At 32.8% G+C, this 288,358-nt stretch overlaps 10 protein-coding genes and 1 pseudogene across 16 annotated transcripts in view; 5 read left to right on the top strand and 6 right to left on the bottom strand.

Moving 5' to 3' along the window:
• LOC144844366 (1-phosphatidylinositol 3-phosphate 5-kinase-like) overlaps positions 1–26,029 on the top strand; it is a 56,534-nt gene extending 30,505 nt beyond the window's left edge. Inside the window, exons 26-38 of one of the 3 annotated variants that reach the window (XM_078701266.1) lie at positions 1,945–2,061; positions 2,436–2,604; positions 3,019–3,114; positions 3,843–4,006; positions 4,424–4,558; positions 5,207–5,284; positions 6,367–6,543; positions 7,673–7,776; positions 8,122–8,250; positions 22,495–22,591; positions 23,070–23,231; positions 23,684–23,749; positions 24,335–26,029. In XM_078701266.1, coding sequence (XP_078557392.1) covers positions 1,945–2,061; positions 2,436–2,604; positions 3,019–3,114; positions 3,843–4,006; positions 4,424–4,558; positions 5,207–5,284; positions 6,367–6,543; positions 7,673–7,776; positions 8,122–8,250; positions 22,495–22,591; positions 23,070–23,231; positions 23,684–23,749; positions 24,335–24,462 — 1,622 coding nt within the window. In that variant the 3' untranslated portion in view covers positions 24,463–26,029. Of the gene's footprint in view, positions 1–1,944; positions 2,062–2,435; positions 2,605–3,018; positions 3,115–3,842; positions 4,007–4,423; positions 4,595–5,206; positions 5,285–6,366; positions 6,544–7,672; positions 7,777–8,121; positions 8,251–22,494; positions 22,592–23,069; positions 23,232–23,683; positions 23,750–24,334 lie in introns of all 3 variants that reach the window. The other 2 variants (XM_078701257.1, XM_078701249.1) reach the window with 2 other exon arrangements.
• On the bottom strand, positions 3,265–3,779 carry LOC144852665 (uncharacterized; the record flags this gene model as incomplete). Its single annotated transcript, XM_078710600.1, has 2 exons — positions 3,762–3,779; positions 3,265–3,696 (listed from the first exon to the last, which is right to left on the bottom strand). Coding segments are annotated over exons 1-2 (450 nt in total), but the record flags the coding sequence as incomplete, so codon positions are not given.
• A 6,239-nt stretch (positions 26,030–32,268) lies between the features above and the next one.
• On the bottom strand, positions 32,269–107,101 carry LOC144844481 (presequence protease, mitochondrial-like). 3 transcript variants are annotated; one of them, XM_078701418.1, is made up of 23 exons: positions 106,977–107,101; positions 98,997–99,120; positions 97,501–97,607; positions 96,772–96,923; positions 95,676–95,790; positions 93,759–93,855; positions 92,870–93,030; positions 83,294–83,420; positions 82,420–82,508; positions 81,839–81,967; positions 78,671–78,784; positions 77,291–77,387; positions 60,635–60,908; positions 59,016–59,262; positions 58,028–58,148; positions 54,457–54,533; positions 54,117–54,282; positions 39,217–39,317; positions 37,320–37,431; positions 36,252–36,415; positions 35,983–36,054; positions 35,093–35,207; positions 32,269–33,316 (listed from the first exon to the last, which is right to left on the bottom strand). In XM_078701418.1, exons 1-23 carry the CDS (start codon positions 107,075–107,077, stop codon positions 33,080–33,082), a joined length of 3,099 nt encoding a protein of 1,032 aa, XP_078557544.1. In that variant the 5' UTR covers positions 107,078–107,101; the 3' UTR covers positions 32,269–33,079. The 3 variants fall into 3 exon arrangements, with proteins under 3 accessions (XP_078557544.1, XP_078557552.1, XP_078557561.1); XM_078701426.1 differs by lacking the exon at positions 98,997–99,120 and having other exon boundaries at positions 106,977–107,099; XM_078701435.1 differs by lacking the exons at positions 96,772–96,923; positions 98,997–99,120; positions 106,977–107,101 and having other exon boundaries at positions 97,501–97,541.
• Positions 47,590–49,212, top strand: LOC144852657 (uncharacterized; annotated as a pseudogene).
• Positions 107,102–110,080: 2,979 nt separating the features above from the next.
• On the top strand, positions 110,081–112,096 carry LOC144843074 (uncharacterized). The gene is made up of 2 exons (XM_078699796.1): positions 110,081–110,315; positions 110,511–112,096. Exons 1-2 carry the CDS (start codon positions 110,142–110,144, stop codon positions 110,775–110,777), a joined length of 441 nt encoding a protein of 146 aa, XP_078555922.1. The 5' UTR covers positions 110,081–110,141; the 3' UTR covers positions 110,778–112,096.
• Positions 112,097–113,554: 1,458 nt separating this feature from the next.
• Positions 113,555–218,413, top strand: LOC144844440 (serine/threonine-protein kinase ULK4-like). The gene is made up of 27 exons (XM_078701357.1): positions 113,555–113,600; positions 114,834–115,095; positions 118,814–118,953; positions 129,241–129,406; positions 142,430–142,531; positions 158,855–158,938; positions 161,794–161,872; positions 176,381–176,522; positions 178,785–178,945; positions 183,582–183,804; positions 186,241–186,486; positions 187,223–187,269; positions 192,126–192,204; positions 192,987–193,178; positions 201,610–201,771; positions 202,415–202,597; positions 206,408–206,535; positions 207,480–207,610; positions 207,956–208,077; positions 209,052–209,160; positions 209,548–209,694; positions 210,849–211,083; positions 212,616–212,767; positions 213,633–213,799; positions 214,616–214,708; positions 215,271–215,453; positions 216,197–218,413. Exons 2-27 carry the CDS (start codon positions 114,858–114,860, stop codon positions 216,350–216,352), a joined length of 3,867 nt encoding a protein of 1,288 aa, XP_078557483.1. The 5' UTR covers positions 113,555–113,600; positions 114,834–114,857; the 3' UTR covers positions 216,353–218,413.
• Positions 218,414–223,246: 4,833 nt separating this feature from the next.
• LOC144844747 (uncharacterized) lies at positions 223,247–256,813 on the top strand. Of its 2 annotated transcripts, XM_078701799.1 has the most exons (5): positions 223,247–223,329; positions 235,444–235,503; positions 252,494–252,759; positions 253,042–253,295; positions 254,976–256,813. In XM_078701799.1, exons 3-5 carry the CDS (start codon positions 252,504–252,506, stop codon positions 255,966–255,968), a joined length of 1,503 nt encoding a protein of 500 aa, XP_078557925.1. In that variant the 5' UTR covers positions 223,247–223,329; positions 235,444–235,503; positions 252,494–252,503; the 3' UTR covers positions 255,969–256,813. The 2 variants fall into 2 exon arrangements, with proteins under 2 accessions (XP_078557925.1, XP_078557933.1); XM_078701807.1 differs by lacking the exons at positions 223,247–223,329; positions 235,444–235,503 and adding an exon at positions 239,386–239,602.
• Positions 256,814–272,347: 15,534 nt separating this feature from the next.
• LOC144835205 (uncharacterized) lies at positions 272,348–273,295 on the bottom strand. Its single transcript, XM_078690256.1, has one exon. The coding sequence runs from the start codon at positions 273,293–273,295 to the stop codon at positions 272,348–272,350; it is 948 nt and encodes a 315-aa protein (XP_078546382.1).
• Positions 273,296–273,304: 9 nt separating this feature from the next.
• Positions 273,305–274,168, bottom strand: LOC144835193 (uncharacterized). The gene has a single exon (XM_078690249.1). The coding sequence runs from the start codon at positions 274,166–274,168 to the stop codon at positions 273,305–273,307; it is 864 nt and encodes a 287-aa protein (XP_078546375.1).
• On the bottom strand, positions 274,169–276,886 carry LOC144835184 (uncharacterized). Its single transcript, XM_078690246.1, has one exon. The coding sequence runs from the start codon at positions 276,884–276,886 to the stop codon at positions 274,169–274,171; it is 2,718 nt and encodes a 905-aa protein (XP_078546372.1).
• Positions 276,887–280,993: 4,107 nt separating this feature from the next.
• LOC144844260 (NXPE family member 3-like) overlaps positions 280,994–288,358 on the bottom strand; it is a 9,693-nt gene continuing 2,328 nt past the window's right edge. The window contains exons 2-6 of one of the 2 annotated variants that reach the window (XM_078701092.1): positions 287,068–287,333; positions 286,027–286,602; positions 285,385–285,554; positions 284,985–285,040; positions 280,994–284,498 (exon numbers count right to left, since the gene is read on the bottom strand). In XM_078701092.1, the coding sequence (XP_078557218.1) occupies positions 283,711–284,498; positions 284,985–285,040; positions 285,385–285,554; positions 286,027–286,602; positions 287,068–287,274 (1,797 nt within the window). In that variant the 5' untranslated portion in view covers positions 287,275–287,333 and the 3' untranslated portion in view covers positions 280,994–283,710. The remainder of the gene's footprint in view (positions 284,499–284,984; positions 285,041–285,384; positions 285,555–286,026; positions 286,603–287,067; positions 287,334–288,358) is intronic. The other variant, XM_078701102.1, reaches the window with a different exon arrangement.

The raw sequence follows: 288,358 nt of genomic DNA, 5'->3' as shown, positions 1-288,358 counted from the left end.
TTAAAACAGCCATACCATATGTACATTTTAAGACATTTAAACAACATTTTAAAACTAGAAAGCCACTCCGAGAGTGCATACCTCCGCCTACTGTAAAATTCTCCTACATAAGATTTCTCCGGTAAAAAAAATATATATATATATTTGTGTGTGTCTTAATGCTGTTTGGGATTTAGGCTAATTTCACTACAAGTGTGTATGCGAGTTTGGTATAATGGTTATGTAACGAGCCTTTCAATTAACAATAGCTTCAGTTGACTAACAATAGAACAGCAATGCGAAAATCAAACGAGTGAATTTGAAAAGAAATAGGTTTTTTAATCTACTCACATAAAAAAACATGAACATTAAATCAAATTATATTTTAAAATTACAAATTACAAATTATAACTCTTGCCTCTTGTACAAGAATGAAGTTTTTTGGACAAGTAGTTCTCGAGAAAATGCAATTTCAGTTTACTTGTTACTTTAAGACTGCTCGCCGGCTTCTGAAAAATTCTGTCCTATCTTTTAACACTAGCAGGTCTGAAAAGTATACTAAAAAGTGGTCCAGAATTGGGACCATGGTCCCAAATGGTCCCAAATTTTAATGGAATGGTCCTTGACCACATATCTATCTGTATATTCATTTTGGTAAAGATCTTGTAATTACTTTTTGAGTAATCCTGCTAACAAACAAACAAATGAAAGCACTCAGAAACTGAGTGAAGTACTTGGCAAAATATATCCACTGACTCGGAGCATGTTGAAAGATACATTTTTTTGCTTTAGGTATTAGCTTTACATTGTTAAAATCCTGCTGGGGTTAATAATTTGTTTAAATAATTTTTTGATACAAACAATTCCAGCATTGCAACAATGACCTTTCTAAAATCAAGATTGACCAGAATAATGGTCGAGGAGTGTCTTGAAGCTGTGCCGATTTGCGACGCCTCTGCCTTAACCCATGTAGTAAGCTTAACCGCTTGACCAGTCGACTAATGTTTTGGTCCATATCAAAGAATATGTCCATGTTAAAAGAAGACAGAATGCGTGCTATTTAATATATCGTATGGAAGATAAACTTTTGTGACAAACAATATATCAATTTACCTGAAAATCAATAGGCATGTTCTGTAAGTATATACCTATGTACAAAAATAATGAAGGACACACACTGGTACTAACAAAACTAATTATCAACTAACAATAGTTTAATTTGAATAACAATAGAACAGCAACGCGAAAAACAAACGGGTGAATTTGAAAAGAAATAGGTTTTTTAAAACTACTTGTATCAAAAAACCTGTACATTAAATCAAATTATGTTTTCAAAATTACAAATCACAATTTATAACTCTTGCCTCTTGTACAAAAATGATGTTTTTTGGACAAGTAGTTTTCGAGAAAATGCAATTTCAGTACACTTGTTACTTTAAGACTGCTCGCCGGCTTTTGAAAATTGTCTCCTATCTTTTAACACTAGCCGGTCTGAAAATAATATCATTTTTGTTATTTGTGAAGTTATTAATAAACCAATTTTGTTGATTTTCAATAGGCATGGTCTGAAAGTATATACCTATCTACACCCAAAAATTCAGAAAGATAACTTAAAAACTGTAGGCGCTATCGTGCTAACAAACAAACAAACATACAAACAAACAAAGTAAATACTATACTTGGCAAAATTCTTTTTTGCCAAGTAACAAACACACACTACCGATTACATATACCTCCTTGGCGGAGGTAAATCAATGAAGGCAATGTAATTTTCCTTTAAAAATGAAAAATTAAGGAACGTTTTAGTACTGTGTTGTATATAAAAATAATAATTTGCAGTTTGTATAAAGAACCAAATATATTGCGACCATTTTTTTGATAAGGTACATTTTTTTAAAGATTAACTCTATTTTGGCTTAAATTTTCCAATACAAGGATTTAAAGAATAGCCGTGTTTCTTTTAAGATGAAATTAAAAAATCAGAAGAGAAGACCATTGGTAATGGCAGTGAAACCAAACTCAATGACTCTGAAAGTCAAGATGATACCAATGATGAGGTTGGAGTAGATATAACAAATGGAAGTAAGTTTATAAAAAAAAGTTTAATATTCGATATTTCCACCAACCCTACAAAGGGGTATTAAGGGTACGGTAATACTTTTTATTGTGCCAAATGATTGATTCAATCCCATATTTGTTGTTTGTTCTTTTTCCGGAAAACCCCCTATTAAGCGGACAATTTTAATGGGTCACGAGGTGGGGTTCTACTGTATGTTATATGTTTATATGGCCTAGACTTTTCCATTTTTTTTCGCGATGTGTTTACATTAGGAATAATGGCATACAGTGAGTCTATACTGGTAGGTATATTAAACTACCAATCTTTTTAATTTTATTTTAAAGACACAAACATAGAAATATTCTGATTGATTTGGTTTTTTTTTTGACATTTTCAGTTTCTCCAGGTAATGCAGTTACTTCCCCTATGAATACATCAAAGTCTGCTTCACCCTCTACAGATACACTAAGATTTCATGACAAGAAAACAAGTGTGGCTGGAACTGCTATGAAAAATGTTTTCAACTTTCTGTCATCCTCTAACTTTACACCTCTCACCACTCAATTGTAAGTTTAATATTTGTTATAATATCAGTAAGTTCTAGTCACAAATTTGACAAATTTGAATTTTTCTACTGGTGTCAATCCTCTAGAATAAGGGCTGCTTTACTGTCGGCCTACTGTATGCATTTAAATAAACTTGGATAGTAAAGTTGTCATGTGAATAAGCCTCAAAAGTTTGAGTCATACATAGTAACCATTTGTATATGGAGGAATTGAAGTATTCTAACAATTGTGTTACTCCCACGCCCAAAATGTAATGATTTGTTAAATTCAACCGCCATTGGATATTAAATCTATATTGACTTAACAGTTAATGGGACTGCTTGGAATTTCTTTAACAACTTAAAATTTAGGAAATCGTTTTAAGGATACATTATAATGTTGCTTTTTTTCATTGTAAATTACTACATTTTTTAGTCCTGCTGATGAACACCATCCAACTCCTCCTTGTACAGTGGTACCAGTAATTGTTAGGGATCAAGAACCAAGTACTATCATTGCTTATGCTCTCAGGTAAGATGTCTTTCTCATCATTGTCTTCCTCATCATTGTCTTCCTCATCATTGCCTTCCTCATCATTGTCTTCCTCATCATTGCCTTTCTCATCATTGTCTTCCTCATCATTGCCTTCTTTGTCATTGTCTTTCTCATCATTGTCTTCCTCAGCATTGCCTTCCTTGTCATTGTCTTCCTCACATTGCCTTCCTCATCATTGTCTTTCTCATCATTGTCTTCCTCATCATTGTCTTTCTCATCATTGTCTTCCTCATCATTGCCTTCCTTGTCATTGTCTTCCTCATCATTGCCTTCCTCATCATTGTCTTTCTCATCATTGCCTTCCTCATCATTGCCTTCCTCATCATTGTCTTTCTCATCATTGCCTTCCTCATCATTGTCTTTCGCATCATTGCCTTCCTCATCATTGCCTTCCTCATCATTGTCTTCCTCATCACTGTCTTTCTCATCATTGTCTTTCTCATCATTGTCTTTCTTATCATTGCCTTCCTCATCATTGTCTTTCTTATCATTGTCTTCCACATCATTGCCTTCCTTGTCATTGTCTTCCTCATCATTTTCTTGCTCATTATTTTCTTGCTAATCATTTTTTTTCTCATCATTGACTTCTTGGTTATTTTCTTCCTCATCATTGTCTTCATCACCATCATTGTCTTTATCATCATTGACAAAATAAAATTAACTTTACAATAAATTAATAAAGAAATTAATATTTGAATCTTAAGTTCTGAACCATATAAAATCCAGTTAAGTGAGATGCAGCAAAAAACGTCACAGAGTACATCACCAATCCACAGCAACATTGGTTCAGCAGAGGCTAGCCCAACAACGAAGCGTAAGCTTGCACGAGAAAGTGATGATTCCAGTAGTTCAATGGCTAGATTGACGCGTAAGTTAATAACTTTTCTTCACAAATTAAATATTACAGGTGGCAGGCCATACACAGAATAGTTTGAAATCTTTTGATTATTCATAAAATGATCCCATGTATATAAGGCCTGGCATTAAATTTATCAAAATGAACATTTCCTGATCTAGAAGGTGACTTGTATGTTTTCATTAATATGTCTTCATATAATAAACCAATTTTGATAAACAATGGCTCATTTTAAAGCTTATTAAATATAGATTAAATATATAAAAATCTATAAAAAAATTATTTATTTCCGACACTACACCAATTTTGTTATGCCATGCCTCATATAATCTAAACTGTTCAATCTTTGCAATCTGTAGATCTCAAAGGCAAAGGTAACACTAATTATTACATTGTTATTAACTATTTCATTTCAATCTGTACGCACAGGTCGTACAAGCCGTGTACTTCAATTTCTTCGTACCAAATCTTCTTCTAGTTTACTTGTTCCGCCAACAAAGCCGCCAGATGATAGCCAACTGGCTAACGTAGACACTGTTGTATATCATGTGACGGATTCGGAAGGTGGTAATAAGTCTCTTAGTGATTCTACACCTAATAGTAAGCTTGGCATTCTAATTCTGCTCTTTTCTTTTGCATTTTTATCCTACAAAACATACCGTAGCATAATATTTGTGGTAATTTTACTAATCTTTTTCTCCATTGTAATTTTTTGGCTGATGCTTAATATGTGTTTTCAAGGCATGATGCTTTTTAATTTTAATAGTTTTGAAATGTCTGCTCCTTTCATTTCCATTCTAAACTATCGCAAATAAGTTGGGCAATGAAAAAAACTTTCAGTTTGCATGACTAGAGTTGTTTGTATAAATGCATGACCTTGGTAGGCATCACATGACCATATCTTGAGTTTCCAGCTTGTATTGTTTACAAATGTGTTTCCATAAAAACATCACAGATCACAGCTACTTTCACATGCTTAACCAAATATAACTGGCTGCATGTACTATAGCATTATTTCTGAAATAATTTTTAAATTAAAATCTTCTAGGTAATAGGCCTGGGTTTTAGTATCAAGGAGGGAATAATAATATGTTTCATCATATTGAAATTTATAAATGATCGAAAGTATTGAAGTGATTTAGTATCATCATACTAATAATATTATTCATATTATGTTTTCTACATTTTTTAATTCATTTTTCATATTTACAGATGATTATGATGGTGTTTTTTCAAAGTCGTATGATGTATTTTCAAGTAAGACTGAACCTTCACCTCATATTGAAGTCCGTAAGTTTTTTTCTGTAATTGGTTAATCTATTAAATCTGTATTACTATCTACTTGTGTGAATATAACAAATCTAAATAGATTATTATCATTTGATTGGATGATTTTGAGTCACATGGAGTTTAATAGACTGTTATCAAACTCTGATGTCAGAGTGCATTATTCTTAATATTGTGTTACACAGTGAGCAACCGTAACATGTGACGCGAGGCGATCTATTTTCATCTTTCACCTCATAAAATGTTTGCTTCATTGTATGAATATAAAACATTCATTATTAGTATACTAGCCCACAGTAGATACATTCATTATCAGTATACTAGCCCACAGTAGATACATTCATTATTAGTATACTAGCCCACAGTAGATACATTCATTATCAGTATACTAGCCCACAGTAGATACATTCATTATCAGTATACTAGCCCACAGTAGATACATTCATTATCAGTATACTAGCCCACAGTAGATACATTCATTATCAGTATACTAGCCCACAGTAGATACATTCATTATTAGTATACTAGCCCACAGTAGATACATTCATTATCAGTATACTAGCCCACAGTAGATACATTCATTATTAGTATACTAGCCCACAGTAGATACATTCATTATTAGTATACTAGCCCACAGTAGATACATTCATTATTAGTATACTAGCCCACAGTAGATACATTATTAGTATACTAGCCCACAGTAGATACATTATTAGTATACTAGCCCACAGTAGATTCATTATTAGTATACTAGCCCACAGTAGATACATTATTAGTATACTAGCCCACAGTAGATACATTATTAGTATACTAGCGCACAGTAGATACATTATTAGTATACTAGCCCACAGTAGATACATTATTAGTATACTAGCCCACAGTAGATACATTATTAGTATACTAGCCCACAGTAGATACATTATTAGTATACTAGCCCACAGTAGATACATTATCAGTATACTAGCCCACAGTAGATACATTATTAGTATACTAGCCCACAGTAGATACATTCATTATTAGTATACTAGCCCACAGAAGATACATTTTCCACATATTACCTATTGTGTAATCTTTTTCACTTATAGAGTTTGCAGATAATAATGCTAAATTCTACTGTCGTATATACTATGCTGAAGAATTTCGCAATTTGCGTGCGACCGTGTTTCCAGCCGGTGAAGAGGCATTTATCCGTTCACTGTCTGCATGTATGAGTTGGATTGCTAGAGGTGGAAAGTCTGGCTCAAGATTCCTAAAAACTAAAGGTATTTTTGTTAAATATGGGTATGTTCAGACTCACGGAGTTACGGTGGAGTTATCTACGCAAGGCGTACGGTAATCCGTGGCGTTAAAAGCCAAGGTGTTCAGACACAACGATCAACATTCCAATGCCTTGCGTTTAAAACACTCTGATCAGGTCAAAGCAGATAGAACTATACTATGTATACATTCATGACAATGCATGAAAGTTTACATTGTTTTTTGTTATTTTTATTTATATAATGTTTACCTTCAAATATACTGATTTGTTCTTACTACTTGTAGAATTGCATTTTAATTCCAAATAATTTAAAACGTAATTGTTAGGCCTACTCGGACAATTATCTGATTAATTGATTTAATTTATGAAAATATCATATCACTGACGCCAACTTTTCTGTTCTTTAAAATCTGAACCTGAAAATACATTTTACATAGCTATTTCGCTGTCGTATCATTGGGTACGGGTATCGTGGTCGTGTATTTTCATTGGTTAAGGTTAAAATCAGTGATGCATCACTGGATTAGCGTTATGATATCTACCCTCTCCCGCTAGAGTTATTAACGCCACTGGCGCGGAGTAACAGCTCCCTAACGCTAATCCGCCTGGTTCAGACACAAAAATATGTACGCCGCTTACATAACTCCACCGTAACTCTGTGAGTCTGAACATACCCTATGTCTCTAATCATTCAAATGAGCCTAGTAAGGAACAAATTTTCCTCACAAGGTGAGATGACCAAATGACTGCCCAATGATGTCAGTGTCCATGAAAGACCTGAATCCTTGTTTAATGTTTAATTTTTGAATTGTTTATGTATTGTTTTTCTGGTGTGCAACGCTTTGTTAAAAGTGCCATAGAAATGAAATGAAAAATTAAATATATTAAAAACCACAACAACGCATATAGATTACGTTTTTATTTGCTGTTTCATGCTGTTGGATAACTTTCATCCAACATGATATTCCGTTTTGTTGTTTGCTTTATAGGCTTGAATGACCAATGGCTAAGAAAAATATTAATTGTACATGCTTGAAACGATTGTGTGTAATCAGTAGAGTATGTGTAGATAATCTCTTTGGTATAGATTTGAATCTGTATGATGTAGTGATATATTTTTTTTATTTTGGTAGATGATCGATTCATTTTAAAACAGATGTCTCGCCTGGAATTCCAATCTTTTCAAGAATTTGGTCCACAATACTTTAAGTACCTGACACAAGCATATGAGAAAAATGTAAGTAAAATGGGTTTTTGGAAAAGTAAATAAAGTAGGATTTAGAAAAGGATATTAAACTAAAGTTTATATATAATATTGAAAAAATTGTTATTATTGTAATTATTTCTTTGCGTAACCAACTTATAAAATCATATATTTTATTTTAAATATTATAGTAGAAAGTGACAGACCATCTTGCATCTAAGTAAAGTTGGAGTTTTAGCTGTAATTAGTATAAAGGCTTATTACTGTAAATACAGTGTTTGGCTACTAGAGGAAAATGTTGTCTTGCTATTAAATCATGCTATCCCACGCTATACACACATGTCCATCAATCATTTATTATTGCTTGTTTTTTTTCAGGAACCAACAGCATTGGCTGTGATCCTTGGAGTGTATCGTGTTGGTTTCCGCAACTCACTTACCAATGATACTCTTAAGCAAGACCTCCTCATTATGGAAAATCTTTTCTTTGACAGAAAAATGTCTCAGGTAACATAGTGTGTTTTATATACTTCTTTACATTTATTTTTAATAAATTTCTTGAAAAACTGTATATACCACCAACACTAATTAGCTGTAGCTTGGTGGTTTTCAAATGCTCAGCTACCGATCACAGGGTCCTGGGTTCAAAGCCTGTCAGTGTTTTTTCTCATGACAGAACAACTCTACTCCCAAAGACTTTGGTTGTGTATTTAATGGAAAGGCTGCTTATTAAGCCACTAGCCTTACCGGCTATGTAAGTATCTGGTGTCTCCCCTTTGCAAAAAAGCCGTATACGATCGTATACGATTTTACTGTTTACATTATTTCCACTCTGTTGCTTCACAAAGGGTTGGCATCGTATACGTTTAGCATACGTTCGTATACGTTGTTTATTCATGATAAGAATATCGTATACAGGACGTATACGGATCGTATACGAACAAACTAGGCTAGGATACTCCGAGAGTACAAACCTCCGTCTACTGTAAAATTCCCCTACATGAAATGTCCCCGGAAAATATATATATATTTTTTTAATTTTTTTTTATTAGTTCTAAGTGTAAATAGGCTAACTGTACACTACAAAATTGTGAATGAGAGTTTGGTGTAATGGTTATGTATCCAGCCTCTCACAGTTGAGATCGCTGGTTCAAGTCCCGTTAAGTTTTTTTTTGTGGACCTTGATCTTTGACCCTGACCCTTCAAAATTTAAACACAATTATATGATGAGTCATTGATCATTGTGGCTAGTTTGGTGAGAATCGGATAAAAACTGTGGTCTCTAGGCAGTAAAATAGTTTTTTGTTAGTTGTGACCTTGACCTATGACCTTTTCCCCTCCCAATTGAACTCGTCCAAGCTTTTGGGGCATAGATCATTGTGGCCAAATTTGGTGAGAATCGGATGAAAACTGTGGCCTCCAGCTGTTCACAAACACACACACAAACACACACACAAACATACAGGGGTGAAAACATAACCTCCTTGGCAGAGGTAATAATAGTAGTAATGAGTAGAATAATAGAGCTAAATAAAACATTTAAATTGTCATTACAACAAATACGTAGGCTGGCTCTCTGGCCTAGCACCAGCCATTAGGCCTAGTCTAGTATTAGTAAGTAGTAGAAGTAGGAGCTAGGACATAAGACCATATTTAATAGATAGCCTAGGCTACCGATAAAATTCAAACAAAGTTTTTCGCAAGTCAATAAAATACGCTAAACAGGTATACTACTAGGTAGGTATACTACAAGGCCGACGACGACCGAGCGTCGCTCGGTTGCCTACAGTTGTCGTGGTCGGCTCGGCTCTCTGTTGGCCAGTCATGCATATCATAGCGGGTACGTCGTTTAATCCTCTCAATTCGTCACATCACATGCAAGCTTTGGGTGGTCAAATTACATCATTTATGTTAAGCGATATTATTCCCGCGAAGTGTGTTGTAGCATGGAGATGGAGTAACACTAATTTGGCAAGTTGTTTATTTGTAACAGTTTATTTTAAATCCTTGTCCTTTGTTAATTAGATTGTACATGCTGATGCTGTATATTATGTAAAAAGATGAGTCATGGTTATCAGATTCTTGAAAAAGATCAAAACTTTGAATTCTCAAAATGTGTTAAATTCATTAAATTGATAAACAAATATCCGGCAGGCGTGTGTACAGAGAATGGCACAAAAATACTATTAGCTACTAATGTGTACACAATTTTATTACATCCTTTTTTAAGTAACACATATTCAATATTATAATAAAACGTCGTCAATACGTAGTTACGAGGCGGTATCCTCGCAACTAGGCTCATAGTTGTTATACCACTCCAACGCCTATGATATGAATAAAGCCTTATCTTATTAACAAAAAGTTACAAAGGTTCACATATTTTTTTAGATTTTTTTAAAATTTACGAATTAAATAAATAAAAATAATTAAATAAATGATGGAGGCATAAAAATGGGGGCGTGGGGTACCTTTTTACCAGGGAGATGTAAAATAATTATTTGACATTTACCTGGTTTTACTACGTTCTCGTACAATTTATCATTTGGATTTTTAAAGTTATATGTAGATTATGTTAAATTGTATTCATTAGTGACAACTAAATTGACAGCAATTAGTTCTGTATGCCTAAAATGCTCTAAAACGTCGGAGCTTCTCTTTTGTATTTTTGGCTGTTGAATGTTTGTTGGCACCACCTCTAACTCTGCAACGATGATATGCATAATGCATCGTATTTCCATTTCACCGTTGTTGATATACTAGCTAGAGTAGGTTATTAAAATAATACAATATAACCAAATCTAATATATGGGGAATTTTACAATGAGTGTACCACAGACTCTTTTCCTTGGCATATTTTTCCCAGGCCTGGCCTAGGTACTCTTAGTTTACTAGAGCTGCAGTAGCATATTTACTGCATGTTCGATCTATACAATTGCAATATGCCTATAGCTAGCTAGCTAGAAGTCATCAAATTTACTATCTACTTGGGCCATGGAGGGCCTACTGTAACTACATCCCATTTTTAATTTTTTATGGTGAGTTAAAAACCGTAGCCAAAAAAATCCTTTTGGACAACAACAATGATGGTTGAAAATGAATGTCATGCATGCATGCAGCACACACAACACAAGCATGTAGTACACGTACACGTTTTGTGCGAATTTATTTGGATCATTCCATATATATAATAGGGAGCCACATGTATTCTACATTTTTATTAAATCGTAATTTATAGACTTTACTTACTCGTTTTAAATTTAATATACTGCGGGCACAATATAATATTTATTTATTTATTTCCAAGTACATTAATATTAATTAAAGCACTTTCAAATTAATAACAGCACATTTTGTATGATTCACTTATTAATGGAACATACCAAAGGTAAAGAAATAGCAGAGGGGATAAACAAGGCGGAACAGCCTGGGTTTTTATGCTTGATACAAAAATAACGTCTCGTAAAATACAGCACCAATTTTTTTCATTCACGAAAACTATTAACTAAATCATCATAGGGAATTTAATGTACATATACTGACTGAAAAAAACAAACAAATTGTACACTAATAATATTGAAGTCAAGATGCTCCTGCCATCGTAAACGTATGCTATCGTCGTCTTGTAAAAAGAGGGACAGTCCCCTTTCGCTTGGTAATATGATGCAGTTTGTATATGCGCGTTGTATCGTATACGGATCGTATAATTGTTTATAAATGATCGTATAAGGTTCGTATATGTTTATTATGCGGGCAGGAACTTCCGAAATGACGCATATGTTTCGTATACGAAGTGGACTTCCTATACGAAACATAAACAAAACGTATGTAAATCGTATATGTTCGTATACGGCTTTTTTGCAAAGGGTCTGCAAGACTTGTCTCCAAACTGTCATAAAATAAAATTTATAAAAAATGATGCTAATAGTATCGGGCATATAAAGACAAAATGTTAGTGACCTACGTAAACTATAGAGCTTATTGAAACAACTTGTTTCTTATAAATGGAAATGTCTAAAAATCAATAATCTAGCTTTTCTAGGACTACTGCTCATTGGACAACACCCAGGGTACCACCCTCCAATGAAAGTAAGAGTAAAATGCTCTCTAAGATACGTAACACTCATGATATATTTGTCCCAGCGAATTTTTATTGGGTAGTGGGATGTCTGCTAAGTGATAGCTGGTTCTATATCAACGAGGCAAAGCCAAATTGATATTTAACCTTTCATCATTCACCAAATTCAACACTCATCTAGGATAATTATTACTATCACTAATTGGAACTCATCTAGGCTAATTATGGTTTTTCCAATGATTCCACGTCTTGTAGAGATGTTCCCATTAATTAATCAAAATCCTACAAACGATCTAAAGCTAATTTAAATGCCTTTTTGTTCTAAATTAGTACATATATCTCTCCAGAAATGTACTTCCATCGCGAAAAGCCAGTCATAACATTCAAATCACGGTGAAAGTACAAAATATGTGGCGCTGTTGTATTTCAAAAGCAATAGTATAAACAAAATATTTTCCAAACGGGCAAAGATTTTTTTTTCGTACACGAAAAAAAGTACTATTAAACGATCGTTTAATAGTGTGTACTATTGCACGCCATGTGACCCACATTCGTCCAATCAAATAACAAGAATTTAGGTTTTATATAATAGGTGATAGTTGTCCTCAGGGGTAGTTGTCCTCATGGGTAGTTGTCCTCAGGGGTAGTTGTCCTAGGGGTAGTTGTCCTAGGGGTGAATGTCGACTAGTAGCGCTTGTAAAAGAATACTAACTCCATTTAAAAAAAAAATAATTAGAGACTTAAAGGAAGTCTATTCATAAGTTTACTATATTCAAACACAAAAACATAAATTTTACTTGTTTCTTTAATCAAATTATTCAATTTACATACCAATTAAATTATTTGTATTGCTTAAGGACACTATTGTTATTATGAGTACATAAATCATATAAAATCTAAATTTGTTGGCATTGTGGTACAGTATTACTTTAATACATTGCATAGGTAAATATTAAATAATAATATATATTGGTACAGTTGACTCTCCCAAAACCAGAAACACTCCCAAAACCAGAGTCTAAAAGGACCCAAGTTCTTATTTTACTATTCAAAACGCATTCGGAATACCATGAGGATTTCTGGAAAAGCAGACATATTAGCTCAGCCCAAAGGTTTCTGGTATTGAGGGAGTTTACTGTACTATCTAATCAGTATAAAAGTGTATCATAACATTATCCAAATTATTGACAGTTTTAGCAGTAATTAGTACCAGTTTTCATTAACAAAATGAACAACATTAACATTAACTCGTCACTTTGGACGAGTTAGTTTATCCGCGCAATTGCACCATGCACGCATATTAAAATTTGAACACAGAAAATTGATAATGCCATCTTATGACATAATAGTACATCGATCTTATATAGCGCTTAATGCACAAAACCTACTAAGCACAACATGACATACAGTATACATTACAGAATACACTATATAATTACATGCAGTGTAGCATAGATGAAATTACGAGACTCACTTATTCTAATATTTTAACATGATGATTTCATTAAAATGAAACATGAAGATAGCAATTCTGGAAGATAATTTTAAAGGAATTTGGGCATGTAGAAGCCAGATGCAAATCTTATTTACAAAATTCAGGTGGCCATATGATGACATCCGATAGTCAACATATGAATGGAATTGATCACTTGAGAAACAAAAATCAATTGCAAAAACAGCCTTTCTATGCTATGTACGAGCTGAAATGCTCAATGACCTGAAACGTGAGCGAAATTGATTAGAAAGCGCATTTTCAACTTTTTAATGCGTGTGTGAAGATAACTCTTTTACTAGAACACTCTGTAATCATATTATTCATCACCTTACCTGATAAATTGCAATTATGCATATTAAGTGTAAGTAAATCAAGTCTCCCTGAATTATCTATCATACACATTAAAGAGGCCAGTAAAGCACCATCAATTTGACTGAGATTATTATCACTTATATCCAGTTCAGATAACCTCAAGATAACTCTTTTACTAGAATACTCTGTGATCATATTATTCATTATCTCACCTGATAAATTGCAATTATGCATATTAAGTTGAGAAAAAACATATATACCTGAACTATTTATCATACACATTAAAGATACCAGTAAAGCACCATCAATTTGACTGAGATTATTATCACTTATATCCAGGCTATATAACCTCAAGATAACTCTTTTACTAGAATACTCTGTGATCATATTATTCATCACCTCACCTGATAAATTGCAATTATGCATATTAAGTGTAGGTAAATTCAACCCTGAACTATCTATCATACACATTAAAGATGCAAGTAAAGCACCATCAATTTGACTGAGATTATTATCACTTATATCCAGTTTAGATAACCTCAAGATAACTCTTTTACTAGAACACTCTGTGATCATATTATTCATCACCTCACCTGATAAATTGCAATTATGCATATTAAGGCCAAGCATATCTGATCTTATTATTACTTATTATAAGGGTGGATAATTTTAACATTTTTTGCTGCCTATTTTTAGCATGCATTTCATTTGCACATTGTAGGCCTAGTACTATATCATTCAAAATATTACCTGTAATAGTATTAGAAGATGCAATGAATTCTTTCAGTGCTGGTGAATTTGTTAAAATATGAACAAAGTATGCAGCAGTTGTTTTACAATGAATGTTTCTTTGTGTCATATTTCATATTGTGTTTTTCACATTCTTCTACTACATAATTCACACAATCTCCAGTTATCCTGTTCAAAATCTTTGCTTGATCTGATACAGCAATCAAACTATGGGCAAGTGCTTTTCCTTTTTCTTCAGATGGCATATCACTAACAAACTCGTAATTAATGTAATCTGCATGTATGTCATGAGCTTTTCTAATAAGGTATATTACATTGTTTGTATGTACATTTGTATTTTGTCTGTGATGAGCGAGAAACAATCTTAATGAGTTACATAAATCATTAATTTGTATGTCTAACTTTGTTTTTGTTAAATGTTTCATAAGGTTAGTTTCTACTTCCTGCAAATGCTTATCATTAACCACTTGTTTCAGAAGCAAAACCAAAGATCGATATGTTTAAAAACTATTTGTGATCAAATGTTTCAACAAATTTGCAGCACTGGAACCAAGAAATCCAATTGAAAATTCATGTGCCTTAATGAAATGTTCACTTTCCCTTATCATCTCCCATTCCTCATCACCTAATGTTGAAATTAATAACTTTATATTGTCACTTTCACTCTCCAAATCATCTTTTTCACATAACTTGTATAGGTAAAAACCAACCAATGACTCCACTATTAACTTGTGAGGAGTTGTTTGCCAGATTAGACTTGTCTAAGTTAGACATATCTTCATATACAAAACCAAGTTTTAGAGTCAAGGGTAGGATATCATCTACTTTATCTTTATCTAAACCTGCTGTATATAACTCATCTTTGGTAAATGAAAGTTGGTTTTTCTTTAATTGTTTATACATGCACTTTCCTAACAGAAGCATAGAAGTTAGATATTTCTCCGGTATTTTGTCAAATTTACAAATTTTAGGAGGATTGTCTTGTCTGTTAAATTGATTCAAAATGCATAGAAAAAAGGCTTTGAATAAATCTGCTTTGTCAGTAGGAAGATCTTTGTTAATTTCCCACATGAAACAAATTGAGAGAAGCAACATTGGATTTCTGCACATTGAATATATCTCTGGATGTGTTTGGTGGAAATCATAACGATTAAAGCTTTCAATAAATGAATCTCCCAGTTTAGATTTGTCAAAATGTTTAAAATATCTATTAATATATTTTGTTACATTTTTCTTATCAAATCCTTTGACTTGCACATGTAAATTGCTCTTCTTAATGTATTCATCTATATTTATTGAACGAGAAGTAACTACCACTGAACTCCTTTCTAATCTTTCATGATTGAAAAGACGTAGTGGACTTTTGTTTTGAAATCTTAATTCATCTAAACCATCTAATAGTAATACAATTTCATCATCATGATCCCTTATAAATGTCTTGATCATTTTTTGATCATCTCCTGATAGACCTGTTGACGAGCTGAAATCTGCAAGCTCAATTGACTTTAGAATAACATTTAAAATACTTTCACCTTTTTCTAACTCTCTAATATGAACTCTGCATTTAGGTGTAGATGTAATTCTTTGTAGCATATCTTTCAATTCTATAGATTGATTGCCTTCCTGTGTGTTGGCTTTTAGTAGTTCCAACTCAGTGAACATATCAGTCAAATCTACTTCAAATGCAGAATTCATGATTTGTGGTGTAAATCGATGGAATTTGCGATATACTTTGTGTTGATTGGTTAGCAGATAGTGTCTTATTTTTTCATCTAAACAATTAAAATAATATTAAATGTAAGGCTGTTATAAATATTTATTAATTTTTTCTTCTCCTAATATTTTCTGTAAGTTGTGCATGTGTATGATCTATCTATTTTTATAGTATTATATTTGTGAAGTCAAGAACAATGGGAAAAAAGAAAATGTTAAAGTGTATAGGAATTTAAAATAGCATAAATAATAGAATTGTGAATTATATATATTTACAATATTTGCTACAAATATTTCCTTATTTATATTATAACCATCACAGGCACAGAATTAATTCTAAACCACCCGGTGATATACTGAAATTTAATCAATTAATTTGAAACAATAAAGATGAGGAAATCTGTGAGAATAAGAAAAAGTCGCCACAACTGAGATTCGAAACCGGAACCTTCTGCTTGATATGCAGATGTCCTAACCATTAGACCACTGGGGCTTTCATGGTATTGTTCAAACCTAATTGGGTAGCGACTCTTTAACACTCTTGGCGTGGTACGGCGGAACAGCACTAGTCCCTTAATTGTACGCACGCGCACCAGAGATCAAAGTGATACGCCCTCATCTTGCAGTATTTTATTCACGAAGTGGGATCTCCAAAGACATACTTTTATATATATAAACATCACAGGTACAGAATAAATTCTAAACCACCCGGTGATATACTGAAATTTAATTAATTAATTTGAAGTGATAAAGATGAAGAAATCTGTTTATTATAATCTTATTTATTGTTGTTACTGCCGTTCACAGAAGATATAAAATAACACTGCTTAAACAATTACATTACTCTAATAAGTAAAATATACATGAACTTTTTGATTCTGTCTCTTGTTTTGATGTTCCAGGTTGATCTATACACACAAAAATTGTATTTAGAACTGTACTGTCAAAAAATAGATCATTTGCTTTTCAATCTTCTGACAATTTACTGGGTGTACATAAAATTGTATACCCTATCACCCTAATAAAACGTACCCTCTGGACTTGACCCCTTCCTCTGTTTTGATGTCCCAAGTTCATCTGTACAAACAAAATTGTTAATAATATAAGTAAATGTATTTATTTGATAAAAAATAATTTCATTGACAATAACAACACACAAGAAAAAGTACAAGAACAAAATTACAAGCAATATACTAAAAATTGGAGTTACACTTTTAAAAAGGCACTGTAAAACATTTAGAATACAGTACATAATATTAACCAAGATTAAGATATTCTAAACTATTATTTAGTTCTGTGGACCTACAACTACAAATGACATACAATCACCATAAATTAATTAAATGTATACCTTCTGGACTTCTTGGTCTCTTGAATTGTTGCGATGTTCTAGAATTATCTGGGAAAAAAGAATTATAGTGCGGGAATATCTTTATAATAACAAAACCTATTTCATTTATTTCATCTTTTATAAATAATAATAAAAAAACCAACAGGTCACAAGGTACAGAGCACTTGTCAAAAATTGAAACAAAATACTATCGAGTGACTCTCCGACCCCCTAAATTGTAATAATGAAATAAACTTAAATACAGAAAAAGTAGCACAAATATATACAACAGTTTAAAATAACATTTCATTGAGTTTAGACAGGTATTTGAAGCAGGTATGATAATAATTGCTGCCTCCTCACAATAAATATTTATCAAATACATACTTTCTGGATGTTTTGATTCTGTGAACTGCTTTGATGTTCCAGGTTCATCTGAAAATAAAAATGTTTAGAGTACAGTACATACTTATAAGACATTACCTATTGTTTAGTTCCGTGGGCCTACAACTACAATACAACCCATCACCATAAATGTATACCTTCTGGACTTCTCTTCTCTGTTCCAGATTTATCTAAAAAAATTGAATTATACTAGAGGGTGAGCTCGCTTCGCTCGCTCGCTCTAGGAAGTGTAGACGATGGTTCTCGGAATGATAATGTTCTTCTTTTACGTTTTCTGTCGGTTACCATTATTGAAAATGCTTGACATTCGTAAAACTAAACTATTCTGTTTCACAGTGTCTTAGATGATTAATAACATTTTAAAGTATAGTCTTTATTATTATTTGGTAGGGCGGAGGTGGGGAGGCGGAGTTCATTTGACTCGAGGGAGGGGCTTATTCGAGGGATATATGTTAAATTTTTTCAGTTTTAATAATATGGTAACATTTATAATCAAATGAAATCCTCTATCTAATAGATATGAAAAGTGGTAAAAAAGAATAACAAATGCTTGGTAAATTGTAGATAACAGTGCGATGAATTCTACTACAAATAGTATAATTGTGTTATTATAAATGTGGATGGGATGGACGTTTATTAGATAGTTGGGTTGGCCGGGGGGGGGGGGGGGGGGGGGGTGAATAAATATCATCCTAATAAGTATTAATACATTATTTAATTTAAACATCTTTTGAAACTAACTGCCGTGACAGAGAAGAAGACACTACGGCTTGCAACATGGGCAGACATCTCGGTCCTAACAGGACACAGATAGCCTACAGTTATTCCTGCCAGCTTACTTAATAAAACTCAGCTATCGGTATTTCACTCGATTAATGTCTTATCATCAAATCTCCCTATGTAATTTTATAATACTATTCCCCACAATATATTCCGATTCTTTATGGCGTATATTTAATTTGATCTTTATTAATTTGCAGTATAATTTTTATTTTTTAACTACTGTACCTTTCACACGCGCGGTCCGTTCCTAAAATAAACAAAAAACTAAAATGGCTATGACTAATGGCCAACTTAAGCTCCAGTCCTACTATAGTATCTATTTTTTTCTTCCGTCTTCCAAAGGGACACTGTATTGATTGATGGAAAGTGCCTGTTTCCAGTCACCTTTAGGGTCAAATCTATTATTTTAACTGCTCCCTTGTGTATAAAAGAGAGAAAATAGTTGAAACCATGTTGCTGCAAGGTGAACTTATCATAAACCCGGAAATAACTTGACCGCCAAGAATTGAAATTGAGTAGAAAATCTACTGTTGAAATCATAAATGTTGTTAACAAACTCTTTATAATATCTTTCTAAGATAGAAATATGGAAAAATAGCGTCGAACTGCACATTAATGTTATCAAATCTACGTTTCGCGGTACATCTGAGATAGATAAGGTAGGTATCCAAGGCGGAGATTTGTACCGAAGTTTTTGCATTGTGCTCGCCTATGTCAGAATTAACCATAATTTATATATAGATACATTTATTGAATACAAAATTGTAACTTCTAATATCTTACTAACACACAACCTACAATATAATTAATTGCTGCCTCCCCACAGTAATTTTCCATTTGTTTGGTCTTTTAAACTTGGTAAAACTTGATAATAAATAGAATACCTACTTTCAGGATGTTTTGATGCTGTGAAGTTATTTGATATGTTCCAGGTTCATCTAAACAAAAAAATGTGGTATAAAGTGTGATCAATGTGGTCTGTTTAGGTTGTTTTAGTGCCAATTTAATTTGTAAAAATATATTACATTTTAAAGAAACAATATTAGTTTAGTTTAGTAGTTTAATAGACCCTTTAAAGTCTATCCAACTACTAAACTAATACTAATATGTTATTAGTACATAGATATTTTAACAAATATCTATGTACTAACAACATAATTCATGAAAACATTAATTATAATACAGATGTTTTTCAAGGGAATAACATACAGCGATAATTGCCTTAAATACAATTATCACTATAAACAATAATTTTGGACTTTGGACTACCATTGATAAAACACAGATAAATTACAGAATGTACCAATTAAAAATACATTTAAATTGTTTGAACTTAACTTATACTTTTGGCAGAAGCCAAAGAGTATTATTTTCTGAAAGCTTGGAACTTCTTTCTGGCTGTTTTACTTTATCGTTTTGATTTAGTTTTTTATTATTTTATTTATATCTCCACTGATTTTTCAGTAATTTGCCTTTGATAAAGATGTAAAATATATTGTATTTTACAAGATAACGTGAAAAGAAATAAATACATACCAATACATAACAATTCATCCTGTGCACACTGTACAAGGAGACGTTTAAACTTAATTTTGCTTGATTCATCTTTTAATAGTCCGTCTCTCTCTAATTTAAACACAACGTCTCAAATGTTCTTAAAATCAAAATCCTCTAGTCCATAGTAACCAATAACTTCATTCAAATCCTCTGGTCCACATTGTTTTAAGGCCTTAAATAGTTGCTTCCGAAATGTAGACAAATATTCTGGACCAGTAATGTCGTCATTATTAGTGTTGATACACCTGTACTGACTTACAAGATGTTTAGCATCCTTCAAATCTGATATTTCAGTAACTTCTAATAATAGATTGACATTACCAGGTCCAATATAGCCAGATGTTTGGAGTTTATTAAATAAGTTATTCCCTGTGAAATCTGGGCGGGTAATATATTCTCCTGGTATAAAATCATATATGAGGAACTTCAACCACAGGTAGTTGAGACCCTTATAGTGTTTACTGAGATCACGCTTTAAGTCCCTGAAGTTACTTTCAATGTCAGGCATTTCACTAGAAGTTTGCTGTCTGAAAAGAAAATTGATGAAGAATAAATTGCAAACTTCATCATTATGAAAAGAAACTGAACCCTTGTTGAAATGTAAGTAGCTCATATAGTGGAAAAATTAGGTAATAAAACATTAAACTTGCATGCTTAACTAAATGCAAATTCTCTAACAAAAAAAGTACAACCATTCAAAAAGTGAGTAAGCCATGTTCTGGCCACAAAAGCAGTGCACAGCATTTTAACAAATCATTAGTTGATTATTGTTATATTCTTGTAAGATGAGCTGCACCACACACACATCTTGCACACCCCATGACCAATTACTATACTTACCACATTCAAATAATGTTAGTTTACCACAATTAGGGTTTGTAGATTCACCCTTTAATGAAATATTTGTAATCAAGATTTTACAGACATAAACAGATATCTGTATTACATTCAACCATAAGATTTTTTTGTTTGGATTTGGAATATAAGTTGATTTTACAGTAGAGTAATGCAAGCAAGAAATACCTTTTTTATTAGCCATTTTAGATGCTGTTCTGGTTATAGATGATATTTCTTAAATCTGCATTTTGGTTTCTGAAAAATAATTTGCTTTGCATCATTCACTTTACACACGCATTACAGCTTAATATTAGATAGCTTTGTTTAGACAGACAGCAGCCTATCATACATTTGTTGGACAAGTCAGACGTATGATAGACGTACAAAGTTTGTAAGCTAGGTGTAGCTCCAATAACTTACCTTTCTTTTCTAAAGTTATGTGTTGATTTCTCTTATTGTAGACAATTTGTTTAGCCAATTAATGACTACTCAACCACTTAGTCCCCGTAAATCGTTTGTCCTTTTTGACCAGTGAGATATCACCACTCCCTGCTTGGACCTTGTACAACTTGTTTGTTGTGCAAACTATCTTTGGTGCCTCGTGATGTTGGAGAGATAGCACAAAAGGGGATAAAGGTCACACATTCTCATGAATATTCAAAAGTCACTAACACAATATACCTTCTTACCCCACTTTATTCTTTTCGAAGAATTTTAATACAAATACCTAGTCAGCATACCGTAATAGACCAATTGACTTATAAATATATTACTCATTACAACTGTATGATTTTTGTTTTAATATTTTGCTCAAAACATTTTATACTGTAATGATAAGTTGTCATGTTTACATAAATAAATTTCTTTTCGACTACCAAACTACCATGTTTAAATCAGAACTTGATAATGTATTGACTCGTCTCGAAAGATATACTATGTTTTTTAAAGTGCACATGAGCTATGTGTACACTGGACCTACGGTTTATAGTCCTTATCCGAGAAGACTCGTTCTACCACCAGAACCATGGAGTGAGTGAGCCTCAAACCCTTGCGATGTTATGGCTACGTAATTACGGTTCCACTGTCTTAACCGCTTGGCCACTCACTCACTGTCCTAGGGAGTAGTTGTGGGGTAAGTGTCCTAGGGAGTAATTGTCGAGTGGTGGTTGTCCTAGGGAGTAGTTGTCCTAGGAAGTAGTTATGGAGTAGTTGTCCTAGAGGGTAGTTTTCCTGATACACATGGTTACTCATACAGTATACTGCACATGTGACTTGATTTAAGGTTTTCAGTTGTGGTCAGTTTCTTTCATTTCATGTTCAACTCACTTAACTGCTCATATGTTGACATATTTTGTGTTATCCGTACGTGTAATTGCTCGGAGCGCTTATGTCAATTGAGTTGAGTTCTATGTCGACATAAGCCCACCTTTAAGCTATTATGGCTTTTGTGAGAAAATAAAAATTATTTTTTTCTTATTTTTTTTTAAACAGATTTTTGACCTGAAAGGATCATTACGCAATCGTCATGTGAAGATATCTGGTGTGGAAACGGGAGAAATAGTTCTGATGGATGAGAATTTACTTAAAGGTTATATGATATTTTAATTCTTTAAGTTATAGTAAATTTCTACATTTGTTGTGATGTAAAAGTTTACCACCAGCAATGAGAGCTTAAAATAAAAAGTCTAGTCTATCACTACAAAAACTTACCAAAACGGAGTTTGTAGAAGTGACCGGTGTCTGCCTAATGCTAGTCACCATCTGAAGGATGACCGCAAAGTCTGCTGTTCCTTTCACTTAGTACACAAAACCTAAGTTAGTTTTCTGTAGTTGTGTCAACTAATCTCCACTATAGCAAACTCGGAGTTTGCTCAAATTTGCTAGGCTTAAGAATATTAAGCTGATCTGTATAGCCTTATTGCAAGAAACTTACTTGTAAGACATTCATTAAGTAAAATATTTTAATGTGTAAATCAATGTTTATACACCTTTATTTTAATCTATTAATCAACTGTATAAGTACAATATCCTTACAAATTGTGTAATGTGATTTTTTTTGCATCTAGTTATGGTAGATTCTCCAATATACATCAGACCACATACCAAGACAGTGCTAACCAGAGCAGTCAACAATGACTCTACATTTCTTGCTAGTCACTTTATCATGGACTACTCGCTATTGGTTGGAATAGATGACTCCACAAATGAGTTAGTCGTCGGAATTATCGGTTAGTTGAGTTAATCAAATGCAAAGCACAGTTGAGTTGGAAAGTCAGGCTTGCAACGAATAAAAATATTCTTCCAATTGAACAAACAAATCATTAATTATTCATTATTTATTTTATATGTGTACTGTTCACTTTCCGATAAGATCAACTTCCAGTACACTCATCTGAAAGAAACTGGCCACTCTACCCCATAATAATGACTTTCCGATTTGCATGTCGACTATGTCGACCGATACCCTATGACGTTATTTTTATGATATACACATGCACTATAGTTAGATTTCAGAACTTGTTCAGTGTCATTTTGATGATCGCTCCCATAATTTAAATTATAATATTCAACCAATAAAAGGACTTTGGTGTGTTATATAATAATAGTATGGTATTTATACACCAAGTACTAAAAGTACTGTTTCGTTATATAATGTGTGTTTTCTTTATTCCTTTTATAGATTATATTAGGACATTCACGTGGGATAAAAAACTGGAAATGTTTGTAAAATCTGTTGGAAATCAAGGTAAAATTTTTAATTTGACTATTTCAAACAACTAAAAATATGTTTATGAAGTCATCACTAATATATTATTATTGTCTATACTTATTTTTTAGATACCGTAAGCAGGTACAATGTAATTTTTATTTTAAAAGCTCTCTCAGATATGTACCCTACCTGTCTAAAACATATTTCCAGCCACAGTCAATGACTGGTTAACTCAGTTCAGGATTCCATCTTTAAGGATCCATTTATATGTTTCTACTGTGGGGAAATAACTGGCTAAATAGTGAGGGTTTTTAAAAAAAAATAAACATGAGTGGAAATGCATTCTGTTGTTTTGTAGAATAAATATAAACAATATAAAACATACATCCATCATTGCCTTGACTGCCTACTTTGCAACTTTAATAATTACAGTACAATAAAACCCCTTTGAACGACGCTTTGGGGATAAATAAAGTTTACCTTTAATATGTGTATGTCTCTAGCAGGACACTCAATCACTTGCAAGGTATCCTATTAATAATTATTTGCTTTTATTTTAAATGGTAATAAAGACCTTATTGTATAAACTAAATATAATACTAAATCATATTTTTGTTTCAGGTAAAATGCCAACAGTCCTATCTCCTGAATTATACCGGACAAGATTCTGTGAAGCTATGGACTGCTACTTCCTGATGGTACCAGAATACTGGACTGGTTTAGGAAAGGAAATACAGTTGAATTCATAATAATTGTTCATTATTCTATGCTTCTGATAATCAATAAAGAAAGGACCAGTCCAAATGCATTCCATGATGAATACAATACCCTGTGGTGGACACTTGTTTCCTTATTACATGGCAGAGACACCCATCCTCCATTCCCTTTTCAAAAGGTGAAAACAATTGGAAGGCTTCTAGAAAATTATTTTCTGGAACACCTAGATCCATAATTCCTAAAGCACCCCTATCGGCCATGGAATATAAATTGATATCAAGATTCCAGGAATATGCAGGTAGTTGTGAATTGTTGCCAACCACCTGATCTCTAGGGCTAGTGTGAATATAACAAAAGAGTAAGGATTCATATGATACTGAACAAATTGTGACATTTGTATCTCAAGTTCATTTAATTCATTGTTCATATTGTTAATCTATTGCAAGTCATTATTTGATATTTTCTCTTATAATTCAATTATAAGTCAATTTTTTTAAATTTTAAATGCTTTTATTCCAGTTATTGTTGACAGAACTTTATTAAAAGTGGGGTTTTTTTTTCAGCATTGATATAGATTTAAAAATGAGAGGTTTAAAGTTATTTTAATTCCACAGTTAGTTAGATATTATTTTCATAATGTTAATTGTATTATTATATATTTTGATCAACTTTCAATCCCAGTACAGTATTTTTATTCTGATATTTCTTCATACAATATGTTTATTTCTTTGTTCTGTTAAATGTACTTTGTATGTGTACTGTAGCAGTGATATTAACTACAGAAATTTCACTTTATTTTATTATTTGTCATGTTAAAATTGTTCTATGTTCATTTTTACAACATTTTTTTCTGCAATAACGTGTTGTTTTAGTTTGTTTTAATGTAAAAGTTAATGAGGCAGTCACGGTAATAAACATTTACATAAAAAAGGTTGCTAAATAATTGTCTAATCACATAACTTCAAACTGCAGTAGAATCATGCTGACATGGTCCCTTTTATACACAGTATTTGTATCCAAAAATATTTGTATGATAATATTTTAATATTGAGTTATTTAGATGATCATATTATTATAAATTCATTGTGCTAACAGAAAATTAAGTGTAAGTTTTACCTTAGTGGCTTATAGTGTTGCATCACATGATATAGCTAGTCCTGACAATTCAGAATAAATGTTGAAATCATGTTTAGCCTATTACGGCATCTAGATAGTTAATGGCCAAAGTTTCTTACTGCAGTTGAAACAGGATAGCAAGATTATTTTCTAAAAAAATTATAATACAGTCAACTCTCCCAATACTGGACACCTTTAGGAAAGTATTAGGAGAGTTTCTGGTTTTCGGAGAGTCAGGTATTGGGAGAGTTGAATGAATTAGTTGCAACTCTAAATAAATTACCAGCAATAGGTCTATAACTTCCAACTCATAAAGCGTATACATGGTTATGCAATTAGTGTAAAAAAATGTATTTGTATAAGTTTGTTAGTTTTATAAATTAATATAAAGTTTAAATTTAACTGATATAATGTGCAATGACTTTGATTATGAGTTATGCTTAGTAATTGTGAACAAGATAGAATATATTTTATATGATCCAATATCAAGTTGTCATTGTTTATTGTGTATTGTGTTCCATAGTTTAATGGTGTCACTTTTGTGTTTTAATATCTCCAAGGTGGTGATTCTCTGTAGAGCTATAGCCTATTGGAATTGTCAAGAATTAATTTTTTAATGCTAATTTTTTGTCCGTCGCCGTTTACTAAAATGCAAGCACGATGCATGTATTACACAACAAACTTTTTATTTATGAAGAGTGTTGTGTTGCATAACTATGCACAGATTTCTGAAATTCTAAGATTGATTAAACTTCAAAACTAATGAAACTTGACACACAGTCTAAACTGTTTACAATGCTAATACTGACCGCCGAAATGGCCTTATCGATCAACTAAAATGTCTATGGCTAGCCCACAGCTGTGCTGTCCGTACAACCATAGACCAAGCTTAAAACTCTATAATAGCATGTGCAAGTTATGATGCGTTGCTCATCACTGTAACAAGTTCATCTAGTTTTTAATTAAGGTATGATGATGGTGCTGATGCTGATACTGTGATGATGACAGTGACGGCGGAGCACCACTGATATAAACAGTATTGGATATAGTCCATGGGCTGGAGGGGGTTACCGTGCACCCCCCCCCCCCCCCCCCCACAGTTAAACTTCTTTGGTATCATTTTCTTCCCACGGACATATAGAGTGAAAAAATCGATGTTAACAAGAAAAATATAGGGATGCATTGTATGTACTTGCGTCATTTGTAATGATCATCAGTGTTTTATCTTAAAATATTTTTTGGGGTAGGGGGTAACATTTATCCTAATAACCCAAGAATCCAACATCTAATTAGTATTATCTTAGTAACATTGTGTAGCATACATCTTTTAAAATCTTTTAAAATTTAAATAAAATTAATCGGAAGATTATTACGGTCAGTAGAGGTCAAAAGGTCATTGACCTTTTGCAAAATGCAAATTTTTCCCAAAATATAGATAAATTTCAGTATCGTATATACAATTTTCAATATTTTTTATCTTAATTGTGTTTTACTTGTGCTTACTGACATATTGAATAAGAAAATATATGTTAACAAGATAAAAATTGCAGTTAATTATATACAAATTGTTATTTTTTATTGTTAAAAATTGCAATAAAAATACATTTTTTGGGGTAGGGGGTAACAATAATAGCAATAACCCAAGAATAAAACATCTAATTAGTATGATCTTGGTGTCGTTGTGTAGCATTCATGTTTTTTAATCATATAAAATTTAAATAAAATTAATCGAACCATTTTTAAGGTCAGTAGAGGTCAAAAGGTCACTGACCTTTTTCAAAATTGCAAATATTTGCCATAATGAGATACATTTCAATATCAAATCTCCAATTTTCAATATTTTTTATTTTAATTGTGTTTTACTTGTGTTTACTGACATATTGAATAACAAAATATGTGTTAACATGAAAAAAATTGCACTGCATTAATACCATTGTCATGTAATTTTGTTATTCTTCAAAATTACAATAAAAAGACATTTTTGGGGTAGGGGGTAACATTTATCCTAATAACCCAAGAATCCAACATCTAATTAGTATTATCTTTGTACCATTGTGTAGCATACATCTTTTAAAATCTTATAAAATTTAAATAAAATTAATCGGACGATAAGTAGGGTCAGTAGAGGTCAAAAGGTCATTGACCTTTTACAAAAATGCACATTTTTGCCAAAATATAGATAAATTTCAACATAGTATCTACAATTTTCAATATGTTTTATCTTAATTGTGTTTTACTTGTGCTTACTGACATATTGAATAAGACATTATATGTTAACAAGATTAAAATTGCAGTTCATTTTTTATTGTTAAAAATTGCAATAAAAATACATTTTTTGGGGTAGGGTGGAACATTAATAGCAATAACCCAAGAATCAAACATCTAATTAGTATGATCTTGGTGTCGTTGTGTAGCATTCATGTTTTTTAGTCATATAGAATTTTAATAAAATTAATTGAACCATGTTTAAGGTCAGTAGAGGTCAAAAAGGTCACTGACCTTTTTCAAAATTGCAAATATTTGCCATAATGAGATACATTTCAATATCAAATCTCCAATTTTTTCAATACTTTTTATTTTAATTGTGTTTTACTTGTGTTTACTGACAAAACAAAATGTGTGTTGACATGAAAAAAATTGCAGTGCATTAATACCATTGTCATGTAATTTTATTATTCTTCAAAATTGCAATAAAAAGACAAGATCATACTAATTAGATGTTTGATTCTTGGGTTATTGCTATTAATGTTCCACCCTACCCCAAAAAATGTATTTTTATTGCAATTTTTAACAATAAAAAATGATAATTTATGTATAATGAACTGCAATTTTAATCTTGTTAACATATAATTTCTTATTCAATATGTCAGTAAGCACAAGTAAAACACAATTAAGATAAAACATATTGAAAATTGTAGATACTATGTTGAAATTTATCTATATTTTGGCAAAAATGTGCATTTTTGTAAAAGGTCAATGACCTTTTGACCTCTACTGACCCTACTAATCTTCCGATTAATTTTATTTAAATTTTATAAGATTTTAAAAGATGTATGCTACACAATGGTACCAAGATAATACTAATTAGGTGTTGGATTCTTGGGTTATTAGGATAAATGTTACCCCCTACCCCAAAAATGTCTTTTTATTGTAATTTTGAAGAATAACAAAATGACATGACAATGGTATTAAGGCAGTGCAATTTTTTTCATGTTAACACATATTTTGTTATTCAATATGTCAGTAAACACAAGTAAAACACAATTAAAATAAAAAATATTGAAAATTGGAGATTTGATTTTGAAATGTATCTCATTATGGAAAATATTTGCAATTTTGCAAAAGGTCAGTGACCTTTTGACCTCTACTGACCTTAAAAATGGTTCGATTAATTTTATTCAAATTTTATATGATTAAAATACATGAATGCTACACAACGACACCAAGATCATACTAATTAGATGTTTGATTCTTGGGTTATTGCTATTATTGTTACCCCCTACCCCAAAAAATGTATTTTTATTGCAATTTTTAACAATAAAAAATAACAATTTGTATATAATGAACTGCAATATTTATCTTGTTAACATATATTTTCTTATTCAATATGTCAGTAAGCACAAGTAAAACACAATTAAGATAAAAAAAATTGAAAATTGTAGATACGATATTGAAATTTATCTATATTTTGGGAAAAATTTGCATTTTGCTAAAGGTCAATGACCTTTTGACCTCTACTGACCTTAATAATCTTCCGATTAATTTTATTTAAATTTTAAAAGATTTTAAAAGATGTATGCTACACAATGTTACTAAGATAATACTAATTGGATGTTGGATTCTTGGGTTATTAGGATAAATGTTACCCCCTACCCCAAAAAATATTTGAAGATAAAACACTGATGATCATTACAAATGACGCAAGTACATACAATGCATCCCTATATTTTTCTTGTTAACGTCGATTTTTTCACTCTATATGTCCGTGGGAAGAAAATGATACCAAAGAAGTTTAACTGTGGGGGGGGGTGGACGGTAACCCCCTCCAGCCCATGGACTAATAAGACAAAGAGCTGTTTTGGTCCCCAACAGTTCTTTTAAAACTGCTTGGCTAGCCTAAGAAATAAAGTAAATTTTCTGGAAAACTCTATCCAAAATTAAATGGTCCAATGACTTACTTTTCCACATAGAAATCCTTTTGATAAATTAAACATATCTGTTATTCTACAATTTTTAAATCTAAAATAATATAGACAAATTCAATAAATCAAATTAATTGAGGCAAATTTATACATGCAAGGAAAATTACTATTTTAGTTACAATTTTATTTTTAAACTGATAAATTAACCACAATGTAAATGAAATAATATTGCCAAGAGGGGAAAATTCTCTTCCTTTTTCAAAGATTACATCAAAAAAAATATTATGTCAAGGGAGCACATTCGTCTGGTAAACAACTTCACAATCTTCCAAAAAATATTTACATATAAACAGTTTGCGAATCAAACATTAAAAGGAAATGAAAACTATTCCACTCCAAAGATAGTAAAGCCGTAGTTGGCATAATCATGATATTATATCCGCTAGTATTTCAGCAGTTTGTCGCGTTTATACTTCCTAAGTACTACCTCCTCCAGTGCTACACATGAAAACCACCAAAATGTTTTACTTTCATTTAAATGTTTTTGAAAAGTTAATTCTTAATAATTATATCATTACCTTCCCCATCACTGCCAGACTGAGTAAAGGTAAATTAATTACATAATGATACATAAAATATGCCAATAAATCTAAGAAAAATTACGAATGTAAAATCAATGTAAAATAAATAGCAGGCTAAAACTGTAAACTATAAAATGATGTAGTCCAAAAATAAATGCCTAAAAAATATGGTAGTAACATTTTTATTTGGACTGTAATTATTGAATTACTACATCGACAACTTGTTAATTGGATATTGCATTTTCTTAAATTTTTTTTGTTGAATATGCCATTTTTGATGTTCCATAATAGTTATTCACTTTCACCAAAAATTAGATCGAAAATTAAATTTTTCACCTGAAACCAATGATTTTTTTTAAAATTTAACAGTTTGTTTTGTCTTTTCATAAGTGAAAACATTTCAGGTTTTTTTTCTGCCGAAGTAATTAACTTGATTAAAACTACAAAATGGCCTATTCAAAATCTGATTTTAATAATCTTCATGTTTTTTGGGGAAAGTTACAACCTTTACTGACACCAAGTAGAGATTGAACCCAGGACATTGGGATTGGAAGGCAAGCATGTGTACCACCAAACAGTCCCACAACATTTGTATCAAGCAAATTTTAAATGTAATGATGATACGCTTGCGTACCATCTAGGTCGTGCTCACAGAGGTTCTCGAATACACAGTAATTTCAGTGTATGTAGATACTGCAGGACTATAATACATTTCGTTTACAGAAACGAATAGACATGATGTCAACTAACAAATTAGTCCAAATTTTTGATTTGGACTCATTTAAACAAACCTAATTTGTGTTTTGTATATAACATTAGGTTTAAGGATGGGGAAGAGAATGGGTACAAAGAGGAACAATTTTAAAATATATTTTTTATCCACTCAGTAACGAAATATGTTTTCATGTTTTATAGGCCTATAAATAATAATTATACCACTAAATACAGTAAAACATTTCAGTACAACGTTTATATTTGTTGTAATTATTAATTAATAGTAAGTTTATTTGTATATTATGTGTTTATATATCTAACAGTAGGGCCTACCCACACTCACAGTAATAAAGTTTATTTGTATATGTGTTTATATATCTATCACTATAACAGTACTCACACTCACAGTAAGAAATTTGCGATTCAAATGACGACCAAAAATGGTTAATACGTATACAGTATTCTATATCTGAAGGTTTTAAGTCAATCCACAAGAACCCATAAATTTACCTACTTGTGTTAAATCAAATAATTATACTGAGTCTGAGAATTGGAATTAAATCTATTTAATTCTATCTGTTCAACCGGTTTTCAGCTATTAAAAATAATTATCGTAGAAGACATAGGTAAATGCGAAACATCCTCGCATTATTGTGTGCAGGTATTTTTCAAGATGGACATCCATTAGACAGTGTATACCACGAAAAACACGCCTATTTGGGGAAAATAAATTCGCTTTAATTGTCAATAACTAATTATCTAACTCAATTTAATTAGCAAACAGGGTTACATCACATGGTTAAAGTCAGTACCAAAAGTATGAACCAACTTTATATACCATTGAGTAAACATTCTAAGAGTTACACACGATTTACCGAATTGTGCCCTTACGTAAATTTATATACAGTAAGTGTATATTTTTTAAGTATGCAGAGTTTAGAAGCTGTTGGAGAAAACTTGATGAAGAGGGTCTCCTAGATGAGAAACTACTTAGACATATGTGGCAAGACTTTCTTGAGCTATTTGAAGCACTGTTACAACGGATGCAGAAATTTGACTTACTACAGTATAGATACACCAAAGTTGGTGTCTATATACAATTATGGAAAGTCATGCAAATGTATTCTGAAGAATACAAGTATGTTTATGATAATATTATATAGTATATGATAATATTATATAGTATATGATAATATTATAAAAGTGTATTATATTTACAAACAGACAAAACAAAACAACAATATTTACTATTTGAGATAAATATACTTTATTTTCAACCACCATTTTATCAATTAAAAATCAACAGTTTATTAGATATATTGCCCCTGAGAAAATAATATGTTAATTTTTTCTGTTGAATATGCCATTTTATTGTCACATAATAGTTATTCACTTTGACCTAAAATTCATTTCCATATTATTACTAAAACTCTGCCTACACTATCAAATTGTATGTGACAAAAAAATGTGATGTCATCGTGTCCATATATGGGCACATCACATTTTTTTGTCACATAAAGTTTGATAGATGTGGATTAATAATAATAATAATAATATCCTGGATTTATATAGCACCTAATGTTGTGAAAGTGCTGAACACTATTACCCCAGTCATTTTTTGGATCAAACACGTTTGGAAACATAAGAGCTTGTCCCTCTGAAAAAAAAATTCTTAACAATTTGTTTGTTGAATATGCCATTTTAATATTATAGTTATCCACCTTGACCAAAAATCAGATCCGAAAAAAAAATATTTACCTGAAAAAACTGCAATTTAAAGCAAAAAATAGTGAAATTGGCTGCCAGCGAATGGATATTTGGTTGAATTTCTTTTGTCATTTTATATTAGGTGAAAACATTATTTTATTTCTTTTTGTTTTTTTTTGTGATTAAATTTATTTAAATTACAAAATGGCCTATTCAAAGTATGATTTAATTAATCTTTATTTTTTATGTTTTTGAAGGACAATACATCTGTAAGTGATAAAATTGAATTTGGTTTGTAAAACCTATGCCACACATAAACGAAAATGAAATTCTAAAATGGGTCTATCATGTTATTACTATTTATTGAAAATCTGTTTTTAACATTAGTTTTACTCTTCTTTGTGTATAATCCATGAGTGTTCATTTTTAGTCATTTCATTATCTGGTCCTAATAGTGCTGTTCCATTCATTTTGTCTCCATTCACTAAGTATGATTTGGCAACACGTACCATGTCATCTCGGGTCACTCCTAAAAGTTGTTGACGGTGATTCTGATAAACGTCGTCACTAACATGATTTTTGAAATGTCTCATTCCTTTACTTGAGGGAGCTGTTGGGCTATCAACCTGTAAAGTATAAGAACAATAGGTTTTAATATTCGGATTCTTTCTTATTCTTTATTGCCAAAAACAAACTAACTACTACAAAGTGGCAGGAAACACAAAAGGGAACTAAATCCCTAAGAGCCAGTGATACCTCTAGCACATTAAGATAAATATAGCATCCAAAAAAAATCTAAAAATCATTCATAAATACACAAAAACTTACAGCAACAATCCATAATAGATTTTGTAATACGATTAAACATTTATATAATGACAAAAAAAGATTGACCTTTTTAGAATGATTCCGAAAATACCTTTTTTTTGGCACCTCATTCAAAGTATAGTAAAGTAAAATTTTTATGTAATTTAGAAATGTTTTTTTTTAAATGTAGGTCTGTCTAAAAAATGAATTCAGGCCCTCTGAGATGCTAGTGGTTCATTGACATTGTACTATCAAGCTCTTTCAATGGAATAGAAGAGAAAGCAGTGGTTTGTGTTTTCTTCAATGTGGATAATAGTGAGCTTTCGCATTGGGATGGTAATTTAAAAGAGCGTGCCGGCTATTTTGAGCCACAATCGACGACGGTAATGACCTATGCTGCAAACCCTGTACATGTGGGCTTGGTGGGAGTGTTTGTACGTTAGCTAGGCATAGGTCTTGATTAGCAAAGTTCAAAACCTAAAAAAGGGCTTACGAGGATGCTTATTTTTCTTTAAAAATCTTGATGAATCAAAGTGAATTCACGGCCTACATATACTATATTATACAGATATTGCCTGCTTAGAGGTGAAATATAAGATTTGACATCCCCGAGGGAATGATATTATGTTCGAGGGAATATATATATCCCGAAGCGGCAGCTGAGGGATATATAATTCCCCGAGAACATAATATCATCCCGAGGGGATGTTAAATCTTATATTTTACCGATATAAAAGGCGATATCTGTTATATTATATAGCCAAGAACAAGTCTGCTGGGTTGGGTGAAGCTAGGCTAGGCCTCCTATTCTATAGGCCTAGGTAGGCCTAGCCTAGTATTTGTATTGTATGTAAACAAGCCTCCTGCCTAGACACCTTACCTTGCGAAGAATAATATACAGATAATTACTAATTAATGATTCCTTGGCAATAAAATATTCACTTAGGCCTAGGTCGTTTAAATTAACGAAGAATTTCCATCAATAAGCCTATTAATAATAATATTATAATCAGGTAGGCCGAATAAACAATTCATCGTCTTCTCTTCGAGGAGCTAGCCGAATCACCGGATGTTCAGCGCGTACTAGTTACTAGGTTACTACCGTGAGTATTGACCAATCACAAACGGTGTTTCATCACATTTAGGGAGGACTAATAACAAATGAGGGCGCTATGTATGCATAGTTTAAATAGTTTAGATGAATAATTTCTTCAAGCAAGCTGCATGGCGCAACGGTGGAAATGTTGTCTTGCGATGGAGTGACAATTCCACCCAAGTTCAAATCCAGTAGATGACTTTTGTTTATTTATCGGCAAACGCGAGTGTTGCCACACGAAAATTACACAGTCAATATCATCGAACTCGAGAATGTATATGTTTAATGACAGGGGACACGATAATTACGCGAAAATTAATCGGTCAATATCATCGTTCTCGAGGATATATACGATTTACGATCCTCGCAGCGGTAGTCATGTGACGCAGTTTCAACCAATCACGTTCACGTATTTACATAGGCTATGTAATATAATAAAATATGTAGTGTCCTAGGGAAAGTAGACAAAAAATAATTTGCTGAAATATTAGACTCTCACCGATGAGAAGACGGATAACTTGGCTTCATCAATGTCTTGATCTAAGTAGCTAGCATCTACTGCCCATTCACAGCACTTTTTAAATGCATCCAATGTTTTCTCAGAATTAGGATCTCTAACAAATGTAAAAGAAAATGAGTTCAATAAATAATAATAATGATTTATTGATAACTTCACTTTTTTGTTTAGTTACAAAATGATAAAGTGTCTGTCTAACACCTTCAATAAAAACCATAAATCACAATCAGTCTTTTCTTTAGATGAACTATGATTTTATTTTATATATAACTATGTATTTTTATAATAATTCATAATAATTTTGTTATTACTTTTTTGTGAGATTTAATTCAAGGAAACTGGAAGACCTATTCTTTCCACATGCTATCCTGTGTAATTAGTTTGTGTGTGTGTGTGTATGTGTAGATTGTGGATTTTAATCTACTAAAATCCCTGTGGAGATTGCTGTAGTATTTTGATACTGATTTTACAAAGATTTCTAAACAACAACAACATTCTATGTACATGTGTAATGTACAAGGAAACCAAACAAAAATGTTGTTATTCCTAATATTAAAGGTCTCGCTTCAAAACCATTTTATTATAATACTATTAAGGATTGGAATAATCTTTCATCAAATATTAAAGGCATAAAAACAATAAATGAATATAAATAATAAAAATTCATCTTTGTAATGTGCATATAGCTAGACTGAAAGTAATGTGAACTTTGTAATTATTTAATTGTAATTTGTCTACGTTTTTGTAACTGTATAAGGACTTCATTGGATAAGCTGTGTCCGCTTTATGGGTTATCCTGGTATCTTGTTTGAGTCCTGCAGTAATAAAACAAACAAACAAACTGATCACCAATTCCTAGTGGATTGTCATACCTGTAGGAATAAAAGGTAAAGTTTCCACTTGTACCCATCAGTGCACCACTTCCATAGGCACCTCCCTTCTCCCTATAGAAACAATAATATTCATTCTTTAAAATGTGCCCTTAATAATTATATGAACAATACTAATGCATATTTTTCATAGTCATTTGTCTGCCTTTTCACAATGGTGGATGCCTCTCATTATTGGAGTAAAGTTTCATACTAAAATATTAAAAAATTATGTTGAAAAACTATTATTTTAAGTTTATGTGCACACCCACCGAATTTCGCGATGAAGAAACTTAGTTGACATAAGCCTGGCTAGAAGACGTAATGAAGCGAAGTCTTCGTGATTGAATGGAATGCCCTCTATAGCATGGCTGATGTAGTTAACTGGAAATGGCAACTCATAGTGTAGCTTTTGTTTAGTTGTAGTAAATGGATTCTGAAAGTGAAAAACAAGTTGTCAACCTGATGTCAAGCATCACACACTATCTGATGTAGCAATCCAAATGTTCATATTAGTTTATTCCACAACAAATTTGATTTCGCTGGTTGATCAACTCAATGTTTTCCACAGCTGACGCAAAAGCGAGGTTTCTCAGAACTGTTACCAAGGTGCATGAATTCACTCATGACTAAGCTGAGTTTTTCATTTTATTCAATTTATTTGTTGGATCATAAAAAAAAATCCTAGAAAATACTAAGAGATCCAGATGAACCTTTTCACTAACCAACATATCATTTAGATTCACCTTATAATGTATGAAATAATCGGAACAATATCTACAGTATGTATGTTCTGTATGTTCTGCAGTACAGTATTTTGTAAGAGCACTATGATCGCCCTGAAAACCAGAAATAGTCCCAAGAACCAAAGTTCATTTAAGTTTCCAACCCCAAATTCTTTAACTACTGTAAAAGTACAGGGGCATAGATTGGGAGGTGCTTAGCTAGCAGCCCCAACCATGGAGACTTTTATATTTCGTTTCATATTTATTTCGTTTCATATTTAGTATAATAAATGCACTTTCCGGAGACCTAACAGCCTTATTTTTCTAAGTTTTCTTAGCTTCACTCCAACCATGGCAGACAGGTCCTGTAGATTTATAACTTTGTTTCATGCTTCAATGTACCAGTGCAATTTCAAGGGACCAAGCAGCTCTATTTTTAAATATTGTCTTAGCTCTGTCCCAAACATGGTAGCTTAGGTCAGCACTAGGGGAAGGGGTTCGATCAGAGGGGGAGGGGGCATTCAGAAGGCAGGGGGAGTTCGCATCCCAAGACAGCAACCAGACTACGTCTGTGAAGTAAAATGCATTCAGTTGTGGGAATGTTGAACTACTTACTTCCTGCATAAAAGAAGTTTGACCAGCACCTTCTCCTGGTAACTGTGATAAGAAACGCTCTAGATGTAGAGATGCTGTGTCCATGAATATTGGACTTGCATTTAGTGCACACCTAGAATAGAAATAGCATGATAAAAAAATATATGCATATATTACATAGCCTATGTAAATACGTGAACGTGATTGGTTGAAACTGCGTCACATGACTACCGCTGCGAGGATCGTAAATCGTATATATCCTCGAGAACGATGATATTGACCGATTAATTTTCGCGTAATTATCGTGTCCCCTGTCATTAAACATATACATTCTCGAGTTCGATGATATTGACTGTGTAATTTTCGTGTGGCAACACTCGCGTTTGCCGATAAATAAACAAAAGTCATCTACTGGATCTTGAACCTGGGAATTGTCACTCCATCGCAAGACAACGCTTCTATCGCTGCGCCACGGAGCTTGCTTGTAGAAATTAATCATCTAAACTATTTAAACTATGCATACATAGCGCCCTCATTTGTTATTAGTCCTCCCTAAATGTGATGAAACACCGTTTGTGATTGGTCAATACTCACGGTAGTCACTTAGTAACTAGTACGCACTGAACATCCGGTGATTCGGCTCCTCGAAGAGAAGAAGACGAATTGTTTATTCGGCCTACCTGATTATAATATTATTATTAATAGGCTTATTGATGGAAATTCTTCTGTTAATTTAAACGACCTAGGCCTAAGTGAATATTTTATTGCCAAGGAATCATTAATTAGTAATTATCTGTATATTATTCTTCGCAAGGTAAGGTGTCTAAGCAGGCTTGTTTACATACAATACAAATACTATAGGAGGCCTCTAGGCCTAGCCTAGCTTCACCCAACCCAGCAGACTTGTTCTTGGCTATATAATATAACAGATATTGCCTTTTATATCGGTTAAATATAAGATTTGACATCCCCGAGGGAATGATATTATGTTCGAGGGAATATATATTTCCCGAAGCGCCAATATCTGTATAATATATTCCATTTAACTTTTTGTTCTTTGTAATACAGCTTTGTTCTGCTGTATCAATTTTCTTCTTGCTATCGTCATAAGTTCGGAAAAACCGCTGCCACAATATAATGGTAGTCATGTTGAGGGCCAAGACAGATGAAAAAAATATAAAATGTATAAAATATAATATTTATTTAACAAAGAGCTAAAGATTATAAAACAATGTGAAATGTAGTGATTCTGACAGACCCTTTTTACACCTGCAAAATGTAACATTAAGTTGTAACAATTTATGCAGATGTGAAAAGGGTATAAATAAGTCTAAACTTGACCACAAAACATATATTTATATTAAGGGGGAAAGGAAGGAAGACTAATTAAAATGGTACCATATCCTGATTGACTTACCTTGGAAGACCAACCTCAGTGATAGTGATTCACCCCTTAAGGCCAAATTACACAGACAATAGGTAACGGTAAGCAGAAACAAAATTAATTAATTAGATGTTAATATTTACACTAAACGCAGTCAGGATAGATAACAATTCTATGTGTGACAATGGCTATGTGGTTTTCCACTTACCATTACCGCTTATCTGTGTAAATTGGCCTTAAGGGGTGAATGACCTGGGTTCGGTTCCACCATGTTACAACATTTAAAAGTTCAATTTAACAAATAATTTAAAAGATAATTATTTGAAGGTAAATGCTTACTTGTATTTGTGTATTGACAAGTAGACAGAAATGTAAAGGCACAACTATAAGTAGGGATTCATTTCAAAATTCATTATATTTATCCAAATGAATTTATAATATGTATGACCAAAATAAAGAAAAAATAAACAAACATGGTGGTTTGGAGTGATGAATTTGTGTGTTGTCTTGTAAAGAAAAACCAGATAAACCTACCTCATATTTTCAGTACATAAGACATGACTGGCAACTTGCTGTAGTTTCTGCAGAACTGGACTTAAGTCTTCCAATTCAGCAATACTTTTCAAAAACATTACCTTTATTAAGAAGAAAAATCTTACAACTTTTGTCAATTTGTCAAAAACATTGAATACTGGAATTGAACTCGCCATAGTGACAAGTTTGTGTTATCGGCGTTAACACACACCATGTAACATACACGTTAAAATATGTATCTAATGAACGGAAGTAAATATATTTATAGTGATGAATTGTGTCCATTTGTGCCATAGTATATCAATATTTACTGGGCTGAGAGGCATGGGTAAAAATATAGTCCAAGGTGATCTGGAGATACTGTATCCAATACATGCAAACACTCTCGTTTTGGCTGAGAGACTACTGTATTTTAGAATTGTCACCCGGCATAATATTGCTCCCGGTTTTCTACATTTTCTCCCGGATTACAAAGATAACTGAATGTGTGGTTTTCTGCATTAAAACATAACAAAAAGGCTTACACACAAACAAATTTACGATATTGAAGCAATTGTACGACCATCTATGGTAGTAATTTTTACATTTTTTTTCAACGGATTCCCTTCCACCACACGATACCGCTTGTGTCGTCATACACTGCAATCCTTACCTCTCGATAATAGAGAGAGGGCTCTGTTGACCTAAAAAAACACTACATTCTGTTTTTTTAACATTGGATGTTGGTATGTATGGTATCCCGAGACAAAGCCAAGGGATATATTAGTCTCTAAATCACAGAATGCTATATTTTTAACCATGCCCTGATAAAAGCCCAGTCAATATTTGTTTTGTATCCCATACCACACAATTCAGTTGCAGACTAGCCAAGTGCATGCGTAAGAAGGACCTTGGTTGGAGAATGGACACTAACACCAACAAAGGTCATGCGATGTCAAAGGTCAAGGTATAATTCTAATATGATAATCAAATATAAAAATTGCATATTTTATTAATATTATCAACTACTTCAAACTACAGTCGTAAGAATGTCATCATAGTCTGATTATGATGAAATTAAAAATATAATATAGCAATATATATTGTTGATTAATCCTTGATGCAGATGTCAATAGAGCAATCATACTGCGTATAAAAAGGGTAAAGGTAGTTCTCAAGCTTAACTGGAAACTAAGGAAATTCGGATTAGGCCCTCTACGGACCCACGGCAGCCAGCAGTGCAGCGCCTACCAGATCAGCACATCGGGAGACCATTCCCTACTATTTTCGAATAGTGTACCAAGTTCTTTAACGTGCACTGTTACGTACACGGGACCAACGGCTTTACATCCCATCCAAAGGACGAGGCAATGAGAGTAAAGCATCTTGCCTAAGGATGCAATTAGTATGGTACAGATAACCTCGAACCCATGCCTATCACATGCTAGTCCGATATTACCATTACACCATCACTCTCCAGTATATACAGCACCCGCCGCGATTTCTAGATGGTCTCCTATCCAGAACGCAACCGGGCCCAACGTTGCTTAACTTCGGTGATCTGACGAGAAGCGGTGTTTCAACGCTGCATGGCCGTATACGATATCTACATGGGTACATTTTTACATTGATTAAATTTAACAATTAAATCGCAACATTCTATAGAGGGCTGCGGTTAGAGACAAAGCAAAGAGCATGTTTGGCAGCAGTGCTTTACCATAGGCTATCACAGTGAAAAATTATTAATTGATGTCAATGACGATAAGGAACCAACTTTTTTTTATCTATGGTTGGATTAGGCGTTTTTCACTGCAAATGCAAAACTTATATGCGACTATTTATGTCTCCTATCCCAATATGTTTTATTATTTATAATAGCTTAAGACATATATGTTTAGGTTTTAACTATTTCAATTGTCAGCATATGAATAAATATAAAGATTAAAACTCAAAAAGAAATAAATAATGACAAATCAAAATTGAACACAATTTTGATAAAAATATGATTATTATTTCATGGCACAGTGACACACAAGGAAGAAGCCCCTACCGTATTGTTCTTAATAAACACCCCGCCCCTAATAAATGCCACCCCACCCCACCCCACCTCTGATACTTTTTCCATATTGTAATGAATGCTCAATAAATATAATTGCATGTGTATCCAGTCCATAGGAGCTATAAAATAGTAAGGAAAAATATTTATTTCACAATGATGTACCCACCTAGCGATGTTTGTAAAGCGCCTCATAGTCTACCTTTTATTAATGAACAAACTAGGGTAATTTTTAGCTAGGCCGCGTGTCGTGGGAAAGATTGCTCCTTCAGAACACTAAAATACACTCGATGAATCCTACTCGACTACTGTTTCAACCACCGTACAGCTAGGCCTATGTTGGTAAACAAGCTTATTAAATTTCTTTGGTACATTTCTATCTAACGTAGTTACATTGTATAATCACCGGCAAAGTTGTTAAATTTACTTTTAAATCTGTTATAATTCTACAATAAATTAAACCAATTACGAATTAAATTGCCCAACATACAGTTACACCTCATGTGTTTTTGTATCGATGATGAACAGAACATCAGCGATCGCGTACGTACATTACTCAAGGTGTAAAAACCAATGTTTTCCGAAAATGGTATGGTCAATTGCGGGGATAAATGTCCACTAATATTACAGCATTTTTTACTGTACAATGCTCGTTCTGCTTTACTGCAGAAGGAAAATAAAAATAAGTAGGTTCAATGGTATTTTAAAGGTTATATTCTACTGTATAATACAATAGAAAGTTTCTGGTTATGGTCAAACTAATATATTTCAATTAATTTTCAGACTCCACCCTGCCTCCTTTTGTTGTATTTCTTTTATTCCTGTCCACCCAGGCAGCACTTGCCAGCTCTTATATTATGAAGTTATCCAAATTCCTTCACTTGCACTGATGAAGGGCTAGTGTTGCTCGAAAGCTCTGCTAACTCTTCTGGCTGTTTTACTTATCGTTTTGAATTTAGCTTTTCGCGCTTTTTTTTGTATCTCCATTGAGATCCAGCCACTTCAGTAATTTGCCTTTGGATTTCAATTAATTCAATGAAATATATGATATAGAGGCATGCAGACGTATTTCATAAAAAGAGAAGTAATCACGATCACTAGTAGTTAAAGTTTGTTACGACCACCTTTTTTCTAGCGAAAACCAACCATTTAAATTTCTTTAATCTCGTTCACCTAATTAGGCCATAAGCAGTAGCTCAAAAGATGCCTAGAACATGGATTTCGTTCCCACCTCTTGGATCTACATTTTGAAAGTTGATATTGTGAAATGAATATGTTACCCATACTATATCAAAAGTTCTCCATGAAATACCTTTACACTTTTGAGCAATGGCCTCTCAAAGGTACCCCACTACTGCAAAAAAGGCACTTTTTGAGGTCTGGAGGTACTTTTATGGGCCAATATCTTTAAAAGTATTTGTCCAAATGCAATTGTCTTTTCTCTGTGAGTAGTCCAGTATACTGTGAACACTTATCCAAAATTTTAAATTTTAAAAATAAGTATTTTGTATGTGAGGAAAACTGAAAAATTACAATTATTTAGTTGTAAATGCACTTTTCAAGATTTTTAAGACACAATATCTTCGTAACTAATTGACATACCCTATTTATATTTTTCCCCCAACTATTTGAGAGGGTTGTTAACCAACATTTAAAGTTTTAACTTGTCAGCTTCAGGAAGTTTTTATTTATGAAGATGCAAAAACTGAGATTTGGCCAATTTTATAGATAATTTTAATATTTTTTAGTCGTTTTTTGAGCAGTTATATCTTGATAATCAACTCTCACTATGTATTTATATTCATGCAATGGGTATCCTAGTGAGTTAGTGACACACAAGTGAAGTTTCAACGCAAAAGAAATTATTATGCAATAATATGATTGTAACTTACATTGCACTTTTTTTGTTTTTAGTGCCAATATTGTGTGAACTCGACTCAAACCGTAAAAGGCGCCTGCATAAATACTATCCCTTTTCTGTTCAACTACATGAGAGGGTTGATAAACAACCTTTTCAAACCAGCTTGATGATTTTTTTTATATAGGAAGATGCGCTGCACCAGCTGAGAATTTGCTAATTTTATAGATAATTTTGATGTTTTATTTGTTTTGAGGAGTACGTAAGCCTACATGATTTCTTAGAAAGTGACTTGCCATAATATTTATATTCATGCAATGGATATGCTAGTAGGTTAGTGACACCCGAGTAAATTTTCAACACAAAAAATAAATGATTGTGCAATAACTTATTTATTGTAACTTAAACATTGCATTTTTTGGGAGTTTTTAGTACCAATTTAGGCCAGGAGCTTCCATAAAAACAACCCCTTTTTTCTGTGAAACACCAGATAAGCAGGCATGCCATCTCATTTTCACTGTTGTTATATTGATAACATGAATGTAACTCTTGTGGAGAGAATTATTGTTGATAATGATATGAACTGGACATATATACACACAATATAAAAACAAATACTTTGTGTACACATGTACCTCATGGTACATGTATTTTTATTTATTTTTTTTTTGTTTCTTTTGGATTTGTGTTTTTTTACAACCCTACATGTTGCCCAATATACAATGTATATAATCCTACTCTTCCCTAGATACGTTGTACCAGCATAACTAGTAGTCAATTAGAAAAGTTGTCAATTTCAGGTGCGGCATGGCCAGGGTACAATGGAAATAGCAAATATACTTTAACTATGTAGTAATAATTACGATGTGGAATATCCTTCATATACAGTATGTACATACTACATGGTAGGTAGGTACAATTAAATATTGTGCTGTTGAAATAAAATGTGATCAACAGAGATTCAGCAACATTTGCAGTAAGTATTTTACATTCAGCCAGTTGATGGTTGTGAAGTTTATGAAAAATTCAAGATGATGACGTTTTGAAGCTGGTATCATTTCTGTAACAAATAACCAAGAATAGATTATCTAATTTATATCGATTACTTAATATTTTAGTTAAACTGAATATTATTAAATTACAATGAATCTTTTTGGTTTTATATTTAAAAATTAGTTCAGATTTGTGGTAAACCATAAACAGAAATGTTGAAACATTCTCAACTTTACTTACTCTACCACACACTTTACATTACTAATATTATATAGTGTTTATTGACAATGCAACCTGGTATATAAAACATTTTTAAAGTAATGGATGTTTTTCAGCTACTTCTTGCATTCATTACTATTTTTAACTTTCATTACTAATTTTACTACTATTGTACATAATTACAAAAAAACATAAATCATTTGGCATTTCTCATCTCTACATTAAAAAAGGATCCAAAACTTACCAGAATCAGTGAACATGTTAAGCATGTTTGTGCCTCCGTTCCACTAGACAACCTAGACATAAATTGAAGATAAATTGAATTGAAAAGATACAGTTGAAATGAAATATATTATTTAAAATTAAAATGAAGCATTTATAAATAAAAATAATACCGGGCTGATGTATGAATACTAGGCCTGGTCCGAGGATGAATGAATGCATAATACTAAATAAGATAGCCTAGGTACAGTATATAGGGAAAGCCTGCTTACTAGGCCAGACCAAATTAATTATTTCAAACAATAACTAATTAAACAACAGTAATTATTAATAATAATAAATAACAATATATTAATTTTAATGTGTATTTATTGTGTTTGCTCAAAATGTACTAAAATTATGCTATCCTCACCTGTGTATTTGTATTCCGTTTGTCGCCGTTTTAACTTAATAATAGTCCATTTAGTTATAGTTTAGTAGCAGGCCTAACTGTACTGTGCTGTTGCTATGCCATCTTGAGAGTAGCCTAGTATACACCTCCAGACCTAGGCTAGTGTGCTACCTTAAGCCTTTAGGCTAGAGCCTAAAGACGTAGCTAGCTAGGCTAGCCTTTCTGTACGAATATTAATATAGCACACTGGTTTAAGTGGTAACATTCTAAAAATTTCCTATATGAGCAGGAGACTATTTCAATACAATAGGATGATCATAAGATGCATCACTTCTTCGTTTACAGTAGCATTTGTTCGGTGGGGAAATCAAATTTTCTTCCACGTCTAGTTACTCCATTCATGATTGAATATTTTTGTCCACGTGTGACGTTGCCGTGTGTGAGTTTTGGGGATTCCCTCATCTGTAACCAGAGTATGATTGGTGAAATACGATCACGTGGTACAGTTTTTAAGACGTTGCGGATAATTTGAACGTGTAACGTTCGGCCCGACCAAATCACTCACGCGGTGTATATTAAAATAAAGTACCAAAATAAAACAGTAATTTTTCAAAATTGTCTAACACGATTATGGAGAACTTTTGATATGTTGTTACTTATAAAATTATTATTCTAAATATGTAAAGAAATTGTAGATCCATGACATCGGAACGAGATGAAACGTTAGAATTTACTGCTTATGGCCTAAATGGAGTTGTTCGTTCTAAAGAAGAGTATTCAGCTATACTTACAAAACAGGGCAATTTGGATTAAAATGAATTAAGGTTAGTTTAAATGTTTATTTAAAATGAAAAATTGATAGTAATCTATTTCACAGCTTAATTCCAACAAGTTTGCTCATCAATTATAACACAGTAAGTTAATAATATTTCATAGGCCTATTAACATGATTAAAGTCAAATGTGTACATGTGAAAATCAAATTGATCAAACCATTTGATATTATTTTAAAATAATATCAACTGGTTTGATAAGTTGTAGCTTAAATAAGTTGCATTTTACAGTATCAGTTACAAATGTTTATGTTATTTCGAAACATCAACATGAGAGGGTGTTGAATCAATAATAAAAAAAAACTATTTGGTTATCCGCAACTTCTTTGTTATTCTTCTTTCTTTCCCGGATTTTTGTGGCCAGCATATCTCTATTGCTTGTGAACATAAATTTGTATAACTTGGTAAAAAGATTGACATTGAAGTGTAGATGTGCAGCCAAGCTTTTGGACGATGTCAGAGCCGCGTTGCGTAAGTTACGCGCGATTTTATGATTTTCTATAACTGATCATAACTGTAGAACCAACAAATATTCTTTCATGAAACTTAGTGAAAACTTAAGTCATATCAAGGGCAAACTTTCTATGGATTAAAAATGGCACGTTTCACATAAAGTTACGCGCGCACGCGCATTTAAAATTTCAAAATGCGCAAAATTAATTTCTAATCAACTTTCTACGCTGATCATGACATTTTGAGCATGTCAAAAATTCCCACGCGCGCGAAAAAAATTACGCGTAAGGTGCGCACGGAGCATGAAAATCATGTGTTTTTCTCTTGAATTATAATTTTACAGTCTTTCCTAGTCATTTTAAAAAAGATTGACATCATTTCAAATTAAAATGACGTCATACGAACAGGTTGATTTAGACCATTTGCGCGCGTTTTAGTTGGAAAAGTGACAAAATATTGTCAAAATTATGCTTATTTTTAATCTATTATAGCTCCTCAGGATTATCCATGACCCCAATTTTTTTAATTTAATATGTAAGCAGATATGTTGTAGATATGAATTCATGCAGAATCTTTACCCCTCGGATGTTATGACGTCATCGTATGGCCACACGAATGTAAAATATAGGATTTTTTACTCTTTCGTTATTGCTCATCACATTAAATAGAGCGCAGCTCACTTTTACGTGCCCAAAATTCTTCAAATTTGTTTTAATGTAATTATTTAGATAATTATCTTCTAAAATTGTTATCTTTATATGCCAATTTGATGACGTCACTGTGTTAAGAATTGGATTTAAAAGATGGGTCTCGTAATTTCGTCTATGCTACTCTGTATATAACATACAGTGTATTCTGTAAACACTGTAATATGCTGTATGCTACAAAATAGGTACAATTCAGCACTGTAAACATTCTTAATTCATGTCATAGGATGGCATAATAATTGTCGAAGCTCATATAGTTTAAAGTATGTGCATGTTGCATTTGCGCGGATAACCCGAACTCGTCAAAGTGACGAGTTCAAATCTAGTACAGTATGTGTCATTTATTTGGGTAGATGTTCACGTTTAAATATAAATGACGACACTTAAATCTATCTTATTTTCTTTTCAGCCACACATGTTCTAACACAGAATGATATTACGAAATGTTACTAAAAAGGTTGTTGGAGCAATTTTATTTTTTACTGTTTTACAATTTTATCTTTTCGTGGTTTACTTGGAAGAAAACAAAGAATCAAGGTCTAGTAGAAATTCTCAGATTGAAATAGGGGAATCATATTGAATAAAATTGAAAAGGATGACATTAATATTAATAAACATGTTGAGCCGAACATATTGCTAAACATAAAAGTTCTTAAAGATGTTATGCTGACACAGAAACTTGATCAGGGTGTTAGCATTTGCGACGGAAGTAAATCAGTTCTTGGTATAACATTTATTAACTCAAGTCCTAAAAATGCTGAATTGAGAAATGTAATTCGCAGATCTTGGGGAAAACATGGAAAACTTAAACGAATAGCTACTTTATTTATTTTAGGAAGGAATGCCAACTTCCAATATGATGAATCTGTTTCAATGGAGAATGAAAAGCATGGTGATTTGCTCCAAGGGTGGTTTGAAGACAATTTCCGGACATCAAGTTTAAAAGTTTTCATGGCATTGAAATGGGCACAAATATATTGTCCCAAAGCCAAATTTATTTTTATGGTAAATGATCACAACTTTGTCAATTATGATGTTCTCTTCAAAGGATTTGTAAATAAAAAAAAAGAGAAAACATCCATGTTTATATCAGGAAAAGTAATAGCACATCGCAAACCTATGCGTGAACCAAATTCGAAATATTTTATATCTCCTAAACAGTTTGGTCGCAATATTTCCCGCCATTTTGTACACTAGATTCAGAAATTATACTTTCAATAAACGGTGCAAATAGTATTTTGAAAGAAGCGTTCAATACAACTTTTATCCCAATTGCCGATGTGTTCATTTCAATATTAGCAGAAAAGACTGGAGTAACAGTTATTAACAATAAAAGGTTCAGGCTTAGAAATTTAAATCATGATACTTGTTTATTTCGTAACATTATTACAGCTCATGGTTTTGATACATCACTTTCAACAGCTAAATTGTGGGCGAATGTTTCCAATCCTGAATTTTTTAAAGAGTGTAAACATTCTGAAATGGATCTACTAATGCAGACAAACAGTTTTTTGAATGGTGATTTGTTTGATAGAAAACTTTACCTTCTTGTTAATAGTCCTGATCTTTGTAAAAATAATCAAGGAAAACTTGATGTGATAAGACAGACATGGGCAAAAAATCATAATGTTATCGGAATGGCTATCCGATTTCTGTTTGTAATGGGGCGCCAACTAGAAAAAAATAAAGATAAAAAGTACAAAGCAATCGTCAAAAAAGAACAAATTAGATATGGAGATATAATACAGGCAGATTTTATTGAAAGTTTTAAAAATTTGACACTAAAAGTTGCTTTAGGATTAAAGTGGGTATCGGAAAACTGCGCAAATGCTGAGTATATGTTTAAAGGGGATGATGATACATTTGTTAATTTTGAAAACATTATCAGTTATATACTCAATCTTAGAGCAAAAGGGAAAGCGTTAGAAAAGTTCTACATGGGTTCCGTCTTACCCCGCAGTAAAATTGTACGAAAAGAAAAATCTAAATATTACATATCTCACAGGGTGTATAGTGGGAAATAATTTCCGCCATATTGTTCTGGTGCTGGTTACATCTTATCCATTGACATCATCCACGGAATGTATTTAAAAGCATTACAGACACCCCTTATACCAATTGATGATGCGTTTCAGGAAATTTTGGCAGAAGAAGAAGGCGTGATCCCAATGAATCATGATGGTTTTAAAAGCTGGGGTGGTGATACGGATAAATGTGATCTTTTAAAGAGCATGGTTGTCCATGGTCCATATTAAACACCAGTCGAATTATTTAAAGTGTGGAGCAACTTTACAGATGTGTCCATTAAATGTTAAAAAGAATGTGGCGCAGTGTGGTGGTGTTCAGTCCTGTTAGATTGCTTTAAAGACATTGACCTTTGAAATTTCAAGAGACACGGATTATAATTATTATTATTAATTATTCAGGCAAAAGGTACAATTTAAAATATATAATACAAATCAACAAATTAAACAAACATGACGTAAGTAGATAAAATATCAGTCACTAGCTGGCAGGAAAGCACAAAGCAGCCTAAGCCACTGTCACCATTTAGGTGTACCTCCAACCAATGACTAATACTAATATATATATATATTTTTTTATATATTTTATATGTTACGATATATATTTTTTATATTCTTGTCTTTTTGATGTTTATTCGTATTTTTATAAGATCTTGTATTTTTGTATTCATGACTTTTTATATATTTTTAATTAATTGTTTGAGAGCTTGTTAACGAAACGAATTTCCTTTTGGACCAATAAATTTCTGTATTCTGTATTATGTATTCTGTAATGCAAAACAAATAAATATAAATAACATTGATGATAAATGATTAAAAGTTAAATTATTAAAGATGTATTGTCCCTTGAAACACAAAAAAATGAAGGTCAAAATATTCTAAATTTAAATTGGCCATATCAAAGTAATATTAAAGGTATTCACTTTAAGTCGAAAATTCGAGCTAAAAGCAACAAGTTTACGTAATTAACAGTTAAATTAGTTTAACTACATTTCGTCTGGAAAATCGTCGCGAGCGAAAGTAAACAAGGATTTAAAACCACGAGTACGCATTATGCATATGCTAATTAGGATTGTTTACAACTCGTCACGGTTGAGAAGGTATTTTCACACAGATCGTGAGGAAGTTTTATGATTATGCATACAGAGTAGCCAAACAAGCGCTTTTCATTATGGGGTATGTTTTGATCGAAAACTTTGACTGGAAGTCAGAGTTATTTTTTCAACAAAAAAACGTCTGTATTTCAGTTAAATGATTTTTTTTTCGACAAATTTTTGGTGATAGTTAATAACTATTATGATACTTCAAAATGACCCACCTTTTTTCGAAATCTGTTATTTTTTATTTTTTTGGAATTAGTCAAAGGGACAATACATCTTTAATAGAATTAATTTATTCAGATTAAGCCTATAATTATTATAATTTTTCTTTATTTTATTTTGCAAATATTATGCACTACCAATTTAGCAGGTGATTATTACTGAATAATTTGTTAAACTGTTTTTAATATTGAATTATTGTCACTGAAATAATTATTGTTATAATCCTTTTCTAGCGGCAACAAGACAATTTGCTGTTTGCAATAGTGTTTGGCAACTTGCTGCCTTTAGGGCTTTTAGAGAAATTATAGAATTTCAAAGGACATATTATATTATTATCATTTGAATAGAATTTTCTATCAATCAAAGTCAAGGTAATAGTAGTTTTGTAACAATGCCTATTATTGCTTCATTCACAGGTACCCACCGATTATCATCTAAAGTTACCTTTCTGATCACATTAATAATTCTGTATGATATCTGTTTTATTAGCACTCCCAGTCCATCCTTAAATACAATATTTATTTGGGCCTTGACCCTATCTGGCTTAAACCAGCATTGCTATTACATACTACTTGTCCAACAATCAGCCGCGTAACAAGGGGGTCTTGTCAGGGGGGGGGGGCAAACAGGGGCTGATCCTTCCAGACACCAAGTACTTGAGCCAATGGTGGGGGCTGTGGCGAAGCGAATTTTGGTAAATGACACCCCTAGATCGTCGGAAATGGTACTCTCGCACATAAAATTCATGATAAATGGCGCCTCCAACTAGGGCCTAGTAGCTAGTAGTTGGCCTGGAAATAACACTCCCATTTATTGCACAGCAATCAGCAAAATGATCGTACATTTTCCACCGTTAAAAACACAGGTGACATAACATTTGAACACGTGAAAACCCAATCTAACATTGGATCCGCGCCTGGCAAAGGTAGTAATTTTTCCGGTTAGAAGACTGAAAGATTGAGTATTGGAGCGACAGCCAGCCATGAAAGTACGTTCGTTTTGCTGATCACTAGCGTGTTACATACGATTAGTAGGAGTGTATTTTTTTAAGGTGACCTCACGTCACACGCACAGCACAGCGTCACAATTGTGTATGAGATGCCGGCCCCCGCGCGTGTTCTATGGACCGGAACCGCGCTTGGTAAACATGTCTCTTCAACGTATATAAAAAAAAACACAAACAAATACGACATATTAACGCAATGTATAATATTAAGATTAGCCATATACTCGTGTGTTTGAACTAACTAATAAACTATACAGTAGTCTACAAACATTATGGTGTTACATGTACTAGTAATTTTATTCTATGCGAAAAGAAAGTGAATGCCTGTCCGGGAGTGAATGAAATGCTGTAATTCCCTTACAGGTAGGCAGGCCCGTAACCAGGGGGATCGGGGGATCGTACGATCCCCCGCTGAACAGCGAGTTCCGCTTGGCCTCCCACTTTTGTTTTTGCTGGGCATACATACAACACTACGATTGTTTACTAGTCAAGCCTTAATAAATTTAATTAATATAAATCGACATAAGAATATAAAGTATATTTTAACTAAAATATAAAAACCTAACACTAAAATTTACAAGATAAATTCTATTTGATAACTGCTGAACATCGTGGTTCTGGAGCTAGCCGTACACAGAGCATAGTTGTTTGCTTGACATAAAAGGGTATTCCCCTACACAGGTCGTGGCGTGCGTGTGACGTGCCCAGCCAGCTTGATAGAGAAAGCATGCAACTCACGCAAGTGCAAGATGCAATGGTTGAGTGAATTCAGGGATCATCTTAATTCCATGGTTTGTTACCTAAACACACCAAATGATGGTGAATATGCCTGTTAAAATCTCAATGATACGATCCCTTAATGTACCATGTTGTTGCTAGTATGCTTTAAAAGGAGGAGGGATCTAGCCTAGCTTCGGTCGGCAAGAGAATGCCGTCCACTGACAATTTAAGGTCGGCAATAAGGTCGGCAATTGAAATTCGTGGGCTGGAAATTACATCAAATTATATAGTTATATAGGAAATGCGATTTGCAGCCATACATAGGCCTATAGAGAAAAAAAATTTGAGGGTATGGTTCCACTAAACAACTTAACGATCCACCCCGCCGTCAAACCTGGTTACGGCCCTGGGTAGGCAATTCGGCAAATGCATGGCGGCTTAGATAAAAGACGCCAAAAACCACAGTCAACTGACCGCATGTTAATGTACTGATAAGCAGTGCGTCTTCCCACGAGTTGTCAGTCAGGATTTTGTGTATTTCATATCATCTTACTTGAATATCATACTGTACTGTGACTCATTTGACTCATTTGAAGCCATATCATTATATCGTATATTTTATTCTTATCTTATATTTTTTTTTCTTTCTTCTATCCCTTCTTTGTATTTTATTTTATTTTATTTTTTTTACTTGTTACCCAGCCCGATCGAACGCTTCTCAACCCGGTAAAATCCGCCAGGGGGGTATTCCGCCCCCCCTGCCCCCCCGCCTGTTACGCCACTGCCAACAATGTGTGTTCAAAAAGTATTAATCTAGGCCAAACAATTCTTAATAAAAATATTTAACAGCTATATATGTTCTGAGGATTTTACACAATAATTAATAGGTTTTCCTAATAATCTGTCCAGACACTGCAGATATTTGCATTGCCATTGACACCATTAATTATAACTGCCTAATGATTGGATCTTAAATGATGTATTGCCTAAAGAATGGGAAAGACATTTGCGATGTAAGCATAAAGTTTGCAATTACAACAGAATGTCCTAAACCATCTAAGATCTTGCTTAGATCTTTAGAAGATGAAGTGCATCTTATAAAATAAATTGCAAAACTTTTAATTTTAGTCACAAATTTACATCATTCAAAAGTCTGATGGAATACGGTAAAAATTAATTAAAATATCTCTTTATTTGACTATTGCATGATCTCAGCAAGTTGGCAATATGACATATACCTAATAATAAAAGTAAATAATTAATGTATTTTAATAACTTTATGATAATGTATAGGAAAGTGTTGTTTTTATTTTGAGGTTTTATATTCTACTGTATAATGTCTTTAGTACGCATTCACGATTATAGTGTTTTACATGGCGAATGCATTAGGTCTCTTATGTTTTACTAACATAGGAACCAAATGGGACAGCAAAAGATTTTCAATAATAACTTTTTCAAATACTTTAGTCTTTCATTACGATAGAGCAATAAACCTAAGATCATACATTGAATATCTGCCAATAAAAAATACCGTATTTTTTTTAACCTGCGACATGAGGTCAACATTGTGTTGTGTTTTGATTTTCTGTCGCTGTCATTACAATGTTTTGGACCGGATATTGGGGTATCGGGCCATAGCTGTGCTCTCACTACATCTGACTAGGGCTAGGCTGTTGAAAGTGAGGCGTAAAACTTCCTTTATTGCATGCGACTTTTAATTATTGCCCAAATAAATGAAATCAAAACTAAGACGTTTCGTTAGGAATGAGGATGAATTTCAACACGACCACCCGAGAAGTATTGTTAGCAGAAACGGGGTACTTAAAAATACAGTATAAAAAATACCGTATTTTATATCATATTTTTATACCGTATTTTGAGCAGTTGCAGCAGAAACAGGCACTTAGATCTTTAGAAGATGAAGAGCATCTAATAAAGATAAGATCCTGGTGTGTGTGTGTGTGCAAGACATTTAATTTCAGTCTTTGAGTGTTTCTGAGTTTGTACAATTTGTCTTGTGTTTCTGTTAAACATGCTGTAAGTGGCGGATTTGTTTTTGCTGTTATTTTGGTTTAAAAAAATATAATTATTGTATGTCACTACAATATGAAAACTTACCTGCTTCATACCACCCAATATTTCATTGAAGTGACTAACAGGTGAAAGATGACTTTGAGCTGCAGACATTGCATAGCTATGACCACTATTGGACAATGACATGGCTAGGTCAGAGGCATTCATGCGTACCAATGTAGTAAATCGGTCTACATCTTCTAGTTTAGGTCTAGAATAAGAAGAATATAATATCTCAATATTTTGGGACTTCCTAAAAGAATAAGTTTAATATTTCTCAGTGATTTTCTTATAATCTTTTATGGTCAAGGTGTTAAGTTACTAAACATATTTATAGGTAAATAAAGCTAGTTTTTTTTAATAATGTAATGATTTACATACTTACCTTAAAAATATATCATGCCATAATTTAAACATTTCTTCTGTGTTATTATCTAAACAATAGGAGGATAGCATTATTCCCTGAAATAAACAAATTGAAGTTTTTTTTCTAAATGTTTTATTATTAAAGAAATATCAACAAAAAACGCCAATTGTTTTACCCGGATTAAATGCCCAATTGTAGGTGAGTTGCACCTGGATTAGATGCTCAATTGTAGCTGAGTTGCACCTGGATTGGATGCTTTATTGTAGGTTAGTTACACCTGGATTGGATGCTTTATTGTAGGCGAATTTCACCTGGATTGGTTGCTTCATCGTAGGTGAGTTGCACTTGGATTAGATGCTTTATCGTAGGTGAGGTGAACCTGGATTTGATGCTCCATCGTAGGTGAGTTACACCTAGATTTGATGCTCCATCGTAGATGAGTTACACCTGGATTGGATGCTCCATCGTACGTGAGGTGCACCTGGATTGGTTGCTCCATCATAGGTGAGGTGCACCTGGATTAGATGCTCCATCGTAGGCAAGTTGCACCTGGATTGGATGCTCCATCGTAGGAGAGGTGAACCTGGATTGGATGATCCATCGTAGGTGAGTTCCACCTGGATTAGATGCTCCATCGTAGGTAAGTTACACCTGGATTGGATGCTCCATCGTAGGTGAGGTGCACCTGGATTGGATGAGCCATCGTAGGCAAGTTGCACCTGGGTTGGATGCTCCATCGTAGGCAAGTTGCACCTGGATTGGATGCTCCATCGTAGGCAAGTTGCACCTGGATTGGATGCTCCATCGTAGGTGAGTTGCACCTGAATTGGATACTCCATCGTAGGTGAGGTGCACCTGGATTGGATGCTCCATCGTAGGCGAGTTGCACCTGGATTGGATGCTCCATCGTAGGTGAGTTGCACCTGAATTGGATGCTCCATCGTAGGTGAGTTGCACCTGGATTGGATGCTCCATCGTAGGTGAGTTGCACCTGGATTGGATGCTTCATCGTAGGTGAGGTGCACCTGGATTGGATGCTTCATCGTAGGTGAGGTGCACCTGGATTGGATGCGCCATCGTAGGCGAGTTGCACCTGGATTGGATGCTCCATCGTAGGCAAGTTGCACCTGGATTGGATGCTCCATCGTAGGCGAGGTGCACCTGGATTGGATGCTCCATCGTAGGTGAGGTGCACCTGGATTGGATGCTCCATCGTAGGCAAGTTGCACCTGGATTGGATGCTCCATCGTAGGCAAGTTGCACCTGGATTGGATGCTCCATCGTAGGCAAGTTGCACCTGGATTGGATGCTCCATCGTAGGCAAGTTGTACCTGGATTGGATGCTCCATCGTAGGCAAGTTGCACCTGGATTGGATGCTCCATCGTAGGCAAGTTGCACCTGGATTGGATGCTCCATCGTAGGCAAGTTGCACCTGGATTGGATGCTCCATCGTAGGCAAGTTGCACCTGGATTGGATGCTCCACGTAGGCAAGTTGCACCTGGATTGGATACTCCATCGTAGGTTAGTTGCACCTGGATTGGATGCTCCATCGTAGGTGAGTTGCATCTGGATTGGATGCTCCATCGTAGGCAAGTTGCACCTGGATTGGATACTCCATCGTAGTTTAGTTGCACCTGGATTGGATGCTCCATCGTAGGTGAGTTGCACCTGGATTGGATACTCCATCGTAGGCAAGTTGCACCTGGATTGGATACTCCATCGTACGTTAGTTGCACCTGGATTGGATGCTCCATCGTAGGTGAGTTGCATCTGGATTGGATGCTCCATCGTAGGTGAGTTGCACCTGGATTGGATACTCCATCGTAGGCAAGTTGCACCTGGATTGGATACTCCATCGTACGTTAGTTGCACCTGGATTGGATGCTCCATCGTAGGTGAGTTGCATCTGGATTGGATGCTCCATCGTAGGTTAGTTGCACCTGGATTGGATGCTCCATCGTAGGTTAGTTGCACCTGGATTGGATGCTCCATCGTAGGTTAGTTGCACCTGGATTAGATGCTCCATCGTAGGCAAGTTGCACCTGGATTGGATGCTCCATCGTAGGCAAGTTGCACCTGGATTGGATGCTCCACGTAGGCAAGTTGCACCTGGATTGGATACTCCATCGTAGGTTAGTTGCACCTGGATTGGATGCTCCATCGTAGGTGAGTTGCATCTGGATTGGATGCTCCATCGTAGGCAAGTTGCACCTGGATTGGATACTCCATCGTAGGTTAGTTGCACCTGGATTGGATGCTCCATCGTAGGTGAGTTGCACCTGGATTGGATACTCCATCGTAGGCAAGTTGCACCTGGATTGGATGCTCCATCGTAGGCAAGTTGCACCTGGATTGGATGCTCCATCGTAGGCAAGTTGCACCTGGATTGGATGCTCCATCGTAGGCAAGTTGCACCTGGATTGGATGCTCCACGTAGGCAAGTTGCACCTGGCTTGGATACTCCATCGTAGGTTAGTTGCACCTGGATTGGATGCTCCATCGTAGGTGAGTTGCATCTGGATTGGATGCTCCATCGTAGGCAAGTTGCACCTGGATTGGATACTCCATCGTAGGTTAGTTGCACCTGGATTGGATGCTCCATCGTAGGTGAGTTGCACCTGGATTGGATACTCCATCGTAGGCAAGTTGCACCTGGATTGGATACTCCATCGTAGGTTAGTTGCACCTGGATTGGATGCTCCATCGTAGGTGAGTTGCATCTGGATTGGATGCTCCATCGTAGGTTAGTTGCACCTGGATTGGATGCTCCATCGTAGGTGAGTTGCACCTGGATTGGATGCTCCATCGTAGGTGAGTTGCATCTGGATTGGATGCTCCATCGTAGGTTAGTTGCACCTGGATTGGATGCTCCATCGTAGGTGAGTTGCACCTGGATTGGATGCTCCATCGTAGGTTAGTTGCACCTGGATCGGATGCTCCATCGTAGGTTAGTTGCACCTGGATTAGATGCTCCATCGTAGGTGAGGTGCACCTGGATTGGAAGCTCCATCATAAGTAAAGAACTTATAAATGACTAAACAAATTGGCTTCTTAAAGCTCAGGTACAGGCATGAATTTTAATAATATTTGGTTAATCATACATAAATTAAATATGTGCAACATACATCATGACTAAAAAATCAAGAATTTCCCTTAAAATGATAAAATACAAAAATTGGCAACATTCTGCAATAAAAACCAGACAGAATTTTTTTCAATAGTTAGGTAGTTTATTTTACTTATATTAAGTCATCTGATAATATTTTTTTTTACCACACTGTTTATTTTTCATAGTATTTTAAAAATGTCTTTTTATTAACAACATGTACTGTATGTACAAAGGAATAAAGATTCTACTGTGTAATTTGAACTATCTCCCCACCACTGATAAAGTGCTTATTTTCAACAAGATCATGTAAGAAAAATAAAATCCCAAAAATTATGAAACATAGGGGAAACTATAGATATCGATAATTATTGGAATGCATGATCAATAGAATTTTTTGCCCGCACCGGGCCTTTAAATTTAATATACATAACATTCAATAGATTTAAGAAGTAATACAAAATAACAAACTTTGACAAACCTTCTCTACTTTGTGTATTGAGTCTGGATGTTGACAAACATGTGTATGGACACCAAGACCACCAGTCTTAAGATCTTCTTGTTGAGATATCTCATGGAAACTCATATTGCCTGCACCCATTCTGAAAAAGTAAATACAAACAAAATGTCGTGTCACTCTATATTCATGGTGGTATAGTGTCAATGTATATTCACAATGTAGTGTCACTATTCACCAGTTAATTAGTCTAACCATATTATTCTACCTATTATCTATTATATATGCCGCCCTACAAAGAACAGAGCGCTAAACAATACTAGCATTGTTAATTAAAAAGAACATTTTCTAGTTAACGTTTAAATAGAGGTGCCGAATTCGCTCCTCTTAAATCGACAGGAAGCGCGTTCAGAAAAAGCTTTGTCATCAGCTTTCCGATTAGATCGTGGAATGAAAAGTGGGGTGGAATCATTAGAGGAGCGAAGTTGACACCTGTAATTAAATGAAAGCAGATCACGGTTAAACTTAATTAAATCAAAAAGGTACAAGGAACAACAGAGTAAATACATTAAAAACAAAAACAAACACATTATTGATTAATATTAATGGTGTAGTGTCAGAACCAGTTGAAGTACTGTATCTAAATGTATTATTGATGTTGTAGTGAATACCATCTACCAATGGTGTAGTGTCAGAACCAGTTGAAGTACTGTATCTAAATGTATTATTGATGTAGTGAATACCATGTACTAATGGTGTAGTGCCAAAACCAGTTGAAGTACTGTAGGCTAACTGTATTCTTGATGTTGTAGTGAATACCATGTACCAATGGTGTAGTGCCAAAACCAGTTGAAGTACTGTAGGCTAACTGTATTCTTGATGTTGTAGTGAATACCATGTACCAATGGTGTAGTGCCAAAACCAGTTGAAGTACTGTAGGCTAACTGTATTCTTGATACTGTATGGTCATAATACATTAATGGTATATTTCCAAAAAGAACAAAGTCCATACTGTGTAATGACAGATGAGAAAAGTGGCACATATATTAAGAGGTCATTTGGTAACGTGTGCAAAGATGTGATAGCATTGAAGTAAACCACGCCATTGGTCGGTTGAATACAATGTTGTACTGATACGCCATTAAGAATCTGGCAATCAATTGTAGTCCTCATGATGTTACGATCCACATCAGAAATGGCTAGTGTTGGTAAACAAGAGGGATCATCTACTTTGCTTTGTTCACTGGCTAGCTGTATTCCTAAAAAGAAAACTTTATTGTATGTCATGAACTGGGTAAACATAACAAATCTATTTATATTTAGTGAAATGATTGCATTTAATATTTGTTTGATTAATATCAAAGATATATATATTCTGGACAGCAATTTTACCCCTCGTCACGCTTCATTGCTTGTCAGATCCGAAAATTCATAGTTTGTCTACAAAACATTGGCCTAGGATGACCTAAGTTCTGATATAGACAATCGGTTTGTGTCTTTAGGAGGGCCCTGCATCATCAAAAATATGTTATGCTAAGCATTATATTCCATAGATCTGCTCGCAGCACTCACTTGCACTTTGCACTTTCTAGTATATACATATCAAAATCAATTCACAGTACATTGTTATAGATGGATAAACTTTCAAAAAAGTCCATACAAAAAATAAAATTATATTTATGTACGGTACCTGTGTATGATGGGATTTTATAGAAAAAAAGGTACAGTCATTTGATAATTTAACAAAAGTCATATTCAATAACTGTTATGTTGATATCATATGCCGCACGTCTGTTAACTTGTCTTGTAGTGTGAAGGCCTTTGCAGCATATTTTTTTTTAAACTGTGCATTATCATATGTTATGAATACACAATTAATTAAAGTGTTGGTGGTAATAATAATAGTAATAATAATAAGTAGAAAACCTATATCAGCTTTATGACCTTTTATAAACTCTACCACATCTAATAATAAAACAAATGATAATTAAAATATATAGTGTAGCAGTAGACTTTACTAATGATGTTTTAATGTGTGCATTAAAGTTTAGCTCCTTGGAGATGTGGCATTCTATTCATAAATTAAATGACTTATAAAGCTTTAACACAACCATGTAAAGAATATATGCACTGCAAAGATATCTTTGATGAAGAAAAAAGTACTGCAAACACAATTGTGTAAGCACCAAAAATGTCCCCTGTTTGCTGGCTGGGTGCTAAGTAATTATACCAGGAATTGCTTGCTTGACACCAGAAACAATACAATCACAGTAATATTGCAAAATTATACAAAACAATCATGTAATTTGTCTTATTGGGGTCCTCGTGAAGCAAACTGTAAATGTAACTGAAAAGGAATTTTAGCAAGATTTCTGTGGGTAATGTCAACACCTGTCAAGAATCCAGGAATAGAAAAAAGTGCTACTACCAGGTCTCATAATGAAAATAGTGTTTTAAATTATGTTATGGTAAAAAAAAAACATTTACTAATACTAATCAGTCAAAGAAATACATACTATACTACTTTTTGGACATCTATGACAAGCATTAATATTTGGTTATAATTATTAATAATTATCACAACTTGCCTTGAATATGAAAATAGATAACAAGTTTAAAATAGTTCCATACCATCTTCAAAAATCTTCTTCTTGTCTTCAACTGATAGATTACTTGAAAAACCATTAGTTTTTTTTATTTCTAGATCATCTAAGTGTTGCTGATATTCTTCTTGTGGTTTCATTACAAGTGTCAAGTGATGTGGATTATTTAAGAAATATTCCTCTACTTTCTCCTGCAACAGTGCTGGATTGTCCGCAAGAGAAAGCTTAAATGCCGTCACAATTTCATTTATTTTGAGTTGATCAGTGGGGTCGGAGCCATGGTTCCAACTGGGTAACAGTGCCTAAATAATAAATTTTGAAATCTTATTTTAGATTAAAATAATATGTTAATATGGGGGGGGGGGGACAGATTTGTTAAGAGATCATTGAGAAAAAAAGTGGATCCCGAGGGTTTAGTGTGTATACAGTACCATCCAGAAAACATGTACTATATGTACCCAAACATGGTTAATTAGGTACGATAGGACAGCCCACATTCACTCAACTGTTATGACATTGAGTAATTCATTTTTCCAGTGAACTGTCTATGAGCTTTTATTTTGAACCTCTTTTCAATACCGTGGTACTAGTGTAATATAATGGTGTTATGAGGTGTGTGGTATCATCACCAAATTATTTTTCAACACAGTATGCATACTTATATAAACTAACTAAAATTTAAAATTCTAGATGATTGTATATAGGTTCAGCTATACAGTATGCCTAGCATATGTAATAAAATATTATTTTTATAAATTAAATTATATTTATTATTTTTTCAATTCTGATAATCATGCACAATCTGAAAATTTCACATAATAATGGCAGAATATAAAAATATAAAAAATATTCATGTTTTGTATTTAAATCGTTGACCACTGATTGTACATAGCATGCACGTTTGGCCTACCATATCAACAATTAAACCATAAATAATATAGTGAAACAACTTGTACGCCTAAATGTCTATGAAATATTTAAATATATTCTAAACAGTATAGACCTGGATTATTTACCAATGGTCTAGAATGCTGTATTTTCACATCTTGCAGTATCGTGCTCGCGCGAAACAAACACCGAGCATCGACTTAGAAATATGTACATAATAGTATTAGCCAACGAGATACCCCATTCACACCAACCTAGCAACACCAGGGTTTATAAAATAAAATTGTAAATGTCACCCTCTATTTTGATTACATAGCGACGATCATTAGAATCATTTTCAAAAGTCTCAGAAGTCATATAATGTTTTATTGATACTATACTTATTATTTTTTAGACCAGCTATATATACTTTGTACAAAAATTAAAGTATTTTGAAACAAAACTAAAGCAATGATTGATCATGTGGGGATGACCTTTTGATCTAAAACTCCAGAGTATGATGTTGGTACTTTTCACACCAAAAAACCTGTGTGTCCTCGCAGTTTGCTCTCCGGAGAACGTTCAGCTGTTTTGAACTACGGAGTTGTTTGAATTTACCTTTCACACCAGGGCGTCAACTGGAGTGTCTCCAGAGTTTTGCTTTTGGTGTGGAAGGGGTAAAATTGTCTTTGTGGAATATGCCATTATGTCACATATTTTTTTTTTTTTTATTTTAATACCTGAAATAAATGTAATTAATCTTCATTTTTGTACATATTGGACAAATTCAGCATAAAAGTTTATCAAAAATGTTTATATTATGGTAGGATAAATAAATCTGCCCTGAAAGTCCCACACAAAAAGTATCAGTCTTTTTTAAAAAATCTATCACTCAATTAAAATCCATATGTAAAACAATAAATGTATGAAGTATTGACTTTATGGATATTGACCCCAATAGTTTGTCGTCAACATGTTTACTCTACTCGTGTCTTCCCCTACTACTTAATTATACCATTACTTCCCCCTTTTTATCCAGTCGGCTTATACAATTATGTCTAGTTATTCAACAATTACCATCTCCCTGTCTCAACTGTATCCATAGATAAAATGTATTCTAAACTGTGTATAATGATATCAACATCTTAATAATTAATAATTGAATAAAAAGGAGATTAATTGATAGTTTCCTTAAATGATATCAGACAGTGCAATACTTTATGTTAAACAAGTTTTTTCAATATTTTTTATAAGTAAACAATAATATCATGTTTACTGCTTTTGAGTGAAATACCTATTTGTTGCCAAAGTTTTTCAAGGTGAATAGTAGTTTTAATATACTCTATTGGGATCAACACTATTAGTTAGCACATCCTTAATTTAAATGTTTACACAGAGAAGGGAAAAATTAATTTTCTGTGACCAACAGAAATTGCTGAAAAAAGGGTTATTTTGTGAGAGAAGCAGTCCTACAGACAAACATAAAAATAGTCTAGAAAAAACAATATTTACAATCTTTTGATTAAAAAAATATATATATATATGCAAAGAAAAAACAGACTTTTTAAAACTTACATATTACCTTAAATATTATACTGTTAGCGTGGTAATTGCAACCTTCTTTTTGTCAAATCACTATTAGAGAAACTTTGTGTTTTTTACTAAAGGGCAATTAACAATATCGTTTTTAAAAAAGGTTTTAAATTCAAATCTGTATTTTTAATGAATAAAAGTAACACAAATGTTTGTGCAAGTGAGAGGAAAAGGTACTTTAAAAGTTAAATATAAATTGGTATAAATAGCAACCATTGAAAGTAAATGACATAATAATAATTACAAAGTCTTTCGCATTCTAAATATGATTCAATAATAAATGGTGTTGAGGGAGTCTGGGAGGGAGGGGATATAGCCATCTTTGCATCCTGCATTTCAATATTATCTATAGATGGAACTGGCTTATTTGTCTAATCTTATTAAGAAGACATGTCAACAGGTCTAGTAATGTAATATTGAGTATTTTTAAACTTTAAAGATATGTGAAAAAACTTGAATATAATCACTTAAGTAGAGGTTTGTGACTAAATTAGTATTTTATGAATTAAGGGTTTATAACTGTTTTCATATTAAACTATTATAGTCTCATTCAAATTCAATCATTTTAATGAACATCCTGAAACAAAAATGAAATTTAAATGTTTTTTTAAGCATGTTATAAAATATCTTGTCCACAAAAATTAATGAAACCAAATCAAATTTAAAAGATATTTTGTATAGTACATGTACAATGAAATAAAGTTAAATATTTGGAGTATTTTTTCATGTTTTATTTTTTTGAAAGATAATTCTAAAGCAACAGCAATTTTCTACCTTCCATTTAAAGATGTATTGTCCCCCAAACACATGAAAAATGAAGATTATTAAAATCAGACTTGGAATAGGCCATTTTGTGGTTTTAACAAAGTAAATCACTTCATAGAAAAAAACTCTGAAAAAAATAATGTTTTCACTTATAAAATGACAAAATAAATGGTTAATTCAACTATTTGATTATTTTTTGCTTTAAATTACAGTTTTTCAGGTAAATAATTTTATTTTTTTTACCGATCCAATTTTTGGTCAAAGTGAATAACTATTATGTGACATTAAAATGGCATATTCAACAGAAGGACAATACATCTTTAAAAGTTCCATATTTTATTTATCCCATATAACAGAAGTTGTCCAAGACTACTAAAGTTATATAATGATGAGTATATTATCTGTTTGACAATTATGGTAGTATATGAACAAGAAACATACATGTATTGGCTTTAAAGAATGTCACATTCTGATACCTGTATCAATTTGGATGTTGTGTATACTAGACCCTATTCACATGTGTATCACATTCCATAGAAATGTCGACACTCGACACTGATTTGCAATGCAAAATCGTGTGTGAAAGCTAACCTAATTGATCACAATTGTTACCCACTGCAATTTGGTCTTAAAATCTTTATTTGATCACCACGGAATTGGATTGCAATCAACTGGGTCTCGATCTTAAATACTACAGTATGCAGTAAAATGACTACCACCAATGCCATGTCAAGACAATTTTACCATTGTTTATCTTTTAATATTTATGTAGGCTTGTACATCATAAGATTGGTTCCCACTAGGACGCAACACAAGGATGTAAGCGCACCACAAGTAATTTGACTAATCATGATGCGATGGACCATCCAAACTGTCGCTTATTATTGGTCAATTGTCATTGCATTGGGTCCGAGTGGGAACCAAGGTTAAAGATACATGTGCGTAAACATATAAACATTCTTTTTAGCCTTCTTCCTGTTATTGTTGTTTGTAATATTGGTTTTTTTTCCTTCAAAATATATTAAAAATTCAAAGAAACTTAGGTATTGATTTTTCATATCAATAATAAATCTTAATAAAATATTAATTTATCTAAATGAAATCAAATTGAGAGGAATTATAATAATGACATCACTACAGTACACCGATTCAATAAGACAAAATCATGTCAGATAAAAAAAAACCGCAGACGTGCAATGCCAGTCACATCACACACACAAATTAAATAAAAGTTTTGTGTTTTAGTGACGTCACCGTCTATATAACAAGGGAAGAGGGAGTGAGTGGCCAAGAGGTTAATACCGTGGAACTGTACATAGCCATAACATTGGCAAGGGTTTAAGGCTAAATGACTTCACGATTGTGGTGGTAGAAGTTCACACACAGCCAATGACACACACAGCCACTCATCATAACTGGGCCTTCTTGGAGAACAGTCTTTGAATAATAATAATTAGAATTATAAAAGTTCCAAAGTGTAATTGTAAATAAATTGCGAGGGAACATTACATGTGTTGGACACTTTTTAAAGCTTTGTTCTATTAAAGTTTGTTACTATGCCTTATGGTTTATTAAAGCCACATAAAAAAACAATCTCATAAGATGCATTTTGCTCCCTGGTGATTTATAGCAAATATTAGAACAGATATTAGTAGTTCAGATTTACAAAAAATGTATATATATTTTTAGAATTATTCATTGGAAAAAAAATGCTGTTTTGACAATGTAATGCAATTATCCATTGTCCTCTGAGGCAGGATTTATTAAAATGTTGTTAACCTGAAAAGCAAAGTAATACAATAAAACATATTTATATGTTAAATAACGTTAAATACATTTTAACTTGGTCAAATTTTGGACATGGAAAAGGTACTACAGGGCTGGGTGTGTTTGAAACATTTAAAACGCCATAGAATTGTGTTTTTGTTATAGTTATTTTATTATTTGAATTAGGCAAATTGACAAGTTGCAATGTTGTTCACAAAATAGGTAACAATCCATTCAAAGACCATACTCAACATAAGTAAAGTTGACAGGTGTATAGGTATAGGTGTGTTATAATAACGTCGTAAGGTCGTACCCAAAGATGGTTCTTGAATACACATAGTAATTTCAGCTTATAAAAACTAGCGACTTCAAATATACGTACCGCAGGACTAAAAAATAGAATAGACACAGTGATTCGTAGGTAGTCAACTAAAATTAGCATCCTGGGAATTACTTCCAAAAGAAAAACTCCAAATTTTTTAGTAAACTTTAAACAAACCCAATTTGTGTTTTATATGTAACATTAGGGTTAAGGGATGGGGAAGTGGATAGGTGCAAAGAGGAACAATTTTTTAATATATTCTTTTATCCACTCAGTAACGAAATATTTGTATAATATATAATAAAAACATTTGCGATTTAATACTTTGTTGAAACTGTCACTGTCATAATCGATTGAAATAGTAAAGTACATTTGTAACGATACACCACTACGACGTTTATATTTTTTTTGTAATTATAAATTAATACAAACGTTGAGAAGCAACTGTCAGTAATAAGTTTATTTGTATATGTGTTAAAATAAAGAAATCTGTGCTTCTAATGGAGACTAAAAATGGTTAATATGTATTTACAGTATTTGTCAAGATAGACATCCATTAGACAGTGTATACCACGATCGAAAAACACCCCTAAATCGTTGGAACCTAAATTTATTTTAGTCGTCAATAACTAATTATCTAACTCAACCTAATTAGTAAGCAGGGTTACGTTAGGTGGTTAAAATCAGAACCGAATCTATGAACCAACTTTATATACCATCGAGTAAAAAAAGTAATTTGCGATTTACCAAATTTTGCCCTTACGTAAATTTATATACATAGATACTGTCTATTGAACTTCATGTGACCAACAATCATCCAATCAAATGACCAGAATAAAGTTAGGTATGTTATAAACAAATAAAGATGTATTGTCCCCCAAAAACATGAAAAATGAAGATTAATAAAATCAGACTTTAAATAGGCCATTTTGCAGTTTTAATAAAGTTATTCACCTCTGTTTAAAAAAAAAAAATTATTATATTAAAATAATAATGATTTTACTTATAAAAAAAACACAAAAGAAATGGTTAATTTTAACTAAAAATCATTGTCTGACAGACAATTTAAGTATTTTTTGCTTAAAATTAAATTTTTTTCAGGTAATAATTTTTTTTTTCCAGTTTTTGGTCAAGTGAATAACTATTACTTGACATTAAAATGACATATTCAACAACAAAATTGGGGAAAAAAATGTTTAGGGGGAAACTATATCTTTAAGAAAATAAATAAGTACAATATACAATCTCAGTATAATACTTATTTCCAAGACCAATTTTTATGTGTATTCAAGCAATTCTAATGATACTTGGGACAAATTGGAAACAAATATACTAAATCAAAACGATTTATTAGACAATTTTAATAAAGACAAGTCACCTGGTGGCCTACTTAATTTGATCATATAACAGATAAAATAAGAATTAAAACAACATCTCATTTACTAATGACTGCCCACTCATATAATTACATTTATTTAATTAACTCTTAAAATTTTCCAAATTTGTTTGATATCCATCAATTGTCATTGTAGGTAAAAATAGATGAAAATTTCTTTTATAAACTGATACAAATAATTCAACTATTAACTAAATCAATTTCATGTTTACAGATTCGCCAACACTAACACCCACACCAAATTATGTCCTAGTTTTAAGGATGTTGTGTTATAATAATTTCAATAAAGAACTTTTAAAACAAAAACCATCATTGTAAAGATTAAAATGAATATATATATATATATATAAATTCTAATTATTTTATATTTATAATCCTTTTAAAATGTGGAAATATAGAAACTGTTTTAATAACTTTTCTCTTCTTTAAATACATTTGTTTGTAAAACACATGACTTTGCGCATGTTTCTATTCAGCAGGAGAAAACAGTTTTAAGACGTTCCTTTTCAAAAATTTGTTTTAATTCCAGTACAAAATGGATTCACAAACAAAAATACACAAAAGAATCAATCTTAAAAACAGAAGAATTCAAAAGAAGAAGATTTCAATTTATACTGGTCGCTAAAAACGGTTTTACGGTTTATGTGGAGCAATTTTTAGCTGTGGAAAACAAAACGTCTCAATTTGACCTAAATTCAACACTGGGTCGAGATGAGGTGAACTCGCACTGAAACACAAGCCAACAAACACTTCATCAACAACAAACTATGGTTCACTTGCATGAAATAATAAAATCACAGCAACTTCTCTAGATGATCAGCATCACTAATCAATAGTAATGTCAATTCAATAGTAATTTCAATTCTATCATAAAAAAAAGAATCATTCTTTAATTCGCAGATTCAAAGGTGTGATATCGCGATAGAAGTTATCTGCCTGAATTCACATTTTAATGTGAATCTTTGTATAGTCGCATGCACCGCTGGTTGTGCCTATCAGCAAAAGAATATATGCATGTGTTTTATGGAAAATTTAATGTAATTTGATTAATTTACGCTCAACGAGTTCCTGTACCAAGTTGTATTCAGTACAAATTATCATTATTTGTTTGCAGCTGTGTGGATACTGTAGGTCTAAATGGAACAGGTGTACACACAATAATGATTGTAGAAATTATTTCAACCTTACCTATCAATATACTAAACATTGCTCAAATTTCATGTTCACAACCATTGATGCTAAACACTAATATTAAAGTGGAACATGTTTATTTACTAATGTCTTCTCAACACACAAAACATATCTCAAGGCTAAAATGTTATACCTGACAGTGTACACTTTAAATACCAAAACATAATTTGATTCAGGATAAGAGGAGATGCTAGTCCTTCAGGTTTTTCCCAAGGAACTATCATTTTTAGTACTTAAAATATATATTAATTGATTTATCATAAAACAAAGCAAAGACCACAATAGCTAGTATTACCTGTAGGCCTAAACAAACATTCTTTTCAGCCTTCTAAGAGTCTTTAAAAACTTTATTTCTAAACTACATACATACATAGTTGTTTTATCATGTTTGTAATATACAAACTTATGATAGATCTATAGGCAAAAATTAACATTGCAGACTGAAATAAATACCAAACATCTATTGATCAATCAATTTTAATGAGATTGTTTTTTTTTTTTAAAGATTTGTTAAGCATTAGGAAACTAATCCGTGAACCTAAAAGCTACCAAAGCCAGAAATATTCTGAATCTTTAAGCTGCTTCCCACTTGGACGCAACTTGAATGTAAAGTACGTCACAAGTAATTTAACCAATCACAATGCGATGGATCATCAAAACTGTCACTTGTGATTTATAAACTCACTTGTGTTGTGTGCTATGACATTGCACTGCATCCAAGTCATCATTCTAAAACCCTAAATTCTCAATCACATATTGCCTAGCAGTGAGATACTAGAGGGCTAATATTCATAATCAATTATTTGTTTCATTTGTTATTGAATTATTATTACAGGCATTGAGTTGTTTTTCCAAATGTATTAGTACTGCATCAAATTTGTAAATATTGATTTAATTCTGCAAGTTAAAAAATTGATACTGATGCCGTTTATTAGTATACAAATAATGAATGTTTATGAGTTGGATGGTGAGAATATTTCACAAGTTGAAAAATTGACTGATCTATTTTTAATGAGGCAGGGCCAAGTTGAAAATAGTGTAGAAATGTCCATTATGTATATGATAAGTGTCCATTAACGGAAGGGGTCTAACAGGAGGTTTAACTTATTGTGGTACCTGTGGCCAGTATATAACAATATCTATTAGGGTCTGTATCAGGGTACCTTTTACAATATATATTAGGGTCTGTATCAGGGTACCTTTTACTATATCTATTAGGGTCTTATCAGGGTACCTTTTACTATATCTATTAGGGTCTGTATCAGGGTACCTTTTACTATATCTATTAGGGTCTGTATCAGGGTACCTTTTACTATATCTATTAGGGTCTGTATCAGGGTACCTTTTACTATATCTATTAGGGTCTGTATCAGGGTACCTTTTACTATATCTATTAGGGTCAGTATCAGGGTACCTTTTACAATATCTATTAGGGTCTGTATCAGGGTACCTTTTACAATATCTATTAGGGTCTGTATCAGGGTACCTTTTACAATATCTATTAGGGTCTGTATCAGGGTACCTTTTACAATATCTATTAGGGTCTGTATCAGGGTACCTTTTACAATATCTATTAGGGTCTGTATCAGGGTACCTTTTACTATATCTATTAGGGTCTGTATCAGGGTACCTTTTACTATATCTATTAGGGTCTGTATCAGGGTACCTTTTACTATATCTATTAGGGTCTGTATCAGGGTACCTTTTACTATATCTATTAGGGTCTGTATCAGGGTACCTTTTACAATATCTATTAGGGTCTGTATCAGGGTACCTTTTACTATATCTATTAGGGTCTGTATCAGGGTACCTTTTACTATATCTATTAGGGTCTGTATCAGGGTACCTTTTACAATATCTATTAGGGTCTGTATCAGGGTTCATTTTACAATATCCGAGTTAATTCTAAAAGAGTCAAGGTCTCCTCTATTTATATACTGCAATCCCTCCCCAGACAATTAAATTATATAATGACTCACTTAATCTAATCATAATCATAATTATAAGTACAAATGTATGCTTCTTCATTTTTCATACCTTACTAGATAAATCAATATGATTGGTTAAATAGGATAGTGAAACTATTTAAAATTTTAAAAGGCGGAAATTTAATATTGCAGAACATAGTAATGACATAAAGTGCTACTAAAATGTTAATAAAGTAGCAGGAAAGTTTTCCAATTCCCTGGGTTTTTTAATTTCCTGAATATCTAACTTTCCCATGATAACATGTGCTCAACTGCACAAGCTGTTATTATTTCTATCCTTGATTCTGTTTGACCACCTTTTATTTATAATTCATTAGTTTTGGTTGCTGTGGCTTTTTCACATTCTCACAGATTTCACCATCTTTATCATTTCTAAATGAATGCCCCCGCTTCATGAATTAATAAACTGAAAGATGAGGGTTTATTAATTTGATCTCTGTTGGCGCATACAATTGAAAACTAGTGCTATTGCCATTTAATTTCTCACCAATCATGCATAGAGTAATAAATATTTTTTTTTATTGAATTTCCCAAAGTTACTACAATTACTGTTCTTTGTCAAATATCTTTCCAATAGAAATTCCATTGATGTGAAAAGAGATTTAGAGATAGTAAACTAGCCTTCTGTTGATACTGTTAACCTTTCAAATAAAAATATCAACACTGTATTTATTTGAATAAACGTCCCGAGCATTTATTGTTCATGAGGGTGTTTAGGAATAACAGTGTTACAAATAAATACTTAGGACACTAGAAATTATAAATAATTTAGAATTCTTGATACAAATACAATTCTTTTATAATTTGTTTATAAACCTAAAAAAGGATAAAAGTTAGTGTCACAAGTGACATATATATATATATTACATAGCCTATGTAAATACGTCAACGTGATTGGTTGAAACTGCATCACATGACTACCGCTGCAAGGATCGTAAATTGTATATATCCTCGAGTACGATGATATTGACTGAGTAATTTTCGCATAATTATTGTGTCCCTGTCATTAAACATATAAAATCCAGCAAATTCTCGAGTATGATGATATTGACTGTGTAATTTTCATGTGGCAACACTCAAGTTTGGCGATAAATAAACAAAAGTCATCTACTGAGACTTGAACTTGCGACGATTTGTCCACACCATTACAACGTTTTACACGCCGCGCTACGCAACTTAATTGAAGAAATTAATCAACTAAACTATTTAAACTATGCATACATAGCACCCTCATTTGTTATTAGTTAATACTCACAGTAGTAACTCGGTATGCGCGACGCGCTGAACATCCGGTGATTCAGCTCCTTGAAGAAGAAAAATTATTATTTATTCGGCCTACCTGATAATAATATTATTATTATTAACGTAGGCTTATTGATGGAAATTCTTCTGTTAATTTAAACGACCTAGGCCTAAGTGAATATTTTATTGCCAAGGAATCATTAATTAGTAATTATCTGTATACTATTCTTCGCAAGGTAAGGTGAATGCAACGCCTAACTAGGCAGGCGTATTACATAAAGGAGGCCTAGCTACACCCGACCCAGCAGACATTCAACTTATATATCGGTAAAATATAAGATTTGACATCCACTCGGGAATGATATTATGTTCTCGGGAAATATTCCCTCAAACATAATATCATTTCCTCAGGGATGTCAAATCTTATATTTAACCTCTAAGCAGTCAATATCTGTATAATATTGTGCTAGTCTAATTTTACTTTTCCTTTGTTTTCAATATTTGAACCTTTCTTTTGTTTTAGAAAGCAATTGTGTGAAGCCAGTGCAGCAGAGTATTGTGTTGCAGAGAAGGTTGGTATGGAGACCTCTGATTGGTGGAGAAGTATAAGAGTTAAATCAGGGTGTGAGTTGCTGATTGGTGGAGAAGGATAAGGTGGTTGTATGTTTACAATTGAGGGATTTTTGAGGGAGATAAAAAATGATACGAGACAGAGAAGGAGGGCTATGTTAAGCAAGGAAAGGATAGGAGGAAATTGTTGATATGGGAAACTAAGGCGTACAGGAGAAGAAAGTAATTGTGTTATGGTGATGTAAAGCTCAAGCCTAAAGGAAATAAATTGATATATAGTTACAAAGTAAAAGAAATAGTGAGTTGGAAGTAATACTATAAGGCTGTACTTGAAATTGAGAACTTTGAATTGTTGAGATTATGGGAGATCAAATTGTTTGTATATGGAAATTGAAGAAAGGAATAACTGTTACAAAAGCAGAGTAGTTGCTTCATACATGAAGTATTAAGACCTTTGTTTAAATTGGAGAGTAATTGTATGCGGGAATGAGAGAAAGAGATGATGGTAGGAGGAGCAGATTGTTGAATTGCAGAACAGTATCAAGAAACATTTTAACTTTTATCTTTGACTTATTTATATGCCAGCAACATTAATTGCAGTAAATTAGTTGCAGGTTGTAAATATTAATTATTGGTGATAACAGCAGAACAGGAGCATAGGCATGGGAGCTGTTCAACAGTTGCAGAAACATTTTAAACAAACAGAGATGGAAGAGGAAAAGAAGTAACGATATTGTGGATTTCTTGTTTAATTATTCATTCTGGGGTATTACTGTAATGTACTTGTTTCTGGGAGTTGTTTGATGATAAAAAAAAAATGTTGACATTTTGTCTGGAAAGATTGGGAAGTAGTTTGGGGAATTATAGTTGTGTTGGGAATAGGGATATTGTTAGGGGTTGATTATTGCTTGAGAATTTGGTTGGGGGTTGTTTTTGTGGGGATTTTTTTTGGTTGGGATTTAGGGAAGAAAAGAATTTTTTTGTCAAACGTTATTATTAAATTTACTTTTACACATTATTGAGTTGTACAGTTGTGGCTATTTCCCGTCGTTCACCGTGGTTCAAATAATTTACATGTCCGGAAAAGCTGTAGTTGCGGCTATGTGACAGTGAGCCCTTATTAATACTTGCTTATCCCCTGCCGTACTTACATACAGTACAACCACATATGGGACAGACAATCTACATCAGTTCATTTTATGACAATCAATGATTATGCAATCTGGGCCACAGGAAACTATAACTTATATACAAACTTCCAAAACCTGTATAATTTGGAAACTGCCCGGCATATATACTTTCAATTTCAATTACAAATATATTTATTGATATTATTACATCCCGGGGGACAAAAAATATGAGTCAGCAGATGATCGTCAATTGGCAGTTAACTCAATTAATTGGGATTAATTCAAATCTTCTAATTTCCATCCCCCTAATCCTCAATTATAGATCTAGATGTCCAGTCACATTTAGTTTAATTATGACGTGAAGAAAAATCAATTGGATATAGTATAAACTGATACAGATCTCATATTTCCCTTTGGCAATTATTTGTTAGTTCAATTTAAGTACAGATTTTAGTGTACCAACGACAGAATTTGATTTAATATGACTCAAGCTCCGTCTGTTTGCCTCACGATCTACAGCTTCCGTTATTGGTATATCTGAAACTTGGCTCGATAAAAAAGTACCGGACTCAGAAGTGAACATTGAAGGCTATGATATTCAACGTAAAGACCGGTCCAGACATGGGGGTGGCGTCTGTATTTTTATAAGAAATGAGCTTGCTTTTAATTGTCATTTTTGTCCAGGTGATTTTGTGCTTGTGATGGTTGACCTCTTTTTTCCAAAATCTAAACCTATCAGTCGGCTGTTTTAACTGACCGCCCAAAGATAATAAATTCCTTGAAAAATTTGAACCTGTCTTGTCCCACTTTCTTGAGGATACCACCATATATTTCAATCGTCAATGCTCAAATCTCCTTAATAGGTATAAAGGTTTACTTAACGTGTATGGTCTAACTCAAATTATACTTCTATTACACGAATTGGTAAAACTTCCTCATCATCTTTAGATCATATTCTGTGTAACTCAACCGATAGAGTGACCCAATCTGGTACACTTAATATAGGCATGAGTGATCATCTTGCTATATATTGTACTAGGAAAGTCTCTAGATTTAAGTCCAATGCCCACAATACAATTAAAATTTGATCTACCCGACATTATAGTAAAGTTTTAACAAACAAACAAAGAATTGACTGGGCTGATATTGTCAATAGCACTAATGTAAATCATGCATGGGAAGAACTTAAACGTTTATTTCTCAAAGTTATTGATGAAATTGCTCCTATTAAAGAAATCAGATTGAAATGTATGCTGATGATACAGCTCTGATCGTTTATGGGAAAGACACCAAGAGAATTTTAGATTGGCTTACCCGAAATCTTGAAAGCTGTAATCAATGTTTATCGATAACAAATTATCTATTCACCCTGCAAAAACTGAAACCATACTCTTTGGATTCCATAAGCGACTCAAAGCCAAAAATTGACAACAAAAAAGTTGTAAATAGATCTTATGTTAAATATCTTGGTTGCATACTTGATAATAATTTTAACGGTACATCCATGGCCTATTCTGTTATTAAAAAAAACAAATGGTCACATTAAATTTCTAAGGACCAGAAAATTATTATCTAATGACCTCATCCAAAACCACCAAGACTATGCCTCCACCTCTTGGTTCTCTGGACTCTTGGTTTCTTATTTAATGTATTTGCTTGTAAATTATTTGTATTCATATTGTCTTGTAATCTTATGTTGACACTGAATAAAATCAAATCAAATCAAAAACTAAACATTTACCTTTACAATCTTATGAATTGGAATAGTTTGCCAAATGAAGTCGTCATTTCCGAAACCACCAACACATTTAAAAACCGACTGGATTCGTTGAAATGGGGTTAAAAAGGCACACACCACCTAAACTTACCCATCAAAACTAAACTAAACAACGTATTATATGAGAGGGATGCTCTCCAGGTGGAATAATATCCTGAGTCAGATGAGAGTGTGTCATATTGTACTCCAAAATGGAAAATTGGATTCCAAAATAAAAGATTGAATTGAAATAACCATCATTAAAAGTTGAGTATGTTAAAAATTAAAATCCAATTCAACTTTTAAAGATATAACAAAGATTTCTTTTTGTAACAACCAAAACAATTATAAGTGAACTTACAGAACATTTCTAAACCTGACAGGTTTCATTCTCAAAACCAGATGAAATTTGTCCAAGTTTTCTCTAATTTCAAAGTAAATATAATGGTAAATTTTAAAGTTTTTAAAAGCTGAAACAAAAGGATGTAAATTCACAAAGAAACGAACACAATTTTTAAAGATATACTGTCCCCCAAATTAATTGGTCAGATGTTTGCCCTATTCTGATTTTACTTTATACAAGTAAATTTGAGAACAAAAATCAAAATTAATTCTGGATCTAGAACCCGTCGTCCTCCATATAACTTACAATGAATTCATAATTAGCTCCTTAATGCAAAGCAACTTTGGAGTAGATATTAAAATATCATTCAATTATCAATTTTCTATTAATGATTTTTAGAAGATATGTTATTTTTTGTATGTTATTTTGATTAATTGATGGATAAATGTTAAAATATATAAAACGTACCATCAAATGCACTATACCGTAAAATGAGGTATCCATTGCCAGATGTACCTTATGTTCACATTTGATATTGATACTTTGTTAGTCTACAAATTTGTTAATAATCCATCTTGTTTAATATAAGACTGAATCACTCATATTTAGCAACTGTACCTGGACAAATCAATGACGATGATATTGTATACAAAAATTACCATGAAAAAATTGACGTCAAACTCCTGAAGTTACATGTGAGTGGGAACAGTTTCTAAATCAACAAATTACACTATTTAGTATTCCTTTTTCCTGTCTGTCTACACTATATTTAGAATATCGATAACAATGTCAAGTGCTAAGTTTCGATTTCCATTACATTATAACATTTATTTTTACTATATTGTGGGAAATTTTGAGCAATAAGGGGGAAACGACAGTAATGTATATATTTCTTGGCAAGCACTGCTGAACATAGTATGTTAACAGTAAATAATCTAAAAACAAACAACATTGCAACTGTGTACTTAAACTGATTTTTCTTGCCATTTTTTTGTGTATATTATTATTTCAAGCACATCCAGCAGTAACAAATTTGACAATTACATGATGGAGAAACTTACTATACTATGAAGTCTTATTTGAAGCTTGGGAGAGGAGTAGAAACATTTGTGATTGCAAGGCAAGCATGTTAAGGTTTATTCAGATCCATGGAGCGTATCGCAAGCAAGGTGATCGGCAAAGGGTTAGGGAGACTCGCTTAACTAACGCTTTTGTTAGAAACTGAAGTATCACAGATTAATGACGAACATGCAAGAGTGAAATTGGAGGTCAAAATTGTTAATGCATGGCTTTCGTATCATAAGCTCACTTGCTCACTAATCTTGTACCTTAAGCTGTCATAGGTGGCTTCCACTAATCTTTTCCTGGTTCAGACCTATGGAGTTGTACGCAGTGTACAATATGAAAGCATAACTCTGTTGGTCTGAAGAGGCCCTTAACCACTAATACTACTACTCCACTATAAAACTATTATTTTTACATTTGCGCTAAACACAAGAAGGTTGATGTATGTATTGCAGGCATATAAAATAGGATGAACCCGTATGTGGTGGTTAAAAAAGTTGAAATACTGTATGTATTTAAACATCTGTCAAAAAACCTAAAATATTTCATGAACATAGTAGTATTCGTTTTGGCTAAAAATATTTAAGATTAATTTTTCATTTCAACTGAATTGTTGGGAAACTTTTGTAGCCTAGCTTGTATGTAGTTGAAAAATTACTTTCTGTAAATTTGTTCTTACTATTACTTACCATCATCAGTCCTAGTCCAAAGGTGGTTGTTTGATGTTTCTGAGATAATTCAATCTTGTGTAGTATAGCTTCAATTCTCTGATCCTCAAAACCTTCTCTAAAAGTACAAAGAGTATTTAAACATAGATGTATATGCAACAAATGAACTCACATAAATAATGTTATCCATTTAGTGTCATTAATCAGAATAAAATGTAAATACTTCTCGTTTCCTTCTTTATGAAAAAACTTAATGAAAGGGTATGTAATGAAAGTACAATAACCAATATACATGGTAACATTAATGTTCTTTATAATGTTGTACCAACCTGAAAACTACATACAAGTACTGAAGAATATGTAATGAAAGTAAAATAACAATTGTACTCTATGTACAACATTAATGCAAGATTCAACAAAGCTGTGTGAATTAGATATGTTAATATATAAGCGCTCTAAGCACTAAACGCAACTGACCGGCACACAAAAAATGTCAACATAAAAGTTCCTCTCAGTTGCTTTCAGTTGCCCATGTTCTATATTTTTCGGAAATGATGTTTCCATATAAGTGCTCGCGCATACTGGTTCCTATACAGCTAAAAATGAGTAACCACGACTAGTTACCATCATTTCCAATGTCGACAAAATGCTCACACATCTAGTCCCTTTCAGAAAGTATTTCCTTTGTACAGAGATTTGAACCCTGGATGTTGGGACTGGTAAGGAAACAACAAGCTACAGTGCCACTATTTTAGACATGGAGGTACCTTTTCCAGTATTAAACCAGTTTAAAACAAATACATACATATTCTTATCCAATTTTAATATGACACTGTTTTCTAACTATTTTATGATTTTTTTACTACTTGCCAATTGTTTAAGCCTTTTATGAAATGTTTGCATTTTTTGCATTTTACCCTTTTAGTGTTGTACTGTATGTATTTTACAAGTTTTGTGACAAGCAAGTCAAAGTTTGAGCCAGAGTGCTTGACGGAAAAAAAAGGAAGTAAACAACCATCATTTGAATGACATGTGCATACACAAAAAAAACTTTATTTAGAAAATTAGCAGATACCACTTATGCATGTTAAACTATTTCTTTAACATGATAAGTGGGATGGTTTTGTTTGCGTAGATGCATACAGACCTGATGTATTTTTGTATGTAAACTGACTATAAGTTAGTTGTTTAATACACATAATCCTGTTATTGTACTGTATTAGAATAGTTAATCTATAATATTTAGATTACTTATGTTGGCTTTTGTTTCATGTACAACAAAATCTTTGGTAAGCAGACTAAACAATATTTGTCAATGTGTTTTAATTCCTAAGAAAATGTAAGAAATGGCAAATGACAAAAGCAGTAAAAGTACATGAATTTGAATTAAACTATACATACTTTACGACTTGTTGGAAGGTTTTCTTAATAATTTTTTTCACCTTTGCGATGTCTTCATTTGCAATCCCCTGTAATCCAATAGAAAAAGATGCTTCCTTCGTTGAAGTATCATATCTTAATAAAAAAGTAAATACATGACCATTAATATTTTATGTAACATAAACAAACAGCAAAATAAAGTATTTATACCACACCTGACTGTATTCTTGCAATTTGATTGGCTAATTACGCATCATTGGGATTAGTCCTGGATATAACGGTAAATTAAAATTATATTCTATTCAAATCAAAATTTGGGCTGTCGCTTACAGTGCATTTAAACACTACTAGAGAGCTGAAAAGGAGTACCAGCTGGTAGAATTCAATCACTGGGGGTCATAAACATAATTTAAAAAGAAATATGCTAGAAATATTTGTTTAAATTGCAGAATTGCAAAAATAAACATAAATTGTAAAATGCCTGGAATGATCTATTTAAAAATGTGAATTTTGATTAAACAAACAACTTGAAAAATAGTTGAGAAAAGTACGTGACCACACTTTGTCTAACAGTATACCTTGTGCTATTTTGTTATATAGTGAATGTACTAAACAAACAAATGGTCTACTGTAATGTTGAAAGCTGAGAAAGCAATGCATTCCAATACTGCTTCCAAATGACGTTTGATCATAATAACAATTAAACTGCCTGCTGATATACTGAATATTAATTAATTAATTTGAAGATGAGGAAATCTGTGAGAATGAGAAAAGCCACAACCGATGAAAGCCACATTGCCCAATATTATTTAATTACATAATAATAAAATATTCAACATGACCATTCAGTTTAGTCTAAATTTAGATTTAAAAAAAGATATACTGTACAATATATATAAATACTAACAACAATAACAATGTAACTATGAAATGTTGCAGAATTCAATTATTTAATCATAGGATTTTGCAAGATGTATGTATAATGGTTAAATAAGTAAAGGATTGAAAAAAGCAAAATCTTGCAATTACAGACTGATTTCAGTCAAGATTACCAGCTTATTTTGGAGTAATTAACTTTGTGATATTCAAACATTTTCCCACATTGATAGTATGACATTAAACTTTACTATACTTAATGTAATACCATGTGATACTTATTTCTTCATGGAAATAATAATACATACTTCTAATAATTGTTTCTTTGTACTGCAGATTATTGTAAACGTACCATTAAAAAAAAACCTACTTATTAAAATTGCACAATATTTTATTCAACCACTATTGAATACTGTGCATTTTTTGTAATTACTTTTCTTTGTGTTTAAATTGTTCCTGTTAAATATTTTGAATATTATTTTTATCTAAGTCATCACAGTTTGCATGATGCAATACAGTGAAGAAAAGTAAAAAATGATTTAAATCAGACAGTAATTGTTTTTGTACATATGTAACAATAAAACACAGAATCTTGTTATAGATAACACGGATATTTATTACCAGCATAATGTAAAACTTCAAAATGAAGCCCATCTTGAAGGAGCCTTAATCTTTGGCTTGTATTTTATTGGAAGAGAATAAACCAAACACCTTGGAATGTCTCTTTCTACATAAGAATGAAATGAAATATCTGGCACATGATCTATCTAAATTTATAATCGAAAGTGAAAATAAAAATTAAATTAAGCTCTACAGAGTGTTTTACCATTGAAATTAGGATGTTAAACAACACAACTAATAGTTGTTCCCTTGATAATGACAACGCAGAAGAATCAATTGATATTATCTATTTAGACATTGTAAAGATGAGTTTATGTCACCACCAGATGTCAACATTTGCTCAGCCAACTAAACAAACTTGGATGCTTTACCTGACAATGCAATTACGACTGAGCAAAAACGAAACAATCTAAGGTTTATTCAGCATTTCATTGTTATTTTTAACATTTCTTATAGACATTGCGTCTATGAATTTTGTATGATTCATATACTACTAGTCTGGGTGCCAAATGCGAAGGTGTGTAAATAATAAGGCAATTATTTTTACTTTAACAGTAAGTGGTTCAGATCAATATTTCATCACAAGGAAACATAGTTAATTCAGTAAATGTTGTTAAATTTGAAATTCAGAAGAACAAAATAATACTATTTTGAGTAAAAGCGTCACAACAGGGCGCTTCGTGCAAGTCAGCGTTTGCATATGGCGGAAAAGAGTGCTTGTCCAGGACAGTCGACAGGACCTGTGGCGAGGCGAAATTTGTTAAATGACGCCCTAGATGACCGGAAATGGTACTCTCGTACATAAAATTCATAAATGGTACCTCTAATTTTCGAGAAAATTGCGACCAATGAGTAAAATGATCATACCTTTTCCCCTCCGGTAAACACACACGTAATTAAAGGACGATAACAAGTTGTTGCCGATGATATCATTCACTTAGTATTTTGTTTTTATTGCGTTGCGTTCAAGTACGTACGTACGTACGTTTATGGAAAGGCCCTAAAAAAGCGCACTTTCGGTGAAAAGGCAAATACAATGCTTATTATAGCTCAATATTTATTTGTTGAGGAAATTAAATATATCAATATAAATAGGTATTTATAAAGTTGAGTATGTATCGGCGGGTAGCCTAGAAAAAAAAAATCATTTGCTATAATGTAAACTACAGTACATGTTACCACAGTTATTATGTGTACTATATTAATACTAACATATGCTCTATGATGATGATACAATATACTTCATAGACATACGATTGGAAGACTATATTTAGGTTTTTTTAAATCAATAATTGCAATAGTATCGCAAAAAAAAACAAATGTTGGAAAACTTTGATAGTTTGACCACATACATACACACACACACTAAAGTGATTAGGAGAAGAGTTCCTTTCCATTGCATACATAGGAACTAAAAAGAAATTGTTTTTTCATCTGATATTAAACTTGAACTTTCTCATTTGGGAATAGGTTTATCTTAATAAAAAAATGTCATATATTGTACAATTAAAAGCATTTTAAAAAATCAGTTTTTTATTTATTTTTTTAATAATTGATCAATACAGTATACAATGTTATAACCACTTTTTTATTATTTGTAAATGAACTTGCAATTTAGTACAGTACAGTATTATATATAAAAATTTGGGATTGTAATTGAGTGTTTTTACTGTAATAGAATTAAGTACTTACCCAACATTAGGTGCATAATCTGAACCTATATTTGCTTCAATTAGTGCTTTATAGAAAGGCGATGTAGGCCCAGACACAAGCAGTGAACAAAGTACACTTGCAGTAAATGACTCAAATGGATCTGTAATACTATCAATAATAAAGCATTTGGTAAATTAATAAATTAAAGTTAAAACAATTTATCTGTAATCATATAATATAGCACCCTATAAATAATTTGAAAATTGTATAAATCAAAATTAAAACAATATGTATAAGCATGTAGCACCCCATAAATAACTTGTAAATAAAATGTAAAGGACCCTAAAAAAAAATTTGTAAATTTATATTTAAATAAAAGTTAAACGTAAACGTATACAGTAGCAAATGATTTGTAAATTTGAAATAATTTACTCAATGATTTACTCAATGGAAGAGTCTATGGACCTCAGTTGGCAGGTCCTTATGCCCTGATGCGGAAAAAGCAACAACAAAAATGGTAACTCTTTTCTGACTTTGTTCGATTCACATTTCACCGTCCTACAAATTAAAAAGACTAATTTAGACCTTTGCTTAATTATGTTTTAAAAGAATATTCTCACCTTGCCAACAGGTAGCTAACACTAATAGTTGTTTGTTTGTTTGGATCAGCAGCCATTGGGTCTGCAGCACAATACACTTCTGCTTCTCTCTACACAAAATAAATATAATGTTATGGCTGTTGTAATATTGTTTATAGTCTGTATGGTAAGGAATTATAAGACAATTAAAATGGTTTTAACAAATAAGCGACTTTGATAACTCCAGAGGGCGCCATATTTAAAAGGTCAATCGGAACAAAAAAGTTCCATCAAGGCGTGAGGCTAGAGCGATGGATGTAAATTTACATCATCACGCTAGCCTAGATGGAAATTTTCGTCCTGATTGACCTTTTAAATATGGCACCCTCTGGAGTAGCTTTGAGTCGGAGAGGTAAAATAATTGGTCAGATGTTTTGCCCTGACTCAGTACATCAAAAAATAATTCTGTTTGGACTTAAAAACCTGGTGTTCATGCTTGCTGATGGCTAGGGTTAACTCTTTCTCTCCTGAAATTGCTTGTTAATAAAAGAATTAGTGTGAGGGCATGTGGCTCAGTGTGTTGGACTACTGATAGTGAGTTCGTAAGTTTGAATCCAACGCTCATCGCATTGATTGTATCCTTAGGCAAGACACTTTACTTGCATTATACATCTTTCCACCCAGGAGTACAAATGAGTATGGTCTAAAACACAATTTTCACTGATTACTAGCTGCATTATGGGAGTATGTTTCAAAATGTGTAATAAAAGGCCTCTACATCAAGAGGATGATGAAAACAATAAGAACTGAATGAAGAGAATGTAACTGATAGATAGATACTATATTCAAAATTGCTTTCTTGGTACTGGATTGTAGAATTGATTACTTAGAATGAGTAAGTTTATATAAATCTTACTGGTTCTGTCCATCGTGGCTCATCGGGAACCGTTGTGTCTGGTTGAATCTTTCCAAATCTACTTAGAACTTGTTCATTTATCTGTCGTAGATTATCTTCTAGTGGCAAATCACCATATGTATAAAATCTAAAATAAAAATAAATAAATATTTTGATACCGTTTGTGTTATGTAATGATGTCAATTCTAATGCACCAGTATCACAAAGATACTCCCTAAAAACGGGAACTGTGTCAACATAAGCGCTCCGAGAAACTGACCTCAACTGACAGAACTGACTGACAGGCATGCAGAAAATGTCGACATATAAGCTTAGTTCCTTGCAGTTGCCCATGTTCTATTTTTTTTCAGAATTGAAGGAAAGTGAGCTCAACTAAAAACTTTGAGTTCCTTGTCTCAAACTCAAACTCGTTTGATTTTCCTACGAGCTTATATTCGAAGTCGATTGACATTCAATTGTCAAAACTGGGTTTTAACGTCTGCACAATCAAATAATGGTGTACGTTTTAAAGACGAATGATCCGTAATGGTTATCGGCGAAAAAACACTTTAGATGATGAATGTTATAAACTGTATTACACCAACATCGACATTCACAATATATGTAAGACATGTGATTTATCTACATTCATCAAAACCCAGAAATTATGCTGCACATCTGATTAGATACGATAATGATCGGATGACGAAAAAGCTATTCTTCCAAGATGACAAATGCTCGAAGCGTGGTAGAAATACGAACACGTTATTCAAACAAGTTCTTGATTATGTTGGAATGGCCAGACAAGCCTTCATTAACAACTCGAAGGCCCGCTTATTTTGAATCGGCATTTATTTATTATATGCCATCTAGAACACTCTGTCAGAGTTACAGATTAAATTTTTATATTTATATTATATATATTTCTCAGTATAATAAAGTTATTTACTTCCATCAAAAAGATTTCTCTATAGTATTTTCCGTTTGATAAAAAAAAAAAATAAACGGTTACTTTTAACCCAAAACCCATTGTCTGACAGACAATTTAACTATATTTTGCATAAATCTTTTTTTTTACAGGAAAACAATTTTTAGTCAAAGTGAAAACTATTTTTCAGGTGGAAAATATATATCTAACTTTCCTGTTTTGCACTGTTTTAGAGTTGTTGATTTGGAATATAAAACAGCATTTTTCTTTTAGATTAAAGTTTATACCACATTATATGTGTGAAAAAAGTAGGCTGTAAATAGTTTTTGTTGGACTCCTACATATGAATGTATCCATTCATTTAAATGGTGATAGTTTATTGGCTGTAGAAACTGTGTCACTAACATGAACCAAAAAGGTAATGAAAGTGCATACGAACAAAACAACATTACGTAGAAAGATTTCATTACTAGAGTACATTAGACTTTGAGAGTAATCTTAGACAATATTTTCATTTCAACGCATTCATCCTATTTATAATGCACACCCAATAACTGCTTATGAAATGAGTTACATGGAATATATTTGAATTTTCTTTTGATTGTACAGTACTGGAAATTCTGGATTAGTCGCGAGTGCTTATGTCTTTAAACTAAAAGGACAACTTGACCGAGGACCATATTTTAACATATTAGGGATGTACATATGATTTCAGAACCATCGCGAGATTAAGGATATCGCCGCACACGCTCGCCGTACAGCCGTCGCCGTAAATTGCTGTGACGTCACAGGTGCAAATATGGTCCTCGGTCAAGTTGAACTTTAAGCATAACCGCTTGGCAAGCCTGATGGAATGGTTGAGCAATTAGGGCTTTAAAAATCTGTGTAGATTCGGGGTCCTGACGATGTTACATTACTAATAATGACTTTTAGATTTGAATGACCGTGAACAAAGTCCACGTCCACATGGGTCGTAGTCAACTGATACTATATATGAAGATTAAGTGGACATGTACGTTGATGTGCCAGTGAACGTATGACATAATGACCTTGGGATCATCTGACCTTGTAATATCCAGTAGCACTTGTTCGCTGCGCTAGGCCAGTGAAAGTACACAGGCTTAGGCCAGGCTAAGTGTGTAGCTTAGGCCTAGCCTAGATCCTTAATTTTCTGTACGTAGACTGGCATGCTAGTGATAAGACCCACACCATAACCTGTATTATTAAAAGCTTTATTTAAAATAACTAAAAAAATCAATAATTCAGTTTCCAAATATAATTTTACTGAAATTCACTTTACTACATTATTAGAAAATCACAGCGAGATCATTCTCCACCATGATTTTGCTAAATGTTTGCAGTGTTATGACGTCATACGTCCACTTATACTCCTGTCAGAGAGCGAACGCTAAAATGCCACTGAAGTGCTCAAATTTGTCAATTTGTTACTTTACGTGGCTTTAGTAAGACCCTCTATCTGATAAAGCCGGCTTTAATCGTGGAGTTAAGACCATCAGTTAAGACTGTTTTATAGCAATCAGCCCCTGTTGTTGTACTAGCCTCTTTAGTACATCACCAAGAAGCCATGGTGGCCAACATTTGGACACAATCTAATATGCCACTTGATAACAGACAATAGCTCTTGTATTTTAAACAATCTACATCTATTATGATATAATGAATGATTATTAGGTTAAGTAGGCACTTGGGAATATACATTTCCTCTTACAAGTTAAAAAATCTTGTATTTTATTATGCCAATAAAAAGATATACTGTAAATGTATATTTTTGTTTTCTTGGCAGAATATTATTCATTTTCAACTACTTTATTACTCATTATCAGTTACGCCTCTGTCTTGTGACATGGCACTTTCTACCATATTTTGCCATTTTCGTCTGTTATGAGTACAGTTTTTTCAGACAAATAATTTTTTTTTTCAATTAATTTTTGGTCAAAGTAAATAACTATCATGGAAAATCAAAATGGTATATTTAACAAATAAATTTTAACAAAAACATTTTTTCAGGGGGAAAATACATTTTTAATTAATTTAGTGCATCTGTCCATACCAATGTAGTTTTCATTCGCTCCAGTGTTTTTGATTTGTGGCTTGATACATGTCTACTAATTTTTTAATTTTTTTAAATTTAATTTAATTTCTTATTTTAAAAAACCGAAAATCAAAAGTTACTTAATGGCCGAGCGGTTTATTGCATGTTTTTTAAAATAAGGATTAATATGATATGATACATGATTTAAAAATGCAGTAGGTCTAGTGAAGAGAATACTGTATCTAGCCTTCTATATGTTCAAGTATTTAGGGCATCACCATTTAACTACCACCAGTGACCTAATCAAAGAACTCTATTATTGTCTCCAGATCTCCATTAGAAATTAGTAACAATCCATTATATATTATGACATGACATTGGTTTATTAATAAAATACATGGTAATTAATATGAATAAGAGTATAAAGGATAAATTAAAGGAAGTGGGCAGATGACCAACTCAAGAAGATCAAAATCTTGTATTTGGCCAGCACATATACAGACAACAGAAAGAAATTACGGACCGAAAAATAAACCTATAGGACGCATGAAAATGGACAAGAAAAAAACAAGACAAGGCAACTGGGGTTGGTGAAGGAAATACACATTGAATTTTATAGTTACATTTCATTCCTGATAAGTCACAACAAATGTGGAAGTGTTGAGTTTAAAAGTTTGTTGTTTTTGGGGTTTTTTTTGGAAATTCTTTTAAACATAGAAAAGTCTTAAATTATATTGCCTATCAAATTGAACACTGTCTCATGGGTCAATATACACAGAGGATTGGGAATTAAAAGTTAAACTTTATTTGCATACTTCCGACGTATATGATGGCCTATTTCATAAATGATGGACCTTCACATTACTTCATTTATTTTGTGTTTAATTGCTTTTGACGTTGTTAGTTTATAGTCAACGATTAGTATGAATTTATGTGCTATGGGAAAAACTTGTTTATTAATTTTAAGGTACATTAAAAAAATAATTAATAATGTAGAACCGTAAACCAACTTTCTCTTTTGTCATTTTTAATACATTTTACTTTTCATGCAGTATCAAATTATAATTTTTAATAACACATTCTAATTTTAGTGTGGGACAACTTGTGTTTTTGTGGCAGAACTGAAAATAAAATTGGCTTATTTAAGGAAAACAAAAAACCCACAAATATCAAGTATATTTAATTAGTTTTAAGAAATATTTTGTTTTAATGTAAAGGTACATTAATCGAATATCAAGTATGATCTGAGAAACTCAACAGTTCTTTTCAGAACTAATATACGTGGTGTACGCAAATTTTATAACAACATTTGATTTCGCCATTCAAACCTTCAATGATCTTAACAGAGACAACCAGTAATGAAATACATCTGACAGCAACTAGGATAAATGATGTCTGTATCCAAATTTTCACAGCTTCGGTGGACCTTTAGAAGCCAACAAGTTTGGAAAATCTAAACCTAGCTGGGACAGAGGGCTTTTAGGACACTTGTATTGTTAAGGTTATTTTAAAGACATGTAAAGGTGTAAAGTAGGTGCTTTAATGTAAATTAATTTGTCAGTATTTTTTCTATTTAAAACACTAAATATCCCAGTAGCAAATAATTGAGGGCTGAGCAACTCAACGCAAATTTAATCCAAACACAAGAGCTCTGTGAACGACCAGGAAAAGAACAGAACTTAAAGTGTGTGTTTACCGGTGGAAAAGGTACGATAATTTCTGATTGCTAGCAATCTACATGGGAGTGAGCGCATTTTCCGGTGCCATTTATCATTAATTATATGTGCAACAGTACATTTCCAACAATTTAGGGATGTTATTTCACAAACCATCAAACAACCTGATAACTTACATAAAACTATAATTTTTCAATTCAAACTACAATAAAATATCAATTAAATCAGGAATTGAAGTAAAATAAAATAAACCTAGAACGACTCCTCATTTTTTCACGACAAACATTGAGGCATTCTATTCAACTGAAATACAACATTATACACTAGCAGTTAAATAAACAATTTAATTCAAAGTGCCTTGGGCACTTGGATCAATAATACCTCCAGGAAAGATTGATTGCAATTTATGAATACAATTTGTACTCTAAACACATTTTAATGACTAATACATTTTAATATAGATCTAATTAGTGTGTATTTCTGATAATAGTAAAAAAGATTTAATTTTCAACCATAATTTATTTGTGAATAAAATAAAATACACTAAAAAAGCATTATAATGACTGAAGTTTAACTTTCATTAATTACCTAACTACTTTGTATATAATTTTAATGAAACAGTAGGAGGGAAAATTGATTTTTTAATCAATTTGGATGGCAAATATTTAACTTTACATAATTAACTATAATGTTTTAAGATTCTTAATGTAGATAGTATTAATAGTGTACTATACTTGAAAAATATAATTATTTATCAATAACATTGTACTCAACAAGCATCTAAAAAAATAAACTAATGTGTATAGTTTAATGAAATGGTAGGAAGGGAAAATTGATTTATTAATGAATTATACCTTGTATAATTGTATCTTTGAAAAATAACTATAAATGTTTTAAGATTCTATGTAGATAATATAGTACTACATATAATTGATTTACTTATGAATAACTTTGTACTCCACAAGCACACTTTGTTAACCAAGTTTTTAATTCAATTAATGTAATATACCTTAATGATTGTACGAAAATTAACTATTTGTCTAGAGGTATGAACACGAGACTAGTGATCTGGAGGTCGTGGGTTCGAGTCGCAACAGAGAATTGCTTGCATATTTTTTCACAAGTATTCTCAATGTACTTAGTATAAAGTACAAATTAAGTCAGAATAGGGCAAAACATCTGACCAATTACTCAATGCAAAGCTACTCCACAATAGTTACAAATAATTACAAACTAATAATTAATAAAGAAAAGAATATAAAAGCACATTAAAATGTTCAAACCGCCATGGTGATAGGAGGTGCACCCTTTAACCATAGGCACTATTGGCTTATTAATCATATTCATTTTTAATGAAGCAATATATGTGTCAAAATGAGCTGCTTGCTTCACTGCACAAGTATTGATACATTACAAACCTGATTACCAACTTCTAATGAGTTTGAAGTACTAAAACCTCTCATTCATCAGCTCTTCCAGTCCTTCTCCTCCTCCTACTTACTACCCACTTTACAATAAAATAAGTTCCAAAATATGTCATTGTCATAACTACACACATAGCATTGACTTTATTCATACAATTCATTATTTTTGTTGGAGACAGCAATTAGAATTACAGGTGTGAAAATGATGTCATGAACTCACGCTGGTTGGCTCAGTGCACAACTATTGATATATACTATCATTACAAGAGGTCAAATGCTAATACCCTGTTTCTTAACCTTGAGACCATCTATTTAAAGGACCCTTAAAAAAGCAATCTTGTTTAAGGTTGTGAAACAAATTATATGAAAAAGTAAAGACAGAAAGAAAAAAATGAATTGATTGAAAGGTGGGAATTTTAGCCAGCAGGATACAGCTCGATTCTACATCACATTTGATGGAAAAATATACAAATCCAAAAAATTGACATCATAAGAGGGCATTGAAGCCAATTAAAATATTTATGATAAAAAAACAATGTATATTTTAATTCAGTACAGGTAGCAGAATTAAAGTACTACGGCCCAATTAAGGACAAACGGAAATAGAGAAACGATACGGAAATACATACTAAAACTAAAAACTAAAACTAGTCATTATCCTGGATGTATAGTTAAACTCAGTTTGTAAACTACCCAGTGAACCAAGCAAATATAATACATTTAATCAGTCAATCTGAATCATATAGATAAGATAAAAATTATACTTGCTACCCCCTGGAATATAGACATGGGCATGGGATTTAGGCTTAGTACTAAACAATGATCATGACATCTGTTTTTGGTTTATTAGTTTAACTATACTGTCGATTAATCACTACTGTGTAACCATAGTAACAGACGCACCAAGTGAGTCACTGGGTATATATGATCTCAGGGATATTGTGTTTAAATTCTTAAATTATTTTTATACCTGGATAGTATAATTTGGCCGTAAGACAATTCCTGTCATCTCGTCTTAGGATCATGAAAAAAATCAAAAACATTAAAAAAAACAATTGCATCTGCGACTGCCAACACTTAAACACTTACTGCAATAAGCGAGAAATTTATTACAATAAACCTTTCTTAAAAATAAATAATACAGATTCATTGTAAAGAAAATAAATAAATATTTTAAAAATTGATTGTTTTATAGACTTCAGTAAGACCCTGGACACATACAGAGGTTCAGTTAATACTGTAAGCCTACTGTGTTGTTTTGTTTTTGTTATACATTAGATGAAACTTCGAAAAGAAGCCCATGGGCGCTTTTTTCAAGATTACTTTTTGCTACTAAAGAGGGGGATTCTTTTTTAAATGAATGCTGTAAATTCTGTATATTGCTACTTAACTTAACAATTATGATTTTTGAGACATTCCCTGCCAAATTTACATATTTGCCAATGAAGTGTTCATCTATTGTTTGTGACATGGAAAAATGCGCAACCAATCACAACCCAAGAATGTTTGATTCGCGCGAATATATTCGCTAATAAAAAAGAGGCTATACTCTTAACCATGTGTTTGTATTGCATGGCATTCAAGTAGTCGTCTATCTTGAAAAGAAGCTCATTTTTAGATTAAATTGGCAAACCAAAAAGAGGGGATTCTTTTTGAGATGGGCTTCTTTTCGAAAATTCAAGGTTTTACAGTATTTTCTTATAATGTATTGACAAGATTTTATGTAATAACAGGTACAAAAAGAAGAATCGATTCAAGATTATCCAAAAGTAAGAATTATAAAGCAATTTAAGTTTCTTGTCTTTGAGCTTTAATAGGATTTTTTTTTTAACTATGATACAGTTACACTTAGTTTAACATTTAAAGTGTAAAGTGCAAATTAATCTTAAATTAACTAGCAATAACAATTTCAATTTATTTTTACTTTTGCTGGAATTAAGTGGTTAATAGGGCATATATCTATAAATAAATTGAATCTACTTATCATCAGTATTTGTAGTTAAATTGTGTCAAACATACAGTGTTGTGTAATGTAAACATTTTAAGGCCAAAACTGTGAGCATAAAGCATATGTGACAATTGCAATATTGTTTAAAGATATAATGTTTTTGTTGAATATGCAATTTTAATTTCACTTTGAGCAAAGATTTTAATTTTTCATGTTTTTGCCGCAATACATCTTAAATTTTTCCAAAAGATGAATGACCTTGAATTTTGATCTGTAGTTCCTTTCTTGTAGTCTAAAGTCCTTTTCACATAGAATTGCCGCATATCCAGTAAGCAAGCCGGTATTATTGCCGGTCTAGACCCATTCACACAGGTACTACAAAGGTAATATTACGGTAATTTTACGGTTTTCTGTGTGGAAGGCCACAGTGAAAAAGGCACAATATTTAAAGATTACTGTCTTCAAAAAAAAATGGCGGGGACCGCCGACGAAACATGCCATGTGCGCACATGTTTGCTGATGTTGTTTTGTGTGTCCGTCATTATTATTGGTTTTTATTTACGCTGCATAAAACCTATATTTTTGCCCAACACTCTGTGCTAATAACTGCCCGATCGTGATGGCCATTCTACAGAAATAAAATCTATTAGGCCTAAATAGACGTGAATTTAATTATCAGAAGCTGTTATGAGAGGATGTTCCTGCTAGAACTATGCTAACTAGGGCCTAGGCTTACGTATGTTATAGCAAGTTAAATAATCTTCTGTATTATTTATAATAATAATAATAATTCAACATTTATTAGTTTCTATCAATGGTAAAGCAATACAATAAAAAGAGTGGTAATTTATAATGAGACAATACAAAAATACCAATAATAGAGGATCTTGCAAGAAGAGATTTCTTGTCAAGCAAGACCCATAAACAAAAAGAAAAAAATACATTTGTATATAATTATATATAAAATAAAAAAGTCATGACAAAAAACAGTTTGAAAGTCTAGTTTGAGTACAATGATAATGATTTTTCAGTTTTTTTATGAAAAGTTGGCCGTATTCTTTCATTGTAATATTTACACACTAACTTAAACAAATACTGTATATATATTGATATAATCTAATAATTTAATAGCCTAGGCATAAAATAATTTCTCAATCAAGGAAAATGTCCCGAATTTAACCTTGGTTTGTTAAAGCTGCGTAAGCAGGCGTTATATCGTGGACTCTTTCACACAGATCAGGCTTACGACCGTGACGGTAATATTACCGCAATTTTATTATGTCCAGAGGTGGTCTAACAGAAGCCGGCATTAAGGGTTTTTTACCCTTTCACACATAGGCCAGTGTTCACGAATTACTGCAATATTACCGTCTTACAGTTCTGTGTGAAAGGGGCTTAAAGTTCCAGCCGTCGATTTGACTCAACATTGGTAAATCAAAAGATAAACATTTTGGCACGCATGGCGTTTCATACATGGGCTTACAAAACAAACGTTTGCTAGAGGAGTAGACTAGGATTTCAGTTAAATTTAGGGTTTAATTTGTTGATAAAAAGTTCATCAAACCTACCTTGCATTGCTAGGGTGATAGTGAGAAGCGTGAAACTGTTTGAGTTGTTGCCAGGTGAGGTCAGGTATGCAGCTGGGGTCACCTCCACTGTTGTGAGAATACGTATGATTTGGCAGTAACTTGTTCTGCGAGTGCATTGCAAATAAAGAATCAGAGCTAGCCTAAAAGGTTTAATGTTGATAAATATTACAAATAGGAATTTATAGTTATTGCGCATGTTACCTTTAACTACAAATTTCTATTGGAATTATTTTAAAAGAGAAATATACATTTTAATTTTAAACAATGTGAATATTTATTTAGTTGAGTACACCTTTCAATTAATGAAAATATTCTATCCATTCTTCAAGTTCAAAACATTAATGATTTGTTTTATAACAGAGGTAGGCCTAATACGAAAGTCAAAGGCTCATACCAAATATGACGCTTTGAGTTTGGCCGCAGAGTAAAGTATATGTGGTTGGATTTCATATAAGTTTGGCTATAAACATGCTACACTCAATGCAAAAAAGTGTTTAACTAATGTATACTACCTTCTATGACTTAAGCAGAGATGTTAGGAATGACAACAAAAATGGAACAGAAAACAAAACAATCATGGACAGATGCATGTGTGAATAAGCAAGTTGACAGACAGAAAACTATAAATTGGATTAGAGAGCAAACTAGGGTTAACCATCATGCAACAAGTAAAATGAAGATGGACACCTCACCAGAACAACCACAATAGATGGACAAAATTAATCACAGAATGGATTCCAATAACAGGCACACAGGCAGAGGAGTATGGGTTTAGGTTGCGGAGAGCTTCACCCTGCAGTGAGCCGACAATGGTGAAATAACCCAATTCAAACATATTTCATTTTCTAGTCGAATTCGTCATACTAACCATTGCACCCTTCATTTCATTATAAACAACACCCTTAAAAATGATTGGAGAATTCACGTCTTGATTGTTCTCATTCTCTAGCCTCCAGCCTTCTTGCCTAATAAAAAATCATAATAAAAAATTAATTTTTATTTTGTTTCATGACTGAGGAGCCTGTTGTCTTTTAGCTTCTCCACTTGATTAGTTTTGTACCAATATAATTTTTGTTTCTAATAAAATAAAGATAAAATGACTAAATTAACAACATCACAACACTTTTTTTTTTTTTTTTTTAAATTATATAATGCTGTAATAAACGCATTACTTTAATAATTTTGACAGCTCTGGTCAGACGAGCAGGATTGCATTCAGAGACGGAACATAAAAACTTTTTGTTCTATTTAGTATTTTTGCACAGTTATTTAGCCATATAGGTCCTTATTGGTGGAATTTGCTGCAAAACTACATTAAGGATTAAAAGGACATTAAAATATTTAAATCAAAATTTTAACAAGGATTTATTTCAACAATGTTCTAAATTGTAAATTTTGTGAAGCCCCACCAAAATGTAATATAGACTAAACTAAATGAATACAATGTAACTATAAATAACATTTCAAAGGCTTGCCATAAAAACAACAAGTTTTTCATTATTTAGCTTAGATTTAGATTGATTGCTTAAAATAGCTATAAGGTATTTAAGGATAAACATACAGTCATACAGGTCACAGCTATTCAACAAGTTTAAGGAGGATAGTATATGCCATCAAACAGCATGAGGTGGATTTCACTTACAATTCAAATATATATTTATATTTTATATCAGTGCTTATTTCAGGTGAAAGATATGATGACAGTGATATCACTGTCATTTAGTGTAGCAAAAGATGGCTTTGGCATCAATACAAAAATGTGTGGATAGCTTTAGACAATATACTGTAGTACATATTTTATTTATATACAAAAAATAAATGTTGGAGTGCAATGGTACAAATAATTTCATAAGGTAAAAGATGAAAATAGAACACAATCCTTCCTTGTGTTGTAATACTATATGATCACATAGTTTAAAAAAAAGTCTCCTGATAAATATTACCAGTAACTTTAACTACATTTTTTCCGAAATTGAGATTTTTGTCTTATTTGACTATTGAGGGTATACTCAATCACTTGAATTTACCAGTTATCCCAAAATATGTCTACAAATATGAAATTTGGCTGCACCTGGCCTTAAAGAAGTAAAAACTGTATATTAATATCTGTCCATTTATTATGTTACCTGCTGTCTTGTTAGCAAACTTCTGTGGTTAAAACCTACCACACGCCATTTGGCAAAATGTCAATAATACAAGCTGAGATATGACCAGCAAAGAATTTTCAGCTTGGAAATGAAACTTCAAATTGAAAGCATAACAGTGCATGCTGGCATATCAGGCTAGTCTGTTATAAACATTCGAAATATGACCATCATGAGTGATATAACCACAACTCAAAACCTTAGTATTTTTAACTAGTTTAACTTGTGTATGATCTCTTTTCTTCCTGGTGATCAAAACCGGCATCGGAATTTTTTTAAACACTAACTTATCCTTGCAACTGCCAGCAGAAACAGGCCCCCTCTTTTCCATTGTACACATCAACAGAAGTATTATGGCACTATATTTATTGTTTGTTTTCTCACAACCATGTTTATAATATGAAAAATAATTTCTTCTGGGAAAAAATTATCTGAAAGAAACCAATGAATCTATGCAACCAGGAGAATGAGTGCTTGATAATTTCAATGAGTATTCATAGTATTATAATATATTATGCTATATTAATATCATTTATGTTGTTATGGAACACTATTTCTAACCATAATATCTGCATTCAACACTGTGCAACATTTTTTTAAATATAAAAGGCAGTACTTTCAACTGAAATAAAATTGCTTACCTGAAATCTTGTTGTTGTAACTTAGGAAAGAATGTTGCATCAAGGTAGACTGACATTAAGTTTGAAAAATCGGTTGAATTTTGGGTTGAAAATGGGTACGCTGTATAGTCACTACCTGAAATTAATTGTTTTAAATAATTTTTAAAGACTCTTTCCCAATATTTTGTTGGTCTCTAGTATTTTAAAGTGGAGGTGCACATAAATAATTCCAACTTTTATTTTATTCAGTTCATAATAAACATTACTTTCACCTATATTCAAGTATTTATTTTACTTCTTATATGCTACATGGTTATAAAAAAAGCATTACAAATTCATTACAAACCTTATTCATTTCAACCATGTAAATTGCAAAAAAACGATGCATTTTTAAAAATTCTTAAAAATTAGATTTAAGTTCCAAAAATATTCTACAAATATGTTTTCAGAGGCTTCGTAAGCCACATTTGTCATTTCCGATGTGTTTTTTAGGGGTTGACCAATTCATTTTTGCGAAATAAATGTAATTAAAAATTATGTTAATTACGTTAATGACTTTCTCTGGAGTATCGCTTCCTAGATCTTCACGATATATAAAATACTGTAATGTAATACAAATTAAGAGAAAGAATGGTTATTGGGAAATACATAGACTGATCAAAACAGGAATGTTTAACCATAGGACTAGACCAGAGGGACATGGTTATGCGTTTGAACCAGAAGCTAGGCCAAAGATGTAAACTCAAATTACTGTAGGTCTAGGCCTCAGCAGTGAGACGAATGGAGAGATTGACTTCACTTGATTGGTGTCATTGTGGAAATTGCCGTCATTGTGGAAATTGCCGTCATTGTGGAAATTGCCGTTTTATAAATATATTCATTTATGATAAATTTATTTTAGTTAAGATCATTGGACTACTGACTCATCTTATTTAGCCTACAGTACTTCACTCACTTTTGGTGCGATCGTAAAAAAAAAATATGGAAGGACCATAAATTTTCAGCAAGAATACAGGGCCTTCCCCGATTTAACGGGTTCTGCCAAAAAAAGACAAAAAACAACAACCAGACAACCAAGATTAACAATAATTACTAATTAACTAAACTAAATTATTACCTGTGAAAGCATTCATAAATGTTGATAATGAACGATTTAGCATTTTGAAAAATGGATCTCTGCATGGATATTTTTCAGAGCCGCACAATGTTGTATGTTCCAAAATATGTGATACACCTGTACTATCCATTGGGGTTGTACGGAATGCAACACTAAAATTCAATTGATATAAAAGGCAAGATTTTACATTATATTTACAGCATACCTGTATATTGACAATATAAAAATTGGACCAAAGACAAAGAATCCAAACTGTAAAATTGTTTGTGTTTATACACACTTTTATACAGCATCTGCAATTACTCACTTATGATTGCCATACTTCAGCATACTGTATAGTTATTTTTCTAAGCTACTTTAGTACTTTATTATTATTATTAATAATTAATTATTATCAAAATTTGTCTTCCCATTATTTATTATCAATTTTTAATAGATTTGGTGGGAAAAAGTTTGGAATTGATGATGGTGAGAAGATATTGTGGGGAAAAAATGATTTAGAAAAAAATGGACAAATAGGGGCTGATCCAGGATTTTGAAATAGGGGATCAAGTATTTGAGAATTATAAAGCCTCTTTATCCCCCGCTCTAAATCCACACCTGCCATGTATGAGTATGGACTCTCACACACAGTAGTAATTTATGAAAAGATGTTTTGTCTCTACATTTTTTCACCATTGTTTTTTGTGGTTGTGGTGAAATAAATAAATGAAATGACAACATGTTTACCTAAATACATTGTTACAATCATCTCTTGCTACGTGTAAATGTTCGGCACCTGTTGCATCATGGGATAGTTTTACAGCCGATAAATAAAGCTCAGGAACATCAACAATCTGTAATACAGTACAACATTATATCTTGAATGATCATATGAGTAACACAAAATGGTTTAATGGATGGTGCTCATCTTCTGTCTGAATCATAGATTCAAATCTTGTACAAGCCAGTTTTTTAGCATACTGTACACTTATAATATTAGGGACTTTACGCATCAGGACGGAAAGCGCTGGATGCAGCATTTCACACTTCAATTCAAGCCTTGCCTACTTTTTGGGAATGTCTCAATCTCTTGTCCACAATTTTCTAGTAGCGATAAATTTACAAAAATGAAAATTTCACTACCATAAAACTGATTTATGGAAGGTAAACAGTGCTTAGTTATGGTTATTCGCCAATCACTAGGCTCAAGAATAACATTTCATGCTCCGGTGAACACAGGCACTCTGTTCACCATCTTAGGGTCTGTTTCTGCTGAAAAAATCAAAATAATCGATTTTTTCCAGTCACCGCAAACCACAAAAATAATCGCGTTGCAATTGAAAATTGCTACGACTTTAATCGGTTATTCAGGTAATCGGTTTTTAAAATCACGTCATCATTCCCCCCACAGCGCATTCAAGTTATGAAAGGCCGATGAGAGTTGGTTTGTTTACATCCTATCGCTGCGTTAAACTCTCACATGTAGGATTAAAAATTACTCTTTACGTAAAGCTATATTATTTGTAAAACATCTAGGCCTACTACCGTACCACATACAACAGAATAATGATGTTATATTAATAAAGACACGTCGGCGAGAAAAGTTCGTTTCGCCGTTCGTTGGTTCTACCTTCGGCCTGCTAGGCCTACTATAGGCTATATATTTCTACCGAAACAGACAACAGGCCTACAAAAGGACATGTAAAACATCGTTAGCCTGGACTGGTGGGATGTAAGGGTGTACTTGTAACACAAAATCCTGGAGTCTCTCGGTATAATTCTCCCCCACAAAATAATAAAAATCAAATGTTTAACATTTGATTGTTATTCGGTCTACATCGCGATCGTTGTTTTGCTGATCGTCGTCGTCGATATCGCGCAAATAAACAGCATGCTTTGTGACGTGAATGAGTTTGCCATACTCTAGAGGTCAAAGTGGGGTCAATAATCGCTATTTGTGTTGCAGCTCAAAACTGCTCCGCAATAATCGGTTAAAACAAGAAATAATCGATTAAAACACGCAATGGATTGAGTGTTTTTAATCGGTTATTTTTAATCGGTTATTTTATTTTGCGCCGTTTCTGCTGCCCAAAAATAATCGATTAAAAAAATAAACGGTTAATAATCGATTATTTCTGCTCAGCAGAAACAGGCCTTTAGTCCCGTCCTGATGCATAAAGTTTGTACTATAAAATTAATGTATTTGAACAATTGAGGAATTGTTGCGCCATGTTTGAACTCACTTTCTGTACAGTGAAGCCATGTATCTGCTGACCTGGTTTAAATGACTCAATCCGTTTTATAGCAGGCACTGGTGAAGCAAAATTGGCTGTGTACAATCTAAAATTGCATCGATTGTTGGATTGCCTTGAAAAGTAAAGACAGAACTTATGAGTTTTTTTTTACTATAACATTGATATTATTTCAAATTAAAAAATTAAATTTCAGTAATCACTGGGAGGTTTAGAATAATGGTCTGTTGTGTTTATCTAATGATAATAAAGGTTTTTGTAAAAATTGTGAAAATTTATCTGTGATTTGTGTAAACATAGCGATTGATATGATTAATCAGCACTTCTACATTGTAGCTAGGTACAAAGGAATAACTTTCACACTCAACAACACATTAGATAGACATAACAGGATGCATAAGGTTCCCAATGATTCAAGATGGAAGGCTAGCAGAGGATTAATTGAATAAAAGTTATAAAACAAATTATGAATATCTTATATTCGTAAAATGGAGTGAATCATTCTATTTTAACTTGGCTCCACCTTGTTAAATAGAACAGTCCAGAAATTCAACTTTAAAATTGCCCTTGAATCTTTCTGCATGATTTGCTTCATTTATTTTCTCCTCCTTATAAATAATACATGTAGGCATATCATTTAAAGATCATGAATTGTCCTCCAAAAACTGAATCGAGTTCCCCCGGCTTTAAATAGTACTGTAGTAGTTAGGCCGGGTTCGTTAGGCCTAGCTGGTGTGTATGTAATATTGTAATGTCTGTAATGTCGTTCTCCTCAATAAACAAAGAAATATTGTTTTTGTGTAAACTGAAAAGTAGCATTATAGTCCAGTCAATCTAGCAAATATAAGGGGGTGACCCACCACTAATTGCAAAAGAATTTATTTCACTGCAGTGCATTTCAGCATGGCTCCCTAATCAACATACTAAAAGTCCCCAAAAATCCAAGTATGGGAAATTGGCTAATTTGCATAATATGCAAATTAGCTTCCGCCATTAGATAAAAATCAAAATATTGCCATAACTTTGGATTGGACTGTCCGATTGAAACAAATTAAGTGTTCAAAGGTATGTTGTCATGGTCAGTGAACAAGATAAACGTACTTTTAAATTAATTATTTTATTCTAATTTGCATAATATGCAAATTAGTTATCGAAATTGGGTAAAACAGATCAGAATTATGCTAAAACTTTAGTTTGGATGGTCTGATTTAAACAATTAAATGTTCAGAAGTATTAATGACCAATTAACATGATAGCCATACTTTTATTTCAATTTAGTAAAATGCTTATAATTTACATAATATGCAAATTAGCTCATAAATAGATGTACCTTTATTCTAGGTATAAACATTAGACTGGAAACACCTAACAATAAGTGAGTAAGGTTTTGGCAGAAAATCAGTCATATATCAAAAAGTCAGCAAAAGTATTCATAATATATTAAACAAGACAGTCATACCCTTAATTAAATTACAGTTTATGAATATAATTTACAAAATATGCAAATTACCAATATACTGGATACACAAATACACAACAAACAAGTGGGGTTTTCGCTGAATAAATGAACCATATAAAAAAGTCATCACATCTATTTGTGAATGTTGTACATCATGAATTTTAGGCTTTACCATGCACTGCATCCAGATTGTTAATAGGAATCAGTTATATAGATCTTAACGTAAACAACAGGAAGCTTAAAATGAACTCGCAAGAGAGCAACAAAGAATTTGCTGTGGTATTTGCTCTTCGCCCCAAAAGGCTTGGGTGGTCAGGTCTAATGCAGGCCGTACATCATGGTAATTATCCTGGAAAATCATCGGTGCAATTCCTGCCCATGATAGATTTAAATCCATCTGACATGTCATGTATCTTCTCCACACTCTCGTATGTTTGTGAACAAGCTAAGGCATACAATGTCACACCTGTTATTACATTTGATCAACCACTTTGGTGAAAAGCCATGATGATCATCGAATCTGAAGTCCATTGTCCTGAAACTAGGGGGCTTACATATGGAAATGAGCTTCTTGGGCTGCATTGGTCACCTTATGGCAGGAAGTGTTCTACAAGAGATTCTTGAAGTAGCATATGCAGGAAATGCCGTAAAGCATATGCTGAGTGGAAAAGCAATCTCCAGAGCAGTCCGAGGACATATCTTGGTTGATGCTGCCCTACATACCATATTACTAGCTAATGTATATAATCTTCCTACATCCACTTTTCAACCTGATCAACTACAACACAATCGAGACACGGAAACAACATGAGAGAACGATCCAACAACAGAACTTTCAGAAGAAATGGAAGTAGAAGTTGATGCTGACATTATTAAAAAAAAACGGCCAGATCAAGATTTGCTCGAAGCCAGTAAGATTTTGGATAATCTAATAAATGATCCCGACGCTCATATTGACCTTTCCTCTTCAGATGTCCTTACAAGAATTACTCATAGATTGAAAGAAGAGCGGAACTTACTTAGTGATAAAAGGACTGCCCAACTCTGGTTGCAATATTTGGACAAAAAAGCAGCAGTAAAGGATATGTTACCTTTTTTTGCTGCGGCTGGGCATAACCTGTACACAAAACCTGCGTATCTAGTACTCCTAATGAGAAGTGTCAAAACAAGTGGTGGGTTAACGAGAGGTAGAGGCATGACAGAAGTTCAACGGTTGACCTGGGTACTGGGAATGCCTTCTTGTGCCGAGGTAAACTTTGCAATGCAAGAGCTCACCAGTGTTAACTACAAAACTAGTGAGCAACACAAAGACACATCACAATCTCGTCAAAAAAGAGACACAGAAGATACTTATAAACTAATCGAAGTGTTAAAGGAGTGGGATCCATTTGGTAGTGAGTCATCACTGCGTAGCATAGTAAGTGGTGTTGCTGCTACTGACAATGTAGATGTTGACCAGGCAAGGTCTGTGGGCCAGCGTATACTTGAATCGATGGTTGGAAAGAACATTGATGAGTTCTTATTCCAAAGAAAAAAAACAAGCAGTCACACTTGGATCCAAAACAGCTGTTGTCATTTGCGGAGATCCAGTCCAAGTTGATTCACAATTACTCTTTCAGCGATTAAGTGTTATCGCCACATGGGAAGAGGAAGAAGATCCTGCAAATGTATTTAAATATGAACTTTTCAGTCATTCAACTGCATTATTCGATAATGTAGGGCTTCCCAGGGAGCCAAATAAGGCGACACTAGCCGATGCCCTTTGGGAGATTGTCAAGCAGGATCAGACAGACCCCCCTAATGATCCACAGTATGTGCTTGATGGTGGTGCCCTCTTGCAACGTTTACCATGGTCAAGAGGTCAAACATTTGACAGTATTTGTCATAAGTATGTATCATATGTGACAAGTCGGTATGGAATTTCAACTATTGTATTTGATGGTTATGAAGACGGACCTGCAACCAAAGATGCAGACGTACAGGCAGTTCCAAGGGACCAAATGTTTTGTTTACAGGAGAGACTTCGCTAATTATGAAGAAAAATAAATTTCTGACCAACAAAGTAAACAAGCGACGATTTCTTCATTTGCTCAGTTTACACCTTGAAAAGGCAGGTTGTACAACAATTCATGCCAAAGGAGATGCAGATATCCTAATTGTCAAGACAGCAGTTGAGTCAGCAAGGGTTGTTAGTGACGATACTGATTTGCTAATCCTGCTGTGCTATTATGGAGATACAATTGAGAAGTACCTCTTTTTTATACCAGAAATAAAGGCCAACACCAAAAAGCACAAGGTATGGAACACAAAGAAAACAGTGATGATCTTGGGGAATAAATTATGTTCCAGATTTCTCTTTGTGCATGCTTTACTTGGATGCAACACAACGTCGAGAGTATTTGGTATAGAAAAACATGTAGCACTAAAGCAAGTCCAGAACAGTGTTGATTTCCAGCAATTTGCTGACCTGTTTACTAAAGAGGGTGCGACAAAGAAAGATATAATTTCAGCAGGAGAGGACTCTCTGATTCACCTCTATAAGGGCAAGTATGGTGAAAGTATAGACGTTCTACGGTACAAGCGATTCTGTGAGAAGGTGGCAAAAAGTAGCACATGTGTTGAACCTCAGACATTGCCTCCAACATCTGCAGCTACCATACCATAGTCTGCGAGTATATTTTCAGATACAAACATGGAAAGAGACTGCTGCACAAATGAAAGCAGAAGAATGGGGATGGAAGGTAACTAATGGACAACTGCTGCAATTAAAAACACATCTCCCCGCTGCACGTGAAAAGTTGATCAAGATAATCAGATGTAACTGCAAAACCGGTTGCAGTACTAGCAGATGCACTTGTAAACGATATTCAATTAGTTGTACATGGATATGTGGGGTGTGCAAAGGTTCCAGTTGCACAAACTCTTCTTCGGTAGATATAGATGATGTCAGTGATAATGATTGATATGCTTTACAACATTTGAAATTCCAGAATCATAACTAAAAGTTCTTTATTTATTCCCGATTATTTTTAAGCAGGTAAAATCAAGAACAATAATATTACACTGAACATACTTTAGATGATCCGAATTTGCATAAATTATATGCAAATTTGATTTAAATTTTAAAATCAAGGTGGTTCTTTAGACATTGTTCAATTGAATCCAATTTTAAGATCCTTGTTGCATGATTACCGTATGAAGGAGCTTATTAAAAATTATACATAATCCTATTACCGTAGTTCCCCGGGTATAATCCCACCCCCCTTGTACGTGAAATTTGCCCGAATTTGGGAGGTGGGACTATACCCGGGGATTTCCCGCTGCATGAACTGAAAATGACGATATTTCTTCTAGCTACGATTTAGGCTATCTAAAAGCTATATTCCGATGTAGGCCTAGCAATTAGACGGCCAGGCCATCTAGGCCTAGGCGGCCTAATTGGTCTTACCTGTGCTATGCCTACCGTATAGATTTTCCCCGAGATTTCTACTTAAAAAATACCCTAAAATGTGATCTAGGCCTAGCTTCCTAAATCGACATGAACTCGATCATACGAGTTCTTCATGTTCACCCACACGCTCGAGCTCTCTGTGTAAATCGCATTGTTGCTGCATGTGACACAAACTCTACTGCACAAGCCGGTCGGTATAGAGGGCGGTGTTTTTTTGTTTTTTTTTACGGTAATCAAGCATGCACAGTAGTGTAAACAACAAGAAAGAATGTACACGACGGCGAAAGGATGTACAGAACGTGACGATCGGGGCATGCTAGCCTTAGGTTGTATTCAACTTAACAATGTTCGATGAGTTTTAAGTCAGCCAAATTCAGAGAAATTACTCTATTTTTTTGGTGAGAAATTGACGTCGGCCTAGCTAGCTACAGTAGGCCTAGGCCCACCTCTGGCCTAATGTTAAATTATACACTGGGACTTTGCCCGGGGATATGCTTGCGTGCGAAGGTAATCGTAAAGTCGGGGGTGGGATTATACCCGAGGTGGGATTATACCCGAGGAACTACGGTAATGTTATTAATATGCATATTTTCATTTCGAAAATTCACTATTAAAACAAAAATACGACATTTGCAATGTTAATTTTGCATAATATGCAAATTTTATTCAAATTTATTCATAACGCATGTTTACTCTTTCTATTGACCATAAAAATGTGAGTTTTAATGCTTAGTTTGATTGAATTGCAGCATTTTATGCACATTTATAAAAAAAAATAGATTAATTCATCATGAAAAAAGGATAATTTGCATATTATGCAAATTAGACCAATTTCCCATATTGGGATTTTGGGGGACTTTTAGTATAGTGTTTAGGGGACCATACTAAAATGCATTGTGGTAAAAAAAATTCTTTTGCAATTAGTGGTGGGTGAAGGTACTATTTTGACTGGACTATTAATCTATGGCAACTTTATGTCAATGGCTATCAGTACCAGATGTCTCTAGCTAGGCTATTATATATGTAGATGGCTACCTGAACCAGTACCAGCAGAGTATTAATATTAATAATTAATATTGATAATAGGGCCTAGTCACTTTAATAATGCTATAAGCTAGCCTACATTTCATTTCATCTCATGTGTTAGGAACCATTTTGGTCCCGATCGTCTCATTCGCTGGGCCCGATCGTCTTAGCGCAGGGCCCGATAGTCTTTTCGCGATATGGTAAAATCGATCACGTTTTATTTTGGTTCCGATAAAATCCGAATAGGATCGGTATTCAGTATGGAGCGTCGCTGATATGCTTTTGTGGTTGTAATTGGTTCTGGTCAATATTTGTTAGGTACTGTATAAGGGATGAATGTTATTTAAGTCTAACAATGTATATGATGTTTGTTTTCAATTTATTTACAGGTGGTTGCAAGAAGTTTGTGAATGTGTGCTCTTTGACAATAAATCAGAAATTAATAGTTAAAATTGTTTATAATTAGTAACAGAGTAAATTACCCATGAGACGCTTTCTATGCCTACAATACAAGTGGATATACTATAGTACGTGTTTTAGGGTAGGCCTATTATAAATTATATAATATTGATTGAGGAATGAATAAAAATCATAAATTCAAACTATTTCCACTTGTGGTAGGCAAATGTTACCGTTTTGGTGTTTAGTCCTTAACACGCTACGTTTTATTTTAAAGACACCTTCCCTACAATTTGTGACGTTTTGTAAAAATAATACATATATATTACTTTAAAAACATTAAACCAGGTCATTCCTTGTCTTAAATGTACGTTTTATGGTAAATTATGATAACAAGTGAGAAACAATGCACTACCTAAGTAGCTCGCGCAACCTCTCGTGGACGGTCTTTAGGCCTAGCCTAGCTAGGCTTAGTTTTGTAGGCCTAGCTGGTAAACATCGGTAACGTACGAACATCGTACGCCAGCTATATATATATAACTATATATAACTATATATGTATAGTTGCTGCATTAATTGTCTTTCTATTTTTGCCAGACTTCGTTGATACAAATTGGGGAAAACCCGGTATTTTCGCTGAAAAGTTAGGAGTCTTCCATTTGTTTTGGCCTCACGATCGATCGAAAAGTGGGTGAATTACAGAAGAAAAACAAAAATATCAATCCGCGCGCAATGCATTTTGGGATTTATAGCGGGCCGCTATAATTATTAGAATCGACTTATTTTTCACATTTTTAACCATTTAAAGACGAAAAAAGTTATCGCAATAAGACCATATAGTATTATTTTTACATTAAATATAGTTTGTGATCTTAAATTAGATCTAAAAAACGTAGGGAAGGTGTCTTTAAGGGGAATCCCTGGATTGTGTCATGGTCAACAAAATCATGTGCTGAAGAACAAAAGGCGCACAGGAAGGTTTACTCGTCCTACCACCACATAACATTAGCTGACCATTGACGTTCATAATATTAAAATGATTACATACATTTAATTAGTATAATTTATAAACAATCATATTTTTACAATAACGGTAATTTTGAAAAGCACATCTTCTCCTCCTCACCTGTAATAAAGTTAATGAAATATATTATAATTAGCATAATAAATACTCATCGTCTAAAAACGGTAAAATAAATAATCTACTGTACAGTAGGCGTACCTAATAATAATATAAAAACGATCACGAAATAAGATCACGAAAATGTATTTAGTGCGGCAAATACAAAATAGCACGATGCAATCAAATCGATTTAAAAAACACAACCGATATGATAACAAAATGCATAAATAGCTAGAGTGGCGCACGCTATAAAAAAATCCAAAAGTTGGTTAATGGCCCCGATCGTCTTAAAACCTTGTTGGGCCCGATCGTCTCACGCTTTGGGCCCGATCGTCTTACAATGTGCCCGATCGTCTGGGCCCTATCGTCCGTGGTACCGATCGTCTGTTCCCCCTCTGTAGGCCTCGCCTTGTCTAGCCTAGTACAGTACGGCTAGGGCGCATAGGCTAGCTTTAATGTCTTATCTATTGAAAAATGGTCACATGTTAGTCAAAATATTATTTATATCGTCACCTTAATTTGTTGTGAAATGTATATCCTTTGCCCAGGTGTTTGACATTTTCATTTAGTTCCTTAACAACACGAAAAACGTTTTTATTAGTTGTTCTCAACATTTTCAACAATACAAAACACACACACATGGGTTTTTGTTTTAAGTTGTCTTAGCGCCCTCTCACGAGAGAAAACTTTTCAGCAGCAGCATGCCGCGCCCCGAGAAAACTTACCTTCTTCTTCTTCTTCTTCTTCGGTTACTGCTTAACGATCATTAAGGATCAAAACAAGCAGGGTTTGTGCGCATGTGGGGTCTTTGTTATTTAGTCTCTGGTTCCAGGTGATATGTTTTTTAAGTGTTCCTTTAATGCTTCCTTGAAAGATTCACTTTCTTCAATGTTCTGTATATTTGGAGGTAGTTCGTTCCAGTCCCTAGTTGTTCTCGTCACATATGAGAACTTGTAAGTATCAGTGCGTGTTTGGTGTTGGATAAATGATTTGCTGGTTGAAGATCGACGGGTTTGCCTACCTGGTGCGTATAATATAAGTAGCTGATGTAATTTATTCACAATAAATAGTTAGCGTGATGCTACTGGTAGCCAGTAAATATTAGTACAGTTCATGTGAAAATTAAAAAGAAACATTAATACACCTCATTACTTAGCTTAATGCACAACGTATTTTTTTGTATCCATAAGGGACATTATGATTGTTTAATGACAACACTTTCCTCATGATGTGGGTTCTTGTGTTTTTTCCTGAATTGTTGAAAATAATATATAAAAGTAACAATTATCATGTTTGTTTCGATGCACCTGTATAATTTGTGGAGGCGTTAATATATTTTGTTTCGTATAATTAATTTCAATAATGCACTTAATAATTATAAGGTGGTGTTGTTGACATTTTGTGAATAGTGGAGTAATTAAATAGGCTCCATTGTAAGCTCATTATTCATTCTGAAATGTGTAGGCATATTCCTACTTTTGACTGGTTATTTTGTATTACCATTACAAACATTTTTTCATCCTAGTCAGTGAGAAGTGATTATTAATTAATGTATTAAAACGGTTGAAGTACTCACTTCCGCGTATAAATCTCTTCCGTAGTCCGTACGACAATGCATACTGGAAGTTAGATTAATAAGATACGTTTCTAAATTCTAATTAATTATATTGTTCGTACCCTGCTGTCATGCTTCAATTTAAAAAAATCCATTTATTATTTATTGTATTTTAGTCAGTATAGAGTTTATTTTTGTTAATTATTTACGTAATTATTACTTTCTATGGACCAGAGATTTAAAATAAAAGATTAATTGGAATTGGAATTACCAATAAGTAATAAATATGTAATTTAACAAGTGAGTGTGAGTGTGAGTGAAATATATTAGGCCTAAAGCTAAAAAACATGAATTGAAAACAAAGTATATTAAAACAACGCCTAACTTTCAAACATTCCTAACATTCAACGAATAAAACATCCATTGCTGCATTATACAAACCTGTTAGTAAAGTGTTTGTTAGACACCGTCCGCGTCTGTAAGTGGTTAGCTGGTATATCAGTTCACGACGTTGCAAATTAAATTCGTGATTTAACATAGCAATCGTAAAGTAACGGAATTGGCAAATGAGCAAAATTGTGATTGAACAGTACAAACCACCAATGGTGGATTCGGGATTTAAGAGGGGACGCTGGGCCACGCTCAAACATTGTAGGTCTGGGAAGTTAACTTAACTCGTTCCATCCCCCGCCTACGTAAAGTAGTTTCAGTGTCCAACATCCACTGACAGGCTTTTATTTCTTTGCATATAAATTTCAAACGAAACTCAGTATTGTTTTTCGATTTAAAATGTTTGTATTCTAGAGGCATAAATTATTATAAAATAATAACGAAAATAATCTAATAAGTGATATTAATTTTTAAACATTGGTTTGTTGGGTAATGCAATATGGGATGCCTCGTCGACGTGGAAAGTTAGATACAATCTATATATTTTTATATTAATTACGGCGGTGCGTATTAACTGTACACTCCGTATAAGTGTTTGACGTGGACGAACGTACTGTAATTAAAGTAATTTGCTTTATCCAACGAGCTGAACACACGTAGTGCGTCACTAACGCAATTCATCCCACTCATTTTTTTTTTATGAATTTACCAAAAAGTTACTCTTCTTTGTGAAAATTGCAAAGATAATCATGACTTACCATGCTGTCCAATCCAATCAAGTAACATGCCTTGGTAAAAATAACATTTTCGTTTATAAAGATTTTAGAAACTTAGAATTCATCACCATTCGTTTTGTTCGTTAGGGCTACGATATCAAGCCACCAGCAACCCCAGCTGAGCTGAGGGAAGTCGCACTCTACTCTCAAACATTGTTCGCCCTTCTCGCTTACCCTGAAACCATTGCTCTTCTTGATCATAATTTGAGTATCTATATAAAGATAACAAGTTGGTATTTCCTGTAAATTAAGGAATGGGATATAGTATCTTATGGTGGGAAAAGGCGAGATTTACCAAACAAGTGTCAAAATATTATCAGAATATTTGAAAAATATTATCTATGTTTTCATATCTATCTAAAATGGCTCAAAATTATAGCGAAAGCCTAGGCCAACGTGGGTCGCATTTAAATTGGAGATTGTCACTGTTAGGCCACCATTACTTTGATAATTTTTTTAATTAATATATTAAACAATTTTGGCACAAACAATTAAACTCTATTTATATCACATATAAGCTATAATTACCATGGTTTATTAATAACTTATTAATGCAGGCCAGACAATGCTCTTGAAATCTAATTCACTTTTCAGCGGTTTTTAAGAGTTATTTGTCACACAATCCCCAAATGATACTATTCACACGGGTGTACTGCTTCTGTAAAACACAACTTTCGAATTAATAAAGTTAGGTCAATTCAGTTAAAATCAAAAGCACAGAACTGCTAATTATGAGAGTTATTTTGATGCACTATATAACACATAAACAGGAACTAGACCCTTTCACATCCTATCGCGGAATTATCCAATCAGTGGATCGCTTTACTTTTCTTCCGCCGCACGATAGCTATAAAACACGCTAGCTTCGCAGATTAGATTTAAAGCAGAGTTGAACGGAATAGTAGTAGTTCATATCGAACAGTTACATTTTGTTGTACATTCAAAAATATAATAATAATGGCATCGGTTATTACAACTGCTGTCTTAGTTTCGGTATTGACTTTTGTGTTACAAATTGTTAGCAGCATTCCAGTTGAAATAAATGGTAGCGGAGATGTGGACATACAACTTTTGGGTGAAATCACAACATCACAGCATACATTCCAGAGGGGTAAAAGAGCAATGAAAGTTGTAAGTATTTATTTTTATTATACTTCAATTCTAAACCTGTATTTCTTGATTGACATGAATTTATTTTGCTAACTTAACTTTTACATACAATACAAATAACCTAAAATAACATGTGTTACAATTTGATAGTTACCGAATAACATTCTAAACATTGATGATTCAAATATTAAATGTTCATTTTATTTATTTTTTCAGAGTGGTAGCCAATCGTGTTCATCTCATAACCAATGTAATCGAGGTCAATGCTGTGCCTTCAGCTTTGGTCGAAAAATTTGCAAAGATTCGCAAAAAACGCGAAAGTTAGGAGAAACATGTTCTATTTTTGATGTACACAAATATTTGGATTTACACGACTTAACGAGATCTTTCACAACTTGTCCGTTGGTATGCAGGAAAGGACTTAGATGCAGAGCAACGCAAGGCAAATCAGGAAAAAGGATAGCAGTGTGCAGCAGGAGATAGATGGAAGAGGCGGTATCCTTACAGATCGTAGGGTCTATCGACGAAAAAGTTTTCCTTCCAGTCACCGAACCTCTTAGCTTGAGTACGAGGGTTTATTCACTATCTAAGAACCACAAGCTGTTAAGTGTACTCTCAAGTTTGATGGCTATTATGGGAAGTCCACTACCGTCCTTCAATTGCTGCAGCTGATGAAACCCCACGCTTTAACGTTGCCAAGTGATTTTAATTTCAACAGACATTACATAATATGATTTTGCTGTTTTTCCAGGCTTCCGTTTTGTTCAGCGTCGGTTTCACGTGGAACCAATGATATCGAGACGGTATTAGTGACATTGTGTTCTACACGAAATCCAAACATAATTGCATTATGCAATGCTGGGATATGCTGTATATCATTAAAAAACTCCTGGCATACAGTTTTGTCAACGCATGTTTATGTAAATCTTGTTTGGTCAAATGAATATAATCTACATACATTCGTAAGTGACTCAATGACAATGTGAGTACTATTACGCGTGCCAGTTAAATACATCTTTTAATAGTACGCTTAGGCGTATTGTGCGTAAAAGTATTTTAATGAGTCACGTTAGGATTTAAATATTATTTTTATAATACAAACGATTGGCATTGTCCAATTTTGCAGATGCACAGATTTATCTCAACTTGTGATATTATTTGTGTAGACCTATATTGTAAACTAAGTTTGTTGTAAGAATGATCTTGGTATTAACTCTATAAATAACTAATTAATCATAAAATAATAGTATTAGGGCCTGTAAACAGAAAATCTCATTCACAATGTCTAATCTAATAAACACAATTTTGCGCCGTTTGTTCATAATATCGATATTTCGTTATATAGTATACCGATGATTTAATGCTTTACGATCTATTTTAAAATGTTTTGTAGAATTATACAACGATTTACGCCAGCTTAAAAATAATACGTAAAATATAAGAGAACTCAACGCAAACAGGTTGTTATCGGTCGGAGGAATATCAATATTATAAGAAATTTTTTGTCTATCATCTCGCTAATTAGGATTATGAAATAATGCAAAACTGTTTGAAAATCGCAAATTCTCCCTTCTGTGAATTTAATTTAAATTAATTAAGCTTTTTTTCAAAAGATACCTTGTCATTCGAAAAAAGGTTCGATATCCACACACACTGAAAAAGTGGAAATGTTATGTTGAAAGTGGAATTAAGTGTGTTTAGTTATGTATTTATGGTAAATTATTTATTTAAAGTGATGTACAGTATAATATATAAATTGTTATTTATTAATAAAATGAATATTTGAATGAAATTGTATTTGTGTCAGAACGTTTCTTTGAACAGAATGCGTCTATTTTAGTACAAACATCCCGCTGACAGACATACATGAACATGACTAACCTTATTAAATGTGAATTTGTGATGGTACTAAACGGTAAAGTTGGTTTGTGAAGCCAACTTAACTGGTATAACTAAGCCTGAAATGGTGAAAGCTAACAAAGCTATATTTTTATGTAAATTGAGAACTAGATACATAAAAAAATAATTTTGTTAACTAAAAAAGTTAGAAGAAAGATGTCGACTGCCCACATTTCATACAAATCAATTTGTAAAACATACAATACACAACATAAAAATGAAAAATGCTGGGGAAAATACATGGCTGTAACTCAATGAGTCAGCTAACTCTGTACTATCTATAACCATTAATCATTTATTCTCTGATTAATACGTAATAATAGCGAGAGCAATTGTAATGCGAGAAACAGATTTTAAATAAGAACGTAAATGAACCTTGTCGTCATCATTGTCTGTAGGCGGCGCACAGGTTTACGCCAACAACCAATACAAATGCAAGATGCGAATAAACTAATGTACTTATAACATAATGAGGCCAAGGTAATTCGCTTTTTTTTATTATTTATTATGATAAATACAAAATTCAAGGTTGCTTCCGATCGTACCGTCATCATGAAACCCTCATTGTGGCAGAGTGGTTAAAGCATGATACGAGCAAAAGTTCGGGGTTCGTTGAATGTCGCACTTCGCCTGGCCTTTTCAATGTCAACATTTTCTATTTTTTTCACTTTGTGAAATTATTTTGTATATATGTGGCAATAAATATGAATATAAAATCATTGTGGGTGTAAAAGTATCGCTTTATTATTCTAATTTTAAAAGCAAATTAATATTTTTGATCTTTTATAATACTTTACTACGATTTAATCTATGTTTGATGATGAAACTTTTGTTGAATATCACAAACAGTTTTCTGTAATAAAAAAGTTGAAAGCCGGACCTGTCCACTGACTTGTGTTTCGATTTGATCATCACTTTGTTTTAAATACCGTTCGAGAAATACTAATAAACTAAAAACTACTGTTGGCTCTTTATCATCATAATAGGCTATACTCTGCAAATTATGTTTAAGCTTAGCACATTTAAAACGGTGACATTCTAAAAAATTAATACAAATTAAATTAATAGACCTCGAAGTCTCATAATTAAGTTAACAACGAATTGAACTATAGCCTAATCATCGTCACTACCCGAACGCCACTTCTCTGCCGCCGTTTACCATCGCATCGTCATACGTCAGTCATCATGAATGGTTTCTAAAAATGCTATTATCAATTTTTTTATTTAAAAGATCGTAGATAGTAAGCATACTCATGGAGGGTATTTTTATACCTCCATGGCCTACTATAAACTAGTATCATTTTCAGTAAAATTGTCTGTCTCTGAAAATTGCTTATCTTATAGCGCCCTCAAACAAAAGAATTTTGAGGCACCAAAATACAAAAAATGTCGACTGCTTTTGTGAAGGTTTGTTTTATTATAACCATCGTAAATACACTATATTTGCATGTAGACAAGTATACGATGATTTAGAATAATTAATGTTGTTATTATAGCTATATCAACCGTTGAGCTGAACTATTAATACTAAAAATATAATCTCTAGGCCTAGGCTAACCTAGGCCTAGGCCTAGGCTAGGCTAGCCTAGTTAGGAGACTAGAGAAGGCCCTGGCTGCTGGCCTAGCTAGCTAAGAGAGGCTAGGCTAGGCCTAATAAATAGGCCTAGGTCAGATGATATCCTAGGTGGATAGGCCTAGTTTTAGTTAGTGTAGGCCTAGGTTAGTTATGCTAGGCCTATAGGCTATATATAGCCTAGGCTAGGCCTAGTATTAGTAGGCTAGCTAGCTGAATTTGAATGTTTAAAGTGACAATTGAATATTGTTTATGCCAATCTTAATATAAATATGTATATATTTTTATATGGATCTGTAAAATGTCTGTAAATGTTGTTGGACCGATATATTTATTGTTAAACTTTAATCTCTTGAATTGCAATAAAGTTTTATTCGTATTCGTAGTAGGCCTAGTGTGTAGCTAGCTTAGGCGTAGACTAAGGTCTAACATACAGTACCTAAACAAAGGTCTAGCCTAGGCCCTACAGTATATGATATGCCTAACTACACTAGGCTAGCCTAGACCTCTATCTAGCTTCTTCATACTATCTATTAAAGGTCTAACTAAGCTAGCTAGGCCTAACTAGCCTCCCCTTTTTAGCATAATATTAGCTTGTTTGGAAAATCTAAGCCTAAAAGTGGTTTATTTACAAAATTCTGTTATAAAACGGCAGGGTTTTATGATAAAAATTGTTATTAAGTACAGTACTTGCTAACATATTTAATGTTATAGTGATATGTACGTTTTATACATATTTAATGTAAAAAACTGTTGAAATACTAATTTGTTTTATTCCGAAACTGAAAACTGCCCTCTGTGATATGCCTAAGTGTTGTTTTGTTACGAAGAAGCTGATGATTGACGCATTTGAGAATGAATTTAGTTTAATAGTTTTTTTTAACTGATTTTAACTTTTTTCTGGAAAGAAAAATGTATTATGAGTTAAATTTACCACTAGAGTGTGTTACTCTGTTAGTAACAATGATATCATTTTTTATCATGTAAAAACCTACCAGGCGGGCGTATAGTAGATTAGTATGAACGCATTCATAACCTTATTGATTTTGTTTTTTTTTTTTTCTCAGATGATTGTAAACCTTTGAATCAAGATGGAAAATTTTATTCTTTATGAAGAAATATCACGATCAGATTTCTGTATAAGTTACAAAGGAAGAAGAAAAGGTTCAATTGCGTTTGTGGCTATCCACTGCATTGACAAAAGTAACCGAGCACAGACGACAAACCATGTACGATTAACACATGAGCTAACGCACATCAATGTTGTACAGTTTTTGGAATGGTACGAAACCACAAACCATCTATGGCTTGTAGTAGAGTTATGCACAGGTTAGTTTAAATAAGATTGTTCATCATTTTTTTTATGGTAGAATATTTGTTGCCGCTCTAGAGTAAACAGTGCAGTGTCATGACATCATAAGTCCACTCGTACTCATGTCAGAGTCTGAGAGGAACACCAAAATACCACTGAACAAGTGCTTAAATTTGCCAGTCGTCTAGAACATGCGCATAACAAAATGACGTAATAGGGTAGCACTTTCCTATCTGCCACCAAACAACTCTTATTTGTCTGAGCCAAACTCCAGTAAAGCTGAGCTTAATCCCATACTCTTCCGAAAAATGCTGTTTGTATTCTTAAGTGCATAGAAGCCAGATGTGTACACTGCCTCCAGTTACTTTACTGTATGTTCGGTACAGTATACCACCAGGACTATACAGTAGCAGAGCATTGAAAATATGCCGATTTTTTATGGCCGTCGTTTTGGCCACATATGCCTTAACCCCACGCGACTTGAAACACAACAGTAATTTGTACATTAGAACTGTGGGCTGCACATGTGACCCTATGGTCATGAAGCTTGGTTCGTGTCCCCACATCTTGCAATTTTTTAACCGTGATGATGTCACTATGTAAAGCTGTATGTTTTTGTATGCAGTAGAAAAAATGTAACATAGCAACATTAATTAATGTAGTTTTTTTCCACACACTTCGCGTAAGCCATACCAATTTTCTGTTGTTTTCTGTACTAACTCTCAAAATCAACAATAATCTGCCATTTCATATTATTACTGTAGTTCAATATTTAATACCTTTTGGAAAATTTAACTTGCGTTTCAAATTATGCTAGGAATTACCAAATAAATGTTGAAAATACATAGTATGTACAGTAAGCATAGAGAAATTAGCACACCAATACATAGTGTGTACAGTAAGCATAGAGAAATTAGCACACCAATACATAGTGTGTACAGTAAGCATAGAGAAATTAGCACACCAATACATAGTGTGTACAGTAAGCATAGAGAAATTAGCACACCAATACATAGTGTGTACAGTAAGGATAGAGAAATTAGCACACCAATACATAGTGTGTACAGTAAGCATAGAGAAATTAGCACACCAAAACAGTTTGTTAGAATTTCATACCCAACTCCATTATAGACATCCACCGTCATGATTGTCTTCTTTACGTCAGAGTTGTTGCTACTTAATTACCTGACGTAAAAACAGCTAATTACTTTATTGTTAATGTTATTTTTTTACAAATAATTAATCTCATCAGGGTTTTCCACCATGCTGGTCAGCCGTGTATGAGGCCAGTCCAGCAATCAAACATTTCCGAACATGATTTACAGTCTGGTGACCACCACTAATTTTTACAAGAGATAATATAGTTACAACAAGCAAAATGCACTGGTTACAACATCCCTGATGTCATTTTAATGATGCTGATGTCCTTCCTTTACAAGTAGCATACTTAATGATAGTTTGACCCTTCAAGTTTGATATAAATCTATTATAATTCTTTGGAGCGTTACAACATCATTGAAGATTCAGTAATATAGATGATAATCACCTAAACAAATGTATACTGTTGTTGCCCAGTTAATAATTAATAGAAAGCTTTCGCATCGGGATGGCAAACAAAGGGGATGGTAATTAACAGAGTGTGATGATTATTTTGAGACACAAGCGACAGCGGTCATCCTCCTCCTAGACATTGTCCGCAGACCCTGTGCACGCTGGCTTGGTGGTTGTGTTTGAGAAGTTTCTTAATAGCAAAGTTCAAAAGGATGAACTAAAAACACCTAATCAAAACCTTACGAAGATGTTTTTTTTTTTATGAATCTAGAAGAATCCAAGTAAATTCACAGCCTACACATACTATAGTTAATTAAAATGTTTTAATTAATAAGTTTACCACAACTAAAAATGAAATTTAACTTACACCTACCATGTGTATTCTATTCATACAAGTACCATTTTTTAATGTTGAAATAAATGTTGTTCTGTCTATTGGATCAAACATTGGATCAAACATTAAATCGACCAAATACACAGTAATGAACGTAGTATACTGGGCCTAAAGTTATAAGCATTCATAGATTCATATTTTGTATCAAATTCCATTTTCTTTTGTCTGACCGTTGCCTGTCTGACCGTCCCCTGTCAACAAAAAAATGTGACTATGTATAGGTATGTACAGGATATCAGTTTATAAAGTTGAAACCCAAGCTACTGTACCACCAGAAGGCTAACTTTGTTCCATGTTGTTTTTATTTAAAGCTCATCTTTTTCAATTGGATATCTCTTTTATAATATACTGTATAGTGCTGTGGTGATATAATTAGGAGTGAATGCATTTTTATGAACGTACTGTAATTAATATAATTAGGAGGAACATGGATTCCTTTTCTCACTTGAAGTGTACTAAAACAAGGTATGTTAATTGTTAATTAAGGTAATTATGAGAAAATGTGTAATTGTATGAATCTTGTTTAAAATCAGGAATTACAATTTTCTATCATCACTAAAACTAGTTCAAAGTAATCAAGCTTTTATTAGTCTGAAATTTGTGTACAATCAATTAGTATGAGTATGTATTAAGGTCGGGGAAATATTAAAGCCTTGTTCGCACTGGACTTGAAATAAATAATATTTAAAGATAAGAAAAATGATACAATGATACAAAAATGTTCTTAATTTGTCAAAAGGGTGTATAGTAAGTAATGTAATCCTGTTGAATCCACTCCTGCAGACTGTATAATTTTTGTTCAGAGAATGTGTGACCTTGATGGAACATAGTGGTGTTAACTTGGATGACTAATAATAATATTAACCAAAACAATAATTCTACAATATAATAATAATGGTCTTAAGAAATGATTAGATTTTAAGATTTACTGTATTTTCAAAAGATACTAATTCCACCTGTTTAATCTTTGAATTGAAATTTCCCCATTACAAACAACAGGATGTGGGTTTTTCCCATACAGACATGTTTGACCAGGAATTTTAATTCATAAGAGACTATAAAACCAAGACATTTTATTGCCTTAATTAGATTGGAATTTGTGGATGGTATCTTATAGGGTCTCTTTCTGCTACATAGCACCAAATAAACCGTTTATTTCAAAATAGATTTAAAATATAATTTATATATTGACTGCATCGTTACTACATTATACAGTAGTTGACACAAGGTCAGTTCCTGTCGATCAAATTACCGGTATTTTGCGTTGCAGCTAAAAGTTGCACAGCAATAACTGGTTAGATGACGTTCTAACACCGAATCGATTGGGTGTTTTTAACCATTAATTTCAGGCTGCCATTTAACTGATTTCCTGTTTCTGCTGCCAAGAAATTGGGGTTAATTTATTCACGCAGTTAATAACCGGTTATTTTTTCGCATTAGAAACAGGTCCAAATGTTCTTTCAGGGTGCAAGCAAAAAAATCGAAACAAGCCACTATTAATATTATTCTATGGATAAATCATAGAGATAATATTAAGCTGAAGGCTAGAGAGCGTACTAGGTGGCAGTGAAGGTGGATCTTATAGAGAAGTTCTGTACAAAGTGGCCGCTGGGCTTGATCGAACATTTTTGATAATTGATACTGTTTTTTGAAGAAACATAAAAAAACAGACAAATATTTAGTTATTCCTACTACTTTACTTATCTCTGCTGTGATAATTTTATTTATACAGGGTGCACACTTGTCATTTTCGACCTAACTTCATTCGCTTATGTTTTTCTTTTTTACAGGCGGTACGTTAGAGAGTATATTAGCACAAGATGGCCAGCTACCAGAGAGTTGTATATTGTCATTTGGATTGGACCTAGTACGAGGTCTTCACTACCTTCACTCACTTGGTATTTTGTTTTGTGATCTGCAACCATCTAAGGTACAGTTATAATTATATGACAATTGATAATCATTCATTTACAAAATATTAAAATACAGTAGTTACACAATAACAAAATAAAACTGCTGTAGTGTAACATTAAAGAGAATTGTACATACAGATTTAGCACAATGGTCACACAGTATTTTTCATACAGTAATTTCTTTAAATGCATACCTCTATTTTAAAAGACTATGCATTTTGTTTGGTTATTTAACTCCCACTGATAAAGAAAGTGCAAAAATTAAAATTATCCTAAAAATGATAAAACACAGGAGAAACTATAGATCAATAATTTAATTGGACAATAGAAATTGTTTGCATAACAATAACATAAAAAACAAACAAAGATCAAAAGATTCTCTACACAAAGACAAAGTACTGTATTATAACAAGTCTTTGGGAGTGGAGTTGTTCTGTCACTAGAAAAAAATCATGGCATCTGACAGGAATTGAACCCAGGTCCCTGGGATTGGTAGCTGTTGATGTATAGTGAAACAACTTGATTGTAGTGTACAGTATAAGACCAGTTTTTTCCATGTTTGGTTTTTAATTGTTTTGAATTTTAATATAATACAGTAACATACTAACTACTTGTACTGACTGTTTTATATTTATAAACACAGGTTAAATTTTTAAAAAGTGTTTCAAAATTGACTCCACTCATGAATCATGACAGAAAAGCGGTATGCCTTCATGCCATAATGGTGACTAAAGTTACTGGTAAAACCATTTTTAGGAATTTTGTTTATATTTTATTTTTGTTTTTAATGAAGAAACACAAATACCATGCCATCATACAGTATATACAAATTAGATCCCATGAGAGGGAGTTCCTTAGTATAAACCAGTTCTACCTTAAACCAGCAAATCCATCTGACCAAAATAAGATCTATAGATAACAATCGTGTGCGTCATATTTACTTGGTAACAAGTTTTACTACTCTGTAATCATTTTCAGAGTTTATAAATTTATATCAATCTACTGTATTTAAAAAAACTTACTATGGATAATATATAATTTAATATAATATATAATTTCAGTGTGAATAATAAATACTGTAGTTGTATAAACATTAAAGCTATATAAAATGCAAAGCTAAAAAATGGAAATGTACACAATGTAAATTGATGTTAGAGATGAGTAATTGTTTGTATACAGACCTTGTATCTTGCTTATTAAAGGTGTATTACCTGCTTATGATATGTGTAGGAGGACACCTTTGCATGTCAGCATTGTCCCTGCATCTCAACTATTCCAGGAAAAGTGTTTTTTAATGACTATTTTAAAATACATTTTCAAATAAAATGACAATATTTGTTGTTGTTTGTACAATTTAGCCTTCAGAAACAAGAAAATAAATTTGAAGGAAAACAATTCTGACCTAAATAAGCCCTAACCTAGTTAATTTATAATACCAAAAATAGAATTGGCATAAGTCACTAATTTTTATAAGAAATAAGTAAGTAATAATATATTACTTGTAGTGTGTTGTGTATGTATAGTTCCAAGTCAAAGTTAATGAAGCAACTTGGCCAGTTCAACCCCAAAAACATCAAGCTTAATTTATCAAAAATTTAACTTGAATTATTTTTTTTACATTTGTGGGCTGTGTTCTTTTTGGTTTTTACATTTGTGGGCGTTATCACATTTGTGGGCTATGATCGTTTTCACTCTTTATATTACATTTGTCGGTGATGAGTTTTCACATTTTTGTTTTTTTTCACATTTATCACAGTTGGGTTTAACAGTTAGCCCAATGTATCCATCTCAGTCCCCCACCCCCCTCCCCGTTTAATGGCAGCTGTGCGACATGAATATTGTGGGGTACATCGTCCACATATGTGCGTAATTCAGCCCATTAGGCTGTGAGACATAGTTTATTCCCACATATTTTGCAGCATGCAGCAGAAAATAAATTTACTTTACTAGGTATTGCTAAATAGATTTTTACTGTTGTTACTGTAGGATTTAAACAATGAAATAAGAATCATATTATTATATTTTAGCAGTGAAAAATCACTTTACAATATAATATAAAGGAGTAATCCTATTTAAACATTTAGTGATTAAAATCCAATTCAAATTATAATGCAATTGGTATTTAATTTAAACCACAAATCTATAATGAATTATTTTGAGATGTTTTTAATTTCATTTCAATTTAAGTGTAATTTACTTTCTTAATATTTGCATTAGAAGAATATAGAAAAACTATAAATTGATTATTAAATTATATTGGATGGAAAGCTACTGCATGTCTGATCTCACAGATAAACTTAAAATATAACAGTTTTCTCTATTGAGAATAATTTTTGTAACTAATTCAACTTTACTTCAATCAAATCAACAATATTCAAAATAGTCACTATATAAAAATAAAGAATGATAAATGACAAATTAAACATATATTGCTATTAGATGATTAATTTTCAAATTTATGTGGGTTACATATTTTAATATTTTTAAACTACATGAAAAAATCAATCAAATTTATTGAATTATGAATTTCACTTTAACAAACATTGTTGCTACAAAAAAAAGAATCAATTTAACTGAATACATTTATAAATAAAATAGGCCTCATTTGGAAAATTATGTTGACATTAGCTTACTGTAATTGGTGCACATTCAGAAGTTATTGTGAGTGTCTTTCATGATGTTCTATATGAACATACAAAGTTCATACAAAGAATAAAAATCTTGATCTTTTTTTTTTTTTTTTTTTTTTTCAGGATAATGTGAGTTCGCTCAATGTATTGTTAAAATGAATTGATTATGTTGAAATTTAACACAAAAAAGGTAGATCTCTAGCCACAGTGTTCATGGATGAGATTTGAGCTTACAAATTCGCTTCATCCGCATTTGTTTTTAAAATTCTGTAAATTCAGAAAAAAATAGATAATTTTTTTTTAAAATTTTTTAAAATTTATTTTTTTTAATTCAATCAAAACCAACAGCGATAATCACTGCCACTAACAGGTTTGAAACATAAAACAATACCAACATCATAATGCATAATGCTAATAATAGTAATTAGAGTATAGTCTACTATGCATCACTATTTTCTATCGCTGTATTTTGCGTTTAAACGTAGGGTAAGCTAAACCGCAAAGTTGTCTGTCTTAAAACTCCGATAGAGAAATAAGCGTGTAAAACATAGCTTGTAACTTCCCAGAGAGACACCTTATCTTTCCTCTCACTTCAACCATTTTTTGTGGTCATACTTAATTTCCTGTTGCTATATTTAGTGTAACTTTTAAATTATTCATATGTGTGTTTTAATTATTGTACCGTCTCAAATTTAAGAAAGTGCTTTTTTTCTGTTTTCAATGAATACAGTATAATAAAATAAACAAATATTTTGTATTTTCTATTCAACATTTGATTAAAGAATTAAGACATTAAACTGGTAAAAAAAAAATTGTACTACTGTAGGCCTACGCACTAATAATAGTAGAAAATGGTAATTCAAAAGCAAGATGCTTTATTCTTATTACCTTGTCCTTCGGATGGAACATATAGTACTGTACAAGTTAAAGAACTTGACCGGATACACTTTTTAAGATTGTTCCCAGTTTGCTGAGCTGGATAGCTGCTGCACCCATGGCCACCATGGGGCCGTAGAGGACCTAATCCAAATTTCCTCAGTTTTCAGTTCAGCTTGAGGATGATAAATACCTTTTTAACTAATTGATTTATGACTATTCTATTGTTTTCTATGGGCCTGTTTCTGCTGCAACTGCTCAAAATACGGTATAAAAATACGGTATAAAATACGGTATTTTTTATACCGTATTTTTTAGTACCCCGTTTCTGCTAACAATACTTCTTGGGTGGTCGTGTTAAATTTCATCTTTTTTACCCAAATTGCCATTCATTTATTTGATCGATAATTAAAAGTCGCAATAAAGGAAGTTTTACGTCTCACTTTCAACAGCCTAGCCCTAGTGATAGAGATGTTGTGAGAGCACAGAAAACATCGTAATGGGGACAATTAATTCGTTCCCTCCCCGAGTTATTGTATTTTGCAATGTCGTACTGCTTTCGCAGGCTCTTCAGCTTTGAGTTTACTTGCTTTGGAGACAAGTTTATTCCATACTCCTGCTTTATTTTTTTAGAAATGTCTTTATAAATGTGGTTGTCCCTTTTATTACCTTTTAGTTGGTCAGACATTTTAGCTTCCCCACACACATTTATTTAGTAAAACTGTGACGTATTCGCTCCACATTTTCGCCGAATATATCTATACATGTGTGTAAAGCAGCTAACAGCGACAGACAATAAAAACACGAATGGTGACCTTTTGTCATGTAAAAAAAAAATACGGTATTTTTTATTGGCAGCAGAAACGGGTACAAAAAATACGGTATAAATTTGTAAATACCGTATTTTATCCACAAAATTTGTGGGGAAAATACGGTATACAAAATACGGTATATTTTTTATGAGCGCAGTTTCTGCTGCCAAAAATATACCGTATATATACGGTATTCAAAAAATACCGTATAATATACGGTATTTAGTTGGCAGCAGAAACAGGGCCTATATGAAGTTAAATGGAAATACCTTAATAGTATAGTAATTTATGAGAGTTTACTCACAACAGACCTTATCAAATGTCAGTTACATGCTTACTTTACTGCTAAATACCTTGTGGGTTTTTGTTTCATTATAGTTGTACTTTTTCAATGGTTTCCATTTACCAATTGATTAAGAAAATGGTTTGGAAACGTGTAGGCTACTTGACCATAAGGAATTCTTTAGTGACAGATTTGGCACAGGAAGGTCTGTCATAAAAGTTCAATGGCTGTAGAGAGCTATCAACCACTTGTCACATGATCGATGATGTACATTTATTTATTAATATTGCATATTATTTGCTATTGGTAATGGGAAGGTATTCGTTTTGTTATTATATAATCTGTCCTCTCTACTATTTTTACCCATGACCTATTTGTGATGTTCACATTGGTCAACATTTTATCTCTTCTAATCCGCATCCCCTTTTTTTTATTAAGTCATGTCATCTGAGTTTTTTAAAAATAGTGTGTTTTTGAAAATTTAAAATAAATGATTAAATAAAAGACAAAATAACCAGCTATTATTAACCGGAAACCATGTTGTCTTCCAGAAAGTGGAGGTTTTTCATTAGATTACAGTTTTAATAGGTAAATTATTAGGCTTTATACAGTATGGTCAAATTCTTAAAATGGCCTATTCTACAAAAAATGTTATTTTCTTAGGGGAAAATATTATTCCTTCAATTAGTATTGTCAATTATAGAAAGTACTGATATATTTTACACAATAAAATAGATAATTTTACTGTACTCTATTTTTCAAAAACATAGTACAGTAGTGCTGAATAAAATTCTGTTTTGTTGTTATGAACAGGCAGGTACTATTATAGGTCAAACGTAAGAAACCTTGCTGTAGTTTGCATAGACAGGGCTGTATTTATCACAGTAGGTTCGATATTAAACTAAATAAGATCTACATTCACAGCCCAGTATGATAGGCATTTATTGCTAGTGGTATACATATATTTTACTGACCTTTGGTCATTTTAAAACTGAATAAATCCTACCTTGCTGTTTTTCCTACAGTAAATATACTCTGCAGTCCAATACACTATACCAAAAGTCTTTAGCCTATGCAGGTCTTTCCCATAATGTATTTTTTTTACTTGCTGAAATTTATGTTTGTTAATCATGTATTATATGAAGGTTTCTTTGATCCAAACACCGGGATCAGACTGACTAGCAAAATGTATTCTATTTTTCACATTCTTATACAATACATTGTCTCCATTTATCATGGTAGAAGAAACTAGACAAATTCTAACTAATTGGGTCAATGGCGGTGTTCTGAATTTTAAAGTGTCTTTCATACCTGTCCGGCTCCTGCAAATAAATTGAAGTGTTTTTATGACACTACAAATGGCTATGCGGCAATTGGTGTGCGCATAGGCGCTTGGTGCATTGTGAAAATGAAACAATTCAATTTTATTTACCAGAGTCGGACCAGAGCAGGTGTTACAGACCTTTTTATGGCCAAAAATTCAAACAAACCAAGTATTACTTTATAATACAACATTTCATTTTGCGATGTAAAAAAAGCTCACAATTAACGTTTGGTTATAACAAAATTAATTATTTTAAACATACTGTAGTGTTTTGTTTGTATAGCTTTAACAATTAGTTGTACTTGTAGTTCTTTTACAATTTCAAATAAATTAAACTCACTTCCCTTGATCTTAAAATAAAAAAAATAAATAATAATAAAATGTAGTTACTATAAGTCATTATTAATCTGTTTAGGTCTATTTTCCTAATTAAAGGTATATTGTCCCCAAAAACATGAAAAATGAAGATAAAATTTAATCAGAATTTGAATAGGTCATTGTACAGTTTTAATAGGTTGTTCACTTCCATAGAAAAAAAATGATGTTTATTTTACTTACTGTATTTTAAAAATTTCTTGCATTTAATGACATCCTAGGAATCGACTGAGTGACAATACCAGCTACAGTAGTTTTAAACCTTGGAGTTTCTATATGGCGCGCATTCAGAAATCATTAAATAGATGAGAAGCATTGTACTGTACATAGATCAATATTTATACAAATGTACAACTTAAACAAAAAAGCAACTTAATATAAAAATTTGAATGGTTATGTTATTTATTAATTTTATGAGGCGAAACCAAGATGAAATATAATAGAATCTTTCTCATCACCCATTGTTTTATAAGTTATTATAACACACCTACTTTTAAAGGTAAAACCATTCAAGTAAGCAGCCTCAAATTTTGGACTTGGAGTGGAGCAATTATAGATGGTGCACACTACAGGTTGATTCTGATTCTTGATTCTACAGCCTTGTGTCACACATTCATGGTGTACTGTAACAAGAATGAACGCACATTACAACAAAATTCAATGGCCATATACTATTCAACGTTCATATACAGGGTAACAAAATTGCACTGTTGATGACATAAGTGTTCTATTGAATAACATGTGATATCCAATAAAATGACACTTGAATCTACATACATCTACAAAATTATCATTATTAGATGGAAATTTATTATCAAGATAGTTAAGAATAAATAATGTGTGAATTAATATGGTATTATTACTATGGATGTTCATATTTGTTAGCGTTCTTTTTACCTTCTCAGTAAACAGGAAAGTTTGATTTAGGTAGTAAATTAAAGTTTAATTGTTTAATAGTTTGCAGGATATAGTCCCTCTTAAAAAACAGGTCTGAACTTTCTTGGCTTGTCTTTACAATTAGGAGTTTGCTTGGCTACGGGTACCTGTCAAAGCCCCAATAGAGATGTTTATTAAAAGAAGTTTGGTTATTTTTAGAATGCGGTGGGTATCTTTTCATGATGTGGCTGTATGTTTCCTCTGTTTTCTGCATTCTTGATAAAAAGTGATAAAGTAATAATTGTAGAATATAGAAATTTACTTTCTTATTTGTCAGCAAGCATAAAATCTATCTAGAAAAATAAGCAACACAACTGACAAAGCAAGTAAATGTTTTGCTATCTATCTGTAGCTGAGGCCTCACTGGCCACTTCTTTGAATTGATGTTTATATACACATGAAATAACACAGAAGGCTTGTAATCATGCCACAATAGTGATTTATTGCATAACTTCTCAATCTGTATACAACATATGTAGCAATTGCATTATACCGGTCTTATTTATAAGCATCGTCTCAACTAAGCACACTCAAGCTTGTAAGATTCCAAACGTATACCAGCATCACATGGCATATGTAAATGCATGTGAAAGAATAACCTGGGACTTGCAGCCTAACTGGCCTGAATTGTGCATAGGTCTGGACGACACATACAGTAACTTTCTTCTCCCCTAGGGTCCCTTTGTGTCGAGTGCTGCCACCAAACGGCACCCATCTATCTGAACGGACCAGTGAACAGGGATAACCCCATACTCTTCCGAAAGATGAACTGGGTTCTTTTAGTGTGCACACAAGTCAGATGTTTATGCTGGACCCCCAGTTTTAATACCAATGCCATCAAGGACATTTACATCACTAAACTCACCTACACTATCAATTCTAGAAAAAGTTTAATATTGAACATGAAAGAAATGCGGTCTTGGTAGGTAAAAAAATATCTTTTACATGAAATCAAATAACTGTTTTTTCATCCAGTACAGTAGTTGCTGAATCATGTGTTAAATGATAAATTAAAAAAAAAAATGAATATAAGGTACCTGATTGCAGAACAGAACAATTGCAAGATTTACAATGTTGCTGCGCGTGCTCGCCGTATAGCCTCCTAGCCTAAATTCATGAGCTTTTATAATTTACTCACCATTGTATTTGAGTACAAGGATTAGGCCGGATTACTTATACACCTGATCGTCTTTATTCACCAAAAATATTTTGTTTGTTAACAACAGTGAAAGCATATTTACATCTAATACTTTGTCAAAATGTTGTTCTCTGTAAAATTGTCCTTTAAATACATAAGTTATAAATGTATCATCACATCATAACTATGGGTTTAGATTGATTTGTTTATTTTAATATTTGTCCAATAATTGCAATTGAAAAATCTATTTCCTTTGCATTTTAAAATATAGTAGTAGTTAGTAATCAGTAAAACCATTTACAAAAAAATATAAAAATTCAAGAAATTTAATCTAATAAAATCACTAGCATACAGCTTGCTTATAAGGTTAAAAAATAGAAGTTGGATAAAAAGAATTATATTGATGTACCAGAATGATCCCACACCAAAATGTAATTGTAAGTAATCATCAATCAATCAATAACTATACAAGATGCATTTTTCCTACATATATAAAAAAAAAAGTTTTTTAAGATAGCCATTTATGCTGCCTTTGATAAAATAATATTTACACAAGTCCAATCAAATGACATCACATGAGTTAGATAATAAATAACAATACAATGTAATTGTCATTTGATTGGATTTAGAAAAATATTATTTTATCAAAGACAGCATTTAATGGTTCCTATAATAGTTCTAGAATGAACATTTTTCTAATTTCTTTTATTTTATGTAAGAAAAACCTGTATTATTTATTTATCCTAGTATAAATGGGCTTTAAGGTGAGTTTAAACAGACTTTTTAATCTTTTTCTGTACTGTAAGTATGTAGATTGTGACCACCTAATAATAGTAAACACTCCAATTGAATGACCTAATACATAAGATTATGGAACTTTGAATTACTGTCTGATATTTGGTTTTATTTCGGCAAGTATCCAAAGTTAGATCATTCGCCAATCATAGTAAGTTAAATGCATGAGGATTTTAACTAATTTCCATGAGATTGGAAGTCATGTTCTTAACCACTAGTTAGATTGAATGTGGTTGAAATATGGCTCACATCACAGAGATGGTGACACTCGCAATTAAAGATTATAGAAATGAATAATAAATATTCTGTAAATGTCTGTATCTAAACAGAATGTATGGTTTTTTATTTTTCTTTTCTAAAAAGGTGGGTTGAAAATTAACATTTAAACAAATTTTTACTCTGAAATTGTATCCATTTTTAGTTTTTACGCATGAACTAGAGTACTCTGTTCACATCGATTATTATTTTGTCTCATTACTTGTATTGTTTCTTGCATAAATTGCATAAAATATAATATTTTACTTTTGCTATACAATTATGTTTGGTATTAATAAGTAAAAACGTTATTATACATGCTTGATCAATTTTCATTTTTGTCAATAGTTTTTCAACTTGCGGCCACCAAACTACGTAATGTTAATTCATTGTGTACTGTACATGCATGGATATTATCTCGTATATATTACCTCGCTTGAACCCACCTTGTAGGTCCAGGCGATGTCCATTGCAAACCCACCTTGTAGGTCCAGGCGATGTCCATTGCAAACCCACCTTGTAGGTCCAGGCGATGTCCATTGCAAACCCACCTTGTAGGTCCAGGCGATGTCCATTGCAAACCCACCTTGTAGGTCCAGGCGATGTCCATTGCAAATCGAAAGCTCTCTAATAAAAAAGAGGACAATATTTTCTTCTTTTATTTTTTTCCATTAAAATTTATTGATTCATGCTTGTTTAGTAAAAATCAAATTAAATTTTAAATTAATATGAATTTATTTAGGACGTTGTGTGACATTAAAATAAATCAATAATATAACGTATTGTGGATTTTGTATTAATTGAGTTTGTACATTTATTTCAGATAAAACTGTGAAACTATTTAATATTCTCAAACAATTTTGCCCTTTAAATTTTATAGATTCTACTTGATGGTCCGGGAGTGCTGAAATATGATGATTTTAGTTTATCGAAAGTCGAAGGTGAAAATTTAGACGATTTGTTTGAGCTTACCGGCGATGACTCAGAAAATTATCTAGACAATTTAGATGCAGGAACAAAAAGTATCAGAAATCGAAAAACATTAGGTAATGTATTTTTAGTGTGTTGTAAGTAATTGTTACACAAATATTTTGGTTTTTTTTTAGAGTTGGGAAAAAGAGTTAGATATCCAACATAAAGTTTCAAGACCTAACAAGAAGTCCTCTTAACATGGGTCTCCTCTGAATAGTGGTTGATCATACAAAGTTAGGAGGTTCTACTGTACTAATAGTTTGTATACTTGGTACATGTTTGTGATGCTATCTGACATACTTTATTTTGTATTGTAACATACCTAAAGTAGAATCTTGTCATTTGATTGGACAATTCCTAGTCACATGATATTAAATAAATGTCATATTTTGTTATGTACAATCATGTACTGTAACTGATTTTGTTTTGCACATTCATTTTTGTTGCATAGTGAGTGTCCAACCATGCGCGCAAAAGGCTTGACTGATCATGTTCGATCAACCTGTAGTGTACGCTGTCTATAATAAACACCTTCGCATCCAATATTGGAGCGCTTCCTCTTTGAATGATTTAGGCCTTGGCCTAGCCTCTCGTAAAAGTAGATGTAGAAGTACCATTTCACTAATAAACACTCATTTGTATAGTTGAGAAAATGTTCATTGTCATGTATGCCTTGTAAAGCATGTATAATGTAGTATCTTAAATTTGTAGCTTATCATTCCAGTGTCTCATTCTCCAATTTGAATGGCTGCAATTGAAGTTTGAACACCTGTAGTGTGAATAAAACACATTATCACCTGATCCAAAGTTGAAGTGAATTTTCATGTAACAATGTCTTTTATTATATTACACATTTTAAGTAAAAGACAAAATGATATTCTTTCAATTATTTATGGAATTAAAGGTGTTATTTGTAAGGTGATGGTTTTTGATATGGTATGGAAAAGCAGCAACTTAATTAATTGGTAGTCCCTCAAGAGAATCCCTTGAATGCTGAATATCCTCATCTTGTGTTCTTGCTATGATGTGACGTTAAAGCAGGACTAGTTGCGTTTAGGAAAAAGAAATTATTGGGATTTTTATATGGTTATGTTATTATAACAAAAACAAATAGAAATTTAGCTAATAAAAAACAGATATTTCATTCTTGAATATCTGACCAATATAACTAAAACATTTTATATAAAAGAAAAAAAATTTCAAAAAGATAGTGTCACAAGATAAAAAAAAGGCTTGATTTAGTAACAGATCTAACTTAACTTCAATCGACATAGGTCTACACTATCAAACTTTATGTGACAAATAAAATGTGATGTGCCTATGGATACGATGATGTCATATCACTACCATATTTGGGCACATTTGTTTGTCAAAGTAGTTTAATAATGTAGAAGATTTTACTTATAAAAAGACAAAACAAACAGTTAAATTTAACCAGCTTTAAATTTAAGTTTTTTTCAGGTAAATAATTTTTTGGGTATCCAATTTTTGGTCAAAGTGAATTAATATTATGTGACATTAAAATTGCATTCAACAAAATATTTTTTAGGTTTACAATATATCTTTGTCTTGAATGAAATCTTGATGTAGGTACAGGTATCTATCAAATTGGGTTGAAGGCTCTAGTCTGACCGTAAGCCATACAAAAATGAGAAACTGGTTTTCATTTGTGTATCATGGATCATTAGTATGAATTAATTTTGTTTTACTGGCTCCTAGGTTTGTGTGTTTTTCAGTTTGACATTTTCCAAAATATATATTTTAGCCTTCACTGAGTTTTAACCTTTGTCCACTTTAATTTTATTGGAGAAATGAAATGCTATAACTGAACCTATTATATCTACACTGTAAAAACAGTGTTTAGCTGTTAAACATAAAATACACGTATCACACCTAAACATGTTTAGCATTGTGTTTAATTTTAAAACACATAAACACATTTCTAAACATTTCATATGTTTAGATTCTAAACACAACCGTTTATACAACAATATTTCAATGTGTTTAGCTTTTTTAGAATAGGGTATTGCAGCGTTAACATTATTGCTAAACACATTTCTAAACACGTCTTAAACACCAGTGTTTAAGTTGTATACGCCTCTTGTGTTTAATATTTGTTCGTGCTTAGTATATATTATGTTTAGTAAAATTAACGTTTGAATCTTAAACATGATTGTGTTTAATACAACAAACTTACATGTTTAATATTTGTTTGTGCTTATTAAAATTGGTGTTTAGAAGTGAAAGCGTTTGTTTAAATTATGCTTAGAGAATTTACGTTTCAAATCTAAACACCACTGTGCTTAATAACACACTTATTGTGTTTAATATTTGTTTGTGCTTACTAAAATTGGTGTTTAGAAGTGAAAGTGTTTGTTTAAATTATGCTTAGAGAAGTAACGTTTCAAATCTAAACACCACTGTGTTTAATAACACACTTATTGTGTTTAATATTTGTTTGTGCTTACTAAAATTGGTGTTTAGAAGTGAAAGCGTTTGTTTAATTAACTATGCTTAGAGAATTTACGTTTCAAATCTAAACACCACTGTGTTTCATAACATTACTTATTGTGTTTAATATTTTTATTATGCTGGCATGCATTTGGAAATGTGTATTGGATTGAATAGATCCATTTAGTTTGGTAAATTGTTTGTTGAATTGATGTTCTGTTATTTCGATTTACGGTACCAACATGTTGTTTGGAAAGTACAGTAAATAGATTCATTTAGATACGTTTTATTATATTATAATTTGATTAGTAGAGTAAAAAGTTTTTTGATGCATCGCTTCCGACCAAAATACACCACATTTCCCATCCTTTTACCACACGCCGTGCATCTCCCCCCTAAAAATGATTGACCATGATGCATCAAAATACAGTTGATACCATTAATTCCCATGGTAGATGACGATTTTGGCATGAACAATTTCAAATTAAAAATATTAATTATTTACATAAACACATATTTCATAACTAATATAAAACACTTTATGGCGTTAAGATTATAATTTAAGCTATAAATGTTTATGAAATGATGAAATATCCATATATACATACAATAGCAACACCCCAAGGAAAGACTGATTATGATGGATGAGGAGAAAAAACCGCGAATCAGTGCGCGCCTTTTCAGCAGAAGCCGTTGAGTTGGATGGGAGTGGTGTCGGGAAGGTGAAACAAAAATCTTTCTAATTATTAGCTTTACGTTGATTAAAGTAATCATAATATATTGCAGGTAAGTTATTTCACATTGTTTGTATTGGTAATATGTATATAGTGATTATATTATTTGCTTTTTGGAATAATAGTTGCTTAATTTTGGCCAACGGTCGACAACAGCAGCTTCGAAAGTAGGTGAAAGAAATCGGCAAACCTAGAAATCGCCCCATCCACTATCGATATTATAACAATAAAATTAGCTATCCTATCTTTTTTTACTTTGAATACAGTTAATAATAGCCTAGAGGAAAAATGGTAAAACAGCATGTTACAAGAGTTGTCAAAACAATATATCCTAACCCTGTAGATTATTTGATAACAATCATAGAAAATACTAAGTAGGAAACCTTTCCATTTCTTCCCTGAGTGAATATTAGGAACTGGACTCAAAAAGTATTTACTTATTTTTCTAGACTAGGCCTTAGCTCTTTCATAGGCCATGATAATGTTAATGTCATTTACTATTAGTATTATATTATTTAATTTTATAGGAAAAAAGAAAGGAAAATAAATATTTTCATTGAGAATGAGGACAAGAATTAGGAGAGAGAAATCACTCAAGCATTACTATCCTCAATTTGTTAGAGTAAGCTGAATTCTTTAAGAATGAATCGGCTGAATGATTGATCACTGGAAGGTGATGGGTTGTTGCCACAAATATCTAGTGTATCAGTATAGCCTAGTACTGTATTATATAAAAATACTGGAGATTACAAATATACTGAATTTTACGGTATATGTTTATACAGTATTAGGCCTATTGGTTTTTTTTATTTCAGCATGGATTTAATAGATGATAACAGTTCTGCTGAAGAAATCAAAACTTGTTTGATTGAGTGTGGGATCCCAGAAGATAATGCCAAAAATAAATGAAGGTGAGAATCTAAAATCTAGTTTTATTTTTAGATATCACTAAGCTATTATATTTTGCTCTTTTATTCTTTATTTAAAAAAAAAAAATTTGAATGTATTATTGTTTTAACATAGTCTGGTAGATTTCTTGTATATTTTCAGAATCTGACCACATATTATAATGGTAATAGGCCTAACCTGTATTAAAAAAAATTAAATAATACATTGGAAAACAATAATTGTCGTTATATTATTATAGGCCTACAGTAAAACTAATACTTAAAATAAATAGACTATTGTCTCAATGAAGCTCTAACTAGTCAGCCTCATGAGGTCTTCGGGCAACTGAAGGCTTCTAGTGGAGTGTAGTTGTTTCAATATGTCTTTAAATTAAAAAATAAATAATGTATGTTTATTTAAAAAATTATTAAAATATCAATAATAACAGTACACTCCAAATAAATAGACTATTGTCTCAATGAAGTTCTAACTAGTCAGCCTCATGAGGTCTTAGGGCAACTGCAGGCTTCTAGTGGAGTGTAGTTGTTTCAATATGTCTTTAAATTAAAAAATAAATAATGTATGTTTATTTAAAAACAAAACAAATTATACAATTATTAAAATATCAATAATAACAGTACACTCCAAATAAATAGACTATTCTCTCAATGAAGCTCTAACTAGTCAGCCTCATGAGGTCTTCGGTCAACTGAAGGCTTCTAGTGGAGTGTAGTTGTTTCAATGTGTCTTTAAATTAAAAAATAAATATGTATGTTTTTTTTTTAAATTATTAAAATATCAATAATAACAGTACACTCCAAATAAATAGACTATTGTCTCAATGAAGTTCTAACTAGTCAGTCTCATGAGGTCTTAGGGCAACTACAGGCTTCTAGTGGAGTGTAGTTGTTTCAATATGTCTTTAAATTAAAAAATAAATAATGTATGTTTATTTAAAAACAAAACAAATTATACAATTTTAAAATATCAATAATAACAGTACACTCCAAATAAATAGACTATTGTCTCAATGAAGTTCTAACTAGTCAGCCTCATGAGGTCTTCGGGCAACTGCAGGCTTCTAGTGGAGTATAGTTGTTTCAATATGTCTTTAAATTAAAAAATAATTAATGTATGTTTATTTAAAAACAACAAAATTATACAATTATTAAAATATCAATAATAACAGTACACTCCAAATAAATAGACTATTGTCTCAATGAAGTTCTAACTAGTCAGCCTCATGAGGTCTTAGGGCAACTGCAGGCTTCTAGTGGAGTGTAGTTGTTTCAATATGTCTTTAAATTAAAAAATAAATAATGTATGTTTATTTAAAATCAACAAAATTATACAATTATTAAAATATCAATAATAACAGTACACTCCAAATAAATAGACTATTGTCTCAATGAAGTTCTAACTAGTCAGCCTCATGAGGTCTTAGGGCAACTGCAGGCTTCTAGTGGAGTGTAGTTGTTTCAATATGTCTTTAAATTAAAAAATAAATAATGTATGTTTATTTAAAAACAACAAAATTATACAATTATTAAAATATCAATAATAACAGTACACTCCAAATAAATAGACTATTGTCTCAATGAAGTTCTAACTAGTCAGCTTCATGAGGTCTTAGGGCAACTGCAGGCTTCTAGTGGAGTGTAGTTGTTTCAATATTATGTCTTTTTAAAACAAAAAATAAATAATGAATGTTTATTTAAAAAATTATTAAAATATCAATAATAGCAGTACATTCCAAATAAATAGACTATTGTCTCAATGAAGTTCTAACTAGTCAGCCTCATGAGGTCTTCGGGCAACTGCAGGCTTCTAGTGGAGTGTAGTTGTTTCAATATGTCTTTTTTAAATAAAAAATAAATAATGTATGTTTATTTAAAAACAACAAAATTATACAATTATTAAAATACCAGTAACAACAATACACTCCAAATAAAAAGACTATTGTCTCAATGAAGTTCTAACTAAACAGCCTCATGGGGTCTTAGGGCAACTGCAGGCTTCTAGTGGAGTGTAGTTGTTTCAATAAATATGTCTTTTTAAAATAAAAATTAGTAAAAAAAAAAAATCATGTCAGGGGTCTAAATTCATCATCTAATTCGTATACAGTAACTGTTTCATGTCAATAAACCTTGGAACAAGGCCTACCTCAATGGAATTAAGACTACATTGGTCATTAAGCTATCGTGACTGATAATGGCATCAACAATTCAATATGCAATTTCATTGTTTCAAAATAATATTTCTTATATTTTTCTCAGACATCTGATATGGATATTGAGCAACCATCTTTCTTTCTCTAGTGAAGAATGAGAAGATGAACATAATTTGTCCACTTTTAGCACTGAAACTGAATGTCCCCTTCCAATATATTCATCTAGAGTCTGGGTATGACTTGGTAACCGTATAGATGCTTCTAAGCATCTGGACAAATTATAGAGGAGACATCAGAACTAACATTTGTTTAAATTTTATCCTATTATTTATTGCAGGTAATTGCAGAATTTGAACAATGCTGTTTTTTATACGGTTGTCAATAAATTAATAAACCAGATTATTTTTAATATTCATTATTTTTTTTTTGCAGGAGGACATGGATCAAGACATAGAACCACCAAGGCTTGTCTTGAATACCACAGGGAAACGGGTAGAATCCTGCATTCTCTGCAATGAAAATGTTTTTAAAGTCAACGCTATAAGTTGATGGCAATTTTTGTTTTCGATTTACATTATCCGACTCAGTATCTCAAATATTAGGTATTTTTCAATACTGGATTTTAAAGGATAAAGAAAATACATTTTTTCAATCCACAGCTTTCCATAATGTCAACACATTGTTGGAAGCTGTATATTAAACGCAACTGCCTTATTAATTGAAAATGTTATAGTTGATATTATTATACAGTTGTATTATCATACAATGTATCTTTCATGTTATTATTTCAGTTTATATTAGTAGAAATGAATAAATAATTTAAATGTTTTGATTAAAATATCACTTTCGTCCGTTGTGTTCTTAATTAATGATGTCAATCTGATACGCATAAAGACCAATAGGAGTTTAAAAAGATAACAACAAAATAAGTGATTATTGGCTATGAAAAATGTTAATGAAGAGCATGAAAACAGTTACATTCTTCCATGTTTGCTAAATATTTCAAGTAAGCATGGATTCTTAATTGTATACCACAGGAAATACATTGCTAAGCTCTTCTATGCTAAACGCAAAACGGCCTAAACACTTGCATTTAAGCACAAATGATATTCTAAACACTATAGAGTTAAAACACTATCCTTTTTCTAAGCACTTCTGTGCTAAACACAAAACGGTCTAAACACTTGAAAGATAAGCATATTTTTCTTCTAAACACTACATCAAAAACACTACAATTTTCTAAACACAGAACGAGCTAAACACAGAAAAGGCTAAACACTTGAAAGATAAGCATATTTTTCTTCTAAACACCAAAGTAAAAAACACAAAACGAAACTAAACACATTAGTGCTAAACACTAAATAAGCCTAAGCACATAGAATGCTAAACATGTTTAGCATTCTATGTGTCTCCAAAGTGACTACAAGAATTGTGTTTAGCATTGTGTTTATAGTTTTTACAGTGTAACTAACTCAAAGGAATATTTCTATGTACAATATTTTTTTTCGATCTTATATTATGAAAGTAGTATCCTATATATGCTGGATTTAGGTTCTTTATTTCTCAAGGTTGAACAGTTGGGTATAATGTTTATTTTGTAAAGGCTAAACCACCTATAGTTAAAGTGATATTGCCTATTGCTAGTTCGTGGCCTATGTTCATATAATGTAAATTAAATTAAAACTTTAATTGAGAAAAATGCCTATGGAACACTGGGGGTAATGTTTCCTCATGCTGCAGCTGTGGTTAATGCATCAGTATTTAGACATACTGTGCAATTGCTCAGAACAGGATTCGTAAGGGGATTACAGGGTCCTAACCTAGTCGTATCCCACATCTCGAAAGAGGATTACAGGGTCCTATTAATGTCATGTCCCACATCTCGAAAGAGGATTACAGGGTCCTATTAATGTCATGTCCCACATCTCGAAAGAGGATTACAGGGTCCTATTAATGTCATGTCCCACATCTCGAAAGAGGATTACAGGGTCCTATTAATGTCATGTCCCACATCTCGAAAGAGGATTACAGGGTCCTATTAATGTCATGTCCCACATCTCAAAAGAGGATTACAGGGTCCTATTAATGTCATGTCCCACATCTCGAAAGAGGATTACAGGGTCCTATTAATGTCATGTCCCACATCTCGAAAGAGGATTACAGGGTCCTAACCTAGTCGTATCCCACATCTCGAAAGAGGATTACAGGGTCCTATTAATGTCATGTCCCACATCTCGAAAGAGGATTACAGGGTCCTATTAATGTCATGTCCCACATCTCGAAAGAGGATTACAGGGTCCTATTAATGTCATGTCCCACATCTCGAAAGAGGATTACAGGGTCCTATTAATGTCATGTCCCACATCTCGAAAGAGGATTACAGGGTCCTATTAATGTCATGTCCCACATCTCGAAAGAGGATTACAGGGTCCTATTAAAGTCACAACTTGTAAGGAATAAGAAAGAGTGCAGAAAAAAGAGTGTAGTTTTAAAATAGGGATGAGTGCAGATTCAGAATAAGAAAGAGTGTTGTTTTAGAATAGGGAGGATTGCAGTTTTAGAATAAGGAAGCATGCTGTTTTAGATGGAAGACTGCAGTCTTAGAATAGTTAGGAGTGCAGATTCAGAATAAGGAAGAGTGCAGTTATAGAATAAAGAAGAGTGCAGTTTTAGAATAAGGAAGAGTGCAGTTTTAGGATAAGGAAGAGTGCAGATTCAGAATAAGGAAGAGTGCAGTTTTAAAATAAAGAAGAGTGCAGTTTTAGAATAAGGAAGAGTGCAGTTTTAGAATAAGGAAGAGTGCAGTTTTAGAATAAGAAAGAGTGCAGTTTTAGAATAAGGAAGAGTGCAGTTTTAATATAAGGAAAAGTGCAGTTTTAAAATAAGGAAGAGTGCAGTTTTAAAATAAGGAGAAGTACAGTTTTAAAATAAGGAAGAGTGCAGTTTTAGAATAAGGAAAAGTGCAGTCTTAGAATAAGGAAGAGTGCAGTTTTAGAATAAGAAAGAGTGCAGTTTTAGAATAAGGAAGAGTGCAGTTTTAATATAAGGAAAAGTGCAGTTTTAAAATAAGGAAGAGTGCAGTTTTAAAATAAGGAGAAGTACAGTTTTAAAATAAGGAAAAGTGCAGTTTTAGAATAAGGAAAAGTGCAGTTTTAGAATAAGGAAAAGTGCAGTTTTAAAATAAGGAAAAGTGCAGTTTTAGAATAAGGAAAAGTGCAGTTTTAGAATAAGGAAAAGTGCAGTTTTACAATAAGAAAGAGTGCAGTTTTAGAATAAGAAAGAGTGCAGTTTTAGAATAAGGAAGAGTGCAGTTTTAGAATAAGGAAGAGTGCAGTTTTAGAATAAGGAAGAGTGCAGTTTTAGAATAAGGAAAAGTACGGTTTTAGAAAAGGAAGAATGCAGTTTTGTTAAATTATAATAATCAATAAACGTAATAGTATAGGCATTCATTGATATTAGAGTACTGTAGTTTCCTGTTATTATTGTCACTCAGAGTGTTTATAAAATGGTGTGAAGTTCTTGTCATGTTTAAAGCATATTCCCAGAAGAGTTTAAGATTGTCATCGTGTATTAACCAATCATGTTGATGCCTTGACATTCCCAATAAATTTGTACTTTATTAAAGTGTTGGGGAAATTAGTGTACCTAGTAGGAGGTATACAGGTTGCAATTAAATTTAAATATGAGGGAATTAGTGTATAATCGTCAACTACACAAGATTGATTTGACATGTTAGGCATATGGCAAGTTGTTTTTATGTATTTTTAAAAATATTATGGGTTGGAATTTGGGACTGATTTTTATGTCATATAGAACCTTCTATTCAGTACCGTTTTACTTCTTAATTATTGTATAGAATAGCGTTTTCACAATTTTTTCTTTTTTTATGCTGAGAACCCCTTCTGAAACAAGATCTGAGCTTAAAGGTTCATCATCTGCTATTACATATTGTATTAATGTACAAGTTGTTTGATCTTGTCTGCTCTGTTTGGATAGATAGAAATCTTGCAATACAATACTACCAGTATCTTCTAAAAAAAACTATAGTTGTATGGAAAAAAAAATGTTTCTAGAAATGTGTCGATAGAAAACATCGTGTTTCCTGTATCATGTTTCCTGTCAGTATGTCTGTTAATATATTATATTTGTAAAGAAACTATGGATATTGGGAAAGACCAATTTATTTTGTTTTCATCTTGAAGAATAGCTGTTTTGTTGACTGATTTGTTGATACTAAATAGTTTACACAATGAATTGCTGCACTGTACAATGGAAGTCTGTAAAAGGCCCTGACTTCTAGAAGATATCCAAGGTACAATCAAAGTCATTATGTTCACAAAATGATGGGAATAATTAGATATAGATAGAACAGGATTTGAATTCATCACCAGGTCTATTTAGTATCTGCTCAAACTAAAAAGGTATGATTGTAATACAAGCACAGAAATTTTAGAACTGCTATAGATTTCGATACACTATGAAGCATATATACAGTACTTGTGTCAAGTTTCATTGAAAAATATCGGTTGGTTTCAAATTTATAATCAATCATAGAATTTCATAAAACCATTTTATCATAAAATCAAAGTTTCTTGCATAATTACATCTGCTGCCAAGTTACAAGATTCATGGAAATTTAATGTCCAGTATTATATGAGCTAAAAGTGCTGAATTAGTTTTCGCAGGAGCACGTATACGTTAACTTTAATGGATGACGTCAACATTCTACTCATTTGCATAACAATGTGGTTCAGCAAACAGTTGCGTTAACGCACTTGTTATTTTGATTTTGCGCGTCGACAGGATTGAAAAGCGCAACACATGTGTTGCACATGCAACATACGCCGCTCGTATTAAAACAAATCATGGAATACCTTGGGCCTAGAGACTACTGTAGACTAATCATGCATATTGGGTAATAAATAGCATATTTACCATTTTAATGATTCTTCCATGTTTCGATACCCTTCGGGAAACGTTTTTCATTGACATTATTTTTAAGAAATAAGGTTCACAATGCAAGTAACTAAAGTTTTTCTTAAAACTTGCGCACATGCAAATAGATTTGTTTACAAAGAGGGCGGAGCTTGCGCGTCGCATGTTGGGAAATAACGTTTATGTGCTCGTGTGAAAACTCCCTATTATTGTGCTTTCATTTACAGTATACAGTTGAAAGAACCCTGATTTGGAACACCCCTATTCAGGGGACACCCTTATTAAGAGGACACTTTCATGCGAAATGAGAGGAAATATGTTTTACCACTTTACTCATTAGTTGCTAAATTTTGATATCTTTTCAATTTCTTATGTTCAGATCAATTCTTGTTTATTTTGGTATATTGTTTTTTCCCAAGGTTCCACTGTATACTGTATAGCATAGATTTACACAGTCTGCGACCAGAACAGGGATTATTTGACTGTTTTATTTTGATTAAATCTCATAGCAGCTTGTGAGTGATGACCAGTCAACCATGCCTTAGCTTCATTGAATGATAACCAAAATCACCAAAATTTTCATAAATGTTCTTGTAATTTTATCAATCACAATGTATCAGCTCATGTCGTGAATTTACTGATTAATAATATCACTGGAATTGTTAGTGGCAATGCAAAATAATGATGTTTACCAAGACTGATATCCTGGAAGCAACAATCCAGTAAAACGCTGTCTTTTTTATTACAAATATTGCCTGCTTTGATTGAGGTGAATAACATTTGACATCCCTGAGGGAATGATAATTTTCCTTGAGGGACTACTGTGCCTAAGAGGCAATAGCCAAATATCAGTAGACCTGGCTAGGTAGGCCTCTCTACTAGTTAGTCTTTATAATAGTTCTCACATGAATTTATAACATTTACCATCCTCAAAATGGTAGTCATGTGATTCAATTTTCGACCAATCACGTTCAAGTATTTACATAGCCCATTTAATGGTTATTGGAGAAGTACTTAAACTTGTTGCAGCATAATACAATTGAATATTAACAAGGGCAATGAATTACTTGACATTTAATTTATACAAGAGTAAGTTCTCTTCTCTCTTGACATTATAACATTAATCTTCATAATAAAATAATATTTATATTGTACTTGGGTAGAAAATAACCTATGACCTTCTAGTTTAAAAAAGTTAAGCAATTTATACCATCATGCTGAAATTTTGTTTGCACTTGATATTTTTTATTTTACTGAAAAGATAGCACATCGTAGAGCACGTGGCCTACAAGTTATGTAGGGTATATTCGTTTATATACTGCGGCCGTATTCATGAAATTTAGAAGTTTCCCTTGAATAAATAAAGTACTTTAGTGGTATTCAATCAATAGAGTCCAAGCAAATGTAATTTACCTGTTGTTTGTCTGCCACAGGAAAAAAAAATCTTAATTTTATAGGTACTGTATTTCAAAATTATAGTTTCTAAAGGCCCATTTACACAAGGACAATAAAGATTGACAATAAATAGATAAACATGCGTTTTTTCTACATAAAAAAGAAATCTAAACATTGTTTAGATGGAACTATAGATACTAGAGGATAACCATCTATTCTGCCTTTGGTAACACGTCCAAGCAAGTGACGTCATGTAGTAAGTGGTTTTATTGTTCTTATGGATCATGACGTCATTTGTTTGGATTTTCAAAGATATTATTTTCATTAAAGACAGTATAAATGATTACCCTATAGTTCTGGAATGAAAACTTTTATCTAATTTATTATGTTTTATGTACCACTTAGATAGCAGAATTTAAAAATTTGAATTAAATGTTTCCCTTAGCCTATTTGTGAATGTTGAATATGGCCAAAATACAAATTATGAACTTTTGATGATGCATTTCTTTACTGTTTTGTTCTAGGGTCTCCACAATACTTGGCACCTGAAATCTTTAAAGGAGGTGATCATAGCTTGGCATCTGATTTCTGGTCTCTTGGATGTGTGTTCTATCAGCTTTTTACAGGTATTTTAAATGTTATTGTTCACCAGAATTTATAAAAACATGCAAAACTAATTACAAATACATTAAACAAACCTACAAAAACTAGAGAAAATATGTGTATGAATAAATAAAGATAAAAAATAGTCCAAGATAAGATGTTGAGCTTCGATTTAGTTCAATGAAGTTGCAGATTTAATATACTGTAGTCCAGAAGCTGGTTCCAAGAAATGGAGCAGCAAGGTTCTATAACTACAGTACTGTTAATGTTTCCCTAATATTTGGTAAGCAGACTTTCCTAACTTCGAAAAAACAAATTAGGTTTTTTTTTAATCATTTCAATTCATTTCAAACTAGAACTAGAACGCGCTATAGCATAACAATTTGTAAATTACATCTAACCATAAAGGCGTTATTAAAAACTAAAAACATGGGATCTATAATAGTATACATGGGTATGTCATGACATGGCAAAAAAAGAAAAATGCAATCAAACTCAATACTTTACTTATTAATCAATGATAAGGTTATAGAATAGAGCTTGCAAAAAATCGATGGTCTCTGATCTCTGGGCTTTGACTTTTCTATGCTTCTCTGCATAGAAGATGCTAATAGGGCAGATCAGACCCAGGATGCTCATGGTAAGTTTTCCTGAGACAGTCTAACTGAAGTCTGGACACTTTCATACAATTATCATCACCTTAGAATGCTCTGTGTGATTATTACAACTGGTACTCTGCTACCATCTGGAGTTGATAAAGCAAGCAGGAAAAGGTCATATTAACAAACGCTACATGTGATGCATGTGAATACTGTACACCTTGTTTTAGATTAGAAACGCTGGGAGTCTGAAGGTACAACTTCGTACAACTCTGTGAAAAAGACAGCAAAAGAGAGGGTTGATTGTAATCCCGCAGTAGATAGTGCCATAAACAACTACCATAAAGGTATGCTTACAAGGCAATATCATATTAAGAAAATAATACATTATAGAAAATAAAAAACAAAGTTGTTATTGCTTTAAAGTAATTGGCAAATTACTGATGATTATTACAATGCTGTTGGTATCAAGAATCTCCTGTCTCTCAATTTAAATATTGCATCGGAAGTACTAGATAATAAGGTCACTCTGATCGACGCCATCACCCTCTCCAAACTTGAAAATCAACATCATTACTGTAGAGATTGCTGGTACACGAATACAAAATGTGGACATGCGTCCCTGGGCTGAAAGTTATACTGTCGTCTTCACAGTATAGTACCTAACATATGGAGGGTGCACTTTTCATTACACAGGCTCTATTCTATCCTATAATGCTGTTTGCAATGTTACACACGTTTGATGAACTGGAAATTGTGTTATAGGTTGGCTGGCTGGATTTCAATGGAGAGATACAAATGAAACTAGACATGAAACTCGTCACTTTGATGAGTTAGTTATCCACTCGACAAACGCCACGTGCACGTCATACGTTGGAATGTTGCGCACAGAAAAAGATTATGGCATTATGACCTGAACTGAAGAATATGATATGTTGTTAGTGCTAAATTCTGTCTATTTTGTGTCATATAGTATATACATTTTACAGTACACAGTATAATCTGTATACGTAATTTAAATTTTTAGGCATTGGGGGCAAAAATTAAAATATTTTTAACTCATGCATAAGATAGTTGATTGACCTAGACAATATTAAAATCTCGGAGAAAAAGGAATACAGATAAGCATGATGCGCTCCATTTAATGTGATGAGCAATAACGAAAGAAACAAAAATCATATATTTTACATTCGTGTGGCCATACGATGACATCACAATGTCTGGTTAGCAATATTGATTAATGATCCGATATCTACAAATCATCACCTTCCCGAATATGTAAGTAAAAAAAAGTTTACCTCGTAGTTTAGAATCTATGATTGTTTAAAAAAAGGCATAATTTTGACGAATTTTAAAACTTTTTCATTAAAAACACGCACAAATTGTACAATTCGATGTGCTCGTATGACGTAATTTTAAGTCGAAATTGTTTTAAAATTGGTAAAATTACTATAAAAGGCTGAAAAAACATAATTCACGCAAAAAAAATGTTTTTAGCACTACGTGCGCACCACGCGCGTAAAATTGTTCATGCGCGTGGGAATTTTTGACATGCTCGAAATGTCATGATCAGCGTAGAAAGATTAGATTAGAAATTAATTTTGCGCATATTGAATTTTAAATGCGTGTGCGCGTGTAACTTCGTGTAAAACATGCCATTTTTAGTGCACAAAAAGTTAGCACAAGGTATAAATTAAACTTTTGCTAAGTTTCAATTTAAATTGTTATATGGTTTTCAATCTATGTTAAATACGCGAAATTCATAAAATCGCACGTAAGTCACGTTGCGCATTTCTGACGTCATTCACAATAGTAGGTGCACAACTTCATGTGAATGCCCATATGTTGACAAAGTTATGAAATGTTATGTTTACACGTTTTTCAGATACACAAGACACAAAAATAGAGGAGAAATGCGCATTGCGCGCGTAACGTCTTGTAAAACATGGCATTTTTAATCCACAAAAAGTTTGCCCTTGATATGACTTAAATTTTCACAAAGTGTCAAAAAATAATTATGCTTGGTTTTTAATCTATGATCAATCATTAAAAATCATAAAATTGCGCGTAAGTCACGTTTCGCAAGTCTGACGTCATTCAAAAATAGGAGGTGCACAACTTCACGTAAATTTCCATATGATGACAAAGTTATGAAATGTTATGTTTACAAGTTTTTGAGATACGCGAGACACAAAAATGGAGGAGAAAGAAAGAAGAATAATACTAGACATGAAACTCGTCACTTTGACGTGCACGTCATAATATTAAGGCATTATGACCTGAACTGAAGAATATGATATGTTGTTATTTCTGAATTCTGTTATTTTGTGTCATATAGTATACACAGTACAATCTGTATACATATCACAAACAGTGTAAAATAGGTGAAATTACGGGACCCGTATTTTATTGTAATTTTTAACATCTTGATGTAGTAGAAATTTCAGAATGAAATTATCTCAGCAACAACATATTAACGTGTAGAAGAAATTTGAATATGTGAAATATTGATGCGCGCTCTTTTAAATGTAATGAAATATAATGCAAAAGATGAAAATACAACTTTTTTTATTTAACTGGCCATATGATGACGTCACAACATTCGATTGGCACAATTTTCACATGATTTTGTATCTACAATACAATAGCTTCCTGAAAACGTTTTAATCGTGATTATCACATTTTATTCTTACGAGCTATAACAGATTAAAATTTACTGTAAAGATGAAATTAATGACCAACGTAATTAAAATTTTTAGGCATGATGACGTTAAAAAAATTTAAAAATTTTTAATTCATGCAAAAGATAATTGATTGACCTAGAATATATTAAAATCGGGGTGAAAATGGACAACGAATAAGTGGAGATGCGCTCTATTAAATGTGATGAGCTATGACGAAAGAGACAAAAATCCTATATTTTATATTCGCGTGGCCATACGATGACGTCACAATGTCCGGTTAGCCATATTAATGCATGATCCGATATCTACAACTCATCAACTTCCAGAATATGTAATTAAAAAAAAGTTCTCCACGTAGTTTAGAATCTATGACTGTTTAAAAATAGGCATAATTTTGACGAATTTTTGAACTTTTTCACCAAAAACGCGCGCAAATTATCTAATTCGACGTGCTCGTACCAATAAGTTGGTAACATTACTAGAAAAGGCTGAAAAAACATAAATCACGCGAAAAAAATATGTTTTTAACGCTACGTGTGCACCGCGTGCGTAAAAATTTTCATGCGCGTGGGAATTTTTGACATGCTCGAAATGTCATGATCAGCGTAGAAAGATTAGATTAGAAATTAATTTTGCGCATATTGAATTTTAAATGCGTGTGCGCGTGTAACTTCGTGTAAAACATGCCATTTTTAGTGCACAAAAAGTTAGCACAAGGTATAAATTAAACTTTTGCTAAGTTTCAATTTAAATTGTTATATGGTTTTCAATCTATGTTAAATACGCGAAATTCATAAAATCGCACGTAAGTCACGTTGCGCATTTCTGACGTCATTCACAATAGTAGGTGCACAACTTCATGTGAATGCCCATATGTTGACAAAGTTATGAAATGTTATGTTTACACGTTTTTCAGATACACAAGACACAAAAATAGAGGAGAAATGCGCATTGCGCGCGTAACGTCTTGTAAAACATGGCATTTTTAATCCACAAAAAGTTTGCCCTTGATATGACTTAAATTTTCACAAAGTGTCAAAAAATAATTATGCTTGGTTTTTAATCTATGATCAATCATTAAAAATCATAAAATTGCGCGTAAGTCACGTTTCGCAAGTCTGACGTCATTCAAAAATAGGAGGTGCACAACTTCACGTAAATTTCCATATGATGACAAAGTTATGAAATGTTATGTTTACAAGTTTTTGAGATACGCGAGACACAAAAATGGAGGAGAAAGAAAGAAGAATAATACTAGACATGAAACTCGTCACTTTGACGTGCACGTCATAATATTAAGGCATTATGACCTGAACTGAAGAATATGATATGTTGTTATTTCTGAATTCTGTTATTTTGTGTCATATAGTATACACAGTACAATCTGTATACATATCACAAACAGTGTAAAATAGGTGAAATTACGGGACCCGTATTTTATTGTAATTTTTAACATCTTGATGTAGTAGAAATTTCAGAATGAAATTATCTCAGCAACAACATATTAACGTGTAGAAGAAATTTGAATATGTGAAATATTGATGCGCGCTCTTTTAAATGTAATGAAATATAATGCAAAAGATGAAAATACAACTTTTTTTATTTAACTGGCCATATGATGACGTCACAACATTCGATTGGCACAATTTTCACATGATTTTGTATCTACAATACAATAGCTTCCTGAAAACGTTTTAATCGTGATTATCACATTTTATTCTTACGAGCTATAACAGATTAAAATTTACTGTAAAGATGAAATTAATGACCAACGTAATTAAAATTTTTAGGCATGATGACGTTAAAAAAATTTAAAAATTTTTAATTCATGCAAAAGATAATTGATTGACCTAGAATATATTAAAATCGGGGTGAAAATGGACAACGAATAAGTGGAGATGCGCTCTATTAAATGTGATGAGCTATGACGAAAGAGACAAAAATCCTATATTTTATATTCGCGTGGCCATACGATGACGTCACAATGTCCGGTTAGCCATATTAATGCATGATCCGATATCTACAACTCATCAACTTCCAGAATATGTAATTAAAAAAAAGTTCTCCACGTAGTTTAGAATCTATGACTGTTTAAAAATAGGCATAATTTTGACGAATTTTTGAACTTTTTCACCAAAAACGCGCGCAAATTATCTAATTCGACGTGCTCGTACCAATAAGTTGGTAACATTACTAGAAAAGGCTGAAAAAACATAAATCACGCGAAAAAAATATGTTTTTAACGCTACGTGTGCACCGCGTGCGTAAAAATTTTCATGCGCGTGGGAATTTTTGACATGCTCGAAATGTCATGATCAGCGTAGAAAGATTAGATTAGAAATTAATTTTGCGCATATTGAATTTTAAATGCGTGTGCGCGTGTAACTTCGTGTAAAACATGCCATTTTTAGTGCACAAAAAGTTAGCACAAGGTATAAATTAAACTTTTGCTAAGTTTCAATTTAAATTGTTATATGGTTTTCAATCTATGTTAAATACGCGAAATTCATAAAATCGCACGTAAGTCACGTTGCGCATTTCTGACGTCATTCACAATAGTAGGTGCACAACTTCATGTGAATGCCCATATGTTGACAAAGTTATGAAATGTTATGTTTACACGTTTTTCAGATACACAAGACACAAAAATAGAGGAGAAATGCGCATTGCGCGCGTAACGTCTTGTAAAACATGGCATTTTTAATCCACAAAAAGTTTGCCCTTGATATGACTTAAATTTTCACAAAGTGTCAAAAAATAATTATGCTTGGTTTTTAATCTATGATCAATCATTAAAAATCATAAAATTGCGCGTAAGTCACGTTTCGCAAGTCTGACGTCATTCAAAAATAGGAGGTGCACAACTTCACGTAAATTTCCATATGATGACAAAGTTATGAAATGTTATGTTTACAAGTTTTTGAGATACGCGAGACACAAAAATGGAGGAGAAAGAAAGAAGAATAATACTAGACATGAAACTCGTCACTTTGACGTGCACGTCATAATATTAAGGCATTATGACCTGAACTGAAGAATATGATATGTTGTTATTTCTGAATTCTGTTATTTTGTGTCATATAGTATACACAGTACAATCTGTATACATATCACAAACAGTGTAAAATAGGTGAAATTACGGGACCCGTATTTTATTGTAATTTTTAACATCTTGATGTAGTAGAAATTTCAGAATGAAATTATCTCAGCAACAACATATTAACGTGTAGAAGAAATTTGAATATGTGAAATATTGATGCGCGCTCTTTTAAATGTAATGAAATATAATGCAAAAGATGAAAATACAACTTTTTTTATTTAACTGGCCATATGATGACGTCACAACATTCGATTGGCACAATTTTCACATGATTTTGTATCTACAATACAATAGCTTCCTGAAAACGTTTTAATCGTGATTATCACATTTTATTCTTACGAGCTATAACAGATTAAAATTTACTGTAAAGATGAAATTAATGACCAACGTAATTAAAATTTTTAGGCATGATGACGTTAAAAAAATTTAAAAATTTTTAATTCATGCAAAAGATAATTGATTGACCTAGAATATATTAAAATCGGGGTGAAAATGGACAACGAATAAGTGGAGATGCGCTCTATTAAATGTGATGAGCTATGACGAAAGAGACAAAAATCCTATATTTTATATTCGCGTGGCCATACGATGACGTCACAATGTCCGGTTAGCCATATTAATGCATGATCCGATATCTACAACTCATCAACTTCCAGAATATGTAATTAAAAAAAAGTTCTCCACGTAGTTTAGAATCTATGACTGTTTAAAAATAGGCATAATTTTGACGAATTTTTGAACTTTTTCACCAAAAACGCGCGCAAATTATCTAATTCGACGTTCTCGTACCAATAAGTTGGTAACATTACTAGAAAAGGCTGAAAAAACATAAATCACGCGAAAAAAATATGTTTTTAACGCTACGTGTGCACCGCGTGCGTAAAAATTTTCGCGCGCGTGGGAATTTTTGACATGCTCAAAATGACATGAAATGCATAGAAAGTTGATTAGAAGTTGACTTTTCGCATTGTAAAATTTTTAACGCGTGTGCGCGCGTAACTTTTTGTGAAACATGTTATTTTTAATCCATAGAAAGTTTGCGCTTGATATGACTTAAATTTTCACAAAGTGTCAAAACAAAATTATGTTTGGTTTTTAGTCTATGATCAATCATTGAAATTCATAAAATCGCGCGTAAGTCACGTTGCGCAACTCTGACGTCATTCAAAAATAGGAGGTGCACAAGTTCACGTAAATGTCGATATGTTGAAAAAGTTACGATATGTTCTGTTGACACGTTTTAGAGAAACGCGACGCACAAAAATGACAGAAGGAAAGAAGTATAATACAGAAACTAGATTTGAACTCGTCACTTTGACGAGTTCGGGTTATCCGTGCAAACGCAACATGCACATACTTAACCATATGAACCTCGACAATTATTATGCCATCCTATGACATGAAATAAATATGTTTACAGTGCTGAATTGTACCTATTATGTAGCATACATCATATTACAGTATTTTACAGAATAAACTGTATATGTTATATACAGTGTAGCATAGACAAAATTATGAGACCCATCTTTTAAATCCAATTATTAACACGATGACGTCATCAAATTGACATATAAAGATAACAATTTTAGAAGATAATTATCTAAATAATTACAATAAATCAAATTTGAAGAATTTTGGGCACGTAAAAGTGAGATGCGCTCTATTTAATATGATGAGCAATAACGAAAGAGTAAAACATCCTATATTTTACATTCGTGTGGCCATACGATGACGTCATAACATCCGAGTGGTAAAGGTTCTGCATGAATTCATATCTACAACATATCTGCTTACATATTAAATTAAAAAAATTGGGGGTCGTGGATGATCCTGAGGAGCTATAATAGATTAAAAATAGGCTTAATTTTGACAATATGTTGTCACTTTTGCAACTAAAACGCGCGCAAATTGTCTAAATCAACGTGTTCGTATGACGTCATTTTAATTTGAAATGATGTAAATCTTTTTTAAAATGACTAAGAAAGGCTGTAAAATCATAATTCAAGAAAAAAACACATGATTTTCATGCTCCGTGCGCACCTTACGCGTAAATTTTTTCGCGCGCGTGGGAATTTTTTACATGCTCAAAATGTCATGATCAGCGTAGAAAGTTGATTAGAAATTAATTTTGCGCATTTTGAAATTTTAAATGCGCGTGCGCGCGTAACTTTTTGTGAAACATGTCATTTTTAATCCATAGAAAGTTTGCCCTTGATATGACTTAAACTTTTACCAAGTGTCAATACAAAATGACTTTTGGTTTATAATCTATGACCTATCATTGAAATTCATAAAATTGCGCGTAACTTACGCTGCGCGACTCTAACGTCATTAAAAATATGGAGGTGCACAACTTCAGGTAAATGTCCATATAATGACAAAGTTATACAAAAGATATATTCACAAGCAATAGGGGATATGCGACGCACAAAAATCCGGGAAAGAAAGAAGAATAACAAAGAAGATGAAGATGAAAAAAAAGATATTTACAATCACATGGGTTACCAAACCAAAAAAAAAAAACTAGATTTGAACTCGTCACTACGGACGAGTTAGGTTATCCGCAGCGCAAAGGCCATGTGCACGTTGCGTTAGAATATTGCGCACAGAAAAACGATTATGCCATTGAAACAATTTTAGTGCGCTCTCTATTTTGTGTCACGTCTAAGTATATACAGTATTACACTATGTACTGTATACGTACTACATACAGTGCAGAATAGTAGGTGAAAATAAGTGACCAAAGTTATTGACGCTTTTGAAAATGATGACGTCATAAAAATCTTAAAAATGGTAAATCATGCGAAAGATAATTGATTGACCTAGACAATATAAAAAAATGGAGGGAAATGGAATACGGATAAGTGGAGATGCGCTCTATTAAATGTGATGAGCTATGAAGAAAGAGACAAAAATCCAATATTTTATATTCGAGTGGCCCTACGATGACGTCACAATGTCCGGTTAGCCATATTGATTCATGATCCGATATCTACAACTCATCAACTTCCAGAATATGTAAAAAAAAAGAAAAGTTTATCATGTAGTTTAGAATCTATGACTGTTTAAAAAAAGGCATAATTTTTACGACTTTTTAAAATTTTTCATCAAAAACGCGCGCAAATTATCCAATTCGACGTGCTCGTATGACGTGATTGTAAGTCGAAATTGTTTAAAAAGTTGGTAAAATTACTGGAAAAGGCTGGAAAAACATAAATCACGCATAAAAATATAATTTTAGTGCTACGTGCGCACCGCACGCGCAAAAATGCGTGCGAGCGTGGGAATTTTTGAAATGCTCAAAATAACATGAAACGCGTAGAAAATTGATTAGAAATTGATTTTACGCATTTTGAAATTTTAAACGCGCGTGCGCGCGTTACTTTATGTGAAACATGCCATTTTGAATCCATAGAAAGTTTGCGCTTGATATAACTTAAATTTTCACCAAGTTTCAATACAAAATGATATTTGGTTTTTTATCTATGATCAATCATTGAAATTCATAAAATCGCGCGTAAGTCACGTTGCGCAACTCTAAAATCATAAAACGAAGTTTCTTGCACATCTACAGTTAGAGGTCAATCTTCTGACAAAGTTATATAATCTTATGTTGACAAGTATTAGAGATACGCTGCGAACAAAATTCCGGGAAAGAAAGAAGAATAAAGAAAAAAAAAAAAAAAAAAAAAAAAAGATCCTGACAATAACAAGGGGTTATCCGGCAAGTGCGGATAACCAAAAAAAATATGATGAAACAGGACGATTACAAGGAGTTATCCGCTACTAAGCGGATAACTAATAAAGAAAAAAAAAAAGATCCAGGACGATTACAAGGAGTTATCCGCTACTAAGCGGATAACTAATAAACAGAAAGCTAAATCTATAAAGAGGAAAAAATATATAAAATAATCTTGAAACAGCATGTGCAGTCAAACAGAAACAAACAGAAAGACATTCAGTAAATAAATCAAGTTACAAATCGATTTCAAGAAGATTAAAAGAAATTAAAGATGGGCTGTTTTTAACAATTAATACGAAATCATAAAATATATAATAATGTTTGTGAAAGAGGCCACTCTTTTTTTGCATAATAGAATATTTCCTGTTAGTTTCTTGCTTCTTTGTGTACATTCTGCTTTCATTTTGTAATGAGTAAACATAACAAAATTTCTGCTTCAGGTCAATTTTATTATTATCACAACAATCTTTAAATTCCACATCCCCTTACCTTAACTTAAAAACATTAAAAATGAAACTCTTGGCGGTAGACCTACTTTTTATTTTATATTCTTCCGTTCCAAAAAAATAATGCATATATTACATTTATATTATTTTAGGTCATTGCTTGATATTAAATGTACGTTATGGCTAATGATAAAAAGCGAAAACAATGTATTATCTAGTTCGCACCGCACATTCTCTACCTAGGCGCAACCAATTATAGGCTAGATTATGGTTGGCTCTAGGTAACAGCGGTAAAGTACCAACATCGTATCCTAGCTATAGAATGCTTACGTTGTCTCGTTGCTGAATTAACTGTCTTTTTGTTTTGGGCAGACGCTGAAAATTTGATCGACTCCATAGCACCAAAGGTGGGTGCATCACAGAAGCAAAATGAAAATATCAATGTCTACATGATGTCCTTACATTATTAGAATCAACTTATTTTTTCAAATTTTTCATTATTGCAATATATAGACCCACATAAGATTTTTCCAAAAATGTAAATTTCTTAAAATAGACCAAATGAAAAATGTCTTTAAATAACCTTTAATACACAAAAAAACAGGTTTATAAAGTTCCATTAACATGTATCGGATTAAGGGACTTTTTTACATAAGTACATAGTCTCTACGATGTACCAAGTACCTAATTAAGCCTAGGTCATGATAGAAGGTCCTTCAGAACAGTTCTAGTATCATTCTAGATCTGTAAAATATACTTAATTATTTTCATATGATGACATTTTTCAACGTATGATGTTGAAATTGTTTGAGAAGTACCTTGAATGAATGTTGAGTAGTATAGCCATTTAAGCCTTGTATAAAACCAATATTGAAATAACTTAGTAAGTGATGGATAAATTTAGGAAGAAAATTGTACTGTACTGTATATAATTTATGAAGTTTGATATTAGAAAGACAAAGGCTTAAAAATCTGTAATACATGCGAGAGATTGTAATTACTGTGCATGTGTATTTTAAAACAATCCTCGTATAAAAATTGTAAGAATTTGTTTATAAAGTATTATTTCCATTGTCATTCTCGATAATTAATCTAAAAAATATATATACAATACAGTTGAACCTCCTGTAAGCTCCTGTTACCTGTCCAATGGATGGGGATGGAGAAACAGTGAATCCTTTATGATCTCTCTTTGAGCTGATTCATTACTTAATGCAGTATTAGACAGGGGTAGCTCCATGATTTTTAATACATTTTTAAATAAATCTTACTTTAAATACTAAAATACTTTGCAATAAAAAGATGTTATCAAATAAATCTAAACAATTGACAATTATCATTTCATTTTTAAAAAAGTCATTTGAACGATTCCGTTCACAATTTATTTTTGAAATTGTGCCAAAGGACATCCTACGTAGAGCTACCTAACGTGACTTGAAATTACCAAGGTCATGTTAGAAGATCAGGAACAACCAGTCACTTGCGACTAAATGAATTAATTTTTTTAATCCAACAATTTCCAACTAATCTTTATGTACCTAACAATTACATTTTCTATTTTTATCCAAGTAAACAATAGTGTTTTATATTCAAACCGTATGTTGTTTTGCACAACATAATTATTCTTCTTACGTTTAGTTAAATTGACGATTTCTATTTTTTTAATGTATTCATAAGATAATACTTTTATTGTAACTTTGAAGTCATATCGAATATAAAGAATACATATCAATATAAAATTCATAAAAAAAGGAAAAACGTTGCAAACACTCATCAAAATGAAAATAAATCAAGGTCCTTGTTTTTTTTTTGGATGAAAGGGCAGAATTTCATTTAAGTTTATATCTGTAATCATTTTCAAAAAGAAATATGTCTTTAAAATTTATTATTACTCCCACCGTCAGGGTGTTAAGTAATTGGTCAGATGTTTGCCCTACTCCCACCCGAGAATTACTTCTCAATGTACTTTAGTATAAAGAACAAATTGCATCAGAGTAGGGCAAACTGACCAATTAAAATTATTTTATTGTTTTTTTTATTCACTTTTTTTAATTTGGTCTTTCGTAATAATTAACCTTTTGATTGATTCATTTTATACAGAAGTCAATCTTATTTATCAAGCTTTGTCGTCAGGTAATTGATAAATAAGTACTTCTAAATTACACATTAACTGGAAGTATCTTCGACCAAACAATGTGACTTAGTACGCATGTAGCAAGTAAAGATAGCATTGCATGATAGGTTAATTAATTGGGCGGCAATTAGGAATAGTGCATACTATAAAACCCTAGGATAATTAACACATCCTTTTTTTTAAAGATACCATTACCAATCTTTTTTGTTGTGCTTAATATACAGGTAGGCCTTGATGCCTTTACTAGGCCTCACACAGTTGTCATCACAGGTCTGCCTATCCAATAATTGCTCAATCAACATTTGTGTCCAGAATATTGGACAGGGAACTTCCGATGCTCCACCATTATTTCAATTGCAACAAAAACAGTTCCTTTATCTGTCAAAAAGATAAACAAATACATCAAACATTTCCATGGTTTTAATATTTAAAAGCCCTTTTTCCAACAAGGCAACAACATTTATCATTTACCTAATCCAAGTTAAACACCGCTTCAACAGGAGATTGGCGAAAGTTTTTATTTCTCTATGTTTTTATATAATATTTAATGTAATAATGTTGTTTATTTTAGTATGTCTAGCATTATAAGTGTTAAAATTAAATTAGTTGGAACTACTTTTTTTTATTACATGATCATTTAAAAATAAACAAAACAAACTGTATTATTTCAATTGATTGAAATGGTAATAAAATGTTGAACACAATTTCAACCAGGATACAGCTATTAAAAGGGAAATAGTTTTAATTTGAAATATATAAATATCGCAGAAAGGAAAATGGACAAGAGTGGATTGAACCATATCTTAACCAATCATAAATCAGATATTTCCTTGTTTTACTTCGCATCTATAGAAACTTTGAAAGTGAAACAAATTCTATTCAACTTAGTTAGACTATGTTTACGTCTCATACATTGAAAATTATAAGTGAAATAGGAAGGGGACGTATTTAATAGCTTAAGGGATTGTTATAGTGTTTTCTAACAAAACTTCTACATATTTCTTCATGACTTGGCGGATTCTGTACAACAAGCATTGACCTATGAATTCTCAGGTGGTGGAAAATGTAAATTGATGTGGTTGTCACCTATTTCTATTTTTATGCTATTTTCTATCGGGACAAATGGATATGATTAGGATAATTCCGAGGAATATCACCGATCAGTATGTTTCTAATACCCGATTCACACGTACACAAATTATAGGATCGATGCCTTAGAAAGTGTGCAAGAACTTACCTAAATCATAGTCTTAATAAAAGGTTTGTGTTGTAAATATAGAATGTTTGTACTGTAGTTCTTTATGCATCAAGTAATTTTAGGTATGAACACATTAGCTGCAAGTAGAATGTCTTTGACCAAACAGCGTAACTTAGAGATGCAGTATGTGCACATGTTTCTGAGGCATTCTGTGTATGAACACATTAGCTGCAAGTAGAATGTCTTTGACCAAACAGCGTAACTTAGAGATGCAGTATGTGCACATGTTTCTGAGGCATTCTGTGTATGAACACATTAGCTGCAAGTAGAATGTCTTTGACCAAACAGCGTAACTTAGAGATGCAGTATGTGCACATGTTTCTGAGGCATTCTGTGTATGAACACATTAGCTGCAAGTAGAATGTCTTTGACCAAACAGCGTAACTTAGAGATGCAGTATGTGCACATGTTTCTGAGGCATTCTGTGTATGAACACATTAGCTGCAAGTAGAATGTCTTTGACCAAACAGCGTAACTTAGAGATGCAGTATGTGCACATGTTTCTGAGGCATTCTGTGTATGAACACATTAGCTGCAAGTAGAATGTCTTTGACCAAACAGCGTAACTTAGAGATGCAGTATGTGCACATGTTTCTGAGGCATTCTGTGTATGAACACATTAGCTGCAAGTAGAATGTCTTTGACCAAACAGCGTAACTTAGAGATGCAGTATGTGCACATGTTTCTGAGGCATTCTGTGTATGAACACATTAGCTGCAAGTAGAATGTCTTTGACCAAACAGCGTAACTTAGAGATGCAGTATGTGCACATGTTTCTGAGGCATTCTGTGTATGAACACATTAGCTGCAAGTAGAATGTCTTTGACCAAACAGCGTAACTTAGAGATGCAGTATGTGCACATGTTTCTGAGGCATTCTGTGTATGAACACATTAGCTGCAAGTAGAATGTCTTTGACCAAACAGCGTAACTTAGAGATGCAGTATGTGCACATGTTTCTGAGGCATTCTGTGTATGAACACATTAGCTGCAAGTAGAATGTCTTTGACCAAACAGCGTAACTTAGAGATGCAGTATGTGCACATGTTTCTGAGGCATTCTGTGTATGAACACATTAGCTGCAAGTAGAATGTCTTTGACCAAACAGCGTAACTTAGAGATGCAGTATGTGCACATGTTTCTGAGGCATTCTGTGTATGAACACATGTTTCTGAGGCATTCTATCTGTGAACACATGTTTCTGAGACACTCTGTGTATGGACACATGTTTCTGAGGCATTCTGTGTATGAACACATGTTTCTAAAAGCATTCTGCATATGACTCTCGGACCCCTTCTACAGATGAGGTAATCATCTATGTATACCATATGCATAAAATAAGTGGAAAACACTAATTCTATGTTCAAACATGCTGCGTATAAAGTTGGTGTGACAATATGCAATGTAATTCATAGATTAAAATGCCATGTTTTTTTTTATATTTCATATGCATCCATCATCAACTTACCAATATCAGGATGAATAAACTATTTTATAAGTTATCATGCTTATAAATAATAAACTAAGTCTCATTTGAGGCTCACTGGCTTTTAAATAGTCGCGAGTTATCCTGGCACTAGATCAGGATTGAACCCTGGACCTTGGGATTGGAAGGCAAGCATGTTAACCACCTACAACTCCAATACAACAGATTTTAATGAAGGCATTACAGAAGTACAATGCATTCATTTCATTTTTGTGTGAACATACCCTTCGATAAATAGTAGGGGATGTGTGCTGATCATAGAATTAATCAGAATTTCATTATAGTTTTCTGTTTTAAACTAGAGGACCAGCATTTGATATAATTACTGTACACATTACAAATTATTTATCTTTATCCATCTATATTGTTTAAATTGCATCTATAACAGTATGTTACCATTTTTCTTGTACTTTCTTTACATTATTCAAAAGGAGTTAAAACATATTCTCTTAAAAATGTATTGTTCCCCTGAAAAAAAGGTTGATGTTTTTGTTGAATATGTATTTTTAAATGTCATATAATAGTTTTTCACTTTGATCAAAAATTGAATCACAACAAATTTATTTACCTGAAAAACCTGCAATTTAAAGCAAAAAATGGTAGAAATTTACTGGATGTCAATGGATTTTTGGTTGAATTTAACTGTTTGTCATTAATCTTCATTTTTCATGTTTTTGGGGAAAAATACACCTTTAAATTATGTCACGATAATGGGGTTCATCATCTTGCAAATGAGGGTTATTATTCTTTGACATTAATGCTTTTTGTTTTATATTCTCAATGACTTTTTTACTCGATATCAACCTCAGCCCTTTTAAATGAAAGAAGACATCTGTAGAGACGTAGCATTAAGTACCATTGGTTTGTCTGTTGATTGATTTGTTCCTATTTTTCACAGGTCACGTTCCATTTGATGGCAGCACTTACGACGATGTCATGAACAACGTGCTCAACCAGGACTGTTTACCCCCAAAGGCTAAAGGTACAATTAGTGTTCAATAATGCCTTGATGAGTTACTTGTAAACTAGAATTTACTATTGAATAACAAGTGTATAACAATCCAGTATCTAGGACACATTGATTCATTTCATGTCCTCGTGTGGGGCAGTCAGTGGGAGGAGCCCTGAGCAACTTGTATGAAGTGTTTGAAATCATTCAACTAGATTTCTCCCTAACATTAATCAGTGTCTAGTTGAATGAATTCATTTTTTTGTTTCACCTTTGGTAAAAATAGTAACTGAAGTGTCATCCTTATTGATATTATTACTTGCACTTTTAAGAATTTTGATTTGTTATTGACTTTTTTGTTTGTTTTGATATTAACCATGGTGCTTTCTAAAAATCAATTTGCATACCTTTATAATTAGGCTGAAAAAGAACAACAGATTGAAGTTATTTTGATGTTTAAATACAGAGTTTGGTTTTTCTGTCATTCACCGAATACAACTTTACTTAGCTGCATGCAAAAGTTAGACAGCATGAGTCTTAATGCTGATAGATTTTTATGAAACACTTTATGATAACTTGATATTCATAATATCTGTCATCAGTTAAATTTATTTGTTCATTGTTTTTTTTTATCAATTAGTTGCTCCTCCCTCATGATGGAAATGCAAAGTATTATCCATAAATGAGAGGTTGCACGTCAAGTCCAAATTTGAAGAAAATCCATCTAGTAGTATGATATGATATGATAGTATTTATTGTCATTTAAACAATACTTTAAAAATTAAATTTGATTGATGAACGAGATTTGAAATGAATACATTTTAAAATGTGTACAAATTGCGTTCATTTTTTTCTGTTTGCGTTCATTTTATGATTTGCTTCTCTACATATTATTAGTTCATTCCAACCTTAACACGTATGGTTCTTCTGGGAAAAGTCTGTAATTAAACCTGTTGTATTAATTAATTTTACAAACAATTTGTCCATGCAACTAATAAATTAAAATTCTTTGCCACAAGAAAAATCAAATGCAAGTTAATTAATATTTGTCATGTTTAAGCATTTTTACACTCAATACCATAATTGAACATATAAACACACTTTGCACGCTTTTCAGTGTATGAATTGAAACAAACACGTTTGATAATTATGTGACTTCATTAATTTAACCAATCTTCATTAGATTAATTTTACCCTTATTAAATATTCCACATGCAGTTCTGAAAGGACTCTGAAGCGTCTTGACGTTTCGATCAATAGTCCTCAGGTGCGAGAGTGGACAATTGAAGCATATTGATCAAAAAGTTGAGAAAAAGTTCAACAGATCTCTTTAAAACTACATACGTGGTGTGTACCATAAACTTTATATTACTATGTTCTTTTCTCAAATAAAAATTTAAATGTAACTAAAAAAAAACCATCCCATAATTCATAAGAAACATAATAATTTTTTTTTAATGTATTTTATTATTAATTATGATTGACTATTAGTCAGTTTCTTTTCAGTTTGTTCTTTTTAAATATTTGACTGTCAAAATTATGAGAAATTAAATTTGTTCACATTATAAATTATATAAATATTTGAGGTTTAGTGTTGAAATGTTAGTACACATTTAATCCATCAAAAACTTTATTTATAAATAATTCATTTCACTTCCTTCCGAACAAGTTGAATCATGGTTGAATGCACTAAAAAAATAAAAACATATTATAAATTATGGTTATAAGTTGTGAATAAAGGTGAAAGGAAAGAAAAAAGCAAAAATCTATTTATAAAATAATAATTATTATGACATAAGATATTTTGATGATCAACAGAACCGTGCTATACTTCAAACATTATTTAGTATATAAAAATAAAAGTATTCTAAAAATTATATAACAATAATATTAATTATAATTATTGTTAATTGTTTAGATTTTTAATACGCTTGCTTGTAATGTAGACGTAGTGTATCAAATGGTTGATTGCAGCCCCCATATTGTGTGGTGCCCCTCCATGAAGAATCACTTTTTGAACTGAGATAACTTTGGAGTTCGCCCTCTAGCCAACTAGAAGCTCATTGGCAGTAAGGTTATTTTCCGTTCAAGCAGGAACAGCATATGAACACAAAAAAACTCTCAGCAATACCCATTACAAAATAAAAATGTTCTCAAAACCAGGTTTAAAAACACCCACATGATTGGGTGTTAGAATGCCATTTAACCGGATATCCTTGTGCAACTTTTAGTTGCAACACAAAATGACAGCTATATTTTTTTAAAGCATTTTTTTGTTGTCTACCACACCCACTGATTTAAGCAATTCCTTAACATGCTCTTTTCCCCTTTTGCTTTGTTACTAAAATCATTACTTACAGTCAAATGCAATGTATTCAATTTTGTCCTGGAGAAATTGTACTATAAAAATATTATTTAAAGGTGTAATGATTCAGCGTGTGTAAAACCTGGAATACTTTCAAGGTTAGAAACGGAACAAGAAATGCTTATAATCCAACGTGTTATCACCCAAATGATTTGCAATGTTTGTAAACAACAAATATTTGTAAAAGAAGTTTTTACAATATTTATAGTACACATAAGGGTGCGTTTCTGGATGTATAAAGCATTAGATGTGGAGGAATTGAACACATTTTAAAATACAGTATTATTACTAACAATTTGCAAAGTCTTCTAAAACTTCAAATTCAAACAATTTTTACAACTACCTGCCTGCTATCAAATATTTCTGGTTGATTGCAATTTCTGAATTGAGTGTATTCATGTTTACCCAGTTTTCCCATGTTTACTTTAATATTATAATATATATTTATATTATATAACTTGGTATCATCTTACATTAAACATGGTGAATATAACTGTCTAATGTTATTAACATTTTATTTCAGGTCCTAGGATCAGTGGTAAGCCATCTACTGAGTTCTGTAATCTGTTACTAGGTCTCTTGGATAAAGATCCCAATTCAAGGTAATACATCAAGTGTGGTAGACGGGCTTGTAAATTAGAAAAATTGGTAGATGGGCTTGTAAATGAGAACACTACAGTTGAACCTCCTAGTGAACACCCTTGTGTCTTGAAAAGTGTCCATTTTACAGGAAGTTGATGCTAATTATAGATTATATAGACATGTAAGGTTTTATCAATAAGGTGATCAGGCTCCTCCCTGGTTTGATCAGGCTCTTTCCTGGTTTGATCAGGCTCTTTCCTGGTTTGATCAGGCTCTTTCCTGGTTTGATCAGGCTCTTTCCTGGTTTGGTCAGGCTCTTTCCTGGTTTGATCAGGCTCTTTCCTGGTTTGATCAGGCTCTTCCCTGGTTAGATCAGGCTCTTTCCTGGTTTGATCAGGCTCTTTCCTGGTTTGATCAGGCTCTTTCCTGGTTTGGTCAGGCTCTTTCCTGGTTTGATCAGGCTCTTTCCTGGTTTGATCAGGCTCTTCCCTGGTTAGATCAGGCTCCTCCCTGGTTTGATCAGGCTCTTTCCTGGTTTGGTCAGGCTCTTTCCTGGTTTGATCAGGCTCTTCCCTGGTTTGATCAGGCTCTTTCCTGGTTTGATCAGGCTCTTCCCTGGTTTGATCAGGCTCTTTCCTGGTTTGATCAGGCTCTTCCCTGGTTTGATCAGGCTCTTCCCTGGTTTGATCAGGCTCTTTCCTGGTTTGGTCAGGCTCTTTCCTGGTTTGATCAGGCTCTTCCCTGGTTTGATCAGGCTCTTCCCTGGTTTGATCAGGCTCTTCCCTGGTTTGATCAGGCTCTTCCCTGGTTTGATCAGGCTCTTCCCTGGTTTGATCAGGCTCTTTCCTGGTTTGGTCAGGCTCTTTCCTGGTTTGATCAGGCTCTTCCCTGGTTTGATCAGGCTCTTCCCTGGTTTGATCAGGCTCTTCCCTGGTTTGATCAGGCTCTTCCCTGGTTTGATCAGGCTCTTTCCTGGTTTGGTCAGGCTCTTTCCTGGTTTGGTCAGGCTCTTTCCTGGTTTGGTCAGGCTCTTCCCTGGTTTGATCAGGCTCTTCCTTGGTTTGATCAGGCTCTTTCCTGGTTTGATCAGGCTCTTTCCTGGTTTGGTCAGGCTCTTCCCTGGTTTGGTCAGGCTCTTCCCTGGTTTGATCAGGCTCTTTCCTGGTTTGGTCAGGCTCTTTCCTGGTTTGATCAGGCTCTTTCCTGGTTTGGTCAGGCTCTTCCCTGGTTTGATCAGGCTCTTCCCTGGTTTGGTCAGGCTCTTTCCTGGTTTGATCAGGCTCTTCCCTGGTTTGATCAGGCTCTTCCCTGGTTTGATCAGGCTCTTTCCTGGTTTGGTCAGGCTCTTTCCTGGTTTGATCAGGCTCTTTCCTGGTTTGGTCAGGCTCTTCCCTGGTTTGATCAGGCTCTTCCCTGGTTTGATCAGGCTCTTCCCTGGTTTGATCAGGCTCTTCCCTGGTTTGATCAGGCTCTTCCCTGGTTTGATCAGGCTCTTCCCTGGTTTGATCAGGCTCTTCCCTGGTTTGATCAGGCTCTTCCCTGTTTTGATATGGCTCTTCCCTGGTTAGATCAGGCTCTTCCCTGGTTTGATCAGGCTCTTCCCTGGTTTGATCAGGCTCTTCCCTGTTTTGATATGGCTCTTCCCTGGTTAGATCAGGCTCTTTCCTGGTTTGATCAGGCTCTTCCCTGGTTTGATCAGGCTCTTCCCTGGTTTGATCAGGCTCTTTCCTGGTTTGGTCAGGCTCTTTCCTGGTTTGATCAGGCTCTTCCCTGGTTTGATCAGGCTCTTCCCTGGTTTGATCAGGCTCTTCCCTGGTTTGATCAGGCTCTTCCCTGGTTTGATCAGGCTCTTCCCTGGTTTGATCAGGCTCTTTCCTGGTTTGGTCAGGCTCTTTCCTGGTTTGATCAGGCTCTTCCCTGGTTTGATCAGGCTCTTCCCTGGTTTGATCAGGCTCTTCCCTGGTTTGATCAGGCTCTTCCCTGGTTTGATCAGGCTCTTTCCTGGTTTGGTCAGGCTCTTTCCTGGTTTGGTCAGGCTCTTTCCTGGTTTGGTCAGGCTCTTCCCTGGTTTGATCAGGCTCTTCCCTGGTTTGATCAGGCTCTTTCCTGGTTTGATCAGGCTCTTTCCTGGTTTGGTCAGGCTCTTCCCTGGTTTGGTCAGGCTCTTCCCTGGTTTGATCAGGCTCTTTCCTGGTTTGGTCAGGCTCTTTCCTGGTTTGATCAGGCTCTTTCCTGGTTTGGTCAGGCTCTTCCCTGGTTTGATCAGGCTCTTCCCTGGTTTGGTCAGGCTCTTTCCTGGTTTGATCAGGCTCTTCCCTGGTTTGATCAGGCTCTTCCCTGGTTTGATCAGGCTCTTTCCTGGTTTGGTCAGGCTCTTTCCTGGTTTGATCAGGCTCTTTCCTGGTTTGGTCAGGCTCTTCCCTGGTTTGATCAGGCTCTTCCCTGGTTTGATCAGGCTCTTCCCTGGTTTGATCAGGCTCTTCCCTGGTTTGATCAGGCTCTTCCCTGGTTTGATCAGGCTCTTCCCTGGTTTGATCAGGCTCTTCCCTGGTTTGATCAGGCTCTTCCCTGTTTTGATATGGCTCTTCCCTGGTTAGATCAGGCTCTTCCCTGGTTTGATCAGGCTCTTCCCTGTTTTGATATGGCTCTTCCCTGTTTTGATAATAATGCAAAATTGTTCGCTTATGGAGAGTGTGTGCGCACTTTAGGAAATTTTTGTTTGTTTTGGAAGGTTCAATTGTACTCATGTTGGTGTGCTTGTAAGGAAGACATTACTAAAGGTGGTATTAGTGGGCTTAAATGGGGACTTACTACTCAAGATGGGTGAATATGCTTAATGAGGACACATAGTATAACCAGGGAGGTTTAACTCATGTTGGGTCATTGTGCTTAAATGAGGATTGGCAGATGAGCTTGAAAATGTATTGGTAGTATTTACATTTGAAATGGTACCTAAAAGAATATAGGCATAAATGACACTTACAGTTTTATACCCCCTACATACCAAACCTGATCAATATCAATATTTTGTTTTACCTGCTTTTACAATGACAAATGGTAACCTGTGTTAATTTTCTTGGGTCAAATTACCACTAAATCATGCATGAAGAGACACAGAGACACTATTTGTTGAATAATTTTAATTTTATGTATCAACAAAACAAAATCAGTATTTTTTACGTGTCTGCAATCTGATTTTGTTCATACCATGAATAAAGCCCTAGTGGTCTATTTATTTATTATTTATTCTTTTGACTGGATTACATTTTCAGTAACGCAGTACTGCTTTCCAAAATGGTCCAGTTACAAGTTTAAAAGTAAAGAAAAATTATAACATATAAAAATACAAAAAGATAAAAACATAGTAGGCTTAATTTAAAAGATATATACAGAACAGTAGGATCACTTAGATGACATTAGAGTTGCTATATTTTTGAGTTTATAAATATTGTTCCCAGTTACTTTTGTTCTAGTTTCAGTTGGTAAAAGATTCTATTCTTTTGTTGCTATGTCTTTGAAGGTTCTCTAATGATGTCTACATATCAAGCAGAACATTCCATGTCTGAATCTTGGTTGGTGGGGGCTTTTTCTAACTCGCACAGATTTCCATATCTTCACCGTTTAAATTAAACGTTGGATTTTCAAGCATTGAGAAAATATACATTTTTCTATTTCTATAGTGATGATATGGGTTATATCTTTTTATGAAATGCTTCCAACTATTTCTATACTATTAAACTCCTCATTCTTGCTTATTGATCGTTCCACATTCTTTGTCTTAAATATATTAAAGTATAAATATCCTTGACTATAAATATTACAAAGCATACCATTTTTTTTCAGTTATAATAATGGACAATGCAAACACGTTTGTCATTGATTTTGTTATCATAAAGATACTATGAAATTATAATGCTTAATTGAATGTCAGAGGAAAATAACCAGACGCTGTATCAATATGCCACAATACTTGAGAAAGACATACTAATGAGCTTTGATAAGTTATTGTCGGTTTAAATCAATGGTCATTAAATTCTCATACACTCTTCTCATTTACCAGTGTAACACCTGTCTAATATCTATCGCTAAGAAACCTGTTAAAGCTAACTCAACTCATCAATGCTGGTCCATTACTGCGATACAACTAGAATATTGTCAGAAAATTATTAAATAATTCATCTTCAAAAAATCGATCTTTATTTAGATCGTCTTATAGTTTTCGTAGTATTTGTTAAGTATGATGCGTATATGCTTTATTTACCTATCCACTTAAAAGCTGTGCAAGAATAGATTCACTCTGGAATGTTCTAATCACTTTTATTTAAAATCATGAAACATTGTCAAATTGAATATATGTAGGTGTGTGTAATAACACATTGTTTTAACTAATTAAATTAAAATACTATTAATAATGATGGTAGTAGTCCATCTCATTTCTGTTTATCAATTTCCATTGATGTTGAGCTTAGTTAGAGTGTGATGTTGTTCATATAATGGAAACCTGTCATTTCCTCCTCTGTTGTAAGATCCATTGGTCCTGTTTCTACTGCAAAGCAAAACAGTGACAATAATAACAACAGTTAAAAACACTCAAAAGATTCAGGGTTTAAACACTATTTAACCGGTTATATCGCTGTGCAACTTTTAGCTGTATCGCAAAAAAAAAATCATTTTAAAGTAGTGTTAATGTTTTTGTCAATGACCAACCACAAATTTAGCAGAAATTCTGTCGGTCTAAAAATTGAATTTTTTTAAAATAATGGTTTATTCTGCATTTTTTCGGTAAATTTTTTTCTTTTATTCTTTTTATTTTTTAATTTAAGTTTTTTCCTATTTTACTTATTGAAAGTTTGGTTTGGCTACTTGGTAAAAAGGAAGTGTTTGTTTACATGACAATAATCAGAGTGTTAAGATTATTTTTACTCTTATCTTTTTATAATGCAATTAAATTTGTCTGTTTTTTATTAAGATTAAAATAGTTGTAAATGAGCAGTTGATCCATAAACATGTTGCTATACATTGTATGCTATACCTTGCCAAATAACTTGAAACTTATTATCAACAGAACAGGACAAATGTTGATAATATTGTCCCGATTATTCTGGTTATTACTTTCACAGTTGATATAAAAAGTTATAAGCGAATGATTTCATCCGATGAGCATTTAAAACATGTAAATGTTGTGCACTAATTTACCACAACTCTCTTCATATCAGCCATTAAAAGTTTGATAAATAACAATGAAAGAATTAAAAGGCATTGACCTGCAGTTTCCATGTTTAAATTCTGATTCTGTAGTAATCAGGTGTAATAAAGATTACCAAAATGCAATGATCGGTCAATGACGTCAACACTTGAGGTGCAGATTTTAAAGATACTTAAAACCACTGGCACAAAAGTTGGATACTATCAGCTCAAAATGTCACCTGCTTATTAAACTTTTATTTATTAATTAAGATTTTTATGTATGATGATTGACCTAAATGTTCATTTTTACTATATAGAATTTCAGCCATTAAATCTGTTATAATTTGATTTAGAATTAGGGCCTCTATCAAAACAAGCACGAACGTGCGATACTCGGGGTACAGCAAAAGAAGCTGTAATGACGTCATAAGACGGGATGTGACGTCACATACACATCAATAACCTCGCTACCAAATACGGTTATACAGTACCATCTTCGAGACGTCATATGGCTGCATCCGGTTTGAAATTAAAAAATCTGGCTCTATAACTTTGAGGACATGTCCCTGTAGTATAATCATGCCAAATCCCAGCTCAATACTACAACGAATAAGGGAGGAGTAGTACTTTATAAATCGCACTTTTTACTCAATAGTGTCGGATGGAAGAGAAGATGAGAGTCCTTAATTAATGATAATAGTTTTTTTGTATTAACAGAGTTTGTAATGCTGCTTAAGTTTTACTCAAAATAAAACCAGATTCTCACATAATCATAATGGTTGGTTGTGAGCACGTTATCTGATGAGCTAGTGATAGTGATTTGCAAATATTTATTGTTATATATTTTATATTCTTCAACCCTACACTCAATTGTAGTAAAAATGGGTAAATTGATCACGTCAAATGAGTCATGTACAATAAACATGTTAACCGTGGAGGAGTGTTTGTTGAATGAGCTTAACCCAATGAACTGTCTCCACACTTTTACTAATTGTGCTGTTAAAAGTGCTCCTTGTACATATTTTATAAAAAAAAAACCTGTTAAGTTGCTATAAAAGTGATTGTACTAATGTAGAAAATCATAGTCTCAATGGATTTTTTTTCAATTTGTTAAAAACACACTTTCCATACATTGATTGTTTGATTTTGGCCTCCTGACTGATTATTTTTTTTAATTTTCAACCTACATAGATTTGACAGGAGGATTAAGTAAAGATCCCAATTAGTTACATTTCATGGCCTCTGAAATCTTGAGCTGGGTATAGACTTGCAGAGCTAAGAAAATCTGTGTGGACAGTAAGATTTCCTTCCCTGAGTCGAGGTTATAATCCATTTGATTTCGTGGATTTGCTAAAAGTTATAAAGACAAACCTGTTTTTGTGACTTTCTGTGCAAAAATAGTTACTTTTGAACGTCTTTGTATAGATCAACACACCTCCATATTAAATGAAGACCACATCTTGCCAACGTTCAAATTACTTACGAAAATATTTTCATATATTTTGATTCATAAACAACAGCTACAATATGATGAGGAAAATTAAAATTGAATGTCGCGTAGTTCGCTAGCTTAAGTTTTTAACCATAAGTGACCGAAGGAGAGGACGTGAGTGCAGAATTTAAATAGGATAGTATATGCAGCATATGTTGCCGATAACGAAATGCAGCGCGTTAAGAGGCTGTATTCTGATACATATTAGAATCAGGAAACTCCACTTCACCTTGATAGTGAACTAATATTGAGATTGTAGCTTGACTTTAATTTTATAAAGAATGAGATAAAATCCTACATCTTATTTTCACCTATTTTTAAACCACACTATATTGTAGCCTTTTTACAGCATTAAACACAAATTTAACTAGATTTTGACGTGTTCTTGTTATTCGCGGAAATACAACATGCACATACGTTTAAAATATATGAACACCGAAAATTATTATGCCATCCTATTAAATATGTTTACAGTGCTGAATTGTACCTATTTTGTATCATACAGCATATTACAGTATTTACAGAACACACTGTATATGTTATATACAGTGTAGCATAGATGAAATTACGAGACCCATCTTTTAATCCAATTTTTAACACGATGACAAATTTGCATTAAATTACCCATTTTTTAGCACATGATTATTAAAGTTTAACGTGCACATGCTTTGTTATTTTGCAATCAAAGTTCATCAAAATGAATGTAATCTATGAAGGTATGAAAATCAAAAATCAATTGCAAAAACCAAACAAATTTGAAATGCTCAAAATGGCCTGAAATGTACGCGAAATTGATTAGAAATTAATTTTGTACTTTTTGGAATTTTAAATACGTGTACCCGTGTATTTTTTTGCGTAGCACACTATTTTTATCATGTCAAAAGTTTTTCAATATTATGAAATACACTTCCGTAAAGTTTCATTGAAAAATAAATTTTTTTTCAGAATATATGACCAACCATAAATGTCATAAAATTGCGCTTAACTTAGGCTGCGCGACTCTCGCGTCATAAAACAAAGTTTCCTGCACATATACAGTTAGAGGTCATCTTCTGAGAAAGTCATACGATTTTATGTTGGCAAGAATTATAGATAGTACACGTGCAACAAAATTTTGTGGAAAGAAAAAAGAATAAGATATGAAAAAAAAATGTTCCTGAAATTAACAAGGGGTTATCCGCCAAGTGCCCATAATCAAAAGGCCGACTGGTGGACTAGCATAAAAAAGACAGTAACATAGACTTGGGGCATGCCTGACAGTACTGTTACAATGAATTATTATTTATTATAACATAAAAAATATACAGTAGGGCTTTATTATTTTTTGTCAATTTTGTTTGGTATATTTAATTATAATATTTTTGTTATAGTAGATAGCTATCATTATGTTGTTGGTCTTAGATAGTAAATCATGATTGACAAGGGCATTGCTTAGCTTTTTAAAAAGTTTCTTTTAATACAATACTGTTCACAGTTTTTCCAATGCAATATTGGCAATTGTTACACAATACCTACCTTATTGCTACACATTTATCAAATGGATAATAGGCCTAAACAGAATTAATAAAATACACAATTTCTACTAAATTGTATGACGCCTATGTCAAGATGCAAATGAAAAGATTTATGCAAAAGAGAATCTTTTCTAACATCTGAGGTTTCACCCATATCACTGGTAAAGAAGAAAATTGTTTGATTCGCATTCAGATTCATCTGCAGTTATGGCTAATCAAAATGGTTAATGAAATGTTTCTTTATTAGTCCATGGTTTTCAGTTCTTGGTATCATACCACTGTGATTTGTAATCTAAATTAAGTACATTATTTTTGTTAATACCTAGTTTCTCTTTTTTCATTTGTATATTATCAGCCAACTCTTTCGGTAACTAGTCTCTCAATAACTATTCCTAATAATTGCACTGTGGTTTGATAGTTAACAACCTCAAGACTGTCATTTCGTACATACTATATAAATAAATATATATATACTGGATGAATTTTCATTTAGTTCCTAATTTACAAAGGGGGGTATGAACAATATTTAAAAGCGTAGTGGTATGCAAAATTTATGATGATAATAAATATTTTAAAATTTGTTTTGTATAAAAAAAAAATTCTGTAGTAAAAGTTTTAACAGCAAAAGCTCATTGTATAAGGTATATAGATCAGGATGCCAATGATTTTACGCAAAAGAGAATCTTTTCCAAAATTATTTCAGCATAATATGCTCCCATTCATATTCCCAATGTTTTTTCTTTCATGTCGACAACTGCCTTCAGGTGGTGAATGCTTAAAGTAATTATTACTTATTTTTATCTCCTTTCACATCTAATGTCTAATTTCTTTTATCTCTTTTTTCTAAAGTATAAAATATCTGTTCTATTTTGTTGAATGTGTAGAAAATAAATTAAACAAACAAACAAAACAGTTTATAGGAGGAAGCATGTATTCAGGAATGAAAGTATTCCTGGGACCCTGTGGCCATATTCACCAATCACACTTATTGAGATATTTCCCTTAAATATCAAGTATTTCACTTAACTTAGGGAATTGTATTCAATCAGATGAGATTTTTTTTTAAATTTTAGGGTGTATCCCTTAGCTTAAGTGTGAATAGTGAATATGGCCACAGGATCCCAGGAATTCAAATTCAATGTAGTTTATATAGTATCAGAATAACCAAATCTTCTATTTTCATTAACCACACCCAATTATTGCTCTTTTAACTTTTGTAAATATATTTTGGTTGACATTGAAAAAATGTAAACAATTCAACAACACTTTGCTATGGTATGGACAAATGTTTTATTTTGTTTGTATTTAATATGGTGATGCAAGATTCCATTTGCAAATAATTAGATTACTCTGATTATTATAACAAAGTACCACGCAAATTCATGTCTCTAGAGGGCACTATATAACTTTAGAATACCATATAAATTATACTTTAGTAAATGCTGATTCATTTTTCATTTTTAACGAAAAATTATAAAAGTTTGTATTATGTCAGACATTTACTGATTACTAATAACAGGATGAAAGAAGAATAAAAATGATGCTTGAGAGGTGAAAGGAAACAAGAGGTCTCATTAGGATGTTGTCACTAATTATTAAATTCTTAGGGGGAAGACCAGCTAAGGTGTGTTGTCACGCCATAATGCATTAACATACTATAAGCTAACATCCTCTTAATTCCCCTTCACTAATGTCTATCACCTTTGCACAATTTAGTTGTTTTAAAATTAAATTATGAAATCCAAATTTTTAACCAACCAGAAACTTTGTACAAGTTATGTTGGTTTATGAAGCCTCAGCATTTATAACCACATCTCCTATCACTATATATGTATATATATATTATATAATTGTTTTTTATCATGCATTATTTAGATAGTGATATTACATTCATGTCAACCATAAATATTTTATAAACTTCTTTCTGAATCACCTGCCAAACATTTTATAAATAAAAATAATTAAATATTGTAAGTTTTTATTTGTTATATTACTCATTAAATTTTACAACCATACCAAAGGCAATGTCCTAAAAATAGATTTGTATTTGATTTGCTATTTTAATATTACTCATAGGGTATTGCAACCATATCAATAAATTGTACCATCATACCAAAGGCAAAAAAGATTTCCTCTCAAAACTCATTTCCGACAGGTGATAGATGCTAAATAATAATTTCATCTTCAACCTTTAAGTAATTCGTCTCCCTCTGGCCCCGTGGGTATAAAGCCGATAAATGGCAAATGTTCTGTAAGGTTGCTCTTATAAAATGTCGCCATATTAAAGAAAGTGAATTCAGTTGCGCATATCAAACATTTTCGCATTTTTTGTTTTGTTTTATGTGCATCGAGTGATCATAAACACATACAAATTTCCTAAGCTCTGATTGGTTGCGGACGGATCAAACTACTATTAATTTCCCTGAAGAAACTTCATGCAGACTGGAATGAATACACATGCGCACATTAAAGCGGTAAATTACCATTAGGATAAAAAACTATAATGAATTCAGATGAAGAACAAAGTGATATTACGCAGTCATTTAAATTATGTTGGCATTGATGACATAAATGCCAACACCCAACTACCAAGGAATGGCTAGTTGAATGCTGATGTTACTTTTATGCTACATATTCCTGCAGTGATATATATTAATTTACCGAATCCTGCACATGTTTCTGCACTTGGGATAGCATACATTCAATTTCAGCATATTGCGTTTGCACGATCACAATTTGTCCTGGTGACGAGGAGGTCAAATACAATTTAGTTTAGTAACTTTCCCTTATATACATTTACAGAAATATTAAAAAAATGTTTGTTTTCTCAATGTTCATAGAGGTTATATTTTATTTTATTTTATTTCAACCACATCCAACAGTGAAAAATCGCCAATTACAGGATGCCTTAAAACTCTTTAGATATAAATATAGAATTAAAAGCACATTAAAATACAAAACATGAAACATACATATATTAATAAATCTATGTGTTGTAATCAATTGTTAAAAGTCTTCAAAAAGTTTTGACCTTTTGAATGTAGTGTACAGGTAAAGTAGTAATTGTATCTATAGATCGATATAGGTAGATATGATCTCCCACATTCATTTACATTTTCATTGAGTTTATGTTGACATTTGAAGGTGATTAATTATTGGCAAACAATGTTTAGGAAAATCTATAGATAACTTAAACTGATATATTGAAATATGCATATTGCTAGCCTAAAGGGGCATGACTGCCAATGGTGGTTTCAGTGTGAAAGACTTCCTATCTCTAACAGGTCGAGTACCTTCCCTTCCCTTTGGGAGTGTTACCCAGAAATCATTTAAATACCATTCAGAATAATAAACGCTAGATGACTAAGTAGCCAACAGCAAATCAAGGCGATTAGGAGAATGACCTCTCCACTATGTTATATAAAATGTATTTGTATATAAATAGTAATTTTCAACATAACCACATATATGAGTGAGTTGCCAAGCTGTTAAGAGTGTAACCGTATTCCATAGACTCATTGGTAAGGGGTCGCTGCTCTCTTGCTCCATGAATTTGGTGGTAGAAAAAGTCTTCTCGGAATGACTATAAACTGTAGGTCCGGTGTACACAAAATGCATTTTAAAAAGAAAGTAGTACATCTTGTGAGTCCAAAAGGGTATCTCGCACCACTATCGTGGACAGAATTGACATGATGTGACCTTTAGTTGAAAAGTGTAACATCTAAGTTGGAATCGCAAATGGAAAGTTTCGTTTCAAAATTATAAAAAATTTATTTTTAGTGATACGCAAATAGAGTAAACAAGATTAATGGTGTATGATGCTTTTTTAGCTTTAATTCTACTGAGTTGTTTTTTGCGCTCTATAAAGTCTTATAAAATACATTTAAAAGTAATGTTTATATGATGGGCCTCGTGGTTTTATTGAAAAATCTCAAAAGAACGGTTTACTTTGAAAGAGGTTTTGGTATAGTTTGTTTTTACTCACAATAAAACCAGTTTCTCATTTGTGACTCAAATTGAAACTTGCAATTGTGTTGCAGCTAAAACAAATTTCCACTGAACCGGTTATTAATGAACCTTTATGCACTTTCCATTAAAGACACTTTCCCTACAATTTTTGATGTTTTGTAAAAATAATGAATTTTTACTCATGTAAAAACATTAAACCAGGTCATTCCTTGTCTTAAATGTACGTTTTATGGTAAATTATGATAAAAAGAGACAAACAATACTCACATTGAATTCCTCTCGCGGACTTAGCCTAGATAGCTAGGCTTAGTTTTGTAGGCCTAGCTTGCAAACAGTGGTAACGTACGAACATCGTACGCTAGCTATAGGCCTAGCCTGGCGTTGTCTAGTTTCTGCATTCATTTTCTTTCTTTTTTTGGCAGAATTCCTTAATACAAATTGGGAATGACTCATTTTTTTTCACTGAAAATTACAGTTCTTCCATTTGTTTTGCCTTCATAGGATTGATTTAAAGTGGGTGCATCACAGAAGCAAAACAAACATATCAATCCACACACAATGCATGCTGGGATTTATAGCTGGCCGCTTATGATTAGAGTTTACTTATATTTCACATTTTTACCATTTAAAAACAAAAAGCCCATAGTATTTAAAAATGTATTGTCCCCCAAAATCATGAAAATTTAAGTCAATTTTGCAGTTAATCACTTTTGTAGAAAAAAAAGCAAAAAAATAATGTTTTCACTTATAAAAAGACAAAATATACCATTAAATTCAACCAAAAACCCATTGGCTGGCAGCCAATTTGACTATTTTTTGCTTTAAATTAGTTTTTTTCAAGTAAATATTTTTTTTCGATCCAATTTTTGGTAAAAGTGGACAACTATTATGTGACATATTCAACAAAAAAATTGTTACAAATTATTTTTCAGGGAGACAATACATCTTTAAATTTACACAAAATGTAGTTTGTGACCTAAATTAGATCGAAAAAACTAGGGAATGTAGGTTTAAAGATATATATTTACATTATTCAAATGTTATATATTATTGCATAATTGTTTTTGTATCAAATATTTATTGACACATTTTGTGTGGGTACAATAAATCATGTTTTTCACAAATTAAGAATTCTTACTAATTTCCAAATATCAATGGCAAACTAAATCAACTTTCTCTTTAAACACTGGCAACTAAACTTACAATGAAGGATATTAGAGAGGTTTCGCAACGCTACAAATACGATAACGGATATGTCACGCACACATATTCGTTTTCGTAAGCCAGTATAAATCTGTTTTGCATGGGAACGAAATATTGAGGGTGCCGTCCAAAATATGACTGCGGTAAATTTGAAAGAAGGTACGTGTCGCTTGGCTGCCTAGGCCTAGCGTAACATAAAAGCGAGTGAGTAATCTATTCAGAGGGGACACCTATTATTAAGAGACACTTTCTTGTGAATTGAATGTGAGGAAATAAATGTTTTAACACAACACCCCTATTAAGCGGACACTGTTTTGGATCCAAAAATGTGTCCCCTTAATAGGGATTACTGTAGTATTTTGCAAATCATTCTTTAAGGTCTAGGTTGTAGAAAAATATAATTGAATACAAATTTGCAATTACAACAATCATTGTACCTATTATGACAATGTCTAAAAATAGAATTAGTTAAGGATTTTAAAGATTGTTTCTTTTTCATCAGTCATAATATTCCTATTCAGAGATAATCGGATGGTCATTTCTTGCCAATATTTCATTTTCTTTTTTCATAGGTGATACTGGCGTGATTCCTGTCTTCTCTTGAGATTAGGCCTTTTACAATTAGTATCCGTTTCTAATCCCCAGAACTGTCTCGTCTTCATATAGCAGTTCTAATATCTCTATTTTAACTCAATAAATGAGCAACTGAACATGACTGACCTCAACTCAAAGTAACGCAAAATAGGTTGACATAAGCGCAGTTGAGTGTCATTGCGTTCTACTCAAAGAACTAAATGTAACTGAAAACCTTTAACAAATTTGACACTCATGTGTGGTATGGGTAACCAAGACTAATAGCGATTGCTACATATAACAGCTCATGCACACTGTATGAATCAGTGGGTGGCGCACAGTATTTTAACAAATAGTTACAATTGAATCCATTGTCGACTTTGTGCTTACAGTTATGTTAATTTTCATACAGTTTTTTTTTTTTCAGTAGAAGACTAAGTAATCTTTAATTGAGATGTTTTCTTTAAATTTCACTTACAGTTAATAAATATTGAAGGATTCCCCTTATGGTATTTCACTAAGTGTTTTACTTGGCTGAAGTGTGAAACCAGCCACAGAGTCAGGGTACAATGCTTTTACTTTTTTTCTAGGATGGATTGGAATCGTATGGTTGAGCATCCATTTTGGAAAAGTCAGTTGATTCCTGGAGGTCAAGCACAACCGCTCCAAGGGCCAAATCAATCTGATATAAATAGTAAGGAAAGTGGACAAGCCTCACCAGTAGGTTTAAAGGTAAACTTTAATAATAATTTCATACAGGCTTTTATCTATTTTATCATTAGAGAGCTTTTTCTTTTGAATTGAACAGAACCTGCCAATTTCTCTGGGAGCCTCCCGAATTTCATCCAATCTCCCGAATATTTATTTAAAATGAGTCCCCGAAATTTTCGTTTTAGATAAAAACTTTTTTAAACACTTAACTTTTATTGAAATGCTGGTTGTGTAAGGTTTTGTTATGAGTTTAAAATGCATAAAATATGTCAATACCTCCTGAAATTGTTATCTGGGGGTTGGAACGCGTGTGTTTACAGAATGTACTTTCCATCTTTTTGTTAAAAAATGCATTTCAATTTTCAAACATAAAGACATTCTACATTGAAACAAATTTGATTTAAAGATGTATTGTCCCTTTCACTAATTCCCAAAAAATTAAAAAAAAAATATTTTGAAAAAAAGTTGGTCATTTTGAAGTATCATAATAGTTATTAACTTTCACCAAAAATTAGTCGAAAATAAAATAATTTAACTGAAATACAGACGTTTTTTTGTTCAAAAAATAACTTTGACTTCCAGTCAAAGTTTTCTATCAAAACATATCTAATAATGAAACGCGCTTGTTTGGCTACTCTGTATGCATAATCATAAAACTTCCTCGCGATCTGTGTGAAAATACCTTCTCAACCGTGACGAGTTGTAAACAATCCTAATTAGCATCATGCATAATGCAAACTCGTGGTTTGAAATCTTTGTTTACTTTCGCTCACGACGATTTTCCAGACGAAATGTAATCAAATTAATTTACTTGTTAATTACGTAAACTTGTTGTTTTTGGCTCGAATTTTCGACTTAAATAAACTGTAATATTACTTTGATATGGCCAATTTAAATTTAGAATGTTTTTACCTTCATTTTTTGTGTTTCAAGGGACAATACATCTTTAAAATACACTCAAAATACTAGAAAATTGTGGGGTGGGGGTGGGGAGAAAATGTTATGTTAAAAACAGGTTTATAGTGAATAAACTAATATTTGTTTTAGGAAACCAGCAGATGAAGCATGGTTAAGCATTGAAAATAACTGTATAGCTTATTATATTTTTGTCTTAAATTGTCAATTCTTGCCTCTGGTAAAATACAGGTATTGAAGGATTATTATCTATACCCTATCCTGTGTAATTAAACTCTCATTAGCCGCTATTTGACCCCATTTGTATGACATTCAAGTTCTTTAGTTTAAAACATTTTGACTTTTCCCCCTAGGATATCATTCCTGTTGATGTCATTTGTTATTTATTCCGTTTTCTTCCACTGCCAAATACAAAATTTAAAAAATATATAAACTAGCAAAATTTATTTGAAATTATCTTCGTATAAAAATCAAAATATTAAAAATATTTTTCTATTGTTAGTTTTTTGTAAAATTTTCTTTGCTATTTCTAGTTCAAATATACTACTAACTAGAAAGCCATTTCGAGAGTGCATACCCCGACCATCTCTATGCTCTGCCTACTGTAAAATTCTCCTACATAAGATTTCTCTGGGAAAAAATATATATATAATAATATATACTTGTGTGTGTCTTAATGCTGTTTGTGATTTAGGCTAATTTCACTACAAGCATGTGTATGCGAGTTTGGTGTAATGGTTATGTAACAAGCCTTTCAATTAACAATAGCTTCAGTTGACTAACAATAGAACAGCAACGCGAAAATCAAACGAGTGAATTTGAAAAGAAATAGGTTTTTTTAAACTACTCGCATCAAAAAAGGTGTAGATTGAATCAAATTATGTTTTAAAATTACAAATCACAAATTATAACTCTTGCCTCTTGTACAAAAATGAAGTTTTTTGGACAAGTAGTTCTCGAGAAAATGCAATTTCAGTTTACTTGTTACTTTAAGACTGCTCGCCGTCTTTTGAAAATTGTCTCCTATCTTTTAACACTAGGCGGTCTGAAAATAATATCATTTTTGTTATTTGTGAAGTTATTAATAAACCAATTGTCTTGATTTTCAATAGGCATGGCCTGAAAGTATATACCTATCTACACCAAAAAATTTAGAATGATAACTTGAAAACTGTAGGCGCTATCGTACTAACAAACAAACATACAAACAAACAAATTAAATACTGTACTTGGCAAAATTCTTTTTTAACATACATGGTGTACCGCAAACTTATATCAACATTTTATTTCGCCATGCAAACCTTCAAACAATATGTTATTAGGGTACTTTCCTAAACTAAAATGTATGAAATGAATTTATTCTTTCAGAAAGTAAACCTTGTATCCATGACATCAGATCTAAGTTCTAAAGAGAACTTGAGAATGTCCAGTCCTATCAAATTTAACAGTTCCTTACAAGGCAGTATGGCAGCTAGACCTCAGACTTCACCAGACTTAACAGCAACTAAACAAGCCCAGTTTACTCTAAGGTATTATGCTAATAAAAAAAATAGCATTACAAATGTTTAGCAAATGTTTTGAAAAGGATTTTTATGATACTGTCAGCATTTTTTGTAGAATCTAGTAAACCACTGCCGATCAAGACTTTTACAGTACGTATTAAGTACTGAAGTTGAAAATAAATCAAATAGAAGATTAAAAGGAGCTGGAAAGCACCAAAGTTAAGCAACGTTGGTCCCAGTTGCATTCTGGATGGGAGAAAGTGGTGGTGGTGTATATACCAGAGAGTTATGGTGTAATGATAATATCTGTACCATACTGATTGCATCATCAGGCAAGATGCTTTATTCTCATTGCCTCGTCCTTTGGATGGGAAGTAAGCCTTGTGTACATATATAGTGCATGTTAAAGAACTTGATACACTATTCGCAAAGAGATCGTCACCAGGTGTGCTGATCTGGTAGGCGCTGCACTGCTGGCTGCCATGGGTCCATGGAAGGCATGATACAAAGTTTCCAGTTAAGCTTGAGGACAAAAAAAGAGGAAAACAAATTGTGTCTTATTTATTAGTTTATCAGTACTATGTTACTCTTTATAAAAAAAATTTTCAGTAACAAAGATGATCCTATACACGTGGATATTTTAAATTCATGAATATTTACTTTATAGTTACATACTTATGTGAATTAAAATTAAGTTGAATAAGTTGCAGTACAGTAAGAAAACCCTAGTATGTTATCTCAATAGGACCATATAGTATTTATTTTTACATTAAATATAGTTTGTGACCCTAAATTAGATCTAAAAAAATGTAGGAAATGGGACTTTAAACATAATAAGTCGAAGATTGACAAACCTGGCTGTGCAGGCAATATTTCCAGAAATTAAAGAATGAAAATCACAGACATAATAGTAGGGCGGCCAATGTGAGCTTTTTCATCATGGGGGGCATTTTCTGTTAATAGCAGGCAACCATGTGGAATATATCCCTTATGGGATGACAAAAAAGATAGGGGTGGATGCCGCTCTCAAATTTCAGGTCAAAGGTCATTTTCAAGGTTATAAGGTCAAATATGGTAAAATAGAGGTTTAAGCTGTTTTCAACAACATATAAGCTAATTAAAAGAAATGTAACCATTATTGGATCATTATTGACATATTGCTGCAGATGGTGAAGTTCATCAATTTTTCAACTTACAAGTTTAAAGGTCATTTTCAAGGTCGTAAGGTCAAATAGAGCACAGACCCGTTAATTATCGGTATTAATAATTGAAATAAATATAATTTTCATGATAGCTGGGCTGATGGTTATAGTGTGGTGTCAAAAAGACCAGAATTGTACTGGGAAGATTTTAAACTTTTTGAGTCACTCCTTGTGGGTTGGGAGTAATGGGCGGCATGGGCACATGCCAATATTCGAAATTTTTCTGGGATGGAAGGAGGTAACGCTCTGAGGTGGGTATTTCTTCAAGCACTGGCCATATGGGTAACGGCAAACGATTGAATCACAACCACATGCATGCTTTCTGTAACAACTTCATCTGGCTCTTTAGTTTACATACACATGTAACAAGTTCCAAACTGACAACTGGGTTAGGGGCTTCCAAACGACCCGATTCATTTAGACCACATACTGATCTCTGCCTGATAGTTGGCTCGTATGTTTAGGTTCTATGATGTCTGTATTCACCATAGGTGATTTTTTTTTAATTTTAAGTGTTTCCCGAAGTAGAAATACAGGTACTTAAATATTTATTGAGTGAAGTGAAATACTTAATATTTAAGGGAAATATATATCACTAGTGTTAATGGTATATGGTCACTGAGTCTAGATGGAGGTAGCACCAAAGAGTAGTCTGTTATTATACAGTTATCTGCTCAAGAGTACCATATATTTGGCAATATTAAACTTTAGTGTACACTGTACGTGGAAAGTCTTAATCTTAATCAATTCCATTTACAAGGAGTGGATGCGTTACAAATGATTTCCAGTATGACCTCGTCCCATAACCAGCAAATAATGACGTGCTGCAACCTGTAATGGCATGGAAGCTGGTTAGATTATTCTTAATAGGTTTTCAACCACTTTATTGTTCACTATACTTCATCGTCCATACTTTTGAAGGCTACTGTTACAAAGTGCATATCATTATTAACATCAACTTTCATGTATAATTGCAAGCTCTTTGTTATTGACATAAAGAATGTCTAAAAACTGTGTGATATTTGTTCTCCTCCAAACCGATGAGTGTGGCCCAAAACACATACGGAAGTACAGATTAGTACATTGGGACTATCCTTTCAATCGTGTCACTGCTTTTATCCACCCCTTTCCAATGTAATGATCAAATACAACAAAATGGCGAAATATCTAGGTAACTTGCATAAATACTTGCATAGTCACCAAATGTTTACAGCCATGTTTACTGCATCCTATAGTGCATGGCCATCATGTTTTTACTGTAAGTTTTCTTCTGGAACATCTGTGGGTATTTCAACGCCATCCATCAAGATATGTGAAGTCATATTTGGTTAAAGATATTAAAATTGGGCTATGATCATACTCCATTGGTTGATCAGCAGATTTTCTGTCAGTTTTTATATACTTTATCGAAACAGTTGCCTTATAGAAATGCGCAAAGGTTTAGAGCGATGCTTTCTCAGTGGCTCATGATTCTAAGTTCTACTGTTTTTTTTCTTTCAATAAGTTGTTACTTTAAATATAAGATCTTCCTTATCATCTGTCAGTTCGAAAGAATATTGTGTATTATGTGTGATTCGTGATCAGTCTGACCATGTCATGCAGAACCTATCAATGAATTACAGCGTTTCTTGTTATACCAATGATTCTATTTTGAGTTGATCAATCATCCACTCAGTGTTTAGAATATTGGTTCTGATAGTTTAGATAGGTAAATTTGTTTACCCTTTTAACCTCATTTCTACAACGAATCCAATCGGTTTTTAAATGTGTTGGTGGTTTCAGAAATGACGACTTTGGTTGGCAAACTATTAAAATATATAATTACTAATTGTGAAAAAGTGGATCTCCTATCTGTCCTTTGTGAAAGTTAGGTTTAAAAAGTCTAAGCTGATGTCCTCGTGTATTTCTGCTTAGATTGCATCTTATTTGAAGGAAGTCTTCCTTGGCTACACCCTCGAAATCTTTTGAAAATTTTCAATCAAGTCACCATGAATTCGTCTGTCATACAAGAAACTTTAAACGATCTTCATATGAATAAGAATGGATAGCTGGAATTTGATTTGTCGCATGACGTTGTCCTCTTCAAGTGCGTTTACTTTTTGGGAGAAATGGATTTCATACCTGGACACAGTACGTAACGTAATGTTTGTAAATAACGTTAAAACCGTCTTTATCCATGTGTATATATGACTTCTTAATTACTTAAATTGTTTTATATTTGTTATCACCGTCAGCCATGATAGCATAGAAGGCCTCAAGAAGAAGTCCCCAATTACCACTCCTTCCAACCTTGATAAAGTCCAATAGTTAGAGTTTTTGAAAACAAAGACTCGATACCCAGGTTTCTCTTTCGAGATTTCTTGAAACAACAAACTTCAATAAAAACTTGTATCATTGAAATAATGAAAAAAATGTTTAAATAATTACATTATAGGGGGTCTCTGACCCAAACAAAAACATCTTGACATTAGGTCATATAGGGGGTCTCTGTTTTCGAAATTTTTCTAAAAACAAATTTCTAAATATTATTACATTATTATAGGTAATATTAATAATTTTTCTAAAAACAAATTTCTAAATATTACTGTATTACATTATTATAGGTAATATTAATATTATAGTAAAAGACCAATCTTTTGGCACATATGGCGTTTCATACATATAACACTTGACCTATTTTTTCCCGACAAAAATCAAAACGATGACTGGTGGACAACATGAAAAAGACAAATTTACAACAGACTGGGAAAAGCCTATTTAAAAACTGTGTGTACTTTACAGAAATATGTGAAAACAACATTTTGAGAAAATGACACTTTTATATTTAATTTCCTATGTTTTTATGTGTAAAACTAAATGTTTATCTCATAATTACTATAATATGAGGCATCAGTTGATCTTCAGATATAAGTTTTTGGATAGATCTGATGATTTAGATAATTTTCTGTGAATAAAAAAAAATCCTATATTTTGACCTTGTTTGACCTCTTGACCACATAAACTGACCTTAAAACCCAAAACTGAAGATGGCATCCACCCCTATCGTTTTTGTCACCCCACAAAGGATACATTCAACATGGTTGCCTGCTATTAACAAAAAATGCCCCCCAAACTTTTTATAGAGGACTTTTGTGTATTTGGCCTCTCTACTATAATCATTAATTACCAAAACGACGACGATATACTTAAATTTGAATGCAATTTACTAAAAAAATATTAAAATTTTGGGTATCAGTTGCTGGATCTAACTGGAGATACAAATAAAATAAGCAAAAACCTAAATCAAAAGAATAAAGTAAAACAGCCAGAAAGAAATAGAGGCTAATACTTAACATTACTTAAATTTGTTTGTTTCAGAAGGATGACAGAATAAAAACTTGAGTTTCTGTAGTTGTTAAACATAAAGTTCAATGGTATTATTATTTTCTTTAAATAATGTTTATAATTTTATTACAATACAGTGCTAGACCAAGAAGTTCCATGACAATGCTAGAAGACAATGATAACAACATTTCAAAATCAACAAGAAAATCGACAAAGAACAGCAAACTAAAAACCAAGCAAGCAGGAACTAAGCTCCGGGGAGAGTTACAAAAACAAGTTGATGAAGATGGAAATGAAACCAAGGAATTGATGTTTCAAGTTTGGGATTTGTCAGTTACACCGATTATTGATAACCCTAAGGTTTGATGCATTATTTTTAATAACAAGTATACCCGCCCCAGAGCTGGTTTCAAATGTAATTGAAAACGTCAAATTTATACTTGCCCTTGCTCAGGATGACTTTACCCAAGTTTCAGCTCGATCGGATCAATTTGAAAATGTTGAGATTTGACGACCCAACAAATGGAAACTCGTTTCTTTCTTATACCGAGCCAGTGGTGGCGCCAGGATTTGCCCGACGGGGGGGCCGAATTCCCCGACGGGGGGGCCGAATTCCCCGACCGGGTAGGGGGGCGGGGCCGTACGCGCGAAAGAGGGGGTGGGTTTGGGAGGGGGTATCCCCCTCCTGAGCCTCAGAAAATTTTGAAAAAATAGATGCTTACACACTGTTTAATAGGCTAGAGCAACTAGTTTCCATTACATTTAATAACAATGTTACATAATGTAAATTTAAATAAATCCTTCCTAAATACTCTAATACGGATCTTTTTCGACGAACTAATAATAAACTTTGATCGAAAAACACTTCAAACGAAATGAACATTTGGTAATGCGGCACTCCGAAAATGCCTCGATAGTGCATGTGTTTAGTGTACGACTGTGCTTTGGTGGTCTGTTAACCTCAGATATATACCCTATAGCCGGGTGAATAACTCAATGTAATTTAGTATACAATGATTGCCGTAATCGCCGTGTCTATAACACAAATCAATAAAATGCCAAATCACCTCACACACGTTTTTTCGGCCGTGTACATAGAACAAGACATTTCATGTTTATGTTATGCCTATGAAATAATAATAAAAGAACATCATGTTTCTCGTTTTTTATTGTTTATACTGCATACCATTATATAAAATACCTTCATACGCGAGAAAAAAGTTCACGATATTACCCTCTACTCTGTACGGGGGTGTAAATATACAGGTCCACGCTAACGCTTGCACACGGACCAGGGCGGAAAATGGTGTATTTTTGGAGAGTGATGACGTCAGCATTCACACGAGGAGCGAGCTAAGACAACGTGATGCTGGTAGTGGGAGTGCATGTGTTTTGAAAATAACTCGGTTGTGGGTATTTTCCGAAGATTTTAAATCACGTTTTCTTTTTAAACTCTTGAATTCATAAATAGTAATTAAACTCTTAGCTCTTTCACTTAAGTAGGCCTATTTACACAACTATAGCTCTAGCCTACTCTTCTTAATTATAAGAGTCAAGTGCGTCGAATCTGCGTTTAGCGACGGTCGCGGGTTTGGTGCATCTTTTTTTCCCCTTTAGAATTAAGGTGGGTGGCTAGCCACCCTATTCACCCCCTAGATCGAGATTTATGCGCGAAAAGAAACGTGATCAGACCCTGTTTTATGGTTCGGGCCAACCGCTTCCTCTTTCCCAATCGAACCCCCACCCAAACCCCTTTAATCGACAGCGAACATACACGCGGTACACCAATGGTTATTGGTAAATTGAAACAATTCGTAAACTCAACCGTGAGAACATAACTCGTACCTTTATCCCTGTATGAACGTACGTCGATGCGTAGTTGCAAATGAATCTCCGATTTTCGCCTGGAATCTGGAAAATACACATTTTGGTCCCTGGATGTAATATGATACAGCCCAGATATGTCGACGCGTATACCGCAGTGAGCCGGCCGGGCCATGAAAGATTCGTACAAAGAGACACCGCCAGACAAATGCGTACCACATACTGTTTACTTCGCTGTCAGTGTATCGTATGTACGTCAAAAATAGAATGCCGCAGTTACTTAAAATATATAGTAGTACACTTAATAATGGTTTTATTTTTTACCAGAAAAGAAATGATCATATTTTTCTCCCCGACAATAAGGCCAATACTCCCCGACAGGGGGGCCAGCTTTCCCCGACGGGGGGGCCCTGGCCCCCCTGTCCCCCCCGCTGGCGCCACCACTGTACCGAGCTGCACCCACCCACCAAGTTTGAAGATTTTACCCAAGTTTCAGCTCTAATGGAGCAATTGTAAAATTTTACTTTGAAATTTTACATCGCAAGACCTTTGATTTCATACTCGCCCTATTCTCACGATTGTTTTCACCTCGATCGTAGCAATTTAAAAATGTTTAGGTTTAGGTGAATTCCCCATATATGAAAAAATGCAACTCAATTAATATCAAGAAATTTTAAAATACAGTAAAAATTGTAACACAATGCTTTTCAATATTGTAGATCATGGAAGTCAATGAATTCTACTACACACAAAAAATGTGTTGCAGGCCTAATACATAATTGTGTATATATGCATGTTGAGGGGCGTTTGTTCGAGGACATAAATAAATAAACACCCTCTTTATTCCAAATGATGTTCTTTTTTTTTTTATTAAAAGCAGGCTGTTTATTTAAATAGGTCATGTCACCTTTCATGACATTTTTATTACTTCAATCCTTTTGTATATTTTCTTACATATATAATTTTTAACAGATCCTAAAACCAGCACCTCTAAAATATGATGCCAAAACTCTTCCCTTTACCTGTCACTCACCGGAACGATGTGTGAAGCTTAACAAGAAAGAACTGACTGAGCATTTCAATGCTATACATGATGCACTTGTTAAAGAAAATGACAAGTCTGCTTCAGGTCAGAGGGTAAAAGTTCAGATGCTGAACTATCTTGGCACCCTAGCCTCCACTACTGAACTGAATCAAGAAATACTAAAATCAAAACTGGTATGTTAATTGACACTTTGATTTTAGTTACAGTAGGACCAAAAGCTGTATGTAAAATCTGTGGAATCAAGGTTGACCGTAGACTGACCCCCAACACACAGTGGAAGCTACTGTATAGCTTCAGTTAATGTTTTTACATACAGCTAGATTTAAAAAGATGCACACTTTTAATGAATGGAAAATACTATACACAGAAAACAACATTTAGTGTATGTATTGAATTGCAAAATAATCATCAGTCATTTTATGCGTACATAAAATCCAGGGAACATAAAAGAAGTAAAATACGTAATTTGTAGGTCCCACTATTATATACAAGGTCACTCCAAAACGTTTGAGAATTGAAATTGGAAAACAACTTTTTGTTAACAGGGTGATCTTAAATTGGAACAGCCTTATGGAAGAAATTTCGCTGTACCATGTGTGGCATCTTTTTTTGACCTATTTTGTCACCTCCATCAGAGTGGCGAGAGGTTATGTGGTTGTTTTGTGTGTTTGTTGCTTTCTATATTAGCAGGATTACTCAAAAAGTTATTGCCCAATTTTCATAAGATTTTAAAGCATGGTTTCATAGCTGTATGGAAACAAATCATTCAATTGTTATATTCTAGTTATGTTATGTTATGTTAAAATGAATACAATTTGTGAAATAAAAAATAAATAAAAAAAATGTGGCATCTTGAAGAAAAGTTGAGGGCCCTACCACAGGAAAAAAGCTTTTATTTTTTTTTTATAGAGAGTATTGTTGCAACAACTTTTAAAGGCTAACAATGCATTGGAAATGTAAGTATACTTTGAAATACTGTATCAACAAGATTTGATATTACCATGCAAGTATTGGTAGGAGGAATAAAGTTCCTTGAAAATGATCAAATAGCATACAAATTATGAATGTTTGTGAGTACAAAGCTGCAAATAAATTAGAACATTACACTGAATGAAATTATTTGCACAAAATATAAAACACTATTTGTTAGCACATAATGGTCTAAACCATTTGAAAATGCAGTGTCCGTTCCAATTGTTGCTGGTGTACGCGTTCATTGGAGTATTTTATTGACTATCATGTGACCCACAATCCTCAATTCAAATGACAACTACTACTCAGGTGTGTTAAAATTTGAATTTTGAATTCTCAATATGTGTTCTGTGTTTTTTTTAGGTACCCTTGTTTATCTTGTGTCAGTGGGGTTACCACCAATCAGATAGGACAGTGATTTAATTTACCATTGGTAATCCTTGGCCACATGTGCATAAAGACATTTTTTTTTCAGATTTTAATAAACCTCTTAAACTTACTACACTTGCATTTGAAAGACTTTCATTTTGTTAAATAATTTATTTTTATTACTATGTTTATCTGAATACAATAGTTAGAATAAATAATTTTTATCCACAGAAAACAAAGTGAAAATTATGGATTTTATTTTAGAAATTAGGAAGATACCATCTCCAGTATTACAATAAAAAATCGGGTCATGTTGATACCCACATCTTTGTGAATTGCAAAAATGTGTATTTAACAGACAAACATCACATGATTGCGGGGTGCCGCATCTTTTAACAGCGCGAGTCTCTCCTCCACTTCACCTGACGATGTCAATTGGTCAACACCCTACACAGATAGGTGTTTGTGTCTTTCACAAGATATACATTGACTCCCAAAGAGAATCCAAATGTTCTTTTTTTATGTTCTCCTTTTACGTGCATGTTGCAACGATGACAATATCGGTGTGTTTCTCTTTTTTCTATGTTTGTTTTATCGGGCTCATGTGTGTCAAAATGCATTTTCTTATAATACAGATGTAATAATACATATATTTGTATGGTAACTAACATAATCAAGGCTGTAAAAACAGACGAGGCAAAGATGCTTTAAATATAATTATTAATATAAAATATGACGATTTGTGCTGAGAAATTGGGGTTGGTGGCGAAAATTGAAAATTTCAGACGAGGCGAGCACCATGTCTGCCTCATGCTGGATATGGCCCTGATAATTGTATTAGATATTTGAGGTTTTTTAGTTACAATACTTATTTTGACTTTAAACCAAAATATATGGACATAAATTTGATTATCCAGTGTGTCTAAAAATGAAATTGTTATTCTACCCTCAAGTACATTTTATTCAAACAAAATGAAATACATTTAAGTGCAAAGCCAAAGGTATATGAGCCAGACAAAATGAATAAACTAGGGAACCTCCCACACAATCAAATTTATAGACGCAAATCCTGCTACTGTTTATCCAATTACAGTTCTGTCACTTTATTTTCCATTAGTTTGAGAATATTTTTAGTGAAAAATTGAACGTATTATAACTAACACTTAGAAAATGGGTTTCTATTCTTGATGACTTAAAAATTATATATTAAAAATTAATCTGTATTTTACCTTTTGATTTAAAAGAAAAAAGAGCATATAAATAGTATAGTATAATCATCATAATTTAAAAGCAATATATCAAGGGTAAATGTAATAGATATTTCATATTTCCAAATACATAGTGTCTCACCCACTCAAATTGTCAAATGCAAACACATTTGTATCAGAACATTTTTTTTCTTTTTTTCCATTCCCACCTCTAGAGTGTTGTTGATCATTTTTAGATATTCACCTATTTTTGTAGTTTATACTGTATATTGATTATAATGTAAATAAAACGTTCCCTTAGATAGATTTGGAGTTTGCCTTTTGAACTAAACAATCACAAATATTAAACACAGTTGCAAAAATAATATGGCTGTTGACATACATAATTTATGTAGGAACTTATTAATAACTTTAGCCTTCATAAGACTTGTTCACTCTATTTCACTATGTTTAACTGTATACAAGTAATGAATGTTGATGAGTTGAGTGGTTCAATAGAGTTGAAATATTGACTGGTCTATTTAACTTGGGTTTTTTAACTGTTTTTAAAATTAAAAAAACTTTTATCCATTCATTCCAACTGGAACTATGGGCAGAAAAGCATTAAAAAAGTCAGCACTTTTTGGATACAGAGTACTGAAGAACAGTTATACAAATAGACAGTGCTCTCTAAAGGTTGATTTTCGAACGCAAATCAGTCATTTTTACAAAAAGCTAAACGTTCATAATGAATGGCATATGATGCGTAATTAACCAATTAAATGACGAGGATACACCCGCATGTGTTATATTAAAACTAGATGAAGTGCTCCCAATTTAAAGAAGGTTTTTTCACGAAATATATGCATTTTAGGCCTTACAATGTACAGAAAATAGTTGGAAACTTCGGTGGCTGTTGTGTTATATTCATGGTATATGTTTTCATCAAATGCTGTACATCTGGAATTTCCTACTTATTTCGTTGCCTGTTATTGAATGAAGGAGGCAGTCTGTCTGTTCATTGCAACTTTCATTTCACATTTCCCAAGTAAACATGGAATGCAGCCGACAAACATGGAACAAACTTTGATGTTTACAATGAATGTTGTTGACCAGATTATATTACTACTTCACTTTAATTCTATTTCACTTTATAAAATTGTCTTATATTTACAAATGTATTGATTCCCAGGAAAATTTCACAAAAATACTTTAATAACATCAGAAAGTAAAATTTTCTTCCGTGTGGATATTGTCTGACATCTTTATTTTATTTGTCCATTAATCGCCAACTGGCCCTGATAGTACAGTATAGTAATGTTATTGTTCATTTATTACTAGTTTCCCATTGGTTATCATACTTGTATTACCAGAGTACATGGGTCAATTCACATCTTGCTCAGTTCACGTTGAAGAATATACAAATAATGAATGTTTATGAGTTGATTGGGGGAAATGTCATTCATTGAAAGATTTATTATCAATCTTTTTTTGAATGAAGTATTCTATCTATTCAACAAATACAAAACATTCTTTGTTAAATTAAACACACCTACTGTTCTAAAGTAAATTGTTATTCAATTAATTACCGGTTTCCATCTTTACTCATTGTCGAAGATTATAGTTATAGAAAGTGCACACTACAGGTTGATTTTCGAACAACTTTGTGTGGCAGAAATTTATTTAGTACCGTTTATTATCACCATTAGATATTACTTTTCCGTTCAGTAGAACTAATACTAGACGACACTTGATACGTAATTAAACCAATCAAATTTTACAATACTGTATATTTCACACATTTGGCATTCTGCTTTTTGGATGTTTGCCAAACTAGAAAATAAAATAAATAGGAAATACAAATGATAGTTTCATTGAGCTTTATTGAATTGCGTTCATGATCACCAAATCAACTGCAGTGCTTAATGGTCTATCTTTTTTTCAAATCACTTTGTAGCATTAAATAACCATTTGAAGTCCTTGTAAGTGAAAAAAACCCAGTGTTGTGTGAGCATTTCTTTAAAAAAATAAATGAAATCTGGATAAAAATCTTCTTTATTTTTTCTTCTAATGTTGTATCACTCATCATACTAAATCTATGTTATAACCTATCATTAGCCATGCTGATTAATTCTAACATAGATATGGTCGTCTGGCGTGGAATGCCAGAAAATATTTGCGTTAAGAGTGCAGTGACATTAATTCCTGTGAGAAATTCTTTAATGAAATAAGTGTTGTATTTACAGAAGCAATCTGCGGTAGGGTTGCATGCTTCTAATGTGTTTTGACTGTAGTTTGCAGCAAGGTACGGCTAGAGGGAATTCTCTAACTTCCAGGCATTTCGCTCTTTCTCTTTTGATTGCAGGAAACATTCAAACTGCAATAACATCTAGACATAAATACATTATTAACTCGATATTTGGCACTTATTAATGTGTGTAATCCTTTTTGATAAAATAACATCTTTATTATTGTGAAATAATTACTGCAATAAACAAGCGTATTCATTGCTATAATCACTGAGAAATGTTTTCTTCAAGCCAATACCTTTTATTTTCTATGGTAACTTCTATATTGTCTGTCTGCTAGGAAACATGAATACATTTTCAACTAATTCAATTAAATTGCTCAATTGCCTGTTAAAATTATTACACAAGTGATCAACTTTAATTGAAACATATCAATAGGTATTTAAACTTTTTTCTCTTAAAAGAATTACTTGAAAGCAAAGAAAAAGTTAATTTGAAAAAGTAGTAGTGTATTGTTGAGAATACAGCTCAGTATACAGGCAGTTTTCAGTTAATTAGTGAGGTTTCTCATCAGAATAGTAGGTGGTGGGGACAGTAGATGAAACTGTATGATCTCTGTACGCCTCTTCATTAGGTGTTTTTAGTTCATCCTTTAAACCTAAGACTTAACCTAGCTAATGCAGAAACTTTTCAAACATGCCCGCCAAGCCCGTGTTTACGGGGTCTATGGACTTAAGCCTAGAAGAAGAGCTTACAAAAAAGTGGGAAAAAATATAATATATGAAAAGCACATACATTGCTGGTCTGTCTCACCTAAAGGCAATGCATATTGCAAGTGATGCTTCTTGACTGCAGTAGACACATGCTCCTGATGAAAGCCTATTTATGCAAGTTTGTTGCTTTCTTTAGCAATGACTCCTTGACTATACAGCACAAGGGAATAATAACAATACAAGCAATTTCCTCTACTTCAAATGTTATTACTATTGACTGGATATTTTTAAATGTTTACATAACACATTTTTTTTTTGACAGACGTTGTAGAGTAGGCCGAGTATTAGGTTTACTGGCTCTCCATTCTGAAGAACTTGATGAAAATTTGCCACTGACAGAGGTCTGTTTACTATGTTTGATATATTTTTTTCCAACCTTTTGGTACCATGAGTTAAACATGATCATACTAATTTAAATTATTATCATCCTTATCATTAATTATTGATGTGCAATTTTCAAATATACATTTGTATAGTTGCATTAGGTTCATTATTGGAATTTGTTAATGTTTGTATACTTTGATATATATATATATATCATATATTTATATGATTTTAACATACAAAACTATATAATTTGATATTATAAATTGTTAGCAATAATTTTCCTAATTGTGGGATCGGCAATAAAGTTTGACTTTTGGAACCATTTATATTAGTCATTGACTGGCACTGGCAGAGACCTGCTGATACATTGTATTGGTCTGCAATCATAGTCTAGAGTGTTTTAGACTACTTGGGTCAAGTATCATCCGATTCGCGTATTGTACTATGTCTAGAGACAGTAAACTGCAGGGCTATGTATTTTTAAGTGACGATAACAAGCCTATCCACAACATGCTGTTAAATTTTTGCGTATGGTACTACCGTATAACTCCGTTCATCTAATGTTGAACTGTATGCCGGCAACCAGACGATATATGGTAACATCAATCAGAAATGACATGCAAGTACAGTATTGGTATCTCAAACCAAGCATGAACTAAGTAGTGTGACTACATTGGAGCATGGGACTATACCTTAAATTAAATACCTTAATTTCACAAAGTATTTACTGAGATTTATTAATTGAACAATAGTTACAGTGAAATATGCTGATGTTTTTTGTATATATTATTTACAGCTCTTCTCAGTACTTACTGAAGTTGTACGTGATAATAACCGTAATAGTAAACTAAAACAGAGTGTTCTACCAGCGTTGGGCGAGTTTTTATTTCTAGTTGCCAAACATGAAGAACAGAGGTCAACGGTTGTTGATGCGTGGACAGTTCCATCAGTCACATACAACATTATCACACGATGTTTGAGAGAAGGTGTAAGTATGAACAATATTTCAAAATGTTTTTTTTTTTATAAGTTGTGTTTTAGTAGCTTCTGTTTTTTTTGTTCAAATTTGCTAGAGAGGAAACTAACACTCTTTGTTCAATGTAACTATCTCAGTCAAATCTCATAACACCAGACTAAAGGTACATTCACACTTGTTCTGAACGGAAGATGGTGTTGTTAAATCATAAAGAATTGAAGGGCGCCTTATGAATGTAGCTTTAAGGACTAAAATGGTGGTTGACTACTGATACCAATGTCCTGGGTTCAAATCCTGTCTGATGTCACATTTGTCTTACATCTCCACTCCCAAACACTTTTTGTAAGACTTTATTTAAATGTAGTTTGTGTATGTTTATCCTGTGATTGAATTGTAACCTGTACAGTGGGAAATTGAACAATTAGCCAATTATAATACAAATACAGTGTTCTGAAATCCAGACTGTTTATTGCCACCTAAATGTGTCCGGTTGTGGCAAAATGTTTGTGATTTTGTTAACTATTATGGTGTTTGTATAAAGAGACTTTTTGAGCCACTGTGTTTGACGAAATAATTTGAATTTAATTGAAAGTTGATTACGCATTATAGTAAGAAAACATACTTTCCCAGTTACAGTAATTTATAAATCTTACTACTACTTATATGTTTGTATGCTCAGATGGTAATATGTTGTCCTTTATAATATAATTACCTCTGTTTAATATCTTAGGTTTAATCAATTTTTATCATAACAATTTATGGAAATTTAACTTTATTAATGATGACGCTATCACTTGAAGTACTTAATGTTCTAATTCTTATACTCTACTTCGTTTTTCGATGGTGACATCATCAGTGTTTTTTATTAGTTACATGGTTGTATACATTTCGTTTTATCTTTAATAGTAAAGTACTTAGCATCTACTGAAGTCTACTGTTTAAGGGCTGTTGTGTCATTCTTTCTACTCAAATTTTGAATTAACTTCCAAAGTAGAATTCTCTCAAGTCTTGTAGCATATTTCTTGAATCCAGGTATTTGATCAAGCACCTTGTAGTAGCCATAATATGCGCAACATGTTCTTTAATCATTTTCATGCATGGTTGATTGCAGTTTCAAAAGTTTATGTGGAATTCTTCACCAGAGGAAGTACGCCTCTGCATTTTACCGTGACACGTTTCACCGCAGTGTTTGATGCATGCCCCTCATCTAGGGCTTTTCATACCGCTTTTTGTTTTCAAAAACATCAGTGTAGTGTTCCTACTTTCACCATGATTTGCAAAAATGCCACCTACTTTACCCCATATTATTTAAAGGCAATACATTCTGATTAAAGTGAAAGAGTCTATTTAGTTTTACAATAAGAGGTAAGGTAATGTAGCCTAAAGAACACACTTCCGTTTTTGTTTAGTGCCCCAAAAATGTCCCTGTGGGTTCTATTGTATTTGAGAACCATCTGTGGGTACCCCTAGAGCGAGCGAAGCAAGCGTACCATCTAGTATTATATAATTTTTATAAACATTTTTATTTTACTGTATTAATCTAATAATATCTAAGAATATTTCGATTCATTCTGGGAACATCCTTGTATCAAAATATATACCTAACAAACACATTACTGAGATTAACATCATAACTAATAATAATATTAATATATATAAATAAATACTACCTATCAATTAAACAAAAAAGACCTAGACCTAGGCCTATGTGTGGGCATAACCTTACTAATCCTGCCATTATAATATTAACTATTAGCACTTTTTGCGTTCCATACCTAAATGGGGCTGAGTTGACCGATTAGTTTTTAACGTGAGGCCGAGATGATGGGAGGCCGACTTGACTTGGAGCCGAGTTGACTTTGGGCCGACTTGATGTGGGGCCGACTTGACTTTGGCCGAGACTGTTTAGGGCCGAGTTGACCTGCACCCTATAAATCTAAGGGATGTACAATCAGGGTACGTAAAATGAAGAGCCTACTGCATTAGAAAACGCTGTATTACAGCCAGGAGATGTAACCCTGATTGGAGATGCAGAAAGATTAAGCAACAGAGAATTGCCAGCTAACCCAAATATCAGATGCACAACATGCAGAGAAATTGACCATCAACCATTCTGTTTTCTTGCAATCAGGCACTTTTGGGCCAGCCTGCTTTCAGACGTGAAAAAAAAAAAAAAACCGGATTCAATGCTGCATTGTATGTATAAGAATCCTGCAATTTTTAATAAAGTATAGCTACTACTATTAATAATATGAAATTGATACTATGTGATGTTTTTGTATCAAAGATCAGAGGCCTAGACCTTTGCTTGTTTATGCGTCCTGACAAGAAAGCTGTGAAACGACATAAACAGTCCCAAAGCAACATTACACATTAACAACATTCGCATTTCTGGAGTGTATTAACAGTTTGTATTAGGTGTTGTTACATTGCCTCAAGACCTTTCATTGACTATTCATTTAAGTTTATGTGTTAAACTTATTAATAAGATGTTTAACATTCCCTTTGCTAGTTAAGTTGTCAGAGAACATGCCTGGATTAGACCATGCAAATTGGCAAGGTAATGGTTAAGTAGAAAATAATTAAAGTGATCATACTATTAAATACCTAATCCCTGTACTATTCATAAATTTGTAAATGTATGTGAATAAATAATTTTATATCTAAAAGATATTGTTCAATTCAATTCAAAAAGCATTTATTTACATCCAAAAGACAAAAAGTAACAAAAACAATAATGATATTGATAAAATGGATGAAGGCAGGATCCCGAAAAGATGAGAGTCTTGTGGCGGGATTGCCTTTACAAATTAATTAAAAATAGATATTAAATAGGTTGATAGGTTGTTGTACAAGAGAGAACCAACAGACATGGGTCAAGAGTCAAGAATCATGACTAGAAGGGCACTCTGCCTATAGTATAATTCCCTTACATAAGATCTCCACAATTTGAGGGCGCTGATCAAGCTGCAGCCATCACGTTTTTCTTTTTCTTTCTTCGCTCTCATTTTTTTTTTAGTGTGTTTTTTAGTTCGTAGATCCTTTTTGATGTAATTTGATGATTTTTGATGTTAGTAACTGTACCCGATTGTGCTGTCTCGTGTTTTTTAGTCTTGTGAACTGTTTTTTGCGTGTTATACTCTCCGACCAACAACTTGCAACATAGGCTAGGCTACCCTGCTTCCGGCGACCGCTACAATGTGCAAGCAGAATTCCACCGGCACTCGCTATGATTTAACATCATCTGGAAGCGTGTTCAAAGCTAGGCCTAGAGGAAGGAGAGCAGGGCGGAAAGCACGGCGAAGGATCCCTGTCATATTTAATGTATTCCCGATTGAATCTAAACGGCCTCACATTATTAAGGGTAATAATAGAACCCCTGTGAGAACTATTATTCATATTGCAATTTCACAGAAGCAGGATAACAATAGGCTAGCGATAGAGAAAAATAAGCAACAACTTTTGCCTAATTTTTTATTAACAAACGCCCAATCGCTGATCAATAAGCGTGATGAATTTCATCTGTTGATGAATAAGGAATCCGTTAATGTTGGTATAATTACTGAGAGCTGGTTTTCTACCACCCACCATCAAGACCAACTGGACATACCTGGTTATGCCCTATTCTCCAAATGTCGTGAAGACCGACGTGGGGGTGGAGTAGCAATCTACACCAAAGATGGCCTCAATGCTCAAGAACTTAAGGTTGCAGCCCCCCCCCTGAGTTGGAGATTCTTTGGATCAGACTAAGAGGCACCAGACTACCTAGAGGACTATCGCAAATTGTAGTGTGTGGTATATATATAGTCACAGATTCACCACATCAACAGTTATTGAAAGAACATCTAATCAACACAATTGATGAAATTCGCACACGGTCCCCAGATACCGGATTTTGCATAGCTGGTGATTTCAACCGTATGGTGATTGGTGACATTCTTAAAGGCAACGATTTTCGTCAAATTGTTAAATTTAACACGCGAATAATGCTGTTCTTGATCTAATCATTACAAATATGGATGACACGTTTTATACAGCAGCATCTGCATTAGCGCCTATTGGTATGAGCGATCATGTGTGTGTACTATGGAAACCAAAGATCAGACCGCGACTCAACTCTACAAAGAACATAGTGGTTCGTCCATTTTATGAATCAAGAAAATGTGAGTTTGGAAGATGGTTATTAACACAGGATTGGCTTGAGGTGATCAATAGCACTTCTACTCAAGACAAAATGGGCGCTCTTTATAACATTTTGAACAGTGCAATAGATAAGTATTTTCCGACAAAAAAAGTAAAAATACACTGTGCTGATAGACCCTGGATAACTAATTGCATTAGAGACCTAATAGCTAAGAGGCAGGCCGCTTTTGCTAGGGGGGACACCATACTTTTTAAGAAGTTACGAAATAAAGTAAAACGAGAAATTGAATTTGCCAAAACTAAGTATTTTTCAACTAGAATAAGACACCTACGGCACAATGACCCACGAAAATGGCACTCGCAAATTAAAGATTTAACATCATCTAAAATGGGTCGAGATCTAAATATTAATGTTACAGACATATCCGCCTCTGATCACATATGTATCGCTAATGCAATTAATTCCCAGTTTGCTAGCATTAATAATGACATACCCCCACTAGACTATTGTATTTTACCGGCATATTTGCCATGTAACAGCCCTGTACCGCAAGTTAAAGAATGGGAGGTTTATAATAAGTTAAGAAAAACCAACCCACATAAATCAGTAGGACCTGATAAAATACCACCCTTAATTCTTAAAGAGTTTGCCCTTGAGTTAAGTGAACCCCTCACTAATATTTTAAATTGCTCACTTAGGGAAGGAAGTCTCCCCACCCAATGGAAATCAGCTGTGACTGTTCCTATCCCCAAGGTACACCCACCAAAAATTGATAAGTTAAGACCTATCTCGTTAACATCTGCCTTTGCAAAAGTGGCAGAGCAATTTGTTTGTGAATGGGTGGTATCTGATATCCAGAATAAATTAGATGTAAGACAGTATAGCAATGTCAAAGGGGCATCAACTAGCCACTACTTAGTACGTCTAGTTCATGATATGTGTGCTGCAGCTGAGGAAGCTCATAACATAGGGACGGTTGTCCTTACGGACTTCACTAAGGCCTTTGATCGAATTGAACACAACACCTTAATCAATAAAATCATCGACATTGGAGTCCGTGGGTCAATCGTCCCTTGGATTTGCAGCTTCCTCAGCTGCAGAGAACAATGTGTAAAATATAACAACTCCCTATCAAGTGCTATCACGTTAAAAGCTGGTGTCCCCCAGGGGACTAAACTTGGTCCCATTGCATTTCAAATCATGATCAATGATGCTGTTAAGGGTGCTAAAACGAATGCTTTAAAATACATTGATGACCTATCTGTTTATGAAAATCGTAAGATAACACAACCAGGTCACTTGCAGCATGATCTTAATGAGTTTCATGATTGGTGTAAAAGGAATGTTATGGACCTGAACCCTGCTAAATGCCAGGCACTACAAATATGTTTTAGTAAAAGGAATATTAATGAAAATAAAATTTATATCGGGGGTAACGAACTAGCATTTGTCACTCATGCTAAAATACTTGGAGTCACGTTACAAAATAACTTAAAATGGGATAAGCATATTGGGGATATTGTCCTCAAGGCTAATAGGAAGCTTTTTATTTTAAGGAGTCTAAAGAAATTTGGCTTCAACCCTGATGAACTATGCTCTGTCTACTGTGGGTATATTAGACCCCTCCTTGAATATGCCGATGTTGTATGGCACCCCAGCTTAACCAAATCGCTTAGCAACTCTATAGAATCTGTCCAACGCAGAGCATGCCGTACCATATTGGGAAGGGATTTTAGTTCGTATGACAAAGCTCTAAAGGTCTGTAACATCTCATCCCTCATTGATAGGAGAATAGCTCACAGTCTCAAATTTGCCAAGGGAATATCTGAGACTGTTCATTCTGCTGATCTTTTACCGGTGACACGGTTTGAAAGTCATGGGAGGTTGCTCCGTAATAGTAATAACATTTCACAATTACCATCCAGAACCGCCCGTTTCAGTAACAGTCGAATCCCTTATTTTATCCGCCTGCTTAACGCCTGATCTTCACTCATTTTTGTATAATTTATTATTTTGTATGTTTCAATTTTGTATATTTTTATTGGTCTAGGTACATGCATGTAAAAGTTACCCACAATCTGGCCTTTGGCCACTAGTGGTAACTTGTGGCAGGTGGTGTTTAATGTTTTTGATGTTTTATATGAAATAAAGAATAATAATAATAATAATAAAGGAGTTTGGAGTCTTTGTGGGCCTAAGTCGCTGCCGTCTTCTGTTATTTATTTATTCTGTCTTTATACTGAATGACACTTTCAGTGCTAAAGCATTGATTTCCAAAGTGTAGAGTAGAGAACAATAAAAATAATTCAAAAGTTGAAATTGTCACAGATTTATAGTTTGTTTTATGTCTCATTTAAAATCGGCTAGTGCTAGAAATTTAGAAACAAAATCTTCTGAGCAATAGCCGAGGAAGAGATATTTGTGTCAGCATACTTCTCCCCGTTGTTCATTAACTTTGTTTTAACCTTGAAACTTACTTTTGACAATTTAATCAAGCTAGCAGAGGCAAGCTTATCACGCCTATTATGTTGTAATGTTTTAAAGTATACATAGGTTTGTGGTTAAGTAAGTAGCAGTGATTTCAGTCACTTCTATTTTCATCATCACAGGAATAGTAACGAATTATCTACCACTGCAATAAATTGGTATTAACTCATTTGTTTGGCCAGCACAATATTCTTACTTACACAATGTTTGACGACATTTGTGTAAGTGGGCCTGGTCCAAATTTGCATTGAATAAAATAACAATTTAACTCACAGGTCTGTGTCCTTGTGTGAATATGTTGCCACAAAAAACAATTTGCTTGATATTGTTTTTCAAAGCGAAAGGTAGGATCAAGTGCATTTTTGTGATGGGAAATTGATATGTAATTCTTTCCTAATTGTGTATTAATTGCTTCCAGTTTGTACTATGAATTTGTTAAGGGCATTTTAAGTTACACCATATTAAAATTTGGCCTCACACCTGAATTTGCGACTAGTGGGAAAAAGTGAAAGTGAGCGCCTTGATTAAGAAACAAAACAGTCTATTTATAAATGAGGAAGTTAGTTATTCAGCTAAATTGAATGTTTTCTTACAAATAAGGTGTGGTTTTGTGGCGATAATTTGAACGTGAACATTTTTAAAGTGAAATTGTAAAGAAAGAGGATTTTCATTAGCCTTAACCTACAAAGACATTGTTAACACGCAATTCACTTTCCAAGAGTTTCGTAATCATAATTAATAGAACAACACAGGAACAAAGAAAATTATAGAAAATTGTTTGTGTCTTTGGTCGTGTTATGGCCACTTCACGGAAATGAATTGACAATTTTTATCATTTATAAACAAAATGTTCAATATTAATAATATATTGGGATTGTTAATGTCTATTTATTATAGTCCTCAAGCTTAACTTGGATTATGCCCTATGGACCTACAACAGCCAGAGTGCCGCGCCTACCCAAATCAGCACCAAGAGACAACCCCCTACTCTTTTAAAAATAGTGTAGCAAGTTTCTTAACATACACTATATGTGCACAGGTCCAATGACTTTACACCCCCTCATCCTTATCATATGCTACTCTGAATTCTTTATCATTACACCATCACTTTTAAATCTATACTTTACCTGACGCAATATTTCCAGATGGTCTCCCATCCAAGATCGGAGCCTAACATTGGTTAACTTTGGTGAGAAGACGAGAACCAGTGTTTCAACACAGTATGGCCATAATAAAGTTGATTTCCATTTGGAGTTGAATGGTTTTAGCATTATCATTTATTCATGTAGTTTCTTTAATTTGATAATTCAGTATTGTAAAATTATAGACATGGAATTATAGAAATAATATATGACTGCTGCTTGTCCATCATGGAACCACAATCAAATTCAAAATGTAAAATATAATAATATTTGCTAACTGGTTATCATCAGCAAAATCAGAATTAAAGTAAAATTTTCTGTTTGTAAATAACATACGATATACAGTCAACTCTCCTAATACTGGACACCAAGTATGATAAACATAATGCATACTAAATATAGTAGAACCCTTATTAATTGAGACCCAACAAGTTGTACCCGTCATAAGATGTGACCCCTAATAGAGGTTAGCTGTAGTGTTAAAATATTGCCCATTAAAATGATGGGTTACCTATTATAGCAAATGCATACATTTCTCTACACATCTGTTTACTGTCATTCTTATTTACACTAATTTTACATAAAGATATAGGACGTCATGCACTTCTTGTATGTAATATACGTTTTAATTACTTTCTTTTGATGTCGTCAAATGTTTTGTTTTTTGTAGGAAGACGCTCCCGTCCAGCATTACGCTGCGTTGATCTTTGCTAATGTTGCAACAACGGATGGCATACACAGCGAAAAACTGTGCAGTAACGAGACTGCTCAACTTTTATGGCATTTATTTACACACTGTACTGCTGATGCTTTGAAAGTTACAGCAATAAATGTAATTGACAATAATATTTTGTAATATGAATTAAAACTCAGGTACAGGCATGAATTTTAAATATAAAATTTGATTAATTGTACATAAATCAAATATGTGCAACATATATCACGACGAAAAAACATGAATTTCCCTTAAAATGCCTACACAATTTGGAAATATTCTGCTATAAAAACCACAAAGACTTTCGTTTAGTACAGTAGTTTAACCTAATGTAATAATATGTCTGCTAACTCCCTAGCAAGTAAAAAAAAGATTGTGGGTAGATAATTTTTTCTATAGCACAAAAATAAAAATCTGAAGTAGAATAAAATAAAAACACCAGAAATGTTTTTACCACACAGTTTATTTTTCATAGTATTTTAAAAATGCCTCTCTGTTTACAACATTAATTTGTGTACAAGAGATTTTACTGTGTATTTGTTAACTATCTCCCCACTGATAAGAAAGTGCTTATTTTCAACAAGATCATGTAACACAAAGAAATTTCCAACAAAATATGAAACATAGAGGAAACTATAGATTGATAAATTATTGGGATGTATAATCAATAGAAATTTGTTGCCCTCACCTGGCCTTTAAGGATACATTCTACTGTATATTATTTAATTGTATTCTTTGTTTATCTTTTTGTCTAACACAGGCCTTGTGCAGGTTAACCAGACACTCTGTGTCCATATTTCAAGCTGTCATTGATAAAGTTGGCCTACCTGTGATACTGGATGCATTTAATGTGACCATCAACAAAGTGCAACAAGCAATGGCCACCATGTTCATAGCTTTACTGGTTGATGGTGTTCACTTGCAAAGAATCATTCATGATAAGGTATGTATGTTAGAGGAAGTTTGTATGTTTGTTTACACAAATGTTTCCTATATTGCACTGGGAAAGTTTACGCTACATTTTGAAATTAAACTCCATCATGGATCCAATATGGAAGCCAAAATAGCGTATAAAATCTCCGGTTTTCAGTACATAGGCTGCGTTAGTGTCACCCTCCTCCACCCCATCTATTCTATGAATCCATCTCTGTTGTTTGACTGATTTAAGATGAAACAATGGAAGCCTTCACATTTCAAAAAGTTAAAAGTAACGATCATCCCAATAGAATCTTTTATTTAAATTATTGTGTTGATCCAATAAAATTATAAACCTGTTTTTTAACTAATTTGAAATCTTTAATTGTTAATATCATATCTGAATATTATGTTTTAATGCTGATATATACAGTATATATTACTAATTAATCAGGATTACATTCTTTCTTTTTTCATGAATGGTTTTGCATTTTGGTTCACAGATCACTAAGGTATAATACATAATAGAGATTAGTTACTTTTTAGTTTAACATTTCATTGTTATCAGTAATCAAAATGTTGTCATCATCACAAAATATCATCCTATTAGTCTGCTATAAATGTTTCTCAAATGTGTACATTATTCAAGATACTCTTTCATTTGGTAAATATGGGCAAAAGTATTTTTAAAAACTGGTTTCACACTAAACTGAGCTTGTCCCGAAATGTTTACACTCTATATTATCATTTTTTTATCATTTAAAAAAAATTAGATGTTCTTTTTTTTAAATTAACTTTCTTATAAAAACTCTTTACTAAAAGTTAAAAATAGAGTTGAACTTAATTTTAACTTTGACAAATTTCTCACTGGCTTTCTGCCAAAGCCAGCCACATCCATAGTAGTAGTTCAAAATGCTCTGCCAAGTTTTATAAGCTGTAGACCTATTACAAATTAGATTTTTCCTTTATTTTGTCAGAAATTTCACCTGCTCTGTTTAAATTACATAACTACATATAAACTATAACAAAACATGTTTGTAAATTTATATGAAGATATCCAGTTGTTTACATGAATGTTTATATATTAATAGTCTCATTCACGTTCGCCACAAAAGAATCGAGAGACAATACGTTCAAGAACAACATTTCGTGGTCACCCATGATAGGATCCGCACTTGCTCAGTTGTTGAAATGATTGATAACCTTGCAAGCTAATAATTTCAAATTTTAAAGTGGGTTTAATACTTAGTAATTATCAATTATTAAATTAATTTTGTTGTTGCAAGTATTTAGTACTGTAATCATTTTACGCTACCATACTTTCATTTTTACACTCTAGACAAATGGTGTAAACATGTTCTCTTCTTGTTTTGCTAACTCACCATCAGGGAATCATTACCTATATCCCGTAATTAACAAACGAAACTTTGTTCCGGTTTTTGTGGTTTTTTAAAATAGAAAAACACACTGCCCTCTCTTAAAATTACTTTCTATGGGATGATATTCTAATTCACAGAAAATTGAGGCTCTTTGATGCAGCATAGAGATATTTAAGTTTACTATAATATCTCTATGGACACAAGGCTAATTGATATTAGTTTGCAATAATACATTTGTTTTGCCAAAATCATGCATTGCCATTGTTATTTGTAGTTCATTAGTTATTTAGTTTAATTTTGATTATTGTTCAGCTTCCTAAAGTACTGTTAATTAGAGATACCAAATTTTAATTAGTGTTTTGTAACATTTTTCTATTCATAATGATATTTTGTATTCAAATACAATACAATACACACTAATTATTTTGTTTTTGATGTTTTTTATAACCAATATAGAATATTACAGTGTATAGGATGTCTCATGCAACTTGTTTTACTTCACCTAATTAGCACATATTCACAGATCTGATAAATATATAATATTTTGTATATCTGAAACACCACTTTCCATTGACATTTTGCAGTAGATTCACTTGTTTTTGTTTTAACCTCACCATCAAATAAAAAATGTTTTATAACATGTTTCTATTCACAATTTAACAATATTATGTTGTATTTTATATATAAATCCAAAGGCAAATTAAAAAATGGCAATGCTGTGGGTATCAGTGGCTAGATGTCAATGGAGATACAAATAAAATAAGCAAAAAGCTAAAATCAAAGCGATTAAGTAAAACAGCCAGAAATAAATTGAAGAGTTTCAGGCAACACTAGCCCTTCTTCAGTGTATTTGGTACAGTATATATACATATATATTATGTATTTATATTTAATAATATTGTATATTGTACTGTATCCAGAGCACTATGTACCATTCATAACTAGAACTCTGGAGAGAGACACCATTCATATCAATTCAACAACACCACCACCACCTCAAATACTGCCCATATGTTGCTATGAATAATAGTAATACAATTAAATAAATGTTTGGCCGAGGATCACCTACTAACCCTAAAAAACACTGGTGTATAGTCTGTACCTTCCACATTGCGTTCTTGTTGTGTGTGCTCTGTGCATTTGTGGAGTTTGGACAACGGATAATGCATCATCGCTTTAAATTGTATTTCCACTAATACCTTATTATTGAAATAAAAGCAATTCATACATCAAAACAGTTATAATAAATCAATAAAAACACAAAACAATTCCAGATTACGGAAAACTAAACTAAATCATTATACATAATATATAAATTACACAAAATGTAAACACAAATTTTCTACAACTGACAAACTAAATACTTTTCTCCGTTGTGTACAGCAGAAAAGTTGTTAACAGTTAATGAGTCAATAGTATCCAAATAATGAATTTTTATGAGTGATGGTGAGAATTATTTCAAGAGTTGAAAAATTGTTTGCACTATTTTTCATCAAATAAAATATTCTGTCTATTCAATGAATACAAAACATTCATTGTTTTATAACACACCTACTTTCTTTCAATTTATCCATTGTAAATCATTGGCGAATGCAAAGCCGGTAAGCTAGGCCATTTAAAAAGCCAACTTTAGATGCGGAGTAGTTTATAGACGGTATTCAAGTTGATAAACCTCTGTATCCAGAGCACTTGTAGAATTCACAACTAGAAACCCTGGAGAGAGACACCATTCAAATCAATGTTATACTGTAAAACCTAAATAAAACGGAATTTTCACGTTTCTTTATATTCACAGTTTACTGAAAAGATTTGTTAGAGAAACCACTTTACTTCATCATAGTATATTGTTTGGAGATTTCCATGATAATTGCACATAATTAGTACTTGAAATATTGTCTCTGTAGATTTACGGGCGTCATAGGTATAATTAATTACATAACTTTTTCAATTGTGTTTTTTTTTCATAATCATTGAGGATTAGAATTTGAATTCTGTCTAGTATCAGACGACGTACGTGGTATTTGGATGTGCTTATTAGACCTTGAAATTAGCTAGCAACATTTCAGCTTCAAATTTTTATTTTTTTTATAATGCTATGCGGCTTTATTGATTCTTATTTGTAGTTTATATTCTTTTTTTATTACAGTAAATTAATTTTCTTTTTTGTATTAAAAACATTTTAAACATTTTCAGCTTGTTGGCCTATATACTTGCTTTTTGTTGTTATCTAATTTAATTTAAAGATAATTATTTCATTATAGTAATGGACACTATTGGACATTTTTCAATAAGCAATAGAAAGTCTTGTAAACTTCTAACAATACTTCTGTTTCAAACTTTTAAAAATTTGTTACAAATAAATTTTTATTTGTTTGCTTTTCTTTGATAGCAGAATATTCAATGCTTGATTTCATTTCAGAAACTTGTTTTAATTCTTGACATTTATCATATTTTTAAAGGATTTAGTTGTAAAGTTAATGAAGCTACTTGATGGAACATCAGTCATTACAAGAGCTAAAGCTTTTCTAGCCGTGATGGAGATTATGAAATCCAGTACAGATATGATATTAGTTGCTTGTCAGGCTAGGTAAGTTGAGGGCAGTAAAATACTTTTTATAATTCTCAGAACATTTTGTACAATATGCCAATTCGCATTGAATTCTTGCAGAAGGAATACACATCAATAAGTTTTATTAATAAAAAGATATTATCACAAGTTAAATGTTAAATTTGTCACTGGGCAGTACAATATTTTCGCCTTATTTCAGTTTCATAGAACTGGCGTTAAATGAAGAGAATATTTTATGAGTTGGAAGATTGACTGATTGACGGAGGAAATAGAGCAGTCAATCTTTCAAGGAATTAAAATAATAATTCTTCTCATTCCACTTAAAAAACACACTACCGGTATATAGTATACTTTTATTCAATTCTTCTGCTGCTTTTATCTTGAAAGATGTCGAAGGTTAGGCAGTTATATGTCACGTACTATATGTTGGCTTTTCTAATGCGGATCAGTCAACAACCCTTCGCCGTACAAAAATATATTTTACAAAAAGCTGAACATTCAGTAGTACCATATTCATTATTATATTTTGTTTCCATACTGTAGTTACAAACCGTCTCGCATCGTGCAGTACGGTCCCACATTTCCAAGGGTTTTTTAATGAAACACGCATTTTCAAAAAACACATGCGTGACCACACATTTGTCATGCATTTAACCTATGTGTGATCATCTCTTATCACTCTTTTTGGAAGCGCGATAAGGAGTGCCATTTACCGACCACCTAGATGTGCCATTTATCATTAATTTTTATGTGGGAGAGTACCATTTTCGGCCATCTAGGGTTGTCATTTAACTAAATTTGTTTCGCCACAGGCCCCACTATGGGTCCATGGTCCAAACCCTACAAACACCCTTGGCTACGGGGCTTGTAGTATACTATCTATAAAATCCTATTGTGACACCTTTACCTAAACATACAAAAGTTATTTAGTATTTATAGTATGTATTATTTGCTTTAATCAGGTTGGTGATGTATATCGAGAGAGATAGTCGACGTCAAAATGGTGGCAAGCAAGAATCTAACTGGGACTACCTTAACAAATGTCTTGTACTAATAACTAATTATCTGGTAGAAATACTTCCACAAATTATGGGTTAGTAGAACTTAATGTCTTTTGCCATTGATGGTCAATATTTACTGAAATCAGGGTATTAAAAAAGAATTATAAAAATGATAATGAATCATGTGAAATAAATCATCACAGTGTAGGTTAATGGATGACTAGTTGGGAGCAGGAACTCTAATAGACCAAACCAAAGTACTCTTTTGATTTCACGATCATTTAGGAAATTACCTGGAGTATGATCAATTTGAGTCCTTTTATATATAATCCATCAGACCCACCATTAATTGTTTTGCAAGTATTTACATTAAAAAGTAATGACAATTCATTTAATTTTCATATTTTATAAAGATTGATGAATTAAAAATGTTTCAGGTGATGCTGTGCAAAGTTTGGAGTCAGTGGCTGGCAGACGACATCCCTCAACACTCCAAGCCAAACATCTTAAATCAACCCTTCCTCTTTTACCTGTCTCACTTCATCTTATTACAAGCCAGGTAAGATGCAAGATAATAGAGAATACATATACGAATACAGAGGTTGCCCAAACTGCCTATTATTTGTAATAACTTTATTTTTTATTAAACATTAAAAGACTACATTGGTTAGTATAAATGCTGCAACCAAATGTTTAAAATGAAGATTTTACAAAAAGCAATAATAAAAAACAAACATAATAGTCCTATACAATGATAACAAGAGCAACTAGTGATTATATGTACTCCGCCATTTCTGACCTCCAAAATTAAAAACAGTTAACCCCCCATTTTTTAAATTTCGACCAATTGAAATACTGAACTAAAGTGTGGGAGGTGTCTAATGTAATATAGTATGTATATTATTGTATAAAAATGATGACCACAACATTTGGTCCAAAATTGGGATCCTAGTCTGAATTACCTCCATAATTGAATGGAGTAATTTCCTAGCTATAATTAGTAAAATATTAAAAAGTGGTCCAGAATTGTGATCATGATCCGGTTTGCCTCCAATATTCATTTGAGTCTTCCATAACCATTCATGTAGTTTAAATGTGGTAAAGATCTGTCTTGTGGTTACAGCCTCAAATTAATAGAATAATAAAAAGTGGTCCAGAATTGACATCCTTGTCCGGATTGCCTCCAAAATTTTCCCGTGCCCATTTATCTATCTGTCTATCTCTTAGTTTTGATGTTATACTGCTAAACGGACAAACACACAAATACGTATAATATAAACAAGAAGGGAGCAGGCTGTTTTTCCCCCATCCCACTGGAACAATACCACCGGAATCTTTCCCCTGTGACATTCCCCTCCTCCCCAGCATATTTTCCCATCTCAAAAAAAAAAAAAAAATGGTGAATTAGAATAATAATATCAACCTTTTTTTAAGATACTGTATCAAACTTTTTATAATGTTTACTTGTTACTAATGGATCGATTGTTAAAAACTATTGAATGTTTTTGTGATTCGTTTTCTGATTCGTTTAAGATTTTCCGTAGCTGTGTTGCTAATGAGCAGTTCATTACATACATGGGGGAACTAGTTAGTCATCTAAAATTGATTGATTGTGGAGAAACAAATATTGACCCAGCTGTAGGTATGTATTAAGACTGAAATGATCTGTATCTATTCTATAAACAGCTAAAAATTAGTCAACCTAATCATCACACATTCAGATAAACTCACTCTCCAAGTGCCTAAAACAAACTTACATAAATTCCCCATTCTCACAGGGCATTTTCTGCCACTGCACCTTTCCTCGGAATCCATTACATTGTATATGTAATTCGTCTACGTTCAAACAGTTTAAATCTCTTCTTAAAACCCACCTTTTCGATCATAAGTGCTGTGAGACCTTTTGGTAAAAAGAGCCTCTAAATATTCATATTCATATTTCTAATTACAGTCCCAACATGGAAGCCCTACTTTAATGTTAATGTCATTATGCGACTTTATTTATTTTTGTTTTATGGAATTTTGACAGGGCGTAGTGGAACAGAGGAATACATAGAAACTGTCTTGTCAATACTGGAAGCCACAACCCAGCAGCCTGCAATCTTAATGCAACATCAGGACGCCATTATTGTGTCTGTGTATCCTCACCTAGCTGAACTTGTCAACTCTGACAATGGTTATACATTTTTTCCCTTTAAATTGATGATTTTACTAAACAGTATTAAGCAAAATATTCTTATTTAGTTTAGTTTAGTTTATTGTGGTATATTGAAAAAAGTTAACAATTTTAAACCAGTCAATAAGCTAAACATGCTATAGATTACATAAAATTGTTTGAAAATCTAAAAAGTTAAAATAACAATACCAAATACAAAAAGACCATGAAACATACAAAATTCAAATCAAATCATTCATATGAATTTGCAAAAAAATAAAAAATGATATCAATTTCATCTCTGTTCCATGTGCAAGCAATCAAGAAAATGCTATGTCATCAGCCATCATAGAATTGTTTAGAGTTTAAATGCCAGTTAAAGGTTGGTTCCCACTTATATGCAACGCAAGGACGTAGACGCAACGCAAGCGTGTTGACCAATGACAAGCGAACTTTCGAATAATCCATCGCTTTTGATATGTCAACTCACTTACGTTCTTGCGTTGCGTCTAGTGGGAACCAAGCATTAGCAGTTTTTAGCCCACATACAGATTTTCTCATCTTTATTGTCTTGCGTTATTATTTTATTTATTGTTATTTTAGTATTAACACTGATTGATTTAGAGTTTCTGTAATTTTGTATAAAGTAAATAAATGGAGAAACGTTAAAAAATAGGGAGGTTTCGCAACCTTATGAATACGATAACAAAAACGGATACGGCACACATTTGTGAAACTTTTGAGCTGATCTCCATTTCATATTCGTAAAGCGTATTCGTGTTGACGAATATCACCATATATCACCAGTCATATTCGTAGCTACAAAACGAGTATTTTGCATTTGCATCAGGAATGATTCATGATTATAATATAATTATAGATTTATTGAAAGTAATTTACTAAAAGTATTTTGATTAATAGCAGTTTTTAAAGTCCTCGCTCACTTTGATGTTAAAGCTAGGCCTAGGCAGCTATGTAAGCAACACATACTTGCGCTTCGTTCAAATTTACAGCTGTCATATTTTGGACGGTGCCCTCAATATTTCGTTGCCAAGAAAACAGATTTTTACTGGCTTACGAAAACGAATATGACGTATCCATTACCATATTCGTAGTGTTGCCAAACCTCTCTACTATATGCCACAATCTTTACATTCTGTATTTTTTTCATACAGGCAGCACAAAAGCTCTTTGCTTACATATTTTGGTTGAGATCACAAGTCTGTATCTAAATCATAGGAACCTGCAAGTAGATGAGACAAGAGATTCACATGAGAAAGTCATATATGAAATAATCAATCAACATGTTATGGGAAATTTAGAAAGAGTTTTGCTGGAACCGGACCCATTCCCAGTATATGCACTAAAGCTAATGTTGGCACTTGTTGAAAGAAACCATGATTTTGTTACGTAAGCTACCTTGATAACATTTACTTTCAGTTATGTACTTGTATTATTAGTTCAATTTTATCACCATTTTAGCCCTTGTTGAGTATCAACCCTGTGCTTTAGGAGAGGATAGAGTACAAAAGGTGTGGCACAACTGTACTATTATTAAATAGAAAAGATGCTAAGTAAATTTCAGATGGTGCATGAAAGTTACATTATATGGGTTAAGCATGTACACATTACATGTAGCATGTACTACAACACACATCAACTGACTACAACACACATCAACTGACTACAACTCGCATCAACTGACTACAACTCACACCAACTGACTACAACTCACATCAACTGACTACAACTCACACCAACTGACTACAACTCACATCAACTGACTACAACTCGCATCAACTGACTACAACTCGCATCAACTGACTACAACTCACATCAACTGACACCAACTGACCACAACTAACACCAACTGATCACAACTCACACCATCTGACTACAACTCACACCAACTGACTACAACTCACATCAACTGACTACAACTCGCATCAACTGACTACAACTCGCATCAATTGACTACAACTCACATCAACTGACTACAACTCACATCAACTGACTACAACTCACATCAACTGACTACAACTCACATCAACTGACACCAACTGACCACAACTAACACCAACTGACCACAACTAACACCAACTGATCACAACTCACACCATCTGACTACAACTCACACCAACTGACTACAACTCACACCAACTGACTACAACTCACATCAACTTACTACAACTCACACCAACTGACTACAACTCACACCAACTGACTACAACTCACATCAACTGACTACAACTCACATCAACTGACTACAACTCACATCAACTGACTACAACTCACATCAACTGACACCAACTGATCACAACTAACACCATCTGACTACAACTCACACCAACTGACTACAACTCACACCAACTGACTACAACTCACACCAACTGACTACAACACACACCAACTGACTACAACACACATCAACTGACTACAAATCACACCAACTGACTACAACTCACACCAACTGACTACAACACACATCAACTGACTACAACACACATCAACTGACTACAACACACATCAACTGACTACAAATCACACCAACTGACTACAACTCACACCAACTGACTACAACTCACACCAACTGACTACAACATAATTGAGGTGATCATATAATGAATGTTTATGAGTTGGATGTTGAAAATATTTAATGAGGCGATCAAGCCGAGTTAAAAACAGAGCAGTCAAATAAAATATTCTGTCCATTCAATGAATAAAAAACATTATTTGTTTTATAACACACCTACTTTTATTCAATTTATTCATCGTAAATCGATAAATGCTAGGCCAAAAAGCAAAGGCAGTGCTCCAACTTTAGACGCATAGTAGAACAGTCAACAACGTCGCTTGGCAAAAATTCTTAAAATGTTACCAAAAGTTGAAATGATTTCTACCTCTTGAAATATGCCTAAAAGAAATTTTTTTTTCTGATACAGGACAATTCAAGATTTAGGCCTTCTACAGGTGTTATTTCAAGTTGTAGTTGATCACCAGCAAGTGCCTACAAGTAGTGCAATGTGTCTTGTTCTCAACATCTTTCAGTGCTTGATCATAGAACAAAGCTGTATACCTCAGATGATTGACTTTGGTTAGTAAGATGTCTTATCACATAGTTTAGTTTAGATGGGTAAGTTTAGGTGGTGAGTTGCCTTTTTAAACGAATCCAATTGGTTTTTAAATGTGTTGGTGGTTTCAGAAATGACGACTTCGGTTGGCAAACTATTCCAATGTGTAATTACTTTAAAAAGTGGATCTCCTACAGTTCAGTCTTTTGTGAAATTTAGGTTTGATAAGTCTAAGCTAATTTCCTCATGTATTTCTGCTAACATTGCATCTCATTTGAAAGAAGTCTTCCTTGGCTACACCCTCGAAACCTTTGGCAATTTTGAATGTTTTGATCAAGTTACCACAGGGTTGTTAGGCCAAGAAACTTTAAACGATCTTCATATGAATAAGAATGGATAGCTGGAATTAGTTTGGTCGCACGACGTTCAAGTGGGGTTATGTGTTTTTGGAGATAAGGATTCCATACCTTGACACAGAATAGGGTTGTGTCCTTTCATGCTGCTCATTTAGGCCGCTAACGTCAGTAGGACAGAAGCTGTGTGCAATGAAAGAATGTTTAAATAGTTTCCATTTTCCATTTTTTCTAAATATTGGAGCACAAATTGGAAAACATGAGAGTGCCTTCAATAGGTGACACTTTCCTAGTAAAATAGTGAATGTTTGGAATCATTGAAAAGGTTAGGTCAGATTGCATTGTCACTGCCGGATAGTGTGAGCTCAAAAACAGCCACCTCCTATTTTTTAAACTTCAGATGTTGGCATGTATGAAATTGTATTTTAACATACCTTTTGAACAAAACATTTTTTTTACCCTAATTTTAGTTAAATTTTCTATATCTTATAATCATATATTAATGATAATAAAATTGTGTTCAATTGTTTGCCAGGTTTGGTTAAATACATAGTTGAGTTATTCAATGTGGCATCTCGCTTACTTGAAAGCCAAGATGAGAAATCAGACAACAAATCTGCATACATCTTAGTACAGTGTCTGTTGGAGACGTTTAATGCTGTTCTCAAACATGTTGCTGGGGTTGTCAGACAGGTTCTTCAGGTAAATTGTTTAATTTATATCAACTTTTTAATATAACATTTGAGAATCTTCATAATCAAATCACATGTTAATCAAGAACTAACTAGCATATCAATATTCACCTGTTTTGACTATTTAATTATGTTTTTAATCATTGACAAAATTTACATGTGACATTTGCTGAACAGATTTTATTATTATACGTTCAATTATAACTGCAAAATTAATATCTGTATTGCTGTATTATGTTATAAATAATACTATAATCACATTTTTAATTTGTTTGTTTAATTCATAATTATTCATTTTTCTTCTGACCAGATAACCTTGAACGTTTTTTTTATCATGTTCATCATGTATATGATATGGATATGTTTGTGTCATAATAGATTTTGTTTTTGTTGTTTCAACAATAATAAAGATTTATTATAGTGTATGAAAATATATATCAAACACAAAAACAGTCCCTAAATCATAAAATACATCATTATTCCAATACTTGGAAAGATAAATAAAGGTTTATTATATTGTGTAACACATAAATAAACAACCCACAATTCTTTTACAGTAAAATTTAAATTCTATAAATAGTTTAATAACTATCTAGCTGTAGAGGAAGATAACAAGAAAGTAAAAAGACCAGTTGGAAGACCAAAGAAAATATGAACAAAAATGATACAGGATGACTTGAAAACAATATTAAGTTACACTGGCCAACTTGAAACACACCTGCACATAACAAGAATAAATGGCACAAAATAGTAGAATGCGCTATGTCTAACGAAGATGAAGCGTGTTAATATAGTTTAATAACTTGTTTTATGTTTGTTTTTCTAGGCCAAGCAAGATAGAAAAGAGACAAATGTAGCTGAGGACCTTTTACTGAGTTTAAAACCAGCAATTCAGCTAACAGACAACCTAACAGCTTTGGTAATCAAATGATTAATAGTATTTTGGAATGGGTTAGGGGGAAGGGTTTTTTAATCTTATAGTCTATCGAAAGTGAGTTGAAAAATTTATAATTTCATTGTGCCTGTCAAAGGGGAATGTGCAATATCCCATGTAAAAAATAGAAATATAGTTAACTAATAAAAAAAACTAATATAAAATGTTTGAGTTATGCGAACTTTGACTTAAGAATATGTAAAAAAAATGCAAAAATATTACTAGCCTCGCTACGGATAAGCCTACTTACATGATACATTGCAGCCTGCATGCTGAACCGTTGAATTAAGTTTGCTTAGCTAGTTTGGCCCTATTAAATGCTAAGCCTAAATTTTAATGGTAAGGTGTTCTTTATGTAGGCCGCTACTACAGAAACAAACGTATAAATTCTTTCACAAAATGGGTACCCACAAAATGCCGCTCAACAACGCTAATAACTCCTACTGTACAATTCAAGTGCGAGTTTGCAGTTTGTTATATTAGTGATTACATTTTATTAAGGGAAAGAAATTATTCTAAATAAAGTTATGTCTTTTCTTTTTTCAAGATTTGCGTTTGCGAGAATGATAGCCAACTATTGGCTTGTAATTGTCTTTCTCTATTGGCTCAGCTGTATGGAGGCGAGTATGAGCATTCTATGTCTGTCCAGAATATGGACAACTTAGCAGTGGCACTCCGCCAGGTAGATGTGAAGAAGCAGAAGATTCTTCTACGGTTTGTTAAAAGAATGGTAAGAAGAATTGTTAAGAGATAAATATACAAGCATTATAAAGCAATCTGCAATTTTTGCTGTAACAAAGTGTATGGAAGAGCAGGTATATATTATAGTGCTGAGTACTGGAATCCAGGACGATTTGACCCAGAGACTTTTCGGCCCGTGATGACCCACTTTTGGTTTGATGACTCGGGCCCACTTGGGCCAAAACATTCCACTTTTAGACCAAACCAATGATTGTTAATTTACAGTTTTGTGGTATTAAGGGGTTTGAACTATCATTTAATAACAAATTTTATTGATATTTCAAATGTTGATATAATATATAATATAAATTTCTAAAAAACGTAATTATATGCAATTATTATTTCAAAAGCCTTCATAATTCATGCATCCACCAACAGAGGGTGTAATCTACTGACCACAAGTTTTCAAAAAGGGTTCAATTTTTCTGAGGTCACAGTTGAGATAATATTTTGACACATGCAATCAAATGACATCATGGTTAGTAAGAGCAATAATATTATGACAACACAATGATTTTATTGTTCTTATTACATCATTTGATTGGATTTAAAAAATATTTTTTATCAAAGACAACATAAATGGTTATTCTTTTTCAAATTTCTTTTTGTTTTTTTTAAAGAAAAATGTATGTTTATCTATTTATCGTTGATCATTATCGTTGTAGTGTGTAGCAGCCTTTAGGGACCACTGTCTATCAATAACTAAAAAAAAAATGTTCAATGTCATTTCAGATTACAACAGAGAAAAACCATGCAGAACAGCTAATAGCAGAGGGTGGCAAGCTAATCGATACACTCAACTGGCTTGTTCATAATGCTAACTGCCAGGCTGACGTGGCTGTCTCTTCACTTGCTAGTGATATTCTGAAAACTGCAGATGTAAAATAATTTAAACTAAAAGTATGTTCAACAATCTTTCAGCACTTTTATTTTAGTTTTGTTGGCATCTTTGCCATTAAACATAAGAATACAATCAGTTTACGATATACTGTATTAAACTATCAAGTGCTTAACAAAATGTGTGCTTTTTCAGCAAACTCTTGTTTGTTTTTGTAATAATTTGGCAAGACCAGTTTTGGAGAAGTTAACATTAAAGAAAATTATTATAGTATCAACTTCAAGAAATTAAATACATGTATTACTAAAGCAGATGTACAAATGAGTACCTCGTTAGCTCAAAGCAGCAATTGAGCTGAGTAATAATGTGAAATAGCATTATTTGAACACATATACAGTATATACGGAAGTTGCTTTATGAATATGATGAATACATGTTATTACTGTATTATTGTTAGATATTATGAGTACTGTATAAGAAATGAGTCAGAAAAATGTATTTATTAGAATTTTGCAATAACTGTATTTGTACAAAGATTATTAATATACATTTTTCTAGGGATCAGAACTTCAATCCTTGCACCTTGAACGAATACATTTGTACATTACATTAGTGTATTTTCTGTGTCATATTGTAAATGTTGGATTGCTGTTATGTGGTGTATTGCTTATTTATTTTCAATGAAACAGTTAATTATTTTATGGTGTTTCAATTGTTTCGTTTCTTGAAAATATTAATATCATTTATTCAGTAGAGAACTACAAATTGTCACAGGTAGAGACTTGTTACTGCCTTGAATTACGAAAAGGCATTAATCTCCAATTTTTTTTCAAAATTGACATTTTGGCTTACATGAATTACGAGAGTATAATTCATTAAATCCATGTAATCTTTTATTTCGGAATCTCTGGTCCATAGAAAGTAAAATATAAATAAATAATATATCATTTAAACTACTCAGAATTATGAGAGTGGACTAAAAGTGATTTGTATTGGAGATGTAGCTTGGTGGTTAACACGCTTGCCTTATTTCAATCCCAAGGTTTCCATTCTGACTTACTGTCTCATGACTCTTTCAACAAAACCCCTAAGCCTCAAATGACACTTGTTTGTAAGCATGATAAATTATAAAATAGTTTGTCCATCCTTGCTAGCTGTTGGATGTGTAGGAAATTTAAATAAAAGTAATCAACCAATCAAATAACAAGGATACAATGTGTTTGTAATGACAATTTATTTTCACTCTGCATTGTAATATTCAAGTAAGTTATACATTCTGTATCTTTTCATGATACTGAATGTTAAATAAAAAATTATCACCTTGTATTAATTCTTGTTAGGGCCTGTTCACACTTATAGAGTAATGGTTTCATATCATACGCAGCATGCAACTAGTAGTCTGGAAGAAAAAATTAGTGGTCTTTGTAAACTGAAGGTATCAGAGTTAATAGGGAAAAACACAATATAAACTACCCTTTTCACATCTGCAAGTTGTTACCAGGTTTGCATAGTGTGAAGACAATTTTGTGGAAAATCTTGTGACATTTCGGAAGAAAACACACCAACAAGAGGCCTGTGTTTTTGTTCCGAGTTCTTACTGCACGCGCATGTATTGCCCTGGTATTAACTGACCAATCATAGTAATCAAATAGCGCGCAACTATTCTTTCCTACTGAGAGTTCACAAGGTTCACGTATGCGTGTGTGAAAACATGTAATAAGTTGGGAGATCAAACCTGGTTACAACTTGTTGCAAGTCCATATATGGGCATATCCCAATTTGTTTTCACATAAAGTTTGATAGTGTAGACAGAGTTGCTTTAGAACTGTGTTTTGATTATTGAAATGATTAAGTACTTAAGTACCATAATGTTGTAATTTAACATTTAATATTTCAATATCACTTTCTATTTAAGAAATAGTGCCTCACTTTTAGTTTACTGTGACTATCTACATTCCATAAAGTTTGTTTATTTAAATTGATAATGATTTTGTACAAGATTCGCTATTAAATTGTAATGACTTTATAATGTTGAAATGTGCTCATTATTTAAACGAACATTTCGCTGTCTTGACATTCGGTCCACTGCACATTTCGCTGTCTTGACATTCGGTCCACTGCACATTTCGCTGTCTTGACATTCGGTCCACTGCACATTTCGCTGTCTTGACATTCGTTCCACTGCACATTTCGCTGTCTTGACATTCGGTCCACTGCACATTTCGCTGTCTTGACATTCGGTCCACTGCACATTTCGCTGTCTTGACATTCGGTCCACTGCACATTTCGCTGACAGGGCATTTTGTAAATCAGGACATTTTGTCAAACATTTTTTTTTGTCAACAGACAACTGACCAATCCAACAACTGTCTCTATGTCCGGTCGGCAAATGGTCTTCCTGTGAAGTGGTAAAGTAAAATGTCCCGTCACAAAAGCATGACATTTTTTATGTTTATATACTGATTTGTAAAAAAAGTATTGACCATTTGTAATTTATGATTAAAATGTATATTGGTGAAAGTAAATCGCTAGTTATTTAAAATATGCCAAAATGTATATTTTTTTTGCCAGTATGTTATGTAAGGAATAAAATAAATGGTATATAGTAACCAATTCTCTATTGCCGTACCATACCAGCCCAATCTTGAGGAATGATGCTATTTTTTTTACTGGTACTTGCAATTTCTATTACTCTATTTGTGTACATTCTTCTGATTGTGGGTAGGATCATTCTTCTGATTGTGGGTAGGATCATTCTTCTGATTGTGGGTAGGATCATTCTTCTGATTGTGGGTAGGATCATTCTTCTGATTGTGGGTAGGATCATTAATATATTTTACATACAACCTATTATTATTGGGTATAGAATCGTAATAATTCTTAAATATTATATTACAGTGATGATTGTATGATATTTTTAAAATAGTAATATAGCAAGAGCAATAAGAGAGTTGGAACCTCCGTCAGGAGTAAAAAGAGAAAAAGGATCGAGAATCGTGATCATCTTGTAGATTTGACACATTAGTAAAATAATAAATGTGATCCAGATTGTCTCCATTTAATTTAATGGTCTCTTCCATGACCACATATCTATGTTGTTTAGATGAGGTATGTAGCTACATTACATTACATTATTAACGGCAAGGACGTGGCGTAGTGAATTGCATTAGTAACCTCACTGCCTATTTCACACGCAAGGCGTATGCCAAGGCTTACGCCTCCATAAGTGTCAACAGTCTCTTTCCTCCTTTTGGTGTGATTCCCCATGATTAGCACCTTATTAGAGGTGAGGTGTTGCACAGAAAAAAACAACCACATAATCTGAATAATAATTTTTAATAAATGAATTATTTAAAAAACAATACAATAAACATAAAGTAGCAATTTCTATGTTTTTTTTCCCTCACTACTAAGGCTGTGTTTCCACAGCCAAAATTTATCTGATAAAAATTTCTGTGGAAACAGGGTTTAACTGATTCTGCTCCAGAAAAATTAACCAATAATTATCTCATTCAAATCAGATAAATACGATTATGTTTTACAAATTGTTGTGTTGTTATTGAGCATTTGTAGTCAGGGTCCTCGTGTATTTCCGTAGGATTTTAATGCCCAAAGTGAGATTTCACTTGATTTCACTTTATTATGGTGCTAGGATACCAAAAATGCTAGGTAACAAATTTTCACGATCCCGTAACCATGGTAACAGCCCCAATTTCAAAATGGCGACCAAATGGCCATATCTCCATAACCCTTTGGTCTATTGACAAGATATTGGTATCAAAATACTCGGAATATATATAATTATATTCGTTGTAATAGAACATTTTTACTAAATGCAACCGGAAATGCTATTTTTCTGTACTTTTGACCCTTGACCTTGACTTGTACTGTATCTTAAAAACGGCTGGTCATATAAATTTAAAAATGGTCTCAAATTGCTCAGACCTTATATATTTATATTTATTGTAATGCAATATTTTGTTAAAAAATGTCCGGAAGCAAAGTTATTGACCTTTGGCAAGGATTTTTATTCAGTAGTCTCTGGTCATATCTCCATAACCCTTTGGTCTATTGACAATATATTGGTATCAAAATACTCGGAATAAATATATTTATATTCGTTGTAATAGAACATTTTTACTAAATATAACCGGAAATGCTATTTTTCTGCACTATTGACCCTTGACCTTGACTCGCACTGTATCTAAAAAACGGCTGATTATAGAAATTTTAAAATGGTCTCAAATTGCTCAGACCATACATATTTATATTTATTTTAATGCAACATTTTGTTAGAAATAAAGAAGTAAAGTTATTGACCTTTGACCTAATAAACATGAACTTTATGTATAAGCATTTATCTATTTGAGCATGTATCAGCAATGTGGTAGGAGATTAAAAATGAGTTTATACATTATTATTATCATTCGAATATTTAATTTCTAATTCACATATTTAGTTTTTATATATATTAGTATATACTTTATAGTGTAAGTAAACACATTTATCTATGTAAACAACTTTGGACAATAGTTAAAATTTAAGCAGAAATTCATTGCACTGTAGTAATTTTTCTCCCATCCACTTCACTAAAATGACGTAGTCAAATTGATTCTTCCTGCACTTTTCCTGAAATGTTAATTGCTATACTTTTTACATTTTCCTGATGAGAAACTGGAGCTCCAAAATTGGATTAAAACATCTTTAATTACATCAATACCATGCATTTATTGTGTCAGCAATCACTCAATGAGTGAGAGTGGTTGATCTTCAACTTTTGTACCTTTAATGCATTTTCATATACAGTATGGAGGTTTCTTATACATTGAACAGCTGCCGGCCATACATTATTACGTAGTTATAGACGTTCCTTGGTTTTCTTCCTAGATGTTTCGAGATATGAGAAGCAATCTTTCAATGCTAACATTGACTGCCATTTTGTGAGTCATATCGCCAAGCCAAGGAATCTATTTAATGAGTGAGATTGTTAGAAGTGACCAAGAGGTTTTTGATGTTTAAAGCATTTTATGATTTTATCTCCCTCCTTTAAGCTACTAAATGTTTTCAGGGAGGCCACAGCCAGACTTTACTCACAAATTTCAAAAAGCTTCAACTCCTATTTTTTTTATTATCTCTGTTTAAGATTTTTCTTGACTTCTTTTGAAATTATTACTAAGACAATGTTAAAAAAAGTGTTCTTATTTGTTATGAATGTATTTTGATGAAATCTTGATGGATTTGTGTGTTTTGTGTTGAAGAGTGAGTTCGATGTGATATCTAGTTCGATTTCCTCATCTTAAGTAGTGCCAACAAGACCACCAACCCATTTTAACTGTTTTCCTTCTGTTCTAGAGCCTGATCCGGGAAAAAGAGCACTATTTAAATACAATTTTTTTTTCTTTACATTCAAATGAATTACAATCTTTTATTCACTGTTATTGGGTCATCTACATCAAGCCAAGCTGTTTCATTTGTGTTAGATGGCAATGTATCATAGACGAGCATATAAATGAAAACCAGTTATGGGCAAAACAAATCTGCAAGATACCTTCCTAATAAAATAGGTTATAATTACCATCAAATCTCATTCTTACATTTACTACTTTTAGCCAAATCAGAAATCTTCAATTAATACGTTTTTAGAGGTTCAAAGTGGCAATTGAAAACAATATTTGAAAATGCGAGTTTAGAAAAGAACTGAATAATAATAATAATAATTATCCTAAGTGAACGCCAGGCTAGTGATCTGGAGGTTGTTGGAGTCCCACATTACTTAAGTATTAATTATTATTCTTAGTAAAAGTGAAAATTACGTCAGAGTAGGGCAAAAAAAAAATCTGACCAATATTTATCCATCCTTGTAATGTAAAAGCTATTCTCTATGTCAATGGTGAATAACTTTACTTCCGGTCATTTTCTTACAAAATATTGCATTACAATAAATATAAATATGTATGGTCTGAGCAATTTGAGACCATTTTTAAATTTCCATGACCAGCCGTTTTTTAGATACAGTGCGAGTCAAGGTCAAGGGTCACTAGTAAAGAAAAATAGCATTTCCGGTTACATTTAGTCAAAATGGTCTATTAGAACAAATATAAATATATTTATTCCGAGTATTTTGATACCAATATCTTGTCAATAGACCAAAGGGTTATGGAGATATGACCAGAGACTACTGAATAAAAATCCTTGTAAGCTATATATATGTCAAAGGTCAATAACTTTGCTTCCGGACATTTTTTAACAAAATATTGCATTACAATAAATATAAATATATAAGGTCTGAGCAATTTGAGACCATTTTTAAATTTTTATGACCAGCAGTTTTTAAGATACAGTACAAGTCAAGGTCAAGGGTCAATAGTACAGAAAAATAGCATTTCCGGTTGCATTTAGTAAAAATGTTCTATTACAACGAATATAAATATATATATTCCGAGTATTTTGATACCAATATCTTGTCAAAAGACCAAAGGGTTATGGAGATATGGCCATTTGGTCGCCATTTTGAAATTGGGGCTGTTACCATGGTTACGGGATCGTGAAAATTTGTTACCTAACATTTTTGGTATCCTAGCACCATAATAAAGTGAAATCAAGTGAAATGTCACTTTGGGCATTAAAATCCTACGGAACCCCTATTTTCATACATGAGGAACCTGACTATTGGTGTTACAGTAATTATTGATCTTGCTCATTTTCACTTCATTTATTTATTTGATCAACAAACCGTAATGTAAAATATAGAGAGATGAATTGGTCAAGGACTGTTAGAGTAAACAAGATTACTATAACTTAAGTCAGCAGTCTCCTGATCTTAACTAAAATTAATTGAAAACTGTTTGACTGGAAAAGTTAGGTACTTACTATTGTAGAGGGCGATATTTTAAAAACACCACCACACTGTAAGTGTAAATCTGTTACCGTACTTATTTTGTGCCGTGAGAAACAGCTTGAGAATTTTCGTTGTACTGTACCAAAACTAAGTTGTGATGATTTTTGTAAATGGAAATTAAGAAAAATGGTAAGCTTTGTACGTATTATTGTTGTAATTAACGTGATTGAAATTATTTTCTAACTGTCCAGGCAATCAATGCTGTTTTTTTGTTTTCCAAGGCCTTTTTTGCAATGGCCATACCCAAACAACAAACTGGATCTCAATAAACGGCCGAGTAAAAGGCTGTCAAACCGAACGAATGTCGCCACAATTGCCTGTCAGCTGGTATTGTGTTGTATAGTTGACTGTATCGTACAACACAATTGAAGCTAATTAATGTCATTACGATTTAGCTAACTGAATATATTAAATTATCCTACCTCTCCTTCCCTTCTAAGTGTAATTAAAATGAATGTCAATCTACAGTAGCATACACAATTGAATTGGCCTGACAAATACTGTTGTAGGCCTCCTCTGTGTAGGTAGAATAGGCGTAGGCTAGGAGAATATGAGGGGGAGGAAGAACGACTTGGTTTTGAAACTACAATATATATTTATTGACTTGTTGATTTTGGATTCTAATAATAATTTTCCATCCACGAAAAACCCTAAAAAACGACTGCAACAAAAATTATTTTGTAAAAAAAAAACATCTTTTAAAACCGGTCATACTAATCTACGCCTGGCAGACTGCAGGCCCCCAACAGTACAGTATCGCCCGGTAGGGTTGTATAATCAAAATATCAAGTACATGCTCTAGAAACAAGTTAAAATCAGTTAAAATATTGTTTTCATTCTAAAATGCGTCAATTGTTAGCTTCTTCGCTACAAAACATTATGCCACAGAGGCAGGTCTTCATTTTCGGAATAAACCTAATCAGAATTTTGAAAAAATGTACAATTAATAACAATAACAATGAAATATAATATAGCATTACAGTACTTGGTAACATTTTGTTATTGTACATCACATTACTGTATGCCATCACTTTTGTATCTAATCAAACTGACTGGCCAACAAAAAATACATTTAATGCTGTGAAATGTTCACTGTAGCGTCACCATAGAGATATTATATAATATCTCTATGATTCAACTAACTGTACTATCAATTCATCATTTTGAGTAATGTTTGTTGATGTTGACCAGGTGTAGTTACATCATACTCTAGCTTTAGGCCTAGCCTGATATTGTCTAGTTGCTGCATTAATAGTCTTCCTGATTTTGCCAGAATCCGTTTTCACTGAAAAGTTACTATTCTTCCAATTTTTTTGGCCATCATGATCGATCGATAAGTGGGTGAATTAGAGAAGAAAAACAAAGTTATAAATCCGTGCGCAATGCATGGGATTTATAGCGGACTGCTTAAATTATTAATAATCAACTTATTTTTCACATTTTTAACCGTTTAAAGACACAAAATGTTATCGCAATAGGACCATACAGTATTTATTTTTACATTAAATGTAGTTTGTGACCTTAAATTAGATCTAAAAAACATAGGGCATGGGACTTATATATTTTAATTTTATAGTACCTTAAGTTTCATCAGAAACCGTCCTTCCATGCTTTAAACACTGCTTTTCTGATGAGTGTCTTATAGGTCTTTACTGTATGTCTCATAGTAATTATTCAATCTGCCTTGAACAGCAGCGATGCTAATGCATTTCAAAGAACAGTTATTTTCAACTGAAAAAAATTACAGAAAAAGAAATATAAGAAAGCTACAGAAGAGTCTAATTAATTTCAAATTGTTGCTATGGTAATGTGGGACAAGTTACGCAGTTACAGTACCCACTTATTGTTACCAGTTGTTTGTGTCAATTTGCCTTTTTTTAAACTGTTATGTAGTCATATCAGAAATCTTCATTACCATACCATTCAGGTCCATTTATTCATGTCTGGGTTTTTGGAAGAATCATGCTAGATTTTTTAAATCATGCTAGATTTTTTAAATCATGCTAGATTTTTCCCAAAAAAAATGTTAGAAATATTGCTGAAAATTGGGAAAATACACGAAAATCGACTTTTCAAAAACTAGATACTCGATTTTCAAAATTGCCTAGCATATGTATGTAATGCTACAGTAGATGGGTCAAAATTATGCTAAATGCATAATTATGCCATATTTGGCCACTTTGTGTATTACTGTACATACAGTAGATTTTAAACAAAACCAAAAACATGGCAATACTGTATGCAGGTACAGTTTTAAATTTACTTATTGTATAAACATGTTGTTTATTTAACTGTGTTATTAAAATATTGTGTAATCTTAATGGCTTGAATTAAATAAGAAATGTAAGAGGAGCAAAGGTCAAAAGTCAATGATTGACAAATACATAGTTGATAACCATTTTAAAACAGCTTAACTTCGTGGAATTTCCCCAAAAATAAGTAGTTTACAAAAATATATGACATACCAAGTGAGTCTAACTGTACATTTATTGGTTCAATGAGGTTTACTATTGTGTTTTTTAAGGTTTTCCTGATTTTAGAAATGCCAAAATTAGTTAACTATGAGACCGAGCTGTACCCATTGTACATGGTGTCTCAGTAACATTTTTATAATAATTTTTCTCTAATAAAACTGTCAGGCAATATATGGTTCAACACTACTGTATTATACTATAACAGGGGACATCCTTCCTACTGTTATTAAGAGGACACTTTATTAAGACCTGAAGGTGTCAACTAGGTTATACTGTACTGTTGTACTGTTAATCATTTCATCATACTGTAGGCTGAATCATTGCATTGTGGTATTTGCACTTAACTGCTTCTTCCCTGTTGGATACAATATTTCCAATACATTTGCTGCCTCCTTTCCCCTTAAAGAACATAGTTCTATCATATTTTGGATATCATATTGATTGTCATCTGATTATGTACTGTACATTATCTTCAATCAATCAATTTATGTTTCTGCTATCACAACAAAAACCTAGGTTTATTATATTATTATTTTAATTACTAAGTCATATTTTATTATTGATTTTCCTAGAAATTTACTATTAATGATATACATGGTTATTATGATGAATTATTGATTAAGCAATATTGATATAGCAAGAGACAAGATTGCAGAGTATTATGTAAGATGCGAAACTCTTCATGTACTGTACAGTAAATTGTGATGCCAAATTGACTGTAATAATATAAGGATACAGTACTGTAACTACAGTATTTTACCACCAACACACATTAGGATCAAGTTCTGCTACAAAAAAAGATACCTGTCTGTACTTACCATGTCTAGGGACTCGACACTGATTGATTTTATAATTTTGGCATTTCTTTAGGAAATATAAGCTTACTCATGATTGCCATCATATATTTTTCATTTATGGATATTTGGTAGCTGGCCTGAACTATCTAACTAATCTAATGTTAAAATATTTTATATCAGCTGCTGCTTTTACAATTTTTTGTAGGCTCTTCCAACTTTCGTAAGTCCTTGATTGACACCAAAGTGTTTAGGTGATGTCGTGAATAATGTTGCTAAACTTCCGACAATCAAGGACTTAAACGAAAGTTGGAAAAGCTCTTGAAAAAATCTGTAAAAGCAGCAGCTGATTTACTTACTACTTATCACTTAGCCTGGGACAAACTTATATTACTTAGATTCATCTGCCATTGTGACAGCCAGTTCATCTCTCTGCATACCAGTATCTATCAATGTACTGTATGGGAGTACTGGTCTTCCTTTGCAAGTCCATGTTTTGGCTGCCACAGCAGAACATCTGCAATGAAGACAGTGTCCAGCAAATGTCAGTCATCTTCTTCTTATTGTTTCTATTATTGCAGCTGATATAAACTACTAAAAAATTGCAAAACGTTTGGCGTTCACCCAGCATTTTTCGTTTGGCGTTCATCATGTTCATCCTATTTCTGCTGCATTCAATTATAGAGATGTTTACAATTACCATATTTTGATTGTTAATAAATGTCTATTCTACTCTAAAACAGGAATCCAAAATGAATGTTAAGATACATGCACAATGTCTGTACATACAAAAATGTTTGTGAGACATGTTTGTGTTTAGCATGGCATTTTGATACAATTTTTTTGTATAAAGTAAAAATGTAAAATATGTTTAATTAGAGGAAACTGTATTCAATATTCAATATTAATAAATTTATTTTGGTATACTGTAGGTACTGTATACTGTATTACATTTTGTTAGATAAAATTCGAAGCTAAATTGTGTAGATAGAAAACAATAGTAGAGGCCTAATTAGTAGAATATCAATGTACTTTGGTATATTCTTGCTTGATTTAGTATAATTATTATAGTGTGTTTTCCTATTAGTACTGTAGCCTATTGATGACAATGACCTTGGCCAGTGTCTTTGTTGTAACAAGGCACAAATTATTCTGTCACAGATGGGAGTTAGTTGGCTGAAAATTTACATTTTCATAAAAAGAGGTAGAAGTGCACCTATGCTATTAATAGAAGTCTTTGTCATAAGCAATACAGTTCTATGATTACTATAATAAGATGATCAGTACTGTTAGTACTATGGACTAATTTTCAATCCACTATTTATACTTAACAATACCTTTTTATAAGCACCATCTATTTAAGGGCTTGAAAGTATTACAGATGATGTTAATAAATTGTAAAAATACATTTTTATTTTTTTGTTTAGTTTATTATTTATTTATATTTGGTGACCTCTTCAGTCAGGGCCCAGTTTTATAGTCCTTATCCGAGAAGACTCAATTTACTACCAAAACCATAGAGCGAGTGAGCATGGAACACTTGCCGATGTTATTGCTACATTCTGTAATTACGGTTCCACTGTCTTAACTGCTCACTCAAAATCAAGTACAGTATGCCACATTTGAATTGAGTGTACAGACGATGATATGTTATTTGAAAATAGATTTACAATATAATTTTCTGCTCACTTTTTGCTCCTAAATAACAGTTTAAATCAGTGGGTGGTTGACAGAATTTGTTAAAACAGTTACCCAAAATGCAATGGGCACTGGCGGTCAATTCAAATGTTACTGCAGTGTAGTTGACTTGAGGTCAGCGGCCATCAATCAAAATTGAACAACAATAACCGGTTAAATGGCGTGTTGGGTGTGTTAACTGCTATTTAACCGGTTATTGAAAATTTGTCCTTCCTATTTCTGCTCCAAAGAAATTGGGGTTAATTCATTAACACAGTTATTATACCAGTTATTTTTTTCCAGCATGACTAAATGATATGAAGATTTATGAGTGCAAGATGTTGTAATGTACCCATTACTCTACTGTATTTTGATAGCAGTTTTCAATATTTGTACTATTGTTTAGTAACATACTGTCTTTATTTTATAAATATTGATAAACCTGTGCTCTACTGAAACCTTTTCTTCTCTGTTTTTATGTACAGTACAAGACTATGTTTAGGGTGAATAAACAAATAACTGTTCAATAATATTAATATGATTTGGGTTTATTATTTGAAATAAATTAAGAAGTATCAAATTTCTGCTAAATGTGGGCTTTGTTTAAATCAGTGGGTGGTTGTCAATGAAAAAATGAAATCAATGAACGTTTGTATTAAGATCTGGATGTACTGTAAGTACTGTAACCCTCCTCTCCTGAAGCTCAGGGTGACCAGTTCAACGTTCTATCTTGATGTCATCTCTCCATATTTTTGTTGTCTTCTTTCTTTATTGCCATTTTGTGACTTAATCCATCTATTGATATCTATCCATTGATTGATAGTACTGTATCTCCTGTCCTGTTTCATTTCTTTAATTTTTGTAAAATGTTTTGAATTTTGTCCTTATTTTGTATTTTCTAGTGTAAATAGCATTCTTTTTTCCATTTCTTTTAGAGTTGTTATTGATTTCTGTTCCTTTATCTTTGTTGTCGTCCATGTTCTGCTGCTATAATGCAATGTAATGTTGGAATACATTACAGTAGTTAAAACGTAAAATATTGTTAACATCAACACCAAAATAGGTATATTCTTCATTCGCAGCATTGTGAAATTTAATTTTATAGACAAATTTTTATGACATTTTTTTAATTGATATGAGGGGTAGCTGACTCATTTGAGTTAGGGTAATGTATTTTGCTTAAGCTGCCCCTGCCCAGCAATTTTCATCTTTTTTTAAAATTTATTATATTTATATTGTATTGATTTTATACTGGTCGAATAAATAAACGAAACGAAAATGTACAGTGTGTAATTATATCATGTTGCTTATCACTAATTGACTTCTAATGTTACACACAGACCTACAATTGTCAAAATGCTTGAGAAAAACATCTAGTTCAAGCACAAGCCATTTGAGCTTGCATGAGCACTACCTAATTAAAATGCTTATTTGCCCGTCATTTGACCTTTTGAGAGACTCATAATACACTGAATGCTTACTTAGGGCCTAAGTCCTACTCCAGGCAATTTGGTAAACTGAACAAAATTATTTTGCATTCTGCTTTTTCGGTGGTTTAGGACAAAGAATTTAATATTATAAATTAACAAGGAAAGGAAATCGGAGTAATGAAATGTGAAGATATTAATAATTATTTCAAATACACTGGATAGTGATGTTTAAGATCAACTGAAACTAGTTTTGTTTGTTGGATAATGAAAAAAAGATATAAAAATGTTATAAATTTGTGTTTGTTTGTTTTATGAGATATTTATATAAGTAATACAATGATTTACATTGACTGTATTTCCAAATTTTTAATAAATTAATGTAGTACAGTATTTCATTATGTCTATGATACAGTGTACTTGGGCTTAAATTGATGATGTTCTCTTTTTAATTTACAATTTTTATCGGGTGAATCATTTTGTTTTTCGATAAAACTTTTGGACAAAGTCAATTTGTGACCTTTAATAAAATGGCCTACTATAGTTTATATCAACAATTGTTTCTTTAAAGTGGAGGTGTACTCAGGGCTTTTCCTTCTGTTATTTACTTCAGTATATTAATATTAGTAGGTACAAACATAAAAAATCGTATCAAAATAAGCAGTTTCTGAGAAATCAGAAAAATAAAAAAATGTCCAAAAATATCAAAAAATCGCTGTATATTTTTTTCAGCAGTTAGGTAATGACCTTAGTTGTAAAGGTCACGTTACCATGTTATGTTACGTCACGTCTCCTCTCTTGATCGCTCGAGCTGACAAGACGCGCTACTACACGTGTATCATTTTCGTCTCATCACACATTTGGTCGAACGAACATTTTATTATTGTCTTGCCTTTTGTTATATTACTTTTTGCGTCTACTCTTAGCTTCAAAATGAAGCACTGTATGGTATATAAGTGCCATAACAAGTCACATAGAGATAAGGACGTCAGTTATCATTGCATGCCCCAACTTTTACAGTATGACTGAGATTTTTCCATTTGCTGCTGTACATTGAGTGACTGTTGTTCATCAATATGTGAGTGTTGCTCTTCCTGGTTTTGTTAGCCCATGTTTAGGTTGCCAACATCTGAGGTTACCTTTTCTTTGCTGCAGGACAGTGCCTTGCAAATTTAAATATTCTCTTGAACAGTTTGAAATTGAAAATCATTCATATGTTATACATATTCTGTAGTTTCATCATTTAATTCTCATTTGGTCTTATGGCTTGGAAAATAGTCTCTGTAAAAACTTGTTCTCTCATGCAATTTGATCTTTAAAATGTGTTAAAAAGCTGGCTGACTGGAAAAGCCATCAACTATTAAATATAGTTATGATTTTGTCAAGCACATTACAAATTTCCAAAACATGTTTAATGGATGGTTAATTGTTCACCAAAAATATGTTCAATTTTTTATTTAAATTTTGTTTATTTGGGAAAGACCTTTTCTATAGTAACATTCATTAATAATTACCACTGTTTTATTCACGAATAAAACAAAATTTTAAGAAGTCATTTTTATTATGATTTTCCTACAGTATAATATAAACATGAGAACTCCTTTAATTAAGCATAACTAGAAAAATATGATGGAAGATTATCCAAATCAAGATATACTGTATGATTATACTGTACAGTATTTTCAAATTACTTATAATTATACTTTATAGTCGGTAATTGACCTTCTCCTCCTTAGGGTAGGGTCCTCATATTTTCTTTGAATAATTTTACACTATAAACAGAGATGATCTCATCATAGTAGTGAATTCCATTTATCCACAACACGATTTGCATGCCTGCGGCTGTTATCCAAAATCTTTTCTGATTTTGTTCTTGTATAACCTTTTATAAGGAAAGACTAAAAATATCTCTCCAGAAAAGACTTGTCGTATCGGTTAGTAATGTATTTTTATGTATCTCTCATGTTTTTCTTGTACAGTAATCATTAGGTTCTCTTTTGAAACTTATGTCCAATTTTAGAATTGTCTTATTTTCGACATATTTTCTTTTTTTTTGTTTTTATTAGCTTTCAAACTAGTTGAATAGTTGAAAAGTTCTATTACTTTCTGTACTATTTTATTCCTGATTATTCCTTGATTTTTATATTTAAACAAAATTTAAATTATATATTACAAAAATATGGATTGATAATGATAGCATATGGTCTGAATTGTCTGCCATCAATAAAAATATAACGATGTCTATCAGTGTCTACTTCTTTTGTTTAAACAGAGATGTAATAAAATGATATTGTACACAAGGCCAATGATGTACACACAAAGGAAAGTGCACATAACTTGTAATACATCAATTTTGTATTGTATCTACTGTACATTACTAATGAGTTAATAGTAATTATATACTGTAGGTATATTTTTAGAATAATTTTTAAAAATATATTAAAATATAATATATACAATATGTGTGTACTGTAGACCTTTCGGTATTTTCAGTTACACAGAGCATTTATGTCAACAGTTGAGTCGCATTGAGTTCTTTGTCGCTTCGCTTGAGACATACATTTTTAATTCATATGGATACTAAATGTTAATACAGCATTTAAATATGAAAAATCCAGAGAAGTAAGTTATGCCTAATTAGCATACGGTATACTAAATGTTCACACAGCATTTGAAAAATCCAAAGAAGTAAAGTTATGTATAAATAATTAGCATAAAGCATTTGTTGTGAATATAAATTATAATTTGAGAATGTAGCATCTGTAATTTGATACAGATATCAAGATAAAAAAAAAATCCAAAAACATTTCCTGATCGGCACTCTAGGAATAATCACATAAATATTATTTAATGGAGATTATATGACAATTTCGTTTGTATGACTCATTTAAATGCATGTTTTACAGATGACTCGGTGAATTTGTGTCGCCTCAAATCTTGGAAAAGGACTAGTTATTCTTTGATGATTATGACAATTGTGTCGCCATACCATCTGGATTTTTACATAGCCCTAAAGCCAAAACTAAGTCTCACAAGATTATCTACTACATGGTCTTTTGGTGTCATCCACAGCCCCTACTATTGAGTTCACTTACCGATTATATATATATCGGTATATCTTTATTCAAAAAGTCAGATGACACAAACAGCCGATGGCTGAAATCGTAGTCGTACAATATAAATATACAAACATGATAAAAACAGGTAAAATATAAAATATTTAAAAAAGCAAATTATCAAAATAACATTACAAAACATTAACTTCATTTAACAGTCTAGCCATAGGTGATTTCCTAAATCGGTCAGTTCTGCCAAACGGAATACGAAGGAGGGGGTGATCTTGTTATTTCTTGTTCTACTTTATCAGAGGGCACATTGTTGCATAAGCGGCAAAGTAAATTGTCTAGTGTGAACCAAGTCAAGAATAATTAGACACTTTCTATGCAATGTTTGACTTCTTATATAGTGCATAATTATACTTCAAGAACATTAAACCAGGTAATTCCTTCTGAAATGTTTGTTCTATGATCAACTATGGGCCTGCTGCAACTGCTCAAAATACGGTATTTTTTATACCATATTTTTTAATACCCCATTTCTGCTAACTATACTTCTTGGGTGGTCATGTTAAATTTCATCCTTTTTACCTAAACTGCCATTCATTTATTTGGTCGATAATTAAAAGTCGCAATAAAGGAAGTTTGACGCCTCACTTTCAACAGCATAGCCCTAGTGATAGAGATGTTGTGAGAGCACAGCTATGGCCCGATCTCCCAATATCCGGGCCAAAACATCGTAATGGGGACAAGTAAATCGTTCCCTCCACGAGTGATTGTCTTAAATTGCAATGTTGTACTGCTTTCGAAGGCTCTTCAGCTTTGAGTTTACTTGCTTTTATTAACTTTTAGTTGGCCGGACATTTTAGCTTCAACTCCCCATCCCCCTCCCTCCCCACACAGATTTATATAGTAACCGTAACGTCTTCGCTCCACATTTTCTCTGAATATATCTATACACTTGTGTAAAACAGTTGACAGCGACAGAAAATAAAAACATGATGTTGACCTCATGTCGCAGGTCAAAAAAAATATGGTATTTTTATTGGCAGCAGAAAAGGGTACCAAAAATATGGTATAAATTTGTAAATACTGTATTTTATCCACACATTTTGTGGGGAAAATACGGTATACAAAATACGGTATTTTTTTTATGAGCGCAGTTTCTGCTGACAAAAAAATATGGTATTCAAAATAATAACCGTATTAAATACGGTATTTTCTTGGCAGCAGAAACAGGGCCTATGATAAAATGAGAAAACAATGTACCTGACTTATTCTAATTAGATATTTTAAATCTATTTTTAAACCGTTTATTCGTCACTATGCAGAAGAAACAGACCCATAGTCTAATTTCTGTTTAAAAAAAGTATACATATTACAATTACCATATTTATTATGGTATACAGTATTTTTGGTAGAAGAAACTTGTCCCAGATAGCAGAAATTACACACAACTACATCGTATATCTCAAACAAACATAATAAGACCACCAAGAAGATGAATAAGACATAAGACACAACATGTTGCATACTATCACGTTTTCACCACTAATTAGGGATCCTGTTTGTTGTTTTTAAACAATTACTCACATTTTTTGTCATGAAACAGGTTACTGTTCTTGATTTTTGGATTGAATATGACGCCATGATAAAGAATACATTGTTCTTGAAAGAATCAAAGTCTTTCCTTCCACATGATCCCTATAAAATTTTGAAAAGACAAATTATGAATAATTTATATTTTTTATTGATAAGTTTAAATACTGTACACTTAAGCTTTCTGAAGCTGTATAACTTTATTAATGGTGGTAAACAGAAACATAAATGTTTGTTGAAAGGTGTTGATTAAATGCACAGAACTGACTACATAGTCTTGTTAATTGTTTACTACGTTTGATAAAACGATTAACTATATTAACTTTTATTGTTATGATAAAGGGTAGTTGATATAGCTATTCAATTTGTGTATTGTGTTCAAATTGTAAAGAACAACAGCGTCTCATTTTCATTTCATTTTATTTCAGTTCATTAAATTTTTCAAACAGACAAACATTTTTTAAAAAAAGGTACTTTACAAGAAAACAATATTAACTGAATGAACTGAGGATAACCCAAGAAAGTTTAAGAAAAAAAACTGATTTCCATTGGGGTCCTCAAATACTAAAAGAAAACATTGAAAACATTGCAACTTCCTAATTTAAATTTTAAAAGCAACCTAATACATTGTAACAATTTACAATATATTTAAAACATTTATAAAATTAACAAATTTAAAAGAAACACCTACTGTACTTTTAAATTGGCTACATAGTGGCCAAAAAAAAAACAGTAAAAGAAAGCAAAATACCAATATTTTTCTCTTTATTTCCTCTTTCATATACTTATTATATTAAATGTCGATCAATAAAACATTTTTATTGTTTTCTTTAGTATTTATTAAACAATAAACTAATTACTTCAATTAAAGTAACATGAAAACAAATAACTACTGTAATTGTATTCTATATTTTATACTAGGTTCAATTATGTGAGTGAGTAGAATATCTTGACAGAAGTGGTAGCTAGGCCTAGCTAGGAAGCCACCAAGATGTTGGGCATTTTGTATTTAGTGGTGTTGTGCCTATATCCTGTAGTAATACTGTAGGCCTACAACTTTTGGTTGAATCGAGAGCTGTTTATGGACGCAGTTTGACCAAATTTCTTATCTGACACAATCTCGTTCATGGCGCGATTGGCTCTAGAACGAATAACCACTTGCGATCAGTGTTCTTTTCTGTATTAATATACTTTTGATGTGTTTTTGTTTCGATAGATGGTTTAGAGTTGTACTAACTTCAGGTTATTTTCTAGACTACCTAGACCTGTTACAAAGGTGAGTACAATTGTTTTATATTCAAATTTGATAAATATTCCAATATTTTAAAAGAAAAATCTTAATCATGATATGTTTCTTCACGTCATAAATTGATGTGAAGCAAATACAACTACAGTACTCCTAAAGCAAGATACAGTATTACTGATTTATGTATAACTGCAACATTTTGAGAGATCTACCTTGGCCTCCATAAACAAAGTACTGGTAAAAATAAATTGAGGTTTTATAATAAAGACATTCATAGGTCACAATAGGGAGTGTTTCTACTTAGGCCCTGTTCAGACCCATGGCGTTAGACCGTTTTAGCGTACGACGCTAAAAGAATGTGTGTCTGAACAGTTGGGGATTAGCGTACAACGCGTTGTACAACGGTTGTAGCATTGTAGTGGAAAACGGTTGATAGTACCGTTTTAGCGTACGACGCTACTGTAAGTCAACGTTGTATCCAATCAGAACGTTTCCTGTTATGACGCGAAACAAGGTTTGACCTAGGCTGACATCTTGTATCGTCGTGTGTGACTGTGAGAGATGGATTTCAACAACAAAAAGGCCAGAATAAATAAGGCCTAACTAGGCTACAAATACAACTGTTAAAAAAAACTAGGCTACAAACTACATGTATCAATTGATTACCATTATATTTTCTAACAAATGACATAAATAAATGCACCTTGTATTTAAACATAGTGACTACGATCCCGTCCCCTTTTAGGCCTAGGCCTAGCTAAGACTAAGAGCCATTCACGCATTTCATTCAAGCTAAAAACTAGCGTGGTGGGACATCAAGTTACTCATTCATATATACAAGGCAGACTGGACTGGACAAGTTTAATGCTGAAAACCCCTTAACTCCTAAAAAATTCAGTAAACAAACAAGGGGAGCTGTGTCATTTTTATTAGCAAGTTAAGGGTTTTTTAACTGACTGGTTAACACAATCTCCATCTTCATAGCATTAGGAGGCCTGCTTTATTTTCGTAACACCAGAGCCTGGGGAAAATGTTTTTTACTACAAAATAAAACAATAGAAACAGAAATTTGGCTTTACTATATTTTTCTTAAATAAATGCTGAGGTATGTTTTATTTACGGCAAGTTTTTTCAAAGTTGTAGGGCTGAGATCTAGGCCTATATACAGTGGAAATAATGATGAAAACACGTGGGTAAGAGCACATGAATATGCAACTAGAAACAACCTGAATGACGCACTTCCGTTGTAACGATAATCCTACGCTATGGGTCTGAACACCTCATTTTTTTCTCTGCGGTTTGTAATGTGACCTTGTTAGTAACGTTGTACGCTAAAACGGTCTAACGCCATGGGTCTGAACATAGCCTTACTGTAGAAATCATGTGGTTTCATTGATTATCTTTCACATGTTACATTCATCAATAAAAACATTATCCTAAATGTGGCATTACCATTAACTTAAAATAAGTTTTGAGTTTAGTTTTCTTTGTAGTTAATATTCAAAATTTCCTTATGACAATTATACATATAAAATACATTAAAACATAAAAGACAAAAAATAAAGTTATTGTTAGATAATAGTGTTAAATACTTTATAATTTATACAAATATTTTACTACGTGTAAAAAATAATTTCTGGTTAGAATGAATGTTGATATCTTGCGAGATGGATTTGTGGATTGTTCTAAAATTAACAAATACAGGTTGTCTACTAGTATATCTTTCATAATAGAATTAACTTTTTACATGATACAATATTGTAAAGCTTTTCGTCTGTAAACACATGTGATGTAACATATTGCTTAGTTGCACGAGTTTGTGATCATTCTTCAACAGGCTTTGATTTGCGTTGAGTCAGGAAAGTCAGGAATGCCAATTTTTTAAAAAAGCAATAGTGTTTCGCAATTTTTCTAATTAAAGAAATTAGTAAGTACATTATTTTGACAAATAAAATATATAATGTTTAGACTACACTGTACAGTTACACTATTGTACTATACAGCATTGTACTATTAATTCCTACATGATTCAACTTACCTGAGTTGAATAGAAAGTTGTCAATGATATTACCATTTGAATCGCACATGTGTAGAAATGGTAAATACTTCTTTTGTGTTTTTTTTATTGATTTGTAAAAGTATGCCAAGCCCTTAGGCCATTGTGCCTTCAAATAGAAAGAAAATCCCCTGTTTCCTATTTTGACCACAGAAATGTAGAACATGGGTGGAATGTCAATTTCAATACTTATAAAAAGTCCTTTGAAACATTCAGGATTTTGAATAAAATTTTGATGAATGGGTTTTTATTTGAACTCTTGGGGATTTACAAAAATAGTCCACTTTGTTGAGATAGTCAATTTGCCAGCAAGTTCATTACACAAAAAAAGAGACAAAGAAACCTGACATTAATTACTAGTTAAAATATCTCATTGAACAGTTTATGAAAATAATTTGTCTCATAAATTCTAGGAATAATCTATTTTCCAGATGACAGTGAATTTAGATCAATTTGCCCTTTTTTGACAGAAATATAGATTATAAGTTGTTTTTTTCATTCGTTCTTGTATAGTCTACTTTCGAAATGACATTGGATTTGTTTAATACATCATATAAATTTGTTCTTTTTTTGTCCACAAATTTAGATTATATAAGTTGTTTTTTTATTTATTTTTATTGTTTTGGCCAAATATGATCCTAAAGTTATAAAATTCAATTGCAGTGTAAAACAAAACCCTCATTTATTCAAGTAGATATTTAAAAAGAGCATAATTACAAAGACGTGTCAGTGTGATTGGATTTTATATAATAACCAGAACAAGTTTTATTATAGTTGTATTTTTATAGAGTTCCATTTTTTTACACACAACTCCATGTCTTCTTCATTTGTGCTCTCTAAATAACATTTTTTTAGGCATGTTAGAAAAAAAACAATCATTGTTTATCCTCAACGGTCAATTAAAAAAGCATTATTTTGTCTTACAGCTAAACATTGTACAATGAAAAGTTTGTGCACTTACTTGTACACACTGTTTTAGCACACTCAGTACAGCAGTATACAATTTTACACAGGGTGTTGCCCCCCTACATTATACAAAGTGGAGAACATCACAAGGCTTGTAGTAGATTACTGTAATGCCATTTTGTATGGTCTACCAAACAAAGAAAATTACAAACTTCTTTTAAATACTGCAGCCTGACTCGAATCTGGCACTTCAAGGTTTGCTCACATTACACCAATATATTCAAACTGGCTTCCAATTAAACAACAGGATTATATTCACAAACTAATGTTAATTACATATAAATCACTTCATGACTAATCACCACCATATATTTCCACCTTAATTATATGTAGATCTTCAGCAAGAGATCTCTTGGGTTTTTCACCCATTTTTATTTTAAAGCACTTTGGGATAATATGTATTGTTAAAAGCACTATATAAATTTGACGACATAATATAAGTACCCTAATTATACAGTAGATGGTGTGTTATTATTTCTGACATTTTAGTTAACCTATCCTCACATTATATTATTATTATTTTAATCTTTATTGTCTCAATCAATCATCGCAGATTTGAAACATTTCCCGCAAACAGTTTTTAAAAAAACAATGATCATTTGTCTAAAAGTAAAAGAGGCAAATTTATCCAATCAAAGAATTTAATCTAAAAAAATCTATAAAAAAAAAAAATTTGTTTTATTTATTTGAAAGTGTCATTCAAAAAATTGATATTTTGATATCATATTTATATTAGGTATACTTTACTTTAATGATTTCCTTTTTAAAATCTAATAACTTTCCTGTATTGCAGCATATTCCATTTAATTTCCCTATGACCTGTGCTCATTGACCTGTGACAAGATCCTGTATGACAAAACTTACTGGCATTCCTTGTACAAAGAGTTTATTGAATGAGTGTTTACTGTATAGTTTAGCTATGACAGTCATCCTGATAACATCTATGCAATCTGTGCTTGTGGCTTGATGTTTTTTTGTAAAGATTGTGACTTATGGGAAAGTATTTTTTACCAGATTAATAGTAATACTGTTGGTCAAATTATCTATTGATTAGTATCTTCTTGTTTTTTCAAATGGATATACAGCAGCAGTAGTAAAGACACAGAGGTAGGTCCAGCCTGTTTTTTTAGTATTAATAATAGGCAAATGCATACAATTGTTTGTAACAATGTACAGGAAGAAAAAAAACTGTACTGTCATGAATATGTGGTTTCTGTGTATTCTGGAAATACTGAATTACTTAATTTTCAAAATAGTTTAGTTTTCACTGTATAATTAGAAATGTTAACAAATTTACAGTGGACTTTTCCAATAAATAGGCCTACTGGAGGCAAGACTCTTGGAAAACTGAAAAAAAAAACACAAACTCCCAAAAGGTCCCAAATTTACAATCAAAAATACATAAATACATAATTATTAGGCCAAACCCATGTGTCCGGTATTGGAAGATTTGACAAATGGGACTAAGGGGATGTTCAGACTCACGGAGTTACGGTGGAGTTATGTAAGCGGCGTACATATTTTTGTGTCTGAACCATGCCGCGGATTAGCGTTAGGGAGCTGTTACTCCGCGCCAGTGGCGTTAATAACTCTAGCGGGAGAGGGTAGATTTCATAACGCTAATCCAGTGATACATCAGTGATTTTAACCTTAACCAATGAAAATACACGAACACGATTAGCAGACAGCAACTACAGTACATACCCGTACCCTAGTATACGACAGCGAAATAGCTATGTCAAATGTATTTTCAGGTTCAGATTTTAAAGAACAGTAAAGTTGGCGTCAGTGATATGATATTTTCATAAATTAAATCAATTAATCAGATAATTGTCCGTGTAACAATACGTTTTAAATTATTTTGAATTAATATGCAATTCTACAAGAACAAATCAGTATATTTGAAGGTGAACATTTGGCCTATATAAATAAAAAAAACAAAAAACCATGAAAAAACAATGTAAATGATGCATTGTCATGAATGTATACATATCGTTCTATCTGCTTTGACCTGATCAGAGTGTTTAAGGCATTGGAATGTTGGTCGTTGTGTCTGAACACCTTGGCTTTTAACGCCACGGATTACCGTACGCCTTGCGTAGATAACTCCACCGTAACTCCGTGAGTCTGAACATACCCTAAGAACCAGTCATTTTTTAGTCTTCTTTAGTTACTTAAAGAATTTTTTTTATGATAGTGTTACTGAGTATTACCTTGACATTAAGCATTTTAGTTCAAGATTCCAGGCACAGAAACGGGCTTTAGGTTCACTTTTATCGTAAAATCTGCATTTTTGATATGGAGAATTTGTTACTTAGTGTGTTTCCAATCATGCTTTATTAAATTATTAATCTATTACAACAGAGTTACACAGCGGTAGTCGGTGTATACATAAGGTAGTGCGTTGTTGCACTTTTGTCTGTCTTGCCTACAGGTTCGTTTTCAGGAAGCAATCTGTTTAGTATTGTCAGTATGATGATGGTTATTTAGTAGGTGAAACAGGTGAAGTTAAACAAGTGGGCTGCCTTAATGAATCATGCCTGTGTACACATTTTTTCATGTTTTTTACTGTCTTAGAACTACAGGAGTTCTTGGAATAAGCGTTCTCAGATTACAAAATGACACTGTGTTTTAACTGTTTTAGTTTTGTTTATTGTACTTTATAGGTTTTTGTGTATGTTTTTTATGGATGCACCTTCCTTTTGGTCAAAAGCCACTGATACAAAAGTGTAACTCCAAATAATTGGTTATCTATCTATCCATGTTTCCTTTATGGGTTTTAAAGTTCTTTGTTCTTTTTAAAGGTTTTGTCATTCTATCTAATAGTAGTAACCCCTAGTAATGGTAAAGTGTACTTTAGGACCCAACAAAGTGTCCCTTGTTAACAGGGATGTCTCCTAAATAGGAGTTGATGTTGAAACAAAGGCATACAGTAGTATAATTTTCAGCAAAGTACAATTGTAGTGGTGATGCCCTAATTAAGATGTCCCAAAGGTTTTGTTTTTGGGGCATTCCACAGTATTTTTTTGTTACGGACGGGACATTTTTGAGAATATAACTAGACATATCTTAGAAATAAAAAAGAATACAAGATTCAAAGTAGAATAAATGTATACATATATGGCGAATGTTTATTATGAAAGTCAAAAAAAGAAAAAAGACTGATAAAAAAAAATTTTATTATGAAAATTGTATGCGTCGCGGATGGGACGGCAAATGGACATGACTTTTGAGAAGGTTTACGTATTGTAATATTTCTCCTCATTTAAAAGAGATTTTAAAATTTGTTTTGTATTATTATGTTGCCAGATAGTTGTTTTAGATAACTGAATGTTAATTATAAAAATTGAACTGAAAATTTATTAATAAATATGATTTATATGTCGTTACGGACGGGACATTTCTAACGTCGCGGACAGGACAACTTTGTCCACGTTAAAAAATTGTATAATTTTGCTATTAAAAAAATTTAAAAATAAGTTTTTTACATCAATTTAATCTTTTATTTACAAATCAAAATATAATTCAACCATTGAAACACTGTTTAAAAGTTTATATCAAGTGAAAATATTAAAATTCATAAATATGAAATATTATTTATAAAATGAATTATTCGAAGAGTTATAACGAGAAGCAATATTGTAAAATGTTATCAAAATATTTATTTACACCTTAATATAAAAGTTATGCTTGGCATATTAAACAAGACTTCAAGATATTAACACATTTTAAAAATTGGCGTTGGCGTTTGATGTCTGAATTTGTTAGTGGATCCAAGTTGCATCTGAAATTTCCTTCTATCCTTGCTTGGATTTAATAACTGTAGGCCTACTTCTATTAACATTCAATCTTAATTATTTAGTATCTGATTTATAAAAGGTTCTTGGTTGCAAATTCACCAAAGAATGAAATCTACAAAGCGATGACCGCACCCAATACTCCCATTCATACTGGTCATGTTGTTTTGGATTTAGGTATTGTTCTTTTGTGGATTGTTATTTTAAATACAGACCACAATGTTTTGTGATTAATAAACAACAGTTAACACCTTTGTACAGTACTTTTCAGCCTACAGTACAAAAACACTTTTTAATTCTTACAATATTGTCATCACATCCATAAAAAAAATTCAATCATTCAATAAATTTTGATGGTAATGTTTTTTTAATAAAAAAATACAAGTTTTAAAAAACTTGTTTAAATCTATTGCAATTTAATATCCTTAGAAGTTGAAAATTAAGATTTAAAATTAGGAATTAAATAACAATTTTCAAGCCATTACTTCAATAAACACAAGTGAGGAAAAACCCCCAATCAAAATGTCTCAGAAGTAACAATTATGAATTTTGAAATGCAAGTATGAAATTAATAAACAATTTTAATAAAATACTTTATTATGAATAATTGGAGCTTACTTTAAAAAAAAAGTAACTGCAGTATATTTATGGGCAAAAATGTTAACAAGATGCATGGTTTTATTATGAAATAAAAAGGATTTAAATGATATGTGCTGTCCTTAACAAAAATGTCTGTCCCGTGTCTATGAAAAATGTCATCAATATATTTTTGAATATGATATTTTCACCAAAAGTTTCAAAATATTTGTTTATAATGTATTGCATATAGTTTTAAAAGGAGAAAACAAAATATTAAATTGTGGTATCAATACTTTTAACTGAAATGTAAAAAACACCATAAAACTACTATTAAAATGTCGCGGATGGGACAATTATGAATTTTGAAATGTATATATGAAATTTAATAAACAAAATATGTGTTATAAAATGCTTGAATATGTACAATAGGGACATAGAGTAACTATATCTGGCAAAAAAATTTTTAAAAGATGCATGGTTTGTGAAATAATTAGGATTTAAATGATACGTCCCATCCGTAACAAAAATGTCCCGTCCGTAACAATATATTTTTGAAATATGATATTTTCATCAAAATCTAAAATTTTCAAAAAATTTGTTTATAATATAATGAGATATAGTCCTCAGGAGGAGAAAATGAAATATCAAGATTTTTGCATCATTACTTTTAAAATAAATGTAAAAAAACCGCCTAAAACGTCGCGGACGGGACATTTATGAATTTAAAATGGATGTATGAAATTAATAAACAACAAAATTTAAATTAAATACTTGATTATGTATTATTGAGACATAAATTAACTATATCTGTTGAAAAAACAATATTAAGATGCATAGTTTATGAAATAAATAGGATTAAAAATGTCCCGTCCGTAACGCCAAATATGACTTTTTCATATTTAATATTCAATAACTTAAAAAATCAATATCAGAAAAATAAAAAAAATGTTATTTAATAAACTTCAACATGTCTACTTTGAGAAATGGCCAAGAGTTACATCAAAATCAGTAAATGAAATTTTTAAACCCACGGACCAAATACTGTGGAATGCCCCTTTTATTAAATTACAATTGTTATGTTTATTGTTATTGAGTTTCATAACAACAATTTGTGCTTTCTAGTTTTTTAAATCATCTAAATAAAATCAAAGTCATCTGTACTGTACCTAGTTGTAGTTGTCAGTATGTCAGTAGATTTTAATACGCTTGGTTTTTTTGTTTGTTTTTATTTGTTTTTAATTCATTTTATCATCTGTCTACAGTCTTGAAAAAAAAACTTACTGGCACATTGCGCTTACATAATTAAGTTTGTTTTTTTATTGCAGGTCATTTAGCGAACTAAAGTATTTAAATATATTTAACAATGTTTGAATTGCAATATCTTATGACATTACATAATATTTGTATTAAATAGTAGCCAGGGATCATTTACTAGTGTACCATAGCCAAATGCTACTCAACATGTTATCACTAAACATTTGTAAATTCATGATTTTAGCAATCACTAAATTTAGATTGATCTGCTGTTCATAATCAATTTTAAAAAAAAAACTAAATTAAATAAGAATGTTCTCTACTACATCAATAATACTTGTAAAATTGCTTGTAAGAATACAGAAATAAGGAAGGAGAGAGTTATCAGCTTACAATAATCTAATCTATTTATCAACTTTTGGCTCTCGTATTTAAATGTACGTGCATATTTAGTTTGTGCAGATTTTTTTTAATTAATTGTCGGTAAAATTATCTATCGAATTAATTTCTAGTTATTTAAAGTATATTTAAAGTTGAAGTATATATTACAGCCTGTGATATTCACACCCAAACAGTGTACACCCAAACAGTGTACAACCCAAACAGTGTACAACCCAAACAGTGTACACCCCAAACAGTGTACAACCCAAACAGTGTACAACCCAAACAGTGTACAACCCAAACAGTGTACAACCCAAACAGTGTACAACCCAAACAGTGTACAACCCAAACAGTCTACAACCCAAACAGTCTACAACCCAAACAGTCTACAACCCAAACAGTCTACACCCCAAGCAGTGTACACCCCAAACAGTGTACAACCCAAACAGTGTACAACCCAAACAGTGTACAACCCAAACAGTGTACAACCCAAACAGTGTACAACCCAAACAGTGTACAACCCAAACAGTGTACAACCCAAACAGTGTATGTACAACCCAAACAGTGTATGTACAACCCAAACAGTGTATGTACAACCCAAACAGTGTATGTACAACCCAAACAGTGTATGTACAACCCAAACAGTGTGTGTACACCCCAAACAGTGCACAACCCAAACAGTGCACAACCCAAACAGTGCACAACCCAAACAGTGTACAACCCAAACAGTGTATGTACAACCCAAACAGTGTATGTACAACCCAAACAGTGTATGTACAACCCAAACAGTGTATGTACAACCCAAACAGTGTATGTACAACCCAAACAGTGTGTGTACACCCCAAACAGTGCACAACCCAAACAGTGCACAACCCAAACAGTGCACAACCCAAACAGTGTATGTACACCCCAAACAGTGTACAACCCAAACAGTGTACAACCTAAACAGTGTACAACCCAAACAGTGTACAACCCAAACAGTGTACACCCCAAACAGTGTACACCCCAAACAGTGTACAACCCAAACAGTGTACAACCCAAACAGTGTACAACCCAAACAGTGTACAACCCAAACAGTGTACACCCCAAACAGTGTACAACCCAAACAGTGTACAACCCAAACAGTGTACAACCCAAACAGTGTACACCCCAAACAGTCTACACCCCAAGCAGTGTACACCCCAAACAGTGTATGTACAACCCAAACAGTGTATGTACAACCCAAACAGTGTATGTACAACCCAAACAGTGTATGTACAACCCAAACAGTGTATGTACAACCCAAACAGTGTATGTACAACCCAAACAGTGTATGTACAACCCAAACAGTGTATGTACAACCCAAACAGTGTATGTACAACCCAAACAGTGCACACCCCAAACAGTGCACACCCCAAACAGTGCACACCCCAAACAGTGCACACCCCAAACAGTGCACAACCCAAACAGTGTACAACCCAAACAGTGTACAACCCAAACAGTGCACAACCCAAACAGTGCACAACCCAAACAGTTTGAAGTCTACCATGCAGTTATAATCATTTTCAGCTAAAATCAGCACAGTAATAATAGTTAAAGTTTAAACATCTTTTTAAATGATTCTATATTCCACAGTCTACTGTGACAATAACTACCATGTCCAGTAGTCATTAAGTTAATTAATTAATTGATATATCTTGGCGATGAGTTTTGGGATCCCTTTGACCCGGAGGGAGAGTACCCGTCAGGGTCCCTACCTATGGTTACAGGTCTCAGGTTTTTAGTTTTTTAATTAATTAGTGTTCCATGACCTTCTCATCAAAATTAATGTCTCTCATTGTTGTGGTATGTCAACATAATGTCAATGACGGCGAAATGTCCCCAATAATGGGGATAGCTATGCAAACAAGTAACAAGTAAATAACTGTACCGCCGACCAGCGTGGTGACCCAGCCTTCAGAAGGAATGTATACTGTACACTTCCAAGCAGTGCCTGTCATGATTCAATAGTTCATATTAATCATATCATCATGGGTGATATGAATGTTGAAATATTGAATCCTGTTCACAATCATGTATTTCATTGCTCCACAAAACAAATTTTAAATGAAATTTGTTTTACATTTTCATTTTTTTTGTAATATGTACTGTAAATGAATTAGAAAAATACTATAGATTCCAAATATTAATATAAGAAAACAATAATTATACTAATGATCAATGAATAAAATATGTTTCTGAATTAATTTGAATGAAAATGAAATACAAGTTTGTAGCTGAATTTGGGTTTTAAACCTTGTATGCGCATCAGCTAACAAAAGTGTTCCGGGAGTAAACTTTACTCTTTTCTGCTTTATGATTGTCTGTCACCGTTATTTGCAAGATACAGTACCCCTATCGACAACATTTTGAATACAGTACAACAACTCAATTTCAGGGAAAATGGAATAATGACATATACGGTACTTGAAAAAGTTGATTACTCTTGGGTTTTATAGTACCTTTCCTGAGAGACTACCTCCATGGTATAAATTATCTAATGTTGAATCATGTTATCAAAATATTTAACCTCATATTTGATAACATTTTGTGACTGACATGATGGCGTCATAAAATAATTTTACAGTATACAACTTCTAACTGTATCTGTTCTGGGATTGGCCAGTAACATTCATGCTTGTACAGTATCATACCTTGTTATTGATACACAAATTGTTTAGTTATATAACATGCCTTAATAATAAACCATGATTGATTTATTGAAGTGCCTTTGTTTTCCATTGCATGTCTTAGTTTATTTCAATTCAATTTTCAACATTCAATTTACTCTTGATACAATACAATTCTTTATAAGTTAAATAAATAACATACATTCAACAAAGTATAATATAAAGTATATATAAATTTATATATGAATATAATCACTATGATGAATAGTATATTGTATAGTAATATATATAATATAGTCTGTAGATAATAATAATGCAATTTATACATTCAATGTAACAGATCTAGCATAAGACTATGTTTATGATGTTTCAGTATGGCAAGATAGGATTATTATCCAAATTATTCTAATTTAATCGGCAGGTTGTACGCCAGTAATTACTTAACTTCTTGAAATTTTATGTATATTATATTTACTGTATTATGTATGTAACTGGTTTTTTTTTTATGAGCTCTGTATTGTTAGTGTTTTTAATGTTTCTACAAATGCCAAAGGATTTTCCAAATACAATATTATTTGACGAATACAAATATATCTTATATTATTATATGTAGCTTATCTTAAATATTCTATATCACTATATATAATAAGCTTAATCTTTATTATATGAATATTGCATTTTATGAACAAACATCAATTTGTGTTGTATTATAGCATAACAATAAAAAAAAATACAAAATTCAAGGTGATATCCTCCATCTTTAATAGTAAAACTGTTTACACATGATGGGATGGTGGTAAACATTAAAAGCATTGTTCATAATTGTTCGAAATCACTTATTTCTCCAAGGTTGTTCTTTAATCACATTGTATTTTCAGTCTTTACCATTAGTCTATTGCTCTGTATGCTTTGATGTAATCTAGATGCTCTGTTGTGGCTTGTTAAACCATTTTCTGAAACATTTCCAGTGTCATATGTATACAGTACTTGAAATTAACAGAATGGTGGCACTCATAAAGGAATACTAGAACCATGATAAAGACATACTGTAGACTTCAAGAGGAAACATCTACTAAATTTGGAATATTCTCTTACATAATAAGTCCTGTAGAGAAGTACTGTAACTTGAGAAGCTAGTTTAGCTGGAGCAACCTCTGACCTTAAAGCATCAAAAGATCGTTTGTCTGGCTTTCTCTACTTTAATTTCGATAATCCGGTTCATGGATATGAGTTGATAATATAAACTTCACAGCAGTTTCATCGAAGCCAATTTTTAAATGAAACATTATGTATGCAAACATGTTTTGATGTGAACATCTCGGAGAGGTTTTGTTACCACTGATGTATAGAAATAAATAACTTAGCTTGTTGCCTTGTTTATTTCCACTGTGATGCAATGATAATGTCAAAAAATCAGTTGTCATAAAGATATGTACTGTCTACTGTCCAATAAATAACTTTATTGTTAACATTAATTCCTGTACGTAAGTGTAATTATCATACAAGTTAGTAGGATCCATGGGTGTGGTTCATATCTTGTAGTACTTTGATACTCGAACAATAGCCCTAAATGTATGGTGATTGTGAACGATGCCCTATCTCTCCTCAGCACATCTAATTATATACACATTTTATTTTTAACAGTGTGCTGTGGTGTGTGACCATTAATACAGCTTTTTTCACCTTTTCTTAATACATGCTGTTAGTGTACTAGTAAACTCCAAGGTTGAATTATGTGTCAATTTATGTGTGCTGAAGTAGTAACCATTTTTTATTTTCTATCGAGCTGAAAAATTTCCATATTGTTTAACATTTCTTATATTTACTATTTAATTCAGAAATTTTTTTTTTTGCGCTTGCTGTCAATAGTTTGTTTCTGTTAAATGTATTATTGGAAATGTCCTTGTGATTTGACCCTTTCTCCTGAAAATTCTCGTACCCCCTCCTTCCATTAACAATTTCACATGTCCCATTTATATATTTCTATGTTTATGCAAATGAAAAATATTAATGAAATGAAAATAGGTTTGTTCTTCCTTTATTAGAATTATGACAAAATAAATGGGTGTAACATTGTACCATTTCAGTAATGTAATTGTAAATAATTGTTCATGGGTTCAGGTAGTTGGTAACTACTGTACTCTTTACCTCTCCCATTTGTCTTCACTTCCTGTTTGTAGTTACCACAATACAGTATAATCAATACAACAGGTACAGTACTGTAGATCAAAATTGCCTGTTTGTACAGTGATAAATTTTATCTTAAAATATGAAAAGATAGCTGATATTTATTTATACAGTACCTATACCTACAGTACAGCATTTATGGTTTATGAAACAATTAGGAAGTCATAAGTGATATTTTGTTTGAGTTTGAGGTTATACTATGGTGTAAAAGCAGCATACAGCTGTTTGTGTACAATCTTATATACTGTGCTATTGATTAGCGTTCAGAGTACTTTAGTAGCTGGAAATACAGGTCATAACCTTTGACCTATTACTACCTTGTTTTCATAATCCATTCATCAGAAATTCCTGATGATGACATAACTAATTTCATTGAATCTAACATGTGTATTTCAGTGCCTGAAATATGTATTTAAATTTCATACTTGAAGTTATTATAGTGTATTTAAAAGTAATTTTAGCATGCGTCATATGTGAAGTTGTTGTTTTGTGTGGTGGCTTACCTTCAACTTATACATCTGATATAAAAGTTACATCTATTATTCATAGTAATTGCATCACAACTGCCCACTCATTTTAATGGTACATGATAGACCTATTAAAACATGACTTGTTCTGTTTTCTTTTTTCTTGGTAAATATTCATCAAACTGCACTGCTGGTTTTAATTTTAAGATTGTCACCAAAACATGACAAATAAAGATGAAGAAAATCAAACTTTGAATAAGGGCATCTTGTGGTTTTAATAAAATTATTCATTTCCACATGAAAAAAAAAATGAACAAAAGAATGATTTCACTTAATAACAAAACGATTACATTTTAAACCAAAAAAAATAACCATTGATTTCTAGAAAATGGGCTTCCAGTTGAAACTTAAATTACAGTTTTATCAAGTAAATCTATTTTTTTTATCCAATATTTGGTAGCCTATAAACTGAATATTATTTGACATACTGTAGTGGCTGATTAAACATAATTTTCCAGAGGGACAATATATTAAATTTAACATTTTAAAAAGGATGGCAAAGCATGACAGACCATCTGTTTTGGAACATAAGTTGAGTTGATAATTGTTGAGATTGTCCATCAACAGGTGTATTGACTTCAGTAAAAAATAGGGGAGTGGTGTTTGAAAGTGGCAGAAGGCACTTCCATTGTAGCCTATTGTTTCTTCACAATTAACATATGTAATTCCTTTGTCTTGCTTTTTGCCAACCCTGCACTGTGTTGGGATGGTATAATAGTAGGTGGTACTGAGTGTACACTAATGAATAGAGTGGGTGGAACCTAGACATACCCTTATTTTACTTCTTTTGTTAGTAATACTAGTCTTCTTTTCTCAATACTACACTGGCAATTAGGCTGTGCACACTGTTTTGTGTTTTTTCTCCTGTTTTCCCCAGAAAAAGGTATTTATTTGGTTTATTTAATGTAATAAATAAAGAAAAATGTTTTTTTTTTCTTGCAAAATCTATTTTAGTCAGTGAATTAAGCTAGCATATAATAGTGGTAACATATATTTGGGATTATTTTTCTTGATTGCAAAATAAGCAGGAAGCTTGCATAGATTAGAAGTGGTAACAAATACATTTTTCTTGCAAAATCTATTTTAGGCAATGGTGTCTAGTATTGTATTTGTGTGTCTTATAATATCTATTATATCTTATTTCATAATTACTTTGTCATTACTCAAGTTAGTAATGACTGTGCTATACTTCTTAAGGATTTAACTTTAGCTCTCAGACTGTTGCATCTATTGACTTAAATTTTCCTTCTACTACCAACATACCATCAAAATATGGAACCAGTTATCGGAAGTTGTATCTGTGTTCTGTGCAATAAGCCACACTACAATACTTGCTGAGTTGTGTAGCCGTCAGACTGGTTGTAGTCACCTTCTTTGTATGAATGAATCAATACCAGTTTTTAATGCACCTAGTTTTCTTCAGTTCTCCTTTATAATTTAATACATTTTTCACATCTTGGCTGTGTATAAACATAGTTGTTTAAGTAAAGTTATATATATTATTTAATTATTAAATGTAATACAGTAGTGTACAGAAAAGAATTTCCAATTTTATTGAACAAAATAAATGCTGCAATAGCAGCGAATTGTTAATATCAATCCGGTACGAACCTTTCTTCTTAGATGCAAAGGAATACCAAATACTCTACCAAGTCTCTGAAATGTAAACACATCACTTAGAATAGATATGGTAGTAGTGGGATCACGAACAGTAACAACATGATGAATATCTCATCAATATAAATATAATCAATAATAGCTAATTACATCCGGTTTGCTTAAGAAACATCTTGGGGCCAAGTACTTGTCATAGTTAGTAGAATGGTATGTGTGGGTGGATATGTGATGAATGATTTTGCTGTTTTTGATTTTACCTATTAAATTCATTTAATGAATCTAAGATTATTTTTTTAATGGGTGATTTATCAATAATAATTATAATTATATTCTATATTGTAGGCAATTCATCAAGGACAAAGCTTAATAGATTTTAGAATTAATTAAAAAATTTACATTTAAATGATTTGTTTATTTCATTCTTTTTATTCTTTGGGATTGTTTCTGCTAAATGAATAAAATGTAAATGTTAATTATTTATATATGAAACGTAACTATAAAATAGAATGGTTATTTGGCATTTATATTCAGCAGAGCACACCCTCCTACAAATACAACAATTTTGAATTGATTTGATCCACTACTATCCAGTATTACAAAAAATGCATATAAAATGTCAAAATAATTTCTAACTAACGAGATGAAAATGCTAATTTATAGATACTGAAAAAGCATTCTAGAAACACAACTTGGTATAATTCTGTTTATATGATGTTGTTATGATGATGTGTGAAAGTGTACAGTGTCATCATGGAGCTATAACAATGATTTTAGGAATGAGGATATGCTGCCCCCTAGAGATTATAATCATTCACTTGAGTAATGAATATCTGATTCCTTTCAGTTGTAATAATGTACTGTAGTGGAAAGAAACAGGCCATTATGATGATACAGTTTAATATACGTTAGCACTAATTACGGTCTTAATCCACTCCAAATCCTCAATCAACATCCTTTGTGTCCATCCTTTTGTTCATCTTTTTCAAAAATATTTGTATTTTGTTTCAGGTAATATATTATGGGTAACTTACAGTGTGTCCACCCAGAGGGGGACATGAAGTATCCTCATCCCCCTAACAAGTTTAAAGTGAAAAATGTGGACGACGATGGCGAAATCGTTAGTAAAGGCACGCTTGAAGTTGGTAAAACGGAACTAATTCTACGGCAAGGTGACAAAGACCCGATATGCTGGCCTTTACGTAGTTTAAGACGATATGGGTTTGATTCTGATTTATTCTCGTTTGAAAGTGGACGAAGGTGTCCCACTGGTCAAGGTAAGTGGTTTACCTTTTTTTTTAGTTTTTAATTGTTAAATCAACTTATGTTTAAATGATTCCTCATTTTTCAAAATGTATGCACACAGTGATGTAAATTTATACATTGTAATAGTTGGCCAGAAGGGATTGAACATCAAATATAACCATACAGTATTCGATGGTTGATTTTTAATTTGTGATTGTGTTAGAGTACTGACAACACTGTAGTGGTCCAATATGATGTGTTCAATTCTTTCCCTTGTTGACTAACAATTCTAAATTTGTTTTCGTTGTTTTTAGGTATCTATGCATTTAAATGTAAGAAGGCTCAGATGTTGTTCAATGAATTACAGACGAATATTCAATGTTGTGGAGACAACCCAACATCAAACCATCAGCCATTTATGTTGATAGGTTCAAACCAACCACTGCTGAACAATCCCCAAAACTCACCATTTATGAATGGTTCAAATGTACCCAGAGCACCGGCTTCACCGTCTGTTACGTATATCAATGCACAGCCTTTCACGTTTACAGCAGATTTAGAGCTTCAGGTATGCTATTCTTTTGAATATTATTTTTCATAGTGATTTTCTATTGGCACTGCCGCTACATGCTGCCATTTGTGTCCGTTTGCTATAAAGCAACAAAATGAATCATTATACTTGATGTTATTTTCTTTCAACTTTGAGTTAAATAAAATTATGCATTTTATTGGTCAAGAAATTTATGTTGATTGATACACCATTGAAATTACGTTTTGTTTCTACACATTACACACACACATGCTGAGATTGGCAACAAAATAAGAACAATTTCATGCAGGGATGATTAAATCGAGAGACATTGTTCTATAGTTTCATCTTTAATGATAATTCTTTTCTTCAAACATGAATATTGATATTTAATTTTTATTATTCAATGCCGTATTATAGCAATTTAAATATATTATGCTACAAGATGCTAAGGCATAATAATCCCTTGAATTATCATAAACAGTTAGTCTTGATAATCTCCTTACAGGTTAATGCGGACTTATGTTAGCCTCGCCAGATTCTTACTCAAATCATTTTGACCTCACCATCCAGTAGCTAACAAATTGTTATGCCAATGCGATGCATTCATTAGTAAACGTCTCAGCTTTCTAATTTGTGGTCTAATATGTACAGTCTCTACCAAAACTGTGTTCAGATTCCATTCATGACAGTTAAAATTATAACATTAAGCCTGTTTTCCATATTGCAAATTTATTTGCGGTTATTCAATATTTTCGCATATAAACAAAATGTAAGAACATACTAAAGCTGTGATTTAATTTTGATTGCGAGCTGTTTGATTTGCAGGAGTGCTCATGAATGCGCGACAATGCTTCCTTGGTTGTGCAGATTTTTGTTAAAGCAAAATGTAGAAATGATTCAAACTACTCATTTTGCAGAATTAAACAACTCAAGAAACTAGAATTTGTCACAGTAATGGATTTAAAATATGGAAATATACATAAGCTAACACTTTTAACTCGCACAAATAAATAAAACAAGCTTTATGTTTTATAACACCAACATCATTTTTAGTAGCAGATCAATGAAGCTTCTTGTCAAATTAAATTATTTCATTAACATTGCTATGCAAATAATCATGACCATAGACTATCATAATTAGATCCAAGAATTAATACTTGTTTTTGTTAATCCAATGCTGCTAAATTGCATAAACTCAAGGTAGAAAATAGTATTGTAATCTGCGATATTCATTGCATACACCAATCTCAGTGTAATATTAGACACCTGATCATTCAAAATATTGTACTCTAAATCTGTTTCAAATGTCAATTATCAAAGACACTAATTTTAGTAGAAATGGACTATTGTACTTCTAAAATGTTTAGCATATACATTTTTTCTCTATCATTCATTTATACTAAAGCTTTTCATCATAAATATACTATATTATAATATAATATTTAAACTTATAAGCTTGAGTGTCTAGACTAAAAAAATGTGATGTGCCCAAATATGGTAGTGATATGACGTCTTCGTGTCCATATATGGGCACATCACATTTTGTTGTCACATAAAGTTTGATAGTGTAGACAGAGCTTAAATGTATTAACTTTTATTTGTTTATTATTCAATTCAAATTCCCTTTCATATGATTATATATATATGAAATGTACTCACAATTGTGTGACTGATATTTACTGTATGAATAATATAAAATGTTTGTTTCCATTGTAGGCATCTGGTCACACACCAAGCCATGATGGTTTTAGAGGACAACTGACCTCTGGTGCAGATGGAGGCAGCTATGCAGCACTGAAAGAAAACACTGCCAATGATAATGCAGAGTCTGCAATGTTAAATTATGCTCATCTAAGGTTATCAGAAGATGAGGAAGGGGCCACTGCTGCTGGCCATAGTCTTGATGGTCATGGAAGGGAAAGAGGAACATTGTACAATGCCTGTTCTTGTGACGTAACAGATTCTGGGGTTATTTGTCAAAAGAGCGAAACTGCATCTCGGAGCTCAAACAATTCTATTAGAGACGATTTGGATATCAGAACTAGGGATGAGAATGGAAATAAATCAAAAGTGAAATTAACGAAAACATCTCCAAAACCAAAGATACGCAAGTTCTCTGACATTGTCAATGGAAATGTGCATTTGAATGGTAATCCTCATATGGTACCGACCCCTGGTCCATTTACACCTGCAATGTCTTCACCCGTTCCAGGTGTTTATGTTAATCTTGACACTATTGGAGAACTTCCAAGTCGAAGTGCATTTGCATTTGCAGACTTACCGACTCCAAGGAGTGCAGCAAGTCGCGGAAGCAACGGTTCTGAGTTTGTATTTGACGCTCTTCATACAAGCACCAATCGATCTCCAGGTGGACCTAATTATGCAAATTTAGATGCGATGGAACAGTCTAAACGATCGAGTATCATACCAGACAGTTTAAAGCTTCAAGCGCCACCAAAGAAAAAAATAAACTATATCGAACTTGACTTAGATTCTTTGGAAGCTACTCGTAACGAGCGTGGCAATGCACGCTCCAGTACAAGTTCATCTCCAAAGACTCCGCAAACACCAAACCTGGATCCACGAGGTCCATATGCAATGATCGATATTGACCGAACAATTGCATTATCAAATACGCAACGACAAGTAGAGGATGATTCTAATCGTAGGACACGGCATGAGCGTGGAGTTCTTCCAAAACTTACATAACAACAATTTTTTCCTGCATTTTATTGTTAATAATTATTCCTATCAATTGTTGTATTCCTAAAAGAAGTATTATGAACCATGAAATGCTAGATGGAATTAATTGTTAATTTTAACCTTTATAAAATTATTTTAATGTACATGAGATGAAAATGGTGTGTTATATTATCAGCAAATGTATTTCACAGTTTTATCTCCATTTTAATACAGTATTTTAAAAGACTGAAGATTTCTTTAGTTACCTTTATGGAAAGCAGTTTTATTTTGATACAAGATAAAAATTTTTTTTTTTATTAAAAAAATGATTTTACATTTTAAACACCAACATTTATTTTTGTTTTCTTATACTGTGATAAACTATTACAGTTTCATCGTATTCTTACATAAAAAAAATAATTTAAAATGTGTTTAAATTGGGTTAAAATCTCAATGCATGATGCATTTAAATGTAAAGTGTTTTAATGTATATTGAATGTATACAACCTATAGATACTATTGTAATTTGAATTAGAAGGAGAAATAACTAACCATGGAGTCTCCATGAACTAACTAAATATAATATGCATATGTTATGTTTCTTACATATTTGAATTGTATGCATTGTGATAAATGTAAATATGTTTGCCAATGATCACGTTAAACATCAGTACAGTATAATCATTTTGTTTATATAATTACCAAAATATCAGTAATTTTTTTAATGAAATATCATATTGCATACATATTTTTAACTTATATTACATTTAAAACTTAAGAAATTGTTCCAAAATGAATGTATCAAGAATGTATATATTCATTTGGTTATCAATATTATTTTATATCATTTTGATATTTGAATTTTCCCCATTCCATAATAGACATTTTTAAACAAAAAGTTGGAAACTTTTCTTTTTAAAAAAGTTTTACCCTTATATTTTTTTTGCAATGTTTAAATTTTTTTAAATAAAAGGATAAAATATATTCAACAAAGACTTGAATTTTATTAGTCAACCATAACTTGATATTTTTTTTACTTTAAATATATTGTCCTACATTATAGAAATGTTGATTGATTGATTGCAAGAGTGAAATTAATCTACAGAATTCAATATTGTTTTCACTAATGTAAATCTACATACATTAATTTCTCTAAAACATTAGAACTACAACTATGATCGATTATTCTTTGTCTCAGTATTATTATGAAAATACCATATGTTTTATTGAGTTCAAAGATGTTTTATGAGACATGTTATTAGAAATAGGCTTAAATCAAAGAGTTTGTATAATTAACTAGAGAGCGATGTAACCACAGCTTAAATAGCATTTCACCATTTAGAGGGACCACAGAATATGACTGCATCTCTGTAATGCCAGTCTCAAGTCACATAACATTATCACATAGCATTGTCATTTATATAGTGCCTTTACAATGATCAAAGTGGACAGATTGAATGGTTAGAAATCAGGGGTGGTACGGGTGATAATGTTAAGGCCAATGAAGTGAAGAATTGGCCATAGATTTAAACAATATAACACTACAGTTTTAGAAATGCAATACTGTTGGGCATTACAGTTATAGTCAAATAATTCATTATAACATTAAGCCTAGACTATCAAACTAGTTTGACATAAAAAGTGTGATGTGCCCAAATATGGTAGTGATATGACATCATCGTCTACATATATGGGCACATCATATTTTTTTGCCGCATACAAATTTACATTAGGTATTCACACTAAATGCATATTTCTTATTAAAACATATTAATACTGTACAACAAGCATACAATAATCTACACTTAACAAAACAATGTTACTATATGGATATTTGATGTCTAATTTTAATATCGTTACATTAGAAATGTAAATATAATTTACATAGATTGTTTATCATAAATAATAATTACCTACATTTTATACAAATTAAGAAATGATAATACAAAGTTTTCTAGAAAATGCAGAGCTAGGATTACTTAAAGGAACATTTCAGAATTATTGCACTGCAGTTACTACATTTAAACCTCTTTATTTATTGTTTATTTGTTAATTTTTACAGTGAGACAAACTAAATCATACATTATTGCAGTAAAGTATGTAGTTACTGCAGTAACTGCAGTATAATCATTTTATGTGATCCTAAGTATTGAACATGAATCATAGTTACTCAAAAAATGATTACAATGTCTGTCTACTACTGCGCATCTTCACCAGTTGACTAATGCACGTCCAGTGCATCTATCTTGTAACCTATGTACTGTACTTAAGTCAAATGAAGTGTTTTGGACATGTTTAAGGTGGTACAGATACAGATAACCTTTATTGTCCAAATAAACTGGAAATTGCATTACTCAGAGATATATAACATGTCTCCTCGGCTAATCATAGCCAATACACCTTTTATAATGAGTAGTAGTGTCATAGACATTACTTGGTTGAAGGTATTTCGTTGACAATAAATAAGCACTATTAACGAATAATATTATAACATGCAAACCACCAATGTTTACAATTTTCTGCATGTATAAATTAAATGTTATTGATCATAATAGTGCGAAGCCCACCAATTGATATACTTAATTGGTTGTAATAAGTTTAGTCTGGTTCAGTAAACACATACAGTAAGCAACTTGTATTATGGATTAGTTATAGTTTAATTATTTAATATCGATTTGAACATTTATTTTCTTTTTTTACTACATATTACCATTAGTGCTGTAGTTGAATTTGGGGTGTGAAAGCAAATACTTAAGTTAATAATTTATGAGTTAGCATGATATTTATTAAGTTTGTAAAATATTACTTTATGTAATTATTATCCTTGCTCCTTTTTAATCTAATATTATGAAACAACTATGTTGTCTCCTAATGTTGTAGAAACCAGTAATTAACCACCTTCATATGCCCACCATTAAATTTAACATTACAGATATTGTGTGTTGTTTTTTAACATATCAGATCATTAATGAAGGTAACTTTAATGCTTTCTTAAGCTAACTACACTATCAAACTCGTTTAACAAAAAAATACGTTAGTGATATGATGTCATCGTGTCCATATATGGCATATCACTTTTTTGTTGTCACGTTAGATAGTGTAGACAGAGCTTAATATATTAAAACAATTGCATGTATTTTTTTGTATCTATAGTGAGAGCGAAGTTTATAGAATATTTTTGAGTAGTGACCACATTAAGCTACATTCACATTTGATCCGTTTCACGGAACAGAAGCCGGCGCCGATCAATTCTTTATGATTTTGCATTGTTTAACAAAACGGCTGCGTCAAGTGTGAATGTACCTTTATTGACGAAAATGACCTTGTATACAAGGATTTGAATTGGATCAAAGTTTATGAAATGAGAAATGTGATCAAATTTTACTTAAAATGACTGAAAGACAAATAAAATAATGCATGTGAAATATTTATTTTTCTTGGTTTTAGCTAGACATGTAGTGAGCATCAGCACTGACCAATTAGAATCCGAATATACACTTTTACTACATTTAAGGTCTGTTGTATTCAATGATACCCTACTGTCTTGAGAAAAAATAAATTAATTTTGGTACATGTTTGTTGCGAGTGATTTAATGTTGTCTCAAACGTCTTCATTTAAACATTCTGTACAGTATTAACATGCTATTGGAAATGAACATTTCCTGTGAAAATTATTGAAATGATATCAGTAATATTTTATTTTCGCCAAATTGTACCCAGAGCACAACGTTAATAATTTCTATGTTGATTCAACGTTGACATTTACGTTGAGGCAAACTTTCATTTTCAACCATTTTTTCAACGTTATTTCAACGTTACCTATTTTAACGTTGTTTCAACGTTGATAATTTCTATGTTGATTCAACGTTGATATTTACGTTGAGGCAAACTTTCATTTTCAACCACTTTTTCAACGTTATTTCAACGTTTGCAGATAACGTTGAATTAACGTTAATTCAACCAATTTTTGCCCTCTTTATTTATTGTTTATTTGTTAATTTTTACAGTGAGACAAACTAAATCATACATTATTGCAGTAAAGTATGTAGTTACTGCAGTATAATCATTTTATGTGATCCTAAGTATTGAACATGAATCATAGTTACTCAAAAAATGATTACAATGTCTGTCTACTACTGCGCATCTTCACCAGTTGACTAATGCACGTCCAGTGCATCTATCTTGTAACCTATGTACTGTACTTAAGTCAAATGAAGTGTTTTGGACATGTTTAAGGTGGTACAGATACAGATAACCTTTATTGTCCAAATAAACTGGAAATTGCATTACTCAGAGATATATAACATGTCTCCTCGGCTAATCATAGCCAATACACCTTTTATAATGAGTAGTAGTGTCATAGACATTATTTGGTTGAAGGTATTTCGTTGACAATAAATAAGCACTATTAACGAATAATATTATAACATGCAAACCACCAATGTTTACAATTTTCTGCATGTATAAATTAAATGTTATTGATCATAATAGTGCGAAGCCCACCAATTGATATACCTAATTGGTTGTAATAAGTTTAGTCTGGTTCAGTAAACACATACAGTAAGCAACTTGTATTATGGATTAGTTATAGTTTAATTATTTAATATCGATTTGAACATTTATTTTCTTTTTTTACTACATATTACCATTAGTGCTGTAGTTGAATTTGGGGTGTGAAAGCAAATACTTAAGTTAATAATTTATGAGTTAGCATGATATTTATTAAGTTTGTAAAATATTGTTGTAAAATTGTACCCAGAGCTCAACTAACCCCTACAACAACCAGCCGGACAGCCCCTCTAAGATAAATACTACCCCACGTTGGATAAATAAAGAATCTGACCTTCCCGTACGACAACTATCCATCGAAGACAACTACACCTTAGGGTAGGCCTAACAACAATTATTTAGTAATTATGCGCATATTATAGCATGCAATAACGAAATTTTCCATTTTCGACAAAATTCATGTACTAGTAGGCGTGCAGTGATTTTTATTCTTTTTTTGGACATATCTGGTCGTAAGATGATACTGTAATAAAGTAAGTACTTTGCGCAAAAGAGAAAATTATTATTTTAATCATTTAAATTTTACAGAACACAACCGTGTGACTACATAAGAACTTGGTTTCTTCTTTATAAACATTTTTTCTCAAATAATAAATTTGCCCTATTTAAGCCAATGACGTGAGCTTTTCGAAACAGTTTCACTTTGTGACTGCTTGACATCTTTTAAAGAAAATATTCTCTTTTTTGAAGATTTATTTAGTGTTTCTTTTTTACAAGTAGTACCTTCATTTCTTAATTTGGTTTTAGAAATCTGTTGACGATCTTTTAAAACATCTCCTTCAATGTCTCTAGAATTCTCTGACGAACTTCTTTTTGACGGATGTCTATTTAATTGCCCATTCTTTAAAGCAACTGTATGTTTGTCTTTTAATTTGCCACTATCATCATTTTTATTGCATATAACTTCGGTATTCACAACGATGTTCTCAGATGCTGTTACTTCTTCTTCCGATTCGATGTCAATACGTAATTCCTCATCACGAGCTTGATCAACTCCAGTCTCAATTTCGTAAATATTTGCTCTTTCATTATCCTCATTCCTTTTCTTATGTTTCTTTTTTTTCGTAAACAATCTTTTAAAGAATCCGCATGGTGTTTTCTTGCCATTGTTATTGACCGTCGTAGATTTCGAATTACTTTGAATGGAATCCACAGATTTTTGTTGAGATTGTTCCTCTAATTCATTATCATCATATTCACTTGAATCTTCTGAATGTGCCACTTTACTACCTGTAGCTCCTTCAATTTGAGCTCTAGCAGGTTTTTCAAATATCTCCTCTTTGTAAGTATCTTTAATGTTGTAATCACATGTCTCATCGTTTCCTGATAGCGACAATAATTCATCTGCAGTATTTGTTGTAAATGAGGAATTCGAAGATTGATTATCGACACTGGTGGTTGACGCAGGAGTATACAATGCATCAAAGAACGCCTGGAATATAGTAAAGGAACCTGAACTTTCTTTTTGGTCCTCCAAATTTTCTTCAAGTTTTTTATGTTTCATAATTGCAGAGAGTTGTGCCGTTTCTTGAGACTCTTGTGATTCTCCGTATTTATATTGTCCATCAAATGAACTACTCTCTTCTATATTATTTATTGATAAACCTTCGAAGTATTTAACCCGCTCTTTTGTTGGTGTTTCTGGGCTTGTAACAGCAACCTCGTGCTTAGGAAGTGGTCGGAAATCTTTGAATTTTTCCCACACGTAAATTTTAGTGCTGATGCATGCAGGTTCTACGCCTCCTCCCGTTCGGAATTCATCTTTACCAATTAGCTCCTCTTTATTTACATTGGACGAAGTTGCCTCTGTGTTGACCCCGTCGTGTGTCATAATTCCACCTCCAGTCTCTAATTTTAATTTTGTTGAGGAGACTATTTGATGACTTATAACATCCTCAACTGGAGTGACATTTTCTGATGTTTTCATCGGACATCCTAATCCAACATTTGAATCCTCACCAGAAGTCGTGTAGTGATCGTTTTTTAAAAGATGTATCCTCTCATCAAGTTTACATATATATTTGTTGCAGCAATTGCAAGTTGTAGTTAGCCTTTTAATAGTACTTCTGTCGTGTCTCGTATTCCTATGTTTCTTAGAATGTGCTTGTTTTGGTACCTTTACAGTGCCATCACATGAAATAGAGTCATTTGTGGTTATGTTTAATTTGTCGTCATGCAATTCAGTATGTGGGTGTGCAACAGGAGAAACGATGCCGTAATCTCCACCAACGTCTTGAACCGCATGTTTGATAGATGAAAGTTTACCTTTCATAAACTTTAAACTGTTAAATGTGATATCAGACAAACTTAACCCAGAGTCATTCATGGCTATACCTGGTGGTAGTGATTGGACGTTTAAATCTGTGGCATTGCTTACTGTTTTCTCCGTACGTATATCATATTCTCCAATACTTAGTAGTTCATCAGATTCTACCTTCCTGGTGTCATTTACCAAATCATGAGTTTCAACTGGTGTGTGATACTCCAGCGTATAATCACAATTGTCTGGTAATGTGTTAACTAAACTGGTATCAATAATTGTTTTTGCAGATTCGATTTCTTCTCTTGTGTCATTTTCTAAATCATGAATTTCAACTTGGGTGTAATATTCTTTCTCCGGAGCGTAATTATCAATGTTAATTTCTTCCAACTTTGGCGAGGAGAGAAGAAGTTTATCTGTTGATGGAAGTGATTGAACGTTTAAATCATATTCTCCAATACTTGTTGAATAAAATTCTTCAGATTCTTTTTCCACGATGTCAACTTTTATATCATGACTTCCAACTGGTATGTGATACTCGGCCGTAAAATCACCATTGTCTTTTAATGTCAATCTATTAACTAAATCGGTATCAAATCTTTTTGGAGCTGGTTCGATTTCTTCGGATTCTACTTCTCTTGTGTCACTTTCAAAATCATCAACTGGAGTGTTCTTTTGTTTGTCCAAGGCATACTTATCAATGTCACTTTCTTCCAACGTTGACGAGGAAGGAATAAGTTCATTTGTTGATGGGAGTGATTGTACATTTATATCATATTCTCCAATACTTAGTAGTTCATCAGATTCTACTTCCCTGGTGTCATTTACCAAATCATGAGTTTCAACTGGTGTGTGATACTCCAGCGTATAATCACAATTGTCTGGTAATGTGTTAACTAAACTGGTATCAATAATTGTGGTTGCAGATTCGATTTCTTCTCTTGTGTCATTTTCTAAATCATGAATTTCAACTTGGGTGTAATATTCTTTCTCCGGAGCGTAATTATCAATGTTAATTTCTTCCAACTTTGGCGAGGAGAGAAGAAGTTTATCTGTTGATGGAAGTGATTGAACGTTTAAATCATATTCTCCAATACTTGTTGAATAAAATTCTTCAGATTCTTTTTCCACGATGTCATCTTTTATATCATGACTTCCAACTGGTATGTGATACTCGGCCGTAAAATCATCATTGTCTTTTAATGTCAATCTATTAACTAAATCGGTATCAAATCTTTTTGGAGCTGGTTCGATTTCTTCGGATTCTACTTCTCTTGTGTCACTTTCAAAATCATCAACTGGAGTGTTCTTTTGTTTGTCCAAGGCATACTTATCAACGTCACTTTCTTCCAACGTTGACGAGGAAGGAATAAGTTCATTTGTTGATGGGAGTGATTGTACATTTAAATCATATTCTCCAATACTTGTTGAATAGAATTCTTCAGATTCTATTCCCGCGATATCATTGTTTATATCATGAATTTCAGCTGGAGTGTGATACTCTAATGCTAATTTATTATTTACATTGGTATCGAGAATCGTTGATGTTGATTGTATTTCTTCAAATTCTACTTCAGGAATGTTATTTTCTAAATCGTAAATTTCAACTGGAGTGTAATATTCATTATCCGAAGTATATTTATTATCTTCAATTATTGGTTTATTAGTTGAATTGTAATCTGCAATGTGTATTGATTGAATCGCATTATTTATTATAACAGTAACAGTTATTCTTGCAATTGAGTTGAGCAACACGTCCCACACAATCTTTTTAGCAATTGTTGTAAAACTTTCTGATGGCTTAATATGTATTTGTTCGGTAATACATTGAGTTTCAGTGACCACGTCAGGTTTTTGATCCCAGAGGATCTCGTCTTCTATGTTAAATGTAAGTTGGGTCATGTGGTTATTACAAGCTACATCGTCACCTGACATATTAACATTCGATGTGAGTTCCTTATCGACAATAAAATGCGAAGCGTCTTGTGTGACTCTGTTAACAAGCACGGGAGCTTGTGTCGACTGCATGAGTTTTCTTAAGAACGCTTTGGAACTTAAGTCAGGATGTGTTGACGTCTCTATAATTAATTTCAAACTTCGGATGTATTGGCTACACTCTTCGCAGTCACCATACTGAAGTGGATCAATATCTTTACTTTCGTTTTGCTTATTAGATAAGTGTTTACTACAAGAATTCGTAAACATTTTTCTTCTTCGAGGAGATGTTGATTTTCCCGGTGTGTCATTCTTTTTATATGGGTACCAGCTCCATTGTCTGCTTATATTCAGGTAAGGATATACATCTACATTGTGTTCTTGGTTCATGGTAATGGCAGATTTCCATTTATTATCCATCGGATTATAATCTCCATACGTATCAATCCTTATTTCATGTCCATCATCATACGCATTGCAGCATCGTTCTTCAAGCTCAACGCTGGAGTTTGATTGAACCTCTGCATCCTCCAGTTTCCGTGTGGTACTGTATTCGAATGATCTGCTTGCAATTGTCGTATAGGTGTTATCCTCCAAAAGACCACCATATTCATCATCTTCATCTGAATCTAACGTCGAATGGCAATCTTGCCAGCTCAAAATAGACTCTTTAGAACTTGTACTTACTTCTGTACCTTCCTTATTGACCAGGGTATGATATGTCATAGAAATATCATCTTGACATTGATCTGGATCAAGGATCCTTGTATCCGAACACGATTTAGAATTACAAGTGTAGTTTGATAGATGATCAATCTGCCTGCCCAATAAGTTTTTATCCAGGTGTTTATGATCTGAGTAAACTCCATTCCCTTTGTAAATACTTTGAAGTTGCGAAGGTTTAAAAGCAACTCCAACAGAACAAACACCACCATCTAATTGCGCATTTGAGTGCGCAAGCGTAATGTAGTGCTGTGCATCAGCTTCTTGAGGATAAACACCATTCTTTGCTCGCATTAACATACTCGGTGTGAGTGTAATATCCCCAAGTTCCTTTGACGACACACTGGGTAAAGCTGGTGTTAACACATCATGCTCTGTAGCGGTTTGATAACAATTGTTGGCTGAATTATGGTTGTTTTTTGTTTCCATCTTCTCAATGTCTGTTAATTCTGCAGATGAAGTATTTGTGCTTTCTGCAGGCAATGAGCTTATTTGCACCCGTGGATTTAGACTATCATAATCCAATACCTGGCTAACCGTGTCATGATCATCAGGTATTGAACTAGTCAAAGGGCTGTTATCTGACGAAAGTACTCTTGTCTGTTGAAGGTCTGCACTCCAGGGTTGAGCACTTTGATTGAGACTTTGTCGGAGTTTATTTGAAGTTTGATGATTATGGTTAATAGTCTCGGATGATGTATTCAGTTTTGCTTGGTCCCTGTCCGTATGGTTAGGCTTATCGTTCCCTGAAAAACTAATGCAATGTTTCTCTACAGTGTTACACGTTGATTGATAACTTGGTCTATGCGATGGTTCTGGATGTGAAGAGGAATGTAAAAATTGGTTATTTGAAGAACTGGTATGATCTTTTTTCATTGGATATGGATCTTTATTGTCTGGCAATCCATCTTCTTTGTCCATTCTGTAAAAAAGCAAAACCCATTTAAAAAATTAAATCTTCACGATTGTAAACAATAATAATTGATAAAGAAAAGAAAGATGTTTATATATATATAAATTTATATTATTTTAATGAACACATTTTAAAAGTATGTGTCACAACGAATTTGTTCCTTAACATTGAAATGACAGTGAAAGGTTAATTTTACATCTTTTGTAAGGACACCCATGGCTAAAATCCATTTTTTAAAAGTGTGTGTGGTGTTGGTATAAACATGGATTAATAAAGGTATACCTTGCAAGCAAACGAGCTAGTGCTCCCACCATTGCTTTGTAGGATGTGTCTTGTTCCATCCCTAAGTGAGAAAGTATTAATAAAGATTACGGTAAGATCTGGGAAGGTATGGATTTGGACTTTTTTACGGTGTCTTGTGCATCCTGAAGAAGAAGCCTAAAACTTGGTTCCCACTAGAGACGGAACGCAAGGACGTAGACGCAACGCAAGCGGGTTGACCAATTACGAGCGACTGTTTGAATAATCCATCGCTTGTGATTGGTTAAATCACTGGTACGTTGCGTTACGTCACTGCGTTGCATCTCTAGTGGGAACCAATCTTTATACTCAAAGGCTATGCCTAGGCATGCCTAGGCTAAGTACTAGCTACGGTCGGGCTTAATATTTAGGCATTCTAAATCGAAACAAAAACAATTTAATAATAGGCTTACCCGTCATCTTGATGTTGTGTATAGTATACTACCACTACACATCAGCGATATAGATCTTAGCTACCACTTTTTTCTTTTACCAAAGATTGTATAGCGGGTATCCTTTTGCATGCTTTTTGACTTAATTCAAAAATAAAGTTTTACAGTGCGTGAATTGCGGGTATTCGATTTTACGCACGCGAACGTACGCGCAAAACTAAAGAACAAAAAAGAGTATGATAATAATAATATAGCACCGATAGCACGGCGATTTTATATAAATATGCCTATCGTAAAACTTCGAAAAGCACGTCTTGAAAAGATCACAAAATGTGTAAAATATTGGCAAGTAATGTCTCAAAAATCATATTAATGTACAGTAGTACTAGTAGCAATTCACAAAATGTACAGCCCCCATCTGCATATTTTTAGTTAGAAAAAGTAAACTCTAAAAGAAGACCATCTTGAAAAAAAGCCCACCCAAGAGTACTAAAAAGAAACAGCCCAAGGGCTTCTTTTCGTGGTTTTATGGTATTATGTATTTATATTGATTTTGTCTCATTTAATTCACCATATCTGGTCATCATCATCTCTTGTGTTATAAGTATTGAGTATAGTAGTTGCAGATGGATTGAAAGCTAATGTACATATGTATATTTATATAGAGGGCTGTTGAACCCACAAATGTGAAAACTCTCACAAATGTGAAAACAACCACAAATGTGAAAATGCATCACCCACAAATGTGAAAACAACCACAAATGTGAAAACACATCACCCACAAATGTGAAAACAACCACAAATGTGAAAACGCATCAACCACAAATCAGAGCCATATATATAAAGAGTTACGACATTGAAAATTAGAAGCCATTTTTGTGTCAAAGAATTCGCACGCTGAGGGCGCGCGCGTCTATTTTGTATAGCGTTTTCCTGTAGTTCATGCGTTAGTTTTAGATTTTTTTTGTCTATGAAATAACGCTTATATTCCGTTTTTATTTCAGTAATTAATTTTTTTAATGGTATTAATTTGGTAACATATATATATTGTGTCTATAATAACAAAAGAATAAATGCTAGGGCCTACATGCAAGTCCGGATACATCAAAGCATGAACCAATACAAAAAACACACAAATTCACCCCTCTTTTTATACAGTATATGGCTCTCTGTGTGTTTTTGACACAAACTTTCAGAGACTCGTTCATCATTTTATTTGTAATAATTTGCCTTTATTATTTTAATATTGTTCATACCCTATTCAATATATTAACAAATATATCCACGACACTTTATTATTTTATTTAGTCATCAAAGCATGCATTATGGATTGAAAATATTACATAATTGTTATTAATAGGACGTAGTTATGGGATGTTTCGTTCCAAAATCAATCAATCGAACTTTATAATGTACTAGCGCACGCGCGCGCAATATTCTTTGCCGCAAGTACTTCTGTACGCTGTGCACATCGATATTTCACCGTAAAATGTGCAATTACATTTTTTTAAATATAAGAAAAAGTTTAAAGTATTTTCTTGCTCCTATACTTTACATGCATTAACGAAGACAAGTTTGACACAAATTGATCTGCATATCACGTGACTAAAATCCAATGTCGTAACTCTTTATATATATGGCTCTGCCACAAATGTGAAAACAGCGCCCACAAATGTGAAAACGATCATCGCCCACAAATGTGATAACGCCCACAAATGTAAAAAAAAAGAGAGACTTTTTCGCCCACAAATGTAAAAAAAATCAGATCAAATTTAATGCTAGATTCAGACAATTTTGATCGAGGTACTACATTATATCATGATTGTATTGAGTTGTTTGTTCACGATACGTCTGTTAGGGTCGTGGTTAACGCGTTGGATTATTATCATTTGCTGCTCGTGCGCGCGATATTTGCACGTTAACTCGTTTGTTTAATGAACGTAATAGTTTAAGACGATATTTGTTATTTGTTGCGCGCGTGTACGATACTTCAAGGTCAAGGCCATGTTATATCATTGTTGCTTCTACTGTGTGGTTGTTGGCTTACTATTATGTACGTATAGTTATAAGTCGATGTTCGATGTTTTTTTGCGCGCGCACACGATACAACAAGGTCAAGGTTAAATTGCTACTTGTAGATGTAATGTGTGGTTATTAATTCGTTGTAGAAGATAATAATACAAGAGCAAGAGCAAGAACAACTAATAAAAGAATATTTCTTTATTTTAGAGCGATAAACAAATTGTAACATAGAATAATACCGTAACACCAGTATCCAACCAAACATAATACACGATAGTATCAAACTTGTCACGAACATGTATTCTATAAAACATACTATGAAATCTATAACAATTATACTAATGGACAAAACTTCCTAATACTATACAACTATTTACATTCGTGGTTTAATCTGATGCTTATTGTTTAATTTGTATATCTATTTTTAGCGGATAATTATAAAGATATACGGAGAATAAAATTACCTATTGAATGCATTAAAATTTAACTGATTTAGGCCTACTCTCAAAGGATGTGGGAACCAAACGTATATTCGACAATTTAAAGAAATAGAATTATGTATAATATAATTATAAGTAAATAAGTCAACGTACAAGGTATAACGGTATTGTTAATGAGGAACAAACTGGCTTCAGGAATTACCTAACAAAATATTTAAGGAGGAGTTGAAATGCGATTAAATAATGTTATCTACTAATAGTAGGCTTACACTTGATTGGAGATGCCTATAACACTAATTGTATGAGCATTAGAAGTCATATTTGCTGGTATTTATAACAGTGCCACTTTTAAAACACGAAGACTTTTCTCTCCAAAAAAATCGCTTAATCACGTGTTGTTTTACATAACACCAACCAACCACTATGCCATTTTTTAACAGGTAGGAATATCCGAAGCATCATTGAAAGTCCAACTGAAAAATTATTACTTTATGTTAAACCAAAAAAATACATACACAATTGATATAAATACCTTAGTTTGTCTATGTATTTTTTATAACAAAGGTAAAAGTGAACGAAAGGAAGACCAAGCAAGACCAGAGCTCGACCCAATTAGTCACCTAAATACATTAAAATAAATTGGAATTTATTATGTGCCTTGTTATTTATATATACACACCACATACAGTATATCTTTAATTTTGTTTAATAATGTATTTAAATCGTTATGTTTATGTGTAATTAAAAGGTAGTTCTGATATAAATTAATTAAACACACAAAAGCATTGAATTGATAATGGTGTCAATTTCTGTTTCAAGCATAAAACATCAAGGGGTGGGAATGTCGGGATGTCTTGCCTTAGACATCTTGCTGGGGAATCCCTACTGTGTGTGTACAGACATCAGATTATAGACAATAGAAAGCGCGTATGCATCTTCAATACATAGTATAGCCTAGGCTACACATACTAGCTAGGGTATGTCATTACAATAATATTGAAAGGATATTTTGTTATTATTAGAACCTAATATATAGAACCTATGCATTATAAATTATATAATTTGTGGGTTTTACAGCTTCTTCTTCTTTTAAATTTAATACTGCACACAATATAATAAAAAAAACACAAACTACAACATTATTGTCTAACAACAAAATGTCTAATTTCCCAGAACTTTCGTTATACATCATCCACCGACACTGTATAACCTTGACCTTGTAGTATCGTACACGCGCGCAAAACATCGAACTTCGACTTGAAACTATACGTACATATCAGTAAGCCAACGAGTTAACAACCACACACCACAAGTAGCAATGGTATACAAGTCATGACCTTTGTAGTATCGTGCACGCGCACAAAAAACATCGACTCGAACATCGACTTGGAACTATACGAACATAACAATAAGCCAACGAATTAACAACCACAAGTAGCAATAGTATATTATGAACTTGACCTTGTGTAATCGTGTACGCGCACAAAAACATCGAATCAAGCATCGACTTGGAACTATACGTACATAACAGTAAGCCAACGAGTTAATAACCACACACTACATACAAGTAGCAATTTAACCTTGACCTTTTAGTATCGTGTTCACGCGCAAAAAAACATCGAACATCGACTTATAACTATACGTACATAATAGTAAGCCAACAACCACACAGTAGAAGCAACAATGATATAACATGGCCTTGACCTTGAAGTATCGTACACGCGCGCAGCAAATAACAAACATCGTCTTGAACTATTACGTTCATTAAACAAACGAGTTAACGTGCAAATATCGCGCGCATGAGCAGCAAATTATAATAATCCAACGCGTTAACCACGACCCTAACAGACGTATCGTGAACAAACAACTCAATACAATCATGATATAATGTAGTACCTCGATCAAAATTGTTTGAGTCTAGCATTAAATTTGATCTGATTTTTTTTTTTTTTTACATTTGTGGGCGAAAAATGCTCATTTTTTTTTTCATTTGTGAGCGTTATCACATTTGTGGGCGATGATCGTTTTCACATTTGTGGGCGCTGTTTATTACATTTGTGGTTGATGCGTTTTCACATTTGTGGTTGTTTTCACATTTGTGGGTGATGCGTTTTCACATTTGTGGTTGTTTTTACATTTGTGGGTGATGCGTTTTCACATTTGTGGTTGTTTTCACATTTGTGGGCGTTTTTACATTTGTGGGTTCAACAAGGGCGCATTTCATTTCAACATTGTTTTCGTTCATGTGCAAGTTTTTTAGATGATCCCTGTTTTTGGGAATAAGACATGTGCGCGCCTAAAAGCTGTCAAACATGTGATGCATGTAGCTTGTGGGAGGAAATAAAAATAAGGAATAAGCAGTATATTGTGTGCAGTCTTGTTGTTGTCTACCTGAATCTAACTCCGCGACCAGAGGTCGTTACATTTCAAAATCTATGGTCTTTCTCCGCGTAACAATTTTATAATAGCATATTATCAGACGCCTATGACAGATGGTCTCATCCTTGCGACCATTTTATGTCTCATCCTACAACAACCTTAGGCGCGCACATGTCTTATTCCCAAAAACAGGGATCATCTAAAAAACTTGCACATGAACGAAAACAATGTTGAAATGAAATGCGCCCTCTATATAAATATACATATAGGACCTTACACCGGCCCTTCTAATGCAAACTCAAAGTGAGCATTAGCAAACACCTTAAACATTAAACAAACATACAATTTTCGATCTTGATCAATTATAAATTCTATAATAACCTGATAAAGTTTAGTAACATATAATCCATATCTTAAACAAAACAATAATTAAGGCAATATAATTGGATTATCTTCTAAGCAATTTCTACAATTTACACCTCTCCATCTGCTTCAAGCAGTAGCACAACCTTAGTAATAGGTCTAACTAAAGTTGACGTTTGGGTTTTCACCTTGCATGCTCTGACAACACCGTTATCTCCAATGAAGACTGACTCCACTTTAGCCATAGGCCAATGCCCTCTAGGACAATTATCCTTCAGTATTACAACATCTCCGACACTTATGTTTTTCCTTAACCGGTGCCATCGCTGACGTTCTTGTAGTGTGGTTAGATATTCGTTTTTCCAACGCCTCCAAAACAAATCCGTAAGGTATTGTATTTGCCTCCAACTTTTAACTATGTCCTTTTTGACAAATACTCCTGGTGCATAGCGTGCTACGTTAGCTCCAATTAACAAATGATTGGGGGTTAATGGTTCCAAATCATCCGGTGTGTCCTGATTGATAGTAAGTGGGCGACTATTCAGAATATTCTCTGCTTCACAAAACAGAGTGAAAAGCCCTTCATCGTCAAGCTTTAACGGTTGTTCCTTCAATACACCATATAATACCTTCCTTGATGATCTTATTAAACGTTCCCATATGCCTCCATAATGTGATGCCGCTGGAGGGTTAAACTTCCAATCAATACTATTTGCTAACATCTTCTCCTGAACCTTGTCATGTTCAAAACTGTTAAGGGCCTGTCGCAATTCGGTCCTTGCCCCTACCAAATTTGTTCCGTTATCTGAAGTAATGGTCTTGACGCCATGACCGCGTCTAGCCAGAAACCTTCTCAATGCATTTATGCATGAATCTGTAGTCAAAGATTGGGCTACCTCTAAGTGTACGGCTCTGGTTGTAAAACACGTAAACAATACACCATATCGCTTCAATACTGAGCGTCCTCGTTTTATCTCAAACGGGCCAAAATAGTCGATGCCTGTATGAGCAAATGGTCTACTCCCTGTGGATACTCTGCTAGATGGAAGGTCGGCCATCTGCTGTTCTTAAGGTTTTCTTTGGTATCTTCTGCAAGTGACACATCTCGTAACACATGCTTTCGCAACCGATGGAAGCGTGACAATCCAAAATTTCTTTCTCACCTCGTTGATTAACTGATTCCTGCCACAATGACCTGTGCGCTTGTGAACCTCGTTAATTATCACCTCTGAAAGACGATGCTTCGGCAATACAATTGGATGCTTGGAATATTCGTCCAACTCCGAATTCTTCAATCTCCCTCCAACCTTCAGCACACATTTATCCAAGGTCGGGTTTAATTTTGCAAGGCAACTAGTTTTCTTCACATCCCTTTGGCCCTTCAACGCATCAATCTCTTCGTTGAAAAACTCTTCCTGTAAATATCTGATCAAGTCTATCTCGGCCTGTTCCATTTCAGTTGCTGTTATCATTGGTGTTACGGATTTGTGAGACAAGTAACCTATAAATTTAGTCCACCATACGACTGCCTTCTTTAGTTTGTGATAGGAAGAGCACCGCTTAATCAGATCATTCATCCAATGGTTTTGTTCTACTACCGTAAAGACTTCCTTTACGTCAGGATCATCAATTTTCAATGGACTACCTTGAAATAGCTGTGGCCATTCCGACGGATCTCTTGTGAGGAACGCCGGCCCTCGTAGCCACATAGCAACCTCATCCTCATTTTTTAGATTTATTCCTCGAGATGCAAGGTCAGCTGGATTGGTTTTACTCCTAACATGACGCCATTGATTAAGTTCCGAGCCCTCGTGAATCACGCGTAGCCTGTTGGCCACGAACACACTGAATCTCGTATTTCTATTATGAATGTAATTCCAAACTATCATACTGTCTGTCCAGAAAAAGACCTTGTCAAATTCGACGTCCATTTATTGTCTTATAACTGCTGCACTTTTTACACCAACTGTCGCAGCGGTCAATTCTAACCTCGGAATAGTTTGTTTTTTCTTCGGCGAAACTCTGGATCGACTGTATAGCAAGGTACATCTATTGGATCCGTCATCCAATCTCACGTAAAGTACCACACCATATCCCTTACTGGATGCATCAGCAAATACGTGTAGTTGACATTTGCAATGTGCATATGTTCCTAACCATCTAGGAATCACAACGTCCTTGATAAGTTGTAGCTCACTCCACCACTTTGTGCACTCCCCTTGTAATTCCTTTGAGAATGGGTCATCCCAACCGCTGTCCTTCAAACTAAGTGATCGCTGAAAAATGTCCTTTGCTGGCAGTACCACTGGTGACATCAACCCCATCGGGTCAAATACTGAACTCATTACTGACAATAAGTGTCTTCTAGTCCATATGTTTTGTTGCCTTGTCACACTGGGTGTACTCAGTTGAAACACGTCATTCTCCAAGTCACAATTTATGCCTAGCGTTCGCTCAGTAGGTATCAGTTCCTGGTTCAAATTAAGTCCCTTTAATTCTGTTGAACGTTGATCCTCAGGCACGGATTGTATAACGCCTTTGTTGCTACTTGACCACTTTGTTAGATTGAACCCACCTCGTCGACAAAGTCTTCTCAAATGTTCAACCATCTCGATAGCCATCTCTGGATTGTCGAGGCTCTTAAGGAGATCATCCACATAAAAATTATTTTTTACAGTTTCAATTACGTCCTTAGGGAAATCGTCCTTGTTATCATCAGCAGTTTTCTTTAACGCAAAGTTGGCACAAGATGGGCTACATGTTGCGCCAAAGGTGTGTACCTTCATTCTATAGACTTCTGGAGTACTATCCGGATGCCAAATATATCTTAAGAAATCCCTATCCTTCACCGGAACTATCACTTGCGAGAACATGGCCTCAATATCAGCTACGAGCGCTATTTTACCTTGCCGAAATCGCAATAGCACTCCCAGCAAACTGTTAGTAAGATTTGGTCCAGGGAGAAGACAGTCGTTTAGCGACACACCTTCTGCTTTGGCCGCACAGTCGAAAACTACCCGCAGTTTTTGCTTCTGAGGGTGATAAACACCATGATGCGGCACGTACCAACACTGTCTATTCTTTGTCACTTCACCTACTGGCACCTTTTCAGCAAATCCTTTCTCAACCAAACCTTCCATGTATGAGCAATATTCTTGCTTGTATTTGTCATCGTTCGTTAGTCGTTTCTGCAAAGATTTCAACCTTTTCTCTGCCAAATACCAGTTGTTTGGTAGTTTTACTTGACCTTCCTTAAACGGCAAGGCGACACAATAATGACCATCAACCATAGTGCTGCCTTTCTCAACTTTAGATATAAATTCCTTATCTTCAATGGAAAGTTGCTGTTCCTGATTAAGTCCCTTTTCTGGAAAGTCCATTTCTAAGGATCCTTGATATAGCTTCTCTAACCTTGTTTCCTCATGTGTAGAGTTATTATAGGCCACAAGTTGAGTTCTGTAAGAAGCATGTTGACTGGCTCTCTTTCCCTTTATCAATCCCCACACAATCCACCCAAGCTTGCTTCTTGTTGCATGAGGTGCGTCTTCAGGCCCAGTCTTGATCTCGAGGGGTGTGTAAGCTCCTGGAACCTTCATACTAATCAGCAGCCCAACATCGGCCTCAATATAGTTGATTTTCACTCCACTCAGATGGGGCCACTTATCTATTTCTTCTTGCGTGGGTATTAAATTCCGCTCATTAGGTAAGTTTTCTTTCGAGAAGGCCAAAGGAATCGTCACATCATTTTCTTTCCCAGCCAAAGCCTGTATTCTTATATTCTTCACTAACTTCGCGGGGGCCGTATGTGGCACGCCCATCGTTTTGAATGAAATTGAACCTTTGGTTCCGCCTACACCTAATTGTTGCATTAACTTATCTGAAATAAAAGAGATGTTACTGCCTGGGTCTAGAAATGCATAAGTTGTTACTTGGCGCCCATTAAGCTTTACCAAAACTGGTACGACGGCCAGCGCGCAATCTGCATCGTCATCAACGCAAGCTGATGCCAGGTCGCTACTAGCTGGTACAAATTCTTTCGACGTAGCAGTGAGCTGACTTGCTGACTGCACAGTATTACCATTACTTGTCTGTGTAGCGTTAAGCTGACCTGCTGGAGCACCACTAATTTGTTCCTTGGGCGGTGTATCATCTCTGTGAAGAATTGTGGGATGTTTCTGGTTGCATTTTTTACATGTACTTCGTCTATTGCACTTCTTTGATACGTGTCCCTTTCCTAAGCAACCATAACATCTTATTTCCTTTGCCAAGAAGTTAAGTTTATCTTCTCTGTTTAGTTTTGCAAACGGTGAACATTTTCCTAACCAACACCCTGACAGTTTGCAATACGGGCATACATTCTTTATGTCCTTGTAAGATGTTTCTTCCACGCTTGCGAATGCACCGCTCATAGTATCCTTCTTCGTATATTTTGATGGGGTCTTTCCCATTACCTTCTCATCCTTTATCCTACCAAATGTTGGGTTGTCCAGTATCCTAGCCTGTGTAGACACAAATTCGACTAAATCTCGAAAAACAACTCGACGGTTCTGCTGGATAGCATCAGTTTTGGTGCGCCATTTTTCACGCATCTTGTATGGAAGCTTCTTGATAATTATTTGAAGGTTAGTGGTAGCATTGAGTTCATCCATATAGCCCAAATCTAACTCCGCGACCAAACCTAAACTGTAATCGTTTTATTTAAACCAGTGAATCTTTTCCAGATTTCAATTCAGTCATTTTTTAACTCACTCCACAAACAATTTTTTTCTTTCACTTCACCCTTAATACTTTTGAAAATCGTTTTCAAATAACGAGTACTGTAGTTTTATTCTTAGAAGGAGCGAAGAATGATGACAAATCTAAATATAATGGGAGTCGAAATTCTACAATGAAAACTATTTAAGGGAATTTGCAATTGCCAAGAACTACAAAGTCTTCAAGAAAAACAGTGACCATACGATCCAGAAGGAAAAGCTTAAAGTACACTTTGAGTCTCATTATGCAGGCCCATTTGAATCATTCAGTATCCCTAGTGAGCCAGAAGTCCCTCACAGTTGTCCACAGTTGTTCAATGATGTTCAGTCTGTATACAATCAATGAGGATCCACCATCTAGAAAACAACTAGAAGAGGTTATAACGTCACATGGAGATTAAAAGAGGCAAATTACAGTCTTGTCAGTGAGAGCCAGTTTGGATTCCGCAGCAATAGATCAACTGCTGGTGCTATATTTATAACCAGAGCTGTTATCTGGAAGCAGAAAGGTTCAATTATTGCTACCTATGTTGCATAATCACATACCTCAGTAAACATAGCTTCACTTATAAAATCTATGGACGGTGGAACAACAGCATGCATCAGTGGGATGAAATCTTTTTTCAAATTTTAAAGTCGGATGCAGACAAGGCGACCAGGAATCACCTTACCTTTTTAATTTTAAAATTGCATTCGAAATTGATAAGGAATTTCCTGATTGATAGCTAGGGTATTGAATTACATTATAATATTCCAGAGAACAGAGAAAAAAGCTAAGCAGAATGGATTGGAAAAAATTAAATGGATCTTTTATGCAGATGATCTTGCGTTATTCTCAAAAAGTGTCTACTGAAACGAAAACTCAGGTGTGTTTGGTGAACAACATATAGCAGACAAAATCTCCTTAAATAAATGGAGAGGATATTGAAAATGTAAGAGATGTTGTTTATTTGGGGCATACTATCACAAATAGAGATTATGACTGCTTTACTGATAATAGGACCTCAAGTGGTAAAAGAAGTAATAAAATAAATAAAAATAAATAATAATGGGCTGATAGCCCGACACAAAAGTGAATTCTCTCTAAACCACTAACATGCGAAAAGAAAACAGATTACATTCATTAAATTATTTTTTTTCAAATATATTTGTATATTCAAACAAAATGATATGTGAAATTGTTGGAGCATCGCCATTGAAAGATTATATCAGTCAGTAAATCCGATATATTGGTCATATCTGTAGAGGACCGAATACGTAAATTACAAAAAAAAGATGTTGATTGCTGTCCCAACAAGATGGTACTATCGTGATTAGTTTTCCGGTTAAATGTGCAAATTAAATTCTACAAATTTTCTTTAACAACATAAATTGATGAATTAATAGGAAAATAATAAAGTAGTTACAGTATGGATGAATATGGTATAATCCTTAGGCGAATGTAAATGTTATGCACGATTTAAAATAGCGCAAAGATTTCATTTAATAACATTTTATTCTTTCCTTCCTGCATTGTTTATAAATGTTTACGGATTTATATGAGCTTTGATTTGATCAAATATGCCTACTGAAAATAACATGGGCTTTTCGAAATGTTCTGCGCAATTTTAATATTCAATTTGCGCAAAACAGAAATATATTTTAAATAAAATAATATAAAATGTTTTGTGAATTGTTGTGAATCATGATTGTGATTTTGTTTTTCAAAACAGATTATTTCAGCCTGTATTACTACAATTAAATATGTAATTTGTTAGAAAACGCGTGAATGTTTAGAATTAAGTTATTATCATGTTTTTCGATTTCGGTTGAAAAAATGAATTGCACATTTGTAGAATTTCTGTTGCACATTTAATGTCAAAGCTGATCGTCTTTCCATTTAAGGCGTGATGTTTACACATTAGTAGATTATACCTTGCTACAGATTTGCACAATTGAGGGTGCCATGTTTGCACATTTGAGGGTGCCATGTTTTTTTTATGTATGTATGTATGTATGTATGTATGTATGTATGTATGTATGAACATTCGATGTATTACCCAGTAATATAAACAGGGTGCGCGGTCGTTGCTGCAACAAATTTGCAAGATTTAAACACAATTAAAAATACAACTAGATTTAATTCGTCACTATGACGAATTATAGGTTATATGCATTGATTTAAATAAAGATAATTGATTTTCAAAAGATATATTGATTGATTGATTTTCTCAGAATCTTTAATTATTTATAATATATGATACTGTAGGACCTTGCTAACGCGAAGAAATGAAAAATGAAATGAAACACCATAGCCGGTATCACAATCCGATCAAAGATCCATATGCGTATAATGTCATAAACCACATTTGTTGTTACATAATAATAAAGACATAAGTTAATTTTTATCTAGATTTCATTATAAATCATGTGTATAATCTATACACTAAGAAATAAATTTCAACAAACAATACGGATAATAAAAAAAAATCTTATTTCGTTTCCCAAGGTGAGACTCGATCTCGGTACCTTGAATGCCATAGACACGAACACAGACCATCGAGCCATACACAACTGACTAAAAGTTGTAGAAAAATTCCTCCGTGTATTTACTATGCAGGTTAACCACATTGGTGCAAATAGATTATTACATACCGCAATGAATTATAATTTTTTAATATGATGACATCTCTAAAAATGTAAAAAAATGATGCACTGTCAAACTATATACTTTTAACTTTAATATATGAACTTCTTAAGAAAGAAAGTTAATGTTAAGTTTGTTATTTCGGCCTAAGAAAATGTCATAATTTGTTTGATTGTCGAAATTATTATTTTTTAATTTAATATGCAATTAATGAAGACTTAATCAACTTTTGTTCTCTTAATTTGATAATAAATCATACATATGATACATACACTTCAAGAAAATGAAATAAAAAATAGGTGTTCCCCAGCATTCTGACGATATATATTAATTTTAAAATTTAGCATATTTTCACCATTTTGTTAACTAATACGTGCGTAGCCTGTCACTTTTGACGTGCTCGTATAACGCAATTTCGAGTTGAAAAGTGAATCAAATATGATGATATTATTAAAGAAAGACTGTAAAACAGAAATCGGGCAAAAAGAGTGCGCATTAACGTTTAACGCGCAGTGCGCGTGCAAAAATCTGCGCACTCATGGCAATTTTTTAAACGCCTAAAATTGCCTGAAACGTACTCTAATTTCATCGAAAATAAATTTTGACAATTTTGAACATTTTAAGTGCGCGTACGCAAGCGTTATATGCGCTACGCACGTAATTGTATTGCCATATGATGAAATATGATCTGACATTTATGAGTACCAAATTTTGTTTAATTGTGATTCATGCTTGTGAAGATGATTAGTTACAAACGTGATTTCGTTAAATCGCGCGTAGACCGCGTAATGATTGATTGCGCACCGTGAAAACATAACCACATCGATTCCTGGCCATAAGGAATATACTCTGAAAAATTGACTTAGCTAGATGAAACTGATGCCTAGATAATTCACGGACAAAATAGTGCTAAGGAAAGAATAAATAAATAAATAAATAAATAAAGATCCTGACAGAATCAAGAGGTTATATGCATTAATGCATATAACCTAATAATAAACAGTATATGTATTTTTCATAATAACGCATAATATAAACTTCCAACCAAAACAAGGCCTAATCACGGAGGACAAATAAATAAATGTTTTCCTCCATGGTCTAATCTTGCTCACAGGATTCTCCTACACTACTAACGTACCATTTCTGTATTCAACCATGCTCCATAGTTCACCCAGACTTATTCCAGGTTCTAGACCGAGTTTTGACTTATTATTAGTAAAAAGAAAAATATTTCGGCACATATGGCGTTTTATACGTTCAGACGATTTATATATTCAGACAAAACGCGAAACGTCGATTGGTGGACTTACATAAACAAGACAATAAGGTCCGGTTTATAAGTAAAACATGAAGATGAGATTTGTTTTAAACCACAACTCCTCTAAGAACATTTCAGTAAAAAAATAAATTACTGTTCTAGTAACCACTATTGTAGTGATTATCATATTGACATATTACATGGATAAAATAATGGAAAACATTTTTCTCCCCCGAGGTAAATGGCAACCAACCACTCTGTAATCAGTAAACCTGTATTGATCTTAGGCTCGAACAAATTTACAAACATTAAAATAAAAATTGTTAAATTAAAAAACAGAATAACAATGATTGTACAATAATACATACATAAAGGATCGGTAGAAAATGTACAATAATAATTAGACCAAAATAATAATTAAAATATTTGTTGTTGAATAGGCCGATTTATTGTTTCACTTTGACAAACAATTTATCTGATAAAATGGTTTTTAAAAATTCAACCACTAGCACCTATCTAGAGGTAGGATTTCGGTTTAAATTGAACTGTTTAATACATTTATTTATTTGTCTTTTTTGTATGAATCGTAATCGTTTAATTAATTGCTGTTAGAAAACTTGTGTAAGGAGGAAGTAGATAAGAGTCTCCTTATTTTCATATGATTTTCCCGAATTTTAATGAAGTATTATTGACACTGTTGTAAATACAACTTGCAAACCATAACTGGTGCTATGCAGTGCAAGATTGGAATATCTTAACGATGTATTGTCCCTTGAAACACAAAAAATGAAGGTCAAAATATTCTAAATTTAAATTGGCCATATTAAAGTAATATTAAAGTTATCAACTTTAAGTCGAAAATTCGAGCCAAAAACAACAAGTTTACGTAATTAACAGGTAAATTAATTTGATTACATTTCGTCTGGAAAATCGTAGCGAGCGAAAGTAAACAAAGATTTAAAACCACGAGTATGCATTATGCATGATGCTAATTAGGATTGTTTACAACTCGTCACGGTTGAGAAGGTGTTTTAACACAGATCGCGAGGAAGTTTTATGATTATGCATACAGAGTAGCCAAACAAGCGCGTTGCATTATGAGATATGTTTTGATCGAAAACTTTGACTGGAAGTCAAAGTTATTTTTTGAACAAAAAAACGTCTGTATTTCAGTTAAATGATTTTTTTTTCCGACTAATCTTTGGTGAAAGTTAATAACTATTATGATACTTCAAAATGACTTTTTTTCGAAATATTTTTTTTTACATTTTTTTTGAATTAGTCAAAGCGACAATATATCTTTAAGTTACGAAAGAGACCACCACTTAGCAAAAAGAAAACATTACAAAAACTTTGAATTTTTTTTTTGGGTAAAAGTGAATAAACTTTGTTAAAACTACAAAAATGGCCTAGTATTGTTTTATTTTCTGAATTATGCCAAGCAAAATGAATTTCCATTTGAAATTGGACCAGTAACATTTCTTGAATTCAAAGTTTGTTTCTATTTTTGGGGACAATATATTTTTAATAATTGATATCCTAATAGTTAGTTTAGTGTTAATTTCAATAATTCGTGACAATTACAACAATGTACTCCAAAGTGAACAAGTTACGACACTTGCATCGTACCACTTAGTAAAGTTGGGTTCACACTAGGAATAAGGATGTAACGCAAGGACGTAAGCCAAACGCAAGTAATTCGACCAGTGATACATTAAGATGTATTATTCGTATGTCTCTTGTCATTGGTCAACTCACTTCACTTATGTCAGGTCCCAGTGGAAAGCAAGCTTACACTAGTCAGCCTATCATGAAGTGGACGACTTAATAACCTTGTACACTAATATGGCAAGTGGAGTAAACATTTTGTACTAATCTTGTACCAACAATATCGCCTAACTTTCCAAATAATGCGATCTTAACAAAACATTCTCATTTTAACAAGTGGTCTAGCATACATTTGTGCAGAATGAATATTATTTGGCAGCTATGACTATATGACAATATAATTGAAATATAATATAATTAAAATACAATATTTATAATATATATACAGTATACATATTAAAGATGTATAGTATTAAACACCAAAAAGAATTTGAATACAATATTCACCTCTCTTTAGAAAAAAAAACAAAAATCCATTGTTTAAATAGCAACATTAAAATGGTATATTTTTAATAAAAGCATTAACATTTATATACTCAGAGATGGCAGTCTAGTGCAAGTACAAATGCAAGTAATAAAAACAAATGGTTAAATTTAACCAAAAACTGTCAGACATTTTGAATAACAATAAAATGGCATATAGGGGCAATATATCTTTAATAAAAACTTTACACTTTTATGATTACAGATACAATACGATACAACTTTATTACAATTATTATCATATAAAACAAGTCAAATTGAAGATTAACAAAACAGTATAGAGCAAGTAAAATCAAACTATCACAAAAGACAGCTTTTAACAGTGGATTTTATGAAGACAGTTATGTACCCAACATGGAATATTCAGGGACGTAAAAAGTGTTTGTAAAGTCGGGTAAAGGATGGTTGAAAGGAAGACGGCGAAGGAATGTTTTTGAAGAGTCAGTGGTGTCCAACTCTCATTTCCAAGACTGGAAAGATCTAGCAAAGTAGGAATTGCTGTATTTACACTATGTATTTTATTTGAATTAACAGAGGACTTAATATCAGTTCTTCGAAGGTAGGTAATAAATAAACATATTTATAAACCTGTAGAAGTGGTTACCTGAGTAAATGCCTAATTTTTTACTACTGAAATATAATAACACCATAATGTAAATTAGTAAAATGCTTTAGAGCTACTTGCTATCCATATTGTGGACATATATATGACAACAACATATTTATTTCATTAGCAACAATAATTTCAGGTGGGTGAACTCTGTCTTTAGACTCATGACTCGCTGTCATATCCCATACATCCAGGATAACAACTTTTGAACATCCAGAGAATATTTCTCGCATTTCTTGGTCAAGATCTTCGGCTAACCAATCACTTGTGTACAGACTCATAGATAAATTTGGATGTTCTCGTGTATTTGCACTTTTTATCACCACTAAACTATCTGGACTACGTTTGTGATAACGATCTATTGCTGCTCGCAGTGCCAATAAACGTTGTCTATAGTATTGAACACTTGTTGCCGTAAAATGAGCCCACAACGACAAACAAATAACTGTGTTTGGAGATGACGGAAGCTCATCAATGGCATTTGCTACATGAAGTATTTCACTTACGTACATCCAACTATTTCTTATTGGATACGCATGATGAATATAATAGAGTAATATATTGCGCGAAGAGTCGTACGCTTTTCTCGGACCAACCTTCATATAATAAAGCGCATCAGTGGTTTCTATGGTGTTGCTTAGTTTTGAGGAAAGAAACTCAAACCACTGACGTATAGTTGAGTCTCCGTAAAACAGAATTTCTTTGTTTCGTAGACAGGATTCAGCCTCCTTGATTGTGTACTGATGGGAGCGACAGACATTTGAATACCATACGTCATTGTAGTAATACCCAGATGGTTTCACAAGTGGAAGCCCACGCATACATTTTGGCAGATAATTCTTTGCGATAAGTTTGTTTTCATCTGAAAAATAAAGTTTCCAAAAACTGAACTTACTGACATAATGATGGTTTATTTTGAAACTCAATTTGGAAAAGCATATGATTTTTTTATTATCATTTTAAGCTTTTCAATGGTTGGAAGTCTTTCTGTAACTGAGGAGAACCCAAAATCTTCCTTTCCAATTTAAGAATTTTACCAAATCAATTAAATCCAGTGGGAATGGAGCTTTAGCTGAAATTTTAAACTATCAATAAAAGAATTTACATATTGCATGCCATATAAGCACTGACACTATTTTAAGCTGGAAACTATACAATTTACTTAACTTAAATCTCATGGCTCTATTTAGATAAGCCAACAACAACAAAAGACAGTATGAAGTCAGTTATTTTTATTTTAGCCAAATTTAACTTGTATAACTTTCTTGTAAAAGAGCAGATACATAGCGGTAGACCCCTAACTCCAATGAGATTTTGAAATATCATAATGCAAAAGAACATACATTACCTGTAGGACTTTTAATGTATGCAAAATAATCCAAGCCTTGTATGGGAAATTTGTATCTGAAAAATTTAAAACATGAATAATTTCGAGAAATATCATAGTGGTAGTTAAGTATGATTGATTTAATAATTTCAAACCTTGTTTTCTTATAAGGTACTGTACACTTTTGTTAACCTGTGTAATCATGTGTCGCTATTCGTAACCTTCACCTAACCAATAAAGTGTGTTGAGGTGGGGAGTGAGGAAACATGTCTCAATATCCCCACATGTGCACAGTGAATAATGACACAACTATATTAAGACTGTTTCAAAGTTACAGTACAATTGTTGCAAGTAGATATTTGATATATAATTGTAACTACTGTAAAGGAGCTAATCAAATAATGTTGAAAAATAAACTTACTGTAATCTAAATAGTTTAGCTTGATGTTTTGTGACTAGACTGTCTGCTAGCTGCTTAGCCATAGTACTATTAGTTGTGTGCATTTTCCAGTCAGAGCATGTCAACACTGGATTTGATGGTGCTACACAGAACCATGGTGAACCAGTTTTAATATCAGTGAAATTGCACACCTAAAAATAACAACTGATTTATGATTTTAATCAATTCAATTTGTAATAAAACAATTTAAAAACATACCATAAATCTTTCAGCATCAAATGCAAATTATTGTAGGAAAATTTTGGAAGCTCCTAAATATTTTAAATTTTAAAAATCAATTGTTTGTTCAATTGATGTCTGAATATTGGTATTAGGTACAGTTGTGTAGTCAAGAGAATATGTCATTATATAGTCTGACTAATCAGCACACATCACACCCTTTACATATCTCATCTTAACATAATAGACATGAGGTTCACAAATTGTATGCTTTCTGGTTGACCGCAAACGATTGCCTGCTTTCTGTTTGACCGCATCTTACAATGTCACCATTGTGTGCATACTAAACTCTGACAACATTTAGGGTACAATAACTCTCAATTTCAACAAATATATAGATACATTTTTTATATACATTTTGATTAAATGAATGAACTAACTAACCTTCTCAGCTTCAATGCGTACATGGCAACGTGTTACTTCATGGATTTCAAAGTCAGATGAAGCAAACATTCCAAAATAAACAAACCGTTGTGGATGTCGTTCACGTACATCTTTAATAATTTGTACCACCTCACTTGAATGAACCAAAACAACCTGAACTATTACCGAACCAGGCCACCATGCTGTAAAATATGCAGTATATGTACCATCCTGATTATCAACTATATCACCATTTTGACTTACAGCTGCAGCGTTTGAAAATGAATACATATTTGCACGAAAGTAATCTCCACCATACTTTTTACGCTGACCATACAAGTTCCGAGCTTCAATTTTAATAATGATTTCATCGCATAAATTGTACGTCCTTTCAGAATTCAGGTTGGAAATAGTAACAGTGGATGTCAGATGACTTGTTGCATTTTCTAAAGTCCCGTCATGATTATGTCTGTTGGGGATTGTGTTGAGTGTTTGTCGTGGTCGAAAACTCGGTGGGCAATACAGTTGCGTGTAATCATCAGTGACCTCATCTGGTAGTATGTTGACCCTATCTACCTCAAAGGTCATAGGTAATACCTATAAGAAAAGATTAAAATTCATACACAACATTTGGATACTACTGTAGAAAATAAGGTTTACACATTATAATTTCTTTATTTTAAGCCTCAGAGCCTTACTTTTACAATTTAATTTACTTAATTACATACTTTAAATAACATTCATAATTTTAAAGTCTCTTTCACACAGAGATGTAATTATATCACTTAAATTCAGCAGCTTCTGTATGAACAAAATGGTAAAACACTTAAAATGCCAGCTTCTGGTCAGACATAACCTGTTGTGGTATTTATTACCATTTTGGTTTTAAGCCTGATCAGTGTGAAAGAGTTCTACTCTATTTATAATGCATGTTTAAAATAAAGGTCAAAGTTGAGATTATCCAGTAAATTATTTGCAAGCTTTACTGTATGAGAAGATGCCAATTTTACATATTTTGAATGTTTGTGTGAAAAGAGCTTATAAAAACATGTTTTCAATTACCTGAACAGAATCGATGTTTGTCCTCTGTTGTTGGTACAAAACTGTTGGACCATTAAAGAAAAAATATAGATAGATGGTACTACACACAGACAAGACAACCAGAATGTAGAATGAGAACTCCATACACAGTGTACAGTGATAGCAAAACTGATGTCTTAGTGGCATTGCAGTGGTTTGCCTTTTTCTTGTGGTTGTATGCCTACTCATTGTGCTGGTGTGCCACTATCAACATCCCACAGTTTATTTGCTCATGGCTTTACTGAAAACTTAAAATCATTTAAGTTATTAATAATAATAATATCTTGGATTGGAAACATACTCCAATAATGCAGCTAGTAATCAGCACAAAGATGTGTATTGACCTTACCAGGTTCCCATTTGTACATCTGGGGAGAGAGGCAGGCAAACGTACAGGCTTAAGTAAAGTGTCTTATCCTAAAGGATACAAGCAATGCGATGAGCGTTTCGAACCGATGATCTCACGATCAGTAGAGTCCAATGTGCAACACACAGCGCAAACAAATCTAAATACTACCAATAAATGAGTATAACATTCTGTACTGACTAAACATGTGAGTGCAGCATGGTTGGTTCAGAATGGAATGTGAATTATAAAATTGTTTATGTTTGTGTGAACATCAGTACGATCCAAGGTAGGTCCAAGTTCAGTTTGATATTTTGTTATGGACCTGGTTGTCTGATAAACAGTTAGGGCTACGGTAGGTCTTGGACCTCTGGCTGTATTCACCAATCACACTTAAGTTAGATATTACCCATAAAAAGTATTTCCCTTTACCTTAAAAGTAAATAAATATTTATATAGTATTTCCCTTTAATTGTAAAGTATTTCTCTTAGCCTAAGTGTGACTGTGAATGTTGAATATGGCCACTGGCTAACAAAAAAGGTAAAGGTACTGTAAAACCAGGAACTTTTGCGACATAAACTTTTGGGAATTTGATTTTTTACATCTAATATCATCTAATCATAGCTGTGGCAAACATTGTTATTAAAAAGTTATAGAAAATGATTTTTTTTGTTAGTGAATTATTGAAGGCATTGATTGATATAGGCCTATAGTGACTGAGATATTCTTTGATAGGCTATAATAAAACATATCAAAATTCCTAATAAAATAATAATGCGCTCTTACTGGAGTCTCACAGCGCAACATGAAAAGAATAACTATTGTAAGATTTGAATTGATGGAGTGTAACGGATGGAACAAGGAATAAAATATTAATTTAACCTCTATTACGCTAGCTGGAAACAGTTCTTGCCTTCCAAAACTAG

Source organism: Antedon bifida, chromosome 1 (genome assembly GCF_963402885.1).
Source record: "Antedon bifida chromosome 1, ecAntBifi1.1, whole genome shotgun sequence".
Classification (NCBI taxonomy): Eukaryota; Metazoa; Echinodermata; class Crinoidea; order Comatulida; family Antedonidae; genus Antedon; species Antedon bifida.
The sequence above is the reverse complement of the archived record's forward strand: the minus strand, read 5'-3'. Positions and strand labels throughout refer to the sequence as shown.

Coding starts and splice junctions, on each gene's coding strand:
- LOC144844747 (XM_078701799.1), top strand. CDS start 252,504: ATGGGTAACTTACAGTGTGTCCACCCAGAGGGGGACATGAAGTATCCT. Junction 252,760..253,041: donor AAGGTGTCCCACTGGTCAAG/GTAAGTGGTTTA, acceptor CGTTGTTTTTAG/GTATCTATGCATTTAAATGT. Junction 253,296..254,975: donor CAGCAGATTTAGAGCTTCAG/GTATGCTATTCT, acceptor TTTCCATTGTAG/GCATCTGGTCACACACCAAG.
- LOC144835184 (XM_078690246.1), bottom strand. CDS start 276,886: ATGGATGAACTCAATGCTACCACTAACCTTCAAATAATTATCAAGAAG.
- LOC144835193 (XM_078690249.1), bottom strand. CDS start 274,168: ATGGACGTCGAATTTGACAAGGTCTTTTTCTGGACAGACAGTATGATA.
- LOC144843074 (XM_078699796.1), top strand. CDS start 110,142: ATGGCATCGGTTATTACAACTGCTGTCTTAGTTTCGGTATTGACTTTT. Junction 110,316..110,510: donor GTAAAAGAGCAATGAAAGTT/GTAAGTATTTAT, acceptor TTATTTTTTCAG/AGTGGTAGCCAATCGTGTTC.
- LOC144844440 (XM_078701357.1), top strand. CDS start 114,858: ATGGAAAATTTTATTCTTTATGAAGAAATATCACGATCAGATTTCTGT. Junction 206,536..207,479: donor TTAGTTGCTTGTCAGGCTAG/GTAAGTTGAGGG, acceptor TGCTTTAATCAG/GTTGGTGATGTATATCGAGA. Junction 213,800..214,615: donor TTGTCAGACAGGTTCTTCAG/GTAAATTGTTTA, acceptor TTGTTTTTCTAG/GCCAAGCAAGATAGAAAAGA.
- LOC144835205 (XM_078690256.1), bottom strand. CDS start 273,295: ATGGCCGACCTTCCATCTAGCAGAGTATCCACAGGGAGTAGACCATTT.
- LOC144844481 (XM_078701418.1), bottom strand. CDS start 107,077: ATGTTGAGAACAACTAATAAAAACGTTTTTCGTGTTGTTAAGGAACTA. Junction 35,208..35,982: donor TTTACCTTTTATTCCTACAG/GTATGACAATCC, acceptor TACATTTGTTAG/AGATCCTAATTCTGAGAAAA. Junction 33,317..35,092: donor AGTTATCCGTCTTCTCATCG/GTGAGAGTCTAA, acceptor TATACTTTACAG/GTTGATAGCCCAACAGCTCC.